This window comes from Lontra canadensis, unplaced genomic scaffold (genome assembly GCF_010015895.1).
Source record: "Lontra canadensis isolate GAN:19392208 unplaced genomic scaffold, GSC_riverotter_1.0 scaffold1, whole genome shotgun sequence".
NCBI classification, from domain to species: Eukaryota; Metazoa; Chordata; class Mammalia; order Carnivora; family Mustelidae; genus Lontra; species Lontra canadensis.
In genome coordinates this window covers 60,387,502-60,675,859 of record NW_022630995.1, presented here as the reverse complement: position 1 = coordinate 60,675,859, position 288,358 = coordinate 60,387,502, and the positions used below count along the sequence as shown (strand labels likewise).

Sequence of the window (288,358 nt, the reverse complement as noted above, 5' to 3'; positions counted from 1 at the left end):
GTGTTCTAATCATGGCAATATTAAGATCATGCATGTCTGCCCCAGAAAATGTGTTCAATAGATTAGTGAATATTTACTGAATTAAATACTTAATATCTGAGATACCACCTGGCTGTTTGAATTCTCATAAGATGCAAGATATAAAATGTGTTCACTTTGGCTCTAAAATCAGGGCTAATACTACATGTATTGAGGCACAGAGAGGTTGAGTTACTTGCTCAAAGTCGCACAGTTAATGTGGCAAATTGTTTACCAGATATCCCATGTGCCCCCCACCCCATTTCCTAATCTCCTGTGCAATTAGTTGAAGCTGTTGAACTAATTCTAAACAAAGGGCTGTCACCTCCTAGCTGAAGCAATTAAGAGCCAGCCCTCTTTCCTCCTCCACCCCTTTCTTATCTGTTCTCTACACTGCAATTTGAAATATAGGCCCCCAAGGTAAGATTTGCAGGAATGCTACCCAGCCTGGAGTGGACTACACACAAGGATACTATAAATCTTAGCTGGACTTGAACCACGACGAATTTGAGTTTTGTTATCATGTTATTCTAACTAGTATGGGCTCAGTGCTGCAATCAGACAACTCTGCATAATGGGCTTTTTGTATGGCATCCTACGTCCTCTAAAGGGGAGCATACCCCCAGATGAGGCATGCCACAGTTGTGCCACAGGGGGAACCCAGATGCTAGGCCCTGGGGCTGTGAAAAATGAATGACAGGTGCCCTGAGAAACACCCGAAGACAAAAACTTTAGCGACAACAGCAAAATGTTCTCTGCAACTTGGTGAAGTCTCCTTCTCTGCTAGGCACCATTTGCAGTCTAGCTGTTCTTTATCCATATGGAGGCATGTCCTCAAGCGTGCTTGGTGTTGAGGTGAACCTTGCTTTCATAGGGTTTATAGGCTGCATTCATGAGCTGAATGAATTCTTATTTTTGGAACATTACGAATGCAAACCTTTTCAAGTGATTGACTTTATGACTTCTATTGACTCAGACGGGATACAGTTTTTCTACATGATGGCATATGGACTTGTATGACCCACCAAATAATATAGGATGCATCATTCTACTTACCGGTAAACATCAAAAAGACAGGACTACTGTTTCTATTTTTCTAGGTCTATGGAATTGAACAGATTAGAGGAGCATAATTGACTTAATAAAAAATAGATAACCTGAAAAAAATAGATAATTATTGTAGAAATCAAATCCATATTTGAGACTTTCCAACCTTCTTCTCCCTCCATCTATGTTTCTCCCTTTCTGTTAAAGATGCCTGGTCAGGATGTTTTTGCTGAAGGATTAACTCTCCAAGGACCAACTGATCTCTATTCTCTGCAACAATTTACATCAAATGGAGTAGAAGAAGTGACCCCCCCCTGCCCAATCTGTGAGAGTGGTATATCATTTTTTTTTCTTAATTATTTTTAATTAACATAATGTACTATTTGCCCCAGGGGTACAGGTCTGTGAATCATCAGACTTACACATTTCACAGCACTCACCATTGGCACATACCCTCCCCAATGTCCATAACCTGGCCATCCTCTCCCTCACCCCCTCCCCCCAGCAACCCTCAGTTTGTTTTTGTGAGATTAAGAGTCTCTTATGGTTTGTCTCCCTCCCGATCCCATCTTGTTTCATCTTTTCCTTCCCTACCCCTCACAAACCCACCCGCCTTGCGTCTCAAATTCCTCATATCAGAGAGATCATGTGATAATTGTCTTTCTCTGATTGACTTATTTCGCTCAGCATAATACCCTCTAGTTTCATCCATGGAGTTGCAAATGGCAAGATTTCATTTCTTTTGATGGCTGCATAGTATTCCATTGTATATATATGAGAGTGGTATATTTTGATAAAATAGTATAGGGACAATACTAAAAGAGGAAATTACAGACCTGTACCATTTACATAGATTCTAGCATTAGATCTGGAAATTCAGCACTATATACACATGAATAGATCATGATGACATATGGTTTATCCCAGGAATATAAGGAAGATTTAATATGAGAAAAATGTATTTAAGTAATACATTATGTTAGAATTTTAAGAAAGAAAAAGTACTCAGATATGTTACATAAATTTAACAAATGCAGTTATGAAAAAGAAAACAACCTAAGCAACTTATGGATCAAAAGGAATTACCTTAAGCTGATAAAATATATCTTCCAAGAACCTATGGAAAAATTATGCTGGAACTCTAAAATTATGGTGAAACTCTAAGGAAAATTTGTCTCTTCTAATACTTCTTTCTTTCAAACTCTAATCTTTTGCTTACATAGAAAATACAAAGAGACCCATTTTAATTTTTAATTTCATATACATTAGTTAGGACATTTCTTAAACTATGGAATAGTGGAGGTAATAGGAACATTCCTATGAGAGCTATTTCCATGCCGAATTCTACTGATTTTTAAAATATTGAATTTGCACTTGGCAATTTTGCTACTCTTATTGCAAGTGATATGGTGGTCTAGAATTTCTCTTCCTTCCTTCCTCATGGTTTTAATTGACTATGCAACCTTGAGTTTTTATTGTTACTATGAATGAAATCTTACCCCCTCCCCAAAAGGGAATAAATTATAAAACGTTATTGGTCCAGCACAACTTTATTTCTATTACGTTTTCAAATCAATTAGCTGACTAAATGGTAATAACATGTTCCCACTGATGAAAATTTTCTTCAAACGCATCTGTAAATTCAATACTCTTCCAATCAAAGTCTCAAGAGGGATTGACAGGCTGATTTTCAAATGCATATGGAACAGCAAAGAGCCAAGAATAGCCAAGGTCATTATACAGCTTTCTAATATCTGGCAAGGAAAGTGTCTGCACTTCATATATACCTCTGTCTATGGTAAACTATCGTATTAGAATTCACTTTGAGGGGGAGCCTGGGTGGCTCAGTGGGTTAAAGCCTCTGCCTTCAGCTCAGGTCATGATCCCAGGGTCCTGGGATCGAGCCCCGCATCGGGCTCCCTGCTGGGCAGGGAGCCTGCTTCCTCCTCTCTCTCTACCTGCCTCTCTGCCTACTTGTGATCTCTGTCTGTCAAATAAATAAATAAAATCTTTAAAAAAAAGAATTAACTTTGAAATTCATATTTATTCATTCAACAAATAGAATTAACTTTGAAGAAGAATCACAATGAACAGTGTAATACAGCAACACAGAAACCCAACTGTAGATCCACACAAATATGGAACCTGGGTATATGGAGGTAGTGTCTCACACAGGGATAAAAGCAGACTCTCCCATAATGAGGGTTAGGACAACTGAGTAATTCACCCAGAACTGACCCAGATCCTTTTGGAAAAGACTTTTACAAAGCCTTTATCTGACAGCTTGTGTTTTGTTATAGTGTTCACTGTTGTATGGAAGTTTATTTTTAATATTACATTTAATACAAAAAGCCTTCTTTTTTGACTTCAAGGTGGGGAGAGATTTCTAAAATAAAGTACAAAAACACCAAACCCAAAGGAAAAAAAAAGTTTCTTTATGGATTTTTAATAGGGTCTACATTTTCTTTTAAAAGTTTAAAATAGGGGCACCTGGGTGACTCAGTGGGTTAATCCTCTGCTTTCGGCTCAGGTCATGATCTCAGGGTCCTGGGATCGAGCCCCGCATCAGGCTCTCTGCTCAGCGGGGAGCTTGCTTCCCTCTCTCTCTCTCTGCCTGCCTCTCTGCCTCCTTGTGATCTCTGTCTGCCAAATAAATAAATAAATAAATCTTAAAAAAAAGTTTAAAATAAATAATTCAATAGCAAAAATGGACAAGGAATACCAGTTGTCTATGTACAGAAAATGAGAATGTCCAAGAAATACTTACAAAATATACACGTCTCACTAGGAATCAGGGCAATGCAAATGAAAACAGTATATTGCTTCTTCAAGTTTAGATATTGCCAAATACAGGTTGAAGTTCCTCTTTCTCCATATCTTCACCCCGCCTTAGCCGACGGTTACCATTTCACAACTATCAGGTTAACGCGTTGCTTTCCACACAGGGCGATTGCCATCCATGCCCCTCCAGCAGCACTCAGCCTGTGGCCCGCTGTGTTAGATGTTACTAGTGGTCAGTATGCCGTTCTGCACACAGAGGCAGTGGGATGGCATTGCCCCTTGGGGAGGTTGGGTGACCACTTCTGGGGCGGCAGATCGTGAGCGCAAGTTCTGTGTGTTGTTTCCCACTTGTATAAGATCCTCTCCTCTTGCCGTCACACTGAGGAAGGAGACCAAGTGGTTGGAATGGTGCTGCTACAAGATGGGACCCCCCCCTCCCTGGCACGGTGGGTGCAGTGTCAATGAGAAATAAATTCTTGTTTGGTTGACAAGCTAAGGCTGCAAAATGAATTTTAATTGACTTTAAAAAGTCACATGTGCAACCATTTCTCTAAGGTAGGTACAGGTCTAGGGATGGAAGGGCGGGGCATGGATGCGGAATCTGGGCACAGAGCGGGCGTGTCGTTAATGTGAGTTAGTGGGACCTCACCTGGCCTACCCTAGTTTTAGAGATACATGGATAAATAAAACCCATTTCTTCCTGTCAAGGAGCTCAGACAAGCAAGCTGATATTTACAACACGGTATGATTTACCCAGTCCTAGGTGGTTCAGCGTGGTAAACACTGGACACACGTGGGTAGTGAACATCTGGTGTGGCTAGGTTGCCTGAAGAACTGAATTTCTCGTTTCAATAGAAAAATGGAAGCTGTTAAAAATCTTGCCATTAAACACAGCTGAAGTGCTTTGGTGAGATGACATTTCATTATAAATGAAAATTTAGCATTAAAATTTAAACCTCCTGTAAGTTGAAGATATATACCAGGTTTCTAAAGATTGTGTGTGTTTTTTTTTTTAAGATTTTATTTATTTATTTGACAGACAGAGATCACAAGTAGGCAGAGAGGCAGGCAGAGAGAGAGGAAGAGAAGCAGGCTCCCCGCCAAGCAGGGAGCCTGATGCGGGGCTTGATCCGAGGACCCTGGAACCATGACCTGAGCCGAAGGCAGAGGCTTTAACCCACTGAGCCACCCAGGCGCCCCTAAAGATTGTGTTTTAAGCAGTGTGTCTATATGTGTGTGCTTATATACATGAAATACTTCCATTTTATTTTTACTGAAAATGTTCCAATATTTTAGACGTATTGGATCAAATAAAACATTTAACGTCACCCGCTCTTTTTATTCTCCTAAATGTGGCTGCCAGAAAGCTCAGACTCCATATGTGGCTCACATATATCCCTACTGGGCAGCACCATTCTAGATGAAGCACGCATTCCCCAGAACACTATCTCGCTCCAGCTAAGGGCTCTGACCCCTGCTAGACTCTCGAGAAGTCAGTTCTTACTGAGTGTAATTGGTGGCAGCAAAGGGCTCTACACATGTTGCAAAGCAAAAAGCTTTTCAGATGCCTGGAGCTTCCTGCTAAAACCCCAGCTTGCCCATGACTTCGCTCAGCTTCATGTAAACGTTCATCTTTCTGGAGCTTGAGGTTCCTTCACAATACAATGTGGCTTAGCGACTGCCCCTCCCTTGCTTTCTGGCCTGGACATCGGCTTCTGCTCAGGCCCCTTCTCTGTTCACTCCGCAGCCCCCTCTGGTCGTCCACACCCAGTGTAAACCCCCCTTGAGACTTCCACCACCTTGATTCCCACTTCCCCCCAAATAACCAAAGGCAACAACTTATTGGACTAGATCTATAGGATGGAGGATGACATTTCCTCTCAGTAACAAACGAGAACAGCAAACTGCTGAATTTAAGCAACTCACATCTCTTTATGTTTTCCTTAGGATCTGCCAAAACTCAAGTCCATTTCTCCTTTTCCCTTTTTGACTCCTTGGAAAGAAATGAGGGAACCCCTCCTCCCCACCCCTGCCCTGAACATCCTCATCCTCTTTCCTCCCAGGTATGCATGGAACCAGATGAGAGGATGTTTGGACAGACAAGGGCACAGTGCAGCTGTCCACAGGTCCAGCAGGCTCATCAACCACTTGGGAGCTCTCTCACCCCAGACCCCTCCCAGCTGAGAGGCAGGTGCAGTGGCCATATACCATCTCTGACCAGGCTACAGACCATGAGATGAAAATTGTTACTGCTGCCCAAACCAGCACCTCTTGTGACTTTAAGGCAGAGCAAAAGAAAAAAGGGACCTGGTGTCATTTCAGAGTATGCATGGCTAGCCAGCAGTGCATTGAGTTCAAAATATACCCTCTAGAACTCAAGGGACCTGTGCTGTACAGAAGGACACCTTCCATATTTGAGAGACCTATCCCACAAGATAGACTATGTCATGAATAGCCCCCTGAACACTGAAATGAAAGGACAGAGAATGTTATACGGTTGCTTTATTTAACAAAATTTACGCCAACTTCTATATCTATATACAAACGTGTTTCAAAACCAGAGCAGCAGACACACAAACTGTTCACACAGGACTTACAATAATGCTTACAACGTGTCAATGTTTGTTTTCTGCTCAAATTGACATTTACAGATTCAAAAATTATTCCAAAGGCCAAGCAACGCCACATCTTTGTTTCCAGGGATGGTTTACACCTATTAGGTCATCAAGAAAGAGGGATGGAGCTTTTGAGGGTTAATATACTGTGTTCAGTTTAGTTTAACAAACAGCATTTGGCCCACAATAGGGCTCATAAAATGTTTTGGGGAGGGGATAAAAATCTGGGTAAAATATTATCTATGAGACTATGAGTTTTTTTTTTTTTTTAAATTTTCACTCTGTCATAACTATAACAAGATCGTCTCACTTCTGGCCCCCCAAAATAAGAAACTCTAAGAAATAAGTGTAAAATTTTATTAGTAAGTACTATTAATAAAATTTAGCGAGTACAGGTCCTTCAAAATCAAGGTAGGAGTATGTAAATACTCAACATGGTTCTACTCCTACTTTGTTCAATTTTGTTAGAAATGTTTCCTGACATTTACCTACATGTTAACAAGCTATTTCCTAAAGTTCTTCATATAGGGAGGACAGTCATGTTTTGCTTTCTCATTTTTTATGACTTTCAGGAGCCTTCAGGATTCCTCAAAAAAGTGTTGTAGCTCTGGAAATCTCCAAAAAAAACTTTGCTACGTAGTCTACTCATAAAATTTAGCTCCATACAAGTACATAAGCTGAGTTTTAGGTAATACTTGAAAAACGGTTGATGCTGCAAAGTATAAATATTTCATGTTGACACTTAACACTCTGACCTGATTCATGGTCACTTTTCTTGAAAGGTCATGCTCTAGCCTCTCAAGAAAGATGCTACTAAGCAGTGAGGTATAGAAGGAGAAAAAATAAAAAAAATCACAGCCTTTTCTTCTCAGTATTTTAGGAGCCTTCCATTCTGCCGGCATGGCACACATCTACACACGGCTCACATTGCAGCGTTCTCCTCTATGTGGTGAAGTGGTACGCGGGATCCAGTTCCTGGAAAGCACCAACTAGAAATGCGCGGGGATGAAATACTGCAACAGAATGATCCTCAGGGGTTTCTACTCCTGTTTGTTCGTAGAAACCAGACTCATCACTTACTTGTGCTTTCATTTTCTTAAAAATGAGATCACACCATTATAAAAATGTGCTTCCAAAATAATTTCTAGAATATAAAATGTCTTCTGTTTTTCCAGCTCACATAATTTCATTATAAAATAGGAAATCAGAAAATTAGCTACTGCGGTTTTCATATGGTAAAAAATATTTATATGTGTACACACATGCATATATACACATCTAAAAAACCCAAGTTTTAAATTTCAATAAAAATTAACCAATTAGCCAACTTAATGACCATGCATTTAATTAGACATAAGAAATGCTGATTAACTGTAATGAGAACCAATTGTAAAGAATTACAATTCCACCTATCAGAAAATAGTCTAAGACTTTCACGCGTGTAAAAACAAAACAAAACAAAACAAACACAGAAAGTTCCAACTAACCAGCACAATGGAAATCTCACTCAAGTTTTTTCCAGTTATAACAGCCCCCAGTTCCATTCACTGCACTAACGAATTCCCTAAGGATGGAGCAGTCTTAAAGGGGGGAGGAAAACAGAGCTGGAGCCACCCTGTGGCGTTCAGGGTGCGTGGGTGTGTTCTGTGTGATGGTTGTTGCCTGGTGGAGTGGGCGAGTGAGGATGAGATCCAACCCCAGCTCCCTCTGCCAGGCCACCAATCTGCCCACGAGGTGGTAAAAGTGCGGAAGGAGTTTTTCCTAATGCACACAAGGTGTCCTGTGGACCAGCCGTGGTGCTGGTGTCTATCGGTGGAGAGGGAAGCAGGTGTTCTCAAGAGTTACTACCTAGGAAAGGTGAGCGATCGGGAGAAGAGACTGTGGAAAAGAGAAGTTAGAAGCAGATTGTGACTATCAGTGAAAACCAGGAATAGTGTTTCTGTAACCTCAACGAAGATGGTGGATGTTTCTATTTTGTTGATTTTCATGAGGGAAAGCCTTAAGGGGCCTCAAAAGCACAAAAGGAAGGGGACAGGAGGTGAATAGGGAAGTGTCTCACTCCACAGGAGAGCCTGTTCAGAAAACTGGCAGAGGAAGAGCAGGCTCTGAGCTGGGGGCGGGGGGAGGGGCAGTGTCTGAGATCCTAAGTGGTGGAGAAAGTGCATGCAGCCTTCGCCCTGGTCTGAGAGTTCTCAAAGGAAACCAGTGATCACGATAAAGTCATAACTTTCTTCACAGTCCTACCTTGAACTATCTTCCCCAGTTTTACCTATGTCATAAGAAGCCTGTTCATTCACATTTTAAACTAGTTACCTTACGTTTGTGAGGGTGGTAAGGGCACACAGGAGCCTTAATTTTGGATATTTTACCTCTGTGACCATTCTTCTTTTTTTTTTTTTTTTTTAAAAGGCACAATCCCTCCCTAGCTGTCATAAATCAGGACATTTAAAAAGAAAGCAAAGCTTTGAAAATGTTTCTTTCCTCCCCGAACATCTATTGCTGAAGTAATAAATTCAGGCAAACCCTTGGCATCATTCTTTCAAGTGGCCAAGCAAAGCTAATGCTCTGTGCTAGAGACAACACTTCTGAGTACTGCCCAGTGGGTGAGGAATTTCAAGGAAGAGCCACTTTTCTATAGTCCAATTTAAGATAACGAAGTAGAAAGTATGATTTCCATTATGTATCAAATATTCAGCACGAGTTAGTGCAGAGAAAAATGGATGTGTACACCAAGATATGGGTTTCATTCCTCAGTAGCATTTTGAATAAAGAGCATAGTGTGGAACACCCTAAACAGATCACCAGATTTGTTTCTACTCAGAAAAAAGGGGTGCTATACAAAGACATCTCAGATCTCAACTGGAAATCTGGAAGTTTCACTTCTCTCCAGAAAAACACATGTACATAGATCTGTGCATACAATTCCGGGGGCTACAGACACCTGCCAAGGTCCGGTCAGTCATCTCAGGTTAAGATTCCTGGCTCTCAACATTCTCACAAGGTTTCTGAAAAATGAATGATCCTTCCATTCCTACAATCTGCATTTCTTCCACTGAGCCAGGGAGGGAGGGAGGGGAAAAACAAACAAACTAGAATAAACTAAAAGTAAGAAAAACAATTTGCTTCAAAGACCATTTTTTACTTATTTGCCCTTGGAAGAAAGAACATCCCAATCTCTAGTTGCCTCTATCAAATGCCGCTGGCCGTGACTCATCCACTCCTCCTGGTCTTCATAAAGCCGCCCACAAAACCAGCACTTAAATATACACTGCGATGAGTCATCAGGCAAGGAATCCACCACCTGGTAGTTGTTTTTATGCACCTTCTTAAGCTTCATTTTCAACATCATTTGCCTTTTTATCTGATTGGCCTCCTCTGCGTTCTGGTATGTCAGGCGAACATGATGCCTTCTGATGCCTAATTGACACCTCGTCCTCTCTGATAGGACGACTTTGAGGACATTGCCTTTGTACTTATTGATTACCTTCATCACGTTGGTGACTTCTGGAGAGTCAACATCAGGATGGTTTAACACGATGACGGGCTGGTTCCGACGGGGGCATTTAATCAACTGGTCTGGCTTTGCGGCAATCAGTCGAAGCTGTCTTGCAACCTGAAAAATTGAAGGATCCTTGAGATAGCGGCTGGGATCAGCCTGGATTTTGCTTTTCTTCTTGGATGAATTCACTTGTTTGGTTTTGTTTTTACTTATAGGAAGACTTCTAGAAAGCGGTTTGCCTTGCTTACTCAGTTCACTGCTTCCTTGCTGACCGTGCAGGGGGCCAGTTTTTTTAGGCATGGTGCTACAAAAAGCACTCTCTTTTCTTGGTTTTGGCCGAAGAGGTATATCAAGATTTTGGGACATATCTATGGGCCCACTTTCACTTGTCAAAGACGGTAAGTCTGAGTCTGTCGGTCTCACTGGGCAGAACGGAATGGGTTTTATTAACTGGGTCTCACGGCAAGGTATGCTGACCGGTGCTTCACACGTTGCCTCTATAATGTGGGTATCCTCAGAAGAATTAAGAACCCTCAACACAGCCCCTTTGGGGATCAATACTGGAGTAGTAACATGGGCCTTCCTGGTCACTCTGCTTTCAGTTTTCCCATTGCTGCCTTCTATAAACTGTGGATATATTTGCTGAGGAGTGAGCGGCCCATTGATACCACCGTCTTCCTGAGGTTTCGGGAGTGTGCCTGTGGAATAGGCAGTGCCGGCAAATGACACGTTAATTTCGTGAATACCTTCAGGAGCAGCTTGCGAAGTTCCCTTCGATGCCTGCCCTACAGAACGGCGATGTGCGTTATTTGCAGACAAAGATGACGGCTTGCCACAGGATTCAATCAACTGAGCAATCTTCCTGCGCAAGAGTTCAATGGACTTTATTTTGGATGTTGAACTATTCCACTTAACGCCCTCAGGGACGTTTTCAGACCCAGAGCTCAGAGAAAATACTGACGAGATGACTGGACCATCGAAAGAGTCCTTAGTCCTTTCAGGATTCTTTAATTCTAAAGGCTCCTCCACAGGCGGCTGAGACCTGATTCCATCCTCTCCTGGTATATTTACGTGTAAATATTCACTTTTATGTTGGGAAGAAATCTGGCCTGTGTTTGAAACTGCCTTGTGTTCCTCGGTCTGCTTGTCTTTCAACTTCCTATGAGAGGGAACCATTTTTATAGGAATACTGATCTCATGTCTAGATTCCAAGTTACTTGTACTTACAGGCAACAAGCCCTTTTCTCCAGAGAAGGACATGGTTGCAGGTGACGCAGCCAGGGGATATAACTGCTGTGAGTCACCAAGTGAGTTCCTTCCATCTTCAGCAAAAGAAACAGCAGCTTTATATGGAAAAGGGTTTGATGCAGCTCTGAAACTGTGGAAAACACTGTTTTTTACTACAGATGCTGGAGAATGACCTCTTAAAGAGAGAGAAGGAAGAGCTGGTCTATGTGGATAGATACTACTTTTTTTCTGGAAGTCCTCAACTGTATCTGGGTAGAGAAGGGATTCTCGATTGTGCACACTAGAATTTGACATGAAAAAATCGTAAGACCTGACCCACTTCACATTTTTAAGTTGTTTCTGAACTGACGATTGAAGATGATCAGTGCCTGCCAGTTTTCCAACATTCCCTTCAATCACCAGTGACTTTGTTTGGCTTGCAGAAACCATTTTTTCTGGTTCAGCCGAACCCTTCTCTTTAATCATATGCTCAGAATGACCCCCTTCACCCCCACCAGCTTCGGGGCGGTTACTTTCTTCCAGAGGAAACAGTTTCAGGACAAGCTGCTGGGTCCCGTTGACGACCTTCACATCGATCAGCTGGGCCAAGCAGTTGGCAGGGACCACAAGTTCTGCTGGTGCCACCACTGTCAACGGCATTCCTGGCTGGACGGGCTCTTTCGCTGGGGACAACACTTCCACCTCCACGCTTTTGTTCTCAAACAGACTGCCTTCATTTGGCTCCATCAGGGTCACTTTATTTGGAATACACACTACATCTTTTTGGTATTCCTTTGATTCCGGCAACAACATGATATTGTGCATTTTGTCTTTATTTGTATGGAGGGAGAACCTTGAGAGTTGATCTGACAACTTATTTTGAAATGCAGTCCTTGGATTGGGAGTTTTTAGGAGCTCTGTGTTTTGTTTTGATGTGCTGATTCTTTTTGGCTCCAGCTTGGCAACAGTTCTGGGCGGTCGCCGTCCCCCCGCCCTCTCATGCACTCTGCGCCTGTGTTTGACAATGTAGTCATTCCGAATAGCACCATAGTCGCAGTACTCACATTGATAAGGGAATATGCCTGTGTGTTTCACCAGGTGCCTCTGGAACTCCCCTTTTGTGTAGGAAATGTAGCTGCAGTGAGAACAGATGAATTTAATCTCTTCATGTTGGAGCGTGTGCTTTTTGTACTGGAGAGGGTCCTTTGTGGAAAATCGACATTTATCGCAATAGTATTTGCCTGGCTTAAAGTTCCTTACCTTAAATTTGTTATTGATGGAACTGGCGATGGCTTCAGCTTTATTTCCTACATGAGTAGCACTGGGATTACTATTCACAAAATGGAAATGGGAAGTGGCCACACTAAGGTTGCATCTGAAGCAAACGTATTTGTCTTCCTTCTGGCTTGGCCCAGTACCCTTTTTCAAATCTTGAAGCAGGATTTTGTCAACACTCTTGCACTTCATACACGTAGCGATGGTCATCATGGCAGCCTCTGCCTCCGAGCCTTGACACAAGAGAGCTTGCGCTTCTTGTCTATCTGGTCGAGTGGCTCTATTGGCATTTGGTTGTTTGGGGGACATGGTCAAGGAATTATGTCCATCATTCACTTGAGTGGTATATAACTGCTGTCCAATATCCTTCATCTTCTTTATTTGCATTTCCAAAAAGAGAGAGCAAGAAAATTCAGGAAGACTTCACATGATAAAACCCTTAGGGGCCATCCTTCATTTAACTTCGTGACTGGCAGAGAAGCAGTGACTTCCTGGGGGGCGTCATCAGTTATCCTTGTTTATAAACCACCATAGTCAGTGTATGATCCCCAAATAGGATTGTTCTCAATTCTCTGATAGTCCAGTTAACACTAAAGGAGGGGAAAAAAAAGACATCATAAAGCACAGTTAATACATGAACTTAAGGTTTAGTTAAGCTATTTCCACACGTATCCTCTATTTCAATGACCTTTGATTTTTACGCTAAATCTTGACATATTTTCTTAAACACAAATTCACATTAAAACGTAATACAACAGAAATGGCAAAGAAGAAGCCTAAATGGAAGACATTTTTAAATTCAGCCGCCTAAAACTCATCCCTTTAGACCAACCATAACAGGCTGGCAGCAAGGAAACCACAGCTGTTGTTCAGAAGAGCCCCTGATACGTGACAGTTATTTTTAAGGGTCACGGACAGCATCCCAGCGATTTCACAGGTATAATTTCATATTAGCCTGAATAAAGCTTTGTGCAGGAGGGTGCTATTTCAACTTTACACACACAAATTATCCAGTGGTGGAGAGAGCCAGGGCTTCGGCTCTGGTGTTCATTTGTTTCTATATGAAAGCTAACTGGCAGCTTGGATTCCCAGTTCTCTCATTTGCTTCATTTGCTTTCACAAATGTAAGAAATCAGTAATACACCGGCAATGTTGGGTAGACAGACACTGATTCCATCAACATCTTACTGAGCATCTATTACGAGCCAGCAGTGAGCAAAACCCAGGATCAGTCCGTACATCAGGAGGGTCTAGAGAGGGGAAACAGGCAACGTAGTTATTTCTTAGGTGGTGATGAGTAATTGATAAAAATACAGCCATAAAGCCAGGCCAGGGGCCAGGGAGTAAGTAGGTAATGAGGCTGCAGGGCTGGCATGGAATGATGTGGAGAGTCAGGAGAGCCTCCCGTTAGGCTGACCTCTGAGCAGAGACCTCGGGGTGGCCAGGGAGCAAGGACTGGGCTGTCTGGGAGAAAGGAGTTTCCGGCAGAGAGAAGGCAAAGGTCTATGGGATGTGGGCCTGGACCACCTGAGGAATGGCAAGGAGGTGGAGAACAGAAGGTACTGAGTGAGGAGAGGAGGGAAGAGGAGCAGTCTACATGGTCAGAGGCAGTAGGGGTGCCGATCAAGGAAAGCTCTAGCCGAGTCGTAAGGATGTGGCTTTTCCTGTCCCTGATACAGATAACAGGGGAGACTGGAACAGTGACTTGGCCTGCTGTGATTTGTACCCCCACAAAGCCCCCAGCCGCTGCATGGACAAGTATCTGTGAGGGTGGAATGACAGTATGGGGGGCTGAGTTGAGAGGTGGTGGCAGCCCGGGCAGTGGTGGCAGAGACGCAAATGTCCTTACAGCAAGTGCCACAACAGGTGTAATGCTGACGACGACTTCTATAAAGAGTTACCTTTAAGTACACATGCTTTTTTCCCAAAACATATAAGAACTTGGAGCCAAACAAAAAAATTCTATTTGGGGATCTGCTAAAAAGCCTTTATTTTATGACCTTCTAAAATCCACTGAAGCCTTCTGAGCCTCAATTTTTTCATCTGGCAATTAGAATGAAGGACACTTATCCAACCTCTCCCACAGCGCTGCCACGATGACTAAAACGCTCGAGAGTGTAAGAGAACACTTCTGAAGTTTCAAAGTGCTTCTCTAAGTGTCAAGAGGCATACAGACATACCCAGTGAGTGTCTGTTCAATGATGAGCAGCAATATGAGGGGGGATTAGAAGCTTTGTTCTGGCACAGTGCTCACAGGCCCAGAGCCACGCAAACTCAAGTCTAAAAGGCCAACCTGTGGGAGCAGAAGGCCCTTCTGTTGGGTCAAGAGAAGTCATATTCAAATCCAGCATAAAACCTGTCTTTAAAAGCATTTTTGGAAAGGACCACTTAAGAACATACCATGTTTGACTACAGGGTTTATTTTCTTTGACACTTGTCTTTCCCTATTTTGCTTTTGCAAAAGAGAGCTGCTTCCTTTCAAAGGTAATTCCCAGTATGCAGCAGAACCCTGGTGGCATCTAGGACTCAATCAGACTTGCCGCACCATGAATGTGTATGTAATATTTAGACAGCAAGTCGGCAGAGGCCCGTGGGGTCACAAGGCGCTCCCTCTGCCTTTAGTGTTTGAACACATACCTATGGAAGAGGACTGTGAAGAGGGCAAGACGTGCAAATGCCTCCAGCTAGCAAACTGGTAATGGACAAAGACAAGGACTTCCATTTCCCACTGCACTCCTGGCATACACAACAGGTGGAAGTTTTAGGAGTCACTCGTAGAAGCTCCCATGCACTTCATTTTCCAGAGTTGTAAACTGGATTTAGTGAAGGGAGACCCCAGGGACAATACTAGTACCAGAACTTCTAGAAGCAGAACTTCTGCTATTCCTCATCAAGTCACCCTTTCGCACCTGCTTATTTACCTACATTTATCTACGTGATTTCCAAGCCTAGTCTCCCAGTGCTGAACCCTGAAATCACAGGATTCTATCATCTGAGAATACTGCTATTGCCAACGTGTTCACATGGGCATTTTCATCCCATTAAAACTGAACAAGAGGGGCACCTGGGTGACTCAGTAGGTTAAAGCCTCTGCCTTCAGCTCAGGTCATGATCCCAGGGTCCTGGGATTGAGCCCCACTTTGCTCAGCAGGGAGCCTGCTTCCCCGCCTCTCTCTGCCTGCCTCTCTGCCTACTTGTGATCTCTGTCAAATAAATAAATAAAATCTTAAAAAAAAAAACCAAAAACAAAAAATAAAAATAAAACAAAAATGGAACGAGATGTGTGGCCAGAAGCTAAGAAAACCATGGCTCCAAGAATGCACAGGTGAAAAGGGACTCTAACATACTGGGTTATGTTAGGGACTGGTCCAGTGGCTCCCAAATGTGGAGGAGTCTCAGTGTCACAGGTGAGACAGACAATTCTGGACTTACCCCTATGCTAGTGAGTTGTGGTGAAAAGCCAGTATTAGAAATCACTGGAAGAAACTGCTAGCAACATTTCAAACCTTTAAGTCATCTTCACCAGTTGATCATGCAACTGATGGTCTAATATTGCCATAAACAAAACTGCTCCCGTCTTTAGGCTCCTAATTTTATTGTCCCATAGTTCTCATTGTTGAGAATTTGCCCTTAAATGAAAATGAAACCACTGTCCTTGTAACTTTCTTATATCCTGTTTCTGGGGCTACAAACATCCTCATCCCTCTTGATAGAACCATGATCAACCTGCACACCTTTTCTCATTTAGTCCTTGGTTCTCAATTCTGTTCTAAAGATCTGCATACCAGCTGATATCAAATCTGCTATCTATTAGCCCTGTAATCCTACTATCTAGAGAGAGGGAGGGGACAAGAGGACAGGAGGACGGGAAGGCAGAAAGGGGAGGAAAGAAGTAACTCACTTGCCAGGCACAACCTGTTTACCAACTACTTCAACATCTTACATATTAATTCTAAGAAATTCTCAAGAATCTTCAGACGAGATTCCTCCACTTAAAGACTCACCAAACCAGGATTCCAACTGTGCATTTTTAGTTTTCCAGCACTTTTCCCAGTCTCCGGGATTCTTCAAAATTTATAGAAAACTGTTTTGCCATTTTCTTTCCAAGTCCTCTTAAAACTTGTAGACATTATTTCTCCTAAAACCGAAAACTTGAAATCTCAGACAGACTGGACGGTAAGATCACATACTTGGCAAGAAGTGGAGTGCATCCTGATGGAGGAAAGTCCCCAGGGAATGAACCAAGCCATCTACAGCGTTGAAGGAGCGCAGTCCTCTCAGATGTGTCTCCATAAAACTATCTTGCCAGTTATTCTGAGTTAAGAATCCTTAGGAGCAAGTGCCAGTAGGAAGCGTGAGGCTGTGATTAGCAAATATGTTTAATGGGAGGCAAGACATCTAAGCCACATTCGGATTACAGTCACCTGTTTCCAAGTGTCTTCCTGGCTTCTAAACCATTCTCAAGATAATGCAGTGTTTCTACGCCGGCACTTCCTCAGTTCAGGTGACAAAGATGCTGTGCTTGTGGCTAACTGTTGGCGGGGGGGAGATCTGAGTGCACCCCATGACAGGTGTGAATGGATGCGGTGAATGGCAGGGAAGAACTAAGATGCCTTTGCTGCTGGTGCCACACATGAGCTCATCTGACGTCGCTGCAGGTGCACCCGAGTGACCGGCTCGCAAGCCCACTCCCTTCCTGCAACTCATTCTGTCTGGCTCACAAAGGGTCCAACCACTGGGAAGCTGGGTCCTCTTGGCAAACCACTGCCCAGGGGGCTGATTACTGAAGCTTACATGAGATGATAAAAAGCCGTGCATGCCCGACACTGGAAGGGCGCTCAGTAAACTGCAGTTTCAGTGTTGATCTACCTTTCAAACTCATGTCTCTATCCCAAAACCTCTGCATTTGACCTCCTAGGACTAGAAACATACAAATATTTTTAAAGATAACTTAAGAGGGCTTTCAAAAGCACAGAAAATACTTAGTATTATTAATCGTGGACAGAATAAATAAAATGTCCAATGAATACTAAGTTGTCTATTTTTTTCACAGCACGCAATGAGCTTTTTAATGCAGAATTATCCACAGCATCAGCTAAAGATGACTGACACACCCCAAAGAGAAGGGCATGGTTTGTCATAAATGTGCTTCCTGAGTCTTGTCTCTTCCTAGGGAGAGGCCGTGCAGCATTCCCTGCTGCTGCCTTTTCCTTTTGATTTTGAGCTCACCTGGCCTGGTTTCTTAAGTTTATTATGCAGATGGATGGAGAAAAAGACTAAGTTTGTTAGACACCAGGTCAGTGACACTATAAAAACCTATTAAAAAGAAAAGCCTATAAAAACCATGAGGGTTATAAAGTTCTCATTAAGATGGAAGCATTGCACTTCTAAATACTGGAAACGTCAAATGCTCAACAGAATTAGAAGAGAAGTAGTGACACGATTTAAAGCTGTGGATTCCGGAATCATAGTACAGGGATTCAAATCCCAGTGCCATCCCTTTCTAGGTGTGTGACCTGGGGCCAACTGTCTGATTCCTGTTTACAGTCCCTATGTCACAGGTGTGTCATGAAGATTATGTGACAATGTGATGTAAAGTGTTTAGGCCAGTTACACATCATAAACTCTTAAAAAAAAATAAAGAAATCATGCCAATGACTGAATAGTCAAAGGGTCTAAAATACATTCTTCTTCACTGCCTAACGACTGCTTTTTCCCAAATGTACACTGAATCTCACATCATGATTTTAATTACAGTTACTGGGTTGTATAGCCTAAAACATAATTTACCTCTGGAGCCAAGACCTAGTCTTAAAGGCAAAGTGGCTAATGTGAAAAGATGCAAGAACCACATAAGGGAGGACTCACTACAACTTGGGTTTATGTATAAGCTAGTTACTGAATTCCCTGGTCCTCTCCGAGCCCAGCTAAACCGTGAAATATCCCTGTAAGTGCAAGGACATTTACAAGCTAGATGGTAATGTGAGAGGTGGCCAGCCAATTACAGCACATACATGCCACCGGCATCAACACCTAGTTTTGGTTCCTGAGATGTCCCCCAAACTAAGTAGTAGTAGTTGACTGGCCACATCATTTCTGGATGGAGAATCAGAGTCAGGACGCTCTCTCCAGGAATCCTTACATGGTGCTTCTACCAAACCCACTGCCAGTGCAGGGATGGAGCTGCAGTACTATGAGCAAAGGGAATGGAGTTAGAAGGTTTGCAGTTCAAACTGTGATTCTGTCCCTGTGTCTTGGGGTCCTTAGGCAAGTAATTCCCTCTGTGCATTGTCAGTCAAGGAAACAGGCTTTAGGATCTTCAGATTTAAAAGGTAATTAGGAAAGCCAAACAAAAGAACATACACAAAGCACTCAGCCAATAACAGAGAGGCTCAAAGATTTTTTTTCTGTTCCTTTTGTCTACTTAGTTATAGCAAAGACTGGTCTAAGAAATGTTTCCCAGCAAGCAAAATTTTAAAGCATTCTACCTCAAAGTGCCCAGGAGCATGTAGACAGTAACACCTGATGGGGCGGGGGGTGGGGGAGAAGCAACATTAGGCCTGTAAAGTGCTACCACTGCCCAGGTAAATGGTGTTTATGAAGAAGCTGGTAGCTCACTCAGCAAGAACTCTTTCAGACCATTACAAAGAATCAGAACTGAACTGAAAGGGTATATAGTTCTAAAGAAAGAAAAACACTTAGTGTTACTTTCTTTTTGCCAAACTACCCTGCACTTTGAAATGACTGAAGTGCAAACTGATGGCCCCTGAATGACAAAAATAAAAAAAAAAAAAATAAAAAAATACTTCCAAATGTTGCTGACAAGTGTATAGCTTTTGGGATTCTAGATTTCCTTCTGAAACCAAATGTATCACTTGGGGAACAGAATGGGGCAAGAAGGTTGGACAAGAAAGTCGCTGTACTGATTCCTCTACTTTCTAGGGGGAAAGTGTAAGAGTGGAAAAGACAATGACCTTGGGAGATCAAGATCAAGGTTTAAAAGCTAGGTTTTGGACTTAATAGCTGTGTAAATCTGGATCTATTAACCTCCCCTGAGCCTGAGTTTTCTCACTTGTAAAGTAGGAATGGTAATGCCTAATCTACACACTGATGTGAGGAAAAGGTATATGCAGACAGCAGGTAACCTTATCCTTAACAAACAGTACATGTTCTGTTAAGAAATAAGTCAACCTGTTATTTTAAGACTCCTTTGAATGTAGAGGAGTCCGGGAAACTCCTGAGAAGCAGAAACTCTTAGCTTAACAAATCAGCCAGATGAGATCCTCGGGGGCTGGAGGCCAGGATCTCCTCCACAGCCCCATCTACAAAGGAGTTATTTGGAGACAGACTTGACACAGTGAAGCTCTTCAACTGAGACTATATCAGAAAACTAAGTTATTACATAGTATTTTTTTTTTTTAACAATTTAAGAGAAGACCTTTCAACAGAAAGAATATGACCAATGGCAGAGTGTTAAAGTATCAAACTTACAGTTCTCTATGTGGAAAAGAAATGTTATGGGGAAATTATGCTCTTGTTAGCATTAAAAAAAAATACACGGTAAAAAACAAAGTAGTATTACAAGCAACATTAAAAAAATTGTGTGTAACTGAACACATCTAGGGACTTGAGGTCTCTAACGGTGACAAAAATGAAGGACGCGTATATTTTTGTATCCACCCTCCCCCACCCCGGTTTTGGCTTAAAGAAAAACCAAGTTTTGTAGATGAAATGATTAAGGGTTTAATAAAAAGTATAATCAAATACAGAAGAAGTATCTCCCACCACAGCAGTGATTATTAACCTTGACTGCATTAGGGTGACCCACTTGTCATAATACCCCCAGGATGGTAAACTTATTTTTGAAGGAGGTACCTGGGATGGTCACCCTACTGCACACTAGAATTACCTGGAGAGCTTTAAAAGTTATGATGCCTGGACCCCACTGTGTGTGTGGGAGGCTCTGGGAGTTTTAAAAGCTTTCCAGGTAAATCTAATATACAGCCAAGGTTAAGAACCACTACCTGACATTACAGGTGCACAGAACTGTGTGGGGATGGCAAGAATATTACGAACGTCATTGTACAATCTTATACCCATCCTAGCCAAGGGTGCTGGAAATGGGGGCAAGGCCACTGCCTTGGAAGGTAGTGGGATGACTGGGCAAGGGGATGCTGGGTCCTACCCTTGCTTAGCCATTTGACCTTGGAAATGCCATCACTGATACTCTCTGTAAAGTATGTAATGACAGTAAGCACTTTGCAGATTCTTGGAAACGTAACTGTTTCTGGCATGGTAGCTATGCCCGGCAGTGTGTGCATATAATGAGCACAAACCAAGACTATTTTACCCCTACACCTGCCATGGGCTGCTGTCTTTCAGGAATGTAATGGGAGATAGAGAGCAGTTATAAATGGGTGGTTTCAGTGAAGCAGTAAATGCTGTATCAGTGATCTGATCGGGATGCTCCCGGCGGCTGGCTGGCCTTGGCAATCCTGGAGCATCTTGACTGAAGTCAGGTGGATGGGGTGCCAGGTGCCTGCAGAGGCACATTCATACGTTACCTCAATATTCCTCAAAGTGCACCTTCAATTATCTGCTGCTTCTAAGATAACAGAGCTGCAGAGGCTGTGTGTCTCTTCCCAGGTCATGGAGTTGGTCAGCTGCTGTCTAATCAAAATTCTTTTGCTTTCTGATAGCGGGCTGTGTGAGACTGTGAACTGAAGTCACAGCATCTGCTGTCACTCAGGTACTGTTCTTACTTCCTGCCTGGGGCTGTCGAGCTGCAGATGAGTCAAAAGTGTGGCAAGTTCCAGGGCTGTTCCTTCTTTGAGGCCTTGTCTTCTCAGGCACCAAGCCCCATCTAGCTCACACCTACAGGCCCTGGCACAGGCTTCTACACCATGGATCCTGCGAGGCTGCAAGCACTGTGCAAATACCGTGCAGCAGAAGCCAGGCATCTGGATGTAAGTCCTGGGTCTGTGCAGCCTTGGTTCCCCAGGAATAGTCTTCCAGAATATAAGGAGAATGAGCCCCCAAAATGCTTCTCCAGCAGGGATGTATGGCAAGGTAACACAGGAGCTTAAAATAAAAAGAAAAGGTTGCCTAGGACTCGGGTGACCTAATAAATCAGACTGCTCTTTTCCTGAAATGGGCTGAAGCACGCGGTTTACAACTTTTTCCAGGTGATTCTGCTGCCTCGCCACCCCTATTCCATGATGAGAACATCTGGATTACAGTCTCTGGACCCCCTCCTTCATTCCAAGGATGGCTTCTGGAAATTGCAATTAGCTGGGCTGGCATATGTGAACAAAGAAAATGCAGTCTACCCCAGGCAGCTTAAGAACAGTCAAAACTAGGAGGCCTCACTCTGAGGACTTTGTTTACCCATCAACAGCACAGGGCTTGGCACAGGAGGCACTCAATACATACTGGTTGAGGGAATGAATGAGTAAATGAGTGAATGAATGAAATGTCAGCCTTCATGGCAACGATCATGAAAATGTTCTTTGTTCTTCCTCTTGCCCCAAAACTGGCCCGGATCTCTACTTAAAGGCAAATATACTAGGGCAGATCCTGGCATTTCCCCTGCCCCCCCACATTGGTATCACTGAATTTTTAAAAATATACATTAGTTTGACATAATGTCAGGAAGGAGGCTCAATGGAATAATACACTCCTTTGTCTGTCTTCAAAATGCATCTGTAATGAATGTTATCAGCATAACAAAACCGGATACATACAAAAGGGTTATCTTTCAAGGCTATATTATATCTAGGATAAGAAATAATTTTAAAGAGTGCATCCTAGGTGAAAAAGAACATCAATATCAGATGATTAAAACAGGCTAACGTTCTCCTGGCATTCTGAAGAGACTATATGACACTGATTTCTAAACAACTATTTGCTGGGATTCGAGAACCCTCCACCAGTATCTCCTATTGTGTACACACATGACCGAGGGGCTGAACTTTGCATCCCTGACTCTGAGAAAGAAAAAGACATACATTCTTATTCTTCCTCCTTTCCTCTAGGAAAGCAGGACAAGCTCCTGGAGACCACGGCTGTCTTCACCTTGGTGACTTAAGTTCTAAACTCAAGAGATATAATTCTTAAAGGCTGTAACACGTTACAGTTCAGCTGTGTAGACTTTTAAATAGAGGACAAAGTGCTAAGTCACTTTTTAACTTGTTTAATGTTAGGCTAATTGTTCATTATCCCAGTTTTTAAAGTCAGCGTTATTTTAATGCGCTACATTTACACAGAGGAACTTAAGTGTTCCCTTTCTATCTCTCCTTTGATTTCTCTTTCCGGTGAAGAAATAGTCACTCCTTTGCACCCTGACTGAAACTGCCCAACAATCCAAGATCGCAAGAGAGAAAGGACAGCTGGGATGGCGAGGTCTCACAAAGGCTGCATCAGCGTCGGAGCAAGTCAAACCTTCACCATCCACCCTCCCCTGACTCCCCTCTCCGGCAGAAGGTGCCCAGGTCCTCCGTGCACAAGCCCATCCCGGGACACAGGCCGCGCAACTCCCAAGGAAAGACAATGCCAGTCCGGTTTTCAAGTTTATTGTTGGCACTCTCACACCGAGGGCACACGGTCTCCAAGGCGAGTCCTCATCTAACAGCGTGGTGCCAGGAAGGGAGGCGCGGGCGCAGGGGCTCACTGCGTGGTCTCCCGGGGCCGATCAGGCCGTGGCGGGGCTGCGGGGTCTCCTCCAACTACGGACGGAGAGTCCCACCACGTCAACGCTTACCTCCCAGGCCCGCAGGAGGCTTTAAAAATGGCCTCCTGACGACACTTCCTGCTCGGAGCGACCGGTAGAAATCCTCGCAGGAGATGCATCATTTAAAACGCTGGGGGCGGGCGGAGGAGGCCGGCTCGGCGGCTCCACACCCGCGGCCCCGCAGCCCGCACGCCGCCGCCGCGACTCGCGACCGACGCGCGGGGGGCGAGCCTGCGGGGTCGCGGCGGCACAAAGGCCCCGCATGCCGCCGCCACCGCGGCCCCGGGGTCTGCGCCGCCCCCGGCCCGGAGCCCCCGTCTGTCCCCAGCCCGCCCCGGGGGCCCTCACGCTACGACGCGGCAGGCCGGTCGACCGCGCGACACGCGGAGACCGTGGCCCGCACGACCCGGCCCCGGACTGCCCGCCCCGTCCCGCCCCGGCGCGGCCTCCTCAGGCCGTCTCCGGCCTCGCGCGGCCCCCGCAGCCGCCTCCGCGCCCCCGGCCCACTCCGCCCGTCCCGTGCGCGAACCCGGGGCCCTCGCCCTCCGGCGCAGCCACTCACCCGGCCGGCGGGTCCCAGCTCCCGGGAAGGGGCGTCTACACCGCCGGCCGCAGGCCGCCACCGCCTCCGCCTCCGCCGCGCCCGCTGTAGGTCCCTACTCGGGGGGGCGGAGTCGGGCCGGCGCCGCGCGTGCGCAGCAGGACGCGGAGGCTCGGCTGCGGCGCGGGCCGCTCCGGTGGTCCCAAGCCGGAGCCTGCCGGGGCCGGGTCTCCATGCTCGTGGGAACCGGAGACGCGTCTCGATCCGGGTGCTGGGCTCCCAGCTCGACCCAGCTCGTCCACACCCACTGCATGCAGTGGCCTCTGCTTGGTTGCCCGCAAGCTCAGGAGCCTCCGACAAATGGGGAACCATCTCCTTCCAGTGTCGCCGGGGAGGACCATTCGCGAGCGCCCAATGTGTGCCGGTGCTGGGTGTAAGCCGAGGGCGCCCTAGCTCCCTACCCACATGGAGCTTGAAGTCCGGCAGCGACTGAGGGAGGGCGAAAGAGAAAAGGAGCCCAGCTCTTCGACCTCCAAATTCTTCCTCTTTTGAAAGCAGCAGTGAATGATATGGCCTTGAGTCGGGTTCGAATCCCGAGTCTCCAGGACTTGTTTGCATTCTAGCTTTGGGACCTTGGGCAAAGAAGCTCCCTAATCGCCTGACCTCTCTGATGCTGGGAGTTGCCCTTACTAAAGGGGGGGAAGACCGACCTGCAGCCGAGAGCCTTACCTATCACGTAGGTGGTTGTTGAGGACCCGGCGAGACAATGATTGTTGGGAGAGTCTGGAGATGGTGTGAGCTCATTAAATGCTAGTGTTTTTTCCTGCTACTTGGACTCCAATACCATTTTCCGGGAACCTCGCTGCACTCCAAGCACACGCGCACTTTTGACCTTCCGAAAAGAAAGTGAGCCTGGAACAGACCCCTCTCTGAGGAAAGAAGGGGACCAGTCCCAATAATCAATGACTCAGATGCGGCTCCTTACAAAATGCAAGTGCTCCCAAGGAACGGCGGACTGTGGCAGGGAGCAGCGGCAGCGGCAGCGGCAGCGGCACCGGCACCGGCAAGCATGGTTTCTCCAGGAATAACAGCCGAAACTTTATTTCAAAGCTCCGGAAGGAGCACGGCTGGTTTCCAACACCTTCCTGTTGGAGGCCGGAGGTCAGGGTGCGTGGACATTGGCCAGAGGCAGAGAGGAGAGGCAGAGCTGGGGGCGGTTCTTCAACACGGAGAAGTGAAGTTCAGGAAGACAGTGTGAGGCACAGGGTCAGCAGCCAGGCAGAAATGCCCACCGCTGAATAGCAAGAGTAGGGCAAAGAGAATGCCAATCCCGAGACTGAACATCAGCCGCAAATTCTTGCCCCCGCTCTTGCTGCAGGCCCCGACCTTCATTCCTCATAAGGGAGCCTCCTGGTCTTATATCTCCTACCGCTCAGAAACTCTAGCGGACCTTTTCTCAGAAAAACCCACTTGTGCACAAAGAGTTCCGTCTCCCTCAGAGAGGGGTGGGCTTGGGAAGGACACTGAGAATCTAAACGGCCTAGAAATCGCTTAGTGGCAGAAGCAGCTAAATCAGGAAACACTGTTAATTCTAAATATCAGAGAATCAGAAGTCTAAGCATTAGAGAATTTTTCCTAAATCGTAGCTGAATTGTTGCCTCTCCTTGTAACTTCCACTCATGCCTTACAGTTCTGCCCTCTTGGGTCACACAACTGATGAAAGAGTACCTCTGGCTTTCCTGGCAATTTTTCTGGAGTTCGATGGAGCTGGTTATGAATTCCAGGTCAGGCACAGAGAAGCTGTGAGCCTGATCCCTAACCTGTCTGAACCTCAGCTTCTAATGTAAAATTCAATGAACAGTAAGACCTAGCTCACAGGTGAATTGTCTACCATAGACAAGAGAAAGCAGGTCAAGGCTTAGTGCGGTCCCTGACAGATTTACATTTCCCAGAAGCCCACATTCAGTCAGATTAAAATGCTTTGTGGAGCGTCCGGAAGTGGGACTGTTTACAGCTTGGAAAAGGGCCAAGAAGGAATAGAGATCACTCCTGTTCAAACCCTTAAAGTTGACATATTGTTCCCTCTTTAAGAAAAGGAGACTTCACCTGGAAATGTTATTTCTGGACCTTCAACGAGGGCACATGGCTGACCTTTACAGCTGCCGTTGTGTCTTCTTCCCTGTCCTGCTTAGTTTGCCCGAATCCTTTTTCAGTGTTCCATAGATCACCTCTGTTATAGGTTGAATTATGTCCCTGCAAAAGATACGTTAAAGCCCCAATCCTCAGTGAATGTAAATGCAAATTCACACCTGTGGATGTTACCTTATCTGGAAATAAAGGTCTTCCCAGACATAATTAAAATGAAGTCTTTAGGTGCGCCCTAATCTAATGCAATTGGTGTCCTTAAAAAAGAAGAAATCCAGAGAGGCAAATGCCATGTGAAGACACAGAAATATAGGGAGAAAGGTCATCATGCAAAGACAAGGCCAGTGTGGGATTATGTTGCCACAAGCCAAGAAACTGGGAAAGGCAAGAAAAAAAATCTCTCCCTATAGCATTCCCAAGGAGCACGGGCTGGCTGACACCTTCATTTTACACTTCCTCTCCAGAATGGTGAGATAATAAATTTCTGTTTGTCACAGCAGCCCTAAGAAAACTAATACAGGCTGCTGGATTTGATTGTCTGATGAATAGGAGAGGAGGGAAGACATGTGAACAAAACCGGTCATTGAGTATAAGGGTTGGGAGATGTCCGTTCATTTACTTATTCATTCAACAAACATTCACTGAGCACTAATTTAGTGCAGACACAAGCAAGCTAGGTGCTGAGGACAGAGTACTCAAGGAACAAAATCAGGCTTCTTCAGGGAGCCTTCCTGTTGCTAGGGGTGGTGATCAGACAATTAATGGAATATATAATTAATATTAGGGAGGGCTAGAGGTCAAAGGGGAAAAACTAGGTAGTGTGGTGTGGAAGGGAATGCAAAGCAAGAGAAAGGATGATCAAAAAGCCTCAGTGAAGGGGACTTTGAAGATGAGCTCTAAGCCATCAGTAGGATCCAGCATGGGAAGATGGAAGAGAGCTTCACACATAGGGTAAGAGCATATGCAAAGTCCCTGAGATGCGCGGAGTTGGGCATGTTTGAAGGAGAGAAGGAAGGACTGCAGTTCTAGATAATGCTGGATTGTGATCTTGGGGAGTCATTTATTGGGATTCTGCTAGTGAGGACCTTATGGCTCAGAGGAAGGGACTGCACCCTCAATGTGCCCCAGAGATGGGCCAGGTATCTAACAACAGGGTCTGGATCTTTGGGCTAGTTGCGGGAGTTCAGGGGGAGGGGGCGGAGGCGGGCACAGACATGTACATCTCAGGCACTTCAAGACTGTGCATAAAGATGAGACTCTAGGCTTTGTTAGTTTGTTTAATATATTTCAGAAATGTCTAGTAAGTTCTTTGAGCTTTAGTTTGCTCACCTGTGAAAGAGGGGGAAAACGTCTCTTTGCTCAGGTTCTCCAAAGTCGTGAAGGACTACAAAGATACTCAAATTCAGTGCTCCTCCCATTCCTGGGACGCATTGGGTGGAGACTGCAGAGTCCCAATCCCAATCCCGTTACTTTTTGGTGCGGGCTGTGTGACCTTGGACAAGTTACTGCCCGTCTCTGAGATGCTTTTATCAACTCAAAAGGGGGCGGACAGCCGCGCCTGAGACCAAGCTTGGGTTCCAGACACCCGGTGCCACCTGGCTGCACTGCGTTCTGGGGGCACGCGCCCTGCTCCACAGCCTCTGGAGCCCCGCGGGCCGGCGCAGTAGGGCACGCGGAGCGAGGGGCAGCGCACCGGGCATGCGCGTCTGGTAGAACCATTGGAGGCAGTCTTTACGCCTTCCTGCCCCGCCCCCGCCCGCTATCGCCCTCCCTCCCTCCCCCGCGCCGGCGCCGCCGCGAGCGCGGGAGCTGTAGTACCTCCGGCGGCCTGTGGCGTCGCTGCGCGGCCGGCCCCGAGGGCTCCGCGCCTGTAGAGCTCTACCCGGCGCGGGCAGCTTTGCGTTCACCTGACCGCTGGCACAGCAACCTGAGCGCCCCCAGCCAGCGGCGCGACCTCCCCCAGACTTGCTTCTTCGAGATGTGCTGCTTTGGTTTTGTTTCTCCTAGACCGCTGGAGCGGCGTGGGCTGGACTCTCCGCGCTGGCGAGATTCCCGGCCCAGACGCGTGCGCTCTCGCGACCGGCGTTTGCAAAGTTGGTATTTAACCAAAGGTAAATGCCTACCTGGGGGTCCAGAAGAGTGGGATCAAACGGGCTCCTGATGACTCATAGCCTCCCATTCTTCACATTTTTTTTAACAAGTAAGTGTGCCCCCCCCCGCCTCTGGACTGTCAGTTCCACCAGCGCACGTGTCCTAGTCACGGCTATTTTGTTCATCAGTGACGCGCCAGAGTTAGCATATGCCAGGCCCGAACAGACCCGGCTTCCAGGACCAAGCTGGCCTGAGCCGCCAGCGTCCCTTGCTTGGACCAGGGGGTAGCCAAAGCCTGAATAGGACAGGGCTGTCCCCGAAGAGGTTCCTGAGGGAGACACAAAAGGGAGTGCAAAACAGGAGAGGAGCGTTTAGAACGTTCTTCGCAATCCGACATAGCTTCGGCATCCCAGCGCGGGATCCGCGGAACAAGGTAGGGGAATTCGGGTGTGTACTCTAACTCAGGTCTCTTGGCCCAAGCTGCGTCAGTGGTTGGCTGTGTGTTGAGAAAGGGTGGGAGCGGGGGAACACCTGGTCCTTTGAGGCAGATAGCTCTAGGCTGCGGTGATAGTCTCCCGCCCCAGCTCCCCGCTTCCACTCTCAAACATGCTGAAGCATCCAGAGTGCCCCTTCCACAAAGCAAGTGGGATGGAGCCACTCCCCAGCTGGAGTCCTTGCAGGACCCTCCAGTCCTATAAGACCTGACCTCCAACAGCATCCCGTCCTCCCTTCTCATTCCTGTGCTCTGCCATGCTGGCTCCCTCTGCAGCGCTGATGCACAGGGCTTCTGTGTCCCAGGACCCTAGCAGGCATTCCTTCTGTCTGTGACATCTCTCATCTTTCTCCTCTCAACTCAAAACCCTCCTTCTTAGAGGCCTTTCTGAAGGTTTCATCTCCCATAGCCATACCCTCCCTACACTTTAGCACATTTTTGTGTTTACGTTTTTTTACAACAAACTGAAATCCTTTATTATTTGTTTACTTGGGTCTTCTCATTCTCCTACACAACAGAATAAGTTATTGGTCTGTGTGGTTCATCTAAGGAGTGGACCTGGCACTCAATAGACACCTATGATAGTTGAATGCCTACTATCTTGGTGTGAGTGGCCAGAGCTGAAAGCAGACTTGGAATCCGTAGGTCCAAATATTGACACTTAACTCTTCCTCTATTCGTTCATCTCTAAATTTTCTCATCTGGGAAATGATGGGGAAAATAATAGTATCTGAGATGAGTTAACTGTGTAGAAGACTGAAAGAGATGCCCAGATTGAGAGCCCCAGGTAATTTAGCTATTGCATCAGTTTGGATGGGCTAGGCTACATCATAGCAATAAACAACCCCCAAATCTCAGTGGTTTAAAAAGACATAGATTTATTTTTCATTTATGCCATATGTCCACCATAGATTGCCAAGAATTTGGCTCCTTGACATCAGCCAGGCTAACAAAGCAGCAACCAACTGAAGTTGCCAAGGCAAAAAGGAGAACTTGGCTTAATTGAGCACTCTTAAACTTCCAGCAAGAAGTTCTCAGAAGGAAGGACCAAAATTTCAAGTCTTGCTTGTCGCTAGGTGTGGCTCTGTGTGCCTGTCATGGTTCCTTAAATTCAGATGTCTATATTCAAAATCACGTACTAAATTGGCATGTCATTTTCCCCAGCAGGATGGGGATCAGTATCAAGATTCCTCAAGTAATTAAAAATAATAAAAAGAAGGGACACCTGGGTGGTTCAGTTGTTAAGCGTCTGCCTTCGGCTCAGGTCATGATCCCAGGGTCCTGGGATCGAGCCCCATATCGAGCCCCACATCAGGCTCTCTGCTTCATGGGAAGCCTGCTTCTCCCTCTCCCATTTCTCCTGCTTGTGTTCCCTCTCTCAGTGTCTCTCTCTGTCAAATAAATAGAATCTTTAAAAAAATAATAAGAGAAAATTATATCTAGTATCATAATATTCAATTTGGCTTTGCATTTATTGGAAATAAAGAGCCCTCTCCCACCCCACTGAGGATGTGTTATTTGCAGACAAGTGCTTCCAAATATGTCTGAAAATCTTCCTTATCATTCACAAATAAACATGTGAAAATTATAGGTAGCCAGTCACGAAAACTGTATTTCCAGTGCTGCAGAATGTACATTGCATTGTCATCTAAATTTTGAACAAATTTTATTCTCCAACCAAAACATGATACTTGATTTTTAGAATATAATGAACTACTCTACTTTTAATTCTATAGGATGGATTTCTAGAATTGAAATTGCTGAGTAGAAAGATATATATTTTAACAGAGTTTGCCAGGTTAATTTCCTAAGTCCTGAAGTAATTTCAGTGCCCATTGTTATTGGCAATTGGGTCCCCTCGCCCCCTACTAAGACTGACTGTAACATTCTTCTGAACTTTTTGCCACCTCCTGGGTGAAAAACATGTTAACTCATTGTTACTTTAATTGGAATTTCCCTGATAATTGTGAAATTGAGCTCCTTTTCATTTGTCTGTGAGCATCAGGATTTCCCCTTCTATCAAAGGGCTATTTTTAATCCTTTGATTATTTTTCAACTGGACTATTTGTCCTTATATTATCAATTTACGTCAGTTACTGGAGTAGCATACATAAGAATCTTTTATCTGACACAGTTGCTTCAAAGATTTTCTTTTCTTCTTCTTTTTTTTTTTTAAATTTTATTTATTAGACAGACAGAGATCACAAGTAGTCAGAGAGGCAGGCAGAGAGATAGGAGGAAGCAGGCTCCCTGAGGAGCAGAGAGCCCGATGTGGGGCTCGATCCCAGGACCCCGGGAACATGACCCGAGCCAAAGGCAGAGGCTTTAACCCACTGAGCCACCCAGGTGCCCCGCTTCAAAGATTTTTCACCGTCTATTCTTTCCAACTTTGCTTATTGTCTTTTTGTCATATTTTAAATACTTACATTGTCAAATGTTACGTTTTCCTTTTTTTTTGATTGTCCTGTCTTTCTTAAAAAATCCCCGGGACACACACTGTCACAAATGCCAAGAGCATACCCATATTTTTATACATTTTTTCCTAAATAGTTATTATTATATATTTCTTATCTTTAAAGATTTCATTCTTGGGCAAATTATTTTTTTCTGTAGATAAAAGGAAGAATGTGCTTTTTCCTCCCTGTGTGGCAAGGTTTTGGACGCAGTAATCTGTATTAAAGGAACCACCCATCTCTCACTGACTTGTAATACCACCTTTGCCTCCTTTAGGGTTCCTACTTGTAAATTTTTAGTATGTTTCAGTTAGGGTGACTTTCTGTTTAAAAAAAATCCGGCAATCAAGACTGCCTGCTCACTCCTTCTCCACTATGTTTTCTTTTTTTTTTTTCATTAGGGTTTTTTAAGGTATCCTTTGATATTTATCCTCTATGTGAAATAGAAGGTTTGTTTGTTTGTTTGTTTTCACCTTTTATGCTGGTCCTAAGGGCTACAGAATTGGAATGATTTGATCAAGCATCCTCTCGGATGACTAGCCTGACAACCCCCCCCCCCCCCCCCGCACCTTCTTGGTGGCTCGCCCCTCCCTTAGGCGCAGAAAGTGACCATGGGGGGGACTTGTTGCTGCAGGGGTCCAGGAACCTGCTGGGGCAGCTGGAGTGGGGGCCGGGGCCGTAGGGTGAAACGCAGCTGGTGTTCTTGTCTCAAATGGGTCCTTTTTACTGTGAAGGGTGCCTCGTAATTCACAAAAAAGCTCCCCGTTAGCAGCGGGCCTCCGGGGCGGAACTACCAGGAAACAGAGAGCCCACCCTAGTTAAAGCTGCCCCCGCCCCCTTTTGTGCCCGCCCCGCTGCTCTGTTATCCCTCAGAAAACAGCTTGGCTGCAGTACCCAGGCTGGCTGTGGTGCCTCAGACCCCTTGCATTGAATCCCAACTTTGAGCACCTCTCTTCCTGGATCTCCGCACTTTCAAAATAGGTGACCACTTTCTGTGCCCTTGCTGCCTTTCAGCCTAGGGTAGCAGTGCCACCTGCTTGTGTGAGGGTGGTCTCCTGAATGCTCTCCTTGCTGCTGCCCTCCCCAGTCTTCATTTTCAGTCTGTTTTCAGCCCCGCAGCCTGAGCGATCCTTTTAAACTGAAGTCTTGGGTAGTGTCTGAGTCTGGCCAGGGACCTCCCACCCCATTGAGAGTCAAAGCCGGTCTTCCCAAGGGCAGCAAGATTCCACCTGATCAGCTCCTGTTGCCTCTCTGATCTCTCTCTGGTTACTCTGGCTCTCAACTAGTTAATCCTTTGTTCATTCATTCATTCATCAAATATTCTTTGAGTGTCTACTTCTGTGCCAGGCACTGCTACAGACACTTGGGACCTCAGTAGACAAACGTGTGTGCGAGAGAGGAGGGACTAGTCTCTTGACTGTCCCGTGAACTTGCTGGCCTGTGGGTGCCTCAGGTCTGAACACTAGCTGTGTCCCTGCCCGGATTGTCCTTGCTCCAGAAATCCACATGTCTTATGTCTTCACCTTCTTCATGTTTCTCTTCAAATGTTGCCTTCTAGCAAAGCCCTCCATGACTGTCCTATTTAGAATTGCCATGTGCCTGGCACTTACTGTCTTCCCTGCCCTATTCATTTCTTTGTGACTCTTAATTTCCTCTAACAGACTTTGAATTTTTTAATGTCCAGACTTTATAATTTCTCTCTGTGGTCTTTATAATTTGTCTCTGTTGTCTCCCTACAGGGAGAGCTGGAGGAAGGCATGGTTTTCTCCCTACTGTTACCAGAGTGCCTAGAACAGTTCCTGGCACAGAATGGAACTCCGGAAATATTTTCTGGATAAAGGAGAGAATGAATGAAAATGAAGAATCTTGAGAAGGTTATTTGCTTTTCCGTGCTTCCTTTCTGTCTTCTAAAAATGAAAGAGTGTGTTGGCCACTAACTGACAGGATCCTGAAAAGGCTTAATGAAACAATACATCTAGGTGCACCTGGCTTGTTCAGTCAGTGGAGCATGCTGCTCTTGATCTTGGGGTTGTGAGTTCGAGCCCTGTGTTGGATGTAGAGATTACTTAAAAATAAAATCTTAAAAAAAAACAAACAAACAACCACCCAAATAAAAAACACAACACAATACACTGGGGCACCTGGGTGGCTCAGTCAGGTAAGCAGCTGACTCTTGATTTCAGCTCAGGTCATGATCTCAGGGTGGTGGGCTTTCCAGCCCTGCATCAGGCTCTGGACTCAGTAGGGGGTCTGCTTGGGCTTCTCTCTCCCTCTCCTCTGCCTTCCCCCCAAATAAATAAATAAATCTTAAAATAAAACCCCAATACATCTAAAATGCTTGAAACAGTACTTGGCACACACTAGAGTTCTTGAATTGTAGTTTATTACAAATTGTTGTTTGTGATCCCCATCCCTGTTCCACATCACTTATATAATGTGCACACAGGCAGCTCAGGATTCATACTTTTTATCTCTCATGTGTACCCATGAACAGCGCATGGTATTGTTTTATGTGGTTTCAAAATTTACTGTGCAGTATTATGTATGTGTTTTTCAGACCTGGTTATGCTGAAATACATAATCTATCTCTTTCCTCTTAATGGCCATGTGGTTCTTTGTCCAGGGAACATAATGTCTCAGTGATACAGGCACTACTAAAGGGAAGATCTTGGCACAGGTCTTTCTGTGCACATCTCACCTCAAATGTGTAAGTTTCTCAAGGAGGTGTCAAAAAGGTGGGGTTGCTGGGTTTGGTGGCCGTTCTCCATTTGTCCCGGCCCTCCATTCTCCATCCTTACTAGACTGCTCTGGCCTAGGATACTGTTCCCTGGAGACCACACTGTCCACTGCTTTCCCGTTGGGTTTGGTCAGTGAGGTGCTGGTAGAAGACAAGAGGGCAGGAAGCAGGGCTCTGGGTACTATTTCCTGATCTTTCTCTTTTTTTAGTGCTTCATGTCTGGCAGCTGGTCTGTCCTTCCATCTGTCCTTCCCTCCCCTGTTCCAGGTTTGCCTGGGCTCCGTGTCCTCTCCTTGTCCAGTGAGCCCTGAGCAAGGTTACAGGTTCCAACCACTGCAAGGTTTCTGGGTCCCTTACCATCTGCTGTCTTCTTCACCATGCTTGTTTCTCCCTAAGGAGTTGCCTCATAAAGGGCTCTTCATTTGAACATTTCAGATAAACCGTTTTCTACCAGGACCAGATGCACACATTGGCTTCATAGGACATGCTCATTATTTACTTATTTATATGAGAGAGAGTGCGAGGGCATGAGTGGGTGAGGGGCAAAGGGATAAGCAGGCACCCCATGAGTGGGGAACTGGACACAGGGCTCAATCCCAGAACCCTGAGATCATGGCGTCAGACACTTCACAGACTGACCCACCTAGACACCCCAGGTTTAACATTTTCCCGGGCATACTCATTTTTAAAACTTAATTCTTGCTTTAACACACATACTCTACCCCCTAGGTTTGGGAAGTCAGCACAAAAAAGTTCATGATGGAAAACAGAGGTCACCTGCCTTCTTTCCCATCCCATTTCTCTATTTTGGCTATCTAGAGGCAAACATATTCAACTGTTTTCATCTCTCTGAGGGCTCATGATGTGGAGCATCTTTTCATATATTTATTGGCCATTTTTATATCTTATTTTGTGAAGTGTTTCTCCAGGTCTTCTATAAGTTGATATGTAGTTCTTTATATTTTCTAGATATGAAATATGTCTCAAATATATGTATAATACTTTCTCCCAACCTTGGGTTTGCCTCTGATTTTCCTAATAGTCTCTTTTGAAGAACAGAAACTTTAAATCTTGATGAGATGCAACTTATTATTTTTTTGGATGAAATCTGATGTATTAAGTTTTTTCCTTTATGGTTGTTTGTTTTTGGTGTTGTAACAAATTGCCTACCCCAGGTCAAAAGTATACTCTTGTTTACTTCTAGCAGTTTTATAGTTTTTATATCTATGACCCATTTCTGAATTTTAATTTTACGTGGTGTGAAAATGAATTCATTTTTTTTTCTCCATATGAATATGTAGTATTTTCCAGCACCATTTGTGGAAAACACTATCCTTTCTCTACTGAATCCCTTTGATGTTTTTGCCAAAATTGAACTGATGATACCTATGTGAGACTATTTCTGGATTCTAGACTCAGTTCATTGATGTGTTTATTCATCTTCATACAAACTTTGTTGTTAATTTTTCAAGATTGTTTTGGCTAGACTTACCTCCTTTGCAATTTCATATACATTTTCTAATCACCACTACAAGTTCTACAAAGTTTGCTAGGATTTTTAGATAAATGTGGAGAGAAGTGACGTATTAATGACATAGAGATTTCACTCAGGTCAGGAATATGTTACCTCTCCATTGATTGAGGTCTCCTTTAACTTTTCATGGCAATGCTTCTAGCTTTTAGTTGAAAGATACTGTACATTGTTTCATCCAGTTTATTTATAACTGCATTAATGGTATTCAAAATGGAATTAAAAGTGGTTTTCCAATTGATAATTTCTAAGATACAGGGATATGATTATTTTTTGGTCCATTTAACTTTTGATGCTATGATTTTGCTAAATTTACTATTTTAATAGTTTATTTTATAGATTTCTTATGGCTTTTTAAAGTACATCTTTGAACAAAGACAGTTTTTTTTCTCCTCTTTTCTTACATTTATGTCTTCTATTTGTTGTTTTCTTGCCTTATTGCACTGGCTAGAGCCTTTAGCACAATGATGAATCAAACATCTTTGCCTAGTCTTTTTAGGGTGATCATATTTGTGATTAAAACAAGGATCAGATTATCAAAGCAGACTCACCCAAATCAGAGATGTGAAAACAGTCAAATTACACAGATGAGGAAGGAACAGGTTCAGAACCATTGACAGACCTCTTCAAGTCCATTATTGTGACCTCAGATATGCTCTGGTGCCTTTGTAAATGATGAGAGTAGTTCGCATCATTTACATGTAAATGAGCCATTTAAGTCACGAATACATCTCTGTTCTATATTTTGCTAGTTATGTAACATTTTCCAGGGAACAATGCTACATAAATCCATAGGCTCCAGATTTGTTTACTATAAGCAAACCTGGCCATCCTTCAAAATGTACTCCACAGGTAAAGATTCTCCTACTAGTAAGTACCATTAGTTTCTTTGCCAAGAGGTTTGTCATTTCATGTTTATAAGGAAATTGAATCAGATCACCCATCTTCTGTCTTTTCCAGGGGCTTTTCCCAGATAACAGGGAAGAATGGGTTAAAGATGTCATTTAGTTCTTTCCTTTTCAATATTCAATATTTCACCATTAGGTATCATGTTAGCTAAAGGTTTTTGTAGGTCCCCTTAGTCAGACTGAGTAAACTTTCTTCTGTTCCTAGTGCTAGAAGTTTTGTTATGAATTAATGGCAAATTATTTTTTAATGCTTTCTCTGCATTTGTTGGGATGATCAAGTAGTTTTTCTCGTTTCCTTTGTTAATGTGGAAAATTACATTGATTTTCAAATGTTAAACCAACATGTCATTCCTAGGGTAAGTCCTACTTCATCATGACATACTTACCTTTATATATACATTGCTAGATACAGAGACACACAGACACATTTTGTCAGTTGCTTTTTTATATTTTTTTAAATTGGTAAAGGCACATGACATAAAATTTAGCATCTTAACCGGTTTCAAGTCCACAGGGCAATGGTGTTAACTATTTGCACATTTTTGTGCAACAGATGTTTAGAACATTTTCATGTTGTAAGACTGAAACTTTCTACTTACTAAACAACTCCACATTTCCTCCTCTCTCTCAACCCTTGGTAACCGCATTCTACTTTCTGTTTCCATGAGTTTGACTACTTTAGATACCTCAAATAAGTGGAATCTCATCAGTGTTTGTGTTTTTATGACTGGCATGTTTCACTTTATGTCCCCAAGATTTGTCCATACTGTACAGTATGACAGAATTTTCTTCCTTTTTAAAGCTGAATAATATTCCATTGTATGGATATACCACTTGTCTTTATCCATTCATCTGTTGATGGACACATAGATTGCTTCTGCCCCTTGACTGTTGTGAATAATGCCGCAATGAACATGGGTGTGCAAATATCTCTTTGAGATGCTGTTTTCAACCCTTCTGGATACATACCAAGAATTGGAATTGCTGGATCAAATGGTAATTATGTTTTTACTATTTTGGGGGAAACTCCATATTGTTTTTCACAGCAGCTGAACCATTTTATAGTCCTACAGACAGTGCACAGGGTTCTAATCTCTCCATATCCACTCTAGGACTTATTTTTTTGCTGCTGTTTGTTTGATTGGTTTTGTGTTTATGTTTTGGTAATGAGCATACTAATGAGTGTAAGGTTTTGATTTGAATCTCCCTGATGATTAATGATGTTGAGTAGCTTTTCATGTGCATCACTTGCATATGTTCTCTGGAGAAATGTCTTTTTAAGTCCCTTACCCATTTTTTAATCAGGTTATTTGTTTGTTGCTGTTTTGAATTGTTGGGAGTCTACTATATAATCTGGATATTTACCCCTGCAAATATTTGCCTGCAAATATTTTCTCCCCTTCCATAGGTTGCCTATCACCCAGTTGTTCTTCCTTAGCTGCACAGAAGTTTTTAAGTTTAATGTGGTCCCATTTGTCAATTTTTGTTTTCCTTGCCTGTGCCATATCCAAGAAATCATTGTCAAATACAATGTCCTGAAGATTTCACCCTATATTTCTTACAGGAGGTTTACCATTTTAGATCTTATGTTTAGGTCTGTAATTCACTTTGAGTTAATTTTGGTATGTTGGTATGTTGTCTAAGTTAGTTATTCTTTTGCATATGGATGCATGGTTTTCCAAACAGCATTTGTTGAAGAAGCTGTCTTTTCCCCACTGGGCAGCTTTGGCACCTTTGTCAAAGATCATTTTGTCATAGACTCAAGGCTTCATTTCTGGGCTTTCTATCTATTCCACTGGTCTATATATCTGTCTTGTCTATATTTACACCATCTTAATTACTGTTGCTTTGCAGTGTGCTTTGAAATGATAAAGTGTGGGGCATCCAAATTTGTTTTACTTTTTTGTAAAAAAGGATTTTTTTGACTATTTTTTTGGACTATTTTTTTGACTATTTTTCATATAAATTTTAAGGTGGTTTTCTTTTATTTTTGCAAAAAAATAACATTAAAATTTTGATAAGGATTACATTGAATCTGTAGATAGCTTTGAGTAGTATGGGCATTTGAACAATATTAAGTCTTCCAATTCATGAACACAGGATGTCTTTCCATTTATTTGTATCTTCATTGATTTATTTTAGCAATATTTTGTGGTTTTTAATGTACAAGTCTTTTAGCTCCCTGGTTAGTTTTTTCCTAAGTATTTTATTCTATTTGATACTCTCGTGATTGGGATTGTTTTTAAATTTCCTTTTCAAATTTTTTCATTAGTGTATAGAAACACAACTGATTTTTGCATGTTGATTCTGTGAAATCTTCAGAGTTTTCTAGATATTAGATCTTATCATCTGAGAGCAGAGATAATATCCTTCTGCCTGTCTAGTTTGGATGATGCTCTGTGTAGGATTTCCAGTACTATGTTGAACATTAGTGGCCAGAGTGAGCATCCTTGCCTTATTTCTATCTTAGAGGGAAAGCTTTCACTCTCTTAAAATTAAGTGTGATGTTAGCTGTGGGTTTGTCATTTGCTAAGGCAGTTTCTTCCAATACCCACCATTTGTTGTGCTTTTTAAGAAATTCTTTTTGCTATGAAAGGCTGTTAAATTTTATCAAGAACTTTTTCTGTATCTGTTGTGATGATCATGGGGGTTTTGCCTTCGGTTTTGTTAATGTATGGTGTATTACATTTACTGATTTCTGTATGTTGAACAGTCCTTGTGTTCCAAGTAGAAATCTCACTTGCTTATGGTGTGTAAGCCTCTTAATGTGCTGTTGAATGACGTTTGCTGGTATTTTGATTAAGATTTTTTTTTATTAGGATTTTTGCATCAATATTCATCAGGGATATTGGTCTATGGTTTTCTTTTTGTGCCTTTGTCTGGTTTTGATAATAAGAATAATTCTTGCCTCATAGATAAGTTTGGAAATGTGCCCAGCTCTTCAATTCTTTGGAAAAGTTTGAGGAAGATTGGGATTAATTATTCTTTAGAGCTTTGGTAGAATTCTCCAGTGAAGACATTTGGTTCTGGGCTTTTCTTTGTTGAGAGGTTTTTGATCACTGCTTTAATTCCTTACTAGCTATAGTTCTGTTCAGATTTTGTATTTCTTCATAGTTTAGTCTTGGTAGTTTTTATGTTTCTAGGAATTTATCCATTTTTCTAGGTTGTTCGGTTTGTTGCTATATAACTGTTCATTGTGGTCTCCTATAATCCTTTTTATTTCTGTGACATCCATTGTAATGTCCCCTCTTTCACTTCTAATTTTAGCCATTTGGAACTTCTCTTTTTTGTAGTTTATTTGCTAAGAGTTTGTCAACCTCTTTCACTGATGTTTTTTCCCTTTTGTTTTTCTATTCTTTGTTTCTCTCCTATAATCTTTATTATTTTCATTCTTTTAACTTTTGGGGGTATTTTTAAGAAAGACCTTAATGTTTAAGAGCAGTTTTACATTTACAATAAAATGGAGAGGAAGGTACAAGATTTCCCCCATGTGCAGAGCCTTCCTTGTTCTCAGCACCACTACTGGGAAGGGACATTTGCTACCATCAATGAACTTGCATTGACACAACATAGTCACCTGAAGCCCATAGTTTACCTGAAGGTTCACTCTTGGTGTTATACACTCTATGGGCTTGGAAAAATCTATAATGACATTTACCCATTATTGTAATAGCATATGGAATATTCTCACTGCCGTAATAATTGTCTGTCCTCTGCCTATTCAACTTTCTCTTCTCCCTACCCCTTCATCGCAGCTTTTTTTTTTTTTATTGTTACTATAGTGTGCCTTTTCCAGAATGTCATATAGTTGAAATCATACAGTAGGTCGCTTTTGAAGATTGGCTTCCTTCTCTTTGTAATATACCTTTGAGGCTCATCAATGTCTTTCCACGGCATGGTCGCTCGTTTCTTTTTAGCACTGAATAATATTGCATTGTCTCACGTGCCACAATTCGTTTATTAGTTTACCGATTGATGGTGGCTTCCAAGCTTTTGTAGTTAGAAATAAAGATGCTAGAAACATCCGTGTGCAAGTTTATGTGCAGGTGTAAGTTTTTTTCACCTCTGTAGGGTAAACACCAAGAAGTGTGACTGCTGAGTCATCTGGTAAGAGTATACTTCTGCAAAACTGTCTTCCAAAGTGGCTGTACTGTTTTGCGTTCCCACCAGCAACATCTGAGGAGTTTCTATTGCTCCGTATCCTCGCCAACACTGGGCATTACCCTGTTCCAGATTTTGGCCATTCTCATAGGTGTGTAGTGGTATCTTGTTTTAATTTGCATTTCTCTGATGATATTTAACGTGAGGCATCTTTTCATATGTTTGGTTGTCGTCTATATATCAAATATTATTTGGGGAGGTGTCTGTGAGAGCATCCACTTTTTAGTTGGGTTTTTTACTTTTCTTACTGCTGAGTTTTAAGAGTTCTTTGTATATTTTGGATGACAGTTCTTTATCAAATGTATCTTTTGCAAATATTTTCTCCCAGTCTGTGGCTTATCTCCTAGTTCTCTTGGTAGTATCTTCTTCTGCTAACTTTTGGTTTCATTTGTTCTCTTTCCAGTTCTTTGAGGTATAAAGTTAGATTGCTGATTTGAGATCTTTCTCTTTTTTTAATGCAGTTGTTTGTTACTGTAAACTTTCCTCTTAGTACTGTTTCTGCTTCCTCCCATTAGTTTTTGTATGTCTTTTTTTTTTGCTTTCATTTGTATCCAGATATTTTCTCAATTTTCTAAATTTCTCCTGTTGCTAAAAACTTAACATTAGTAAGATTTACAACTTGCACATAAATTTGTTACAATTAATGAGGCAATATTGCTACATTATTACTAACTGAAGTCTGCACTCCATTTTGAATTTCTTTAGTTTTTATCTATTGTAATTTTTCTGTCCCTGGATCCCATCTAGGATTCCTTACTGCATTTATTTGACATGCCTCCTTAGGCTCCTCAAGATGGAACAGTTTCTCAGACTTTCCTTGTTTTTGATGACCTTGGCAGTTTGGGATACCGGTCAGGTATTTTGTGGAATGTTCCTCACTTTGGTTTTGTCTGATATTTTTCTCATGATGAGATTGTGGTTATAGGATTTTGAGAGGAGGACCACTGACATAAAGGGCCATTCTCATCACATCATATCAAGGGCAGCTACAATGGGCAGTAGTTATCACTGATAATGTGAAGCTTGATCATCTGTCTCCACTGTAAGGTTAGTCATTTTTCCCTTCTTTCCATATAGTAGTCTTTGGGAGAAATTCGCTGTGCATAACCTACACATAGGGAGTGAGGAGTTATGGTCTTCCTCCCTGATGGTGTAGTATCTACATAAATTATTTGGAATTCTGTATGTGAATCATTTCCATTATCTGCCACTTACTTATATCATTGTGGACTTGTGAATATTTATTGTATATCGTTGGTTATAATTCAATACCATGTTATTTATTTTGTTAGCTCCTGTGTCCTCTCATTTACCTCCCTCATGTGCAGTGGCTTTTGAGTACTTCCTTCCTTTCTGTCATGACCAGATGCTCCAGAATCATCATGTATATTCCCTGTCCCAGCCCCAGAATCAGCCATTTCTTCAGGGACCCCCCTCCCCCACTTCTTTTCTTTGATATTGGTATTAGAAATCAAGTTCTGGCCTTTGAATGTGTGAATTACCACTGTCATTGCTTCTAGTTCCTTGGGGACAATTGTTGACAGAGAACAGTGTCATGCCTTCTACGCCCTCTAAATGAACAGAGCTCAGAGACGTACGTGTTATGCTAGGGCTTATCCACATATCTGTAATTATTTCTATATTTATCCATATGTATCTATGTTAAACAAAATACGAATTCATACTGATGTTTCCAACTATAATGCAGTGTCACATGGTTCATTCTGACCTTATACCCCTGCTTATCTGGCATCTTCCATTCTAGCAGGGAGAAGATTGGCATATACTGATGTGTTCAATCCCACTGTATATATATATACGTGTACCAGTATGAGAAATGCCTTTACCAACTGGAGTACAATGCTGTGTGTCATCCTTTTGTCTTTGGTCTTATAATCTCCATGCTGTTCCAGACTTATTTAGGTCAGCATCTTTTCTCTCCACTGATTTGCCAATATTTTGTTAAAGATTTTTGTATCTATGTTTGTGAAGCAAATTAATCTGTAAGTTAATTTCTTTATATTGTCCGTGTTAGGCTGACTAGTTTATCTATTTATTTCTTTATGGCTAGGTTTGTGCCAACCTTATGAAAAGGGCTGGTAGGGGTGCTTCCCACTGAGCTAGGTGGTTCAGTAGGTTAGGTGTCTGATTTTGGCTTGGATCATGGTCTCAGGGTCCTGAAACTCCCTATTCAGCAAGGAGCCTGTTTCTCCCTTTCCCTCTGCCTGCCACTCCCCTGCTTGTGCTCTGCCTTGCTCTAGCTCACTCCCTCTCACTCTATCTCAAATGAATAAATAAAAATAAAAAAAAAAAAAGAGAGGGCTGAGAAGTATTACTGAGGCTTTCCAGATTTTTGTAAGGGGAACGAGCTTGAAACTGATTAAGTGAGCAAAAAGTGAGTGAAATAAGTCAAGCTTGTTTCTTGTTGAATTTCCTCCTAGCAGGCTTACATTTTAGCTTTTTCTATTTTGTTAACTCAGTTACTATTTGTCCTTTTAATTTCCCTAACCCTGAATTTTGTGGATGTCTCTCTTCTACTATTTTCTTCCATTCCCTTTATCACATATTCTTGACTTTTCAATTCCTCTGTTGTCATTATAGTGGAGTTTCCAGAGAGATCAAAGATAAGTTCATATTTAGCTATATTTTAATTGAAATTCTTATTGCACGGGTCATGTGTTTTATATTTTACTATTTTTAAATTACTTTCCATGTAGCCGTACTGATTCACATTCCAGCTGGTAGTGAGAATTTTTACTTCTTTGGGTCCTCACCAGCTTTGGATATTATCTGAAATCTTTAATTTTGACCAATCTGTTGGGTGGGAAGTGCTATGTAATTGTTATTTTAATTAATGTTTCCCTGGCTACTATTGTGGAAGTTGCTGTCAGATGATCATGAAGCCCTGGCTTGCTGGGAGGAGGCTCCTGGGTAACTGCCTTTGGCTTCAGCAAGCCTATCAGGGAACACAGAAGAATGAGCTAGCTTTCATTTAGCCATTTCACTTCCATCCATGCGCAGAGGAAAAGCTCACGTGGCATTCTCATGGGGGCTGTCCACTCTTTAAGATGCTGGTCTCTCTTTAAACATTCTTCTCAGATCTTCCTCATGTGGGTCCATCATCCAGGTGTGGGGATGGGGACCAGAGGAGCCACATTTCCATCTCCTGCTCTGCTCCATTAAGCTCTGCGGCGTTTGTCCTTGAAGATAACTCCATTCCATGACAGTGTCTCTTGACATCTGTGTCAATTCCATCATTGTCCAGTTATGAGAGCAGGGATGGACACCTTACAGGGCTAAGAGGTTACTTTTTGTGTATGAATTGCTTGTTTATATCCTTTGCTCATAGTTCTGTGGAGTTAATTAAATGCCTTTGGACTTCATCTTTTACAATAATTTTAAGCTTTGGTGTAATGAATCTTTCAGTCTTTCCTTTTATAATTCATGTTGCCATGTGGTTTAGGAACTCTTTTCCTGTCCCCAAATCAGAGAGATTATCAGAAGAAAATACAAGGCTCAACTTAAAGTTTTCTTTTCACTTTTAGCTCTTGGATCTATGGTAAATTTATTTTTGTATATGATTTTATGTAAGGACATAATTGTATGTTTTTTCCATATGGTGAGCCCGTTTCCCCAGAACCACTTGATTAATCATCTGTCCTTTCCCCACAGATGCCACTTCTATTGTTCACACACCCATTCACTAGGTAGTCATTGCTTGACTGGTGACAAGAATGGCCAAGAATAGAGCCCTAAAGATAAGGGCCCTCAGAAATAAACTGACAAAAGATCTGTACCTCTAACACTTGGGTTCTAGGGCTGTCCCTTCAACTCTGCTTGAACGTTTCCCCTGGGCAGGTCTCCCTCACTACATCCTCCCTACACATCCATGTCTGCCTACCAACTCAATGGTGGCACGAGAGAGAATTAGCAAATCTGTTATTCTGTGTTGCATGATTTTTATTGTAACATTGTATCTTTTTATATATATTTCTATATATAATATATAAATATATAATATATAATATATAAATTATTTATATATTATATATAATTACTATATAGTATATAGTAATTATATGTTATATATAAATAAAAAATTATAAAAAATTATATATATAAATATAAATTTTATATATATTTATATATAATATATTTATATATAATATATAAAATATATATAATTTATATTTATATAATATATAAATTTATATATATAAATATAAATAAATATATTATATTATATAAAATATATATTGTAAATATAATTTATATATATTATACATATATACATTTATACATATAAATATATTTATATATATTTATATATATTTTAATATATACTTTTTATATATTTTTATTGCAACATTGCATCTTCCCTGCCAGACTCTTAACCCTCAATCACAGGGATTAGGTCTTTTCATCTTTATTCCCCAAATCTAGCATGGGCTAACACTCAGATGTCAAAAATTGTTCCTCAAATTTTGTGATGAGTTTATCCTAACTATGACTTCAGAAAGATTTTAAGGCTAATAGGGTATGAAATGAACAAACTTAAACTATATTTTGAATTCCTTTCTTTAATACTCAGTTACAAAGATATTATGACATTTAATTACATATTTGATTTCATTTATTTATTTATTTATTTTTTACTTTATTTTAGGTTTTATTTTTAAATACACATTTTATTTTTTTATTTTTTTGGGCATATTTCTTTTTTTTTTTTAATTTATTTTCAGCATAACAGTATTCATTGTTTTTGTACCACACCCAGTGCTCCATGCAATCCGTGCCCTCTCTAATACCCACCACCTGGTTCCCCCAACCTCTCACCCCCCCCACCTCTTCAAACCCTTCAGATTGTTTTTCAGAGTCCATAGTCTCTCATTCGTTTTAATATAGCTATCAATCATGAATATTCAAAAGAAAGTGAATGTTAGCTAGAACAAATATCAGTATACAAAAATGGGTACACAAATAAAATGCTAGTCATCTACGATACAGACCATCTTATAAAAAACGTGTTTATGTGTACATACACATGGCAATGGGCTGAGTTTGATAATGGGGAAAAATTTGGTTCCTCTCTGGTCATTAGCATGGAAAATTTAACTGATTTCAGCTATAATGTAGCTACTCAAACACACACCCACACACCCACAGCCTCTCCCACACACATATACCCGAGTGGGTAAATTTTCCATTAAGTAAATTTGGAAAAATTTAAAATTTTCTGGTATAGAACTTCTAGACAACATCTCAAAAACGCTTCCTCAAAATATCAAGTGTTGGCCTCACTGATAAGCCCTCAGTGATAAGTGTTAAACTGGAAATACAGTAAAATAGATTGTCTTATTTACTGGGTACTTTTTGATTGTCTGTTTCTCCCACTTAATTCACCACTATAATTCGAACATCCTCAAGAGTGTCTAACAACAAATGTATATGTGTACACATACAAGTGCTTAGAGCAAGGTATTATTAAAGTTGAGGAAGATACAGATTGATCCAGAATGATAGTTATTTAGTCAACAAGAAATGCCTTGAATGCATAGATGCTATAATCAGATAAAGTCAGATTTCAGTACTCTGGTGGCTAGGAATCAAGTGACACTTTTCCACTGAAAATGAAATACGAGTTGAAGAGGGATTAGACCGCTTTGGAATTTGGGCAAGCCAAACCCATATCATTGAACTTTTTCAATTACAGATCCGATAAGCAGCTAGACACTGAATAGAATTGCGTCTGAAGACCTTGGTTCAGCCATGACTATGTCACCATAAGATTTGGGCCAAGGAGACACAGAGTCCTCAGTCATGCAGTGTATCCAGAAGACCTGCCCTGCCTTCTTTACAGAACTGTTGTGAGAATCAAGTGCAATTAAAATAGGTATATTCTTATTCTTCAGTAATATTTTTAAGCAATATGTCCTTATTACAATCAACACTGTAAAGGAGAGTCATTGTAGCAGGCATGGTGGGGGGGCCACTTGGCTCTCCCTTGAAAGAGGAACTTGCTGATGAGTGGGCTATCTGACAGCCTTCCTCTGTAGAAGCTTCTGGATCTCCCACAGCATCAGAAGGTTGTGTTTTCCCTGAGCAGTCTCTGGGAATGACTTACATGGTGCTGTGTGTCCTAAGACCTAGCCATTTCTGCCTCACATGGGACTGTATCCTCTATGAGCAATTCTTGCTCTGAATCGTACCAGCAGGCTGGCCAGGACTCTCTCAGAGCTGTATCTCAGCTGGATGGTTTCCTTACTCCCACCTCCCTCCTTCTCTCTCTCCTTTCATAGGGGTCAGATGACGTCACAGTCCAAAAGCTCTCCCTGCCTATTCCTTCCCCTCACCCCTTATCTTTCTCAGGCATCACCTCTAACAAATGTTTGCATTTCTAACTCTTGTCTTGGCATCTGAGTTCCAGAAGACCCAACTAACATGATCCCTCAAACCCTAATCATCTAAAAAACAACCCTGTCAATATTTTGAATTTCATCTTTCTTTCCAGAGATTTTCATTACAGATAAGCATGGTGGGCTTTTTATTTTAAGATGGTTGATTTCTACCTCCTCTTCCTCTTCCCATCATATCAGGCATTTATGAATGAAGCATTTTGAAGACCATAAGCCTCATAAAATGCTAGCCACCAGCAGATGCTCACCCTTTTTGACAACCACGGTGCTTGCGGAGACTCAGACATTTCTTGAGCACACAGTGTTCAGTGGTGCAAACCAGTGAATCAGAGTTCGCTGGCATCTTCCGAAAGCTTTGTAGAGGGAGGCTCAGACTCTTCCTGCATCCCAGCTGGGACCTCCGCGGTCTCTTTCCATGCTGGCCTGAGTTTGCCGAAGTCTAGCTGAGAGTGACCAGAAGCCACAATTCCTGCAGCTCTGAGCAGTCCGCTCCTTAGAAGCCACAGTTCAGGTCTGCTCAGCTCCTGGTTTCTATGTGATCCCGTGCAGGTGCCCTGGAAGGGAGACTCAGTGGGGCATCAGGAACTTGAACCGACAAAGAGCTCCTTCATCAAATGCTCCTGACCTGACTTAGAGACATAACTTTCCACTGACCTTGGGAAAGCTGAACCCATGCAGCTGTCGGGTTGGCTGGTAGGTAGACTCTCAGAGCTCCTCTGAGAGCACTCCTCAGCTGCTGTTTTAGAGAAGAGAATCCCGAGCACGGTTCCCATTGTTATCTCTTTCCTTCTAATTCGGTTTTGATTTTACTTCTGCCTTAAAGCTACTCTTGCATAAATATTTCATACATTTCGTGTATAGGCTTTCGTAACATTTGAAGTCATTATGTAGATTGATTTCAACCAGAACTCTCTTTCTCTCTCTGTCTCTCTCTTTTTTTTTAAACTTACTCCACTAAAGAGTTTATTTATTTATATATTTCAGTGCAGGCAAATCTGTATTTCCAAATGGTGTCTCTCTAGCTCTTCAACTTGATGATAAAATTCAAATCTGTATTTCCAAATGGTGTCTCTCTAGCTCTTCAACTTGATGATAAAATTCCATGGGGAATGTACCTGGGAAGGCGTGCTAGGATGGAGCCAGGCAAAATGGGTAAAGATGTGTGCTCCCTTTTTACACCGAATGGGACCAGTAACCTCTCTCAGCCTCTTACTCCTTATTTGTATTATAAAATAGGAATAATGTAGGATCCTTTTAGCTTTAGGAGGGAACAGTATCAGGAGGCATGCAATATTCCTTCAAAATAGCACTAATCTGAGGACACTTCTCTTCTTTTGAAGGGAAGTCCATAATTGGAATTAAAAAAAAAAAAAGATTACTTTCGCTCAGATTTAGGCTTACTCCCTTACTCCAAATCTGCTAATTCCCTTTGTCTTAAAGCCATTCAAAACAGAGTCCTGGAGGCTGGGACCACAGCCCTCTCACCCCGGAGTGAAAGCATTTCTGATTTCTGTCTTACAGGTGATATTTGCAAACACTTTCCTTTTCTGTTACATTCCTTCCCTAAAATTGAGGTTTCAGGATTACAAATAAAATAGAGCTTACATTCACCAACATCTTCAGCATAAGGAATCTCAAAAACATTGTACCTTCACAGGTCCTACCACTTCTGAAACAAAGGCAGGACCAGGTCCTATAAAGAGAATAGGTATGGCAGTCTCACACAGATTTGTCCCATGCTAGCTGCAAACATCTAAGCAAAGCTTCTCATCACCTTTATTTCTCATCTGGAAGGATGGTGACCCATGGTGACCACGTTTATAGTTTTCTCTTTAGGAGATATTTTTTAAAAGCCTGTTTTTATTTTTGCTTCTTACCAATATTTCTCTGTGGTTTGAACTTTCAAAACTGAGATCAATTTTCCAATTTCCATTATAGAATGTTTTCCTTTTGTCTGAAGTCAAAAAAAGGATCCCTCGAAGCCACAGAAAAATCATCTTTTGAAATCAATGAAAAGTGGGTAGAGGTATTGGATCTGGTGGGATTGGAACCTCAGAGAAAACAAAATCCGACTACCAAGGTGAGAAGCACCTGCTGAGGGGGAGGGGCTGAGTCAGGTAGCATTGCTCCCTGTGGATTCCAGTTTTGTCTTTCCCATCAATTAGTATGATGGGAAAATACTTGTAGTGTTCGATGATGTCTTCCACTGAGTTAAACTTCTGAAACACAGAAAAGAAAGTTAATGAAAATTTGAATATCTTTTGTGTTGGTGGGTTAAAGCACAGAATAAGATGCTTCATTTTCCTTAGGGAAGATGTTAACTCAGTATTTTTTTTTTTTTTTAACTGTGAAGCTGTGTCAGAAAGTGTTAAAAAAAAAAAAAAAAAAAAAAAAGAAAGAAAAGAAAAGAAACTGGAAAGACAGCTCCTGAAAGATGAGTGGTAAAAATGTTAACATGGGAGAGTAAGATGGTTGGGGAGACCAAAAGTGAGCAAGTCAGGGCTTGACCTTCACTGAGTGGATTGGTGGGAAGACCTACAGTGAGCTCCCTTCCAGAAACCCCTGTGTTCTAGTGAGTCCTGGGGTAATGAGAAGGAATAGAGCTTGCCACAAGGTTCTGGTAGTTCTTAGCCAATGACATTTCCTTCCCTGGGCTTCTTGTGAAATAATGAGGTGACGGCAGATCTTTACTTTTACGTTCCTGGAAATGCACAGATGAAGGGTTGTGGTGATTGAATGGACAGTGAGATTATTTCAAGTTAGGGAATCAGCATGTGCTTTGCTGAAGATAGAGAACTGAGATGGGCTATACCTTTTGGGTGTCTAGATAAAGGGACAAGAAGGCTTAAGGATTCTAAAAGCAGAGAAAGAAGCATGAACAAAGACAGGTGTTGGAAGATGTGAGGACCCAGAGGCTGGTTCTGATGAGCTGAGTTTGGGTGTGCCCTCAAAGGAAGTCCTGGAGGGTGAGTGGGAAGAGCTCACTCAGCCTGCCTTGCACGCCTTAAGACGATGTTGAGCCAAGGAGGCTTGGCTGTAACCCTAGGAGGTGAGCAGGGCAGGGGGAATGGCCTTCATGGAAGAGCTAAGGAAACCGCAGCTAAGGGATGTGGGCTGACCTGCTTCAAGGTCACGAAGGCAGGGTCCCAGGACCAGGAATGCAACCTGGCTTTTCTGGACGCAAGTTGTCTGCTTTTCCCTTATACAGCTTGCCTACAGCTTGTGATCCTGGGTTCCAACAGGCTGGGATAGAGAAGGCACAGCTTGAAGGGAGGGAGCCCTGGTGGGGAAGACTTTGATGCTGCTCTAGTGTTGTGAACCCTCCCTCTGCCCAGTGCACCTAGCACAGAAATGTTTGCAGGCCTTCAGGGTATTCAACAGGGAATGGCATTGTCATGATGCCTGTCCTCATGGAGATTGCATTCTGGTGGGAGCAGACGGAAAATAGCTTCCTTATACAAGGAGGTAATTTCACTTAGGAATAATGTCCTCTGAAAATAATTAACTCAGAACTCAAGAACATCACTAGGACCCCCCACAAACCTTCCCTCAGGGCTGCCTGTGGCTACTGGGAGGGAACTCCTTTTCCTTGGGGGGGCACTGCATTGAAAAGCTAAAGGTCTGTAACCACTGTGGTGGTCCCCTCCTTCCTGCCACTTGTGGCTGGGATGTGAAGAATAAAGGAAAGACTTGGGGAAAGAGGCAGGGAACGATGAATCTCCTGACATGGCCCTAGATCCACTCCATCCCTGCCCATCCTGAAGACTGAGTCCACAAGCTTCCCCATTGTTCCTACCACAGCTCATCTGACTTAGGTTCTGTCTTTTCATGGTACAACAGTCCTGCTTGACTCTGTGACTCGCTCCTGTGCACCTGTTACTGGATCTGGTTTCAAGGAGATAACCCATCTGTCCACCCCTGAGACATACACAATAAATACTAATTCCTACCTGATGCTAAAGTAAGGTGGTTTCCTGGTTGTGCCACGGGGAATACGGATAGTGTTAGAGAAGTCGTATGTGAAGGGCCTTTGGGGACCAAGTGCCTGAGTTCCTAACTAGGCTCTCCCACTCACTAGCTGTGTGACCTCAGGCAAGTTTCTCACGCTCTCTGTTTCAGTTTCTCTATCGATGAACAGAAATGGTAAGTAACATCAGGACCTACCTCCAAGGGCCCTTGTGAGGATTAATTGAATTGACAGTTGACACATAGTCAGCATTTAGAAGACAGCTTGGTATACAGTGAGTGCTCAATACATGTCTCATTAACATGACCTCATCCCTTTTGGGTTTGCCAAGAATATGCACAAAGAGGAATGAGGTCACTGGAGAAGTTTATAGATGATCATTGTATACCTCCAGGAAGTCATTTTTTTTTTTTTTTTTTGTATTTCACTTCCAGTTGTAAACTAAGAACAGTGTTTTCTTTCTCTTTTTTCAAATTTGACAAAACTGAAAGTGAGTAATGAAAATAAACTTCTCATGTGGAACTCTTCTGCAAAACTGGTTAACCCACATGGCACAGAGGAAAGCCTCTTCCCTGATCTTCATCTTCAGAGGGAAAACGCCTGCTTCCTCTTCTCATTCCTGCTATCTTCAGGATGGTCTTGAAATAATAAGTGTGATATTAATTGTTTTAATAACCTACTGCATGGATGCCATTTTACATGAAATTATAATTTTAATAAATGGCAGGAAGCAAGTGAGGCAGGAGTGATAAATCATTACTGTCAGTTCTTATTATCCCCTTGTAGTGATAGGCCCACAACTGATATATTATTACCCTAAAGAAACTTCTTAAAAATATTATAATGAAGCTCTTATTTTCATATGAAATGATTTTTCCAGGAGGGGAGCAAATGTCACCCTAATATTAAATCTTAAAATGTCTTTAAACCTTTTGTGTTTGCCTTATATCCCAACAGTAGGCAATGATTCAATGACAGAAGAGTAAAGAAATCTGTCTGTGAGCACACGTAGGAGTAAAAGAAGAAAAGAGAGAAGCAAGCAGGGGAAATGAGAAGTTGTGATCTCGTGGGTTCATTATTGGTCTCTACCTACTAGTCTTTAAAGTTTGATTCACCAAGTAAACATCGAGCATAATTTTTCGGTCACTTATCATAACCATCTGCAGGGCAAGGAAAGGTCTGATGATGGAAATGGCTCACTTCTATGAGCTTTCACAGAAACCTTGACCCACATGGTTTCTGAAGTCAGATGCAGGTTAGCAGCTGGCAGCAGGTGAAGCTCTGTGGGTCACTAATGGCAGGTGCATCTCTTGCTGGGGCTGGTGTTTTAGCAGTGGCTAAATATTTGCAGTCTCACCCCTGCTTAGGCATGTGTATCGATGGGCACAGATGAGCAGGGTAGCCCCTGGGCAGTAAGGACTCTGTGTCCCCAGAATGGAGCATGAAGTCTAGCATAGTGGAGGCATAAAATGAATGGCGGGGCAGTAACTGAGCAAATGGGTAGACTGGGCTGAAAGGTGGTCCCCCAGAGATACGTCATGTCCCAATCCCAGGAATCTGTATTGCCTTATATGTCAAGAGTGGATAGTATTTCTCATGACAAAAGATGGGATCAGTTAAAGCAATTGCACTACTGGGTATTTACCCTAAAGATACAAATGTAGTGATCAGAAAGGACACATGCACCCCAATGTTTATGGCTGCAGTGTCCACAATAGCCAAATTATGGAGGAACCCAGATGTCTATCAACAGATGAATGGATAAAGAAAATGTGGTATATATATGTATATGTGTGTGTGTGTGTGTATACACACACACACATACATACATACATACAATGGAATACTATGAAGCCATCAAAAATGAAATCTTGCCCTTTGCAATGATGTGGGTGGAATTAGAGGGAACTATGCTGAGCGAAATAAGTCAATCAGAGAAAGACAATTATCGTATGATCTCTCCGATATGAGGAATTTGAGAGGCAGGGTGGGGGGTTGTGGGGTGTAGGGAAGGAAAAAATGAAACAAGATGTGATTGGAAGGGAGACAAACCACAAGAGACTCAATCTCAGGAAACAAACTGAGGGTTGCTGGGGGGAGCGGGGATATGGAGAGGGTGGTTGGGTTATGGACATTGGGAGGGTATGTGCTATGGTGAGAGCTGTGAAATGTGTAAGCCTGATGATTCACAGACCTGTACCCCTGGGGCAAATAATATATTATATGTTAATTAAAAAAAAAAAGATGGGGTCAGTTGAGGATCTTTGTAGGAGGAGGGAATTCTGGGTTTTCCCTAAAAGCAGTCATGCATACCTGTACCAGATTGAAGCACAGGAAGGAGATTCATCCAGAGAAGAGGAAGAGATTAGAGCAGACACAGAGATTGGGGCGATAGGGCCCATGGGACAAGGAGCTGAGGCTTGCCCACAGCCACCAGCAGCTGAAAGGGGCAAGGAGGGACTTAGTCCCTCCATGTCCAGAAGCCCTGCTGATACTTCGATTTCAGATGTCTGGCCGTCAAAACCACAAGAGAAGGCATTTCTGATGTTTGAAGTTACCAACTTGGTGGTGCTCTGTTAGAGGACCCAGGGCATGAAGACACAGGGTCTTTCCTAAATATGAATTCAGACATGAGTTTCTAGCCACGTGGCTAACAGGATGACACAGATACCTACCAATGCAGCAAAATGGACCTCCCTAGGCCTATTCCTGGGAGATGTGGGTGGGTTTGCTCCCCTTCTGTGCTTGAGAAGATGTTGGCATGCTCGCCTGCTGGAGCCTTGTCCAGGCATCCCCTGCCACCCCCACATCCCAGGGAGAGCTGTGCCTCACTAGTGCCTGGGGGCACAGACCCAAGGCAGAGGCACTTGGGAATCATTTCTGATGGAAACCCCTACTCACTAAGCACCTGCCTCTGTGTGTCTGAGTGTCTATGTGACTGTGTTTATGTCATCTCATCTAAGATGTAATAACTCCCTTGAGAGGGGTGTCACTGTGTTGGATGTGTGGTTAAATTCTCAAGTTTGCAAGGCAGCCAGAAAGTCACACAAAACCAAAATTATCTTTGACAACCCTGTATCTCATCACCTTGCTCCCGCAGAGTCAAACGAAGATGCTATTTCTTTATGCAACCCCAGAGGAAGTAGCTGGAGTTGGCTTGCACTCAGCAGAGCCTTCCTGTATCAAATTCTCTCTCCCTTTTGTAAAGCTGGGAACGTCTTCCCCAGCAAAGTTGGGGCTCCTGTGCCTGCTGAGGGGCAGGAAGGAGCTGAGAGCAAGCTAGACTGTCCCAGTCTGGCACCAGCGTCTGGCTCGCGAGGCAGGAAAGTGTACAGTTGGGAAGTGTCCTTTCTCATCCGGTGCCTGGGGCATAGTAAGCTTCACGAAAGTGTTAACTCTCCCTCACCCCGCATTCTGGATGGTTTTCAGGCAGACTGCTGGTTGTTGGCATTTGGTCACGATGTTACCCAAGACCATATGAGTATTTTTGCAGAATGAAAAACGAAGCCTAGCCTTGCCCTGTACCTGCTGTGATTGGGGGGCCCGTTACTTAACATTTGTGTCTCAGTGTCCTGTTAAGTGGAAATATGGGTGGCACCATGGTCGCAGGTTGGCCAGGAAGGAATAAATTGCTGAAGTTAATTAGTAATTGTTCACTGCACAGGATAGGCCTTGTGCATGGCAAACATGCAGGTGTTAAATAAATGTAGGAAAAAGGAGGCTGGTTTGGGGGGGGGGGGGGGGGAAACGAATGGGAGGAGAAAACTCCGGAATAACCCAAAAAGGGTTTTCTTAAAATAGGCATTTGAATCCTTGAGGGGTCCTTGGTGATGATAATTAGAGCAGCTCACCTGGAAGCTGACGGTCTGATCTGGGCTGTCATGGTTGACAAGCGCTTCCCTTGCTGAGGCGGGGAACTGGCTTAAGATCTGATTCAACGCTATTCAGATGTCATCCTGGAGTAAGATCGCCGTCTCCTCTGTTAGGAGCAGACCAAAGTGTGGCATGTGGGGGGAAAGCTGTTGTGACCTCTTTAGGTCCTCACCATTGTGTCCTCATTGGTAAAAGGGTCTCAGTAATGCACCCTTCTCTGAGATTTTTTGAGGTCCAGGTAAGAGAGCAAGTGACACAGCATCTCGCAGAGGCCCTGCGGGTCAGGGGGCGTGATTTCCACTTGCTCTGTGTCCCGAGCATTTAAAAGTCACAATACAACTTTTTTTTTTTTTTTTTTTTTTTAAGAACATGGGCAATTCTAGGAGCTGGAAGAAGCTAGAAAGGATGGAGGGGGACTGAACTGGAATGTCCACTAACCATAGGCATCTGGTTCCGGGGAACTGTACCCCAGTTATTACAGTGACTCGGGAATAAGAATGAAAACATAATAACTCACATCTACCGTGGGCTTGCTAAGTGTCAGGCTGGCTCGGAATAGGGTACATTAGTTAAGTCACTAATCCTCATCACAAAAGGGAAAATTGGCTATTCTCTTCATCTTTGCTGTCTTCTTCTCTCAGTGTGGCTGCATTTAGCAGATTTATGTATTAATCTCTCTCTCCACTCACACTCTCATTTATGACCAGACTTTCCCAGGCTCTTGAAAAGGCCGGTGTGGACCACACCTCTCCAGCTACGTGCGATACTCCGAAAGGGCTCTGGGTCAGATACGTGCGATACTCCGAAAGGGCTCTGGGTCAGATACTGGGTTTAAGTCTTCACGTGGCCGCTAACGGGATCCTCACATACGCATGTTCCTGATGCGCTCTGGCAGCCCTGGCCGTGTTCTTCACTTTGATCTCTACTGAGGGACAGTGAATAGTTGTGTGGAAGTTCTGGTTCTACGCTGGATTTGTTTTCTCAGTCCTCCATGACAAAGGGCCGCAGATGGGGCAGGGTGGGGGCACCTGAACAACAGTCCAGGAGTCTAGAAATCCAAGATCAAGGTGTTGGCAGGGTTGGTTCTACCTGAGGCCTCTCTTCTTGCTGTGTAGGCACCATCCTCTTGCTGTGACCTTATGTCTGTGCACATCTATGTCCTAATCTCCTTACAGAGACACCAGACATACTGTTCTAGGGCCCACACACGTGACCTCATTTTACCTTCATCCCCTCTTTAAAGACTTTAGCTCCAAATACAGTTCTATTCGGAGGTCCTAGGGGTTACGGCTTCAACATCGGGATCTGGGAGGAGTCAGGGGGGACACAATTCAGCACATAATATAGACCAACGGATAACACTGAGGTCTGGAGATGCTAAATGAAAATTCCTGAATTAGAGAAGTCTGGACAAGAAAAGAACATTGCATTTCACTTAAAGAAACTAAAGCCCAGAGACATTAAGTGACTGGTCTGAGCTCACATACTTAGTAAGTGGTGATGTAGAACTTGACCCCTACCCTTCCCTTCCAATCCCTCTGTCCTACCTTCCTTTCAAGAAGAGTTGAAAGAGTAGCTTCTCCTCACCCTTTCATTACTCCTGTGTCTCTAGCCATTTATAACTTTCTGAGCCTCAGTTTCCCTACATCTAAGGTTGGAGCAATTGTTGTAGCAAGGAGTCGTCAAGGGTTCACGTGAGGTGATATGGAGACCAGGCCGACTGCAAGCACACTCAGCAAAAATCAGTCTCCTTCCTCTGTTTTTATGGATTCTCTCATGAAGCTGCCTGTCAGCAGGTCTGTACTGAGGACGGGCATGCCCAACATGGCACCGAATACTGTGACTGAGCGCACATTCAATTTGGAGACACGACTAAGTGTTCCTAATGCCAGCAGGTAGGGTGTGGAATGCCAGCTGTGGGGGTTTGGCATGTGGTGGGGAAGGAATGTGGTATTAACACTAACTTCAGCTTCAGGGGAGACCTCCGGGGAGGCAGAATTTGGATGTGTCCTGCAGAATGACTTTCCTTCGATGGGCAGATCTGTGTGGACAGGGGATGGAATGGTCAGGAGTGGTTGGGGCCCGTGGGCTGAAGTTTAAGGTGGGCAGGGATGTGTGTAGAAGGAGCTGGAAGGGAATTAGTCTCTACCTACAGGGTGGCGTTCTTTTCTCCTCCCCCAGCAGTCATGGGGATATGATGGGTAACTTGGCCAGCCTTCCCCACAGTCTCCCCTTGCTGTCTTTGATCTGGGAAGGGGAAGCTGTCAGGTCATACCCACCTCATCTCCCCTCAGTCCTGTCCCCAGGGCAAACTGCTGATTCTTCTCCAGGAAACGGATTTTCACATTGTAGACTTTGTTCCCATGAAACACCACCAGCACGTAGGGTTCTGCCCTGGATTTCGTGGAACAGTCTCGGACCAAGAAAGTGCCATCCTGAAGCAGAAGGAAGAATGGTTTTTTTCTCAGGCATGCCAGCATCCCAGGCCTGACAGTGTTGGCTGTAGTGACACTTGTCTGTGCCACGTTCCCATATGGCTTGGTTTTTGGCAAAACAGTTCTTCGTGAAATTTAATTCAGTGCATATTTGAGGGTCAGCCCGTGTAAGGGTTCTTGTTACTTTCTGAAAAGTGTACCAGTCAGATCAGGATATCCCCTTCTTCCAAATCTCACACCATCCCCCATTGGCCTTCATGTCATATCTACAACCTTAGCATGATGTTTGGGGATAAATGCTCCAGCCCTGTCTTGGGGTTTGGTTTCTGAAAACTCTGGCTCCAGCCAAGGTTTCCAAAAGGCACCTCTTGCTTTTGGGCTCTCAGCTTTCACACAGGCCACCTCATCTGCATGGAGAAGCCCTCCACCTCCCCTCCTGGGGGTGCTTTCTTCACCTCCCCCTGTTCCCATATATCCTGTTCTGCCTGATGCTCAGGTGTTAGTCTAGAGACAGTGGGAGCCACTGCAAGCTTTAGCAAGGGAGGCTTTTAGCATAATACAGGGGCCTCTGAGTGGGGAGATGTTAATATATGGCTAGGGTCCCCCCAAAAGATGTGGGGTTTCAGTCATTGGTAGCAGCATGAGCAGACATGGGAGGGAGGGGCTGACATAGCCTCTGGTGAGGGGAAGGCAGGTGCAGGGGAAGAAGAGGAGACAGAAGAGGGATTAGGAGTTTCCAAAAGAAGGTCAGCAGTATGAGATGGCTTGAGGGCTGTGAAGAGGCACACTGCAGGAACCAGGCCCACCTGGGGAATAGCTGAGGCTGGACGTCTGGTCATTAAGGGCTAGGAAATGGAGTGAGTCTCCTAAACAGAAGCACCCCTGCAATGCCGGTTTTGTGGCTACACTGTGCCTTTTGTATGATGAAAAGTATTGAAAAATCTGTAGCTGTAACTGCATAGATTCTTACATAGATGGTTACAAATTATCTACTAGAATAGATCTAATTAGATGTGTGAGGACTTACTATTTTTTATAGATAGATATTACATATAATTATGTTTATAACTAATTGTTACATATAATTATCTCCATATAGACTATATCTTATATCTGTTTATACCTGTTATGCATAACTAATATTTGTCATTATAGATACAGAGAATAATGATTACAATACTTATACTATAAATATATTAAGTTTATAAATAATACTAAGAAATTGTAGAGACGTGATAATTCTGATAGCTAAGGTTTATTGAGACTTGCTCTCAAGTTGCTAAACGTTTTAGGTGCACATGGATGGCTCAATCAGTTAAGTGTCTGCCTTTGGCTTAGGTCATGATCTCAGGGTCCTGGGATCAAGCCCCTCGTTGGGCTTCTTGCTGAATAGAGAGTCTGCTTCTCTCTCTCCCTCTCCCCTTCCTCCTGCTTGTGCTCTCTCTCTCTCTCTCTCAAATAAATAAATACAATCTTTAAAAAAAAGATGCTAGGCATTTTACAACATTATTTCATGTGATGTTTACATAAAATTTGAGAAGTTATTTTACCCCCATTTTACAGGTAAGGGAAGTAGGGTCTTAATGGTTTAAGTGAATCCACTAATGCCTCATGACTAGTTAGTAGATTACCCAATAGTCTAGTTCAAGTTTTTGCCCTTTAACTATATCAGCCTCTGAGTACATAAAGTGGTATTGAAGAATCTTCTGGAACTTGTTCTACATAAAACATTCAGCCATAATTGAAGCCTTAAGATTCAAGCACAGAGCATTGCCCAAGCTTAGGAAGGGAGAAGATGCCAAGACATGGAACCAATTTTGGATTTATCATCTTAACCTCTGCAATGAGTTTGTCACCATGAATCTGGGCAATCCTGCAATTTAAATGAAATTATCTTTCATTAATTGGAAACATGTTTTGACAAAACTGAAACAAACAGAATAGGGAAAGATGAAGTCATGCAACTGAGATGCTGTTTTCTCAGTGTTTTTTGGGGAGGAGGCAGAAACAGGCACACAGGGGGAGGGGGTGGCAAAAGGAGCCTTGACTGACTGCCCAGATGTTGCTGGAAGGACATTATGGGTGCATATGTTGGGCTTTTAGCACGATCCACACAGCAGCTCCTGGAAGCAGGTCCGCTTAGTGTAATTTTTCTGTTGGCAAACAGCTCAGAGAGTATAGTGACTCATTTGGTGCTGATTAGCCAGGAGGAGGAAGCAAGGTTGGAGCTGACATCCTGCTCTCCCATTTACCCAGGAGAGGTCAACTAGGGTGGGATTCCCTGAGGAGGGGTCAGGGAGGGTCCTGAAGGCAGGGCATCACCTAGCGACCTACAGCCATCCACTGGAACGTAAAGAACTGTGATGGCTACTACAGGCAGCTGTGGTTTTGTGGAAAGAGCACTGATCTTGAATATAGGTTCTGTCCCCTTTTCCACTTTTTCCTCTTTATGACTGAGACCTTGATTTTGTCTCCAGTTCCTCATCTAGAAAATGAGATCATTCCGTGGACTTCTAATATGTTTGGGATACTTTGTTAGCAACTGTATTAATTTCTTCCTGCTGTTAGAACAATCTACCATGAACTTCATGGACTAAAACACAAATTTATTCTCCTACAGTTCTGGAGGCTGAGGTCTGATAAGGGTTTGACGGGGCTAAAGCAAGGGTCTCAGGATTGGGGTCCTTCTGGAGGCCCTTGGGAAGAATGCGTTTCCTTGACTTTTTTCTTCCAGAGGCCGCCAGGGGTCCTTCACTTATATCCACCATGTCTTCCTCTTCTAAGGATTCTTGTGATTACTTTGAATCTGCTCAGCTCATACAAGATAGTGTCCTCATCTCAAGGTTCCTAATTTAATCACACATGCAAAGCCCTTTTTCCAAGTAAGGAGGCGTATTCACAAGTTCTGGGGATTAGGATGTGGGTTTCTTGTCAGAAGGCATCATTCAATTTACCCTAGAAACTAGCATCTAATTTATCTCATTTAATTTCACAATATCATTTCTGAGAGCTACATTTTACTAAACTTTATTGGGAACCTATCATTTGTCCACCCATTTACTAATTAACTAACTCCATCTTTGTATTTCCTCATTCAACAACAAACATTGCACTGGTTAGTTAGAGGTTTTGATGATCCAACAGTCTTGAGAACCTTTCTGTCACTTTGGAGAGATTTCTCACAGCCTAATAGAGCTCTCTGCTCATAATAGAATACTAATAACTATTTGCTGTTGGTGATGATGGTTCTAGTGTCATTTGATCTGATTCTAAGTAATTTCATGTCTTTTCTTTTTTTGGACAAATGGTAGATTTGTCCGTCCCCACCCCTTTGGAAGTTAGGCCTGGCCATGTGAATCATTGTGGCCAATGAAATGTGAGTAGAGATGAGTATTACTTTTGAGAAGATGTGGTTAAGGGTCAGCATGTGATTGGTATGAGCACACATGAAGACGTGGTCTCCACCAGCTTAGATCTATGCACCCAAACCTTTGTAGGCCACGGAGCTCAAGCAAGAAAGTTGTGCTATGCTAAGCAACTGAGAACTTGGGGTACTTAATACAGAAACCTATCATATCCTGACTAGGATGTTATTCATGATCCCTGTACCTTTCCTGGAGACAGGAGATATAAAGGCCCACCTCTAGGGACACCTGGGTGGCTCAGTTGGTTAAGCCACTGCCTTCAGCTCAGGTCATGATCCCAGGGTCCTGGGATCGAGTTCCACCTTGGGCTCCTTGCTCAACAGGGAGCCGGCTTCTCTCTCTGCCTCTGCCTGCCACTCTGCCTACTTGTGCTCTGTCTCTCCTTCTCTTTCTCTAATAAATAAATAAATAAATACAGTCTTAAAAAAATTTAAAAAAGACCTGCCTGTACTTTGGGCAGACCTTTAGTAATGAGATGAACTGGGAAGAAATTTAGAAGGAAGGCATTTTCCATGGTGACCTTCATTCATACCCCAGCTTCCACATCTGATCTCCAAAGTAGTTCCTTAGGGTTCATTTTACTGTTTTCATTTAATCCATAAAGAAACCTAAACTTAAAAATATTTTTAAAAAGATTTTAATTAGCCAACATCATTAGTTTTAGAGGTAGAGTTCAGTAATTCATCAGTTGCATGTAACACCCAGTGCTCATCACATCATATGCCCTCCTTAAAGATAATTTGGAAGAAGGGCAAGTCACAAGATTAATAAGTGACACAGCCATTTCCCCCTTTTAATGACAACCTCCTGAGCATTGAGAGATCCAGGCTGGTGCATCAAAGCACACTGCTTGTTATGTGCTGGGACCTTTGGGCAGAAAACCAGAGATGGCTGCAGACAGGGTGCAGTGGCCCCTGTACAAGGTGTTACCTTGTTCTCCTTCCTTAATGCCTCTTCCACTGCCTGGCGACTGTGTTCTCCAATGTACCAGTCATTCTGTTGGACATCCTGTGGTGCAGATAGATGGTGAATATTTTAGGGTCAAAAAGAAGTACTAACTTTAATCAATTACTTAACTAAAGTGTGCTTCTTGTTCCACTAGGGTCAAACCACAGTTTGATTTATAGTAAATACGCAGCCCCACAATTCCATCCCTGGATCTGGAAATGGATGCGAGAAAAGTAACCGCAGCTTACTGTTACAGGAAACTGGCACAACAGAGTCTGTCTGTCACTGAAAGTAATGAGAAATTTCACTCCCATCTATTGAGAAAGGCCCTTTGGCACCATGCTCACAATGGGTCATAAACACTCTATCTACCAGTGTTTTCTGAATCTGCACCTGCTGAAGCTAAGGTGGGAGGTGTATTGTTTGTGAAGCCAGCGGTGGCCCTAGTCCTTGAAAAACCAGCAGGGGAGGGGAAGGTGCAGATCAAGAGCATCTTTGTAGCACTTGTGTGAAGTCTCATGCGGTGGAACTGGGATTCGAACCCTGGCCTGTCTGGATTTCTCTCTCTACCATGATACCCTATTATACTAACTGATTTAATTTGATGATAAAATCCACCATAACAGAAGAAAGGGCAGTCAGGGAGATGTGCCATGAATCTACAATTCCTTTACTGGAATCCAAGAATGATAACATTAAACAGTCCCCTGCGTGAGTCCAGCCTTTTCAAGGCCATTCTTCATTCATTATTAAGTCCACCCCCCTAATAATCCTGTGCAGCAGGCATGTCAGGATAGTGCAGGCTTAGGGAGTCAGCATCTGTCACATGGTTGGCAAGAGCTAGGTATGGGACAGCAGGTCTTTGTTCTCTCCATCTGAGTCTCTGGTCCTCCCAGTGCATACTGGGATGGAGATCCTTCCAGCAATGGGTACACCACCAAGCATATGTGAGTGCCACTAGGAGAGGGATGAGCTAGCTCTAGCCTAAGTCTACAACCTCACCGGCTACCTCCCTCCAGTCTGAGGACATGGGTCCGGCCAGCCAGATGTGCTTGCTGGTCTTTGGACCAGCATCTCTGGACATGCATCACTTCAGGGCTTGGCATGAGCCAGCCCTGCTGCCTAGAAACCACCCCATGCCTCACCCTTTTCCCCTGCCTGGCTCTGCCATTCTCTTCCATCCAATTGGGGAGCAAAGTCATCTCTTATTTAAGACTCCCTTTGGAATAATTTCCTCTACATAGTCCCTGCCCCCTTGGGAAGGTCCAGAGGCAGGAGGAGCTCTGCTCGACTCCTGCAAAGCCACGTCACAGGCTCCAGAAAGAAAGGAGCCTCAGAGCCCTATCCCCCTCAGAAGTGGGAGCTCTCAGAGTTCAGAGCAGTCTGCTGCTTCTGGCAGGTCTCTCAGATAGATCAGGGCTTGGCAGGGCTCAGTCAGGGTGCATTTCAGCCATTCTGATTTTATTTACTTGCTCAAACTGGAAGGCACTTAGAGATTTTATAGTCCTGTTTTCTCCAGGTGTGGCCATGAGTGCTGGCAGACAAGTTTAGGTGGTACTCAGATACAGCATTAAATAACTCTGAGTTACCTGGGGGAGAAGTAGCCTCCTTTCAGTTCTCTGTCTAGCCCTTTGAATAATTCAAGTGGAATGTTTCATTTTTGTTCTAGTATGTCCTTAATATCTCTCTGGCTTTTCTGATCTCTTCTGCAACAGAAGAACAATCCTTACACTGAGAACCATTAGTGAGTGGTGGGATCTTGCTCCATTTTAATGGCCTTGTTTTGTTTGCGCTAAAGTGACTTAAAAATGTTGTAAAATGTACATAAGATTTACCATTTAAGCCATTTTTAAGTGTATAATGCAGTGACATCAAGTACATTCTCATGGTTTTGCAAACATCACCACTGTCCATCTCCAAAGCTTTGTCATCATTCCAAACTGAAGTTGTGTGTGTGTGTGTGTGTGTGTGTGTATGCCGGGAGGTGGAGAGAGTCCAAATACTCGTTATACATATACATATACATACACACACACACACACACACACACACACACACACACGTATGTATATAATGCAGGATACTGCAGGGATTCTCTCTCTTTCTCTCTCTCTATATATAAAATAGAAATATAAATACTTAAACATATACATATTTTTATATACAAATATAAAATAAAAAAATAAATATATAAAAGTACCTGCAGTATCCCTATTTATATATATTATATATTTTTATATATTTTGTATATTATATATTATATATTATTTATATTAGATATATAAATATATAATTATTTAAATATCATATAGATATATAGCATACATTTTATTATTAATATCATATAAATGTTTTATATATACAAAGTGAGTACATGGATTATTTCCACTTTTTGGCATTATTGTGAAAAATGCTGCTATGAGCATGGGTGTACAAATACCTCTCTGACTCCCTGCCTTCAGTTTTTTGGGGCATATATACTGAGAAGTGGATTGTTGCAATTAGTTTGAAGGGTATTTCCTATCTGTGGCACATAATACTGTCTTTTTCTTTAGAACAGTGATACAAAGTGAAAAAAAAAAGAGTCAAAGAATATTAATAAGTAAACCTTATTATTGATAGTACATGGGTAGGTCACAGATCGTAAGCTGCATTGAAATTGTTGACATTAGGGCAGTCCAGATCTAGTGCAAGCTTCTCCCATGCCTGTGAGGAATCCAGGCCCTGGGAGAGGTATAGTTTGGAGAGACACCTGGTTAGAACTCAGGGATTTCAGTGCTCATGAAGGAGATGACAGAGGCAAAAGAAGCCAGGTACATAGAAAGGGACAATAACAGAAGTATGTGCCAAAGTTTCCCAAAGTCTAACTTAAGAGTTTGAGACCTCTTTTAGAATTAAGGTAGAAATTAATATAAGGACAGCAAAAGACCTTAAGGATACTGCAGAGATTGTAGGACTGGACCAGAGATACTTTATATGCTCTGCTTCTGCTTAAAACACTTTCTCAGGTGCAGAGCAGGGCCTCAAGCATATGGGGGATATGGGATGGAGACCCATAAGAAGCATATTCCTCTGTGCTATATAGTGAAAGACTTTATTTAATAAGCAATGTTATAAAGTAATGGAAGGAAGGGCATGGAAACACACGCCATCCCCATAGTAAATGTAAGTGCAACATGATCCAAGAAGATATTAGGGATGGTGAATATTTTAGAAAGAGAGCAGGAAATAGATGAAGGACAAACAAGAATACATCTGTTATGAATTAGCACCTCTCCTTGCTCTGTTTCCTCTGGGGCAGGGACAATATCCTCTAGCACATTATGTGGCATAAAATAAGTGCTCAATAAATTGCTGGACTGTTCAAATGCAATTAGTATATGACAGGTGGCTCTTTTATTGGCAAAAGTATTGCAATATATAAATCCTTGTTATACCTGAACAGCTAGTGAATATAAAACACAGGTTTTGATATCTCTATTTTTTTTTATTAATTAAAGCCACTTGAATCTGAGAACGTGCAAATTAAAGACTGGTTAGAAGAGCAATATAAAATATAACAAAACACTGTAAAAATATTAAAAATCAGTAATATGTAGCCAGAAGGGGAATAAAATAAAGCCAATCACGATGATCTCCATGTAGCCATGGTTCAATAAAGCTCTCTGTTGATGCTAAGTTCATCTAGAAAGACACTGAAGAGAAGTATTTGTTTTACCTTTTCATCAGACCTTGTGGGGAAAGGTTTTCTCCAGTTTGTGTTTTTATAGTGCAGTGAATTTTCCTGAGGGCTGAGGTGGGCTGGAGACTGACATCTCTGAGGAGGATGAAACTGCATGCTTTCTTTATGATCTGGGGAAAAGGAAATTCACATGTAGGTATGATTTTGTTACTGTGTCAGATTTCTTCCCTCCAGCAAGGAGCTGGAACTCATTACTCTTGCCTGTGTCTGGGGTAGACTTCTTGGTCTACACTACTGTCATCTCATTCTGGACAGCAATCTCCTCTGGATTGTTCTCTTGCTTCAGCTTTTGTCCCTTCCTCTCTAGGGCATCTGAAATAATCATAACAAAATGTAGTTCTGACTTTGCTATTCCACCTGGTAAAAATCCTTCCATGATTTCCTTTACACCAGAAAGAAAATCCAAATTGTTTTACTTCTGTCCATAAGGCCTGGAATAATCTTATCTATTCATCCATCCATCCATCCATCCATCCCACATTGTCCACTCTGTTCTGGTTATAATGACCTCTGTTCAGTTCCTTCAACAAGCCAAATTGGTTCTCAACTCAGAAAATGCTGTGTTTTTTTTAACTTGAAAGAATAACTTTTTGTTTTAGTGGAATATCACTTTTTTAACCTAAAAGAATGACTAATCCATAAATTATGGTTATTCAGACTTGGGCAGTTGGCAGATATTTTATTAAAAATGAACAAAGTAAGCCTGTCACTTTATGGAAAAGAACTGGCAGTATTTGTTGCCAATTATAAAATTAGATTTTTCTAGTGCAAATTGGAATTTGGAAAAACTTGTATCTACCATCATTGCATAACAGCACAATTTTCTGATGAGACTTGTGGTGTTATTTGCAAATGTAATTTTTTTAAAAATTATAAAATGTGTTAACTTTGGAAAGATCTGCTCAGGTCTGTGAATCATATTCCAAGTGACCAATGCATGATGTTACAAAATCATGCCTGGTGAGAACATTCTTTAAAAGAGCAAGATAGACCAATGGACTTTAAAGTAACAGAATACAAAAAGTTCATTGAAAGGGTTTAGTGTTCACATGGAACCTAAACTTTAAGATACTACCACTTGTCAAGTTTTGACATGGTGTTTTCTCCTTATATTCAATGAAATTAGCATAATTCCACCGCAAGTAATTCTCATAAACACTAGTAAAGGATGAAATCAAGGCCACAAGGAAGGAGTGAAGTGTTAGGAGAAATACTAAGCAAAGATATTAGTAAATATGTTAATAATTTTAAGCAAGGATTATCCGTATAAAAATCATAAAGCCTTGAGAGTATGAAAACAATATCAAAGTAGAATACTGGACAGTAATAACATAACATGGAAGAAAGGTGATTAGTATGAAAGCAGAATTAAAAGCTATATAATATTAATTCAGTCTAAAAATATAATTAAAATTATAGTTCTAGTTAGTAGCTGAATAAGAACTTCAAAAGAGTGGGATACTTTTGACAATATACTTTGAAACATAGTACTAATAGCAAATATTTACATGCCAGTTACAGTAGCATTTAGGTTATATGTTTTTATTCTGCTTCTTGTCATCAAAAAGCTGAATTTTTCTCCAAGTTTCCTAAGAAGAATTGAGTACTCCTGAAACATTTTAAATTCTATTTTAATGGTTCCAAGGATTGTGGCTTTTAACGTGGAGCCTAAGAATGTTTGTTAGAGGGAATTATGTGTACCAAAATGTTTGTTGAAAAACGTTTGATTGCTTCAAGTTTAAATCACATTCATCATAGTAAGTTAATTTCACCCACCAATTTATGACCTTAAAAATAGGAATTATGCTAAAGACCTCTCTGATTTTCAAATTTTATAAGTAACGGAACTTAATTATCAAATGGTGCAGAATCCATACCATCAGATTTAGGGCATTCTGAGTTTTCTTGTATTGCTTGGGAACAGGATATGAACCTCAGATTTTTAGAGTTCAAACATGATTTTATTTAAAATGTTAAAGGTCATGAATGAGTGAATAGAATTGGAACATAAAACTTCCAAGGGGGCAGAAAGAAAGGGGAATTAGGAGATGAACCCACTATCTGGCAGGAAAAGAAATAGTCCAAAACAGTTGGGCAAATAGGAGTCACAGAATAATATAAAAAAAAAACTGATCTAAAATATAGTAATCACAATAAATGTCAAAAGTTTAAGCTAAGCATTTAAAAATTAGGTACAGACTAGTTAAAAAATTCCAGTTATGCTTAAATATAGTGACACCGAAATATAATGACAAAGTGGTCACTAATGGGAGGATGGAGACTATATACTAGACAAATCCTAAACAAGAAAAAGCTAAAAGAGCTCTTGTAGTATTTCTGAAAATACTTTAAAAACTTTATTTTAAATTAGAGTGAAACAGTACATAGAAACTTATTACTGAAATGGCCATCGCTATCTTTTCAACGTGGATCAAACCTTTATGAGTGTACTTCAGAAAAGCAAGTAACCATTATCGGCATTGTCTATCACTTGGTTTGTGTCGTTTACATAATGGTGTTCAGTGATTATGAATTTTTCATTATATTGTGGCAACTGATTTACTGTATTTCGACTCTGAGTGCCTTGCTTGAATATTTAAAAAGTCCAGCTTGAAAAAGAGCATTTAGAAACATCTACATGCATTTGTAGTCTATGCAGACAATGATTTAAATGGAACAAAGCCACAAACAGATCAACTTAGCTGTACTGTTTTCTTTTGAAAGCCCTTTGGCTCTTTGTTTAATGAGTGAATGAAATTCTGAGTATACAATCCATTGCAAATATTTAACTGATTTTGTTCTAGAATAATGGCAGCTAATCTTTGGAAATTACATATATATACATATATATACACATAATATTATAATATTAAATATTTATTATACATACACATATTTATATGTATACAGATACATATATGTACATATATAAATATACTTACATATACATATATATATACATTTTTTTTTTTTACATAAGACTGCAGTTTGGTTTTATAACCCCATGAAATAAGACTCTCTTACTTAGAGGACAGTACAAGAATATTGTGGAGAGGACAGTGTGTGGGTGGGCAATAAAATTTGAGGTAGGGTAGCCTAATAAAAAAGGCATGGGTTGTTGAATCATATTGATATCAGTAATTACTAACATTTCAAAACTCCTCTGTATATAAAGCTGTTAGTGTGGTGTTTGACTGTACTATCGCTCAAGAAACACCACTGCTTCTGTTGTTACTATTATAAAAGAAACACAGTTTTAGACTTTTCTTTTGTAAGTTACAGAAAAGCATTTTATTTTAAGTAGGTATCCATACATATTTATTGGAATTTTAATTTACTCTTACATGCAATTTAAAAAGCAATTTTATAAGGTAAGAGCCATATCTTTTAAAGAATATTTATAAAATGCTGATAGAAAAGTAAAATGTCAGAAAACAAAAATTTTGAACAAAAAGAAGACAGATCCCCTACAATCCCAAGCTTAGAGATTAATGTTAGAATTTTGGAGTAGAGCCAAACCTTTCTGGACCATCTTCTAATATATCAAAATAATTTGTTTTTGGTCCTGATACACATTCACTTAGGCTCTGTGATACAGTGGTGAAACATGTCTTTGGTTGTAGTCAGTTTCTAACAGCAGCTCTTAAGACCTTTGGAATTTCCTAAGTAACAGAATGATACAGGTTCTTTAATATGTGTAACAAACCTCTTGCAACCATACCTGAGTTTATGTTAATAAGGTGACTTTCCAAAAGTGCCTAAGGATGGGGGCTGGTTGACAGGTAAACCGGCCATGTGACTGAAGGGTTGGAAATTTTAGTCCCACCCGCTTGACATAGGGAAGGGGAAAGGGGCTGGAAGTTGAATCAGTCACCAGTGGCCGATGATTTCGTCAATCGTGCCTATGAAATGAAACTTCTCCAAACCTTAGAGTATGGGGTTCAGAGAGCTTCTGGTTTGGTGAACCAGAACTCTTCCATGTGCCATCATTCAGGACCCCAAAATCCATGAGGACAGAAGCCCCTTTGTTCAGGACCTTGTCCTATGCATCCCTACCATCTGGCTGTGGCTGAATTGTATTCTTTTATAATAAATGGTAATCCGGTAAGAGAAATGTTTCTGTGAGTTCTGTGAGCCACTCTGGCAAATTAATTCAATCTAGGGAGAGGTTCACTGGAACCTTGGACCTATAGCTGGTTGATCAGAAGCCCAGGTGACAACCTGGTCATATGACTGACATCCGACATGGGCTGGTTGGGGTGCAATCTTGTGGGATTGAACCTTTAACTTGTGGGATCTAAGGGACTCCCTGTAGTGTCAGAATAGAGTTGAACTACAGGTCACCCAGCTGGTGTTGAGAATTGCCTGGTGGTGTGGACCACCGCCCCAACCCCAATTCTGTTGGGCACAGAATTCTCAGACTCCTAATAGCTTAGCTTGAATTCATTAATCAGGGAATTGAGCCAAGTCTGTTTATCAAGTAGTTGCTGAACTATCAAGAAAAAGCATTTCCTAAATTCCTTTCTCATTTGTAGAATAAGGATGATAATATACCCATTGACAGAGGCATAGATTTCACTCTTCTACATGAAGAGTGTTGCCTCCTTCGGCTCAGGCATTCAAATTAAAACCGGTAAGCTTTAGAGAGTCTGCTAGACTGAAAACTGAGTGCTGAGATTGTGTGTTTTTCTATGCATCTAGTTTCTGCCAAGTTCTGGTGCCGGAGCAATGAATTCTTACTCAGTAGAATGAACACCTGCTCAGTAAGCCAACGGGAGGGAGCAGTTAAGCACTGGTTAACTGAAGGGCAGGGCTGCCTCTGTTCTGTATTCTTAGGACCCACCCAGCCCAATTCTTCATAAAACCATGTGCTTTGTGGATGCTTGATGAGTGAAAGAGGAATGAATCCGTGGTGTTTGAAGGCTCTGGAAACATTTCCTCCCATCCATCCTGGGCTACTTCCTTCATCAACTGTTTTGGGACACGGATGGAGGACAGCCTGTAAGACCTCAGAGCAGATGATTTACTCCCAGTTTGGGGGTGCTTGACTGGACTCCTGTCTGTGAAGGCCATTGGCCTCACTAACACTGCTGTTCCGATCTTCAATTCCTCCTCATTTTTCACTTGGGCATGGTTTTGTATTTCAAATTAAGACTTTGGAATTCTCTCTAAGCTGATTCTGCTCTCCTTGTAGCATATTCTCACAGGCCCTGCTTAGCCCCTAGATTTGCCCCCGGATGCTGCAAGTCTTCCTGTCTTCATACACCTAGTCTGGCCTCCAAGACTACTGCTTTTGCCATTTGATTCTTAGGGACTGGACCCATCCTGTTAATCACAGTTCTTCCTTTTGACTGCCTTCCTTTAAAAAAGGAAATCTTCTCTTGGGAAACTTTTTTTTTTAATTAAAGATTTTATTTATTTACTTGAGAGAGAGTGAGCAAAAGACAGTATGAAACAGGGGAAGGGGGAGGGCCAGAGGGAGAAGCAGACTCCTCACTGAGCAGGGAACCTGATGCAGAACTTGATCCTGGGGCTCTGGGATCACGACCGGAGCCAAAGGCAGTTGCTTAACTGTCTGGGTCACCCAGGCGCCCCACTTAAGCAACTCTTATTAGCAATGTGGCACACATCAGGGGAAATAAACTTTCCAGATTGGTTTTACAATCTAAGACCTAGATAGTGTAGGGCAGGGAAAGGATAAGGACAAGATGGAGGTGAGGCAGGAAACTCCTGGGTCTTATGGATCAGTTGGGCTGGGAATCCCTGGAGAAGGAAGGATATTTATTAAAATGTGTCAGTTGTATACTATGTGTCACACATTAGTGTGTGTGTGTGTGTGTGTGTGTGTGTGTAAAATCCTGTGAGTTAATATTATTATTTGGATTTTATGGATGGAGGGAGGGTGTGGATCCAAGAATGAACTTGCTCAAGATGACCCTGTTGCAGGGAAGGAGGCAGCACTAGGACTCAGGTCAGTAGAACCTCAGTCATATCCCATGGGGTCTGCTTCCTGCAGCTTTCAGCTCTCTTCTGGCTCAACAGAAAGAGATTGTAGGATTAGACCTGAACACAGAATCTTCATAGCATATGGGGTGAGGAAAGAAATGCAAAAATATGATAGATTTGTTTAAACAATATAATACTAATAATACCAAGACTCACCACCAATAGGAATATGACACTATATTTATATGCTACAGTAGACAACTCTACAGACAGGTATCCTATGTTCATCTTTATCATCAATTAGTAAGAGGAATCAATTTGATTTTCTTTGTTTGATAGACTTAAGATAAATCTATTTTACATCCAAAGGATTGGCAGAACTTAAAGTTTGTCAAGATCAACTGTTGGAGATGATGGGGAACGAGGAGGACTCATAAGCTGTTGGTGAACTGGCATGTCTGGAAGACACATCTAGTATAATCAAAGAGAGGCACAGCCTCCAACCCAGAAATTTCACTCTCAGAGAAGTAGTTACCGTGTTGTGTATGTGGGAAGACTTCTACATTATTGTTCATAAGGTCATTATGTTCATAAGAAGAAAACTCTGGAAGCTACCTAAGTGATCATATTGAATTACGGATATACATTGTGATATTAACATTATGGAATACTATCTATCGATGAAAATGATCTAATTAAACCTACATGCATCAGCTCAACGACGCTGAGGCTCGTAAAAGCTAAGTCACAGCACAGGGATGTCATAGTGTGATGGCTTACATGTTTGCTTTATAATTCTTACATAAGGTGCTCTTACCTGTGTTTTGCACACTGTGGTTCCTGGTCACGAATGGTGAGCTAAAGGAAATGTTAGAATTGACAGAATGTTAATATTTCCCCATGGTAGCTAAAATTCCACTCAAAGGCAAGGTCAGTCATAATGGACTAAGTCCCATTTACCAAGCACTTTCTATTTCACTGGCTGTGCTACAAGGGTTTGTTTTGTAAGGGGGTAGGCAGCTGTTTCTTTCTCCATTTTCTCAAGGCAGGGAACCATATATGGAACAAATTGACCCATACGTGTTCTTTCCATCGTATTTCGATAAGCACATATTATGATTCTTTGCTTTTGGAAGCCATGAATTCAGACTTGCGTCGTAACTACGGTCACCATAGATGGGTGGCGGGTTGGGGCTGATATTTTCTAGAAATTGTTTACCAGTTGAAGGAGAGTGAGCCATAGCAAGCAAGAGGAGCACAGAAATTATCTTGTTCCTTCTTGAAACGTGAGCTAAGTGAGAAAACTATGGATTAGTATGAGGAAATCCATAAGAGAAAGAGGATTATAAAATATAGTAAAAGACAATTGAAACAACAACAAGCAAGTGAGGGAAGTGGAGGTAACGGGGGATAGAGATCATGCCCTTGATGCGCAGGTCTGACCCGTGGCAGTGAGAGCTGACATTTTTCGGGAACTTGCAGTAGGCCTGGATCTGCTTTCGGTGTCTACTGTAGGACAAGCAACGTTGCCCAAGGATGTGGTTTGCTAGTGATGAGGCTGGGCAGTCTGATTCTGGTGGGTCTCTCCTGACCATGACTCTGTTCTACCATAGATAAGGTACACTCCCTATAAGTATTTATTGAGTAAATAAAATACAGCATCTTAACTGTGGGCAGGACACCAGGGAAAGTCAGGTTTCAGCATTTTCAGAATTAAGCCATGATTGGCAGCATGGGCTACTGTTTGGGTTTCAAAGTTGAACTTGACTTCAGTGGTAAGGAACCCCACCTCTCTGGGCCTCATTTATTCCTTCCAAAGAGTGGGTTAGAACTATCTCTTAAATTCAGCGTGGCTTTCAGCTGGGGTCTGGTGGCTGAAGAGGGGTTTGCCAAGCAGGGAGAGGGTCCTGAGAGGGAAATAAGGAGGGAGGTGGTATAGACAGAGGAATAGTGTGTGCAAATGTCCTGCATTAAGTGAAAACAGGGGCTGAGACAGTGGGAAAATGGCATGATCTGAGGTCGGAACCGCTGACCAGCCAGGGGTCATGGGGACCTTAGAAGCACTAATTTTGGAGGTCCTGGATTTTGTTATAAGGAAGCCAGCACTGATTTATAGTGACCTTGGTCAGTGAATCACTGATCTGAGCCTTTGCTTCCTCGAATCTTCAGTTGGGACAGTAGTTGTCACAATAACCTGATCAGGCAAACGTTAAATTAGATAATGGCATTTTCAACCCCAACCATCTATAAAGTTTTGTTCAAAAATAGCTGTCAGTTTGCAGGTGGTAACCTATAAGTTACCAACTGAGAATAACTAGAAATGGCCAATTTTTCCCTCAGACTGATTTGCATCCATTCCAGTTAATCCTGTCTAGTTCATATCCAAGCCTTCAGATCTCCCCAACTTCTCTAACAAGCAATTGCTAGTAAATTGCAGGAAGAACAATGCCATCAGCTTCCCTAACAACTGTGACTCACACATTTCCCTTGGGCCTCATCACTGGGCTTCATTATCAAAGACCAAAGACTTCCCATTCCTCAGGAAGCCTTGGTGCGTCATTATCCAGGACAACACCTGGCCTGATCCCCAGGCTGCCACCCAACAAGGCATTCCTGTCTCCTTACCTGGCAGTGGCAAGAGGAATCTCTGGAGGGCTTTGATTTCGTGACAGGTGAATTGATTCGGGTTTCATCTGATAATGAGGAACTGCATAAAGGAGTCGCACAATGGTCAGATTGTAAAAAGAAAATGATTGGGGACCTAATGGAACTTCCATAATTTCATCTGAGTGATCTCTGATTAAGATTGGGTTGTTGGTGATCAGCAGAAACTGTAGCCTATGTATTCTACAACTCTCCTGGTTCCTGTGGGTGGCTTTTCCCTGAGGCTATAAAAACCACTTTGAATCATGAATATTCTATAAGATCAAGAGTCCTGAATCTGGAATTCATCATTGAGGTTCCAGAAATACAGAATATCACATTGGAAGGTATTTGTTCTCGGAAGGGCTTGGTGTGGAAGTGAACCGAAGTTGAATTCTGCATTCAAGTGAGAACTTACATAGGAACATAAATAAAACAGGGAAACTGGAGGACTTCTCTGGGCAGGGGCTTGCCCAGTGCTGGCCCATGTCCTCCTGAAGTCTTGCATCTCTTCAGCAACAGGGCTAGAGAGCTCCCAGGATTCTGACATAGACTAGCCATGCCTGCCTGCTTGCCCGTAGGCATGTATTTTCTCAAAATTTCCCCTTTGATCTTTAAGTTTTCAAAAGATCTGCCAACCGTATGAACTGGAGTTATTTAGTAATTACATATGCCATGGATGTGACCACTATTTATTTTCTTTTCATCATGAATAGATTTTAATCTGCTATCCAAATCACCAAGGGATATAATCATACTACGATATGAAATGCCATAAAACAATCTCCCTGTGGATGTCCTTAGGGGTGAAGTTAAGGAAGCATATCGACCTTGACATGTCTTAATTCTGTTTGTTGCTCTGTGCTCTTCCTCTGTCCAAGGTGGGTCACAGACTGGACACCTCTGATTGAAGGGCTGTGAATACTTCAAGTGTAATTGGGGTTGATGCCTGGTCCACTAGTCACCTATCCTGTAAAATCATTTCATGTCATCAGCAGCCACCCAGAGCCTCTGTCCCTCATGTGCTGATCAATGTGACATCACTGCGCTGATAATCTCAGAAGTTCAAGGCAACAGTATCTGAACATTTTAGTGAGGATGTTGAGATTTGGTGTGGAAAAGGCACAGTTTCCTTTAGGTCTTAAAATTATTCAGAATTGCCAACCAACCCCCACTTCTCCATCAGGGACCCCTGAGAATCTACAAACCCAGGTTAGGCCCACTGAAGCCTAACTCCCAAGAAGAGCAGACTTGAGACCCACAGAGGCAACACAACATGGCCAAAACCACCGAGTGAGTCGGTAGCAGCCTCTGAAATCTGAACCATTGTTGCTTTGTGGGACTATGCTGCCTGTGTTCACTCTTTGGGCCACGCCTCCGGCCCTTGGCTTTGACATAACTGATCATCATAAGCGAATGGTGAATGGTATTTCAAAGGTAGGCACAAACATACTGTTGCTTAGCATGCCAACTACTGAATGAGTGTTGGATTGCGTTGCACAGCAACACCAATGATGTGTGCACACATATGTGTGTGTGCACAATCAGAGGAGGGTATGCATATGTGTGCATGGGTTCCATCAAAGCCAGAGAGGCCAAGAGCTTCCCTGGAGCAGTGGGCCAGCCACGTCTTTCTAAAGTGGCAGGGGCAGACTGTGTGCCTCCTTCTTGTCAGGTGCCTGTGGCAGAAGAAGGACCTCCAGCTCGGCCCCAATTTTAATCACCTTGTTTCAACAAGATGGCTCTTGAGTAGACTAGGAGGCCCCGGGCCCATCTGGATCACATCATCGTGCATACACGCAGGTGCTCCTTGATCCCAGGCCCTGAAACAATCCTTTCTAAAAATGACTAATGCTATAAATCTGGAAATGGAACTCAACCTAATGGTATCAGGGTATGAAAACAAATGTAAACAGCTTACCTCCATCTGTCCCAAGGACCTGCATTGAATTAACAACAAAAAATAATGATGTTGCGTGAGTCTTGGTGATAGAGAATTTTACATTAAACCTGTGTTTTGGAGCAATTGGTTAGTAGAATTTGAGCAACATTTTTGTTAGTATAGATTTTTTAAAACCTATGAATAATTCTCCAAAAGACTAAGCAAAAATAAAAATGTTATACTGTCTGTGTGATGCAACAGGCAAATATGCAATCTGCTGATGAGGTTAAAATTACTTTGGCTCTTCTGAAAACAGGTGAACCATAGCCATCAAGAAACCTTAGGATTGCTCCTATTTTCATCCCAATAATTCCATCGATGAGACTTTTTTCCCTAAGAAAATTTTTGGACCAATATTTGGACCCATTTCCATGGCCAAAGACTTGTCTGGTACATCATTCCTTATAGTGTCAAACCCTGGAAATGATCTACGTGCCCATCTAAGTGAGAACTGTTAAGTCAATTTTGGTGCTATACTGATTTATCAGAATTATAAATGAATGGAAAGTATTTATGTAGAGTATGGGATAGGATTATGCTCCAATTATGTCTCAGTGTTACATGAAAAGTTTAGGCTACAAACTGGACTTATGATGTATTTACAATGCAGGAGTGTGTGTGAGGGTGTGTGTGTGTGGCGGGGGGGGGGGGAGTGTAGTGACCCTTGGAGCCCAGGTCTCCTGACTCACATTGTCTTCCCAGACAAGAAAACTTTAGCAACAAACAGCTCAGAGAGGCATTGAATCTCTTGACTGAAGCTCGGCAACAGGCAAGCCCCTTTGTTTTGAAAGCCTCAGTGTCCCCTTGGGTTCTGGCAAGAGGCCATACATTTCATCATGGACAGCAAAGCAGGCAAATCTATAGGCTAAGTAAAAAGGGTAATGAATCCGTTCTAATGAGTGGTTTGAGAGTCTCCCCACTGAGTCTTGCGTGGGACTTTGGACATGGCAGTTCCAAGTGCCCAGTCAGAGGCTGCTGCGGAGACAGTCTTGTTGAAGACAAATCTCAGGATTGTTGAAGGAGTTGGGGGAGCAGAGCTGGAAACACGGCTGAAAAGCTATCCTTCTGGGAGAGCAGGTGTTTTCCTTAATTGAGATCCAGCCCACTTTGTGCTTGAGGGCTCTGAATTTGAGCAATTAGAAAAATGGGGTAAAATCTCTCATTTATCTACTTTACCTTTGTTGTTGTTGTTGTTGTTAGAAAATAAACATTCAAGTTAAATAGTGATGCCTGCTTTATTATGTCTCTCCCTCCATTCCCATCCTTCTCTCTTCTCTTTCCCTCCTCCTCCTCCTCCTTTTTTTTTTTTTTTTTTTTTTCTTTCAAGCTACTTTAGCTCTGAAGTGTCTCTGAATTTCCTGAGGCAGAGCGTCATAGTGTGGGGAGTGGACCAGGATTTTCAGGGGCTGGCCCTGTCTTCTGCCAGCTGTGGGGACTCTGGAAAGTCTTCAACCTCCCTCGAGGCTTCTTTATTCTCTTAGGGTTTTGTGAGAATTAAATGAGACAATGAGTCTCTCTTTGACAACTATAATGTGCTGTGTGAATTTGAGTTGGGGTGGGCAGCACACAATTTCTGCTGGGAACGAGTTCTGGTTCCCAAGATATAATGTGAGTAAGCACTTCACACCCAAGCTTGGCTTTTGTCCTGTGAGATGGGCTTTTGTGGTGGAGAAATGGCCTTGACTCTCAGCCCAGACAAACAATGGGGAAGTATCTTGGCAAAAGATAAGGAGGAAGAATGTGTTTTTCCAGTAGGCGGTGTTGTGTTTTAGATGATATCTACTCCTAGAATGCCAACCGAAGTCGCAAAGAAAACAAACTGTCCTGCAGGACCCCCACTGTCTGAGGCTCCCTACTTCCTTCTTGCTCCTAAATGATTGGAGAGCCTATTTTCCTTACAGGCTGACCTATGAGTTGCGGACTATAGATTATCTTGTGTGCCAGCAATCTGCTACCGGGGACACATAAATTCTACCCACAGGAACAAAGCGGTGGAGTCAGAGAGTGCCCAGCAGCAGAGCACCACACCCACCTTTCTCCTTCCCCGGGGCACTTGGAAAACCCAAAAACTCCCAGAAGAGGAGGAGCTGGGTGAGGTCCTGATTGGAACCAGGGCTGGCCTTCTCATTCAACAGTTATGTGCTGTCCTCTTTGCCATGTTTATCTGATGGATGAGAAGTAGTAAGTGTCTTATTTAGTGACAAGTGAGAAGTGTGACTTGATATTAGCATTCTCATAAAACCAACTAAGAAAGGAGAGATGGACAGACAGAACAAAAGAAAGAAAGAAAATAGATTAACCTATGCTTTCCAGATGTAAAAGCATAGTCAAAATACTAAAACAAGAACCATGCTCCTTAGGAAGCCAGTGGGAATGAGGTGAGGCTACTCTATCTGTTGGACAGTGGCTTTCCATCCATCACAGCGGACCCATCATTTCCTCATTGGGAGTTAAGGAGCTGAGTGTGGAAGGGCTCTAAGGCAGCTCCATGATACCTGACTTCCCTGCTGTTTATTGAGCTTCTACAGCTCACTTGGTCATTATGCACTTTCTTTGACTTATTTTAACTTTTTCACAACAACCTTGCAAAGAAGTATTATCTCTCTCTATTTTGTGGCCGTGGGGTTTTGTGTGTATTCCAATCCAGGTCTGTGTGGTCTGTATTTAAAATGTTTTGTACTGAGCCGTCTTGTCTTTCGTTTGAAGAACAAATGGTAAGGTATAGTACCATTTCCAACATCTTATTTCTGGAAGGCTGAAGACTGGAGGTCATTGGTGGAAGCTTTATGTCTTCTGTGGAAACTGGGATGCTCTTCACTGGACTAGTGAACTCTGAGTATCTTCAGGTCACAAAATAAGACCTTGGTCTCAGATCTGGACCTTCACTTGTTTTACTTTAGTTTTCTCATCTTTAGAGTAGAGATATTAATACATTTGAGTATAGCCGTTATGAAAATTAATTGTGATAAAGTCTCTGAATCAAATGGTGTCTTGCCCATCACAGACATGAATGCACAGAAATCCCTTCTTTGTTTCTGAGGACAAAATTACCACTTACCTCACTTAAGTCCTTTAAGCTTATCTGCCTGTAAGGAAAAGAAATATGGTGTTACATAAAATACAGTTCATAATGATCAAGATAAAATCACTCTGAGCCCTTAAAAACCTTTGACTGCATTTTCATTGCCAAATTAACAGCCCATGGTCCAGTGTGATATTCATCACTGTTCTTTAAAGTGAAAGCCAGGTTATTTCTCTCATAATTTTCTAAGAAGCAGAAGTTATGAGGGAATACAAAAGGTGGTGACAGAAAGGACATGAATAAACTAGCTTCTCATTTTTGGAAAATTTCAGTAACGCCATCATTTCTCCTCACATTTGGTTTTCCATGTTGGGTTTCATTAGCGTAGTCAGACCTGCTATTATCTTGATTGCGAAACTCTGAGTGTTTTGTTTTGAGGAAATGTAGAGTCTTAAGTGTGACGTTGTAGGGTACAGCGGGATCCCAGGAAGGTGTGGGTTAGAGGAAGGATGCTTCCATGAGGGAGACTGAGACATACCATGGAATGGATGATGGGGAACGAACTCAAAGCACGGTGTGTTGATGTGCGCCCTGGGCACGTCTCGGAAGAGCTAGCAAGCCTTTCATGGATACTGACAATTCAGGCAGTTCACCTCTCTGAACCTTGTCTTTCTCATCTGTGAAATGGCCACAGGAGCATTCATTTAGGATTGCTAGCAGTAAGGATGACAATGGGGGGCACTCCGTGGGTACTGCTGCTGGGATGTGGTCAAAGGCCGATGAGGAGTGACAGGCACATTCTGTCTGCCTGGGTCTGCCAGTGAGAGCCTGGTCCTGAGGGAATGTGGAGAGGTTGAGGCAACAACACCAGCCTCAGAAGGCAACAGTTGATCTAGAGAGACGGAGATGAGCCCAGGAGCACACAGCGCTCAGATGCTGTATCCTGTTCTCAGACAACCAAGCAGCAGGCAAGTGGAGTGAGGGCCGTGTTTTGTAACCAGTTCATCAGCCCATCAGAGATGGTACCTCTACCCCATGCCTCCCCCTTTCAATGGGGCAAATGGGAAGAAAAAGAGATAGGATCAGAAGTAATAAAGTTGAACAGACACCCATAGTATTAATTATTCGGGTTAAGTTGAGGCTAATTTTTGTTTTTAATGTTTAAGAGACTCTGGCATTTTAGGATTACTGACCGTTTGGCCATGTGGCTTCAATTTAAGATGTGCAATTGATTTTAGACTTGTGATTTTAAGTTCCAAGAGTTAAGTTGTGTTCAACTCCATTTATAAAGATTGCAAACTGTTTGAGAGAACTTGAATTTGTCTAGATTTCTCTATTTACCTTATTAGATTTATAAAAGTTGTTAAAGTAAGTTTTGCTCATTAGGGTTTAAAGTTAGATGTATACAGGTATTTCAGATGTTTAAGATTTAACTGAGTTTGTAAATAAGTCTTATTGTCTAAGGTTCCTTAACCTATGCAGTGTGACAGAGTGTCCTTCTGTCTAGATAAAATTGCCTGATTTATAAATAAGTATTATACTTGATCGATGGAAATGGGAAGCTTCAGGAAAGCTAGGCTTTGGAAGCAGTAGCATTAAAAAATGGATTTTTACGTGATAACCCAAGCAGTAGTAGGAGCGTTTTCTGTACATGACAACGTCTCCGGACCTGGGAATGCCTCTGTTGACAAGACTTCCCAAGTTAGTTGCTCCCTTTACCTATAAAATGAAGTCATCTGGCTTTGGTGGTGGTTGGGGGTGTTTGGGGGAGACCTGCACCCTCACAAAATGCAGACCAGGGTGGGGACCTGTCTGCCCACCCCAATGGCACCATGCCACCTCCCTATGAGCATCTTTCATCTCGTGTAAGTGGTCCTGTGTTCTGTTTTGGAGACGGCCATAAGCCGTGGTCACCACTTACATGGCAGGAATAAGCTTCCCCATGTCTTTCCTGTTCATAATATGTGCTCTGTGTGTATTTGAGGATAATCCATCTTACTGTAAAAATAACGCTTCTTGAGCCTCCCTTAGATTTTGCTGAGTTTTACATAAACTGGGTTTGAATCCTTGTGCTGTCATCTGTGAGCTCCCTCATCCTCTGGAAGTGAAGTCCCTTCTCTGAAGCTTGGTTTTCCCACCTGTAAAATGGGTAAACCCACACAGAAATGAAGAGGGTTGATTAAGGTTCTCATGAAATAATATACGTGAAAGTTATTTGGAAGAAAATAACACCTTCCATCTGCATCCATTAAACACTTTCTTTTAAATGAAACTTTCGTTCCGAGATAATTGTAGGTCTCATGCTCGTATAAGAACTTATACAGAGGGATCCTGTGTGCACTCATCCAGTTTTCCCCAATGGTGATATCTTGCAGCACTATAATAGTAATAATTAAAGTCACATTCTAAAATCAGTATTTCCTGTAAGTACCCATTCCCATGCAAATTTGTATGCTTCTTGGTAATCAATGCTTCCTCTCTCTTTCAAGGACTCTGGTTTCTCAATATCTCCATGGATTTTTGTTGTTTTTGTTGTTTTCACTTCCCAAATCATCAGAATGTACATTTTTGTCCCTGAGATGGCTTGAACTGAGGTGGTGCCAGCTTTGCTGGTTGAAAAGGGAAAACCGTAGCTGGGCAGACAGGTGTTTTGTTGGTTAAATAGCAGTTACCTTCTGTAAATTACATTTTGGCCAAACCCTGCAGCGTGGGGTTGGATTTTGCTGAAGCTGCAGGGAGACGTCATGGCTCATGACCTCTCTGCATTTCTGTGTCCCACTCAGAAAACTGGGGATTGTGATACTGTTTTCTGCACAGTGTGGTTGTGGAACTGCATGAGGTCAAGCAACTGAAAGACCCCAGAGTGGACCCATTGTGTAACAAGAGCTCCCCAAATGTCGTTACTCTGATGATTACTCCGGATGCTTTTATTTGGTGCACGTGCCATGGTATTCAAATTATAAGGGTTAGTGGGAAAGTTACTCCCTTTTTAATCTCTTTCTAATTATGTCAAAGAGAGAGTCTCCATGTGGTGGTGACTTTATCTAAATATTGCTCTTGCATTTTATTTGTCTTCCCTTTCAAGAGAGAAAAAATGCCACAGGCTCAAAGTTTGGGTCTGAAACTGTCTGTGTTGTAGTTATGCTAATGATGTTCCCCTTTAAATGAATTTCCTTACTTTAAAAAAATGAGCTGATCCAAAAATATGAAGTACCTGGATATGATAAAAATCATAATAATGGTACATGAATGGTTGAGAACGCCCAACGAACATTCCCCAGACTTCGAAATTCTCTAGTTTTCAGTCGTCAGTGAAGGATTTAAGTGGCATTTTCATGAACTGAAGTGCTTCGATTCAGCAATCGTTTTGTGAAGCCAAGACCTAGCTTTCAAGTAGAGACTGGCCGAGATGGCGGAGACAAATGGTTGCAGCAATAAACAGACCCACATTCACTGTCAGGAGAGCAGAGTCCATTGTAAAGGGCTGCAGCTGCTGTCAGTGACTGTGGTGGATTACCACATGTAAATTGCAGCCTCTCTTGATGGAGGGCCGTCCACCTCCGAGCGCCCATGGAGCAGCTGGTAGGAGGGGAGTGGGTACTAGCCTTCCTGTGCGGGCTAGAGTAGTTCAGCTCTCCAGTGTCCCTTCTGTTTTCAGAGAAAGTGAACCTTGCCACAGCCTCCTGGGGTTGTTGACAAGCAACATGTGGGTCATTAGTAATGGCCATCTGACTCCCAATATGGCACCCAACTCAAATGAATTTGGAAGCTCTCCTTTTACGGCAAAACTCTTTCTTATTCATGGTGATATTCCCAGTGTCTCACACAGGCTCTGCATGTTTTTGACCTCTCCATAGTCCTGCAGCAGCCCTATAACTTTGACCAAGTCACCTAACCTCTGTGAATCTTAGTGACCTACGTGCACAAGGGGTAAGGAAGTGATTTTTATGAGGCACCTACTGTGAACCAGCCAGTGAGCTTTCAAAAACCATACTTTAGAGGACTGAGCCTTTAGAAAACCATCTTTTAGAAGGATACAGTGAGATGGGATGTCATAACACTCTGGAGGGGTTGATGGTGAAGAGACCCAGCCAGTTCTCGTCACATCTAAAAGTGATTAAACAAATTTAGCTCTGGCTGCAGAAACTCAAGAGGATGCAGAACTTGTAGAGACTCCAACACCATGGCATTGGCTGCATGATAGGTTGAAGTGATCCAGACTGCAGAGGAACTCATTTTCAGATCAAGGAGTATTATTTTATACCCTGGAAGCTGGAGCATATGTAGGAACGGCTGAAAGACCATCAAAGCTTTACTGACAGATAGATTCCCAGAACCTGGCTTCCTCTGGGCCCTTAGCCCTGGCTGAGTATCAGATTGCCCCCGGGGGAGCATTAAAAGACAGTGATGACTGCTTCTCCCCTCTCTGAGTGATAACGCAGATCCTGGGGAATAGGACTTTTTTTTTTTTTTTTTTTAAAGATTTTATTCATTTATTTGACAGACAGAGAGAGAAATCACAAGTAGGCAGATAGGCAGGCAGAGAGAGAGGAGGAAGCAGGCTCCCCGCTGAGCAGAGAGCCCAATGTGGGGCTCGATCCCAAGACCCTGGGACCACGACCCGAGCCGAAGGCAGAGGCCTCAACCCGCTGAGCCACCCAGGTGCCCCGGGAATAGGACTTTTTAAAAAAGCTTTCCTAATTATTTTAATGTAAAGCCAAAATGAGGAACATTGTACTAGGATATAGAGTCTGTATTTCGAGAGAAAATAGGGTCATGGGTGCCTAATTCTGTCGGGTAGAGATGGGAAATGATGTCCAGGTGTTTCTCTTTCTTTCCTGTGCTGTGATACTCTCCTAGGCACTCTAGAGAGATCACTGCCACTCTTGTCACGTGGGGACGATTACACTGTTCTCACCAACATGGAAACTCTGAAGTGTTTGAGAGCTTTATGAGATCATGTAGCCAGAAGTGGCTCAGCTGGGATCCAAACCCAGTTCTGCTTTCTGGCATAAAGACACTGAAGGAAGAGAAGATCCTCTTTTTTCCCTCCATACCGAACAACCTCATCCGCTCTGATGTTTTATTCATCCTATGTTCTGCCTCTTTGCTCTCCGAGTTTTGACCAGTTCTGGATGTATTAGACTATTTGTCAGTAGGGTCCAGGATGATACATTTCACGTTTCCAATGCTGATGACATCACTTCATGGGTTTGATGGTCTATTGTTGGCTGTTGTTGCCTCCCTGTCTCTCGTGCTTTGAAACTAGAAATCAAAATAGAGCAAATTTGGTGACTCCTAGTCTGGCTAGGACCCTCTGGAAATGGCAGAAGGAAATACAGATTTATCAAAGGTGTACTATGTGCCAGGCAGACCCTGTGCTGGGAACTATGCACACTGAAATGAGTCAGTCCCCACTTTTTGGGTGGAACAGACTTGTATCCAGATAATTATATGGAGTGGGGGATGGGCAAAGGCACCAACAGGAGCAGGCTCAAGGTCACAGCTATGTCCTAGGTGGGCAGTGTTGAACGCTTGTCATGATTTGTCTTGTGTAATTCTCACATGAATCCATGAGGTAGGTGATAGGTATTACTGTCATCCTCACTTTACAGCCCAGGAAGATGAGGGCTGGGTGAAGATTAGTTATTTGCTCTAAAGCAGGTCCTCAACCTCTGCACTATGGACCTTGGAGGGTTCGTTATCCTTTGTCACAGGGATGGCCCATACACTGCAGGGTGTTTGGTGGCATATCTGACCTCTACCCACCAGATGCCAGGAGCATTCCCACCACCCGACCCGTCACAACAAAATATGTCTCTGGATACTGCCAATTTCCCCGAGGCCAGAGTCACCTCCAGCCGAGAACTGCTGCCCCCTATCTTCCATTTCATAAGAAAGATCACCTGAATTTCAACTGGGGCAGCTGGAATTGACACCTGAGGGCTTGCGTCCCTTCCCACACTGCAAGGCCAGTGGAGAAACCAGCAGACGAAGGGAAATGGCGCTGGGCAGAGAATGAGGGATGTTCCTCCAGGGGAGGAGGTGTGTTTGTGTGGGGCTTCAAAGGATGAACAGAGGAAGAGACATTGGCCAGAAAAATAAGGTGGAAATGGTATTTTAGGCTCATTGGCATTCGCCATCAGAACCAGTGCTGACTGGGTTCTCCAAAGAATCTCAAAATGTGCCTGATATTTTGAATTTCTGTTATCTACGAAAAATGCTTACTAAGTGATGCCTCGTGCTCCAACCTGCTGATTCAAGCTTGCAGTAGGAAAGCATCATTCATTCCATGCAGGAACGAGAGAGAAATGTTCATCTCTGTTCTGACTTCTAAAGTGAGGAAATTTTGCAAATCCAAACTCTCTTGGGGAAAGAAAAGCTCCTATTCTCCTTTGTTACATTTTGCGATTGTTGCTGGCTGCCTGATGCCCCACACATTTGGAAGTGGGACTCTGTCGTCAGCTTAATGCCAGAGACTTGCCTTTTTAATTATTTGTCAAAATGGCAATAACGTTTCTAACAAATGGGTTTTTCTATGGGGTAATATTCCCACAGCTGGGGTGGGTGGTGAGAAGCTGAGGGACAGTACTGGTCTGCAAATAGCCTGAATCCCCTTTCAGTTTTTACATAACAAGTCCTGATTCCTTTCTGGCACTTAACATTTTATTCAACAACAATTCAGGTCTCAAGTGAGCCTTTGTTTCAATAACTCATTTTATTACAAAGAAGATGTGTTTTCTTTCTTTCTTTCTTTCTTTCTTTCTTTCTTTCTTTCTTTCACGAGTTTATTTATGTATTTGACAGAGAGAGAGAGCGCAAGCAGGGGGAGCAGCAGGCAGAGGAAGAGGGAGAGGCAGGTTCTCCACTGAGCAGGGAGCCTGATGCTGGACTCGATCCCAGGACCCTGAGATCATGACCTGAACTGAAAGCAGATACCCAAACAACTGAGCCACCCAGGCACCCCAAGAAGGTATACTTTCTGTTAAGGAATCAAAGAACAGTTTTCTAAGAGTATTTTCCCTCCAGGCATCATTGGCTCCTCCTTCCCAAGTCCCCCTCACCCTCCGGAGCCCACCAGCCTCCCTGGACATTTCACCAGCAACAACACCAAAACTGTCACCTGGGTCCTTTCTGGACGTTGGGGAGGCTGAGCCTCTGAGGGAGGGGCGACCAGCTACTCTCCGGCTGTGGGGGCAAGGGCTGGTACTTCTTTGGAAGAGTGGCAAGTGGCCTGTGGGAAGAGTTGCAGTGAGAGTCTGAGAAGGTTTGCTGGGCAGGAGTCTGCTCAGCCAGCCCTGCCCTCCGTGTCCCCAGCTTTGGGTGGGGAGTCCATTTTGGGGTGCTGGCTGCTTGACAGAGCGATCTGATCCTTTTTAGGTAGCTGCAATTATCAGAGTACGATAGTCATTCTCCTAATGAGCTTAGAGCTCCCTTCCTGCAACATGCTCTTTGGTCTTGTTCTCTTTTCCAGAAGGGGTGATGCCATTTTCTGTAGGGCATCATAGAGTTCCCAATATGCCATCTGTCTGAGACTGAGAAAGACACGAACTCTTTAAATGCCCCACCACCCCAGAATTAGGAACATGTTTGAGAGTCAGTGAATGTCTCACGCACCCTTTTATTTTGACATTCAGTCATTTATAAAGACTTTCGGGCACTATTGGTGGAGGCTGTGGATGCAGAGAGCAAAGACATAGTCCATGCTCAAGACACTTCCCTTCAGTGTGGCAGAAAAAGAAACTATGAGAGGTTACCAGCAAGGGTATTTCGCTCTGCAACAGAGGTCCTCTCAGGGCCCCGAGTAGGACAGCAGTGACCGACTCACCAGGAGCCTGTGAAGTCAAGGCTGTGGCTCTCGCCTTCATGCATATGTATAATAGAATAACAGTAGTATTTCTATACATACTAGATAGAAAAATCTATGTGCACATATAAATATAGGCCTATCCCTTGCAAGTTCCTGAAGGCAATTCGTAGGGCCGGTAATGTCTGGGGGTTTCTGTACTAAACGGAGGGAAGAAATGGGAGAGGATGGGAAGGACGCAGGGCACACATCACGGATTGATGAGTGAAGGTACATTGAGTGGCTGGCTTGTTCGGCCTTGTTCACTGGTCAGTTTATCTTAGTTTCTCCACATCAATGGTTCATGTTTTTCTTTTTTAAATTCTGGAGCTTTTCAAATTCTGGAACTAATCAGTTAAGTGTGTAGCAAAATACAATTTCTATTTTAGGTGTCTTACCGAGGAGGTGGTAAAGGAGTCTGCAGAAGGAAAGAGAATCAGAAATTAAATTTATTGTTCTCTGAGCAGAAATAATGGTTAATAATTTTGGGGTTTACAAATAGAAATGACAAATCCAACCAAACATCTGGGATGCACTTTTCAAGTGCTAAGTCTTTACGTTGTCCACATCCCTCTAAAATAAAGAGTGGGTGACAAACACATTTTAATGATTTCTCTTACCTTGTTTCCCTTTGTGGGTCTGTCTCCTGAAACATAAGAGGGAGAGCAGTGAGTGTATGGAAAATATCATCAAGCTAGTTTTGCATATGTTTGAATGGAAATAATTTCCATTTGAATAATCTTAGTGATAATGTCAAGTTAAGTTTTGTTGAGATCTTAGGTTCCCAGGACCTAATAATTCTAGTTAGGTGATTTCATTTGATCCTGGCCTTTGTTCTGGAAGTGACAACTGAGGTATGGGGAAGTTACCCTCTAGTCACCTGGAAAATGGTAGAAAGAAGACTTTAGTGCATGTGGTACGGCTCTCAAGGTGCGGCTCTTGACCACTAATTTGTGATTAGAATTAAAATCTTTATATATCTCTACTGTTATATCATTGTTTCACATTTCTGCCAAACACGCTTCACTGGACATTTCTGAGCAAAGGAAAATAGCATCACAGAATTTTCCAGATGGAAGGCTTTTCTAAGACTCCCAAATCCAACTTTTATTTTAGACCAAAGTAAGGACAAACTAGGTAGGACAATTGCTTAAGACCACCAAACCCTAGAAAAGCCTGAATGAAGGTCAGGAGGGCATTTCCTGAGTCTCAGGTAGTTTTATTTCCACAGTTGGATTCAACTCAAGGACAGTTAATGGGCTTCTACTCTGAGCTATGCATGGGATTAGGTAGCGAGATACAAAGACAGCACAGCCTTCCCCTCAAGGTGCTTATGTTTGTTCGGTTTACAGGCCAAGGTCTGGGATCTGGGGACGCAGTGAGGAGGGTGAGACACTGTCCTTGTTGCCATAGGGCTTGTACCTAAAGAGTGCAGACTGAAAACACTATTAAATCTCTGAGAATTTCAGAAAGAAGGCCATGGTATTAAAGGGACACATGGGAGATTTAATTAAGTTAGTCTGGGGGGTCAGAAAAAGCAAAGAAACCAAAGTTGAGAAAGCAAAGTTCACTGATCCGTAAGAGTGGATGTGGTGTCTTAAATGGTGTTTTATATGGCTGTGGGAGGAGCCAGTGGGAAAACATGGCTCTTGTCAGAGGTGACTTCACCCTGGGCTGATTACTGGCCTCCATGAGCTTCATTTCTTATGCGTGGAGCAACAAGGCCACACTGGCTCAGTGGTTTTTAACCATGCTCTGAAGGGTGCCCTGGGCTCCCCTAGGGGCTCATAAGGAACAGGAGGGCTAGAGGACTTGTGTCTGGCTCATTGTCCCATGTCACAGGAGGCTTCATTCCATCTGCTTCCGGATTTCTTTTGGGGAAGATTCCAACCAGCCCAGAACAACACACACAACACAACAAACACTTGTTTGGATGATTTCAAGGGCTCTTCCGGGTCTAAAATAATTACTTGAGTAAGCAAAATTATTGTTCTTCATCTTTTGTTTTTGGAAAACACTTTTTAAATAGATAGACTGGATTTCTCCTCATACATTCAAACACTGATGGCAAACAGGAATTGTAGACGTTCTTGGCACTGTAAAAACAAAATAGGATCTGGGATGGCTTTCAACAACAGCAGCAGCAATCTAGTTAATGGGAGATCTTTGGCTATTTCAACAGTATTTCCAAAGAGCTTAGACCACATGATGCCTTCTTAAGGCACCAGGTCAGAAGACCCAAGACTGACTTCGTCTCACTTTGTTGTGCACTGGCCTCACCCTCAGAGCTCCCTGGTGAACTGTCTCGCTGCTCACACTGATGACTTTCCCTGTGAAGCTAGATGTCGGCTTTCTAAGAGGCCTCTCTTCTTAGCTACCACTGTATCTATGGGAGATCAATTCAATCTATCGGGAAAAAAATGCAATAAAGAGACTGAGTATCTGGGATTCAGTAGGAACATTCCATTTATCGTTTCAGAGATATCTATCCCATTGCTTCCGTGACTGAGCTCAGGAAAAGACATCTATCTTCCTTTTATTCATGGACTTATTTTTGAGCATGTAGTGTATGTCAGGCATGGATTCATTTGTAATATATTTATTGATGCTGGTGCTGGGCAATATAATACCCAAACAAAAGTTGCTGTTCCCAGGTAATTTACATTTCAGTGGCAGGACATAGAAAACAAATAAAAGTGTATGATGACAAAGACAGGTGATGACAAGTGCTCCAAAGAATAATGTGACAGAGTGAGGAAGAAAGCTGGGCCATAGAGAGAGCAGGCACATGAAGAGTTCTCCATCTGTCACACAGGGGAGATGGGGAACAGGGGCACTATTTTTTAGGCAGATCCCAGAAAGCCTCTCTGTTTAGGTGATGAGAACGGAGACCCAGGGAACATGAGGGAGCCCATCATATGACTGTGTGGACAGGAGTTTCCTGACAGAGGGAAGAGCAGCGCAAAGGCCCTGAGGTGAGATGAACAACAGGGAGGTACCGCTTGAGTAGTGGTTGCAGAGGTAGGGGAGTGCCCAGATCGCTTGCCATCTTGTAGGCTGTAGTAAGAGCTTTGTCTTAAACACGGTGCATCTTTTGGATACACTGTTTACACATCCTGTGTCTTCATTATAGCATGACATTTTCTCTGGCATCACTTACCTCCCCCCCATTTAAAAACTTTTGTATCTGGCATCATTGTCAACAGCAGCGGAGATTTCAGCTATATCAAACACGTCTATTAGTAGTCATTTTTGCTGTCGAGCTTCACTTGTTTGTTGTTTAGGTAATTGAAATCCTACAGACTAGTGGGTAAGAGTGAATTTCAAGAATCCTACAAGCGAGAAAACCGGATCAAATAGGCAAAGTAGCATGTCATGCTGTGATAATTCATAATATCCAATCAGCTTTGTTTTGGGGGGTTGTTTAATAAAGTACTAGTATTTGGGATAATGGAAGAAGATGAGATACAGAGCAATATTTCTGGAGTTTGAATCTTGATTCTGCTACTTACTATGGGCAGGATCATAGCAGGTGCTCAATAAATATTTATGAAATAAGCAAATGGGCTGAGGGACAGCGGTTTTCTCATCTGGAAAAGTGAGAAATGGTTACTCACACTTCACTGGAATTTGTGGGTGGAATACATGGGTGAACGCCCTTCAAGTACATGGCTTGTAGCGCACACCCAGTTATTAGCATTATTGTGTGATGGAAAACTAGAAGGGGAATGACAATCTACTCTCCTTGTGAAGTACACACAAATATTCTCAAATGCTAGGAAAAGTTCCCTCTCTGTCACATAAGAAGACCCAAACGTTTGTTCTCTGGGGTCCTTCCCTTCTTGAAATTCAATCAAGTGGGTTTCACGAGGAGGAGGCTGGCATGCTCGCCATCTGGTGGCCATCTGTGTAATTAGCACCATCTGCCCACAGAGTGTCCTCATTTGCTCTCCGTTCTGCACCAAGATTGATTTCACTTCCGCTGCAAAATTTATTGCTGCTTCGGAGGTACTGTGGTGAGGGGAGCACAGCATGGCTGTAGAATCTGATGGATAGGGTTGGACTGTTACCTCCACGACTTATTAGGGAGAAATCACAAAGAAATTGTCAACCTTCCTGGGATCTTAAAGCAAAGCATTCCAGAGAAGAAAGTATCACAAGACCCACTTGTGGTTGTGTTGGAGCAGCTGGTCCAGCTTATGAAGCTTGCTGTTGAACTTTAGGAATTTTGCAATGTGGTTGTTAAACACAGCCATTACCAAAAAATAAATTATTTCACGCACACTTTCGTTATATCTGACACTGCCAAACTGTCTTCCAAGTGGTTGTGCTGTTTTGCGTTCCCACCAGCAGTGCATGAGAGTTCCTGGTGCTCCACATCTTTGCCAACATTTGGTGTTGTCAGTGTTCTGGATTTTGGCCATTCTTCGAGGTGTGTAGTGGCATCTCATTATTGTTTTAATCTGTACTCCCCTGATGATGTGTGATGTGGAACATCTTTCCATACGTGTTTTTGCCATCTGTATATCTACTTTGGTGATGTGTCTATTGAGGTCTTTGGCCCACTTTTTAATCGGACTGTTGGTTTTTTAATTGTTGAGTTTTATGAGCTCTCTGCCTATTTTGGACAAGAGTCCTTTATCAGATGTGTGTTTGGCAGATATTCTCTACAGGTAACGTGACTTGTCTTCTTATTCCGTTCACATTGTCTTTCCCAGAGCAGAACTTTGTAATTTTCAGGAAGTGCAACTCATCAGTGATTTCTTTCATGGATTGTGCCTTTGGTGTTGTGTCTGGAAAGGCATCACCACACTCAAGGTCATCAAGGTTTTCTCCTATGTTATCTTCTAGGAGCTTTATAGTTTTGATTTTTAATTTAGGTCTCTGATCATTTTGAGTAAGTTTTCGTAAAGGGTGTAAGGTCTGTGTTTAGGTTTCTTTCTTTCTTTGCTTCTTTCTTTCTTTCTTTCTTTCTTTCTTTCAAGAGGATGTCCTGTTGTTCCAGCACCATTTGTTGGAAAGACAATCTTTGTTCCATTGGATTGCCTCTGCTGCCTTATCAGATATCAGCTGACTATATGTGGGTCTATTTCTGGGCTCTCCATTCTGCTCTACTGATGCATTTGTCTGTTGCTTCACCAATATTGCACTGTCCTGATTACCGGACCTTTACAGTAAGTCTGGAAGTAGGATAGTGTCAGCTCTCCAAATCTGTTCTCATACTTTTTTCCCCAAGAGATCTGTTTCCAGACATTTACCAGGGCTTGTGATTTGGTGCTGGTGCTACCACTAGTGAGCTGAGTGACTTAACACAGATGGTTTGTCCTCTCAGGGGTTCAGTGTCCTCATCTGTGACTTAAATGGAGGGACAAAGATATGTGGGATCCAAGAATGTGTTTGTTGATAGAAGGGACAATGAACAACAGAATGGCAACAAATGGGGTCTTTGAAATCATTCACATGGGATTCTAATCCCTCCTCTGTCACTTACTGAGTGACCGCGGGAAAATTAGGGAAACACTCTGGGCTTTGGTTTCTGTGTCTGTAGAATGCAGATTATGAGGCATAGTTCCTTGGATGTGGTTAGAATTAAATAAAATAATACTTGTTTTTCACTTAGCTGCCATTTGATTTGTGTTCAATATATGCCATACCCTTTATCTATGAAACATGATCATGAAGATCATTACTTCGGAAATAGACCATCAGTGTAATGTTCTGTAATTAGAGAAATAAACTCTGGACAAAAATGGATAAAGTCTGGGCCGAGTTATAGTATTTATCATGTCTAACAGTTTTAGGATATATGGACAGGGACTTTTAGGACTGCATGTCCTGATGATTAATTATGGAAGAGCCTAACGAAGAAACTTATGATCCAAGTGGGTAATGTAGATTTGACAAGGCCTGTTTGAGGAACATCTCCAAGTCCGTTGAAGCATTCAGAAATTAATTCCGACAATAAATTGCTGACACCATTCTTTGGGTGGGGCAGGGAGAGAGTAAGTTAGGCGAAGCCATGAATTTGAGAGGGACACACCCTCTTAAGCAACTGCTCAAGTCAGGTGAGACAGTACAGTGGCAGGAGCATGTACATCAACACACACTTGACCATGTAATTGACAGCTGTGTGTTGGGATTAGTGATGGATGTAGGACAGAAGCTCCTTCCTCAAACAAGCCTGGGGAAGCTCTTCTTCCCTGACCTGGTGTTTCAGGGAATGAGGGTGGGAGGGCAGGCAGGGCACATGAAGGACTAAGACTTCAGGGCTGACATGGGCAGTGGGGTGGTTGGGTTTGTGTGTCTGAACAATACCCAGAGATTCACAAAATGCTAGAGACCATTGTGTTCTGCTGTCTTTCTGCAGATGGGATATTAAGGCCCAGTGAGGGAATATCATTTGCCTAGATTTAGAGACAGAGAAAGAAATGGGACCAGAAGCAAGCAATATGGGCCTCTTGACTTGCTCCTCCACAGGCCCCCACCTAGTGCAGGTGCATGACCCCCACTAGGGGGTCACAGGTTCATCACTAGGTGTTCCGGTGACTCCTGGCAATTCTTATTGAATACACTATTAAAATGGGCTAAATTTTAGATTTAATTGAATAAATATTTACTAAGCATCCACTATGTGTGTAGCACAATGCTATGTGTTTGCTACAGGGAAAACAACGTTGAATAAACGTTGATCCTTGTGATTGAGGAGGCTAACTTGTTTTTCATATTCATCTACAAGATTTATTTTGTACCCTGAACACCAGACTGGATAAAGCATGAATGGTTTTAGCTTAGAGACTCAGGAAGACTCTCTTAGAGTCTTAGAGAGAGAGTCAGGGAGAAAGAGGGAGGGTCAGAGGGAGCCCAGAACCCTGTGAATCTGGTCAGTTCAGCAGGCCTCTGTGGAGGGTCCACCGTGAGTCAGTGATGTTTTCACTTGTCCTTACCTTTAAAAAGACAGATATTGTATGATGTAGCTGGTATCTCCCCCACTTTAGAGATGTGGAGACTAATGTGGAGAGGTTAAGATCCTTGGAGTTTTCTTATTTGGAAAGCAGTAGTGCTGGGATGTGAATCCAGGGCTCCATGTCCCCAGGTTTCACATTCATGCAACCATATGCTAGCTACTTCTAAGCATCAGAAACCATGTTTAACTTCCCGTGAGGTCATTGTCTCCCACCTCAGACCAATGCCCCTTGCTCTGTGAAGTCTTCCTGAGAGACACTGATCTCCCCCCCAGGCAGAATGAAGTATGCACTCTGTTGAGTTCCCAGAATACTTAGAGTTGACTGGACCAGAGTGCGGGCTCTTCATGGTGTAAGGTCTTATGCTATTCAATTCCTGGAACAAGTAATTTTAAACAAAGTGCCCTGTTACCCTAGCAGTTATCACACAGTGTACTAACTCCCTTGTTTTTAATTGCTTTATTTGTGGCTACTTTACATTTCTCTTTCAGAAAACCGTATGTGTTAAAACGAGCAGTTATCAGACACCCTTCCTTTTCTCTGAGCCTTATTCTTTCCTGTGTATGTGATGGAGAGGCAAATGCTTTCCTGTAGTCCTGTTACTGAGGGATTTTTATAAAATTTATGCCAGTTATAATAAATTTATGACATCAACTTTGAACTGAATCTTGTATCAATGCCTCTGTGGTTTTGAAAGATTTTTTTTTAAGATTTATTTATTTGTCAGAGACAGAGAACACAAGCAGGCAGAGGCAGAGGGAGAAGCAGGCTACCCACTGAGCAAGGAGCCCAATGCAGCACTCGATCCCAGGACCCTGGGATCATGACCTGAGCCGAAGTCAGCCGCTTAACCAACTGAGCCACTCAGGCATCCCTGCTTCTGTTGCTTTTAAGCTATTTCTGAGATTTTGTTGTGTCTGAAATAAATTTAAATCTAAGATTATAGGAGAGTAATCTTAAATTTATTTCTGATAATCTGTGACCCAAGCCTTGTTATTTTTGTTTAAGATAAAATCCAAAGGATGCTGAAGTCCATCATTTTTGCGACATTTTTTGTTGCCATATTCTGGCACTAGGGGGCAGTATCGTCCATCAATTCATGTCTAGCACTAAACCTTGCAGCGTTTGGATGAGTGGGATAACAGGGAACAGGAGGGGGAGTTTGCAGAATGGATTTTAGGTACTAGCAAATACAGCAAAACTCTGGAAACATTGCCATCGTTGACAAAACCCTGGGTTCTGGTCTACGCTCTGGTCTCTGTGACCTTGAGCTAGCCACTTCTCTTGCTACATTTCCTTGCATAAAATGAGGGAGTTAAACCAGATTAACTCAAACTCATCTCTGATTCTAATTTTGTTGGCATCCAAATTCCTCTAAAAGCAAATGAGAAGAAAGGCCTTTTGATGGTATTATATGGAATTCTATTTTGCTTCTTTTCAACCAAGCTCATGTTTCTGGATGTACATGTTCAGTCACCTGTGCATAATTCTCTTTCTTTTCTTGGATAGTATATTGTATTTCGTTATAAATTCATGCTTGCATATGGTATGCTTGTCACCTCAGAGAAAATTGGTTCACAGTCTGTGCTTGGTTCACATCTGAGGCCAAGAGAAATTCGCTTTAACATCCTTTATTCTCAGCATTAAGAAGCTAAGCTGCCCTATATTTGAACATTACAGCTATCCTTCTCTGAAAAAAAGACAGTTTTTTTTGGATTTGTGGTGAGTGCTAATGGCTCATCACAAACAAGCTGTACTAGTATTATATATAAATACTTTGCCCCCAAATAAACTTTCACCCATTTTTAGAATTAAAAAAGCCAAGTTTCAGGGAAGATAAGATCTTGAAATCTGACAGTTTCCAGATAATGTCAGAATACGATCGCAAGAAAAATGACATGAAGTGTACATTAACATAAATCTATAACTGCTCAACTTGATGAAAAACATCACCATAAAATTCTGTCATTGCTGAACCACCCGATATGTTTTTTCCATGACATTTTGTGAGAATGAATAAATTATCTGAGAATGTGTTTCCATCAAAAATACAGAATTTTGTAATAAACACATAAATCATTCAAGCATTCTCCAGCAAGATGCCTGGTCCTAAAAATGGGGGTATTCATATTAATTTCACCCCTTTGAGCTTCCTTCTCTCTGCGGTTCCTTAGCGCTCTGAGGGGTGATGGAGAACCATCAATTAGGGAAATGTAGGAAGAAAGGATGTAAAGAGAGTAACTCTTACTGCAGAAGTTTCTCATGCAACCTCCACTTACTCCCTACAAGCCTCAATTCTGGGAACTCTGCTTTCACTGATATCCTGTATGCAGTCTAGTGGGGGGCTCCTTTTGAAAAACAGCCATGTATTTGGAGCCATGGTCCCCGTATACCAGCCTACATTCACTGCAAGATTGACAGCACTGACATAACTCTGAAAGAAATGTCCTTGTTGTGCTTTCTTAGAAATTAGTTTACTTTTCCATTATGCGCAATTAATATCACATTAAGAAGCATGAACTCCTGTTTGCTTAGACTACCAGAAAGCTGAGGAGGTGAGCCAGTGGTTTAATTTTAATAGAGTGTAGTGATGTGTACCCGAGGGTCCTGAATTTTATCTTTGTCTTCATGTTATAGTAGACCTAGATTCACTTTAGGATTTTATTTTCATTTTCTTCCATTTTACTATGTAAGTTTTTGTTAACCACCCCAGTAGCTTTGTGAGCTCAGGTAAAGCATAGATAAATATATGCATGGATAGTTGTGATACTGTGATTTATAATAAGAAATATATATTTGATCCTCATCTCCAGGATTCTGGCACAGAGTTCATAAATCACTTGGATTTTCCTAAGTGATGAAAACTATAAAAGTGTCTTCTTATGTTAAAGAGGTGACTTTTGGACTGCATCTGAGAATGGTTTTGGGAGGATGGGGAGAGCCCACCATATGACTAGAGAATTGGAACTTTCTCTACCTCCCACACTCATCCCAGGGAGGGGAGAGAAGCTTGAGATTGAATTCATTTGCTAATGCTCAGTGATTTAATCAATTATGCCAATGTAATGAAGTCTCCATAAAAACCGAAAAGATTGGGGTTCAAAGGTTTTGGGTTGGAGATAAAGGAAGTATGGGAGTGCCACACCCTTTCTCACATACCTTATCCTGTGCATTTCTTCTGTTTGGCTTTTCCTGACTTACATCCTTTCATAATAAACTGTAATCTAATGAGTAATAGGTTGCTTTGAGTTCTGTGACCTCTCTAGCAAATTAGTGGAACCTAAGAAAGGGGTGTCACTGGGACCTCCAATCTATCACCTGTCAGAAACACAGGTGACAATCTGGACTTGTGACTGGCATCTGAAGTGGGGACAGGCTTGTGGACTGAGCCCTCAACTTGTGTAATCTGATGCTACTTCTGAGTGGATAATATCAGGATTGGGTTGAGTTGTAGACACATAGCTGGTGCCTGAGGACATCTTGGAGTTGTGGGGGGAAGTGCTCCCCCAACATGCATATTGGAATGGGGATTAGAAACATCTTAATAGACCAACAGACATGTCGATAATGTAGAATAATGGTCAAAGAAGCTTCTGCAATCAAAGAAGTGAAATTGGATGTGTATGGTGAACTATAAAAAAGGAAGGAATTGTGAGGTCCATTTTGTCTTCTCTCTCTCCAGGACTCATTTCTCAACATGTGTCTGTGAAAGTTCTAGGATGACATGGAACATTCGTGTATCAAACAATTATGCTCTCATCTGGGATCGCTCTGTGCTCCAGGTCCCTTTCTCTGTCAAGAGATCTGAAAATACTTGGTCTACATAATTCACTTTGAGTTATGTGAGTTCTCATAAAATACATGAGTTCATGGGGAAGAGCTCTGAATCAAGTACTGTATACATTGAAGGTACTGACATTTTAAGGACTAAAGAGGCACCAATTTGGAAGCTCCTATTTTGGGGGAGGTTTAAGGGTGGTATGGAAGGAAGGCAGACGGGGGAGGAGGAAGGTTTGAGAATAGCTATAATTTCCTGCCTCGGTGAATGCTCCTGAATTGAGTAATCATAAAAACCCTGCCCATTTCATACTTCAAAGAGGAGGAAAGTGAGACCCAGAAAGGTTAGGTGAATCACTTAAGGTCACACAGCCAGGAAAGGGGCAGAGCCTATGTTTTGGCTACTCTGGTTGCTCCTTCCACCATGCCTCCTGTTGTGTGGATCTCCTCTGTGCCCCTGGATGATCCTGCATCCTGTACCATCTCCATCTGCCTCTGCTCCACTCCACTCTCCACCCCTGAGGACCAACCAGCATGGACCACATATTGACCGCCCTGCCCTCTGGTTTCTGGTTGGGTTCAGTCATTGCAAAGTCCCTGTAGGAATTCAGAGGTGGGTTAGAGATGGAAGTTGGTGGGTATGTGTTCCTTTGGCTTCCCCTCCATGAGACTTAGTGGGGCTGCTGGTGTCCCTCCTCTCAAGGTGGTGTGCTCTGGTTTTCTGTAACTGTCCCCTCATTCCTTTGGGCTGGGGGTGGCGACAATTCTACTGCTGTTAGCCCCAGTTCCCACATCAGCCATACACCCCACACACCTCAGTAAATTGTTCCTTTGTAAATAAGTTTCCTTAAGTCATCCTAATTTGTGTTTGCCATCTGTCTCCTATTAGGATCCTAGCTGTTACACCTTCCCATGAAAGAAAATACGATGTTAATAATAGGTTAGAGAATATAGCATTGGACCCATAAAGGATAAATTTGATATGTTTCAAGTACTGGGAAGTGTAAATCATTGCCATCTTTTCCATTTGGACATTGTGAGAGAAGATGGAGCATGGGGGAAATGATGAGAGGAGCTATAATGTGTATGATCCAATTAAATTTCTTTGGCTGTCCTCCATGTGTGCTTCCAGCACTACTGAAATTGATTATTTCCTTTCAGCTTCCTACCTGTATCTTCATCTCCAAATTGAGTTGCTTTGCCTAAAGCTTTCAAAATCTGTTTTCATATGAATTAATCAACATTTTAAAATTAGATTTCTATCTTGTGATTTTACTGGGGATATGCTTGGAGAAATAACTTAGTTATATATTTAATGCAATCCATATGTCTCAAAGCCGTTCCTTTCTGAAATTGCATAGCCATGGAATATGAATTTACACTATCAATTTCTTCATCAATAAGGTAAGGTGATAAAAAGGCATAAGATGTGTAAGAGCCTTTCCAAAAGTCGTTATTTCATGAAGGACAGTCCAATACATCATCTTGATTAAGATAACCTGTGACCACCAACAAAGATACTCTGTGACCACCAACAGATTTCTTGGAAGCAAAGACATATCCTTGTGTTTCAAACTTTGTGACTTGACTTTACCTTTAACATGTTGGCTTCTGGAATCCTTGGAAACGGGTTTGCCCACCTGTGGAAGACAACGTGGCACCGTTAGCTCTTCAGTTGTGACTATGATACCATCAAATGTGTTGCCATTCTGTAGGGTTACTCCCCAGGGTCAGGGCATAAGTCCCTGGATGCATCATTCTTAGAGACTCACCATATGTGTATAGTTGGCAGTCAGTTAACATACGTAAAAAAACGTAAATGTGTGAACCATTGTGCCAACGACTACTGTAGTGACCTTGGATGGTATTTGGCATAAAAATGCTTGTGTTTGAGAATGTGGCAAGTCACTTAAACTTCTGAGCCTCAATTTCCTCATTTGTGAAATTATGGTAACAAAAGTACTGATACATCATGAAGATGGGGTGATTACATGAGACATACCATGCAAGGTGCCTAGAACAGGGAATGGCACCAACAAAGCTTAAGAGTTATTAGCTATCGTTATTAATATTATTAAAGGCACTGGTCAACCATTAGGGGCTCTACAATTGCTAGACAAGAGGGTGGAGAAGAAAATGAAGATATCATAATGATGCCCAGTGTTTCTGAAAGCCTCTAAGCCTAGGTCAGCAGTGGGGTCTATGATGGTTAATTTTATGTGTCAAGTTGACAGGGCCACAGAGTTCCCAGATAATTGGTTAAACATTTCTGGGTGTGTCTGTGAAGGTGTTTCCAGATGAGATTGGCATTTGAGTCAGTAGACTGAGTAAGGCAGATGGCCCTCCCCAGTGTGGGTGGGCATCAGTTAATCTGTTGGGGATGAATAGAATAAGAAAGGCAAAGGAAAGAAGAATTTTATCTCTGTATTTGAGTGTTGAACTGCAATATTGTTCTTCTGCCCTAGACTGAAATTTACATCATTGATTCTCTTGGTTCTCAGGCCTTTTCAACTCAGACTAGAACTTACACCACTGGCTTTCTTGGAGCTCCAGCTTTCAGATGGTAGACCAAGGAACGGAGCCCACATAATCACTCTTTTATGTCTCTGTCTCTGTGTCTCTTTGTATCTCTGTATCTCTCTGTCATCTATCTCCTATGTTTCTAGAGAACGCTGAAAGTACAGGTTGTAACATTATTCTTCATTGGCATCAAGTTGAGGTAGACAAGATGGATGGCGGGAGGGAGAAGGATCATTGAATAGCCTGTTATTTATTACCCTATGATGTTCACTGTCTCGTTCTTTTCCTCTGTGGAATATGGGACCACTGTACATGCCTGGAAGGTGTGTGGGTCTTTTGCTGGTCCATTAATCTAATAAGAGTTGAGCGTCCTTTGGATGTTGTTGTCACTATGGCCTCCTTCACGACTTCCAGTTCCTTAAGTGTTACTCTGTGGAGGTTGGGGTGCTGGATGGGTTTTTCAATGTTCTGTTGTACCTTCAACTTTCAGCTTTCCCTGTGTGCCTGCCTTATAGATGGGGTCTCTCAAGGCTTATGTCCACCTCTCACCACAAGCCTGATTATAGAAGCAGTAGAGATTCTCTCTTGTCTCTATCTCAGGTGGACCCATTGTGCTTAGGATCTTAGGGATGGGGGTTCCTCAGCATTCCCACACTTTTCCCCTTTGGTAGCCAAATTAATTTGGTGTCTTTGGGCATTTGGATCCATTTGGTCCTTTTGTGTGAAAGAACTTCTTTGCCCTATACCTTCCCAAACAGTAAGTGCCCTCTGATGGTGTTAGTATAGGATTCCAGGGCTGAGAATATTTTCTGCCCCTCCCAAGGGGGCTCCTCCCATTTTCTGTCTGATAAATATTTATCCGTGCCCACTATAAGTCTGCATCAATGCTGGAATATTAGGGAAAAAGAGGAATAAGAGCTTGGATTCTAAAGGACTCAGAGCTCAGAGACACAGAGGTCTGAGCTCACAACACCTTATAGCACATTATAACACAGATTTCTCAACTTCAGCACCATTGAAAGTTGGGGCTGGACAATTCCTTGCTGTGGAGGCTGCCCTGAGCATTATAGTACTCTTAGCAATGTCCCTGTTCTTCACCGGTAGATGTCAGTAGCACTCCCCAACTGGTCCTGACAACCAGCCTGTCTTTGGACATTGCCAGCTGTCCCCTAGGGGCAAAATGGTCCCTAATGAGGGTCACTGATGACCATACAATGATGCGTCAAAGACTGCTTTGCACTGTTTCTTCCAGAAGCCTTCTCAATAGCCTCTAGCTGGGGTAATTGATGCAGCTTCTGTGAACCATTCTCACCTCTGTCTTAGCACTTCACATTACACTTCCATTAGACTCTTCCATTAGACTCTGGGCATTGGCTCATTTTTCATCCCCATTGTTGAGCACAGTGCTTGGTACATAGCAAATGCTCAATAAATGAAAAGATGGGCAGAGGCTCAGTGGTCGAAGACAGTTGTAGCCAACCTAAGGAGTCTAGGTAGGAACTGGCCTCTCGTCAGGATTATTGAAGATCTCTGTCATCGATGGTTTACTCTCAACAGAGGTTACAGTGGATATAGAAGTAGTAAGAATTAACACTTGAGAATGAGGCTATAATGAAAAATAGAACTTGCTTCTCATAAAAATGTGATTATCCAAGTATTGATCATAAGAATAAAACTCCCTCCTTATCTGAATTGAGCTCAAGTCCTTACTTAATTAATAATTCAACTTCCCCACCCTGTCCCCGGCCAACATTGTGCTGAATCTCCCATATTCTTTTTCTCACATGATTTCACTTGACTTGATATGCTGAGGTTATAGTTTCACTTGCAAAGTGATCTAGCTGAAGGAAGAAATCTGTATTGTAACAGAAAGCTACAAGGATATTATGAAGGAAGTATAAAGTAATTAGAATGGAGGCTTACATTCTGGCATAGTTGTCTTAAAAACTCCAACGAGAATTATCTTTAAAAAAATTCTTCTAACAAAGGCCTACTTACTTATAAAGGGGAATGAATCACTGAATTCTGGGGGAAAGGGAAGCTCAAGTTTTTAGGTGAATATTCTCTATTCTTAATAACCAGACCAGAATTTGTATCTTCAGCCACTGGTCCAGTCACTCTGCAATTCCTTCTGTTCCCTGAATATGCTTTATGCTCCTGTGATGAGTGCCCTGAAGCGTCCTCCTCCTTGTCCAACAACCCCTGTGGGGCTGCCCCAGTGCAGATGTTGCTGACAGCAGCAAATGTTCACCTGAGAACTTTGAAGACCAGGCTGAAAAAGGGTTCCATGTGGACAGAAGTCAGTAGAGCCTGGGTTTCTTTTCCTATGAAACAGCTGCTCATATTTCAAGGTTCAGTTCAAATGATTGAGAGTTTCTTTGTTCATTCATTTTCCTCCATTTAACCGGTATCTCCTGAGATCCTCTTACGTCAAGGTACTGTGCTAAGTGCGGGGGCTAAAATGGTCCCTGTTCTCAAGAAGAGGTCTGGTATTGACGGATTGCTTCCTGCTAAGCACTATGCTCTGTATGTATTATCATAACAACGATGAGATTTTATAGCTAAGATAATACAGGTTCAGAGAGGGTAACTGGCTCAAAGAGCTCATAAAAGTTGGAGCTGTTGGGGCGCCTGGATGGTTCAGTCAGTTAAGCATCTTCTGCTCAGGTCATGATTCCAAGGTCCTGGGATGGAGCCCCAAGTCTGGTTCCTTGCTCAGCAGGGAGTCTGCTTCTCCCTCTCCCACTGCCTACTGCTCCCTCTGCTTGTGTTTCCCCCCATCTCTCTCACTCTGTCAAATAAATAAGTAAAATCTTAAAAAAAAAAAGTTGTAGCTGTTAAAATGGGGGTTATAATGCTCATCATGCAAGGGTATTTTAAGGATTAAATGTCATTCATTCTTCCATTTATTCATTCATTCCCATCTCTACTCAGGGAGACCTTCCTTGACTACCCTTACCCTGATTTAATGATTTTTAAAAAGTATTTATGACTTAGCATATTGTCTATTATTTATTTATTTGCTTGTTTATTTATTTATTTCCAGTCTCCTCCCACCAGTGTGTAGATTTCATGAGCACAGGGCCTTGGTTACTCACCACGGCGTGTGGGAGCTCATCATTGTGTCTGATCCGTGGCAGGCACTCAACCCATATTTCTTGAATGAAGTTGTTGAATGAATGATTAAAGTCTAGGTTGCTGCCTGTGTAAAGCGGAAGTGTTCAATATTTCATCCCTCATCCTGTTCTCCCAAACTCTCCTGGATGTGTTCTGGGTAAATGACATTGCCTGGTAATATTTGTTGTTTCCTTTGATTATCAATATTAACAGAAGCCCTCAAGTTAAATAGATAGACAATGTGAACCAATACTGCACAAGGAAAAATGCACTATAAACATTTAAAAACACGTTCATGCTCACTAATAAATGTGAGACAAATTTAATAAAAGGACAGTGAAATACCTTTAAAAATGTGATTAATAAAGCACTAGCCAGTTTTGGTGAGAGTCCTGTGAGGTGCACATTCTCGTACGAGGCTTCTGGGAGGGTAAATTGAAGCAATTTTTCAGGAAAGAAATTTTACAACATGTACCAAAGCTTTTAAAATGTTTTTACTCAATGGTTAAGTAAAATTATTAAAAATGCCATGATGAGGTATGATATATCTATAAAGATTATGCCATTAATGCTTGTTTATCACATGGGAAATCATTTTATAAGCAGAACTTAATAGGAAAAGAAAAAAAAACAGGTGTCTATGACACTGGGACTCTCTTGCATGAAATAGGTCTGCACAGAGAATGTGGACACAAAATGTCACATGGCATCATGCCTGGTATACCCTGAAACACCAGGAGTGATTCATTTGTATTTCTGCATTAAGAAAATGAATCATTAGCAAAAGTGTTATTAAAAATGAAATTTTATATATATATATGGCATTTGTATTTACAGGATATATTCATAAGCCTCTTATATGTAGGGTCCAAACAACCTTTCAAAGTAAAGCATGGTAGGGATTTTTAGGCCCATTTCACAGATGAGGTTACAAAGGACTAAGAGAGGTTGCTTGACTTACTTCTTAGCACCCTGTTACCAGCTGTCAGCATTGGGCCTACAGTCTGGGCAAAATGACATGTTATTATCAATAAGATCTGAGTCAAATTTTGCTTCTGGAAAAGGAGGCAAGCCTCAGGTGAAATGCCCGTGAGGAGTCCCCACTCCAACGCCTCACAGAAAACCTTCCCAAATGCTAGTCCTCTTCCCTTCTTGGTGCTCCTTCCCTGGGACCATGACTTCAGCAGTCACAGAAATCAGTTCCCCTACACCTTGCTGAACTCAGCGTGCTCATCACCAGCAAGATGCCTTGGGAATGAGAGATGGGGAAGCTCCTGGCTGCTAGGAATTGCCCTGCCCATGTTTGGGTCACATGGCCAAACCTTTACTCACTTTCTCCAGCCCCATCTGTGTGCACCAGGGATGGCGCTCCATGGGGACAGAGGTCTTGGTGTCTAAGGGATTGGGAGTGTCCATCATACGCTTGAAATAGCGTGTATCTGTGGAAAGAGAAAAATTTGAAGTCTTACCTTATGTGGACTCAGCACATTACAATTAACAAAATATATGCATATCTACAAACTCACTGGACAGATTAAGAGATTGAAGCCCAAGGAGTAGGACCTGTATTCCTCTTGGTACGTATGTGTAAATTCCAGAGTCTTTGAGAATCCTTTACTCTTTGAGAATCCTTTACTCTTCTCAGTCTCTGGGAACTCCTGCCCACCCTTCAAGCCCTGTGCTGTCACGCCCTTTGCAAATCTTTCTAGATCCCACCCACCAACACCCAACACCAACACTGTGGTTCTTCTTTCTGTATTACACACCTAGCATAGTCTATCCTAATTATCTGTTGATCTTTCTGCATCTGCCCCTAGATTGTGACCTTCCCGAGAATGGAGATCCTGCTTTGTTTATCTTTGTGTCACTTGATCAGTCCTAACACAGTAACTGCACATGGCTGGTACTCAGTAATTGCTTGTTGAGTGAATGAGCTAAGGAGTTTCATCGTTATTTGCAAGGTGATTCTTTCTGAAACAACTTCTGTAGACTCATCTCTGTGGGTCAGGCCCTCAGAAATCACAAGGGCTTCCTCCTCTTTTCCCTTACAGCCCTGTGCTGTATCTACAGTTCAGAGAACTTGAGTGTGTCCCAGTTGGGAAGAGGCAGGGTGGATGTGAAATTATATCTTCCTTACTCTTAAAAAGCTTGGCTTTGCTTCCATGTCCTGGGGCTACATACATGCTGGTTGCCTATAAAACAAGTCAGCCAAGTTGAAAAGTCTTCCCTTTCATGCTACTCTCCATTATGCAAAGTCTGTCTTAAAGTTCCCATGCTGCCCCACAGCCCTGCCTCTCCACCCTCTGCCATGCTCCCCGGTTGCTCCTTGGGCTCAGGAAGAGCATCATGATAGTGACAACTCATAGTTACAGAGTTCTGACTCTGTGCCAAGTCCCCTGTTGAGAACTTGAAAGAACTCTTGGAGGGTAAGTTCTGTTATTATGAACACCATTTTTAGGTAAAGAAAATGAATTTTTAAGACTTGCTCAAGGCCACACAGCAAGTAAGCCACAGAGGCAGGATTTTAGCCTGGAGTTGTTTAATTTGGCATCTGCGGCTTTAACTGCCGTGCAGTATTGCGTCATGGATGTGCATTCCCAGATTTTAGACACTAGATGTTACCTGCATATTCCGATTCCTTTATAGGCCTGGCTGGCAAAATTTGTATTGATGGCCATGCTTCTACCATGTGAAGCTCAGGGTCCTCATAGTCGCCATCCATGTGGTCTTTCGATCCATCCAGAACTGCCACAGCAAAGTTCCTTTCCTAAGCAGGAGGAAACGGTTGAGTGAGTCAAGGGAAGTTTCAGTCATAACAAAGGTGAGGGGCTAAAGTGATGTATAGATTCTCTTAGAAGAAAACCTGTAAGAATCTGGGCAGTTAAATTCTTGTGGTGGACAGAATCTTAAAGATGTCCTCAAATATTCCCATTCTTGGTTATTCAATCAAATAATAATCTGGGTACTGCTATTAAGGGACATTAAGGAGGTATTTAAGATTACTCATCGTCCGTCCTTAAAATAGGGATGTTATCTTTGGATCACCTGAGTGGATCAGTGTAATCACATGAGCCTTTCAATGAAGAAAGGAGATCTATTTGCAGATGATGGGATCTTGTATGTAGAGCATTCCAAGGAACCCACTAAAAAAATTATTAGAACTAATAAATAATTCAGCAAGGTGTCAGGATACATGGTCAATACACAAATTTCGGTTGTATTTCTATATACCATTAATGAGATCCAAGTCTGAACACTGGAGATGGCAGGATTGGGTACCACCCAGCAAGAGATGTAATCCCCATCACAGAAATTCTGGAATCTGCACCTATGTGTTGGGATTTGGATTCAGCATTGTGCTGTGTTTCAGCCCAGATGTTAATTTCAATGGTCTTTCATACAGAAAGATCCCTTGTCTCTCTTAAAATTCCCACTAAGAGCCCAGATGGCCATAGCTATGAATAACAGATCCAGTTACAAGAGATTGGCATGCACATCCCCCAGTTTGTTCTTCAGGATTAAGAACTTCCATCTTCCTTTTACAAATATAGAAACTGGGAATGGTGACTTCTGAAAACCACAGAGGTCATAGGTGCCATCAATAGGCAGAACCTAGGTCTTCTGCCACATCCACCTCCTCTAGAATCCAGTGCCGGGTATTAAAATTGTTCTGAGCCTAAGATGAAAGGCAAAGAATCCAGGGCATTCCTTGTGTTGCAACATCCATAATTTTTACTTTTAACCAGGGAGTGCAATGGCAAACAGTGTGAGCCTGGGCTCAGATCCTGAGTTTTTAAAGTTCCTTTTTGATTCTGTAGAGGGCATTTCACTTCTTCCCAGCCTATCCTAGTCACACTACATGAATTGGGCAGCCCGCTAAGTCTTTCTTTGGATTCCCAAGTATTTTATAGTCAAAGACTGAAGGCTTAAAGTCAAAGTTACTGCATTATAGCCTTCACCATATCTGTTTTTTTTTTTTTGTACATAGTAGATTCTTAATATGTGCTTGTTAAATAAGCAAGTACATAAAATAATGGATTTTAACTCGATTTAGTGTGCAATAATGGGTATGATTTAAAAATTTTCATTGATCCTGTAATTTCCCCAGTTAGAGATAATCTTTATTGGAGGCCACTTCAAATTTATTTTTGAATTAGATGATATTCACCCACACTACTACAATCACCCAGAGTTACAGAGTGATACCGGCAACCAGAAGTTAAATGAGACAATGCATCTAAAGTTTTGAGCAAAATACCTGATGGTATTGTATATAATAACCATATACATATATTAATATTACTGTGGCTGCTGCTGTGCTAATGACAATTGAAGGAATGCAGAGATAAAGCAAGGTTGCCAATCCTCCCCTAGAGCCCCTCTAATGTTTGTTAAGGACTTGACATGTGCTAGATGCTTTAGGTACGTTATTTCGTTGTATGAACACAGCAGTCTAGGAGGTTGTTTTATTAGAGTGGAGGGGCTTGGAATTAGAGGTTTGTGTTTAAATTCCAGCTCTGCAGGATTCCAGTTCTCTAGTGTATGTGAGCAAGTTGCTTACCAGCTCCAAGCACGACTCTTTTCATCATTGCTCTGCCAAAGCAGTTTGGCATAGGTAAAGACAATGTCCGTGATGGTCCCAATTTCCAGGTGAGCAGGAGTGCCGTGGGGACTCACCAACCCCTGTCTGGAAGGCCTTTTAAGCTTTCCATGGGCTCTAAGTAACTCTGCTTATTTGATGCAAAAGTACGTCAGTGTTCTCCATGGGAGAGCGTATAGGAGGTGGGCTCCCTGAAGACTAGGAGTTTGGCTTTCAGTGTGCTGCCCTGATTCCTATCGAAGTGCTCCTAAAGGAGACCAAGGCTTAAGCCCTACAAGAACTGGGGGCTCAGGCAATTATGAAGTTATAAAATTCAAGGGGCTCAGGTCTAAGAGAACAGGGACCAGCACAATGACCCAGGAGTAGGAACAGGATCGAAAGGGGGACCTTGATGACCAACAGAAAGAGGTTAGGTCACTGAACAAAGATGGAGTTGGGCCATTGGCACGGTTGCCTGGACGCTGTGCCCCGAGTAACCAGGTGTTACAGCTATGAAACCCTGCCTTCTTGGTCTGGTCTTAGGAGGAAAGCAGGGCTTGGATCAGGAATTCTTGGGTGGGAGACCAGACAGTATTGGTCTGCTTGGGGGCAGCATAGATCCAAGATGGAGTCACCCACTCCTAGATCTAAACTGGATCCACTTTATGACCTTGGGGAGGTTACTTAACCCCTCTGACTCACATGCTTAATCTGTAAATTGGAGATGGCTAAATCTGCTTTATTTGGTTGTAGTTGGAGATTAATTGAGTAAAATGTCCATAAAGGTTCTACTTTGACACTGCCCATGACACTTGCCCATGATAGATCCTTTTTCTCTAGTTAATGTACTGACTTTCGGTACAGCTGAGTGCCCAGGGCAAAGCAAGCCTGCCAGGAGGGGAACTCCGGGGGTTTTCACAATTGACGTGGCAAAGAGGGGAAGGTGGCTGGGCTATTCTCCCTCAGAACTGCACACAGAAGTGAGTTCTGACGAACAACTCCTTTTGGGATTTCACAGATGGACATTTTGTTGCAAGGGCCTCATTTACATACTATTACAGCAACTACCAAGACTCCGCAGAGTGCAGTTCCTCTGGGAAATCTTGGACCTGCTAGAAGAATCTGAGACAGAGATCTTTAGTCTAATCCCCTTGCTAGACTTTGTGGTGTCAGGGCACAGAGAGACACAAGGGGGAACAGCAACCATCACCCCAGGTCTGTAGAGAATCTATACCAGGCCCTGAGAATCTTGCCCCCAGGACTAAATATTAATATTTTGGTTTATCTCTTTCCAGAATAAGAAAGAGACAGAATGTTATTTTAAATATAATGACTTGCATCTATTTAATAATCTATTATCAACCTACTACTATCAATAGCAGGGGTTTTCTTAACTAAAACTCAGTCTTTTCTGTCCACAAGCCTCCTACTTTATAAAATATTTGTGATGGATTGATTGGTTGATTTGATTGACTATGCATGTGTGTCCTGGGGTGAGGATCTGTAGCTTTAATCTGATTCTAAAGAAGGCTTTCAAACAGTGAAGAACCAATGATTTTAAAGGCAAATTCTCTCTCTCCCTCTCATCTATCTACTTGTTCCCAATATTATCTATAGATATGCCAGTTAAAACTATTTAAATGATGTACAATTTAACAATAAACTAATATAACATTAGGTAGCTAAGTTCATGTTATAAATTTCAAATTTTCTTCAGTCATTAAAATTCTTGTCAATACTCTTAATGGCTTCATCATATGAATACATCATAATCTAGTCAATTTTTTTTCTGTTATTGAATATCTAGGATGATTCCAGTGTTTCTCTTTAACCATATTATTATAAAATACAAATGAGTATGTTTACATATTAATCCAAATTTCAGATTAGATTCTTAGTTTAAATTCCCAGCCATAGGATTATTGGGCTAAGGAAAGGGGACATTTTTATGTTGATTGGTTATTATGAAATGGCTTTCCAGAAAGTGAGTTCCAATTTAAGATTTCACCATGAGCCTTAGGAAGTGCTTCTCTCGTCTCCCCCTTGCCAGCACCATGTGGTGGTATTTTCATCTTATTTCATCTTTGCAGTGGCCATGTGAGTTAATTTTTATCTGCATTTCATAGCTGAGTAATTGGAAGACAGTTTTCTTTCTTTCTTTTTTTTTGTCTCTCTATTAATGCCTTATTATCCACTTATTTATTTTTTCCAGCTTAATTGAGAAATAATTGAGATACATCACTATGTGAGTTTAAGGCATACAGCGCAATGGTTTGATTTACAGTGTGTATTGTGGGAAGACAGGTTATACACAAGAACCGAAGTGCAGGTGTCTCTGCTAGGAAATCATGCTATTTGGCAAAGTTTGTTGGTGTTTTTGTTTCTTTTCTAATTTTTTTTTAAGTTTAAATTTCTTTAAATTCACCCAAGTACCTTGAAAAGAACCACTCGCTTTGTAAATGTCAAAGACTGACAAGTCGGGAAGGCTGACTTACCTGTTCCAGAAGAGGCTCGTTGACAGCCCGGTATTGGCCTGAGAACAGAAGTGGACCAAGTGTTACTGCAAAACATTGAGGAGAGTGCCTGGGTGGCACAGCTGGTTAGGTGCCTGCCTCTTGGTTTCCACTAGGGTTGTGATCTCAGAGGTCGTGGGATCGAGTCCCGCATTCTGTGTAGGGTCTGTTTGGGATTTTCTCTCCCTCTCCCTCTGCCCCTCTGGCTCAGGCTCTCTCTCTCTAAAATAATAAATAAATCTTAAAAAAAACAACAAAAAAACAAAAACACTTTGAAAAGAGTGACCCTTGTGTTTCTCCGGAAGTTTTGTGTTCATTGCCATTTATTTCTCTTGAAGGCGATCGCCTAAAATGCAGTATGTATGTCCGTACTTTCCCTTCTTTTATTATTATTATTATTATTTTAGTTTTTTATTAACATGTAATGTATTATTTGCCCCAGGGGTACAGGTCTGTGAATCATCAGTCTTACACAATTCACAGCACTCACCATAGCACATACCCTCCCCAATGTCCATCACCCAGCCACCCTATCCTTCCCCTGCACCCCAGAGGAACCCTCAGTTTGTTTCCTGAGATTAACAGTCTCTTATGGCTTGTCTCCCTCCCTGGTCTCATCTTGTTTCATTTTTTCCCTCCCTACCCCCTATGACCCCTCACCCTGCCTCTCAAAATCCTCATATCAGTGAGATCAGTGAGATCAGTGAGATCTGATTGACTTATTTCGCGTAGCATACTTTTCCTTCTATCTGCTGTTCTTGCAAAGCAAGGGCGATGAAAAAGGAGGCTAGACAATCATATCCAAACTAGAAAGGCTCTCTCCTTCTATGACAGGTCAGTACCAGGTTAGAAGGATCCCCGCCTTCTCTCCATCAGATGCACCCAGTCATGACTCCCTGGGCGTCTGGGCCCATGAGGAGGTTTACTTGCCCCTCCCCCACCCTCTGGCACAGCACTGCATTTTGCTGTAATTGGCTGGATGTCCGTCTCCTGGAACAGACTGGAAGTATTTCAAGGGCAGGGGGACAGGTACTCACTCATCTGTCCCTAACTCCAACATTGAACAAATGAGTTCTTTTTTAAAAAAAGATTTCATTGATTTATTTGAGAGAGAGAGAGAGAGAGAGATCAGGAGGGGAGTCGAGGGACAGAGAGAGAGGCAAGTAGACTCCATGGAGTGCGGAGCCCGATGTTCAGCTGATCTCATGACCCAGAGATCAGTACCCCAGCTGAAATCCAGAGTGAGACACACAACCCACGGAGCCACCCAGCTGCCCCGTGAACAAATGAGTTCTTGACAGGTGTTTGTTGAGTGAGTGTTGTTCATGTGAGGTCTGTCAATGCTTGACCCCCTCACTGGGACTTGTTTTATGGAAGATTACCTGGAAGTCGACTAGTGCACTCGGTCGATGCCCTGCTTTAAACTCTACCCTCAGATGATGCAGAACCGCTGAACTGCTCACATGATCTGCAGGGTTTTTTGCTTCCTCTAGACTTAATTTTCCTAAATTGCATTATAGTCTCATGCTGTTAGTCTGCATGCAGGAACATTATAAGCAGAAAATGTTCTTATCACATCCTCTTTATTAGCACACATGTGAGAAGTTTCTAGTGGGTCTCGGGAGTTGTGTGCTTCTCGGCAATTGGTTTGCTTTGATTTAATGGAAAACACTGATTTTACAAGAGATCCTATTTTCCTTCCTCCTTTGGCTGTTCAGAATCTCAGGGCAAATTTCTGGGCTGTGTCCAAGTCACGTAGAGGACTACAGGATGATTCGTATTTCTGCATCTTGTTCTGGCTTCATCATGTTCTTAGACTTTTGCCCTTCTACTCAGAATTCTTTTACCATACCAAAATATGCAATTAATAGCTGGGGATTTGTGTCAGCATGCCTAAGCCTTGTGTAGACTGTAATGTGTAAATTAATGAAAGTTTGGCTCGGTGGAAACACAGCTCTCTGGAATTTGCTTAGGACCAGTGCATCAGGGGCGTGTTAACTAGCCAAAGCTAATTTCCTTGAGATAATGAGCAGGCAAGAGCAGAAGTCTGTCTGCACCTGCCGCCCAGTCCCAGACCATCCCGGTGGTAGGACTTGCAGCTACCGCTGTTCTGGGGAACTGAGGACACCTTCCCTTCCCAGCACAATCATACCCCTACCTACAGCCCTGGTGGAGAAACCCACAGATTTTCCGTACCTTCACAGTAGCAACCGGCACCCTTTCATGAATTGAGTTACATTAATAAGGTCACCCATAAGGACCAGCCGGCCTGGCAAAAAGAGGCAAATGAGCACTGAAATTTTGGGGATCTACTCTGGCCCACAGGACCGAGGGAAGCATCTCCACTGTGTGATTCGGAGTTCGATACGACCTCATCTTAGGAAACTGTTCTCATCAGATGGGTTCATTATTCCAACACGGAGAGCTGTGGGGTCTCCTCCTTCACGAGCCTGCAGCCCGAGACTCTCCGGGATCCTCCACATAGGTTTCATGCCACTTCTGAGTCTTTGCTTGAGTTGAGTCCAGCTGGAGTTCCCACCTCCTCTGTGTTGCTTTCCATATTGCTCGGTGCCCTTTGAGACCCTCCTGGGGGTCTCCTCTCTGACCACTCTAGGTGACCTTAATGTCACAGAATTGTCAGGACAGTTACTTTCTGTCTCACTCACTGGGACACCTACATAAAAATAGGTAGCCTTTGATAACTTCTTTGATGGGTATGTACCCAGCAACCCCCCTTAAAAGATTTTATTCATTTATTTATTTAGAGAGCACGTGAGCCAGGGAAGGAGCGGAGGGAGAGGGAGAGGATCTCAAGCAGACTCTGCCCTGAACATGGAGTCTGACACAGAGCTCATGTCCTGAGCCCAAATCAAGAGGGGGACGTTTAACGGACTGAGCCACACAGGCGCCCCTGTCCTTAGCCGTTCTTTAGAGAAGGGGTTGTCTTTATCTGCTGCAGTCCCTATGTTCCTAACAATGCAGGTTTGGGATGTAATTTTAAAAGCATATTTTTAAAACTGTGATTTGGTTCATGTCACTTGTGGCCCATGGCACGCCCCGTGGAATCTGGATTCTCTGCCATGGCTCCCAGCCTCCAGCACGGTCTGGTTCCTGGCCCCTCTCTGATCGCACATCTTTCCAGTTTCTTCATCTCCTCTGAAACTAGCTACCCCAGCTTCTTTTAGAGTCTCTCCAGTACGCCAAGCTCCTTCCACCCCAGAGACCTGCACACACTGTGCCTGGAGGGAGCCTCCCTGACTACCAATCTTAGGTAAAAGTGAAGGAGCACCTCTCTAGTCCTGGGTCTCAATACTCAAGTGCCTCGAATGGCTTTGAAGATACTGCAAGGAGATGCACTGAGCCCCATTTCCTCTCCCTGTGGGCCCTTGGCTGGCACACATCTCCCAGTGTCCCTTGTGCCACATGGCCATGGCATTGTGCTCTAGCTGCCAGGACAAGGTGGATGCATGTGCGTCCCTTCTGGATGACCCACTTGACACTCTCCTTCTCGTGACCCTCTTGACACCCATCTAGAGAGAGAAGACCCTGAGGTCTTCAGGGATAATGGAAGCCAGTGCGTAAAAGGAGAGTGAATCCCAAATGAGCATTTGGGGAAAAGACTTCCTTCGATCCACCTTGGATTGTTATGTGAACAAGAAGTAAATCCTTATTGGGGCGCCTGGGTGGCTCAGTGGGTTAAGCCGCTGCCTTCGGCTCAGGTCATGATCTCGGAGTCCTGGGATCGAGCCCCGCATCGGGCTCTCTGCTCAGCAGGGAGCCTGCTTCCTCCTCTCTCTCTCTGCCTGCCTCTCTGCCTGCTTGTGATCTCTCTATCAAATAAATAAATAAAATCTTAAAAAAAAAGAAGTAAATCCTTATCTTATTAAACTACCAACATATGTAGTTTATGCATTATGGATGTTAGCTCTTCCTGATTAATGTACTTTTTTTGTTTTCCATTTCAAAAAAACAAAATCAAAAACCAAAAACAAAAAAAGTAAGGAAAGAAAGCAAAACCAGGCTCACAGTGCAAACCAGTTAGTTTCTTCACAAGCTTCTGTGGTGACGTCTACTCACACTGATGTCTGCAGACTGCTGACTTAGAAACTCTGACTCCCTTCCATGACGGAATGGGCCACGTTAGATAAAGTTAGAGAGAAGCTCGGACTATCAGCGCTTGTAAACACATCCTTGAACGGAAGCCTCTGGAAGCCCGAGGCTGGTGCATTTTAGTGCCTCTACTGGCACAGGGGTGCTGGCTGTGTCCCCAAGGGCTGGCTCCATGGGATGGTTGCATTTAAAGGAAATCACTGGCTGAAACAGTTCCCAGCAGGTCCCATTAAGAGAGTCTTGTTCTCTGGTGCAAGAAGGGAAGTGAAAATAGGGAGCCTGGAGTGCTTTAGAAGTTCCTCTTTCTCTGAGAAGTGGAGTCAGCGGGCTTTTCGGATGATGGCATTCCCAAACCAGTCAGGTTCCCTAAGCAGACCCAGCTTCTGTTTTCAATGCAGTCACAAGATTTTGGAGGGTGTGGGGGGGCAGTGGGGAGAGGTATGGCGAAGGTCAGCATTGGCTCTGGTGAGCCAGCTGGTCTTACTCAGCAATACCTGGTGATAAGGGAGAGGCCAGAGGGTCCCAAGGCCCCATCACTAGAACTCTGTAGAGGAAAAGGCTGTATGTCTCTCAATGTCCACTTCCCCCATCCGTCCTGGAAGCCCCGACCGTCAGCTGCTGACATGGGCACCTAGACCAAGTACTTGCTACAACCCGGTCTTCCTCGAAGTCCTATGTGCCCATGAGTCTAAGTTTTGGTAAATGGAAGAGGTGGAAAATCAATTCAGTTTTCAGGAAACTTTCAGAAGAGAAATTGTTGTGCACTGTTGATTTCTTCTTTTTCCTCCCTTCCACCCGCCTGCTGCCTAGAGCACAGCTCTCACTATTTTAGGCAGTGGGATTGAAGCTAATGCCAGGGAGAGAGCAGCAGCTCTGAGGACCTGGGGAGCAGAGCTGCCAAACAGCCTTGGAGGGCTTACCTCTGGACTTGACTTACATAGAAGAAAACAAGTCACAGTTAAGCCCTTGTGATTTCTTTCTGAGCATGTGTTTCAGCCTTTACTGTTTAATCTCCTCGAGGAGGTCAGCTTTGGAATTCACCGAAAAGGTGGCAGAGCTTCTGAAGAAAAGTCATGAACACATATTTCATGGATGCTGAATGAGAAGTTAGAAATTCTAGGTTCAAAACCTGGCCGTCTCTGGCCACGTGACCTCAGGTAAGTGCGCAAGCCTCAGTTAACAAATATCAGCTTGCAGAACGAGAAAAGGAGTGTCTCCCCCAAATAGCAGTTGAGAAATTTAAAGAAATAACCGCCTGGCAGTGCGTCCCCCCAATGAATGGCTGTTTCACATTTCAAGTTCAACGTCATGACCACATCTTTTCCATTCAGTCCAGATTGTGAGTCCTCTGCCTTCAGATCCGTATTAGGAACTTGTTTTTTACTGAGTTCTCATTTAAGGAAAAAGAAAAAAAAAAAAGCAGTGCGTTTTTCAACACTCAACTCTGTTGCTGTGGCTCTGTCCATTCTCCCCAGTGGTTCGTTGAGCACAAGCCGTCTAGCTGTGAGGCTCAGGGATTCAGTGACACGGCTGGTTGACAGCCTCAGCTGAAAGATGAAAACACTGCTCGCCCCCAGCAGGGACAAGAGTACTGTGGCAGATCTGAGTTCCACTCTGCTGACTTATTCCCTAGGGGTAATCTAACTTCTCTTGGGCTCGGTTTACCTAATCTACACTGTATTATCAGCATCTGACAGCTGATCAAATGCTTGGCACAAATTAGGGACACATTATGTTGTTAGTTTCCATTTTCTCTCATTCACAGTTCCTAGGTCTCGCTGATGTCATGGAAGAACCAGTTTTCAAAGTCTGGGCTCCAGACCTAGGGCTCCAGGTTCTTTTCTTTCCCTGTACTGCCTTCACCAGCGGTTGTCTTTTAGGAACTGCACGGTTTCTGTTGAAATTCAAATAAAATATTCTGAGATAGTCGTCATCCAGGGAATTGCAAGCAACTTCCTAGTGAAGACAGTCTTCATGGCTTCCTTTTTATTTATTGTTGCTTCAACCAGTGATTTTCCAAAGACAGCCCTAGCACTCCAAGGGGTGGAATTATCCCGGGAAGGCAAGGACTCGCTAGTCTCACGACAGACCCGTGAAAGCACAGACCTTGGAGTGGGCTTAAGAATACGCATTTGTGACTACTGTGATTCTGATACACAACACATTTTAAAGACAGCTCTGAATCGCTGGGTTTACCAATCATGGGCGATTTGAAATCCTGGCTTGGGCTTGTGCGAACTGGGGGAACACCTTTTCCCAGCAATTCAACCACCAACTTTTCACATTGTTTCTGTCTACTGATTTTGCCCATATCTTGCGGGAAAACCGGCCTCGGCGAAATTAGTACAAATGTTGCAATGTCTATAAAGGGCCAGCAGGGGGCATTGGATGCGCATGTATCCCGTTCCTGCCTTTCCTCCACCTACTCCTAAAATCCTTATTAATTTTTCTTTTGAAAGTGGGAAAAACCAACTTGCAAGACTGCTTTCCTTGGGAAACAAACAAAAAAACCCCCAAAAAACCAAAAATAAAACGAGTGCTCCTGGACAAAATGAAATTTCTTGTCCATTTAATTGAAATAGCCAATATATATCTTTATCAGGGTTTTTATTGTATACGGTGTCTTAAGAGAGAAGGACCACTTTCTAAATAGGGCTATCTTCTTTCATTTCCTTCTTTAATCAGTGGAAGGAGAGAAACTCCTGAGTTTATTTTTATGGAAAAACATGGCCCTATTCTCTGTAAATCAGCCTCACAGAAGGTATTGGTATTGACAGATTGTCCAAGTTTGGACATGTTTGGTGTTTGTCTTTTCCAGGCCTGGAATGAATATATATATATAGTATATGTTATGAATGTATATATGTTATATAATATGTATTTTATATATATATATATATATATATAATATTTAGCATATAAAATATATGCTACTGTAGAAAATTATAAGATACAGCTGAGGAAAAAAGAAGGAGGTAAAAATTACTATAAAGTCCCCCTACCAAGACACCCACTAAAAATATTTGATTGTAGCCTGATCACTCACACACACATGTGCACACATGATATAACCTCTGTAGGTCTGAGCACACTGTGTTCTTGCCTGCTCTGTCATAGAATAGCAGACTAGAACATATCCATGTCACTAGATATGCTTCAGTGTCATCTTTTTAATGGCTATATAGTATTCCCTCCTGCTGGAGCCCCACCATATGTTCAATTAATCCCATGGTAAAAAATTGCAAGCAACTTAAAAATATCTAGAAATGTTATAAATATTGTGGCAAACAGCCTGCTATGTGAATCCCAAGCATCCTTAATTATAACAGTTCTGTTATATTTTAATAGATATCTGTCCTGGTTCATAAAGGTAAATAGACTGGGATGGTGTGATTTGCCATTAATATTTTTAGCAGAATATAGATTCCAGTGGGTATGGGCAAGCCTGGGCAGCTTTATCTCAATCAGTTTTCTTGGGATTTTGATTTGTTTTTGTCCACCTCCACCCCCCCACCCCAGCTTCTGTCTCTTGAATGTTGTTAATTAAATGGAATACCCACCTGTCAGTTTTTCTCTGTCTTCAGGAACATGGAGAGGGAGCGAAGGGGGAGGGGTATGGGTCATGTGGTTTATAACTCACCAGCCCCTGCGTCAGATTGGCAATTTCCTTTGCAGGGGCCATCCCCTTTGGAAGGGTCTAGAGTACCCCCAGGACTCTAAGTGGGTGGTGGGAAGGGGTGAGAAGTAGCGAGCTGATGGAGGGAGGTGTATTTGGGATCAAAGACTCTGGTACAGTTTGGACGCATCTACCTTGAGAGAAAGCAACCTTTGTTAGCAAAGGACTGGGAAGCTTACTAAAAGCATTTTCTGTAAGAGAGATTCGAGCTGGGTGCTTGTTTCTTATCTACATTCATACTTGCAGTTTGGACTTTGCTTTTCTCCCCTCCTCGTGGCTCTTTTGGACATGCTCTAGCATGCACCGTATGAACCTTGGAGCTCATTAGCAGGTTGCATCACTTCCTATGATTTTATCCCTTCTTTGCACACTTCTTGTCTATTTTTCACTTTATTCTGTCTCTTTGCAGCCATCATTTGTGGCCACCAGCTTTCTAGGGACGTTCTATTGGACTTTCCCTGAAACAGTAGTGCTCCAAGATGAATAGTATGTACTTTTACTCAAACTTTAATGGGATTCAGAACTAGGCTCTGCGAAGAGATGCAAGAGAAGCATAAAATGAATCAATCATCTGCGCAACACATATTTTCAGGGGGAAGCCATTACATAGAATTCAGTTGTACCAGTGCTAAGGAATGGCCACAACCCTGACATTTAGGCAGACTTTCACCCATTTTCCAGATGAAGGAACTTGAGCCCAAAGGTACCTATGCTTCACAGCTTAAAAGTGGGGAGCCAGGGTTCCCCGTCAGCCTTCCAGCTTCCAAAGCTCATGGAAGTCACAGGCCAGGCTGCACTCCAGGAGCAACCAGAGGGAGAGACCGTCAGTGGCTAATGCCAGTTGGAACAGGCCAATAGTTTCACTGAAAGAAAAGCAGAAAAGAATGGAGGGAAGAGTAACAGAGCCATGCTGACATTACCACAGCTTAGGCGACAGAGGGCCCCTGACTCACCGGTGGCATTGTGCATTCGAGGCCATGACCTAGGGCAGGAAAGAGAACCAAGGTCAGTGTTAGCAGCCTGCAGGCCACACACCTTTCCCAGAGGAGTGACAACCACCACAGACATTTCCCAGATCAACCTACGAACGATTTCCTCATTTTCTTATTGTTCTAGATCCAAAACAACATCTTGTTATAGAGAATCCAGAAAATAGAAAAACGCAGAGTAGAAAACAACAGCGCCCCAGGTAATATTTTGGCAAGTCTGCTATACCGACGCACATGCGTTGATAAGGGTATGTGTGTGTAAACATACAGGTGTATAAAAGTAGCTCAGGAATGTATGGGCTGCTGATGTTAAAAATGCATTATCTATCTTTAGCTGTTATTCCAAGCATGATGTTTATTTGGATATTTATGTGGTGACATTTATTTGGTGATTTTATTTTTATTCGGTGATATTTACTTGGTGATTTTTGGAGGGGACGTTTAGGTTCTTCCTAGTTTTTATCATGGTGAATGATCTTTCAGGGAATACCCATGCTTGCATCTCTCATCTAATCCCTGAAATATTTCCATGGAGAGACTCCACCAAGTGCAGCGAAGAGGTCAGGCAATGGGGGCCACCCACGCCCCGTCTGTAGATCACTCAGTTGCTCTCCACGTGGGTTGGATCAATGGAGACGCTAATTCACAGAGCTGGAGGAGACCGTCTTGCTGGGTCTCACCACCCTTAAATCCATCCTTTGAAACGATCCTGCCTACTTGGCACCTGATTCCTTATTTTACCTGGTCTACTTCCTAGATGCCTAGTGAGACAGAATTATTGTTATTATCTTCCAAGTGGTTTTAGTGGATTTTTTCCGCTGTGAGTTACCTGTACGTGCGCCTGTCCATTTTCTAGTAGGGTCTTTGCTTGGCCACCACATTCACATTGGACAGCGTGCCTTTGGAAACACCTTTTGGTTAGATTTCGCGCAAAGATCTGAAAAACTCTGGGGCTACGGAAGACTCTGGAGGGTGCTGCTTCTGAGCCAACTTGTTTGTGCCTTTAATAATCCTGGGCCCCATGCAGCACCTATCCTCCGAGGCTCTCAAAGTACGTCACAGGGGCAATTAACTGAGCATCGCAACACACACCAGGTGTAAATATTTATGAGGCCTGGCTGGTGGCTGGGACATCGAGCACTGAATAGTTAAGCTGGGAGACAAGAGTAACCAGGAGACCACAGCCCTCCGTCCTTGAGTCTGGCTTCCTGCTTGCCCTTTGTCCTCTGCTGTTTTAATACTTGCAGTGGCCCTCTGGGGTGACTAACGCTGTCCTGAGTTTACAGATGAAGAAATGGGAGGTTCAGAGAGCTCCCCAACTTGCCCAGACCCACAGAGAGCGAGGGGCCTGACACCAGCCTGTTGGATCCCCCTGTCCTCTCTGCCTCCCTGACCCTGGCCCCAAGATGGTGGCGAGCCCAAAGGCAGTGTGCAGCTGTGGTCTCGGAGCCCTTGTGGTTAGCTCTTGGCATCCTTTCAAGCTGCCCGACAGTCTGCAGAAATTAACAGTAAACCAGCCAGGAAGGGGCAGATCACTTATCTAGGGCCTTGGAGCTTTCTCTTGACACTTTGAATGCATAGGCTCTTCCTTGACATCTTCGTCTTAGATCAAGACCTCTGAAGGTTTCCCAGACCTGCCACTCATGACATGGGGAATGTAAATGATATGCTTTCGTGACTGTGCTCAGCGAGCTTGATGGGAGTGTGGCAAGCCAGGCCCTTGCCTGGAGGCATCACACCCAGCACAGGCAGTGTCCTGGGCTTGGGGGTGAGGAAGAGGATGCCAGTCTCATTGGAGAGCCTAGCAAGAGCTTGGACTTTTAAGGTAGGATTCTGTCCTTCTGACCTTGGCTTCACCTGGTTTTTGGAATCAAAGACTGGTAATGCTAAAAAGCACGTCAGAGGCAATGTTGTCCAATTTGTTGTTTGAAGTTTTGGACACTCAAAGGCAGACCTAGGAGTCTTCTGACACCTATGAAGAGTGGAGCTTGTCTGGCACTGAGCGAGGCTCAGCTCCGGCTGGCTGGCTTTCCCCACTTTGCAGGTGCAGCTCAAGTTCGGAAGAGGTTAAGTAAAGTGGCCCAGCAAGCAATCAGTGGAGCCAAGAGCTGTCCCACTACTCTTATTATTTCCAAGCCTACAGCAGCCAGTAGAACACCCAGCAGTCCGTGCCTGGGAGCTTCCTCCTGATTGTCCAAGCTTCTCTGATCCATTCTCCCTCTCGGCGGGGTCCCTAAGGGTTGGGGCTCATTCATATGTCATATCCTCTGGGATTCTGCACTCCAGGGCCCTCTGTGCGTCAGTGCAAGCCAAATGAATTAGCAGAGGAAGCGTCAGCAGAGCCGGGAGCAGCGTTATTATTCCAGCTGGGCCCGGAAAGGGGAGAGGGAGAGGAGGAAGCCTGGAACCAGCCTCGGAGGGCCTGGGAAGGAGGGGACCCCAGAGGGGACCTGCACTCCACAGTTATGTCTGGTTGGAGTGCAGACTGGCAGCTGACAGTCTACCTGAAAAGGCTCCTGTGTTAACGCTCTTTGCAGTCAGACAGCCCAGGGTGATGAGCAAAAGAGGCTGCTGGCAAACTTCATGGAGATCCGATGTGTTCTTTACGCTCAAGAAAGCCCCACATGTTCGTTAGCAAGCTGCCTCTTGCCAGGGAATTACAAGGATGCTCCTTGGCTCCTTTGCATCAAGGGCATCCATAACATGGCCACATGTGGACGGGCCACACCTGGACAGGGGGATGGCTCGGCAGCCACCCCTCTGCTTTTCCCAGTCCGCGCTCCTTCCACCTCTGAGCCTCTGGGCAGCAAGCCTTCCTCTGCACCTCTGGCTTGTGCAGACAGGCGTCCACATGGTGGTGGTGGGGTTTACGGAATATGAAACGAACAAGACTGACCTCCGGCGGTTTGTGGTTTTCAATATTTAAGCCTTATTACAAATAAAGAATTTCAATCTCTGAATTATTTTTAATTTTTAATACTTCTTAATAATTTAATAGGCTTAATAATTTTTAACCTGGAAAGGGCACTAAATTAAACCCATCCCTCCTTTCCCCTCCTTGCCTTCTGGGAGAACCGGATCTGATTGGATAGGTGGGTTGCACTTGCGTCTTGCTTATCCATGGGAACAAAGTTTGGATGGTGTGTTTTTCCTGTCCCATAGAGACGACATTGGGTCCTGTCTCCAGGGTCAAGTTCCTGGTGTGGAGATAATTCCTCATCACCCCTTCGAGTGTGACGTGTGTGGTCCCCTCTCGGTCTCCCCAGGCACCCATTGCTGGAGCAGAATGCACAACAAGCCCCCTGGGAGATGGTCAGTGTGATTTCACCTGCCAGCCCACTCCCTGTCCCAAGCCTCCAAGATTAACCGGTTCAGCGCTACGTCTTACCTTAAGCACCATCTTGGACATTAAGAGAGTTCTTTAGACTAAAATTCGAATTTTTGTCAGACAACTGAGAAGAGTTGCTAAACTCACTTTTAATATAGTCTAAAGAGCAATGAAGGTGACTCTGAAGTTCTAAATTCATTGCCTTCCTCCCTCTGTTTGGATGCCTGCACCATGCTGGTAAAGGGCGAGCCTTATGTAAATCATTTCAGCAAATCTCCTGGCAACTCCTGGTGGACAGGAATCTTGATCTCAGTGTTAGGGCTAACTACCAGAACTGGTCCTTTCATTTTGGGGCTGGTTGGCTGAGGCCCAGGTTACCCCTCCCCCGAGGGTACAGCCAGTCTGTGGGTGGGGTACACCCTCCTTCCTCTCCAGCACTGGAGGGAGGTACAGGTTGGCATGAGGGTGCTGTGGGAGCTGAGTGTGGAAAGGCATGGTGTGCTCATGCCCAGAGAGTGAGGAACCAGCAGTGGAGCACTAGAAGGCCCGCGTGGTCCTGGAGGCAGGTGGAATTGGGTGAGATGCTGGGTAAAGCCTGCTCAGAGCTGCATTACAGAAAGGCCATGCGGGTGTGCAGCAGTCTCAGTGAGACTGAGTACCAGCCTCGACGGCGGGCATTTTCCCAGCTTCCCGTGTGGCCGTCAGAGCCCTTCTCTGCTCATGTGGTGCTTCTCCAGTGGAACTCAACACCCTATAAACCGAACAGAGTATAGCTCGATTTCTCAAACTCCCTTCCTCAGGGCCCCAGTCCCTAAAAGGGAAACCAGGCCCTGAATACAGAACATGCCTGGAACATATCATGTACTCACAAATGTGTGGCCAAGTAAGCATGAGTGAGAGCGCCAACGAAGGAATGAATGCAGGGTATAGGTGCACAGGCAAGCAGAGACTAGAGGGCGTCACAAGAGTAGGGCAGCTTAGAGATGCATGGTCAGCCATGTCTGGGTCTCTATGTGGACCACCTGCCCTGGCAAGGGCTGGCAGAGAGTCCACGACACGGGACAAACCTGCTCCACGCGTCCCACATAAACCCCTCTAGAATAGGCTTTCGTTTTTGTTACGGATCCCAGACTGGAGAACCACTCCCAACACCCACATTACTTCGCAGTAGATGAAACTCACACCAAGGTCAACTCAAGTCAACGCTCATATTTAATTAGTGAAAGAATGGACTCATTCTTGGTTAAAGGAATCCTTGATTAGTTTCAAGAATCCTCCTCTTTTCTATCTTATTTTTTACAAAACAAAACACATATTCAGGCTGGGCCAGTCCCTGAAAGGATCCTAGGGAAAAGTCTGGAAGTGTGAATGCTCACACCTCCCAGGACCTTTCAGGCTCGGGGGGCCCTGCCCCCTCATCCCCTCAGGATCCCTCTGAGGCCTGTGAGCCTCCCCCTACTGTTTGCTCTCCTAACACAGTAGGAGAGTCCAAAGGGAGTGTGGAGTTATAAATTTCCAATTTAAATCTCATTGTTAAAACTTGTGTTTTTTTCTTTCCTCGACAAGGACAGAACGCATGATCCCTCTTGTGTGGGCTCTCCATGTCCCTGACAAATACTGAAGGGTGAAAACAACCATATCTGGCATTTGGATAGGTTACACTGCAGAGAACCAGGGCTGTGGCTGCCTGGTGGGCCCTGTGTGCCCAGTTTAGCTCTGGTGCCCCTCCAGCTGGTGGACGTCTCCTAAGTCCATGGCCGCGACCCTTTCCCCTGCCCTCCCTGACTTGTTCTATCATCTCTCTGTGTCCCTCAATCCTTTCCTTCTGGTTAAAGCTCCTTCTACCACCTGTTCAAGTATCTAGTATGTGCCAGGCCCTGGGCATCGTACAATCCAATGGCCTCCTGGTGGGTCCTACCAGCCCTTCTTCCTCCCGTCCCTTCAGCAATGCTTCCTGAGCATCTACCTTGGGGAGCTCCCAAGGACCGGGCACCACACAGTAGTCCATACTCCCTCTGTGAAAGCACTTTGGGCCCTCCGTAAAGCTCTCAGCTGGCCACGTTTTAGAAAGATACCCCCCTTTCTGCCCAGCGAGGAGGGCCAGAGGGAGTGGTATTCTTAGGGATCTGTCAGTGCCATGGTTGCTCAGGGTCACTGCAGTGGTGTAGGGTGAAAGCAGAGAGGTCAAGAGCAACAAGCAGGAGGGAACCCTGACACTGGGTCTGTCTCCTGGGGGAGGGCTGCCTGCTCTGAGTGTCCTGCAGGGGGCCTCCTAGCATAGGAACAGGGCTGCTGCATCTGAAGGATAAGGACTGGCCCTCCCAGGCCCTGAGGAATTACAGCCACCTGTACCTTGCCCTCCCCTCCCCCAGCCTCTGGGGAATTAACTATTGCGGCACATATTCCTGGCAAAAGGGAACAAATGGATAGTAAATGAGGAGAGGGGATTGGGAGCATTGGAGTGTGGGACGCATGAGCCAATGTTAACTAGAGTGCTGTCGTCGGGAATGGGAAGGGTCTCCACTTGCAGAGTGTGAAGGCATGGCTGGGAACCTTGTAGGCAAGCCCTTAGTCTCCCTGACCATTAGTGCCCCCAGTGTCCCCTGGAGGTCCCCCAGGGCCTGCGTCTGTTTCTATCACTGCACGTGGCACAGTGTCCTGTGATTTCTAATTCCAGCCTTTACTTTCCCCCCACCAGAGACTGAGCATCTAGATGGCAAGGGCTGTGTCTTCATCTCTGAATTTCCATGTCCCTAGTGCACTGAACTCTTCCACCTTCTTCCTACCCTCCCGGCCCCCTTCTTGCATCTTCTTCTCTTCTTCCCATTTCCTGGAGGTAGTGGGTAGGGAAGAGTAAGTGCTGGGCCCAGAGTCCTCCTACTCTTGCTCCGAAGCTGCACTCCAGGTAACGATGATAAAGTCGAGGTTCTCAAACTTGAATGGGCACCAGGTTCACCAGGAGGGCTTGTTGAAACACAGAGGCCTGGGCTCCCATGCCTGAGCTTCTGATTCCAGAGGTCAGGGCCAGAGGATCTGCATTTCTACAGAGTTCCCAGGTGGTGCTGATGGATGTTGGTCCAGGGCCACGCTCCAGGACCTGCCGCTGTGAGGCTGTGTCATGGATGTGGACGTTCTTCTCGGGGGGCCCCCACATGCTCCTTCTTCATGGCAGTCTTGACACGAGCCGAACGGATACTCCCAGGAACAGAAAACAAAATCCATATGACTATGCCGACATAACAGAAAGTTGGGTTCACCTAGAGCCCAGAAATGGCACTCGACTTGAGGTGAGACTGAATCCAAATCCAGCTGTCTCCAGTGACCGGCTCTGTGACTGACTGCAAATGGAACCTCTCTCAGACTCTCTTTCTCGTCTATAAGATGGGATTTGGAATAACTACTTCAGTACTGTGAGGATTAAATGCCAAAATTCCTTTTGTGGTGGCTGGTGCACGTTAGGCACTTAACTACGGATTTGAGTTTGGACTCGATAGTGAAACATCAATCGGTATCTTTCCATTTTCTGTGCACTTGGGGACGCAGTACAGAGCAGGAGTGGATACTGGGGATTCAGCTCGATGAATTCTATGGGGAGTTCTAGGATGCATTCGTATCAGCAGTGTAGACGCGTCATGGGCACTGGATGTGGATGGGCTCCTGTGTTTTTCTTGGATCATCTCTTGGACCCCATCAGATGGGTGGGGGCCTGGCACTCAGCATCTGCTTGGGCATCTTCTGTGGTCTGGAGGCGCATGCGTGTTTGAGTGTGTGTGTGTGGAGTGTGTGTGGGGGGAGGCTGGGGGACAGCCCTCTGCACCTGTCGCAGGAACTGACCCCTCACCTAACTAAGGGCTGGCAGTATTAATGGCAGCCGCATGGAGTGCCAAGGCTGTTTTAGATACCAGTAACGACTGGAAAAGCAATCGGCTCATCAGCTTTGGGGAGGTTACTGATCCTGGACATGACTTCTGTCCTATAAAAAGGAGACTAATAACACCTGGAATGTGGGAATCCAGGGAGACAGCACCTATTAAACTCTTAAAACGGCACCCAGCACATGGTCACATGATGGTCACATGACCACTCAGCGACCATTAGCCACTGTTATTTATTGAGATCCTACTATGTTCTAGGCACGCTGCAGGGGTCCCCCATTTATTTCCCACACACAGGCACTGCTTTATGTACAGGGGTCAGTGGGGGACAAGACAGCCTACCCATTCGCTTTCAAGTAGCCTTTCTAAAGTATATGAGGCACTGAGATAGGAAATGGGCTTGTCAGACTGAGGTCGCTCTGGGAGGGAGCGGGTCTGCTGACACCGAGACCCGGCGCCCCAGGGGTCTGCCCTGCCTGCCCACAGCACCCTTCTTCTCTCCTCCCTGCCAAATGCTGATAATTGTCATTTGTGCAGAGAATGAATTAATCGGTTTAATAGTTCTTGAAGTATGACAGTAGATCCAAATATGTAGTTTTCAGACATTTTGATTTAATTTATATATCTCAAATACGAATTTATACTCATATAATATTTTCATTATAAAATACGCAGTGGTACAGAGATTTGTATGCATATGGGATTTTTTTTTTTAAATTTAGGTTTATAAATGGTTTGGAACAGGTTGCAGAAGCATCGTCTGTTGCTCTTTTTAATATATCTTGAGCATGCTATGACACATCCTGAAATAATTTGCTGCGGAAAAAAGCACTGCTCTTTCTCTCTCTCTCTCTCTTTTTCAAATGTAGCTGTAAATATTACATTGATGTATGTGATTGCTGCAACCATCTTCATTTGAAGGAAGGCTTCTAACCCTTCCAGCTCCCATCTCTTGCTATTGTCAAGAAATAAGAAAAACTGACTTAAATGCATTATTCAAATGTATTTAATGTAAACATTAAACAAGTCTGAGAACAGCCACAAATTTTCCTTTGCTTAATGTGGTTTTTGACAATATTTCAAATATTCTGTTTTAGAGGCATTCATTGACTCATATTAGGGAAAATAGTTCTTCAAGGAAATCTTAGGGTGCTAAGAACGCCTGGGGGCCTGGCACATAGTAGGAACTGAATGGGTGTTTGGCAGTTGACTCGGTTGAAGTGTGTTGGGAAGCAAGGTGTGGTATAACATACGGAAACCCTTGCGGGCTTCTGGGCAGGGAGGCTGCTCAGGCAGGGCTCAGTGAGGGAGCTCTGCTGGGGCACAGGGAGACCACCCTCTCTGGGCATCAAGGTGTTGCCCAGGGTCTGGCTGCTGGGCAATGGCTGACCTGGATTGGCTTCAGGATTGGAATCTTGTCCTTTCACGAAATTAGCCCCTATTCTGAGCTTTTAGACTTGGTTCTAAGTCCCTTGGAGGTAGGACTTTGTCTTTCATCTCTGCATATTCTCTAGCCTGTGCAAGTCCTAATGCCATGACTGCTTAGTAAGTGTTTGCTCAGCTGGAGGACAAAGAGAAAAAACCACACAGGTACATGGATTCCTCTATTCTCCTCACGTGTGAGAGATGGTGGTGGGCTCATGGCCTGATGCATCTATGATCCATCATTTAAATTACTCACCAGCTGGGAATGGAAGTTTCCATCTTAGTGGCTGAATCCTGGGCTGTTTGGGCCACTGGTGGGTGGTGGAAGCAGCCCTCATGGGAAATTCTGTGGATGCCATAGGGCTTCTTAACCTTTCCCTGTATCACCCATGTGCTGGTATTTCAACCCACATGAGTTTCTTTTCCTTCTGAACCTTGGTCTCCATGTGACCTCTAAGACCACTGGCAGCAATAAAATTCTATCACATTAACCTGGTGTGAGTGTGTGCGTGTGCACACGTGCGTGTGTGAGTGTATGGTGGTCAGCTGATTTGCCACAGACGCTAAGTTTTCAGTCTTCTATTAATAAACAAGGAAATATTCTGACCTATTTTTCGGCAGACAGAGGTTCTGGAATTTCAAATCACTGGATCCTTCTTTTGTTGTCCTTCTGTTGCCCCTGGGATGAAGGAAAATAGATTACAGTCAGGAAATAGCAAGAAGCTAGGGGAAAAAAATTAATTAAGTGCATTCATTCATAGAAACAGCCACCCAGTCAGATTTAAGTAATGAACGTCTCACACATAATTCCAAATCTCTCTTTGCATTTCCATTGGGATTAAAAAAAATCCGTGTTTAAAGTAATTTAATTACTTTACAATATACATCTTTTAAATATAAGAGCTTTATTTTATAAGGAGCGGTAGTGTGGGCTGAAGAAGCACCCCAGTCAGGATGAGAATGTGGGCTGCTGTCCCACATCAGCAGGCTCACGCTGGCACACTCCCTGAGCTGTGTGAGTCCCTGTGACATTGCTCTGTAAAATGAGGAGGATCACACCTTTACCATGCAATTGATGGGAGGCTGTCAAAGAGAGACAGGGCCTGTGGGCCAAAGAATGTTCTAGATGCTTCCTCTGTTAGTTGAATTTGAGCCCACGCTAGCAGACATCATCCAATGTAGGAAGGAAGATTATTTAGCAATAGCAATTCAGATTCAAATAATATTTATTGGAATTCTATATAACTTAGATACTTTGCTATGGCATTTACTGTGAAAAGATGAAATTATTTTGAATTGAGTTAATCTGTTCACACTCATTATCGTAAACCATCCCTATTATGCATCCTCGTTCGTTCAATTAGCCACGTTTGAGATACTTCCATTTCTTTTGCAGGCTTTTTGTGAACGTTTGCAGACATTTATTGATAATGATTTCCTCCACGAATGCTCCTCTACAGCTGCCTCATTAGCTCAGCTGACCTTCTTGTCCTCCTGTTGTCCTCCGCATGGGGCAAACTTGCTTCTTCCGGGTCCCTGGGCTTTCTCTACCCTAACCCCCAGGCCTCTTTCAGGTATTGTTTATTGTCTCTCTTCTCACTCCTACTTCTGAGCTCAACAGGTGCCCAGTCCTCAGAGGAACCTTCCCTGCCCTCTGAGACTTGCTCCTTCATAGCATGTGTCCGAGTTGTAGTTTTCTTTTGGTCTTAACCTGTAGTTTGTGATCATGTCTGCTAAGCTAGCTCAACGACCATGCCTGTGAGGGCAGAGATGTGCAGACGGTGCTTCTGTAGGGTGGGAGTTGGCTCCTGGCCCACAGTGGGCCCTCAGTGGGCAGCCTGTGCACGCAGGAGTCAAGGACTCCGGGAAATGCCTATCGGTGATTGGACTGTCCATCTTGGATTTTGTGTGCAGCTTATAGGCTATGAAGTGATAAATAAAAAATTTAGTGAGGGGCACCATGGTGGTTCAGTCATTTAAGCATCCAGTCTCAGGTCATGATCTCAGAGTCGTGGGATCGAGCCCTGCGTAGGGCTCCATGCTTGGCGTGGAGCCTGCTTAAGATACTCTGTCTCTCCACCTACCCTCCCTCTTCCTTTCCCCCTCCCCCTGTTGTCTCTCTGAAATAGATAAATAAATGTTTTAAAAAAAATTAGTGTGGGGCTCCTGAGTGGCTCAGTCAGTTAAGCATTCAACTCTTAGTTTCAGCTCAGCTCATGATCTCAGGGTCCTGGGATCCAGCCCCATGTTGGGTTTCGTGCTCAGCAGGGAGTCTATTTTAAGGTTTCTTTTTCTCCCTCTCCCTCTGCCCCTTCCCCTCATGCTCTCTCTCTCAAATAAATATATAAATCCTTAAAAATAAAAAAATTAAAATAAATTAAAAAAAATTTAGTGGGTCGTTTGATATAGTTCATCATTGTGTAAACTGACACAAAGATGAAGTGTTATATTGTTATTTTTCATTTCATTTTATTTTATTTTTTTAAATTAAATTAAAATTTTTTTCAGTGTTCCAAACCTCACTGTTTATGTACCACACCCAGTGCTCCATCCAATATGTGCCCTCCTGAATACCCACCACCAGGCTTACCCAACCCCCCGCTCCAAAACCCTCAGTTTGTTTTTCATTTTATTTTTTCATCCTTTCATGATTTCGAAAATCATTTAATTATTGTATTATTTCATATATTTCATTATTTTCTATTTATCTGGGCAAAACTTGTTTCATGCCTTCTAAGTTTTTGACATGGGCATCTTTTCTCTGGACATTTCTGCTTGGTTATCCTCCAGACAGAGCCCCTTTCCCAGTGAGCAGCTCTGTTGCTCATATAGTTTCCAAACCAGCAGCCTGGGCACTAACCTTGAGCTTTCTCTTTCTGTCCCCAACACGAACATCGCCATGCCCGGATTTCCCCTCTCCTGCCCCTTCTGCCTTGCTCTATTCCATCTTCATTCTGCTCTTTTTATCTCAGTTTAATCCCCAGCATCAAGCTGTTACCTGCTTTCCTTGCCTCCGGATCCAATCCACACACCAAAATGCAGCAGGAGTGACTGTGACCTTTCTACTTCGCAGGATATTATCATGTCAACTCCCTGCTTGAAAAGCCACACCACTTTCCCTTTCTGGGGGACGAAATCCAAACTCATTCCCATGATGGCTGAGATGCTTGCCTCAGCGGCCTTGTGCACAATTTCTGTTGTCTGTGTCTCTGTTCCCTCCCATCCCGTCCCCTTGCCAGGGCCCCACACTGTCCTCTCTCTGGGCCCTACTTCTGCATGCTCCCACATCACTGATTAGATTTTTCTTTGGCCTCCTCTCCATCTGCCAAAAACCTTTCCATTCTTCAGGGTCTAGTTCCAATACTAGTTTCCCATGAGTTCTATGCTGCTTCCTCTTTAGGACTTTTGATATATCTCTGTTTAATCATTCATTCATTTGTTCACAGATCCATTCACTCATTAACTCAATGAACAGTTATCAAATCTACTCTGTACCAGGCTGGAGGCCATGCAGTGAGATGCAGTTGTTAAAGAAGATGGATGGAGTTTGCCTCATGAATCTTACTGTTGTTGGGGAGATAGGCCATAAACAAGTAAACAAACAATCTTATTTTTTAAATCATAGTGCCTTGTATGTGCCTGTTCATGCGATTGTGTTCCCCTGGACTAGTGGCTTGACAGTGTAGCCATATCCTGAGAATTATTTCTTTCCCAGCACACTGGCTCCCTGACTTCAAGAATGTTTGTAAGATACAAATAGATGAATCAATAAAGAATCAACAAATGGCCTGCCCATTGGGCTCATCCACAGAAGTGAGCATGCCCCTCTGCTACCAGGGAAATCCTGACTTGTCCCCGCACAGAGAAGGAAGCCCTCAGTTTCATTCTATCATGTCAGAACATTTGTGCACTCTGACAGTCCACATAACGTTTGCCTAAATGGCTTTAACTTGTCCCATGGTAGGAGAATGGGAAAGATTCTGAGAATTTCCTCAACCTCTTTCTAGATATCTTAAGAACCCAACATCCTGGATGCTACCTTTACTTTTCCAGATAATTTGTTTTCGACTTTTTAACTTTAAGAAGAGAGTTGAATTCAAAGTCTTTTTGTATTTGATGTTGACAGCAACCCTCAGATGGGCAGGTCTCCTTCTCAGCTCCAAGATACAGACGAGGACACAGGAGCCTGAGAGCCAAGGGGGTGTGGCTACGGTGAGCAGGCTGGTTGAAGGCCAGAGCTCTGACCTCTGGCCAGGTGCATGTCAGATGTGCTTTAGGGGAACCAGAAGCCAGAGATTCCCAGAAGCTCAGGGCCAGACCTCACTGAAAACCACTAAGGAACAGAGAGAAAATGGGCCGGGCGGGGAGGTCCTCCTCTGACAATGGATTATGTGAGGAAACTGTTAACGAACCTGGCAAATAAATGGCAATTTACCTGGATAGTAAGTAGTTAAAGTCTATTTGCTTTGGAAATGCATGGAAAAAGCATAGATTAGAAATCAAAGTGGTTCTCTCCCTGTTTCCTGCTCCTTCCCAGTTATTTGGCTTTGAATTTTGTTTGCTAATCTCAAGGAAAACTGAAATGTCCAGTTCCACAGTTTTACCCCCTACCAGGTTTCTCTATTTCAAATCATTCTTTAGGGCTCCAGTTTTTAGAGACACATTTAAAAAAAAAGTACAATGTTGAAAGAATCATAAAGTTTCAGTCTGTCACAGAAAATGTGCTTAAGAATGTTAATCATCGTGGGTCAAGATTGTTTGCTTTGCATTAAATTGGGATCTGACCTTGGAAGGTTCAGCATTCCCAAGTTGGCCATTGTGTCTGTGAGCCTGGGAATGACAGTTCTGTTTACTACAGCAGTGTTAAGTAGATATGCATCATTTTACAAGGCCTCAAACATTTGGGACCAGCTGTCTTTCCTGTGGGCCACTCAGCCTGTCTCACCCATGTCGTAAAATGAATCACATCAGCATTTTTAAACTGCTACTCTATTTCTTGTCATTGATCCTACTCAAGTGCCCACCAGGGAAGCAACACAAGTTAATTCATTGCCCAGAAAACTCAGGACATCCTGTAAAAGTGAGAAGTGCCACTGGCTTGTGGGGAAACTGAGGCACAGAGAACCAGCAGGTGAGCCAATTAATTGTTCTTCCAAACATCTCACATCCTGCCAAAACAAGAGCAAGAATAAATCACCCCACATCATCCAGTCTCTCTTCTTGATTATCCTCTTGGCACTTGAGGTTCGACACCTTCTGGCCATCCTTGATTTTCTTCTCTTCTCCACCTCCCACTTGCATGGTCAGTTAACAAAACCCATCTGGTATCCCTTCACACATTTGTTTTCTTGATCCCTCCTTTTTTTTTTTTTTTAAATATACCTTCCATGATTCTCATTGCTTTTTGAGTAGACCTAACCTATCTGACAGTTTAGAACTAGTGGACTAGTTCCATGGTGAAATCAATATATACATGCTATAGTAGGTTGAGGGATGTCTACCAAGAATATGTGTTCCTGAGACCTGTGAATGTGACTGTATTTGGAAAAAAGATTCTTTGAGAATATAATCCTGCTAAGGATCTTGAGATGGAATCATCCGGGAATACGGTGGACCCTAAAACCAATGACAGGGCTTTTTGAGAAGAGAGGAGAAAACATGGAGGAAGGCTGTGTGAAGACCCACATAAAGATGGAGGCAGAGACTGGAGCCATCGACCATGGAACCACCCAAGGCTGGAAGAGGCAAGGAAGGATTCTCCTGCAGAGTCTTTAGAGGAGCACAGCCCAGCTGATTTTAAACTGCTGGGTTCCAGAACTGTGGAAAGTAAGTTTATGTTGTTTTAAGCTGTCTGTTTATGGTAACTTATGATGGCAGCCCCAGGAAACTAACATACAAGCATCTAACCTGTCTTAAGGGACAGAAAATAAATTAGACCCAAATCCAAATTAAGGCAAAACAGTAGGTGCAATGATTGAAAAAAAAAACAAATAACAACAAAACCCATATAAGATCTAGAAGGAAAAAGAAGGGAGAAACTCTTTAAATCTTTAAGTGAGAAGGTAGTCAAGGACAGCTTCCCCAAAGTGATGGATGAGGATCTACAGGTAGTTCTCAGACAGATGATGGGGCGAGCTGGGAGGTGGAGAGGAAGGTGGAAAAATCTAAAGCTAAAGACACCTGCTTCAATCTGTCCTGGTCATTCCCCTCAAATTTCTCACCTTCTCCTGTACTCTGAGCCACACCCAATATGGTGGACACAGTCTGACCAGCACAGAGAAAGCACTACCATTTCTTCTGTTGTGAAACTACACTTCTCTTCATAAACTTTCAGATCAAGTGCAACTTTTTCAGAAGCATTCCATTCTCTACATTCACAGGGATCTTGCAGACTCCAGAGAAATCACACAAATTGCTCTTAAGTCATAATCCTTCAGTGACTTGTGCAGCTGGATTGTTGACTCCAAGATTATGAGTGGTAATAATATGTAACACTATATAATGATCATAATGACAACTCAAAACTTACATGGGATTTATAGCTTACTGACTATTGTTTGGCATTTCACACATATTAATCCATGAAGTCCTCATAGCACTCTCTGAAAGAGACCTATACCACTCTATACCCAGCTCTACTGGATTTCTTTATCTCATGTTTAACTCATGTTCTGTCTCCTCAGGAATTGATGATGTTGGGATCCTGAGGAAATAGGCCCTGAAATGGAAACATGTAAGAAATGCATTAGGGTGAGCTCCTGGGATCAGTCCCCAAGGAAGGAGAGAAAAGGAGCAAGATTGACAAGGGAACAATATGGGCTAAGCTCTGAGGCTGTCATGATGGCCCTTCACAATGTCCCAAACTGTGGTAGGAGAGCTGGCGTTTTGTGTCTCTGTGTGGACCAGTCAGTGGATGTGGGCTGTTCCAGGTAAGCCAAATCCAACCAAGGCAATTCACAAAGAAGGCTGAGGGAAACCTAGGTGGAGATTCACAAAGTCTAGTACAAAATCACACTGCATTCTGACTCTTTGGAAAGTCTGAGATCTCAAAGTCAAATGGGTCTTGGCTCTATTTTTCAGTAGGAGAGAAAGGAAATTGGAAGGAAGGATGGGGACAAAGCTGAATGATTTTAAGGGCAGTTGTCCCCTGAGAAAGAGACTATCAGGTCAGAGAGGTGTCAGTACTCACAAAGGTAATGGTGTGGACACAGAATTAAGAGGACACACTTGGGGGGGGGGGGGCACCTGGGTGGCATAGTCAAGTGTCCCACTCTTGATTCTGGCTCATGTCATGATTTCAGCATTGTGGGATTGAGCCCTGTGTCAGGCTCCATACCCGGCCTGGAGTCTGCTTGAGGATTCTCTCTTGACCCCTGCTCCCCACCCTCTAAAGTAAATAAATAAATCTTAAAGAAAAAAAAAAAAAAAAGAGGACACACTTGTACTTGATCTGGATTTGAATTAGGTTCTGCCAACTGACTAAGTCACTGATTTATCTCATCATCCCCATTTTACACACAAGGAAAGGCAGAGTTACAGTACCTCCCTCATATATCAACTGCACATTAGTGGTCATTTTTTTTTTTTTTTTAACCTAGGACCTGATTCTCACTCAGAATGATTAAAGATTACCAAAGGTGGACAACCAATAACATTGAGAAGGGCAGTTTGATAATTAAAATATTTCATCCAGGTCAAAATGGTGGGTTATTTTATTGGAGAGATATAAAATCCTGGCATTAAATATTACTTAATTTGTTTGTTTGTAGGTTGCTTCTTTTTTGTTTTCTGATTTTTCTTTTGAGAACAACCAGCATGTGATTATTATCTCATATAGCTGAGGCTACCAACATAAAGCTCTCCTTAACTTTAGGAGAGTGAGAAGCATCTGCTAGAAAAAATGGAGACCTACTGGTGATAGGGACTTTACAGAAAGTACAATTAAGCTGCTCCATCATTTTGGTCTTTTACCCAGACATTTGTTTTGGGTGCTTGGCTGTACTGGCTGGTCATCCACAAGGATCCGATCTAATCTAAATGTAACAACTGCTTCCTTGGCAGCCAGTTAATTGCCCAATATTTTCCCAGGTAAATAGAATATTGGATTCCAACAGGTCTCCCCCCCTTTTTTTTTAAAGCAGGAAATTCAACTTCATTATCTAATCCAATACTTTATAGGCATTAGAGGTTATGTCATTGGCCTTAACTCTAGAATTTTCTTGCTGTTTCTGGTGAATGGCTTTGAATGCTTCAGTAAAGTTACATAGAGCATATACTTAAAGAGCAAGTCATGTCTGTCTGTGTGATATGATCTCTTTGGCTCAGTCTGTTTCTGCCACTCAACCTCCAAGTATAAGACATTTGTTTCTCATGTGAACTTTGAAAATATGGACACCATAACCTACTGCTTTCCTTATTCTGTCATTAATTTGGCTACAGAGCCTTGGAACACTTCCGTAGACACAGCACTCTGTTGTCTTTTTTCTCAGCCTGAGAGATGAACACCACACAATGGCACGGGTCTTCATTGACTTGAGGAGTCTATCTGGAAAGGGTAGTGGCACTAGCTATTTTATAGGGTCTCTTGGGATCCCACTTTGAGTCCAGCCCAACCAAAAGACCTCATACTCATTAGCACAGCCCTTCAAGAGCCATGAACTCCACTATGCTATGTGTTACTCCTACTTTGTACCAGCATCACCTTGAACTTTAATTTGTACATCCATGAGCTCTCCTTCTCTTTTACACAATCTGTGAGAGTTTATACTCCCTTAGAAAATCCATTGGATTTTTTTTCTCCCTTATAAATCCACAGGATCATTTTCTCTCCTATACAATTGATCAATTCTTCTATGATTATCAGTTCTCTTCTATTAGTTTCTGCTATCATGCCCTCAGAAGGATGAGAATGCACTTGCTATTTCAGCATCTTTAGAGATGTTATATCATCTTTTGTTTCCATCTTTAAAAATGTGCCATACTGTATTAGTTATCTATTGTTGTGTATCAATACTATCACACACTTAATAGCTTAACCAACACGTTTATTATTTCTCAGTTTTTGTGGATCAGGAATGTAGGCATGGCTTTCCTGTGTCCTTTGTTTTAGGGTCTTTTTGGAGGCTTCAGTCAAGGTATCAATCAGTGTTGGAAAGCTCCACTGTTCCTAAGTACACATGATTGTTGGCAGGAGTCAGTTTCTTGAGGCCTATTGGGCTAGGGACCTCAGGTCCTTAGTGTTTGTTGGCTGGAGCCTGTCCTCAGTTCCTTGCCATGTGGACCTCCCCAACATGCCACTTACCTCATCAAAGCATGTCAACCAAGAAGACAAGAGGAAGTTGTAATCTTAGGCAACATAATCACAGAAGTGACAACCCATTTCCTTGAACCACAGCCCTTGTTCACATTCCAGGGCAGGGGATTACACAGGAAAGAACATGAGTACCAGGGGATAGAAAATTGGGGGGAGGGCACGTTTTAGTGTCTGTATGCCTCGCATATCGTCTACTCAATGTGGAAGCATGACTACACTTTAGTAATGTCTGGAAGGATTTTTTGCGAACCTAAAAACCAAATCAGCTCAAATCCTTTTGTGGCCTATTTTATAACTTTCTATGACCTCTGAAAATGTCAGGCCAATTTTTGAAGGTTTTTCAACTAATTACAGAAAGCTCCAGCCAAGACCAGAATAAACTGGTTCTCTAACTCTTTTGCACATGAGAGGCCACTGCAATCGTTTTTTTGTAGTGGGATGCGGTGCTTCTAACTCCCTTAAAATAGTCACCACATCAGTTGTCTCAACTTTTCCAAGTGAGAAATGCCCATTTTGTTTCTTCCACTTGGTCCCTAAGCTGTGTGGGTGGTATGTGGCAAACTTCCTTCAAGTGGTATATTCCTACACAGTTTCTTCTAAACCTAAGAAATGCTCTCCTTGAGGAAGAGAGGGGCAAGATGGTGGAGAAGTTGTGACCCTGTTTCAACCAGTCCCCTAAAGTGAGCTAATTATCTACCAGAACACTCCAAACACCCATGAAACCAGCCTGAGATGTAGGATTATACATTTCTGGATTTCTCCGGGGGCAGAAGACTCCAGAGGAGAGGTAAAGTGGGGTGGGAATGATCAGAGGATAAACAGAAGTAGGAGGGAGCCACCAGAAGTGACCCATTGGAAAGTAATACCCCAATATGAGAGTGCCCTGTGATTGTGGAACAGGATTAACTTGGAGTCTGGTTAAAAGCACTCAAAAAGAGGAAAAAGATCTTAAGGGGCAACTGGTGGAATTGGGTGGTCATGGGCATGGGTCTAAACCCATGGTCCCAGGACGGCCACAGCCAGTGATCACCCGTGCCAGACAGAGTGTGACAGAGACCCAGGGTTTCAGGCTTGCATCATGTCTTGGCTGGGCACATTCCAGCCCCTGCATGAGGGAGTCTGGTGATGGTGCCAGCCTGTGCTCCCTAGAATGTTTGTGCACTGTGCGACTGGGGTCTGACCCACTCTCTGCAGGCGCCTGAGAAAGCTTCATCCTGGTGCTTGCCCATGGTCTCTAGGACCAGCGGAGGGTCTGGACTCTCCCAGCCAGGGCTGAAAGGAACTCCGTGTGATCTCCCATGGTGGCAACCTGAGATCTGGACCCCAGACACAGTCCCAGCAAAGGTAGCCACCGGAAGTGGGTTCCCTGGACCAATATTGCTTGCAGTTATAGTGGCACAGGGGTGCAGAGACAAGTGGGTGCTTTGGGTGACCCCTGAGACTGTGGCTGGGGACGTGCGCTGCCTGTGGGAGGTTGCACGGCTAGGCAGATGGAGTTTGCAGAGGGGGAGTCTATGTGTTCTGGACCACCCAAAGGGGAGCAGACTGAGGCTTCTCTCTGAGAAGGAGGTCTGGGTGCAGTTTGCTTTCCACTAAACCTCCAAAAAGCTACAAAAAGCCACCAAAGGGGGGAAGAAAACCAAAAACTAAAAAACAAAAAAACCCTCCAGAGAACAAAAGCTTGAAAAACCATTTTCCACAGAGCCCAGCCCCTTGATATGGGGTAGGAGGACTCAGCCTAAGCAAGACTGCCTGAAAAGCAACTTGGCAGAGCACTCCCCCAGGAAGCCAGCCAAAACAATGAGAGGACAACCACTACAGGGTCCCTGTAAAACTGTAAAACCTTAATATCAGGGGAAAACAATATATTAAGCTTCTGGTATTGCCCTAAAATCTGTATATTTCACAGACACAACTTTTATTTTTAATTCAATCACTATTCTTGTTCTGTTTAATTTTTAAACCTATTTACCATTACAACTAGAGGTTTAATACAGCATATTCCATAATAACCTTTTAACTTAAACTTTTTTTTATACATATACTTGTGTTTTTCTTTTTCTTTTCTATTTTTTAAAAAAATATTCATATAGAGATAAGCTTCAAGGTAATCCTCTTTCCCCAATCAATACTACTACCCCTATATAAAAAACAGTTTTAATCCCTCTTTATCTCTGGAAAGTTGAGTCCTTTAACAAAGATATCAAGGTACACCCAGGAAGAATCAAAATAACCTCCTTTCCCACACTGAGGATTTATAACCACCATCCTATCCTTTTCTTCAATCAGTGTTTCTGTGTATTTGTTTTTGTTTTTGTATTACATAAATCTTATACTTGGGGTTCTTTTTGGCACGGTTCTTTTTTTTCTTCTTCTTCTTCTTTCTTGTCATTTACTTGTGTCAGTCTTTTTGTTTCTCCATTTTTGTTTGTATACCTTAAAAATTTTATCTTTGGGAGCCCATTTTGGCTGGGTCTTTTTTTTTTTTTTTTCTTCCCATCTCTCTCTTTCTCTCTCTCTTTTTTTCTTTTTTCTTTCTCTTTGGTGATAACTTCCAATGCTCAGAAGCATTCCAGCGTGCACCTTGCATGGATCATGGTTGATATATTCAGCTACACATCCCCTCAACTAACTCTCACCAAAATGACTAGGAGGAGGAATACCCAACAGAGGAAAAATTCAGAGACTGTACCCTCTCCATCAGAGCTATTGGATATGGACATAAACAGTATGTTGGAAAAGGAATTCAGGGTAACAACTATCCAGGCAATGGGTAGGTTGGAGAAAACCATTAGTGACAACATGGAATCAATTAGAGCAGAAGTGAAAGCCACCTGGGAAGAGTTAAAAATGTATCAGTGAGATCCAATCTAATCTAAATACTCTAACAGCTAAGGTAACCAAGGCAGAAGATAGAATTAGTGATCTAGAGGACAAACTGAGAGGAAAAGGATCAGGAGGAGGCCTAGAACAAACAGCTTAGAAGCCATGAAAACAAAATTAGGGAAATAAATGATTCCATGAAACATTCCAATGTCAGAATTATTGGGATCCCTGAGGGTAAGGAGAAAGAAAGAAGATTAGAAGATATAGTTGAAAAAATTCTCCATGAAAACTTTCCCAGTCTGGGGAATGGAACCAGGGTTTGTGTCCTAGAGGCAGAAAGGTCACCCCCCCCCCAAGATCAATGAATCTAGAAAGACCTCAAGACACTTGATTGTGAGACTGATGAATCATAATTTTAGATAAGAGCTTTTGAGAGCTGCTAGGGGGAAGAGAGTCCTTCTGTACAGAGGAAGGTCCATCAGAATAATGTCAGACCTGTCCACAGAAACCTGGCAAGCCAGAAAGGGCTGGCAAGGCATATGCAGGGCACTAAATGAGAAGAACATGCAGCCAAGAATACTTTTCCCAGCAAGGCTGACATTCAAAATGGATGGAGAGATAAAGAGCTTCCAAGACTTGCAAGGTTTAAAAGAGTTTGTGACCACCAAACTGGCACTATAAGAAATGTTAAAGGGGGTTATATAAAAGAAGAAAGAACCCAAGAGAGTCATAGAACAGAAATTCATAGAGACAATCTATAGAAACAAGGACTTCACAGGCAACATGATGTCAATAAAAACATATCTTTCAATAATCAGTCTCAACATGAATGGCCTAAATTCTCCCACAAAAGGGCACAGTGTTGCAAATTGGATAAAAATGACAGGAATCATCCATATGTTGTCTACAAGAGACCCATTTGAAGACTAAGGATACATCCAGACTAAAAGTGAAGGGATGGAGAAGCATCTTTCATGCCAATGTGCCTCAAAAGAAAGCTGGTAGCGATTCTCATATCTGATAAATTAGATTTTAAACTAAAGACTCTAGTCAGAGATAAAGAAGGACACTACATCATTCTTCAAGGGTCTATCCACCAAGAAGATCTAACAATTATAAATATATATGCCCCCAATACAGGAGCATAAGACAACTGTTAATCAAGATAAAGAGTCATATTGATATAAATACATTAATAGTAGGGGATTAGACAAAGATCTTGATATCCAAGATCTATAAAGAACTCCTCAAACTCAACACACAGCAAACAAATAATCAAAAAAAATAGGCAGAAGACATGAACAGACACTTCTCCAAAGAAGACATACAAATGGCTAACAGACAAATGAAAAAATGATCATCATCATTAGCCATCAGGGAAGTTCAAATCAAATCCACATTGAGATACCAGCTTACACTAGTTAGAATGGCCAAAATTAACAAAGCAATAAACAACATGTGTTGGAGAGGATGTGGAGAAAGGAGAACCCTCTTACACTCTTGGTGGAAATGCAAGTTGGTTCTGCCAATTTGGAAAACAGTGTGGAGATTCCTTAAAAAATTAAAAATAGAGCTCCTTATGACCCTGCAATTGCACTATTGGGTATTTACCCCAAAGATACTGAGGTAGTGAAAAGAAGGGCCACCTGTACCTTAATGGTCATAGCTGCAATGGCCACAGTTGCCAAACTGTGGAAAGAACCAAGATGGCCTTCAACAGATGAATGGATAAAGAAGATATGGTCCATATATACAATGGAGTATTATGCCTCCATCAGAAAGGATGAATACCCAACTTTTGTATCAACATGGACGGGACTGGAAGAGATTATGCTGAGTGAAATAAGTGAAGCAGAGAGAGTCAATTATCATATGGTTTCACTGATTTGTGGAGCATAAGAAATAACAGGGAGGACATTGAGAGATGGAGAGGAGAAGTGAGTTGGGGGAAATCAGAGGGGGAGATGAACCATGAGAGACTGTGGACTCTGAGAAACAAACTGAAGGTTTTGGAGAGGTGGGGGGGTTAGGTGAACCTGGTGGTGGGTATTATGGAGGGTATATATTGCATGGAGCACTGGGTGTGGTACATAAACAATGAATTCTGGAACACTGAAAAAAAAAGTAAATAAAAATTAAAACTATGTTAACATAGTAGGGGATCTTAACATGCCACTCTCAGTAATAGATCATGCAAGCAGAAAATCAATAAAGAAACAAGAGCATTGAATGACACATTGGATCAGATGGACCTCATAGATATATACAGAACATTCCACCCTAAAACAACAGAATACTCATTCTCCTCGAGCACACATGGAACTTTCTTCAGAATATACCACATACTGGGTCACAAATCAGAGTTCAACCAATGCCAAAAGATTGAGATTATTCCCTGCATATCCCCAAACCACAGTGCTTTGAAACTGGAACTCAACCACAGGAAAAAGTATGGAAGGAATTCTAACACTTGGAAGCTAAAGACTACCCTGCTTTAGATCAACCAGGAAATCAAAGAAGAATTTAAACAATTCATGGAAACCAATGAGAATGAAGACACTTCGGTGCAAAACCTATGGGATATGGCAAAGGCGGTCCTAGGGGGGAATACATAGCCATACAAGCCTCCCTCAAAAAAACTGAAAAATCTAGAATACACCAGCTCTCTTTACATCTTAAAGAACTGGAGAATCAACAACAAATTAAACCAACTCCACACACAAGAAGGGAAATAATCAAGATTAGAGCAAAGATCAATGAATTAGAAACCAGAAATACAGTAGAACACATCAATGATTCTAGAAACTGGTTTTTTGAAAGAATCAATAAGATCGATAAGCCACTGGCCAAACTAATCAAAAAAGAAAAGAGAAAGGACCCAAATTAATAAAATTATGAATGAAAAGGGAGAGATCATGACTAACACCAAGGAAATAAAAACAATCATCAGAAATTATTATCAACAGTTATATGCCAGTAAGCTAAGCAAACTAGATGAAATGGATGCATTCCAAGAAACCTATAAACTTCCAAAACTGAATCAGGAAGAAATTGACAACCTGAATAGTCCAATATATAGTAATGAGATTGAAGCAGTGATCAAAAACCTCCCAAAAAACAAAAGCCCAGGACCTGACAGATTCCCTGGAGAATTCTACCAAACATTGAAAGAAGAAATAATACCTATTCTCCTGAAACTGTCTCAAAAGATAGAAACAGAAGGGAAACTTCCAGACTCTTTTTATGAAGCCAGCATTACCCTGATCCCCAAACCAGGCAAAGACCCTGCCAAAAAGGAGAATTTTAGACCAATATCCCTGATGAATACTGATGCCAATATTCTCAACAAGATTCTAGCTAATAGGATCCAACAGTACATTAAAAAGATTATCCACCATGACCGTGGGATTTATCCATGGGATGCAAGGGTGGTTCAACATTTGCAAATCAATCAATGTGATAGAACAAATCAATAAGAGAAGAGACAAAAACCACATGGTTCTCTCAACTGATGCAGAAAAAGCTTTTGACAAGATACAGCATCCATTCCTGATTAGAATGATTCAAAGTATAGGGATAGAGGGAACATTTCTCAACTTCATAAAAGCTACCTATGAAAAACCCACAGCAAATATCATTCTCAATGGGGAAGAGCTGACAGCCTTCCATTTGAGACCAGGAACATGACAAGGATACCCACTCTCACCACTCTTGATCAACATAGTACTGGAATTCCAAGCAACAGCAATCAGACAACAAAAAGAGATAAAAGGTATTCAAATTGGCAACAAAGAAGTCAAACTCTCTGTCTTTGCAGATGACATGATACTTTATATGGAAAACCCAAAGACTCTTCCCCCAAGCTACTAGAACTCATACAGCAATTCAGTAATGTGGCAGGATACAAAATGAATGTACAGAAATCAGTTGCTTTCTTATACACTAATAATGAAAACACAGAAAGGGAAATTAGGGAATCGATTCCATTTGCTATAGCACCAAGAGCCATAAGATACCTGGGAATAAACCTAACCAAAGAGGTAAAGGATCTGTACTTGAGGAACTACAGAACACTCATGAAAGAAATTGAAGAAGATACAAGAAGATGGAAGAGCATTCCATGCTCATGGATCGGAAGAACAAACACTGTTAAAATGTCTACACTGGGGCGCCTGGGTGGCTCAGTGGGTTAAAGCCTCCCTTCAGCTCAGGTCATGGTCCCAGAGTCCTGGGATCGAGTCCCGCATCGGGCTCCTGCTCGGCAGGGAGCCTGCTTCCTCCTCTCTCTCTCTGCCTCTCTGCCTGCTTGTGATCTCTGTCTGTCGAATAAATGAATAAAATCTTAAAAAAAAAAAAAAGGTCTATACTGCCTAGAGCAATCTATACTTTCAATGCCATTCAGATCAAAATTGCACTGGCATATTTCAAAGAGCTATAACAAACAATCCTAAAATTTGTATGGAACCAGAAGAGACCCCAAATTGCTAAGGAAATGTTGAAAAAGAAAAACAAAACTGGGGGCATCACATTGCCTGATTTCAAGCTTTACTACAAAGCTGTGATCACCAAAACAGCATAGTACTTGGCCAAAAACAGACACATAGACCAGTGGAACAGAGTAAAGAGCCCAGATATGGACCCTCAACTCTATAGTCAAATAATGTTCGACAAAGTAGGAAAAAATACACAGTGGAAAAAAGACAGTCTCTTCAATAAATGGTGCTGGGAAAATTGGAGAGCTATGTGTAGAAGAATGAAACTCGACCATTCTCTTACACCATACACAAAGATAAACTCAAAATGGATAAAAGACCTCAACGTGAGGCAGGAATCTATCACAATCCTAGAGGAGAACATAGGCAGTAACCTCTTCGACATCGGCCACAGCAACTTCTTTCAAGACATGTCTCCAAAGGCAAAGAAAACAAAAGGGAAAATGAACTTTTGACACTTCATCAAGATCAGAGGTTCTGCACAGCAAAGGAAACAGTTAACAAAATAAAGAGGCAACCCATGGAATGGGAGAAGATATTTGCATATGACACTACAAAGGGCTGATATCAAAGATCTATAAAGAACTCCTCAAACTCAACACTCAAAAAACGGATAATCATGTCAAAAAATGGGCAGAAGACATGAACAGACACTTCTCCAAAGAAGACATACAAGTGACTAACAGACACATGAAAAAATGTTCATCATCATTAGCCATCAGGGAGATTAAAATCAAATCCACATTGAGATACCAGCTTACACTAGTTAGAATGGCCAAAATTAACAAGACAGGAAACAACATGTGTTGGAGAGGATGTGGAGAAAGGAGAACACTCTTACACTCTTGGTGGGAATGCACGTTGGTTCAGCCACTTTGGAAAACCGTGTGGAGATTCCTTAAAAAATTAAGTTTTTTTGTATGACTTACATAAAAGATAAGGTCTCCACCTTATCTTTTATGTATCTTAAATAAGGTCTTCACCTTATCTTCTATGTAAGACCCTGCAATTACACTATTGGATATTTACCCTAAAGATACTGAGGTAGTGAAAAAAAGGGTCATCTGTACACCAATGGTCATAGAAGCAATGGCCACAGTCGCCAAACTGTGGAAAGAACCAAGATGCCCTTCAATGGATGAATGGATAAAAAATATGGTCCGTATATACAATGGAGTATTATGCCTCCATCAGAAAGGATGAATACCCAACTTTTGTATCAGCATGGACGGGACTGAAGGAGATTATTCTGAGTGAAATAAGTCAAGCAGAGAGAGTCAATTATCATATGGTTTTGCTTACTTGTAGAGCATAAGAAATAACAGGGAGGACATTGAGAGATAGAGAGGAGAAGTGAGTTGGGGGAAATCAGAGGGGGAGATGAACCATGAGAGACTGTGGACTCTGAGAAACAAACTGAAGGTTTTGGAGGGGTGGAGGGTGAGGAGTTGGGTGAACCTGGTGGTGGGTATTAAAGAGGGCATGTATTGCATGGAGCTGGGTGTGGTGCATAAACAATGAATTTTGGAATACTAATAAAATAAAATAAAATAAAATAAAAATACATATAAAGAAATGCTCTCCTTGAGCATCTGGAAAAGCTCAATTTCTTGGGAACCTGATGTGCTACAGCCTAGATGCTAGATACCATTATGTGTTTCAGTGCTGAACCCAGGAAAGCTGAAGGGCATGTACAACTTTTTTGCCACTTTTTTTTTTTTTTTTAAATTTTGAACTTGAATCTATTTACATGAGGCTTTTACTCTCAAGCTCATGATGCCCATCATTCATCCGGAATATCTTTCATTTTCCTACATGCTCACTGGCCCCTTAAGATTTGAGCTGGTGACCCTTTTCAGGGGAATTTGAGAGAGTAGTCCACTCATGAGTTGACTATAAAGAGATGTTTTAATTGCTATCCCTCATGTATTCACACCTTTATAATGGTTAATCTTATGTGTCAACTTAGCTAGGTTATGATGCCCACTTGTCTGATCAAACAGTAGTCTAGATGTTGTTCAAAAAGTATTTTTTAGATGTGATTAACTATTTTATATATATGTATATATACACACACACACACACACACACACACTTTTTTTTTTTTTTTTTTTTTTTTTAGAGAGAGAGACAGACAGAAAGAGTGTGTGTCCTACTGGGGGAGGGAGGGATGGAGGGAGAGGGAAAGAGAGAATCTTAAGCAGGCACCATGCTCAGTGTAGAGCCTGACATGTGCTGGATTTCACAACCCTGAGATCATGACCTAAGCTGAAACCAAGAGTTGGGAATCCTAACCAACTGAGCCACCCAGGTATCCCAGATGTCTATTAACATTGAAGTCAGTGGACTTTGAGTAAAGCAGATGAGCTTCCATAGTGTGGGTGGGTCTCACCTAATCAGTTGAAAGCCTTAAGAGCCAAGACTGAGGTTTTCTGAAGGAGAAGGAATTCTGCTAATGATAACAACATGGAAACCCTGTTTGAGTTTCCAGCCTCTGCCCTGCAGAATTTGGATTCAAGATTGCAGCACAACTCTTACATGAGTTTCTAACTTGCTGGCCTGCCATATAGATTTCAGATTTGCCAGTTCCCACAATTGTGTGGGCCAAGTTCTTAAAATAAATCTCTGTATGTACGCATGTATTCTTTTCATTCTATGCCCTGGATAACCCTGACTAATATACTTCTCAAACGTTTAGTTATAGGAAAGTGCCTCTCAACACACAGGGAAGAAAGGATATGTAATTAATAGGTAGTAGGTGTCTACCATGTGCCAGATACTACTGCAGGTGATCTAATTTAATCCACAAAACAGACCTTCATATTAGAGGCGGGCAATTCATGTTGTCCTCATTTTATAGATGACAAAATGAGGACTCATGCCTCTAGCTAATGAGGTTCTATATTGAGACAAATCTTGATGTAAAACCTGTTCCTTCACTGAATGGACTCCACATGTAGTAGACTCCACTGTACACCACATCAAGTGTCTGATGAACAGGAAAGATATGCACTTGGGAGACTTTTTGTCCTGATGGATCCTTCTAGGGCTCAGCAAGGCTTTGAGCTGGTTTCTTTGGAGGAGACCTTGGTGTGAGGCCATGGGAGAAGATCCTCTCTGGTTGTCGTGGCCCCCACTGAGGGATGTTCTCTTTCTCTCTGTGCCCAAGTCACACTGGAGTTTGAGCTGCTAGTGAGGATATAATGGGAGCCCTTGTCTATAGGACATGACCTCATTGTCCACCTGGATTGTTGCAGTGAACCCACGCCTAGATAACCTATTGGAAGCTACATTTGTTGGGAGGCCAGCACTGCTGATGAGGCATGATTTCAGTCCCTGTTCAGAGACAAGAACACAACAAGGTATTCCCTGAGTCTCTGCACCACAGGAGATCACAATCCAAGGACTCTGGAGGCTGTTCCTGCCTTTTCTGACACTACATGCATAGCAGAAAGTGAGGGATATGGCCCAGATAAAGAACAGACTTACATTCTGAAGCAGTTTCAGCTTTGAGGGAATTGCCCAGAGGGTTCTGTCTGTCTTGTCCAATGTCTCCTATCTGTTGTGTTTTTAACTACAATCCTGGACAGTGACTCTGCTGGACAGCCAGCTGGAGGGGAAGGGGAGCCTGGGTACATAACTTCAGGGTTAGAGTTAGGGTTTGAGCCCCAACTCCTTTACTTCCTCCTTGTATTATCTCACCTACACCACTCAACCACCCTGGGATCATGATGGTTACACAGCATAGGCGTAAAATCAGGGTAGGACTGATTGGTGTGTCCATGACGCACCCTGTCACTAAATGCATCCTGAGCATTTTCTTGTCCCTGTGTTAAACAGTGGTGAATCAGAGCAGCTGGAAATCTAGTGGCAGAGTCTTAAAAACCATGTCATAAGTGGGGTGTGCAAATGCACCATGCTTTACATGTCTTGGCAAAAGGATGACTTAACTCATGAGTCCTGTGCTCACTGAATCCCCTGCTACAAGAGCTCCTTAATTGATCTCCTCAACATCAAGTCCTTTCTCCACAAGAAGCCCCTATAATTTTTGTCTCGGCTATTATTCCAACTCTGCAGTTTTGTTTTACAAACCTACATTTCAGGCAAACTGAACCTCCTGCTGGTCCAAAATAGAGCTCTTTGAGATACTCTTTGTTCATGTTGCCGCCTCCGCCTGTGATTCACTTCCTTCTCTTCCTCTTTTCCTTCTGCACCTGCACAACTTCAGCATCTCTTGTTCTTCTGGGCCCAGCACAGATGTCATCTTTTCCAATCATCTTTTGAAAATGTATCTAGGAAGGGATGGCTGGGTGGCTCAGTCGGTTAAGCGTCTGGCTCTTGGTTTCAGCTCAGATCATGATATCCTGGGTGGTGAGGTTAAGCCCTGTGTAGGGCTCCACACTCAGTGGGGAGTCTGCTTGAAGAGTCTCTTCTTCTGCCCCTCCCCCCAACTCTTGCACACATGCACTCTCTCTCTCTTTCAAATAATAGATACATCTTTAAAAAAATGTGTCTAGGAAGAAGTCCCATGTCCCTCGGTGAGTTAGAATGGTGCTTGTCTCTGCCTTAGTGGATGACAGCCAAGTTTCCTAAGCCCCCACACCTGTCCTGGACTTAAGGCCTCTCCTGCATTCTCACTGAGAACTCCTGAGAGGCTCTGTCTCATGGTCATGGGAAAAAAGTCCTCGTAGACTCAAGTCCTTTACTGAACTGAATTGAAATTGGGAAGGAGACCCTGGTGTATTCCACAATGCTACTATGTGCTGGACATTGTATTAGGCCTGGGGACACAGGTGGACAAGACACAGAAGGTCCTACCTTCGTGAAGCTGGCAACCATATGAGTGGGAACCAAGCTGATGAGCCAAGAGCCCATCCCTCTGCCTTTTTTTTTTTTTTTTTAATCCATGGCTTCCTATCTTTGCTTATTCCTGATTTGGATGGTTATACAATTATAGGACAGTCCACTTGGTTCTAACCTGATTTTTCTTTTGTTCACAGCTTTGACTAACTGCTGGATTTATACCAGGCTGGGAGATAGCCCCTTTCTGAACCTTCTTTAGGCTCCTGGGATCCACTTGGGCTATACTCTGTCCTCTAGCTTCCCCTGACTCAGAGAAAGGCTCTGGGTTCTCTGTTGAAATGGACTAGGCTTGGATTTTCAGAGATTACTACCTGCATGGTCTTCACTGGTGTGCACATCTACCACAAAAACTCTGTTCTTGTTGCTGCCCCCTCCCCCCCAAGAATAGCAGTAGAAGAAATATTAGTGTATGAGAAGCTCTCTAGATAGAGACAGGACTCTCTTGAGGGAATTACTCATTCTTGTTTATTAAGGCAGAAAATGGACTCAGAATATTCCAGAAGAGATCATCTCTGTCTATAGGTTGCAGATACAGAGTGGAGGGTGGTGTATGAATTTATCTCCTTCCTTTTCCAGTTTTAGCCTCAAAGGTTTTCAGAACATGAACCTGAGTAGAAGGACAGACATCATCTCCTTGAACCTGTTAATCTTACAAATGGAGAAGTTGGACCCAGAGAAGTGGAATGACCTGCCTGAGTTAGACAGATGCTGACTGAGAAAGTTCTGGCTCAGCTCCTAGCTCCACCGGTGGTACTCAAGGTCCATTTCATTTGGCCTTTGCATCCCCAGGGCTTGTCCTTTTAATTAAACCTCTTTGTGTGTCTTGTAAATAATTTCTACTCATTTTCTTTTTAATCTTCTTGAGGAAATAAAGAAAGACAAAAGAAAGATAATTTAATTTAGACCATAAGAAAGTAATCCTGAATCCTTTATGTCCAGTTTCAAGAAAACCCATAAAACATTATTCCCACTTGCTTTTTTTGTTCAACTTTTGATTCAGCAAAAGGAAACAAATGAACCAAGGAAAATAGAAGTCTTACAGATCAGCTTTTCAAATGATTTCTCTCTTTCTCTCTCTCTTTTTTCTTCAGTCTTGACTGTCAGGGGATGTAGCTTCTAATAGGCCATCAGGGTATGTAATGAGCAAATACAATAACAACAGTGAATTACCCTTTTTATACATGCAAAGAAGTATTCATAGTGGAATTTAATTTATAGATGGACATGCCTGTAAGTTACTGGATGTGGATAGAAGAGGACTTTAAAAAAAATGTATATTTAAAAAAAACTCCCTCAAAACAAATGCTTGATTTGTGCTTGGTTAATATACACCCAGTGTAAACTCAAGAGTAAAAGGGGACATAACTGACCTGTACCTGCAGGGATGCCAGGGAGGGACCTCCTGCTTGCATGGTGGGAGGGGCTTCTAGAGTGTATGGTCCCTCAAGATGATATGCTTTCCTCCATTTCCTGGCCCAACACGTTCTGACTCCAGAAGACCCAAAGAAAGGGAGGGAAATCAAGATGGAAAAGGGAAATAGGAGGGAAAGGGGAAGATTCTACAAGATGTCAGGTCCTGGGCTGGGCTCTAGCCTCCCCACTGTGGGAATTTGCTGCACTGTTGGCAGCAATGTTTCCCTCCAGTCCCACCCTATTTCACTTCCCCCCCATCCATCTGCCATGTTGTGGCTGGGCTTCTCACTGCATTTATGGTTCATGTCCCAAATGTGGAACACAGGCCTTCCATGGTCTTCCTGACACTTTCCACAGCTAGCTTTCTGTGGCTTCTGCTTTGCATCCTAATAGTAGCCATCATGAGCCACTGGCCTGAACCTGCATGGGGCTGGTTGGGGTAGGCTATGAGAATTAAATAAGATAATGCACACAAAACACAGCTTGGAATACAATACATCCTCAAATATTTGAGTTGGAAATCTTTATCAGAATTAATACAACAATATTTTTTAGTGCACATTATGGGCCAAGAATTGCTCTTATGCTTGGGATATGTAAGTGAACAAAGCTAGGATTCCTACCTCCCATAGAACAAGGCACAAAAGGCTCTCTGTCCTGGGGAAAGAGAAGGTAAGCAATCATAAGAGGTAGAAAGATGAGTGGGCAGGTCACACGGTGGCCAGGGTTGGACTTGCTGAGAAGGTGAGAACCAAGAGAAGGCACTGTGGGGAGTCAGTTGTGGGGTATCTTTGGGAAGAGCATCTGGGCCCAGGGGAGCAGTGGGGGTGACAGCCTGAAGGAACAGCCTGAAGGTGACAGCAGGAACATGGCTAAGCAGTTGGGTCAAGGTGAGGAGGCCAGCATGGCTGAACAGGAGTGAGCACGGCAGGGGAGAAGGTGGATTGGGAAGACCATCTAAGAGTTCCCGTCCTTCGGGGAGTGAAGGCAGATGGAGTAAGGCCCTAGTCATTGAGAGATCTCAGGTTTAAGCTCTGAGAAAACTGAAGCCATGGCAGGGTCTTAGACAGAAGAACACAGTGATGTCAAGTATGTTTCCGTAGGATCTATTGACTGATGTGTGGAGAATAGCTGGACTTTTGGCAGATGTGGTGAAAGTGGGGAGATTTTTGGGGAAGTGATTGAGGTGACCCAGATAGGAACTGATGCCAGCTGAGACCCGGGACCATGAGGACGACAAACTGGTGGGGGACCAGGGAGGTTTCATCACCCTTGTAGCAATGGCTGAGACTCTATGGTATTCTCCCCCATCGCCTCTCCCAACCTCATCCACAGAGTTAATTTCTACTTAATGCTGGCTCCCCTGGAAACCATTCAAAAAGCAAGCATCCCAGCATTTCATGTTTTTCCCTATTCCATTTTGCATTATTGTTCTAATCCTTTGGCTTCGCCTTTGATGGCCTCCTGGAGATGTTCTGTCCCACTGGAGCACTGAGCTAGTTGTGCTTAGGATTCCAGAGGAAGCAGAGAGCTGGTGGGGGCCTGGGGAACTCTCAGTGGTAACCATCACACTGGCTGGAGAAGAGAGGAAATGTTAGTTATTCTCACTCAGCCTCTGCCTCATGGCATGCTTGCTATCTCCAGACCTTATTTCTCCAGCTGTAAGATGTTAGGAATTGAGGAGACCTTCCACATCAGACCTGCATGGGGTGGGAGAGGGTGAGGGGGGCCACCAGGGGCTATTGGTGATGTGCTGGAGTGCATTTACACTACACAGTGGGGCTGATTGTTAACCATGGTAGGAATTTGAGAGCCAGTTGGTAAATGATTTGTTAAAAATTAAATTATATACAATTACAATTGAATAAATCATAGTAAAAACAAAGGTAATAAATACTCAAAACACATCCCTTCCTAATTATTTTCCTGCATTTTCTATCACCTGTGGTTTGATGCTCTTCATGTCTATTGTATCCATGTGGTAGAAACATGTGCATTCTTCCCAATTCTGCATTTAGTGACCTCAAGCTGGTTTTGACTTTGGCCACTGTGGGAGCATTTATACCACAGAACTTGACACATGCTGTAAGTCAGTGTTTGCTTACTGCTTTTTTGCTAGATTAACTCAAGAAAATGAAGGAAAAATGTTAATAAAGCAGCTTTAATTTAAAAGTGTGTCATGGGGCGCCTCGGTGGCTCAGTGGGATAAGCCTCTGCCTTCAGCTTAGGTCATGATCCCAGGGTCCTGGATTGGAGCCCCACATTGGGCTCTCTGCTTGGCGGGGAGCCTGCTTCCCCCTCCCTCTCTGCCTGCCTCTCTGCCTACTTCTGATCTCTTTCAAAAAAATAAATAAAATCTTAAAATAAAATCTTAAAAAAAATACTGTCCCTGACAGTTAAAAAAAAAAAAAAAGTGTGTCATGTCAGGGGCACCTGGGTGGCTCGGTTGATTGAGCATCTGACTTCCGCTCAGGTCATGATCTCAGGGTCCTGGGTTGGAGCCCTGCAGGCAGGCTCTGCACTCACAAGGAGCCTGCTTGTCCTTCTCCCTCTGCCCCTCCCCCTACTCATGCTGTCTCTCTTTCTCAAATAAATAAAATCTTAAAAAAAAAAAAGTGTGTCATGTCTATAGCTGGAATATCATGAATACACCGAAATTGAGGAGGTATTTTTCCAGTATTCAAAACTGGATACAGCAGAGAAGTTACTCACATCACTGACAAGTGAAGTTCTGGAAGATTTTCTTTGTTGTTTCCTTTCTGTTTTACTCATTCATGCAAAGGAAGATTTCAGTCAATATTGATGTGAGAATGGTACTCATTTGTCAATTGCAACCATGGGTTGGTTAGGGATGGAAGAGTACAACAAAAATCAGTGAAATCATTCTGTGAGAACCAATTGGCACCACGGAAATTTAAAGAGTGCTCTGTATTTCACTATTATCTGTAAATTGCATACTGTATATGCCACGTATCTGTAACATTTATAGCAAATTGTGTGCATTTATGTGCACTCCCAGCTCAGGAGCTGTTTGTTAAATGTTTACTAAAGTTTACCAGAAGGATAACCATTTACAGTGTCCTATGACAGAATGAGCTCAGCCTTGGTGTCGTCAATAGCTGGTACGCAGCACACCTGTGATTAGACTCCGGGTTTCTGGCCTGGGGCAATGATTAGACTGCTCTGAGCCACAGTTTCTTATCTCGAAAGTGGCAACAATAGTGATGTCTTAGTAGGTGTGATGTGAGGCTGGGTGCCCAGTAAAAGTTGATTCTCTTCTCCTTTCAAGTATAGGAACATAGAAGGAATAAAAGTCCCGCAGAACTGTGCTGCCTTCCTCCCCTCCCTGTCCCAAGTCCCAAAGTGTTCGTAAATCAGTGTGCCTCCTTTATCCCCTCAAAAATATGTGGATGACTTCACTACTTGTCTCCCTGTACTCAGAATAAATCCCAGCATCTCTCCTTTGTAGCTGGAGGAGATCTAAGCCCGGGGCAGGTCCAAGTTCAAATATCCCCTTCTCTTTTATCCCCTGGGAAGGAATTCTTTGTCAACAGGGTTGATGTGAGCCGAGGAGGAGAGCCAATCCACAACCTCCTCCTGAACTACAACGCGATGAGTGATTATAATGATAGGTTTCTCATCACTGGTGATGCAAGCTGATGAAGGACAGAGGGTACTCCTTGATTGAAATTACTTCCCTACTCACTTCTTTTTCTGAGCTAGGCACTTAGTAGGTACCCAAACTCTTCAGTAAATTAAATTCTAATTAGGTAATAGTTAATGTTTGCCCAGAGCATTCAAGATAAAGACTTAAGTAATTTATGAGCCAAGACTACCATCTGAAGCTTGATTTCCCTGTAACCTCTGTCTGCCCTGTACCATACAGAAAAGAGAATGGGAGAGAGCTGAACGACTTTCTTCCTCCCCTGACAGGCTTCCTTTGGGTTTGAACCCTTTGCATCTCTTCCACTATGTGTATCACCAGGAGAGAAAGAACAGCTTTGGTTTTTGTTTTTGTTTTATGTTTTTCATCCTGGGCTGTAAGGAGGTAGAGAGAAGGGGTGAGCAGGGTACTGTCCTTGTGCTAGAATCATTGGACTTTTAGTTAGGAAGGGAAGAGCAAACGAGCTTACAAGAATCAAGATTCTGGAGGCATTTTCTTAGAAATGTAAACACCAATGTACCATATGACCCTGCAAGTCTACATTTGAGTATCTACCCAAGAGAAGTGACGATGTAGAGCCATACAAAGACTTGCACGGGGATGATTTTAGCAGCATTCTTCCTTAGCATCCAGAATGGAGAACAACCTCGGTGCCCACTGCTGGGTCAGTGGACAGATGGCATGTGGTATCATTCATGCAATGGGATACTATTTAGCAATAAAAAGGAGTGAACCATTACAAATGCCACAACTTGGACAAACTTCAAAAATATGTGAAGTAGAAGAAGCTGGGCACAGGAGTCCACCTAGTATACCGTGGACAAACCCAGTAAAGACCATCTAGCCCCAAAGAGAGTAGATTAGTGGTTTCCTGGAGCAAAGGGTGGGAGCTAGGGACTGGGAATCACAGTGTAAGAGGGAGAGACATCTAATTGAGATGTTCTAAATGTTCTAAAGCTGACATATGGTGATAGTTACACAAGTTGCTAAACTTACTAAAGAAAATTGAATCATATGCTTGAAATGGATGACATGTAACGTATGACTGAGTAAGTTTACTTAGAAGAAGGTTCAGGAGAAAATCACATATTGGCAGTATCCTTCAGCTTTGATCCCTCATCAGTGAATGCCCTAGGCTGTGATGTCCTTGTCCACAGAACAGCAACAAGGAGCTCTATGTTCTAGGTCCCCTGAACTCAGCTGGGCTGAGCTTCCAGAAGGGATTTGTCCTTCCCCCAGAACGGTGCCTGGAGGTGGGCCTGCACCTGTGGACCAAACGCCGCCATTCACTTAACCACCACCCAGCTCTCCCCGGGAGTGATTGCTGGAGGCTTTTCACGCTAAATTAGAACCAAACACACTAATCACGTGTTAGGAAAATAAACTGGCTCTGGTTTTAGGAACTTTGTGTTTTTAAACTGGCCATACTCCTGAACTGTCCCTGGCAGACTGGGAAGAGACATCAATAGCAGACAGATGGAGTCTTTGAGACTGTGTTTGGGTAAAAACAGTGAGGTCAATACCTTGTCGGAAATAAAATTAAATGTTACGAGGAAACAGAGCACCTTCTCAGAGCACCTCGGCCGCTCTCTGTGTGACAATGACCTCAGTAATTGGTTGTTAGAATTAGCTTTATTTCTGTAGGAAACACAGGTGTGTGTGTGTGAGGGGGGTGGTTTGAGAGTAGACTGTGACCAGGATTAAAAAAAAAAAAAGGAAAAAAAGAAAAAAAAAGAAAAGGAAATAGAAAAAGGCAGAGGATATTCAGCATTATGAATGGGTTGGAATAGATTTCCATGACCCTCAAAAAACGAACTTCAAAACACAAACAAATAGAAGAGTGTTTAAATGCAGCAGCGTGCTGTGTGCTTCACATGTAGGGTCTCAGGAAATCTCAGACTACTGGTGTTCTTTCCCCCATTTTGGAGATAAAGAAACGGAGGCTAAGGGGGTTGAATACCATACATGGGGACCCCAGGGAGGTTGAGCCCCGTAAGTGGGAGCTGCCAACATATCTTATTTCTATTTGGGCTAAAGCCCAGGATTCTTTCCAGAAGACCCCGTCCTAATAGTCATTCATGGATACTAAATGATACAAGAAGCTGGGGTGGGGGGGTGCCTAAACAACAACCCCTGATTTTCTTCTTACACGAGAATGTGAGAAATCTGTGGCCTGGACACTCCTTCCCCCTTGGTCGTCACATGTGAGTGGGAGATGCTGTGTGTCAGGATACAGAACGAGCACTGAGCAAGCACCCCCGTTTTCTTACACCACCCCCCTCGTCTCAGAACCTTAGAGCTCACAGCTCCTCATGCAAAGAAGAGCCTTGAAGTCCAGAAACAGAGGGCCACGTACCCAAGCCCTATAGCCAGGCAATAGCCAGAGATAACCTCTGTTTCTGAGATGCACTGTTTTACTAGGAATCTGTGTCTCTTTGGGGGGACCAATTGCTTTATCCTTTTCAGCGAGTTTTTGGTACCTGGAGTGTCTAGGTTAACGCCTCTCATAAAGTCTCCTCCCTCAGGCACTGACTTAACTGTCAAAGAACTGTCATTGATTATATCTGGAGCTCCTGGGCTGGACCCTTTAGATCTTTCATGTTTGCCCCCTTGCATTTTCCCATAAAGTCACTAGCCCCTGTGTGCAGTACGTATAACCATGGAGTTTCTCCTGCTCCCCCACACTTCGTCAGCCAGCACTCTTACTCACCTTTGAAAACCAAGATCCCCTTCAGCCTCCTTGAACATGTCCTGCCCACCCCACCTGTTAGATGGCCCATTGCCAGGCTCCCATGGTGCTCTGCGCCTACAGCTCTCATCATGTTGACCATAGTGCGCTTGAACTACCGGCTTGCTTGCCTGTCTGTCCCTTGAGACAGGATAGAAACATCCTGGGGAGGTCAGAATAATAGCAACATATCTCCAGGCAGGGAGATTCTGAGGCAGGGACCTATCTTGTGTGGCTCCGAATTCCTAGCCCCAAACAGTGTTACTGACAGATAATTGATATTTATGAAGCATTTGTGGAATAAGGACTGGATGAATAAGTCTATAACCTAACATGAGAAAGTGTCACTGGGCCTTTTAGGGTCTATTGAGTCGAAGGCATAATCCTTGCCAGGGCAAGCTGCCACCAGAAATGCGCCACATGTCTGAAGACCCACAAATGTTAGCCACTGGAATATCTAGCCCTTGAATTAATTCTATCCTCAGATGCCATAAGCCAATGTCAGATTCACCGTTATTTTTCTGTCCTCTCCAGGAAGATATTAAAAACAAAATGTCAAGGAAAGGATGATGCACATTTTGAAAAGCAAAGGACGGCTCATTTTCCAGGTGGGGCCTGGGGTCCCTGACTTCTCTGTGAACTTCTTTTGTGTGCAGGAAAAAAAAAAAATTCCCAATGGCAGCCCATTGTCTCATGACTTAGCACTGGGGCTCCACAGGTAAGAGAAGAACAATTGTAAGGGTAATTGAACACCGCACAAATTTTCACAGCGGATCAGCACTGAGCTGTTTATCTCAGGTATTTCTGTGATTGAGATGCTGAGAAAATGTACACTGTTAAATGGTTCTCCAATCACTCTTTCGTCTTGGCAAAACAGGACTTGGTATTTGCAGTCTAGATCATAAAAGCAAGTGGTTTGGGAACAATAGTTGCTTAGAGGCTAGACCAAAAAAAAAAAAAAAAAAAAAGAAAGAAAGAAGAGAAAAGATTTTGCTTGGAAATTTGAGTCCTGACATTTTAGGCACTGAAAAGATTTCCAGGAGTAGAAAATACTTAAATGTCTGTGAGTACTACCCCTTTATTTGGAAAATGCCATATAGATTGTTAGGCACAGAGCCAGCCTGGAATCCAGCTCAACCCAGAAATTTGCTGTTCATAGTCACCCAGTGCAAAAGTGATAATGCTGGAAAGCAAACTTGGTTCACATGATTTTAAGCCCCTTCTCTAGACATTTATGTTATTTTGTTCATTCTTGGGTTCCTCTTGTACTCCTCTGAGAGCTCACAATTCACTAGATGTGACTGGCTATGACAGCTCAGAGATAACTGTAACAGGTGTGAGGGCCATGACTCCATGAAGAGGGTCTTCTTATATAATCCTCAGTCAAAAAAGTGTGGGGCAGAAATGGGCCTTCACACCACAGCAAAGATGTCTCCACCACACTGCTGGTTCTTTATTGAGAAAGAACATGACTTTGGTATCAAAACCCTTGTTATGCAAGGTGAGGAACAACAAGTGTTGGAGAGGATGTGGAGAAAGAGGAACCCTCTTACACTCTTGGTGGGAATACAAGTTGGTGCAACCACTTTGGAAAACAGTGTGGAGGTTCCTCAAAAAGTTAAAAATAGAGCTTCCCTATGACCCAGTGATTGCTCTACTGGGTATTTACTCCAAAGATACAGATGTAGTGAAACGAAGGGCCATATGTACCCCAATGTTCATAGCAGCAATGGCCACAGTTGCCAAACTGGGGAAAGAGCCGAGATTCCCTTCAGCAGACAAATGGATTAAGAAGATATGGTCCGTATATACTATGGAGTATTATGCCTCCATCAGAAAGGATGAATACCCAACTTTTACATCAACATGGAGGGGATCTGAGGAGAACATGCAGAGTGAAATAAGTCAAACAGAGAAAGTCACCTATCATATGGTTTCACTTACTTGTGGAGCATAAGGAATAACATGGAGGACATTAGGAGAAAGAAGGGAAAAATGAAGGGGGGGATATCAGAGGGGGAGTCAAACCACGAGAGACTACGGACTAAGGAAAACAAGCAGAGTTTCAGGGGGGAAGAGATGGGTGGATGGGGTGACCTGGTGATGGGTATTAATGAGGGCATATATTATATGGATCTCTGGGTATTTTATGCAAACAATGAATCTTGGAACACTGCATCAAAAACTAATGATGTACTGTATGGTGACTAACATAACGTAATCAAACAAACAACGCCCCCCCAAAGAACCCCCAAAACCTTGTCATAGTTTGATGGAGGGAGCCTCAGTACAAATACATAACAAATCTCTTCTATGACATTCATCTATTTTAAATGTACAATTCAATGATTTTTATTATGTATCTTATACCTTAACAGAGTTGTTAAAATATTTAAAAGATATGTAGTAAATAAAGATAATGGGTTATTTAAAAGATATATACTATATACAATTCTCATTCCAGAGAATCCAGAATGGATCCTCCTAAACTCAAGTAACACATTAGTTGGTTTAATGAGCCCCTGACTTAACAACTCCCTCTATGGGTTTTAGGGATTAATTTCTGGGTTGGAGAGGGTTAACAGATTATTAACCCCAAGATACAAAGGGTGCAGAATCAGAAAAGTACCCCCTTATAGAAAGTTCCTTGAAAAAACATTTGTGCTTTTCTCCTTTCAATACATATTTGTCGAACATCTCATCAGTGCCTCTGGGCAGCAGAATATGGTGGCGAGAGCAAGAGTTTCAGGGTCTGATAGCCTGGGTTTAAATTCTAGCCTCAAACCTCATAGCTGTGTGGACTTAGGAAAGGTCAGTACACATTTCTGAGCCCCAGGTTGCTTGTCTGTGCATCAAAGGTGGTACCAGTATTTACTTCACTGGATACTTGAAAGGACTAAATAAGATGGCACCTCACATATTCTAAGCACTCAACTGATTTTGGACATTATTTCTAAGTGTCAGGCACATAGTGATACAATACTTACAAACTTGGTGCTGTGAATTCTAGAGACTCTGAATTTAGTATTAGAAATGGCCAAGAGAACAAGCAGTTCCAACTCAGCACAGAATGCTGTGACATGGAGCTGAAGCTGTCACCGGAGGGGACTGTGAGCCCACGTGGGACCCCCAGTCAGGATGCTGATGTCCAGACTTACAGTGTAACAAGGTATACAAGAAGAGGGGAAGAAACAGGTTAGATGTCACACTGAGCAAGACATGTTTAAGTTAAAATGTAGAGATGTGCATGTCCTAGCTAATGGAGCAGCCCAACATTTTGGGTTTCCTTCTTTCCTCCTCACCCATAGGTAGAGAAGTAACTGGCTTGCATAATTTAGATTTATATCATTCAAACAGTTTAGGATATTAGAGTTGGAGGGACATCAGTCAATGCTGGGATAGGGAAGCACTAATGTGTAATGCTGGACCCTAATATCAAGACACGTTAAAAGATTTTGCACAAGGAGAAGCAACCTAATGTCCAGTTGTTTGGTTTAGCCCATTGGATAGTAAACATAGCATCATTCCAGCAGGACTTCTTAGTAACTTTCACATGCTAATAAGCAAGAGAGAGGGTTTCTCCTCCTTCCCATATTACTTGGTTAAGAAAAAACCCATTTTATTTGTCTGAAGAATCTTGGTGATTGGTGCTTGAAGGAACACACTTTGGGAAATGGTGACTCTATCCAAACTCCTTGTGTGGGCTGAGGGAACTACTCTATGGAGGGAGAGTGACCAGCCCCATATGTCCAACCCAGCTGGTGGTGAATCCAGGCAGGTCTCAAATACTCCTTTGTTCAACTCCACTGATTATAGAACAAAGACTGCAATGTCTTTCTTGGTGGTTTCCAAGTAGAATGAATTGCAATAGTTTTCCTGGGCAGGAGGATAATAACCATCATAATATTGTGAATGTGAATGAGCTTCCAGCCCCCAAATCCCAGACACACCAAGAAAGTGGCTCCAAGATGCCTTTGACATGAAGATCTCCTGCATATGGAGCCATAAAGCCATGCAAGGCTTTGAACAAACCAGTCAACCCAGCCCTGGGGATGTCTGACAGGATTTGAGATTTGCTGTTACAGGGAAACATTAGCTGATGTAGTTGAAAGCATGGCTGTGCCCCGCCCTAAAGGGGAGGCGTTCTGTGTTTAAAGGGGGAGCCTGGAGGTAAACACAACAGGTTGACATAGCCACAAGTTAATTTGAACAATTTGTGTTTGCTTTTCTCACTGCTTCTATACTAAGCTTGGCTCTTCTGGGCCCATTCCCCCTTCCCAGTTGATAATTTCTGTTAGATCCAGTGAAATAATTTATGAACTTTGGAAATGAAGAATGCCAGGCATTTATTGGACTAAGAGTGCATGTATGGGGGCCTGTGCTTCTGTGACGGAGAGAGGGATGGAGGCAGAGAGAGAGGCAGAGATGAGAGAGACAGCCAGACTGGGGTGACAGACAAGAGATAGACAGAGACAGAGAGGCACCCAAACCAAGCCTTCTTTCGTTGTGTGACTGATCAGACTTCCACTGACATAGCTGAGGACTAACATGGTTTGGGGGAGGTTTCCTGTGTGGAAGGCGGAAGGGGTCATCTAGACTAGGAAAAGAAGCCACACTTGCGACCTGCTCTGTACTAGGCACATAATTTCAGCTGCTCATTTATTTGATGCTTTGTGGAGATCTTTGGGCACTGGATTGGTTATTCTCATCCTTGATTTGTCTGTCCGGTCCAGCTAGAAGGTGGTGGCACCAGCCTCACAGACAGGATTTTTTTGCCCAGAGAGCATGCCTTTTCCACTGTGGTCTCTGAGGCCAGCTCTTCTCGTTCCCTTCTAAGTCTGGGGGAAGTTGCCTTAGAGCCCCAGACCTCAAATTCTACATCCATGAAGTGAAGATTTCTTTGAGGGCAATGGTCTGACAATGATGGTGATGATTTTTATCTCTAAGAAGAATAGAATTTGAATAGCAAGCTCCTGCTTCTGCTTCCACACTTCTGTTTCCCATTCTCTCCTTTTTGCTCTTGTTTCTGCTTCACTGACTAGCATCAGCCTGTCTTTAGTTCCACTGATTCTCTTGAGTGGCCTTGAGTTTATTCACATGAAGTTCTTTTTTTTTTTCCCTTCAAAAACTGGAGCATCAGCCCCTCATTCTTCCCACTTTCCTTTCCTTTTTTAAAAATTTGGTTCTTAGGTTTTTATTTATATAACATTTTAATTACAAAAATAATGCATGGGGACGCCTGGTTGGCTCAGTTGATTAAGCGTCTGCCTTAGGCTCAGGTCATGATCCTGGGGTCCTAGGATTGAGTCCTGCATTGGGCCCCCTGCTCAGTAGTCTGCTTCTCTCTCTCTCTCTCCGCTGCTCCCCCTTCCCATGCTCTCTCTCTTGCAAATAAATAAATAAGATTTAAAAAAAAATAATTCATAGACATTGTAGAAAATTGAGAAAAAAATACAAGGAAAAATAAGAAAATAAAAATCATACAATACAGATCTTGACATATTCTGGCTTATAGCACACACACAAGTAAAATTTTTTTTCTTTGGTAAAAAATATGTGCATAATATACCTCCATGAAATCATATTTGATGGCTGCATAACATTTCATAATATGGCTCTTATACTGTATTTCAGCAATTTCCTGACTTCATAGTTACAGATTTATACCTTAATGACATGTCTGGGCTTGAATCTTAGTTCAGTTACTCACTGCTTATGTATTTCTTGAGCAGTCGCTTGACCCCTGTGCCTCAGTTTCTTTACCTGCATCATAGGGACAGCTTTGTGCCATTGTTCTTCCAGAGAGCTGGCTTTCACAATTTCTCATTTCTTCTCTACTTATAAGTTCCCCTTGGACTTCTCATGTCCAAATATTGATTTGTGAGATGATTCACTATTTTCCCTTCTCTATGATTTCATATTAAGTTTCTGAAAAGGCAGGGTCTGTTTCTCAGTTGTTCATAGGATAGGACAACCTACAGAAAGATGCCTAGGACATTGCAGAGTAGAGCAGTGGGTGAACCCCTGAGGGTCAGAAGGGTTTTGGAGGCAGGTGAAGATGGGCCCATCTCCCAGCTCTTTGGGACAAACTGTGTGTTCTTGACCCCTGTCTCCTCATTCTTCAGTGGAGACAACAACTCTGTGCCTTGGATCTCAGATTGCCAGTATGTCCTGAGACATACTGGGCTCACCTTCTCAGGACATACTGGCAATCTGAGATCCAAGGCACAGAGCAACAGAGTGTTCACTTGGGAGGCCCCCTGCTGTTTCACCTGTACCAGGAACTGGAAGTAGGCACAGACCCAGCAGGAGAGAGGAAGCGCTGCCATCTCTCAAAGTCATGAGAGGGGACACTTGGGTCTAGAAAACCTCAAATCAAGGTTTGGAGTTGCAGCCAACTCAGGCAGTTTTCCCTTTTATCTATGAGGACACCCCTCGCCCCCACCCCAAGTCAGTGTCTCGCAAGCCCAAGTAGGTTTGAGGCAACATCTTCCAAGCTGTAGAGCAGAAAAGGATGAGGAACATGGTGGTGAGTGGGTCAGTGGTCCCCAGCCCTGGTTGCCCACTGGGAAGGTCTTGTATAAATAGATAGTCATAGTCTATCTCAAGAATTCAGAATGAGAGCCTGCACAAGGGAGACCCGGGAACTCAGTTTTTTCAATGCCTCAGAAATATTTAATAAAATATTTGAAAATAGAAAAACTCCTCCCTGTGCTTTTGATGCTGTCAGCGAGCCCCAGTCCATGCAAAGTGTCTGAGAATCACTGGACCGGAAGACCTATGAGGGTTGGGGGTCCCAAATGGGAAAGACTCACAATAATTAAGGGACACACTGGAATAGTCTCACTACCGTCTCACTCCAGGAGTTGGGTTATTTTCTGTGAAAATTCCTCAGCCTTGTGGATGCAGATTCAACACTGCATCTGCATTGGATGTGGTTTGCTTCGTATTCATTTTACTTCTGTCTGCTGACAGAATAAGGAACAACTTCCTCTGAACAAGTTTGCTTGGTGGTTGACAACTTAGTATGGCGCATGTTTGTCTATTTGGACTCTGTGTCCACTCCGAGAGAGAAGCAGGGGGAGGCCTTCATGACCATCATTTACGGAGGAACACGGTGGAGATCCCAGGGCTCCGGGAGGCTTGAGCTCTTGCAGGTGGTAGTGGTGGAGCTGGGATCCATCCTGCCCCTACCTCAGTGCTGCCCTTTCTTCTCGCTCTATGCTGAGCCCTGTGCTATGGGTTTCAGATTCAGAAATTATGGAGACACTCTCTCTCCAAATAGACTGTGAACTTGAGGAAGGGAGGAGCCAATAAAACTAATTATAGCAACACAGTGGGAGTGGGAATGTTTATCTTTCTTTCACCAGCATGCCTCATTCCCATTTCCCACCCACAGGATCCACGATGTCAGAGGTTGGACTGAGCATCCTTCCTTCTCATTCATTGTTTAATCTGTCCATCCTTTCACTCAATCACAAATTCACACTTTTCTTTGGCAATTACACCAGTAACTTATTGTTTATAGGGTACCTACTGCAAGCCAGGCAGGCACTATTGTCCTACGTATGGTATCATGGACAGCCCCTGAAATAGGCAAGAGGATGGAGGGTGATGTTTATCTCCATGTACAATTAACTCTAGGCGCATTTGCTGAGTGAATGAATGAATGGAGGGGCATGTGAATAAGGGTTGTAATAAAGGTATTACAGAAAGTACAGAGGAGAAGCTCAAGAAAAGATATCCCCTATCCTCTACTGTATCGCATCAAATGCCAGAACTACTTTAGGGAATCAGCATTTGCTGATCCACTGTCACTCCCCATCATGGCATAATGAAAGCCTTCTCTCCTGGCCTTCCATTCACTTCCCTCCTGCTCCTCCTGGTGTCTGGTTGTCTTGGGGTCAACATGATGAGGTCAGCTCCTGATGAACCTGCAGGACATAAAAACTGTCTGAGGGATCCCTGCCCAGAACACATTGATGGAAACGCATTCTCAAGCTGCCTGAGGTAGGCATCCTCTCACACAAAGGCTGAGCGCTCTAGCTACTTTCAGTGGGAAGTCATTTAATTGTGTTCTGTGGTTAGACAGGCAGCAGAGGGTAAAGCAGAGGCTGGAAACTAGAGGCAGGTGGAGGGGAGACAGACATCCCCACTAGGGCAGGTGCTCAGATGGAGGAATAGGAAATGAAATGGCCAGAGAGGAATAATCACAATTACAGGGAGGTAGAAACTTTTCGATCACCATGTTGTCTGACAGTAAGATAAGAACACTTGGTTTGTGTCCCTTTTGTTTATGTATCTGTATCTAAATAGATAGATCTATATGGATAGATCCCATCTATTGCTATCTATCCATCATCTCCCTCTCTCTGTGTGTCTGTATCTACCAATTTATTGATTGGTCTATCAGTATGAAATAGTCAGGAACTTGGGGTAAAGCAAAAATAAATAAAAACAAAAACAAAAACAAAAAACCCAAAACCCTTCAACATTACATAACTATTTCAATGATCTTTAATTACACATTAATATTAATTCCCTTCAGCCTCATCACCAAGTAATGGGGCGATAGAGGAGAAAGAGGGAAATGAAGCAAAAGAGGAATTCATTCAATGACGTCTGGCAATTAAAGTTTTCGATCTCTTTTCATTCTCGAAGCCACTCTGTAACAGAGGAATAATTTCTGCTTTTTAGTGAAGCTCAAAAAGCCAAAGGATTTTCCCAATTATCCTTCAGATGTCGCACAGCTAATGGACAATGGAGTGGGGGTTCAAATGTGTCTGCTTCTGAGGCCTTTTTGTTGGAGCCCTTAGCCTCTTTCACTGAGTCGAGGGCTCACTCAGTGTGTGGGCACCTAATTCGCAGCCTGAGTTGCAGTATTAGATATAGCCAAATGCATGAATAGTTCTTGAAGAGGTTGGTCATCTGATGTTTCCTACTGGATGCTTGACAGGCATCTAACGATTAAAATACCCAATATATAAGTCATATCTTTCAAATGCCCATCCCTGCAGGCTTCTTTGGTTCTGTAAATGGCACCTTCTCTCACCCGGTTGTGCAGTAGAGGAGTCCAGGAGTCATCTGCTACTATCTGTTACCCGATCTTAGAGACTTTCCCTCCAAAGTACCTCTTGGATCTGTTCACTGCTCTCCAGTGGACCTCTGCCACACCCTGCTTCACCTTTGCCTGTCTCCCGGTCCATGAAGGGTTTGCGGACGACATGCCCTGCTCTCCTGGGGCCTGCGTATGAAGGAACACCAAAGAGGAAGTAGGGGACTTCTGATTTTGTGCTGGCAATCTGCACAGCACTTCACACATATTACACATACAACTTCCACCCCGAATGTCTGACCTTCCTGTGACTATTTGTGGGATATCTGCTTCCTCGGCCACGTTATCACGCAGCTCTCTGAGTCTACACCAGGGTCCCATGATCGCTTTCCTCGTGTCTTGGTAACTGCTGCTGGTGCATGTTGGTCACACTTCTCAAACAAAACATACTCACTGCTTGTATTCCAGAATGTTCTTAGTATTAAAAAAGTCATGCCACATGAACCATGGGACGTGATTTTTATTCACTTTTCATGTAAAAATTCTTCATTATTTCTACCACTTTCCACACTCTTGCCACTTTTGCACTTATCACATATCATGAAACTGAATAGTATTTTTTAAATACCTTAAACTTAGGCTCAAAGAAACAAATTTGGCCAGGCAACTCCCAACAGAAATCTGGAACTCCGTTTCTAGAACTGAGGCTTTGTTACATGTTATTGAGGCCCGCAGGTCCTCAGGTTGAGAGCGGGATCTTTGGGCTGTTCACTGTTGTTACCATCTTCACTGTCTTTGCTATCGGGTTGGGGCTTACCTGGGATCTGATGGAACCCAGCCTTTCCTGAGGACATACTATGGGCCAGGTGATCTGTGACCTGTCACCCACACTCTTTCATTTGACTCTTACTCCCCGTGTAACTGAGGTTTCCAGGGGAGAAACATGAGATGAGCAGCTTGGTGGGGGTGGTATTGCCCAAGCCGGGAGCATCTGACCCTACAACTGGAGCTCTTCCCCCTGGACCATGATACCCTCTTGGGTGCCTGCAAGTTCACTGAAGACCAGGAGTGCTGCTATCTTTCTACTCTGAGCTTTTGTAACCACTCCACACCCTTCCCAATGGCAGGGATGTCACTGGGCTGAACGATGCCTATGCAAGAAGCAGACAGAACCCACCCACATGGTGCCTATAGGATGGGCATTCCCAGTGTGAGAGGTAAGAGGCTTTGCTGTGTGATGTCCCATACACTATTTCGTTTGCTCCCTGTGTCTGCCCCACGAGGTTGGTCGTAATGGAACAGAGTAAAAAAAAACTTTGGGTGTTCTGTCTCATGATGATGAGAGCTCTGTGTTTACATATTCCCATTAGTCTTTAGGACCACCAGTGAGGTTAGAACTAGGACTCCCATCTTATAGACAAGGAAAATACATCATGGGGTGGGCGGGAAGGGAGAAAGTACCCTTACAAAACCACACAGGTCAGCTGGGTTCAGACCGACAGTTGTGACCCTATTCCCTGTCCTGAATCCTTGCATGGTACTCCCTGACTCTGGCCACCACTTGTTTCTTGAAGGTGCCAGAGCTCATAGAAGGAGGATAGAGTTTTCTGGGGTCTGCAGGGAAGGTCTCTGAGACAAGAAGGGACACTGAGGAGAGACAGAGGGACGAAGCCTGAATATTTGCCCTGAAAAAGTAGCCCTCAGGAAGTTTCAAACCAGAGGGAACACTTGGGCTTTCACTTTGGGAGGCATCTTACAAGTTATGCCCTGTCACAGGCAAGCCCAGAGACCCCGCAGCTTCCCTGCTGGCTTGCTATGTGTGCTCCACACTTTGCAACCTGGGGAATGAACCTGAAGTTAATTAGTTCTATTTACTGCATTTGCCTGTCATTTCCTTGAGCTTCATGCCTTCCACCTCCCCATGTTTGATCTAACGGGAGAGAATATATCTCTGCAGCCTGGACGGTGCCTACTGGGCTTAAGCCGCTCTCCGAAAGACTGCATTTTTAACGCTAATTAATTTAAGTACTTCGGTTGCCCTACTGCTTCTCAGAGACACCTCTGTGTTTCCAGCTTTCCCAATCAAACTCTGGCTTTTTGAAACACCTGCCACTGTTCAGCCTTCTGAAGATTTTTTTGCTTCCTTCTGGTGCAGAGCTCAGGAGAACAATTTGACTTTTCCCTTCAGGTTCATTCAGATTAGTGAAAGTCATTAGAGACGAGAAAAGATCTGAGAACATAACTGCTGGAAGGAATTTTGGTAGAATGTGCTGTTGGGCTGGATAGTCTTCAAGAGAATAAATTCTTTTTGTGTCTTATGCTGGTTTGGTTGGGTTATTATTCCCATTTTAAAGATGAAGAAACTGAAAATCTTGTAGGTTAAATACCTTGCCCCAAATCACAGAGCTAGCAGGTGGCAGAATTGGAGTTAAAATTAACACCTCTCTAGAAAGTCAGTGTTCTTCTTGACCAGACTGCTCTGTACAGAGTCAAGCATTGGAAGTTGCTGCCAGAAGGCACAGGACTCAGAAGGCATTGTTCCTCCCACTACAGGGAGGTGTGCAAACCACTGCCTTCCACACTGGCACCAATGCCGTACTAAGGTATGTGGCATGTGATCCATGAGAACGCAGAGGTGGGACAGCAATTTAGCTCATGGGTGCCTGGGGAGACTTCTCAGCAGCCAAACAGGTTGTCTTGTGCCCTCCAAAAGTGAACACTGAGGGACGGCTGGGTGGCTGAGTTGGTTAAGTGTCTCCCTTCAGCTCAGGTCATGATCCCAGGGTCGTGGGATCAAGTCCTGCATAGGTTTCCTTGCTCAGCAGGGAGCTGGCTTCTCCTTCTGCCTGCTGCCCCCCGGCTTGCTTGCTCTCTCTCTGTCTCTGTGTCCGATAAATAAATAAAATCTTAAAAACAAACAAACAAACAAACAAACAAACCACGCCATACATTGAAGTCCTAAGCCCTGGTAGCTGTGAATATGCCCTTGTTTGGAAATAGTGTCTTTGCAGTTATAATGAAACTTTAAAAGTGTCATACTGGGGTAGGGTGGACCCTAAATCCAATAGAAGTGGTGTGTGTTGATAAGCAGAAAAGAGACACAGAGAGAGACACACACACAGAGAGGAGAATAGCACGTGAAGACACAGACACAGAGGCAGAAAGCCACATGAGGATTGGGGGCAGAAATGGGAGTAAAGGAGTGGCAAGCCAAGGAAGATTGAGAACCACTAGCAACCACCAGAAGTTAGGAAAGAGAGGGTTTTCCTTCCAAGAGCCTTGATTTCAGACTTCTGTCCTCTAGAACCACAAGAGAATAAATTTCTGCTGCTTGAAACCATCTGAATTTGTGATAATTTGTTATAGCAGCCCTAGGAAGCTCATACAACTGGATACCACATGCACAGACCTTAGGGCTTAAGTGGTGCTGGGCAGAGGGGAGGAAGTGTTCTGGGAGGGGACAGCCTCATGGCAGGTCATGGAGGCATCTTCCCTTTCATGTACTGGGAGTGAATCTGGAACTTAGGAGGGCAGGCAGGGGGTTGCTGGCCATGAGGCTGAAGTGCTGGACTGGGATGGTATTTTATTTTATTTTTTAAAGATTTTATTTATTATTTATTTGACAGAGAGAGAGAGAGAGAGAGAGCGAGCACGATCAGGAAAACAAGCAGGGGGAGTGGGAAAAGTAGTCTTACTACTGAATAGGGAGCCTGATGGGGGGCTCGATCCCAGAACCCTGGGATCACGACATGAGCCCCCCAGGTGTCCCTTGGACAGTATTTTGAAAGGCAGGCATGTTGAGGGTAACCTTGCAGCCAGGGTGTGGGGGTGCAACTGTTCTGGACAATGGGGTGTGAGCAGAATCATCACTGCCTAGCTCTCTCTCCCCTGGCCTTGGACATCCGCTCCAGGGGGCACAGCTCAGATGCCAGCCTGCATCTCTGCACCACTGCATGAAAGTATCCGTCCAGGGGAACTGCCCGACTCACAGCAAACTGTGTGAACAAAACAATAAACCTTCCTGCCTGAAGAAACGGACCTTTCTGGGGTTTGCTTGTTACTGTGACAAACCAGCAACAAATAGTCCAGATGTGTGGAGGCAGAATATCAGAATTACACGCATGTCCCACCTCTTGAGAAGACCCCACACCATGGGAATCATTCTTCTTTTACTGCCGACTCCTGCCCACAGACCCTTAAACATACTGAGCACTTATCAAATTAACCAGAGAATTAAAGCTGGAGGGAGCTCAGGGCTGTCTGTAAACCCGCGGCAGGTCACAGAAAAGCACCAGTGTCCTTCATTAAGCACTCAAGCCCACCTCGTTCTTCGTACTGCACTTGTCGTCCAGCCTGTGTCCACACCTCTAGCCGAGCCCATGGGACCACCAATTGCACGAGGGCATTCCCTTTCCATGCAGATAGCTGCTGTGCTCTCCTGAAGATGTGTAACCTCTTGGTTATGGCTTATCTGTTAGGTGACCATGTTATAAATCGCAAAACCCAGAAGCTTTTGAAAGAGGAACTCCATTCCTAATGGCTCTGGGGAAACAGTGTGAACTTGGACTGTCTTGGGCAAATCGGGACTCACCAGCCACCCTGCTCAGAGGTGGTTTTGGTGAAAAACAGCTAATCTGATTGAGGAGTCCAAGACCTAGGGTATGTGACCTGGCTTCATTAATTAGGGACTCTGTGAATTTGAACAAACTCTCCTTCCCAAGGCTCTAGTCACTTATCTGTATAGTGGGAAGAATGAATTGTCTTCACAATAACTTGGTGAAAATGTATGTGAATGTGGCATATTCCCTGTGAAAAGCTATAATATTTTAATTTATTATCGTCATCCTTGTTGTTGACATTGGTGTTGTTAACAACTGTCATTCTTTAGTGAATTGAAGTTGGGATTCTTTACCTGTGTTGCTTGCTAGAATTATCTGGGAAGATTTATCAAATAGAAATAAATAATTGTATTAGTTTGCTGGAGCTGCTGTAACACATACCTGCAGAGCACATGGCTTAAACAGTAGAAATTTATTTTCTTACAGCTTTAGATGCTAGGATTTCTGAAGTCAGCGTGTGGGCAGGATTCCTTCCCTGAGGTCTCCCTCCCTGGCTGGCAGATAGCCATCTTCAACTCCCTGTGTCTTCTCATGGTTGTGCCATGAGAAGTGCATCTATGTGCATCTATGTCCTTATTTCCCCCTTTTTAAAGGACATCCGTCATCATGGGTCAGGGCTCACCCTAATGGCCTCATCTTTACCTTCGTTAATTTTTCAAAGTCCTTTTCTCCAAACACAGAGCCGTTCTAAGGTGCTGGGGATTAGGATTCCAGCATGTGATTTTGGTGGGTGGTGGGTGGTGGGGACACACAATTCCCCGCACAATAGATGCCTTCCCCATCCCCAGACATGCTGTTGTATTTCAGGGCCCAAACCCATTGTATTGAGGGAATTTCAAAACTGCTTTTGATATGGTGAGCTGGAGATGTTTCTGACCAGTGCAAAGCCCATTCTGGCCATGCTGAGAGAGTCTCCACGAGATTGATTGAACAAGTCTGGGTGTCCTACCCAGCCAGTCCTCTCCCGTTGGTGATGGGAAATGGTTTAGACAGAATGCCTTAACACTGACACATCGAATAATATTTTGTCAGTGGCTTTGGCTCATTGTGCAAAGCGCTTTCTCTGCCCAGGCAATCCCTGACTGGCCTTCGGGCTTGCCTGTGCTCTGCTGGATTGAGTGGGAGGGGGCTGCCAATAGCTCCCTAACTCAGGAGCCAGCTAACAGCGTGAGATGCCTGCATGAGGTCCTAGTGGGATCTCTTTGACACTCAATTTCCTTGTCAATAAAATGAAAACAGACTTCCTGCACCATGTAACTCACAAAGTTGCCACGGAGAACACGTGAGCACATGAATTTGTAGCTTCTATTTCTGTATTACCCCATATAGCAACCACATGCTCTTGTGGCTACTTAATTTATACTTCATTGCAAATAAAAAATAAAACTTCAGTTCTTCAGTTGCCCTAAACACATTTAAGTTCTTGACATCCACGTGGGGCTAGTGGCCACCATATTGGTTAGTCCTGATTTGGGTTATTTTCAGCACTGCAGAAAGTCCTGCTGGATTGGGCACTTTCCAGATCTTCCCCCTCGAAGGATATTATCCTCTCTTAAATTCTTCTTCCATGTCACATGTGAAGTGGAAGAGCTGAGATCCAACTCCAGAACTGTCCAGTTTCTAAAGTCTGGTTCTGTTTCATTACCCCACATGACCTCCTACCTAAAGCTGAATGGACTCCTTTTCTTCAGTCCTTAACATCAACAACCCTGGAATCTAACTTGTGAGGCCGTGAGGAATGAGGAAGCTTCTGGCTCTGGAATCTCTGCCAGGGTGGTTATTTGGGGCATGGCTGCTGGTCAGGATGCTGGACTAAAATTTTTGTCTCTGTCTCTGTCACACGTATACACACACACACACCCATCCTGTACCATAATTCTTCTTCTAATGCTAACTATTGAGCAACATTAACTAACCACATAAAAATCTGTCACTCCTGCTCACTTGTAATATAGGGATCCTATTGCCAGGCTACACTGACCATATGGACATGTGAGATGCAGGCTGCATGTATGAGCTGCTGCTATGGGTCTCCCTCTTTTTTGTTATCATACTTGTGCCTCTCCCAAGTGTTGCAGGCTCCTGCTCTCCTGCCCAACAGCTGTCCTCCTTGCAACAAGCATAAACAGCAGCGTGAAACCATCCTACAGGCAGATGAAAAGCAGATGCTTGAAACCAGTGGGAAGTGCTCGCCTGAGAGCCTGTGCTTCCAACTTCAGAAGCGGAAGTTTGCTCCAGCTGGAGGTGAAGCCACAGTTAAGAGGGGCTCATGGCAGCTGCCTCTGGAAGGTTGCCCACCCCGCTAACCTCTGAGCATGTCAGGGCCATCTTTCATGTGAAATGATAATCAAACATCAAATCAGAATGAGTTTTGCTGTGGGTGTTTTAAAGCTGTAGGGGAATTAGATTGTGCTTTCAAGTCTGATGTGGACCCCTGTGTAGAGAGGACTTGGCTCCTTGAGGGACAGTTTGGGGGATAACCTGGCCATGGTGCTGGGGGTCGTGTGCAGGTGCTGAGTGGGGTTCTTCAGGCTCCCCGGAACTGAGGACTGGCATGGAGGCATGGGCAGTTTCAGTGCATTGACAAAGTTATGCTGCTTAGAGCAGAAGATTTAGGGGAGGCAGAGACAACCAGGTGGTTCCAAAGACCCAATCTTAAATCTGGGTCTGCACTAAGAGCCCACTATGACCTCAGTAGAAAACAAGAGTTTACGTGGAGTGGAGGGTCAACTGCAGACACCATTCTCACTTCAGTGGATCCCTGACTGCCCTCGGTATAGGGTCCATACCATGCCAAGGCTCTCTGTCATGGATACTCTGATGTGCCCCATCTCCTGGGGGCCCGAAGGATGTATTGTCCCAGCAACTGGGTATGCTGCTTCTAGACAACTGTTGGAGTTCTTCATCTGAGTGAGGAAGTAGATGAATGAATGAATGGTGGAAGTGTATCCTTCAAATACATCATCCATGAATTTGGTATTCTCAAGAACACCCCTACAGTAACTAACTAACAAACTAACTAACATGAGAGACATAAATATTTTTTTAAATTTTTTTTTTCAGCGTAACAGTATTCATTGTTTTTGCACCACACCCAGTGCTCCATGCAATCCGTGCCTTCTCCAATACCCACCACCTGGTGAGACATAAATATTTTTAAGTCAATTTTAGAAAAGAAGATAAGAGGGTAAAAACAAATAAGCAAATCTGGTGTATGTACAGCCCTTTACTATTTTCAGCTTACCCTGCTGTATGTATTCTGACTTCTTGCCCAGTGCCTCCTGCCAGATACCTGCCCCATGCAACTGGCCAAGACCTTGCACTTGCCTTCAGAGAACTGCTGACTGAGATGTAGAGGCAAAGTGAGTGCAAGCAAAGAGAGAGTGAATGGGTATAGAGAGGATGTCTGTGGAGGCCTGGGAGAATAAAGGACACATTTTGCAGGAGAGTCATTCAATTTACATCTGGGAGGTGGACCTGTTGGGGATGGAGGTCATTCCAGGCAGAGTAGGCTATTGGACAGGGGCAGGGAGGCAACAGTGAGGAAGGAGATGGGGTTTAAGAAAGAAAACCCAGGCCATCTGACTATGCTAGTCTGAATCCTGACACTGACAGTGATGGGACCTGTATAAATTTGGGCAAGCTTGGAATATTTGAGTTTCTTCTTCCCCACCAATTGAACAGAAAGGAGAAAAGGAAATTTAAAGAAATACAAAAAAACAACAACCCAACCCATCCCACTGGGCTGCGCTGTGATTTCATATCGGGTGGCCCTGGGACAGTCACCTTCTTGAATTCTCTGTTAACTCCCAAGTGGGAATCCATCTATCTGCCCTGATATTCTTATAGAGCTGTAGGGAAGGTTAAGTAAACAGTTGACCCTGAAGGTCTCTTAAAATGTTAAGTGCTGCTAAGCTGTCAGTCACAATTTAAAACTTTTTATTTTAGTAGGTATCTGTAAGTCCATATTACAAGATAGCTGGCAGGTCTATCAAACACAAAACCCAGCTGCATGCACACACACACACAGGCAGAATCACAGGCGTGATGCTTGAAAGTGTCTGGTCTACCTGTCAGATGTAAATGTCCTGGATCTTGACTACTATGTGATCCTGGCCTCATGTTTCTCTTTGCCAATTATATTTCTGACTCACATCACCTGGAGAAGCATGGATCCTCCTGAAAGGAGCAGATAGCTCTTCATAGTTTCTTTTCCCTGGGATGGCTGCAGGGGAAGGAACTCTTATGAGATTCCATCTTTAGGTTCTCTTCTCCTTTCAATCAATTACTCTAGCAATAACCCCATCGACAAATGCCTACTGAACACCTACTCTGTATTAGGCTCTGTGCTATGTACTGGTGACACAGAGGTGACCAGAGAGACATAGTCTTTGCCCTGTGGAGCCTGCTGTCCAGAAACAAGAAAAGAGCTTATTATTGTTGTCTATAGGGACTGATTTCCTTTCTCTTACCTATCACTGATGGTTCAGAATTTCCTGCTGCCACCAGGATCGGTGCCATAAGTGACAAAAGACAACACACAAGGAGAAGATACAGTGCCACATGCAGACATATAGTCACAGGCTGGTCATAAGGTGGATGTGTGTAACAGCATCCCCATAACCTCAAACTCCCTCCACTTTCTGATATACCCCTAAGAAACATTCAAGATTAGGTCATGGCAATCCACAGTAACAACACAATTGTAAACTTTTAGTGTCCCAAAGCAATGTCTAGATGTCGCAGAGAGAAATCCTATCGTGACAACACTGGACACCAACCACACCAAATATCTCGTGGTTCCTCAGCTCTTTGATCTCTTATGTTGTTTATAACCGTAGGTCCCTAGGTCATGGTACTCGGAAATCCCTTATTCTGCTGTCAACCCTGATGAGCTTGGTTATGTGCAGTGGGCCTGATGCTTGGTTTGTGTGTGGAAGAAACAGCCATCCTGCATTTCTGCCCAGGAATTTTACAGTATGACAATCTGCTCACACTCAGAGTCTGGACATTGAGATAAGCACTTGAATTTAGGATGACTGCCACCAATTTTTGCTTTGTTTTTCCTGGGGGCACTTTGCAAATAACCACTTAGAGTTAGCCTTTAAAAAGTTAGTGACCTCTGCCCCAATCACCTTATAAATAGTAGGTGTAACCCTGCACTCTTTCTCCTGCACTCATGACCAGGGACAGAGAACTGCTTCCACCCCTGGTTCATTGAATCCCATTCTGGGATCTGTACCTAATAAACCTTGTGAGTTATCTCTTTTGTGTGACCGTACTGAAACTGCACCTCCAGTCAAAATGGCCCTGGGCTTTTCACCTCCCCACAGTGGGAGCTGAGACACCAAGGGAACTACCTGCCCAACCCACAGCAACTTGTGACTCCTTAGCCAGCAGGTCATAATCTGCATATTCTTAATTTAGCATACCAGCCCCAGGATTTCCAACACAGTTTGGAAGAAGGGACTGGAGAAGGTCAAAATGTTCTAACATAGAGCAGCATGTGGGCCACGCTGGAGTAGGGAGATGGGAAGGGTTCATATACGGTGGTGGGCAGAGGGAGAAGCCAGTAGGGTGTTGGGAAACTGAGTACTGGGTGCACGGGGTAGGGGGTAGAGCAGCAGGGAAATGTGGCCCCCAGGATAGATGTCTGCCGATGGTGAGCACTAAACTGTGGGTGGTGGTGAGTATGATGTCTCCATGCCCCTTTACCCCTACATCTCTAGGCTTTGCTTCACAGACCAGGCTTACTCCAGCTGTTGCTATAGTGAGAAGTGGGGACACTCTCAGGATGATGGTGGCTCATATTTACTTATGTGCTCTCATAATAACTTAATATTGTGTTTATTAGGTGTCAGGACCTCCTCTGTTACATCCCATGTACTGACTCAGTTACATCTCAAAACTGTTGTGCTGATATCATCTCCATTTTACAGATGAGAAAACTGAGGCACAGTGAGGCTTAATCATTTGTATGAGGTCTCCCCTCTAGTAGAAGGCAAAGTCCAGGGTTAGGCTCAGACAGCTTATATGCTGTAGTCCAGAACATGGTGGGGACTCAGGGGGGAGACCAGCGGGAGGCAGGTCTCCGAAATTCACTTTGGAAACAAAATTTAAGAGGGCATCAAAAAACTCAATAGTAACCAAACTGAATATGGTTAGATAGCAATCTTTTTATTTCCTAGGATTGTGCTCATGACCTGAGCTGAAGGCAGGCACTCAACCGACTAAGCCACCCAGGTGCCCCTAGACAGCAATAATTTAAAAAAAAATCAAAATTAATGGAAAAAAATCAATTATGAAAAAAAAATCAAATTTCAAAATAAAGGCCATGTGAGTATTACTGACTTTCTTTTTCCCACTGACTACAAATATAGCTTAGTGCAATACTAAGAGGAGACACATATTCCTGTTGCTTTTCAGTTCTTATCCTCCACTCTGAACCAGAGATAGTTCTGAGAAGTTACTTATGCTGAGATTTGTAAAATTCTTAGGTAAGGCTATAAACTGCTAAAGCATGAGAAGGGTGTTCATGCCAATCCTTGCTAGTTCTCAAGGATTAGAAGGTCCCAGCTTATGGCAGGATAACTGTCTCAAGTTTGTTCTGCTGGTGATACTCAAATCTCTTCCTTAAAAAAAATCATTTGATTGTGGTAGGAACATGAGATCTACACTACTTCTAACAAGTGTCTAAGTGCACAAGACAGAATTGTTCGCTATAGGTACAGTGCTATGCAGCAGACCTCTAGAACCTACTCATCTTGCTCAACTGAAACCATACCTATTGATCAATAACTTCCCTTTACCCACCCCCCCCCAGTCCTTCACCATTCTACTCATTGATTCTATGATTTTACCTGCTTTAGATACCTCATGGCAGAAGTTCTTTTTTAGGGCTGAATAGTATTCTGTGGTCAGTATAGACCATACCTTCTTTATCTATCCTTTCCTTAATGGACATCGAAGTTGTTCCCACATCTTGGCCAGTGTGAATAGTGCTGTGAGAACTTGGGCCACAAGTGGAAGTGCAATGAATGATGAAAATTCCCTTTGAAAGACCTTCCTTGATTCCCTTATGTCTGGGCTCAGGCTCTGGCTCCACCCAGAGGTGGCAGGAAGTCCTCTCCATGATACCAAGCACCCAGCCCTTGTTGCCTCTCACAGCCAGTGACGTGGTGGGAAGACATGGCTGAGAGGATGATTGACAACGTGCTCCTGTCACTGTCTCAGAGTCTCATCAGTGTCCAGCCTGAAATAGAGTTCACTTCACACCTGCAAAGTGAGTAAATGTGCTTGGGGGGACTTTTAACCCTCTTGTGCTCAGATTCTATATGCCTCTTGAAATATCAGTCTCTCTCTTTCTCAGGGTAGGAACCTTACGAATCAGCAGAGTAAAGAAGTGATGTAAGTGCTTGTTTACATACTTAACTGCTTAACTTTGGAGACAGTAATACATTTAATCCTCATTTAATCCTTAGGATGATTTTACGACATAACACATGTACCAGGTACATATTGAGTATTTTTAAAATGGCACACATGTGCACACATACACACACTTTACATTTTTATATACAAAGGTCTCTTTGGAAGTTTTCAAATTCTAATTTCATTTTTTAACTTTAATGCTTCTTTTAAATACAACACAATCAAAAGCAAATTAGAAGCTGAACTGTGGAAAGTGAAGGTTTGTTTTCAAACCAGAGAGCTTTGAAAGAAGAGACTGTCTATGGCCCTTATGTGTCAGCTGGGGAAATAGACCCAAGCCTTGAGGTATTGAGTGAAATGGTCCAATAATGGGTTTTCAAGACAAGTTATCAGCTTTGGAGCAGATGTGCCTCAGCAAATCTGTTTTGTCAAGAAGAAATTCCTTACCGTTGGTGAACCTGAGCCAAGGAAGACAGAAGTAGGAGATAGAAGCAGGCCACCAGGCTCGGTGCCTCTTGGCAGGGAGCATGACTTCCTAGCCTCGCTACTATAGTCATGCTTGGGAAGCCTGTCTCCTCCAGGCCATGCTGCTGTGACAGCGGAAAGCTGTCTCCTCCCACCTGCTTCTTCCTTTTTTATAGGTAAAGCTTCAAGTGTTTTCATGGGCAAATGAAACTCTCTTTGACTCACAGAACCTTAAACAGCCAGCATTCAAACCATTATTTCTAACTATTAATTGCCCACCAGGATGGACTTGATGTAGATGTTTTTACAGGAATGGGGTTGATCCCAGCATTATTTTCAAGTCCATAGACTTAGCTACAAGAAGAAATTGCTGAACGAAGATTCTTGTTATCAAAAGTACACTGAAGAAAATATATTTTTTCTTTCTTCCTTTCCTCCTTCCTTCCTCCCTCCCTCCATTCCTTCCTTCCTCCTTTCCTTCTTTCCTCTTTCTCACTTTTCTGTCTGTCCCCATAATTCTGAAAGGTAAGTATTATAATCACCATCTCACAGAGCAGGGAGTGAACTAAAAAAAAAATGCTTCATTACAGCCTTGAGCTCACTTATAAGAGACACCATTCTTGGAGATAGTGATACAAAAGTAAAGAACGCTGACACGTTAGATGCCCTAAAGCCCATAGACATTTTTGTTCTGATCCTCAAAAGCTAAGCATGGGTGAAAGTTTGCACAGAAGGAGCGCTAAGACATGCTCATTTCACTACCTTCAAACGTGCCAAATTCACTTGTTCTGTTGTGACCTCTCTCTGGACGTGAGTTCTTGGCAGTTTCCCCTTCTGCCTAGGTCAGAAACTTGAAGGATACATCATTGTGTTTTGTATGTCACTAGCATCCTGGTGTTATAGGACAGGCTTCTCAACCTGTTACTGATCTTCCCAGTAAAGCATCTCATCCTACAAATTATCATGTAATGACACATCACGTTGTTTTGGTTCCACTGAACTAATTAAGTCTTCCGCATGTGTTATCTCAAGTGACATTAGAGGACTGCTATCTTGAGACATCTCTGCCTTATAAATGAGGTAACTGGGCAATTTATTTGAGTCTCAAATGTCAACTAAATTTTGGAGCTGTTACCATCTATGGCTCCAAGTTCAAAGAACCAACAACTAAGGGGCACCTGGTGCTAGGCATTTCCTATGTACTTCATGTACATTATATAGTGTAACCCTTATCTAGATCTAGAGAGTGACGGGGGAAAGATTGCGACTGTGGTCTGGTTGATTTTAAGGTTTAATCTCTTTTCACATAACCTTTTTTCACAGAGACCATAATCATCTATCTTCATGATCAAACATGCTGCCATTTCAAGTATCTGACATATGAAAGATGGTGGAGAAAATTGGTGCTATTATCTTCCTTTTTCAGATAAGGGATTCCAGGACTCATAAAGATCTTATATGGATTTAAAGAACTTGTGAGTGGCAGAGAGAGGACAAAGACAGGCTTTCTGGTTCCCAGTCATTGGTTGCTCTATTATCCTGGACTCCCCCACCTTAGTGTCCAGAGGTTAAAGTAGCTAGGTTTTATTTACTAATAACCTTCCAAATGCTGAGATAATGCCCTTATTTTCATCCTTCAGAGAAGGGATGTCTAGTTTTCCTGGGAGGACAGAAACAATGGTCTTCCCTGGCATAGAAAAAAGCATGTTTTTCAGAACTTCCTAAGCATTTTCAGGCTAAAAAAGAATTTTCCTTCCATGTATATACCTGAAAAACTGCTTGTCTCCAATATAATACTTCCCACATGACCTTCCAACCTCAGTAGATATAGGTGCCCTTACTTCTGTGCTCCTGCATTGCCCTTCACTTTCTGCTGGTACTTAATACATACCATTGCTTAGACACTCCTTGTTTACTGGTTTGTTGCCGTAATGCCTCCATTGGATTGTTAAATTTGGGACTGAGATGTCTCCATCTATTTGCCCCTAACAACAAGCGTGGGGCTTTGTACATAGGAAATAAATGGATGAATGAATGCACAAATGAACAGACACTGAGCTGGATTAATATGTAGGTAAAGAAGATAATAAAGGATTGCTTCAACTGAAATCTTAATTTAGACACTGTTAACTGAGCCTATTTCAATGACTGAATTTTAAAGAGACAGACAGCTGGATATATCTACATATGCATATATAGCCTGAATAGCCTACTATTCATCAACATCAACATTATGTACCCATATAAAAATTGTCCTGATCCTACATGCAGAGATCACTGTTAACATTTTAGTGTGTACCCTTTTAGACTTTTCTATACCTAGAATGGCACAATGCTCTTTGACATGGACATTTTTGGCTCCTTTTATCTTTTATTCTGTACCTCTGTGACTTATCTTTGTACATGAATGTGCTTCTATTTTATAATCAGAAAAAACAGAGTTTCTTTAAAAATCTTATTCCTTGGGGCACCTGAGTGGCTCAGTCGGTTTAGCATCTGCTTTTGGCTCAGGTCATGATCTCGGGGACTTGAGATTGAGCCCCATGTTGGGCTCCCTGCTCAGCTGGGAGTTTGCTTCTCCCTCTCCCCTGACACTCCCTCCAGCTCATGCTGTCTCTCTCTCTCTCTCAAATATAATCTTAATAAAAAAAAACATTTCTTATATTAGAAAACCTAGTTCTTATTAGGTGTTCTCTTAAATTGAGGTCGTAATAGCTGTTGAGAAGAGCTAAAACTCTATAAAGGATTGCTATATTAAAGATAAGATTCTAAGCATTCTACACATATTAGGTTGTGATTTAGCAGTTAGGACAACTTAATGAGATTATTGTTATTATTACCTACACTGTATAGAAAAAGAAACTGGGATACACATAAATGTAGTATTTGTTTAAGGTCACACAGCTGAGACGTCACCAAATATAATTTGACTGATTAAGAAGAAGAGGGGGCACCTGGGTGGCTCAATTGTTAAGTGTCTGCTTTCGGCTCAGGTCAGGATCCCAGGGTCCTGGGATCAAGCCCCATGTTGGGCTCCCTGAACTGTGGGAAGCCTGCTTCTCCCTCTCCCACTTCCACTGTTTGTGTTCCCTCTCCGGCTGTCTCTCTTTGTCAAATAAATAAAATCTTAAAAAAAAAAATTAAAAAAAAGAAGAAGGGGGTGAGCTAACACTGGTGTTTTTCATATACATTACCTATTTGATCCCTATTTTTATTCCATGAGGTAGAGTAATATTATCTCCTACTGATCCAGGAAACTGTAGCACAGAAAGGTGAAGTTAGTAATCCAGTACTCTTGTCTTAACAACTAGCATAGCCCATGTAACTGCCAAACTCCAAAATCATTTCATAACAGTATATAGGGCTGTTCATGTATTTTAGATTTATTTATTGATGTGTTTATTTATTTGTTTGCTTATTTATGCATAAAAAGATTAATCCGTCATGTGCCCATGAACCTATTAATACTTCTGGGCACTTGGCAGGCAATATTAGCTTTGCACAGAATGCTGTTTTCCCAGTTTAATGGATAGGGTAACCCCTGAATCCTTTATTTCTGAAGATTAAATCTAATGAGATAATGCATTCAAATATGAATAGTACGAAGTCTGGCATGTAGGAAGAGCTTAATTCATGATCATTGAATGAGCATTTGCAAAACCTTGATGAATCACATCAAGCAAAGAACACACCAATCCAAAGGATGTGTTACTTTTCTTTATATAAAAATAAGAACATCATTGATAAAACAGAAAACATGGAAGTTTTCTTTTATTCTATTTTTAGTTAGATTTTTGTCAAAACGCAATAAAAAAAAGGATTCCATACAGAGAATGGGAGAATGTCTTTGATTGCTTATAGCATAATGAACTAGATACCTGACTGAATCTTGCACAGAAAGCAGTTTTGAAAAAACAACTAACTTTGCAATCAATTTCTGGGAAAAGTAAGGACTTCCCAGAGAGAGCCCAAAATCTGAAAGAAGATTAGAACTCAGAGATGGAAGTGGAGCACGGGAGCCAGCTGTCTCTTTGCTGGAATTGCTACTACAGGGAAAATGGTTTTTGATTTTCAAGACGTCACAGAACACAGCGGACTTGAAATAAGGCTCAGATCACCTACACTATGGAGAGTCTAGAGTGAGAACCCACCCCAATATAAATTGGAGTATAAAGTGTTAGAGCCTCAGTTGAAGAATGAACTAGAGAGAAGCCCACTTTCCCACTCTCTAACATTGGTGCAGAGTGAAGGGGGCAGGGCTTCCCCCTGAGAATTCGGAAGTACACATTGGTTTTTAGCCTAGAATGCCTAAAAACCTTCACATTGAGAAGGTAGAGTAAATAAGTTCTGTTTTTGCAGTTCCTTCAAGCATTTGACAAAAGCAAACACAAATCCTCTCTAGAGGAGCCCACCTTCAACCCAGGCCTGAATGAATTCCCACAAATTAATTTCTTTTTTTAAAAAAATATTTTGTTTATTTATTTGACAGAGAGACAGAGAGAGAGATCACGAGCAGGCAGAGAGGCAGACAGAGAGAGAGGGGGGAAGCAGGCTCCCTGCTGAGCAGAGAGCCCGATGCGGGGGGTTGATCCCAGGACCCTGAGATCATGGCCTGAGCCGAAGGCGGAGGCTTAACCCACTGAGCCACCCAGGCGCCCCTCCCAAATTAATTTCCAAGAAAAATGAGCATGCACACAAAATCAGAAAACCCTTAAAATAGCAAAGAACCAAAGTAAGATGGAAGAAACACTAGACAATGGAATCAGCTACTCAGTCTTTAGATGTTAAATTTATCAAAGAATATACACCAAGTGTGTGCCTCTTATTTATTAAATATTTTATTTATTTATTTATCAGAAAGAGAGAGAAAAAGCACACAAGCAGGCAGAGCGGCAGGCAGAGGCGGAGAGAGAGGCAGGCTCCCCGCCAAGCAAGGAGCCCGATGCGGGAGTCGATCCCAGGACCCAGGGATCATGACCTGAGCCGAAGGCAACAGCTTAACCCACTGAGCCACCCAGGAGTCCCAAGTACCTCTTATTTAAATAAAAAATAAGAGGCTTCAATATAAGGAATTTTTCTAAGAAATGGTGAAAAACTTCAAAACAGAGAATCAGTACTCAATGTATACAAAGAAGGATAAATAAGAAAAAATTCACATCTAGGTACAGCATACTGAAACTGTAGAAAACCAAAGACAAAGAAAGGAACCTACAGGCATCCAGTGAGAAAAGAAATATCACCTTCAAAAGAATGGCAATTGTGTTGACAATTGATTTTTGAGCAATGGTTAGTAACAATAGTGGTTGACAAAATAGTGTAGAAAAATAACTCCATGGTTTGAAATGCCAACCTGGAATTATATGTTCAATGAAGATATCATTATGAGAATGAGGGCAAAAGAAAAACTTTTTTTTTTTTTTTTGGCACCAACAAATGTTTTCTTACAATAAACCTATACACACACACACACACACACACACACACTCCAAATTCTATTCTTCATACTGAAAGAAAATTACCCTATAATTGAAGGCAATGCAAATTCCCTTAAAAAAAGTCACAGAATAATATGGAGACTATTTTCTATGACCACCATACTATGAGGGAAATCAGTGACAAAAAGGCAATTAAAAGAATGCAAATTTATTTGGAAAGTTGCAAGTCATGAGTCAAAGAGTAAATGGTAATGAGAATAAAGCAATTTAAGATACAACAATAATGTAGAAATATAGAAGTGAAATATTAGAAAAGGAGAAAAGCTAAAATTTAATCACTGATGCACTAACTTTGCAGATTGGTGATATAACAAAAGCTTCATGCCAAGAACACAGACAGAAGGAAGTAGCAAAGAGCAGAAGTTACCAAAATAGAGCATGGAATTACAACAGAGTAATAAAATTTATACCCCATGGCAAGCTTGATCTGAAATAAAAGGGAAGGCACCACAGTCAAAATTAGAAATGAAAAAGGAGACATAACTAAGGATGAAACAGAGGTTAAAATGCTAAAGGAATATCAGTGACAAACATGTACTTAGAAAAATATGTACAACCAAAATTACCCATGAAGGACTATTAACCAACAATGGTACTTTCTATACCTGACAATGAATCAATAGTTAAAAATCTCCCCCCCCCTCACAAGGAAATATCTGTCCAAAACAGTTTTATTGCTAAAGGAAAACATTACTCCCTACCACACATTTCTGTTAAGAATAGAAAAATTGGTGGGGTGCTGGGGTGGCTCAGTGGGTTAGGGCCTCTGCCTTCAGCTCAGGTCGTGATCCCAGGGTCCTGGGATTGAGCCCCACATCGGGTTCTCTGCTCCAAGGGGGGTGGTCTGCTTTCTCCTCTCTCTCTGCCTGCCTCTCGGCCTGCTTGTGATCTCTGTCTGTCAAATGAATGGATAAAATATTTAAAAAAAAAAAGAAAAATTGGTAAAGACCCTAACTCAGTTGATGAAGCTAGCACAAACCCAATGCCACATCCAGTGAAGAGAGGAAGAGACAAAATTATAGGCCATTCTCACGAAAGCCCATTAATAATAACTCATTGGACCAATATGTTACAAAATAACAAAATGTCATGATTGCGTTGTGTTTATCTCAGAAATTCTAGCTTTGTTGAGCATTAGAAAATCTATTAATGTTAATCTGGGGACCCTTCAATCAGAAGGGGAAGGGAAAATATACATAATCATCATAACAAACCAATGATTAAATTTCATATTTATTTATAATAAAAATAAACAGACTCCTGGGGACCTAGTGTCTTTAATCTGGTGTTTGAAGCCTACCAAAATCTGGAAACGATCTCTTATGCTTTGTGCTGAAACACTGAAAGTATTCCCTTTAAGATTAAGAACAAGGATGTTCCCTATCATGACTTTAAATTAGCTTTGTTTTGGAGGTTCTAACCAGTGCCATCAGGCAAGAATAAAAAAGTATAAAAAAATGAAAAGGAAGAAATAAAATTCAATTATTTGCAGATGATATTGTCATCTACATAGCAAACCCTAAAGAGTAAACTGACAAATAGAATTATAAAGCATGAGCAGGCCAGTTGGATATATATCATCTCTAAAAATGTATTGGCAGTGACAAACACAAAAACATGGACTTTTGATGTCTTGATTTATTATTTATTTATATTTTTGAGAGATGGAGAGAGCGTGGGGGTTGATGGGAGGCAGAGGGAGAGGGAGAGAGAATCTCAAGCAGACTCCCTGCTGAACACAAAGCCCGAAGTGGGGCTCGATGCCAGGACCCTAAGATCATGACTTGAGCCAAAATCAAGAGCCAGGCACCTAACTGAATGGGCTACCCAGTGCCCGGCTAACAAGTATTTGAAAAGATGCTTAAATGCATCTGTCATCAACAAAGGTAAATTAAAATCACCCCCCAGCTGGGTAGAAATGAAAATTGCCAGTTTGGAGGGTGGGTGAGGTTCCAAAGCAGCTGGGTCACTTACACACACTTGTAGGCATGTGCAAAGGCCGGGAAACTTTGGAAACTATGACTATGTCTAGTAAAGTTGAGGGTGTGCCTGTTCTGTGCCCCAGCTATTTTAATTCTGAGAACATACCTCCTCTAATTACAGCTAACTCTAGAGTATCTGTCCCCAGCCTAGAATATATGTTCCACCAAACTAGAATTTTCCTAGCAGCACTGGTGTAAGCAAAATCTGGAGAACAATCCAATGTCTACTGACTAGACAGTGGATAATTAAATAGTATTTTATGCACATAAAGAAATAGTATATAGCCATGAAATCAAGGCTATCCACGATAGCATGGATTATCTTTGGAATGTAAATTGGGGCAGTCATAAAATGGATTGGAGAATAATGGCTAGTACTTATGGAGCCCACACTGTGTGTTCTAGGTAGTACTTCCAATGTCTTACACAAATGAACTCCCCTTCATGAGAAGTGGGTACTGTTATTATTTCAATTTTGCAGTTGAGAAAATAGGCACAGACATTTACTAACTTGTTTAAGATTTCACAGCCCATAATTGGAAGAACCAGCTGTCAAAAACCACATAGTCTGAGTGCAAAATATACCCTGTGGTATGATTTTTGGGGGGCTTAAGGTTCAAAACCGAGCAAAACCAAACACTTTTTTTTTTTTTTAACTGATACAAATACACATGATAAAATGAAAAATTAAAGTAAGGGATGAACGCAGGATTCAGGACAGTTTTTCCCTGTGGGGGTGGGAATTTGTGATCACAGGAAAGTGGATGAAACTTCAAAAGCAGTGGTAATTTTAAATAGAATTTTTTTTATTTTTCTTAATACTTTATGCATATCTTACGACTACTGTTTTGTTTCTAATCAATATTGAAAGCAATTGAAGAAACTAAAGGAAGAAAATAAGACCTTGCCAATGATGGCAGAGGAAGTTTTCCTGTTTCTTCCACATAACTTATCTTGGATCTTTGATGGAATCCTCAGAAAAGTCCACAGAAGAGTATCTGGGTGTAGAATATTCATTATTCAAAGACTTTTTTTTCAAACAAACAATGGCAACAAATAGTAGCCCGAGTTCCTCTAATTGTAGCCTGTCCAAAAGGCGACATCATGGGAGTTTTTAAATGTTGCAATTCCAACCCAGACCATTATCCTCCTTCTGATTATAGATTGTGGCTCCTTCCCCCCCACCCCCACTAATAAAGAGGTGTGCGAAGTAGAACTCTACTATCCATCATAAGCCACCAAGAAATTCTCTCTCCAATTACTTAGAATTAGATTTTAAGGAATAAAAAAAATCAAATTATCAGTCAATTTAAAGTTACCCCTTTGTATTATATCGTTATAGAGTTCTTCCAGCTGTGGTGGTTACTTCATTCCTGCTCCCTCTTCTGTTTGCTGCTTAGTGCCATCGCATCAGCTTCCAAGCTCAGCTCAACTGTCACTTCCTCTGTGATGATGTCTCTTCCATCAACCACTGCACTCCTTTTCCAAGATTTGCTCCCAGACAAAATAACCCCGGTGTCCCTTTAGCACTTCACACATACACGGGGCAAAGAACACTTTATTAGCACTCTGTTTGCCCACTATTAGTTATTTATTGCCATTCTCATCTAGAATTGATGTTCTTTAAAGTGGGATATCAAGTCATAAGAATCTCTAAATTATATCCTGAATATTCAACAGCAAAGGGTCTTGTATGAAGTAATAATTGTGATCATAAAAATAGTAGACAATATCTATTCTAGACATCTATTGTTACATAACTCATCACTCCAAAGCAGTGGCTTAGAAATGAGGACTTATTTTTACCTCTCCTGGCTCTCAGCTGGGAGGGTTCCTCTGATGCTCTGTCTTGCTATTGCATTCAGATGGTTATCTCAGACTGGGCCAGGCTCAATGCCCAAGATGGCTTTCCAGCTCTCATGTCTGGTGCCTGGTGCCCTGTAGCCTCCCTGGCTCTCCATGGGGGCTTCTCCCACATGGCTTATACTTCCCACAGCATGGTGGTCATAGCGTATGACCAGTGGAAGCCAGATTCCAAAGGAAGGAACCAGAGCTGCCTGGCTGCGAAGGCCTATTCCCAGACTTGGCACAGTGTCCCTTCTGTTATATTCCATTGGTCAGTGCTGTCACAGGCCCACACACATTAAAGAAGGTGGAGGAAAGATTCACTTCTGAATGGGAAGTATCCAGGTCACATTGCACTATAGCATGTGTCATGTTCAGAAAATACAATCTGTTATAACATCTGTGGAGTGCCCCCTCCATGTCAGACACAGTGCTAAACATATTGCATATATATATATGTATATATATATATGATTATATTTATTTGAGAGAGGAGCAAGAGAGAGTGCAAACAGCAGGGGAGAGGCAGAGAGAGAGGGAGAGGGAGAAAGAGACTCCCTGCTGAGCTAGGAGCCCAACTTGGGACTTGATCCCAGGACCCTGAGATTATATTACCTGAGCCAAAGGCAGATGCTTAAATGACTTGCCCACCACAGCACCCCATACTGCGTATATTAAGTCACTTAACCTAACCCTTCTCAAGTTTCTTTGAGATAGCTACTACCTCCATTTAATAGATAAAAACAAAACAAAACAAAAACAAACAAAGGCTCAGAGAGGCTCATTAATTGCCTTAAATGTCACAGCCAGTAAGTGGTAGAGCTGATAATCCCAGTAGATGACTCCAGAGTCCATTCTCTTAATCACGAAAGTGTTTGGCCTCCTTGTTTCGAGAGCTAAATAAACATTTGACTTTATTACTTTCCTCTTTGACTAACTCAACAGAATAATTTTTAAGCTCCTAAAATATGTATCTTAAAAAAAGGAGGGCACGTGTTATGATCAGCACTGGGTGTTATACACAACTAATGAATCATTGAACACTACATCAAAAACTAATGATGTGGGGCGCCCGTGTGGCTCAGTGGGTTAAACCCTTGCTTTCAGCTCGGGTCATGATCCCAGGGTCCTGGAATCGAGCCCCGCGTCGGGCTCTCTGCTCAGCAGTGAGCCTGTTTCCTCCTCTCTCTGCCTGCCTCTCTGCCTACTTGTGATCTCGGTCTGTCAAATAAATAAATTAAAAAAAGTCTTAAAAAAAAAAAACTAATGATGTAACTATATGTTGCCTAATTGAACATAATAAAAAAAATTGAAGTATGTATGTGAAGGATAGATGGAAACTCTGTACTATTTTGCAATTTTTCTGTAAGTCTAAAAGTAGTTCAAAATAAAAAGTTCAATAAAAGCCTGCTTATTTAAGAAACAAAGACAAATAAAATCACTGAAAAAAAATCCCACCCTCGGGCGCCTGGGTGGCTCAGTGGGTTAAAGCCTTTGCCTTCGGCTCAGGTCATGATCCCAGGGTCCTGGGATCGAGCCCCACATCTGGCTCTCTGCTCAGCAGGGAGCCTGCTTCCTCCTCTCTCTCTCTGCCTGCCTCTCTGCCTACTTGTGATCTCTCTCTGTCAAATAAAAAAATTTAAAAAAATCTTAAAAAAAAAATCCCACCCCCCTCCAGAAAAAGTTATGGTAAAGAATGGAAAGTGAGAACAGAACCATAAAGGATGCTCTCCTACTCTTCTACTTGATATTTGGCTTGTGCTCTGGTTTGTGACCTGATCTCTCTTCACCAGGAATACTGAAATTCTGTGTATCCAGGGCTCTGGGAAATTCATTTTGCTTTTTCTAATGAGTACCTTTTTCTAGGTTCCTGATTTTTTTTTAATTTTATTTATTTATTTGACAGACAGAGATCACAAGTAGGCAGAGAGGCAGGCAGAGAGAAAGGAGGAAGCAGGCTCCCTGCTGAGCAGAGAGCCAGATGCGGGGCTCGATCCCAGGACCCTGGGATCATGATCTGAGCCGAAGGCAGAGGCTTTAACCCACTGAGCCACCCAGGCGCCCCTAGGTTCCTGATTTTTGATCCCAAATCAAGTCCCTCCACAACTTTTGAAAACTTTTTCAGCGTTTTGGTATCAGGTGCATTTGAACATGACCAAAATTTTCATGAGGCCCACTTTCCTCTCTTCCTGTGTCTTATTGGAGGGGGAATGTTGTGTATATGGAGACTAGAACAAGTGGGTGACTAGTGGTTTAGACTTCATGGAGGACCCAAGCTGAGATGCTGGACCTTGCTTTCAATTTCTCTGCACATTTACACACTCAAATACTATGCAATTATTATAAACTGTCATTGTGGGTCAGGTTCTCCAAACACTGGCCTGGCTCATGGGACTTCCCTGGGGTGGTTGGTTTTGTGTATTGCCAGGTGATAAAACACAATATCTTAAGACATAGAGGTATTAATAGAACTTGTCAAAGTGTATTGTTTTGTAGCAGTGGGAGAATATAAAATATGATGTGTCTAAATGATGAAAGATTATAAAGCTATGGAAAAGACTTTAGAAACACTGGAAAATAGTTATATTAACATTAAAAAAACAAAATAGAATGCATAGTTTTATAAGAAAGCTTAAAATATGTCTATAACATTGACCACTTTTCAGTTGTTCTGTTATGGTCTTTTTCCTTTGTATGGATGTCTTTGTATTTTTAAATTTCCTACAATGAATATACATTACTGGTATGACAGCAGTAAACTCAAAATAAGTCGTAGCCTTCTCTATTCTTTGTGATGTTGTTAAAGGCATAAGCATGAAAAGTCCAACCTTGTGGCTAGTCAGCAGGACACCAAGTTTGGTCAACTGGAAGTTTCCCGAGTGGCGGCAGGTGAGTGAAGTCAGGTCGTTCCTGCACCAGCTGGTAATTTTGCCATTAAGGGGAAAGAAGGCTATCTTGGACTTCTCCATTGGCCCATCCCCACCTATCTCCATGAGTCTCAGGGCCAGCCGCCCCTGCTGTCCCTGCACAGGAACCACCGGCCATGTCTGCAACCTCTGGCAACGCTCGCCCTGGATCTCAGCTGTGTTTCTCACAGCTGGCAGCTTTTTAATTACCAGCCAACCACGAAGCTGAATGGTAGCGATGCGACTCTGATGGCACCAGCGGATGGGCCTGGTTGGCCCGAGAGCTGGTTCATAATTACTTCTTGGGAACTAGGAAGGCAGCCACACTGCTGACTCTGCTGGGTGCAAGACTCTGATCTCGGGATGCCAGAATTGCAGTTTCTCGTTTCCCCAAGATTCAGTGGGATTTACACTTATGAATTTCTGCAAATCAAAACGAAGTTGTTCCCCGAGGTTGAAGGCAGGGGTTGTTCACCTATATCATGGAGGAAAATAATGACCTGGAGTTTACTGGGAGTTTTATCATGCATACATATGGAGGGAAATGTCATTTATGGGCCATCTCCTGTGTACCAGACAGTGAGCTGGGCTCTTTGGAGAGAAGCTGATATCCATCCCCACCCAGCAATTGAGTGGCTTTTATCATGCCAGCTTTCAAAGAGAAAATATGCCTCTCATAAGCAAAACAGTCGTTCGATTTGGGGATGTGTCCCTGATGAGAAATACATAAAGATGATATTCTTGATCATCACGAAACAGTTCAATATGGTACAATGATCATGGATTTTGGAATCCAACACATGTGACTCTAGCTGACTCTGAATTTGGAGACATGTTACCCTGGCTGGCAGTCTTATGTGGTGACCTGGGAGTGGGGTTTTGTGCTAAATAGCCACACAGTGTGGCACATATCCTCATGCAAATGGCTAGTGGTGTGCCGGCCTGTAGGCACTCCTAGTTTGTAGCACTGTTTATCTCTTTACCCTTCCTTTTGCACAACCAGACTGTGCACTTAGGTTGGAAAAGTATGGCAGGGGAGATTATTATTTCCTTAGTGAAATGTACAGGGTCAACAAATAACACAGCCTGGAAGTTGGCTTTGTTGGTGTCAATACAAAGAGGAGTTTTCCTCCAATTTTTAAGCTGCTGGTTGCCTCCGAAGGTAGTGAGTATTCAAGAAGATTCTCAAGTCTGGAGTTATAGTCATGGGTAGCAGCTTGAATTCCATACCTCTAAGATTCTCTCTAGCTCTCAAACTATTTTATTGGTTTGCTTTGTTTACCATCAACTCTTGCCCAAATAAAGGAATATGAAAGACAAGTTTCCTAAAATAAGAGAAGAAATAGTGGGATGTTGTCAGATAACTTGATTGAACCTGTGTCCCTGTTAAATAATAGACAGTCATGATTTGTTTTAAATGTGATAGGACACAGCATTGCATGCTAGGGACCAGAGTGACACAGCCTTCTCTAATACTCCTGGAGTATAAAGTTTAAATTGGCAATAAAACTGCCTCATAAACTTTATGGGTAACAACTGAAATGTCCAACACCAAGGTCAAGATAAAATAAACCACTGGATAAAATACATGTCTGCCATTCCTCACCCAAATTCCTTAGGGCTAGGGATTCAGAATATTTTGGATTTTTGGAAAGTAATATTGTGCATGTAATGATACCAGCAATTTCACCTGTAGGTTTTGGAGCAATGTCTGGTCATTTCTGCTGTGAAACATGAAGATATATTAGCAGTAAGAGGGATAAATGAAGAGCATACATAACTTCATTTCATTGTAGGTCAAGTTTTACTGCCAAATTAGTTACAGACAGTTTTCAGTATTTTGGAGGCTTTGGCTTTGGAATCATGGTTAAATGATTGTGAACCTTGTTTAAGCACTAGCCTTAAAACACTGTGATTTTGAAGAAGGTCATAATGTGGGACCATGCTCATAACACAAAATGGTGTGATTGAATGAATGAAAACAGCAGAAGTGTTAAAAGTAGGTTTGCTGAAATTTTAATATATTACACAAGGATACAGAAATAGGACTTCAGAAACCTGCAGCAAAATAGTGGTATTATTTGGATGCTAAGGTAAATGGTGACTTTAGTTTCATTTTTTGTACTTTTATATATTTTCTAAAATTTCCATGAAGACTGAGTAATTTTAACAATGAGCAAAGTCAGTTAGCCATCATACCTTTTCAGCACAGTTCAAAGTGGGCACTACAGGGGCGCTTGCCCCCATCAGCCTCCAATCTGGGATGTGTTGAGTGTGTCTCCCTCTTGAGTGCCCGAAGCAACCTGGCCAGGGTAGGGCATTTGCTTACTGTAAGGTCCTAAAGGCAATCACTCCCATGACCTCCATCTCTTTCAAAACACTTAGAGCTGTAGCACCAAGGTTCTTATCAGTTCTGTTCAGAATGATGAAGAGATCCTGGAACCAAACGCCAAGACCCCTTCATCCAGCCCCGAAGGAGTAGGTAGGTCTGTCTACTCTACTCTAACAGCACCGATGAACTCCAAGGAGTGGAACTTTAGTACTTTGAAAGATTGTTCAGGAGGCTGAAAGTTTGTTGCAGGGAGAAGAAATATGAAATAGCCTGCTAATTTCAGAAGGAATTTAGGACCATGATATCCAGTGTCCTTAGCATTGGTGGTGCTCTCCCATCACTTTTTGTATAAGACTAAAATGATCTGCATAACATACAGCTAATGCCATTTGAGGGTAAGGACTAGAACTTTCTCTTCTTTATAAGAGAGGTCCCTAGCCTGAAACCCAGTACAGTGCATACTCAGTAAATGCTGTTGACTGAACTGACACATTTATAGGGAAATAAATGTGCACGTACTTGTATTGTGCATATATGTATACATACGTTGTGTGTGTGTGCAAATGTGTAATTTATCTCTATACCATCCTTTCATTTGTGTTCATTCATTTGTTCATTTGTTCATTCATTCATTCATTCATTCATTGTAAAAGTGCCCAATGGGAGACAGTAAGGGACTAGCTGTAGTTACAAAGGCCATTTAGAATTCCAGGTTAAAAAATTACAAGGAACTCCAGGTTACAGAGTTGTAAGACCTCTTCCAATAGCATTTTGCAACCCTAGCTGTGGATAAGACTGAGTTGAGCATTATAAGTAAAGTCAGTGTACAGGCATTCTGATTCCTTTGGTCTGGGGGAGGACACTGAAATTGCTTTTCATTTGGAGCCTCCTTGATGATCCTATGGTTCAGTCAGGTTTAAAATCTACCACCCTGGTCTAATGATTTTCACAGAGAAAGGAGTGCTCCCCCAAGGCGGAGCAGGACAAAACCTGTGTGTGTGTGTGTATGTGTGTATATGGTGGGAGGGTCAAAAATTTCCAAATTATGCTTTTGCAACATCCCATATGTGACGGCCTTCTCTGAGTCCTATCTTGGCAAATATCATAGCTGCTTCTCAAGTGTGCCAGAAGGGAGAGAGCTCTCTGGGCCACTGTTCTAACCAGGTGTGTCTCAAACTTTAATGTGGCTAGAAATCAACTGGGGAGCTTGTGAAAATACAGATTCTGATTCAGGATCCTAAGGAGAGAAAAGGAATGTTTATGAAGTTGTGATTATGCAGTCTGTCCTCTGGGAGCTTCACATCACACACAATTTTAATGCTGAACTCTTAAAGCCTCCTTTTGGAAGCCTGATGAGATGAGATTGCCAAGAGGTCAACTGTCTGGCTAAAAATAAAAGCTACCCAAAGTCCTCATGGGAGGGAGACACCTTTCTTCTCTATGCAGGAGACTGTTGGCATAGTGTGGAATCACAGGGAGAAACAGAAGCAGGGATGCAGGGTAGGGGCTCTCAATCACAAAACCAGTTGGAAACTTATAGCAAATACTGCTGAGATTGTCAAAGTAACCCCACAGTGCCCCCCAAGAAGGGGGTGGGTCTGGAAATAAAGCATGCCCTAGCAGGTTGAATGACAGCCCTAAAATATTTCCATGCCCAAATCATAGGCACTTGTGAACATGACCTTATGAGGAAGAAGAGTCCTTGCAGATGTAATTAAGTTAAGGATTTTGAGATTAAATCATCCTGGATTATTAGAGGGACCCTAAATCAAATGACAAATGTCTTTACAAGGGAAACACGAGGGAGATCTGAGACAGGCCGAGGAAGAGAAGGCATAGACACAGAGAAAAAGGCCAGTGAGAGTGGAGACAGCCAGCGGAGTGATGTAGGCACAAGCTGAGGAACACCTGGGGCCACCAGAAACTGGGGACAAGGTGGCAGTGGTGGTAAGAAGGGATTTTCCTCTGAGGCTTTGAAGTGAGCAGGGGCCTGTGCACAACTTGATTTTGGACTTTTGTCTCCGTGAACTCTGAAAGAACACAGTTTTGGTTGTTTTAAGCCACCCAGGTTGGTGGGAAGCAGACGCACCTGCCTTACCATTCATTCCACTGCCACAGACTTTGTTTATCTTACAGTGAAGCTGCTGACTGCCATGTCCATCAATGATTATAGTTCATTGTCTTTGTCATGCGACCCTGATCAGCCAGCTCTCTGACCTACACTGGCCTCACCTGCCCAGCCCCTGCCTTCCTCAGTTTCCTGCAGAGCGGGATAAATAGGGAATCAGACTCCAGTTCCAGCCCTGGCTCCATCCCCACTTTCTGTGCTGTCTCAGAGGAGTCACTTAGACCAGGAAGCTGATGCCCAGAGAAGGTGGTAGTACCTGCCATCTGGCCACACTCGCCGCCACACTCGTAAGATCAAAGAAAAGAGGGGTGTCCTGGCACCTCACACTGAGGAGATGCTCCATGAGCTAGATTCTGAGCCAAAGGCAGAGCCCACTTGTGAACCATCTGCCGGGAAGCTTCCGCTGTACTTCCATGGCAAGAAGAGATGCAACAGCCCCAGCTTCTACATCCCACAGGCCTGGGTCTGGCTGTGTGTCAGTTTGCCCCCCTCCAGACACCTAGGGGCAACTGGGACAGCTGTGATGCTGGAACTGCCACCTCTGTGTCACTCTGGACACCAACCCTGCCTCCAGCACCCACCTAGGAGACCCAGGCATCCCCTGGTTACCCTGGGCTGTCCCCCAGGTTCCCTCCAGGGCCAGGAATCCACCTAGAAACCAGTTAGTTCTCCTTCTCCAGGACAGACCCTTCTTTCTGGAGGGAAGATCAGGTAATGCCCCAAATATCAAACAGCTGTAAAATGATGGAGCAAAACAAAGGATGCACACTAGGTCTTCCTAACTCTGAAACTCATGCTCTGTCTCACACAATGACAGTGAGAATAACAGCACTACCTTTCCAACTGGCACAATAAAGCAAAGTAGATTGATTTTAAAATTTGTACACCAAATTTTTTCAATTAAAAACATTTTTTTTGTGTGTGTTTTTCATTATAGATATCTCTTACGAATTGGAGGTCTGCTCTTTTTTATTTATTATAGTCATAGACATCAGGAACAGGATGGGTATTTTTTGTGGAATCAGATACACATTAGGATACCCTCAACTGACCACTTCACCCCTCTGGGTGCTCCACAAAGAGACAGCTGGACTCTAAGTTCTCTGCGGTGGGAACAAGTGTGACAACCATGGTCACTTTGGTTCTACCTTCAGGCAATGGGGTGTAACACAATGGGTGGTATTTGGGGGTGGCCTTCTAGCATTCTGGTGCTGGGGTGTCTTGTCCCTGTCCTGGCGGCACTCCCATGCTGGGCAAGAACAAGTGGACTGCCCACAGAAAAAGCCGGTGTTATCGGAAAGATACTCAGTGAACACGAACACGCACAACCTTGACCCCGGACTCTCTGGCTCAGCCCTGAAACCGGAAATGCCCTTCTCACGGGGGTGCGGGAACACCCTTCCTTCCTCCGCCAAGAGAGGGGAGATTGGGACTCACAGTGACGTCATGGTACTTACTGTCTGTTCATAGTTCTTGGTGCCCCGCAAATAAGAGGGATCTTCAGTTCAGCCTGTAGAAACAAAAAGTGAACTCGTTACTGAGCTAGACACATCATGTTTTAATTCTGGTGAACACTACTGTCGTTTCTTGTTAAAATGGGACACAGGTGCCAGCTAAGAGGAAGTGATGGGGAGAGAATCAATCCAGGTCGATAATTGGTTTATTTCTGGAGCGGGGTGGGGGAGGGGACTTTTCCCTGACATGCTGTCCTCTTTCTGTCAGGATCCATCCCGTCTGCCTCGGGGAGCTGAGCACACACATCCTGAGTCTAGTTTTCCCTAGCGTGCAATTGTGTACTTCCCCTGGGCACCCAGGATGTGTTAGCCCCTGCTTGGAGGGGGGTGGGGGGGGGGCTCTGCTCTGGGCGCCTGTGCTCATGCGGGAGAAGGAATGTTTCCCCTTTCCAAGCGTGACCTGCCATGAAATATTTATTGGGAAGCTTCAATTCTATAGCACTTCGCACAGAACACAACATTTTATTTGTGGCTTGTATTCACTCACATAAGAGAGATTATTAACTCCGTTTACCATATAAATTAGCCGTAGGGACCCTGGGAGTATTCAGTAGGAGCTTTACATCAGTGATTACACTTAATCTACACAAAGGCCCTGGGGGTATGAAGGATATTGCCCAGGGTATCAGTTGGAGTTCTAGCAAGAAACAGATAGCATGTTCAAATTGATAATTTGAGAAGTTTAATAAAAAGATGGTTTAAAGGTTATGAACGGGGGTGCCTGGGTGGCACAGTGGGTTAAGCCTCTGCTTTCTGCTCAGGGTCCTGGGATCCAGCCCGACACTGGGCTCTCTGCTCAGCAAGGAGCCTGCTTTCCCTTCTCTGCCTGCCGCTCTGCCTACTTGTGATCTCTCTCTGTCAAATAAATAAATTAAAAAAAAAAATTTAAATGTATGAACAAGGTATGGGGAAACCATAAAGGAAAGTGAAGGGCCTGGGTGTGTTTTTGCCATGCTTGGGCCTGGAGGAGTCAGGGGAGATAGGGGTCACTGGGACCCAGACAGGGGGCTAGTGGGAAGGGAACCGAGGCTTTCACAGTATGAGGGACCGACAGGGAGGAAGTGTGGTGGGTGAGAAAACCCCATCTCACACTTCTCTTGGCCAGAATCTCCTGCTGCTGTCTCCCATTGGCCAAACTCAACAGGAACCCAAGGGTGAGGAGGCATTGTTGCAGTTTCTACATCAGCCTCCTGAGACTCCCGTCTGAGCATAGCAGGGTAGGGAGTGGACTTCAATGGTAAAAAGAATGAGGTTCAGGGAAGTTAACTTAAGTGCCCCAAATCACCCATGTGCAAGAGAAGTCTGAATGCATAGGACTTAAAAATGACATTTCCTGGCCAGTTACCATATTACACCCCACTGAGCTCTAGGCACTTCTAGATCATCCTGCCAGCCATCTGTTGGCATTTATCCATCCATCTATCCAACTGCTATTTACTGAAAACTTACTTTGTGCAAATATTGTGCCCAAAAAGGCATAGTCTCTGTCCTCAAGGCACTCCTAAAGCTCAGTATCATATCGATTCTGCCTCTTTCTAGGATGGCTGTTATCTAAATGCTTTGTAAAAACAGATGCATCTGAAACAAAACAAATCCTCTATGCTTTGGAGTCCAGGGGAATCTTCACAAGAGAGTCCTTGAACTGAGTCTTGCAGAGTGAGTCTACCTTTTCTTAGCCCAGAAGTAGGGGAAGTGTGTTGGGCAAATGCAGTGACATGTGCAAAGATATGAAGATGTTAGAATACCCAGTGTTCCTGAGACGCTTTGTCCTGCTTGTGGGAACACGGGGGTCAGCAGCTTGAATGTTGATAGTACATGGGAAGGGATCCACTGGGTTTTGATTGTTAGGGACCATGAATGACAAAGACTGGGCTTTGGACTTGAGCTCTATGTCCTGGACCAGTAACGGCAGGAGAGTTATTAAAGAGCCAGACTAAGCTCCAGGTGTTCAGAAACCCTGTGTGTGACTTCACAGCTGTGTGCCCCACTTTCTGCTTCCAGTGAGTCGCTGCATGGAAAGGGGAGACAGCTGCTAGGCTCTCATCCACGGACAGTCCTCTCTGGATGTGGTGTGGTATATCTAGGGCTTGGCCTTTTTGAAAGTTGTCTCCTCCATGGAGGTGGGGAACAGGGCTTGAACCTTTACCCATATAACACAAACAATGTGCACCAAATACTGGAAAGGTCCTGCACTGAACGTTGAAGGATGCTGCTTGGTCCCAGCACTGTTTTTAACCGTCTGTGTGACCTTGTAGGAGCAGTCGGTGTCTCCTCATTTATAAATGCTAATGCATAAATCTTTCTTTTACTGTGCTGTTTTAAGTATGAAATCGGTTGATGCATCTGAAAATGTTTTGCAAACAATACAACATTATGGAAAGATGCACAGGCAATCACTTGTATAACAAAGTCTGCAGATTGCTGTAACCTCAGCTATGTTACATTTGGGTTTCTAGGGTTATACTGATATTGATTGTGGGATATTAATATTTGAGGAATTAAATTATTTGATTATGGTCACATAGGACAGATTAGCTCCCCCTTCCCCACTTCAGGACCATCCACCACTTAAATGTGTTGCTTAAACACTCCCTTCATTTTTTTTTTTATTTCTTTTCAGCGTAACAGTATTCATTGTTTTTGCACCACACCCAGTGCTCCATGCAATCCGTGCTCTCCTTAATACCCACTACCTGGTTCCCCCAACCTCCCACCCCCCACCCCTTCAAAACCCTCAGGTTGTTTTTCAGAGTCCATAGTCTCTCATGGTCCTTCCAATTTCCCTCAACTCCCTTCTCCTCTCCATCTCCCCATGTCCTCCATGTTATTTGTTATGCTCCACAAATAAGTGAAACCATATGATAATTGACTCTCTCTGCTTGACTTATTTCACTTGGCATAATCTCTTCCAGTCCCGTCCATGTTGCTACAAAAGTTGGGTATTCATCCTTTCTGATGGAGGCATAATACTCTAGTGTATATGGACCACATCTTCCTTATCCATTCGTCCGCTGAAGGGCATCTTGGTTCTTTCCACAGTTTGGCGACCGTGGCCATTATTGCTATAAACATTGGGGTACAGATGGCCCTTCTTTTCAATACACCTGTATCTTTGGGGTAAATACCCAGTAGTGCAATTGCCTTCATTTCTTTAAGTGCATCAGTTAGCAATGTTGTTATGGGATACAGGAAGATAATTTTAATGGAAAGATCATAGGGTGCAGGACAGTCCCCTCCAAGGGCTTACTGCTTCAGATCAGAGGCCTGGGGAGGTGGCCCCAGGGAAGAAGCTGATTTCCAGCCTCACCTGCCATCTTCTGTATAGCCTTGAACAAGGTACTGAAGTGTTCTGCCTCAGTTTTTCACTTGAAAAATGATCAAGTTTGGCCAAATAGGTCTCTTCCAGCTCAAAGATTCTGTAAAATAATCTGAGGGCTTTAGAGGAGAGTGGGGTGAGGGGATAGGTTAGCCCTGTGATGGGTATTAAGGAGGGCATGCATTGCAAGGAGCACTGGGTGTTATACGCAAAAAATGAATCATGGAACACTATATGAAAAATTAATGATGTACTGTATGGTGACTAACACAACATAATAAAAATGAATATAAAAAAGATACAAAGAATAGTTCTATTAAAAAAAAACAAAACTATAATTCTGTGGTGCCTGGGTGTCTCAGTCAGTTGAGCATCTGCCTTCAGCTCAGGGTCCTGGGATTAAGCCCCATGTTGGGCTCCTTGCTCAGTGGGGAGTCTGCTTCTACCTCTCTCTCTGTGCTCTCTCAAAGTTGGGGGAAATTGGAGGGGCAGATGAACTATGAGAGACTGTGGACTCTGAGGAGCTAACTGAGGGTTTTGGAGGGGAGGAGGGTGGGAGGTTGGGTGAGCCTGGTGGTGGGTATAGTGGAGGGCATGTATTGCATGGAGCACTGGGTGTGGTGCATAAACAATGAATTCTGGAACACTGAAAAGAAATAATAATAAAAAAAAATCCTAAAGAAAAAACCCTGTAATTCTTTCATATTTGGTGACAAAAAATAGTCTAAAAAAGTTGGATGTATGTTCTTATGTTTCTCCCATTTTACTGTCTTCTCTAATCAAGCTTCCTGCAGAGGCTTTGCTGAAGTCCTCACATGGACAGCGTCGGGAATGGACAGGGTAGGGGCTGGGGAGGAAACCCTTAACTTTTGCCGTGTCCTTCAACCTTTGTAAATTATTTGATCTGTAACAGCTCATGATTTAAAATCTTAGTAAGTGTTCAGAACAGATATAACTAGCAGCTTGTGAGAGATGTGAACGGCCTATTATATAAAAAGAATTTTAAAATGTCGTGAGAGGCATCCAAACTTTCTAGCATTTAGAAAGCAAAATTTGGGGTCTTAGTGACCCACAACAAAGTACAAGCCAACCAGGTGGTGGCATCAGCATGATGTAATGGGTGGCGCTTTCCAAGATAAGCCGCTCTTAGCTTTATTCCGAGTGTCTAAGAGCTGCCCCAGAATGCTGTAGTTCTGTCTGATCTCAGTCACTTTGAAAAGGATGTGGTGAGAATGAGGTGTGGCGAGGCAGACAGAAAGTATTTCATGTCCATAGACTTTAAGAAGGCGGTACATTATCAAGGCTCTTTCTTTCCTGACATGTGTATGTAATGAACATCCAATGCCTATTATGTGTCCCTGCTCCAACCTAGGTAACCCTGTAGGTTCTGTATTATCATCATTATTTTAAACAAAACCAAACTGACATTTATGGAAGTTAAGTAACGGGCCCTACATTGCACATACAATAAGCTGGGGTTGCAAACCATTGCCCTTGATACTTTTTAGTAATACGTTGGGGCAACAATCTACCTGCTCTGAGCCTCAGTTCGCTCATACGTGATGTGGGGGTAACACAACAGCTATGGTAGGGCTCCTGTGAGGATACATGAAAGATACCTAAGCTATCTAAGATATGGAAAGATAGGGATTGACGTTAACTTGATCTTTAAGATGAAACGTCCTGTATGACTTAGAGGCTTTCGTCTTCAAAAATGAGAAGCACTTCCCTCTGCTCATGACCATGGGTGGGGCAAGCAGGGGTTCTCACAGCTCTCTGACCTTCAGAATTACCTGGGGAGCTATTACAAATACTGAAGCCCCATAAAATTTGATCCAGTTGTCCTGGGGTGGAGCCCAGATACCGATATTTTTAAAAATGCCCCGGGTATTTTGAGGCGCATGGCAGCAGAATGAAGTGGATGTGAGAGCTTCCCTTCTCAGTTCTCTGCCTGGGGCCACACACTGGCATTTTCTCATTCCTAAATGAAGTACCAAAGGGTACGTCCATCTGCCTCACTGTCCCCGGCTCATCCTAAATGGAAATTCAGCCATGCCACTGATCATAATAACTCTATATGCTTGAAGTTACTTCTGTGTTAATTTTCAGTGAAATGCGTAAAGCAAACCCACCGCATCCAACACTGACACCACAGATAAGAGTGGGAAAGGCTTCGAATCTCACCAGGCAGTGATTCCTGTGTCAGGTCTCGCTATAGGTAAGTAAAACCCAGGCTCCCACGACTGTTGTTTGGGTTTGGAATTGTTCATGTATTCTGTGAGGTTCTGTTATGTGCTAAGCACCATCCATGTAGATATTAGGAATTAGAGACCACAGAACAAGGCCCTGTCTTGTAACACTGGTTTGTTTCTTCATGGCACTAAAAGCAACTATATTAAATATGTGTCTGTAAATAATAGAGGAATATATGGTGGTATTGGAACACAGAGGAAAGCATGACCAGAGGGGTCCATGCACCTTCTTGGGGTCAGTGGAAGATTACCTTACTCATTTCTCTACTGCTCCTTATGAGTTGTCCTGACTCCTTCTTGGGGCATGATAATGGAAGGGAGAGGGGACCCTGAGGCCATCATGGAGCTTCCAGGTCTAGAGATTGCTCAAGATAAAAGAACAACCCAGAGATACTATAAGGTCCAGCCAGGGAGAAAAATCTCATGTGTTTGTACATTTATTTATTTATTTTTTTATAGGAATTGGGGCATTTCCTTCAGTTTCTCTTCCTAGTTAGCCACAGAAACAAAGGCTAAACGTGGCTTTTGTGATCAAAGAGAAGGCATGCTCAGGTGCCATCTGTCAGTCCCAGCAGGGTCCTTGGTGCAAATGGCACTGATATGTCCAGAGCTGGCTCTGCGGTGGGAATGCTGGCAGAAGCACGTGGGATTCCCAAAAAGAGACTGCACTCTGCCTGTGGGGGCCCACAGTCAGGGAGGAACCCGGCAGGAGATCCTGGGGCCCTGGGGAGTCTGTGAGGACAGGCCACCTCTTTTCATGATCACTGTTTATTTCTCCAACAAGGAGAGATATCAACTGTATTAAATGTTAGATGCCAATGCAAATCTCATTTTAAATGCCAACATGGGCGCTATAATTGCCGGACTAATGTACCAGCTTCCAAAGCCTAGGCAGGAAAAACAGAATACACTCTTAATTCATTTTGGCTTAGAGATCTGTGCTTTCATTTCAGTGACAGAATTCTCATGGGATTTACAGACATCTAAGGCTCTGGAACTCCTTGGGGTCCAAAATGAGTCCAGTTTGAGCAACATTACTTTACCCTATGGTACCAACATTAAAAGCCAATCCGTTGCTCTCAAGGGATACAGAGGGCCATATCAAAGAGAGGAGCACAGCATGGCTGGGGTCCTGAGAGTAGAGGAGTCCCTGCACTAAGCATCCATTTTGGCCAAATAGCCCCACAGTTTTGGAGGGATGGTCTCAGTTACTACATTCAGTTAGCTCACTAAGTACTTTGTGGGTTGAAAAACATTTTTTAAGAAGATAATGGATTTGATGGTTAAAGCACATAAATATTTCAGAAAACTATTAAAATAAAGAAAGCAAGGTCCTATAGATAGATGTTTGCTTAAGATTTCCAAAGAACGTACATTTGATTTGGGCTTTAAAACCAGGATGGCTGTTTCTAAGCTTGAAATTCATCTGGGGTCTCAGTGAATATGTTAGGAAGGGAAGACTTGTTTTATAAATGGATTGGATTTTGGTGCAGATCTTAATCCGAAAATAATTAATACCCTTATGGTACCATAAGCAGTTTAAACAATTGGAAATATGTAAAGCAACAAATCACATTTCCTTGTTATCCTGGAGAACTCTTGTTTTCCACTGGGAATTCACCAGTGCTACCAAACTGAGCTTGCAAAGAGACATGTTATCATAAATATTTCTGCTGCATTTCACCTGATCTGAAATTAATATTTTATGAAGGAAAAACAATGCATTTACGGTGAAGATTTTTTTTTTGCTCTTAAATATTTCTCACTTATTCCTCAGAGATAAGGCTTATTATAAAAATGCTAGCCTCTTTATTTCAAAGTTTAAGAAACATCATGCCAGTAATGACTGTACCTGAATGGACACAGGAAATGGCTGAAAGCTAACTCTGAACTGGTGGGGAGGATATTAGAGATGGTCAGGAAGCTACGATGTAGCTCTGCAGCTGAAATTGGGTCAAGGCTGGAGGGGAGGGTCAGAATTAAGGCTTGATGCTTTTTTTCATTAAACCATGAAAACAAGAAAAAATCCAGCATAAAATGCATACAGTACACATCTAGTTCTCTAAAGTCACATCCAACAGATCCCAAACGACAGATGTCACTCGGAGTTGAGGCAGGGAATGAGGGGTTACCGTGTGAATATTTTGGGGATGAGGACCAAGGAGTGTGCTCTTGTGTCTGTGCGTGCACATGTATGTCTGTCCATGCACACATGCATATGCTTTGAGTAAACATGTTGAAACATCTGACTTCTCAGATGCAGATGTTTATTGATTTGGTCACAGTTATATGCGGCTTTCTTCTATTTTCATACAAAAAATGAGAAAGTTACATCTTAGAGATGCTCAGATGTAGAGGAAGCTGTATGCTGATTGGATTTCTATTTCTGTACCCTGGTCAGAACAATCAGCTACATTTAATTAAGTATAACATTTAATTTTATTGGATTTCCAACAAATGGAGGCATTTGAGTTAAATGGATTGTTATTATAGATTTTTTTTGAGGAATATAGGAGACTGCTTTCCTAGTTTTTCTGCTATTAAGTATGGGCATATTAAAAAAAAAAGATTTTGCAATTGTCTTGGTAACAAGTAACCTCCCTTAAGTATCTCAAGGTAATGTGTATCTGCATCCATTTTTTTTTTCTTATTTTAAATGATTTTGAAAACACCCTTAATGATCTGATGCAAACTATAGATTTTGGAATATATCCCCCCTGGTGCATTTTGTTTTCAAAAGTCATACCTTTTTCTCTGCTGCAGAAAATGTTCCCTTCCTTCCGTGGTAGGGTTTTTCTTTCCCCACTTTTCCCCATTTTGTAGTAAATAGCCTCTTGCTTTATCCTTTTTCTCACTCATTCATGCTATTTTCTCACAGCCCTCTCTTCCTTCCATCCTCTCTTCCTTCATCCTTCCCCTCCTCCTTCTCCTTCTTCTCTCCCACCCTTCCCTCTTCCTGCTTTCTTATCACTGAAGTGGTTTTACTGCTCAGATAAAACTAGACTGTAGCAAAAACAAAATGTAAATTATTGAGAGCTTAATCAGATGTTTTGGAGTGCTGGGTGTTATAATAAGAAATGAATCTTGGAACACTACATCAAAAACTAATGATGTATGGTGACTAAAATAACACAATAAAAATTAAAACAAAATCAGAAAAAAATAAAGGTTTACCTGTTTACTTCAACCTGTTTGCATCTGGCTTTCATAAAATCAAGGCAGAAACATACTGAGTGGGGCTAGTACTTCCAGGCCCTTATCTGTCTGTCTGTCTATCTATTTATCTACCTACCTACCCATCAATCATCTCTCTGCCATTACCTGACAAAGTTTACAGGCTGGCCCTTGTGTGGAGACTGGTCCAGGGACCCTACCTCCCCCATGGACATCTAAAGGTCCATAGTGAAAGCGTTGTCATCCTTAAAATAGTCATTTATTAAGCATCAGCTATATGCTGGTCATTTTCTGAGGATCTGATTCACAGTAAGGTGGGTCTCAAAGAAGTTCAAGAGCATCTTTAAGCCCAAAGACAGGACAAGAAAAGCCAGGTAATCTAATAGACACTGAACTGAGAGTAATGTAATCAGTAACAACAACAACAACAACAACAATAACAATAACACCATCTGCTGAATGCCAGAACCCTATGTAGGACACCCTGTTTACTTTAGATTCCATCCTAAGGCAACAATCCAAATGACCTAGATTTTTCAATATTGAACAATTCTGTCATTTTGTTCAGCAAGAGCCCTCTTGAGCCAAATCTGTCTAGTGAACAAATGCACAGTATGGATTCAGATGAGGTCACTGCTTTCTTTGAAACTTCAAGTGCATTTAGAACTTAACCCCTGAATTGAGCTTCCTCCATATAATTAACTCTTTCTTCTCCCCCTTGTTTTATTCAGGATCACTGGCCTGGCAAGATAGGAAGCAAGTCTTTAAGACCCAGTGTGATTAACCGTACAGAGCACTGTGCAACTTTGACTCTGTTTCTCCAGTCTGAAAAAGGGGATATAAACACTCACCCTCCCTTGCTCATAGGATGGGTTTGAAGACCAAATGGGATGATGGAAGTGAAAGTATCTTGTCAACTATAAATGGTTATGCCATCTAGTTCAGCAGGTAACTATTGAGCAATTTCTAAAAGTATCAGTACTGTGAAGGACAGTAGGATTTCAAATTGGCAAGGAACATGTTCTAAAGAAATTTGTATCTTTTTTCATTAAGTCTTAATATTTTTAGAGGATTGGTACATTTGAGGAGTTGTAAGATACTTCCAAGGCTTTGAAAGATGAATGATTAAAATAAATATGAAAATGAGGAAATTAGCTTTCTGGAGAAATCACCTTAAAACAGGACTTTTTTAGGTCAAAACTCTTAAAAAGGGAAACGAAGCCAAGGAACCTAATGGAAGTTTGCTTGAATACAAATTAAGCTGATGATAACTGTGCTAAAAATGATAATATAGCCACTATCCTTTACTTTGCTCTTAATAATTGCCTTGCACTATAATACATAATTTTTTATGTATTGCATCGCATTCTTCCCCACACATCCAGAAGGTGGGTATTGCAATTCCATCTTATAAAGGATGACTTGGTATTCTGAGAGATTTAATAAGCTGTTGAAATCATTCTGCTAGGAAGTAACAGTCTGAACCCAAACCCAGGTTCTTTCTTTCTCAAAGAGTAGGTGGAGCCAAGTAGTAGGAAGATCTTGGTAACAGAAGTAAGAGTTTGGGGTTGGGAAGTGTTTTTATGGGGAATGCCCATAGAGGTAGAGCTGGTCAGGAGATCCCCGGACATGCCCAGGACTAAGGGGGACCTGAGCTATGAACATCCATAGGAGTTATGGGGCAGAGTGGCTCCCAGGTGCCTATCAAGATATCAGACTATCGATAGTTCAGGGAGTCGAGAGAGTGTAATGACACAGCTGACTTTCTTTTCATGAAGGTACCTCCCTACATTAATTTGGTTTCCTGGATAGATATGCCTATTGGAAAGGAACTTATAATCTAAGTCACTTTTATCACTTCACAGTCACAGAAGATAGATACATGGACCAGAATGCCAGAATGAGATAATACTGCTGAGTCCTATCAACTTTGAATACCTTAGATGAAATCTGCAAAGCCCATGATTAAATACGGGTCCACCAGAACCCCACAAAAGCTTAACTCTCTGAGAGGTTGGGTCTGGGCCTTAGGCACCCCTCATATTTACCTCACACTAAATTCAACAGAAAACCCACCACAATGGAAGGCTGTGTCTTCAAACACATGGATATGGAATTTCCATGTCATGTTCAGCTCTTTTGACTCCTCTTGGTTTAGGTGGTGGGTAACTATGCACAGTGTCATGTCAGCATGGTGGACTTCTATTTCTTATGCTGAAGTGTTTGGGAAATAGTCCTTCAATTAGCATCACCAATGAGATAAAATAACCAAACTCATACACCAATTTGCTATTGCTTGTGGTCTATCTGAGAGATCAAAAAATGCTGTTGTTTAGTTTGAAAGAAAATGATGTTATGATCATGACCCTGAACATATCCAGCAGAGCACTGAGGAAGCCTCATGCACAAAGCAGGAGCTTGGGACTCAGGCAGACCCGGGTCCCATTTCTGGCTTTCCCTCTTATTCACTGTGTAAAGTGGACAATGTAGGGAATCTCTCTGAACACCAGCATCCTTTTGTACAGAGTAAGACTAAATACACCTACTAAAAAAAGAGAGTGAACCATGATGATGATTTCCAATGTATTCCATCCACAAAATAACAAATGAAACAAAAACCACAAAGTATATTTCCATAGTGACTTTTTTCACAGTTCTGTTTTCCATGGTAATTTTTCTTTAAGTTACTGATACTGAACTTTTAACCATATCTTTCCAGACTACTGATAATTCACTTTGCAACATCACTGGACATTTTGTTTCATCAGTAAAAATCTTCAACCTGAATTAGATTCAAGTAGTTATCTCTGCTTAATGATGTAACCCCTTAGAGCCCTGTATCTTTCTCACTAGAACGGGTAGGTATAGCCTGGAGGAGCTCTTCAGAACTCAGGTCTTGGTAGACCATGGCAATTGTCTACAATATTGTCTATAACTGCTTTAAAAAATATTATTGAATTATAGTTGACATATGAATGTAAGTGCTTTATGTAGTGGTGTTCATAAAAAGATGCTTCTAGAGTGAGCTCTGCTACTCACTGTTTGACCTTGGCAGTGATACCTCTCAGCTGCCACTTGTCTATTTCCTGAACGTGATTTCTGTGTCAGACACCATATGTACATTTGCTCTCATCTTCACAGGAACTTACAAAGTGTATTATTTTACCCAGTTTTGAGTTATAACACATCATCAACAGCTGACTGAAGCTCAGAGAGGTTAAGTCACTTACCCAAAGACACACAAGTCACACATCACATTCACATACAGTGTTGACTGACCTCAAAGAGTCTTCTTTTTCTATTTCAATCTATTGTACAACCACATCAACTTCCCAGAGCCTCAGTGGCAACATCTCTTAAATGACCTGGTGTCACCCTGTCCACTTAGCAAACGCTGCTTGTACAAGACTATGCAACTGTGATATATTACTATTGTTTAATGAGATCATTAAAATAAAATATTCATAAATTCATCCATATTAATAATTCCATGGTAATTATGAGAATGTTTTAAGAGTAAGGTCAGCACTGATTTGGGGTAAGGAAAGTAATGATGAGTAAGCTGACATTTATTGAGTGCTTACTAAGTGTTAAATATGTGCCATATTTCATTTAGTATAAATAGTATATTATTGAGGCTAAAAAGTTGTCAGTGCAAGTGTTATGTGATCTTGGTCCATTATAAAGATGCATGAATTGAGGATTGGTCCAAGTGGCAAGAGTTTGGATCCTGATCAACTCATCAGATGTTAAATCCCACAGTCTTTCCAGGACAGAACCTGACTCATGGCAAAGTGAGCTAGAAATATGGTCCCCTGATGCTAAGGCCAGCACTGGCCAGATGGTACAGAAAAGGATAATCTTTGGTTTTAGAATGGTCTTGTTCATGGAGTTGTCTAAGTGGGCTCCTTGGAGAAAAGAAGAGAAATATCCCCATTAAATATTTCTAACACTGCTCCAGGAACAGTGTTGATGAACCCCAGGAAGATGAACCCCAGGAAGCTGCCAAGAAACATCGTTCTTATCGGCCAGCTCAGGTCATTCAGGGTACTTCTGAATTCTCCTATGGCATTAGTAGCTGGGCAACCTTGAACATTTACTTGGACCACTCAAGTTCCTCTGTAAATGGGGGAAAATACTAACCTAACTCAAAAGGTTGGGTGTGAGGATCAAGGGAGTTAACACCTACAGACTGGCCAGCAAGAGATGGAGCTGTAAATGCCAGTTGCATTTCCTGCTTCTCTGGGGCATATTTTATCTTGAGTTTCTCAGAGGTTTTCTGAAGTACTGTCATTTTTCTGGTAGACCTCCAATTGACCTGGCCTACAGCTGTCTTCCTGAGATTTGAAATAACCATTCCCTGCGGTTTGAGGGCCCCCCAGGAACCCAATGGAGCAACATCATTGAGGGTCTATGCTACAATAAAACAAAGAGGAAATCAGATAAGTAACACTTGCACACAATTAAAAAAAAATCGGTATTGATAAAGTGCAGCCATGTCAGTATCTTTTAAAGCAGACAGATTTTGAGGACATCAGCTCTCTTTTCTATCTCACTCACTGATGTCTTGTTTGTTCTCTCCAAGAAACACCTGGCAGAGATGCCTCCCGGCATCTTGGAGGGTGAACACTGTACCCACCTTCACTCTTACTCTTGGACTCCTCACTCCCGTGAGTGGAAGGATGGTTGGCATGATTCCAAAGTCACACCAAACCAGAAAGGAAATTATTTCAATTTAGAACATTAAAAAAAGAAACATCTATCCACAGGGGCTCCAGGAGTTAACTTCTACTTCCAATGACCTACTTTGAATTGTGTCTGCCTTTCTAGGGGGCTATCCTAATGAAGGTCAGCCAAGAAAGCCAGCAACCAGGCTGGCCTTTAGGTTTTAGTAGCAAACAGTCAGGGGGTCTAAGCTCCAGGATGAGAAGATTGAAAACATCTAGTGTTTTAATTTTTAATTGGCATATATCTTGATTTTTTCTTCCAGCAGAATGAAGGATTCTTTAAAAACTGAGTTAAGGGAGCTGGCTTTCTTTATGCCATTCAATGTTTTATAGAAGGCCCAGCATTGAATGTTATAAAAACATTTTTTGCTTGGTGTCAGCTCTTTCCTAATGATCATTTATGCCAGTGAGATGCCCATTCAGATGGAGCTGGCCTCCTTAGTTTACCTGAAGAGCCGTGGAGGTGCACAAGGTCCAGTGCTGAGATGTTGGTCTCCTGTGAGGGGCCACCGTGGCAGCATTGCAGAAAACTCTGGGAGCCAGTAATCCGTAATGCAATGAAGTGGATTATTTTCAATTCTAAGCAGTGTCCTTTAGCAGAAAGCCCCTCCTAGGTCCGTTTTAAGTTTGGTTTCCTGTGAAATGTGACCACAGATTAGGGTGGTAGGACCTGTGTGTGAGTAGGACTTCCTCTTCAGTCGAAACACAGCACGTGAAGCCGTTGAGGCTGAAGTCTTCTGACCCAAAAGGGTGTCCTTAAAGACACATGGAGTCCCTGAGTGACCCATCACAATTATAGAACACACTAAAATGGATTGCTGAGCAACACTCAAGCATCAAATGTGGGTTTTTCTGGTCTTGTTTCACTTGTGCACTGAATACTAATTATCTTATGACTTGATGTTGCCAGTGGCTCCCTGAGACCACACAAGACACATGGACCAGATCCCTCATGTGTGATGGATAGAACATGGGGTCTGGAAAGAGAAATGCCTGGCTCTTGCTCCTGTTGTACTAATTGTTAGTTGTGTGATCTTGGACAAGGTGCAGTTTCTCAGCTAGCTTCCATGTCTATGATCAAGGGATAATAATATCTGTATTTTAGAGCTGTTCCAAGAAATGAACAAAATAATGTAAGTTAAGACATGTAGCAAGGTTTGGGGCACATATTGGGCACTCAGGATATTTAATTTCTCTCTGCCTTACTTCTGGTTTATTTAAGCTGGCAGCCAGTTCTTTCAAGTGCCTGCTGTAATCTGGTACATTGCTTGCATCCTGCAGAGTGTCCTGTACTGTGCTTGGCATCTATTAATATCGGTCTCTTACTTTTCCCTGGGACCCTCTTGCAGTGCCACTAAAGCATAATATGAGACCTCCAGAAACACTACCTGATGGATGAGTGATCCACTGCATCTGTGAATAAAGGATGTAGTGTATAGACTGAGCTGAGCTTCCTCTGGGTCTGAAAGGAACAATGCTTGACACAGTAAGTGTCAAGATTTCATTCTCTGGCTAGTCCACCTAGGGTATGAAGACCTTGGGTAGATTGTATGGAAGAATCACAGGGAAAACAAACAGACAAATAAATAAACACACACACACAAAAACAGAAAGCAAGACTTTCGAGACCTAATTATGTTCAAGTACCGCAGTTCCTGGGATGGAGGAAAAGAAAGCTTTTCCTGGCTCTTGTAGGCCCTGTGGGGAGGCAGAACTGCAAGACTGTTGGGCCTTGGAATTACTCTAGTTTTAATTGAATGACTTCCAGCAAGTTATCTAACTTAACTGATTCTTTCATTTCTCACCTTTTTAAAAAAAAATAAATTTAATTTCATATTTTTACTGAAGTATAGTTGACATACAATGTTACATTAGTTTCAGGTGTATAATATAGTTATTTAACAGTTGTATACATCATGTGGTGCTCACCATGATTAGTGTAGTTACCATCTGTCACCATACAAAATTATTACAATATTATTGACTATATTCCTTATGCTGTACTTTTTTATCTCAGTGATTTACTCATTTTATAATTGGAAGTTTGTACCTCTTAATCCCCTTCACCTATTTCATCCTTCCCTCCCACCCCATCCCCTCTGATAACCACCAGTTTGTTCTCTGTATGAGTCTTTGTTTTGTTGTGTTTTTGTTCATTTGTTTTGGTTTTTAGATTCTGTATATAAGTGAAATCATGGTATTTGTCTCTCTTTGTCTGACTTATTTCACTTAGCATAACAGTGTCTAGGTCTATCTACATTGTCACAAATGGCAAGATCTCATCCCTTTGGCTGTGTAATATTCCATTTCTCATCTTTAAAAAGGAGTGTGACACCACTAACCTCATAGCATTTCCAGTGCACAAAATGATAAATTTACCTCATAAATGGAGGTAGAGGAGAAAGTGTAACCACATATCAATAACCTGGAGCCTTTTCAAATAATTATCTAAATATTTTTTCAACTTGAATTTAATGCACATAAGGAGAAACTGAAATTCGTATCTATACTTTAAAAATTATTGTCTTATTTATTTTTCTCTTTCTTCTCTGTTTGACTTATTTTGCTTAGCATAATCTCATCCAGTTCCATCCATGTCGATGCAAACGGTGGGTATTCATCCTTTCTGATGGCTGAGTAATCTTCCATTTTGTATATGAACCATATCTTCTTTATCCATTCATCTGTTGAAGGGCATCTCAGCTCCTTCCACAGTTTGGCTATTGTGGACATTGCTGCTATGAACATAGGGGGCATGTGGCCCTTCTTTTCACTGCATCTGTACCTTTGGGGTAAATACCCAGTAGTGTAATGAAGGTGGGGGAATCAGAGGAGGAGATGAACCATAAGAGACTATGGACTAGAGGAAAAAACCTGAGAGTTTCAGAGGGGAAGGGGGTGAGGGGATGAGTTAGCCTGGTGATGGGTATTAAGGAGGATGTGTATTGTATGGAGCACTGGGTGTTATACGCAAACAATGAGTCATGGAACACTACATCAAAAACTAATATGTATTGTATAGTGATTAACATAACATAATAAAATTAAAAAAATTGTCTTATTTAAACAATTTTTATTTTGGAGTAATTACGGACTCACAAGCAATTGCCAAAATCACATAGAGAGATCCTATGGAGTACATGTCACCCACTTTTCCCTGGAGAAACTGATTTCTTATGAATAAACATTCTACACAGAAGCATTCACTTTTCTGTAAAGCTAGGATGATATGTTGGAAAAGAAAGAAAAATAAAAGATGATAAAGCCTGGCTTAACCACTTTCTTGCTGTTCTTGTTCTCTCATTGGTTTTCTTTTAAGATTTTTTGAACAAAATAAATTCAGGTGATTAAAAAAAAATCCTGGTCCTGGGTCAACATCCTAATACTGGGTGATATTTGGTGTCCCCCTTTTGGAGGGTGGTGATTGCTAAATTCAGGGTCCTGTCACACAGCTGGTCTCAAGATGGTGTCAAGGCCTGGGTTTGACTTGCAGCTTGTACATATATCCATAAACCCCAAAACACAAGAGAGACTCTTTAAGACCATCTTGGTAGGTGTGTGTTTGTTTTATAAATTCCCAGTTGAAGGTACTGTCTCTTGTAATGGATCAAAATCCATGTGCTTTTCACGAATTATAAAAGAGCTCCTATGAGAACCTAGGTTAATTGCCACAAGCATTTCTGATTTCTTATAGCTAAGCACCTGTTTGTGTCTTGGCCTTGAGTAGTTTGACTCTGGGACCCTGAAATGGGCTCACCTCATGCTAATGGCCTTTCATTTTATAACCTGTCTCCTCCAGGAAGCATGTTATGAGCCTCTCTCCATTAGCTATGGTCTCTCTAACACATCACATTAGCACTCTGGAAAGAGGAATCTTGGTGTGAGTGTGAGTTGAGTTCTGTGCTGTGTTTCAGAGGCTCAGTGTCAACTGGGTCTGTGTCCCCATTTGGGCAATTTTCATGACTGCCAAGAAGTAGCTTCCTAGGAAAAACCTCAACTTAAACATAGTTGATATTCAAACTCATCCAACAGCTGGTGGGGTTGTTCCCATAGAAGTCCGTTCTCTCCAGAAAGGACCTTCAGGCATCCCTGGCTTCCTAGGCTGACCACCCTAACACAACCAATGGGAAGGCAAACCCCAACATAGGTAGACCTGGGGCTCAGAGTGGCCAGGAATGTATGGGGTAGAGAGTTTCTTCATATCAGGCAGTGTGAGGTAGAATCTCTGCAGGGATGACATTTGAGCTGAGGTCTGAGTGAGGAAAAGTACTCAGCCAGATGCAAGTTTGGAGGGAAGGGATTTCTGAGTTGAGATAACCTCATAAGAGTTTGTTGAGGAACAGATGAGCTTTGGGGGATGAACTTCATATGCCTCATTAAATCATAAATTCCTTGAGGGTGGCTGCAGTTGCTTCTCATCTTGGAATCCTTTGCAATATCAAGAACCCATGGTGTATCACCCAGCAATTGGATGAACAGAATTGGCTGTAGATTACATCTCTCATTTTCAAATGAGGAAGTAGAGGAAACTTAACTGACCACCAAGGTGAATCATGGGAAGAACGAAGACAGTGTCACAAGTTCCACCTTCTCAGCTAAATTTCTTTCCAGGCTTGCGCAGCTTTGTCTCCTGATTCTACATTTAAATGGCAGCCACAGTTAGCCATTTATCTTGAGCAAACCTTGTTTAGACAAATCTGGTAAGGAGTGGTGACATCATCCACACACATACAAATCTGCTAGGGGTTGTTTGCCAAACAGTTTTGCCGGGGGTTAAAACACTGTGGTATTTTTAAATCATGCAGGCAAAATCACTCCCTGTCTGTGCAGGAGCTGAATCATTGCCAGGGTTGCTAAATTGGCAGGGCAAAGGGCCCTACACCATCTGTCCTCACATTGGTTGAATTTAGGTCTTGAAGTGAGAATCGGATTAAGAAAAAAGAAAACATCATGAACAGCACAGAACAATCCTTGATAGATTTTGCTTAGCACGTGGCACAAACCATGGTTAGGGGAGACAGTGGAGCAAGGCAGGACTTAGAATAGAAGAGAAGAAGGAGGCAAAGCTTAACACCAAAAATGGAATTGGACCTTTGGCTTTTAAATGGAGACAGGGCTTTTAGCCTCTCATTCTCTCTCTCTGCCTTTTTCTTAAATTTTTTTCTTTTCTAGAAGGAAGGAGAAGGAAACTAAAATTGCTTTTCTGTCTTTAAGACAAATAGGAATAACCATAGCTGTCATAAGTAGGATAATTATAATTTTTAGATTCTTTTCCCTTTTAAAAAGAAAAGAATATTTATTTATTTTAGAGAAAGCAAGCGAGATCAGGGGGAGGGTCAGAGGTACAGAATCTTTAAGCAGACACCCTGCTGAGTGTGGATTCCCCATGCAGGGCTCTATCCCAGGACCCTGAGATCATGACCTGAGCCCAAATCAGGAACTGGATGCTTAACTGACTGAACCACCCAGGCACCCTGCTTTTCTGAACGTTTTCTTCATTTACATCTTAGTCTGTAATGCACCTACAACTCAGCATAATTTTTGGAGATTCAAAGCAGTTAAGTTACAAGTGTTGCCTGGATTCTGCACCTAGGAAACCTGGCAAGGACAAACCTAGGTCTTTAACCCTCAAGCCACTTGCCCCAGTCAGTATTGTATCTTTCTTTAAAAGGGGGACTCAGAAGCTCAATGAAGTGAAAATTAGGGGCTCAGTCCACTGTAAACAGTTGTGAAGCTGGCAGTCCTGTGACTTGGATCATTTTAAGGCTGGAGTTAAACAGTCCATGCTGCCATCCCTGTGCTGGGAACCTTCTAAGATTAAGGGTTTTCTAAGGAACAGTAGGAACATGGTTCCTTAATGATCATACATCAAAAATACTAAAAGTATTTTATAGGAGCCAGGGGAAGACTAGTAGTGTCTTTGTTAGTTTGGGCTGCTGTAACAAAGTGCCATAGACTGGGAGCTTATCAACAACAGAAACTTATTCCTCCTAGATCAGGGCTCCAAAATGGTTAGGGTCTGGTGAGAGCTGTCTTTCAGTTGTAGACTGCCAGTTTCTGGCTGTATTCTCACAGAAGAGAGAGGGTGCAAGCCCTCTAGTGACTCTTACAAGAGCACTGATTCAATCCTGGTTCCCCTCACCCACATGAACTAATCTTGTCCTAATCACATCCCAAAGGGGCCATCTACTTGTACTATTGCACTGGGATGGAGGGTAGGATTTCAACGTATGAATTTTGAGGGGACACAAACATTCAGTCCATTCCAAATATGATCCTAAGAAGAAGCTTGTAGGAATGAAAGAATTCTATAGTACTTTAGAGAGAGAACAAAGAGGGTGTTCCTCGACAGTGGGGTTTGTCCCTCTTGGAATCTGCCATAGTGAAGATCCCTGGGCACAGAGTAGGTTCTCAATGATACAGACTCCATGCAGCCTGGCCTTGATCTGTGTTGTTTAAGCTCTGTTCTGGCACCTGAAATAGTACTTATGCAGCCTTGTAGATTAGCAAAAGGAAAAAGAAAATAAAGTGTTAAATAGGTTTGATGCCAAATAACTTGAATACTAAGCTTCCACAAGGTTAGTACTAGGTTTTAGATGAAGGCATGTCTTCTGTACTGAGCAATTGCTCAATATGGATTGAATATACTATAATCAATTGATTAGGTGATGGGGTTTTCATAACAGGCCTGTGAGTGTGTATGTACTAGAATTTCAGTTGAGAAGTAGAACCAGTTCTGGGGTATCAAAGAAGTGTTGGGTTGCAAGGCTGCTGCTTCATTTGGTTCTTCTTGAGCTTGGTCTATCATAGCAATGGGTGTGAAAGGGATGAGCATGTGTGAGAAGCAATGTGATAGTGATTCTGATGGTGTGGATGGGAGAAAACACTAAGGAGTGAAGGTTAGATATAATTAAAGAATGGATTTGTTCAGTGACGTTTTGATTTTAGAGCCTGCTGGGGGTTGAACTGTGTCCTCCCTAAAGAGATATGTTGTAATTATAACCCAAGTATATCAGAATGAAAGCTTTTTTAGAGATGGGTTCTTTGTAAATGCAACCAATTTAAGATGAGTTCCTTTAGGTGTTCCTAGCCAATATGACTGGTGTTCTTGTAACAAGAGGATAGACACACAGAAAGGAGAATGCCATGTTAAGACTCAGCCATGCACTGGGAGAAGATGACCATATGAAGATGAAAGGAATGATCTGAGTGATGTGGCCACAAGCCAAGGAAGCCTGGGCCAGTAGAAGCTGGCAGAAGGAAGGAAGGATCCTATGCTATAGGTTTCGGAGGGAGCAAAGTCTTACTGACACCTTGATGGAAGACTTCTGACCTCCAGAACTGAAAGAGAAGACATATATGTGGTTGTAAGCCACCTAGTTTGTGGTACATGCTATAGCACCCCTAGGAAACTAATGTAGAGATATACATTTAAAACTTTAAAATACCATTATTTCAAGAACTTGCATGACCAGTTCCAAACCCCATTTATCCTCACTGAAATAAAGTTTTTATAATTTGATTTAAATACATGATCTGAGGTTCTTCAGGAATGCAAATACGATAGATCATGTTCATGTGCTGTAGTGAGGAGTCCATGGCTTTAAATGCAAGTGGCCAGAGATCCTGTGTAGTACTAGCAGTTGTAATTTCTCTTTAATTAGTACCTGAGATAATGTATTCAAGTATTCTAGGCCTTTCAACAGAAAGACTGCCCTGTCTTGGTATACCAGCTCCTCTAGTCTTTGTTCTTGGTTATGGGGGATGTGGGGAAACCATCACCGAACTATCCTCCAGGACCCTACAGTTGCCACATCAGCATAAACACCAACAGCACAAATACAGTGCAATAAAATTTCTTTTTCTGACTGTGCAAGATTCCCAAATTCGATTTAACTTCTATCCAACCAGGTGGGACTGAGTGTGGGACTTCAGCTTACATTAACACCACTAGACTACACCTTGGACAAGATGGTGAAGAATATGTTCACTCACACTGGTTGGATATCTGTATATCCCCAGGTACTATGTGTATGCTGTTTTGGGTAAGCACTGGTACAGCTTCTCAAGCTGGACATCATCCCTATAAAAAGAAGGAGATTGACTCTCTGAGAGTTTAGTATTATCAAACCAGATAGTCTTTGGATCCAGGCTTGCCCTAACTCACACCTTACTGAATTGAAACCTCTACTTACTATGCTTTTCCTCCCAGACTAAACTCCATGTCCTGCCCATGCCTGCTTCTATTTATGCCCCTGCTGACCCTGCAGGGCCTTCTGAATCTTATTGCGACAGAAGTAAGAGATAAGAAGGAGGAATGAGGTCCTTCCCCCAAGTTACATACTCAAGGCTCTCTTCCATCTCTCTCCCAGTCTGGTCCAGGGCCACTTTCCAGGCATGTGGTTTTCCAGTCCATCTTGTCCAAAATGGAGATGCATGTGGTGAGAAAAGGGGAGTTTCCAACTCTGAGTTTAATTTGATAGCCCACAGTGTTCATTCCCCTTGGCTGTCTTTGAGGACTTCATTTTGTCCTGGTCCATAGACATTCTTCCCCTGGAATGGGGTAAGATGGGGTAAGGAAGAAGTTGACCATGGACTCTGTATCAGATGGCTTTTATGTGCCACCACAGGTCCTTTTGGCGATCTGTCAGGACCCAGCTCTGGCTACAGTCGTATTCTACGTGAGCTTCATCAGCCACCTCTGCTGCACCTATTCCACATCTACTTCACAAAATGAATACCAGCACCCAGTCTGGTATTCATTACTTGAGCCTCTTACCTCCAGTACTGAGCACCTCACTTGCCACTGAAGCATGAGGTACTGCAGTGCTCACTTAAACCTATGCAGAACCCAAATGGAAGCACATGGAGTTAAAATGCCTAGGGAATATTGGGAAATATAAGCTGGCAGATAAGCTTTTCCCTTTCATTCCCCAAAAAGGACTGTCTAGGAATCAATAGTTTTTGAGGGCCCTAGGAAGATAGTACCACGTAATAGAGGAATGGAACACTTACTTGGGCATGATAAAAAATGCTCAGCTAGCTCAGTGTCACTTATCACACTGGGTCTCCCTCCTAACCTATCATATTCCCATGTGCCTTCATTCCAGCTTCCCTAGGAACAAATTTTCTAGTGACGAGCCCAACCATTAATGCTTTAAGCTCTGTTTTCTGGGGAAAAATGTTAAGGCAAATTTCCCCTATGATTGATTTTATAGTGTTTTCTCTGAGTCACTTGGGACCCTTGTTAAAAATAAAGATTCCAGGGACCCATCCTATGATTAGAATCTCTGAGTTTTAGGTATAGTGCTGTGCATTCTAAACAAACTTTCCTGGTGACTCTCAGGTACATCAGAGTCTGAAAACTAGTGTTACAGTGTAGGATAAACTGAAGAAGAAGGGCAAAGTATATGTCCTTGACATCCTATTTCCCTGGAACTACTGAGAAATGTTAGCTATGGCTTGCAAACCCTCCTATCATCTCCCAAATTATGACACATTTCCTGCCACAAGTGAATGATTCCAGACACATGTGATTGCAAAAGAAATATTAAAGCCCATTCAAGAAAAATCAGTTTCCATCAGCATTTTTCCAAGTGATGGGAAAAACAATCTTAAAATTTGTATGGAAGCAGAAGAGACCCCCAGTTTGCTAAGGAAATGTTGAAAAAGAAAAACAAAACTGGGGGCATCATGTTGCCTGATTTTAAGCTTTACTACAAAGCTGTGATCACTGAGACAGCATGGTACCTACACAAAAACAGACACATAGACCAGTGGAACAGAGTAGAGAGCCCAGATATGGACCCTCAACTTTAATCTAATCTTCAACAAAGCAGAAAAAAATATACAGTGGAAAAAAGACAGACTCTTCAATAAATGGGGCTGGAAAAATTGGACAGCTATGTGTAGAAGAATGAAACTCAACCATTCTCTTACACCATACACAAAGATAAACTCAAAATGGATAAAAGACCTCAACGTGAGGAAGGAATCTATCAAAATCCTAGAGGAGAACATAGACAGTAACGTCTTTGACATCGGCCACAGCAACTTCTTTTAATACATGTCTACAAACACAAAGGAAACAAAAGCGAAAATGAACTTTTGGGACTTCATCAAGATGAAAAGCTTCTGGAGATGAACCATGAGAGACTGTGGACTCTGAGAAACAAACTGAGGGTTTTGGAGGGCAGGGGGCTGGGGGGTTTGGTGAGCCCGGTGGTGGGTATTATGGAGGGCATGCATTATATGGAGGGGCACTGGGTGTGGTGCATAAATAATGAACTCTGGAACACTGAAAAGAAATAAAAGATTTTTTCTGCACAGCAAAGGAAACAGTCAACAAAACAAAGAGACAACCCGTGGAATGGGAGAAGATATTTGTAAATGACACTACAGACAAAGGGCTGATATCCAAGATCTATAAAGAACTCCTCAAACTCAACACTCAAAAAACAGATAACCACATCAAAAATGGGCAGAAGACATGAACAGACACTTCTCCAATGAAGACATGCAACTGGCTAACAGACACATGAAAAAATGCTCATCCACTAGCCATCAGAGAGATTCAAATCAAAACCACATTGAGATACCACCTTACACCAGTTAGAATGGCCAAATTAACAGGACAGCAAACAACAAGTGTTGGAGAGGATATGGAGAAGGGGGAAACCTCTCACACTGTTGGTGGGAATGCAAGTTGGTGCAGCCACTTTGGAAAACAGTGTGGAAATTCCTTAAGAAATTAAAAAAAAAAAATAGAAAGCCACCCTATGACCCTGTGATTGCAGTACTGGGTATTTATCCCAAAGATACAGATGTAGTGAAAAGAAGGGCCATCTTTACCCCAGTGTCCATAGCAGCAATGGCCACGGTCACCAAACTGTGGAAGGAACCAAGATGCCCTTCAACAGACAAATGGATAAAGAAGATATTATCCATATATATGATGGAATATTATGTCTCCATCAGAAAGGATGAATACCCAACTTTTGTATCAACATGGATAGGACTGGAGGAGATTATGCTGAGTGAAATAAGTCAAGCAGAGAGAGTCAATTATCATATGGTTTCACCTACTTGTGGAGCATAAGGAATAGCACAGAGGACATTGGGAGAAGGAGAGGAGAAGGGAGTTGGGGGAAATCGGAGGGATAGATGAACCGTGAGAGACTGTGGACTCTGAGAAACAAACTGAGGGTTTTGGAGAAGGGAGGGGTGGCGGGTTGGGTGAGCCTCGTGTGGGTATTATGGAGGGCACATATTGCATGGAGCACTGGGTATAGTGCATAAACAATGAATTTTGGAACACTGAAAAAATAAAGTTTAAAAAAGAAAAAAGAAAGAAAAGTCAGTTATGTAGTCATCAGAGGCTACCACATAGATTCAGGGCAGTAATCTCAGTGACACTGGATTGGCCCCAGGCCTTCATCCATCCCAAAGTTAACCATGAGGAATTGCTGAGCCTTAGTATAATTTATTTAACATCTAAAATCTGAAGACATGGATATTTCGGCAAAACTAAGACAATCTTCTAAAAGTCTGCCCAACTGATTTAATTAGGAAAGTCCCTGCAGAATAAGGGTTGGAGTTGCCAAGAAATTTCAGTCCGTCATCTCTCTTTGTGAACAAAAGAAACCATGATAGTGTTTGCAAGTATTTGTGTAGTGAAAACAAAATTCCAGCAATAAATGACTTGTGAGGGAGAAAAGCATTTTACCTACTTTCTCCCAAATAATTCACTCTCTAAGTTCAAGGGTCCAACAAGAAGGGCTTCTCACACTCAAACACATTCTTCATATAGCTAGAAAGGCAACTGAGTTTGTACATGGCACTTTTACTTTAAATTTTGTCTTTGCTGGCTCCTTTTCAGCAAAGTTACCTAGTGTGGCAGGTGAAGAATGAACTAGGGGTCCCACAGAAATGGCTTCAAAACCCAAGTTGGGGGGTACCACCCTCAGTGGGTTAAAGCCTCTGCCTTTGGCTCGGGTCATGATCTCAGGGTTCTGGGATCAAGCCCCATGTGGGGCTCTCTGCTCAGCAGGGAGCTTACTTCCCTTCCTCTCTCTCTGCCTGCCTCTCTTCCTACTTGTGATCTCTGTCAAATAAATAAAATCTTAAAAAAAAAAAAACAAGTTGGCTCTTCACTATCTTGGGAACATTGAGCAAACTCTTCTTTGTGTCTAAATTTTGGTCTACTTATTTCAACAATGGACACTTTGCTTTAGCTTTTGTAGGTTGTGAGAATAACAGGAAGCTAATTATAAAAGGGCATGGCATGGAATAGGAATTTAAGAAATGGTCATTAAATGCCATTGTCATCTCATCCTTATGGTGACCAAACTGGTATAAGATGACAGTAACAAGATAAGCATCTATGGAATTATTGACTGTTTTGTGTTGATTTGTGTGATATAAGTAGGACTATGTGGATAAAAGCTGAAATAGGCATTTTTTTTTCCCACTCAGAATTAAACTGAAAAACAGGAGTGTTAACTCGGATGGTGGGTTGAGTGATCACAGTCTAAGTAGGTAGGACTAGAAGTCAGAAGTCCCTGGTGGAGATGGTGGTGTTGCTGGTAGTGGGTTTGAACTACATAAGACTTAAGGCAAATTCCAAGCCAATATGTCTAGGGTTTCAGGAGCATATCCTTTAGAAGAAATTTGAAAACATGGTTTTAGCTTCTAGTGTACTTTGAGAGCAAAATTTCATACCTCAATTGATTGTTTGGCCCTTGCACCCATGTAATACCTAGACCATATTATGCCTTCAGTAAATGTTAGTTGAAAAGTGAATATGTAAATGTATGAATGGATGACTAATGGAAAAATAAAATCTGACAATATATATAAGACAGGTTTAGTCATATTTCTGAAAATCTGTGAAGCTAATTTGGTACTTGGTATTCTCTGCTTTTTCCTCCCACACTAAGACCCACCTGTCTCTTGATGGAACACCTTCCCAAATCCTCCTATTTCTCAGATAATTCCACCTCCTAACTGAAATCTTTAAGGAAGGGTCAGGGAACACTAGTCAGCTTATGTTGTGATGGAACTCTTATAGACCCTCATTGGGATAGTTCATTATATATGTCAATTTGACTGAGGCATGGAGTACCCAGATATTTGGCTAAACATCTTTCTGGGTGTATCTATGAGAATGTTTCTGCATGAGATTAAAATGGGAATCAGTAGATTGTGTAAAGCAGACTGTTCTTCCCAAAGTGGTTGGGCCTCATCTAATTAATCACTTGGCTAGAAGAGAAGAAAGGCTGAGTACGAAGGAAATCTTTTTGCTTAACTGTTTGAGGTGGGATATTAGTCTTTTCTAGCCTTTGGACTTGGACTGAAACATTGTCTCTTCTTGGGTCTCCAGACTTCCAGCTTTCAAACTGGAACTGAAGCCATATGCTTTCCTGCTTCTCAGGCCTTTGGATTCAGTTTGGAACTATGCTTTCACTCCCCTGGATCTCTGTCTTGCTCATAGCACATTTTGGGACTTTTTTTTAGCCTCTGTAACTATGTGAGCCCATTTCTTATTATCCATCTCTCTGTCTGATTTTGCAGAACTCTTGACTGATACATTCATGTATAAAGTATTTGTATTTCAATAGGAATTAGAGAAGAAACAGGTTTAGCAAAGGGAAGAATGTCTAGTTATGGAATTTAAGGAATGAGGTGGAAGTGAAGGTCCTGACTTTGTGGGTAAAGAAGATGAACTGCAATGATGATCAAATGAGATTGTCTACATAATGCATCCAATGTCATAAATACTCAGTAAATGCCATGACACTGATATGATTATTCTACAGGAAACTGAAGGTCATTCTCTAGGAAGCTGAAGTCACTGTGGTTAAATCTAGGAAATCTGGAAAGGAATCCAAGCCTGTCCAACTCCAAAGCCAAAGATATGTTCATGGTGATTTTATAGAGACCCTAGGATTATCCATTACTTTGCCTCAGTGATGTAAGTGGGTTCCCATTATACATCCACAGTGCTTCACAATCTCCAAAAATTTAGCACTCATTACCTCATTCAAACCTCAGAACCTGACTTGTGATGTAGATACTATTTTTAATTTTACAGATAAAGAAGCTCGAGACTCAGCTAAGTTAAGAGACCTGTTAATCATGCGGCTTGAATGCATTGACCGACCATATTGGAGCTCAGACTTCCTGACTCTAAGCCGTGTTCATCACCCCTTATTCAGAGATGAATAAAAGAGCTGAGATTCTTACGGGAGCTGTTGAGTCAACAAGTATGGGTGGAGAAAATTACCTGAAAAAAATCTTCTTTCGTAAAGTAAAAGAAACATGCCTTTGTGTAAACAATGCAAACACCATTGCAGAATATATGCATGGTGTATATATAATTACACAGAGTCTTTGCATTTAGAAATTTTATCATTCAACTCTTTTATTTCCCAAAACATTTCAGCAAATTGTGATGATTCCAACTTGCTGGAAAATGGTGATCATCTTTTTTTTTTTTTTAATTTAAATTCAAGTTAGTTAACATATAAGGTATTATTAGTTTCAGGGTAGAGTTCAGTGATCAGTCAGTTACTTATAACACCCAGTGCTCATTACATCAAGTGCCCTCCTTAATTCTCTTTACCCAATTACTCTTCCCCCTCCAACTAATTTGCCTCCAGCAACCTTCAGTTTTTTCCTATAGTTAAGAGCATCTTACCGTATTATCTTTTGCACCTGTAAGAGGTTTTAGCAGCTCTACCTTTTGCTTAGTCATAATTTGTCTAAGCCCTCAATGAATTCTTCATTTTTTAAATGAGGATTCCATGGGGCTATCACCATCCAACTTTTCTTGACATGAATAAGATACATATTTTTCATTTTTTTGTTAATACTTTGACAAGGAAATGCTTAAAATCATGCTACAGATTTTGCAAGCAGAAGTTGTCTATTTCAGGCCTGGTTGTATTTACTGCCTGTGGACATAAAGTATAATCCTCTTCTTAAAACTACTCCTTCCCTTGCTTCTTTTTTACCAGTGTGGTTGAAGTTCCCGCATAACATAATATATATTATATATATAGTATATAACATACACTGCATAACATAAATATCATGTCCTGGCCACTCTGTATCAGGTTCTTTATGTGAGAACACAGCTGAAAACTGGCATTATTTGTTAGGACTGCAAATCTCCACTGAGCTTCTGGTCCTTGCCATGTTCTGTGCTAGATGTTGGTGGGATGGATAAAACCCAGTCCCTGCTCTCAAGGAACTTGCAGTGAGGTGAGTGACTGAAAATAGACAAGTTGTTTGGTGAATGAACAAATAAAAGATATGCATAAGGGGTTTGTGGAGAAAGCTGGTAATGTGCAGGAGTTGATCATAATAAAAACTCACATAGTGCTTGCCATGGGTTACCATATGTTTACCTCACAGAGTTATTGTGAGGACAAGAAAAGCTAATATATGTAAACATACCATCATCCTTATTTTGTAGATGGGGGAACTGAGGCATAGAAAAGCAGTAGTGTGAGGTCACCCTACAGGTATGGGGGTTGATATTTCAATCTAGGTAGACTGGTTCATACACTTAGCTGTCATCCTCTCAACTAGTGGTCAGGGGAAGAGTGGTTAACCGGGGGGAGCTGGGAAGCAGATTCTATGAAGAAAGAATTGTCTATATAGAGGCAGAGGGGACTGCAAAGATGAGGGAGTGTTGGAGACCTACAGCTTGGGATGCTTGTGAAACAGAAGTATAAAGACACATACGACAAATGTAAGGTTAGACTTGTCAGCATATTTATCTTGCTCCTTCCAGATAAACACTTCCCTGTTGTATTCTGAAGACAAGAAGCCATTGAAAAGTGTTGCCCAGCTGGCTTAGTCATTAAGCATCTGCCTTCAGCTTAGGTCATGACCCAGGGTCGTGGGATGGAGCTCTGCATCAGGTTCTCTGCTCAGCAGGAAGCCTGCTTCTCCCTCTCCCCCTCCCTCCTGCTTGTTTTTCCTCTCTCACTGTTTCTCTCTGTCAAATAAATAAATAAAATCTTTTTTTTTTTTTTTAAGAAGCCATTGAAGAATTTTACAAAGAGGAGTGCCATGATCTGATTTCCATTTTCCATGAGGTCATTTGGAAGAGGTGTGAAGGAAAGTATCTAGAACACTTTGTAAAGTATATAGAACATCCAGTGAAGTATATAGAGTCTCTAATATCTAGGAAAGTATATATTTAGAGAAGAGAGAGGGGATCTAAATCAAAGAGAGCAGCAGGGAGACTCTCACAATCATCTAGGTGTAAGGGGACAGAAAGATGGTGTGGACAGAAAGAGCAGACTGCCGAGATGGACTAGAAGGCTTGGAACTGATGGGCTAGGCAGGTGAAGAGGAAGATGGTGAGAACTGTGGCCAAGTTGAACGTATCTATAGGAACATATTAGATGGAGCAGGCAGGAGGAAGATGGCATTGTTTTGGAGTGCTGGAGGTGCTTGGACATGTGCCTGGGATGATACGGGCACATTACAGATGAATATGGTAGGGACCAGCACCTGGAGGGAGGGGCTGAGAGATGGCACTCTGGGTAGAAGTGACTAGGGGCTTCTCACAGTGGTATTTAATGATTTGGACAACTGGCTATATCTCAAGAGAGGAGGTGCTGTAGGATTTTACGGGGCAGTGCAAGTCCTGTTAACATCATCCATTTGCACCACCATTTCTTGGACATGAGTCTGGAATTCTGCTTCCAGTCATGTCTTATTCTTGAGCTGTGAAAGTTATTAACCATAATTGAATTATTATTTAACAAAACATCTAGAATAGTGCCTGGAACTTACTCTTAGCTGTACGAGTACTTATTCAACAAAATAAGTAAATGAACTCCCATCTAGATGGCATCTGAGCTTTCTCTTCTTGCTCTGTATATATTGGGCCTTGGGCAGGAAACAGAGAGAGAAGCCTGAGGAGGATCAGCATCTTAGAAATGAACTGAAGAAGATTATTAGAAGTACCATCCAAAGACTAAGAAGAACATCAGCAAAAGCTCATGTCACATTAGGCACATTTCTTCAAGGAGATGGTGTCAACAGGGCAGAACCCAGGTGACAGAAAAATTAAGTTAAAGATGGCAAGTGACTTATTAGGTTTGGAATCCAACTCAAAGATGAGAGTTGGCATGCACCTTGTGGGATTATTAGTGATAATTATTGAAATGTTTATCTTGTAGGCTTGCACATTCAGCTTTGAACCAGGAGCCACAGGCATTAACTACCTCACTAGCCCACATGTTTTAAGTGGCTACTTTCCATTTCATTAAGTGTTTTAATAATCATTTAATGAGCTCCTAATATGTGCCAAACAGGACAGACAACATCTCATAAAGGAGGCATATATTTATGTGTGTGTTCAATGTGTAAGCATAACTAGTTATGTCCTCTGCTCTCTGCTGTCATGGTTCTTGCCTGAAATCCATTTGTTTTCTGGAATTTTGCACTTCTCAGTATAATTGATGGAGAGAGGCACTGAAACTATCCCTCTCCCCCAGTTAGACTCTATGCTCCAAGAGAGTAGGGTTGACTGGATCTGCACATCCCATGTCTAAGCTCCTGGCACATAAATAAAGAACAATTATCATAATTTCAGGAAATGCAATGAAGCAATAGTACCATGTTCTTTGAGGGCATGCAATGGGGGAGACAATATATAAAATGAGGGAGTGGGGGCTCCTGCATGGCTCAGTGGGTTAAAGTCTCTGCCTTCTGCTCAGGTCATGATCCCAAGGTCCTGGGATTTAGCCCCACATTGGGCTCTCTGCTCAGGAGGGAGCCTGCTTCCCCCCCGACCCCTGCCAGCCTCTCTGCCTACTTGTGATCTCTGCCTGTCAAATAAATAAAATCTTAAAAAAAATAAAATAAAATGAGAGAGTGACCACCAAAATTCATAACAGCAGTGTCACAATACCAAACTATGGAAGGAGCCGAGATGTCCATCAACAAATGAATGGATAAAGAAGATGTGGTATATATATGCATTGGAATACTACTCAGCCATAAAAAATGAAATCTTGCCATTTGCAATGATGTGGATGGAATTGGAGGGTATTATGCTAAGTGAAATAAGTCAACTGGCAAAAGACAATCATGATTTCACTCATGTGGAATTTAAGAAACAAAACAGAAATATAAGGGAGGGGAAGGAATAATGAAATAGAGACAGAGGGAGAGACAAACCATAAGAGACTCTTTTTTTTTTTAAATTTTATTTTTTATAAACATATATTTTTTTCCCCCAGGGGTACAGGTCTGTGAATCGCCAGGTTTACACACTTCACCGCACTCATCATAGCACATACCCTCCCCAATGTCCATAATAACCCCACCCCCCAACCCCCCTCCCCCCAGCAACCCTCAGTTTGTTTTGTGAGATTAAGAGTCACTTATGGTTTATCTCCCTCCCAATCCACCATAAGAGACTCTTAACTCTTGGGAACAAACTGAGGGTTACAGGAGGGGAGGTGGGTTGGGGGAAGGGGAATGGATGATGAGCATTAAGGAGGGCACTTGGTGTAATGAGCACTGGGTGTTATATGCAACTGATGAGTCACTGAACTCTACCTCTGAAACTAATGAAACACTATATGTTAATTAATTGAATTTAAATAAAAAAAAAGACATTTGTAGGAGGAAGAGGGAGGTAGCTAAAGAGAGGAAGGGTATTCTAGGGAGTAGGGTGACAGAAGACCCCCCCAGGTGAACAGAGTTAGCTGCTTTCCATCTTTCTCATGTCAAATAGTAGTTTCCTTTAAGCTTCTGTAAAATGCCATTTCAGGAAATTATGTTTTCTGTTTTGTAAAATGACTCATAAAAGAGCTATTTTGTTGTCATTGGCATTAAAAATAAATTCAGAATAAAATAACTTGGAACCATGTTTATTTTCATCCTTGATCTTTTATATGAAATGATGGAGCAGCAAGTTTAATTTTTCTTCTGCTGTTTTAAAAATGGATTTTTTTTTTCTCTTGCTGGTTAATGTCAGCTGCCAACCCTGAGCCCCTGGGGATGGTGCTGCCTTCAGCTCTCTTCCCTCCCTCCATGGTTAAACCATACTCTGGAGGAGATCCATGTCCATCACCCAGGTTGGGCAGGGGAAAGCTGCTAAGATAGCACCCACTCCCCATTCCAGCTATGACATATTTTCTCAGAGCAGGTGGTATGGATGGAGTCTCTGTACACACGGGGTCCAGCCTCCCTGTGTCTGACATTCCAGATACTCTACTTCCTGGCTGTGGGTTTGGGGAAGAGTTAACTCTGAACTTCAGATCCCTGAACTGGGAAATAAATGACATGATTACATAAAGTGTCTGGTAAAATGTCTGTCACACAGTTGGTTTGCAGGGAATATAAACTAAAACAGACCTACTCCCTATTGGTTTTCCTACCTTTCTTAAATTCATCTCTAAAGTTGTCCATCTGGACTTGAGATTTCTTAGTCTCATGAAGAATGGAAGGATCCCCCAGCAAACTTATTCAGATGAACACGGGATCAGTGGTACATGCTTGATCATTAGAAATGTTTCTGGGGTCAGAAATCAGGGCATCCTCAGTCAGATGGTATTTGCCATGTAGATTTGTTCTTGAACATTTGTCCATGGGGGGCTGTATGAGAGGCTTAAGGAGAAGGGACTGAACTCTAGCGAATGGAAGACTTGGTGAAACAGCACTCTCCTTGGGGACATCAAGGACTCCAGTGCCTAAGTTGGACCAAGGTGGTCAGTGTGGTATCTAAGTGTATAGAGGAATAGAATGGTTTGGCTCAAGTGCAGGAGGTGGGTGTAGAGGATGTGCCTTCATGAAGCAAAGAACCACCAATAGTAACAAGGTAGAAAGAATGGGGTCTGAAGGCTGAAACTCCTTCTCCCATAAGTATAGAGAAAGAATTGAACACAACACATGCTTACATGTTAGGACCCATTGGTCCTTCCTCAGTTGGTAGGACCTTGGGAAGTACTAGTTACACCTAGACGCTGTATTGCTTTTTTATTTGTTGTTATCACAAATTGCCAAAAACTTAGTGGCTAAAACAATGCAATGTATAATCTAATGGTTTCAGGGTCAGAAGTTCAAACTGGGTCTCACTGGGCTAAAATTCAGGTGAGGGGAGGGCTGTGCTCCTTCAGGAGGTTCTATAGGAAAATTTATGCTCTATCCTTATGAGCTTCTAGAGGCTGCCCCTGGTTCCTTGATACATGGCATCTCCCTCATCTTCAGCAGTGTAGGGTTGAGTTTTCTCAAGTGGCATCCCTCTGACCCTCTCTCCCACCTCCCTCTTCCACATTAATGATTCTGTCATTACATTGGGCCCACCCATATAATCTGATGATCTCTCAGTTTTAAGGTCAACTGATGAACAGCCTCATTCCATCAGCAACCTTAATTCCCCTTTGCTACATAACACAAAAACACATTTACTGTTGCTGGAAATGAGGACATGGCTATCTTTGGCACTGTCACACAAAATCAAATGTGCTGTTTACATTAGGTAAGGGGCATTGGACTAATTTCAGAAGCCACGGGTTCTGGTTTTGGTGTCACTGTTCATGAACTGTGTGAGCCAGTGAGTCATTTAGTTGGATGGCTCCCTATTTATTCGCCTGTGAATCAGTAGCCTTGTCTGCTATGCGAAGCAAGAGAAAACATGAAAGGAGTAGATCTGTGATAATGTTTTGTTTTATTCTCTAAAGGGATTAACATAATTGCATATTTCTAAAGATACTCTAGGGAGTTCCCACCAAAAGGGAAGAACATGGGTAACGGGTATAGTGGAATGCCCACTAGTCTCAAAATCTCAGAGTTCTAGCTGAGTGTGTCTTAGGGAAGGTCACCCCATTTCTGCTTCTCATCTGGGCCTTCCATAGAATAGTCATGTAAAGTCTGAATTCCTGGACCTACAGTGCCCTCCCAAGGATTGTGCTTCTATTATGGTAAATTTAAGGATAAAGGGGCCCACATAGGAGACCTTTAGAAACCATCTCAGAATTTTTTTCTGTGTTGAGTTAACTCCACACAGAAATTCCCAGCCAAGGGTCACATGGCAGGACTCCCCGGTTTATGAGCAGGATGCCAACATAAACATTAGGGTTTCAGTGGGCAAGGGTCAGACTCTGTTTCAATCCCTCCTGAGGCATCTGAAAATATCCAGAGCTGGGATCAGCTATGGGAACCTGAGGGGCAGAAGAAAGCTCATGGCATCTTGTGAGACCTCAAAGAAGGGGGTGAATGACTTGTCAGATTTTCATTTTAAGGTGATCACTCTGATGGCCATATACAGGAGGGCTTAGACTGGATAAAACAGAATATTGGCTTTTCAGGATATTGGAGAAAATCTTAAGTTTTATGAAAGAGATCAAGACCCCTTATTCCTAGACTTTAGAGTATCACAGAAAGAAGTCACAGTATCGCAGGTTAAAGGAGGAGAGACCAAGATTCTACTCAGGACTGCCAAAATGCCATGAAGACCATTTCTATGATTATGTTATAAAGCTGTCTTTCCAGAGTTTTTATTTCCAATGAAGTGGTCTATTGAAAAACCTGGTTTTACAAGTCAGTTGAGATGAACACAGGAAGCAGCATTAAAATACTCTACATAAGCAAGGATACTCACTTAATAGTTTTAGTAAGTAAGCTTTATATTAATAAGATCCCCTTAATCACAGATAGTGGTATGGTATCCAGACAAGAATCATGAGTTTTGAGAATGAGACTTATACTCTGTATTCCCATTTGTAAAATATAGTCCTTGGGAGACTCAAAAAATCTTGTTCACTGGAAGATACTTTACATAAAATATCTATGAAGCTGATGTTTATTGAGTACCACCATAAAACCCAATAGTTAACTATGTCCAGACTCCATACTCAGGAATTTTCTAGTTTAATCATTAGAGCTGCAATGTGAGGGCGGTGTGATTACTATTGCTACTTTATAGGTGAAGAAATGGGAGTCTTCAGGAGATTAAATCATTTTCCCAAGACCTCACAGCTAATTTCAAACTTGAATTTTTCTGACTCGGAAACTCTTATTTCTGAGTTTGATGACATCAGTAGATTGATAGCAAAAGAGGTCATGATTCTCACCCCCTTTTTATCAGTTAGGCTCTTGCAGCATGAGTTCCCTGTTCCTCCTCTCAAGTGGTGAAATCTACTTCCCTGCCCCCCCAAATCTAAGCTGTCTCAAAAATCCTCTGCCAGTAGAATGAAATGGAAGTATGTGCCCGTTTCAAGCTTAGGCCTCAAGAAACCTTGCATGCATTCCTTAAGTCACTTAGAATGCTGTCAATTAGCCCATTGGCTTAGTAAGCTCAAGCTGTATAACAAAATAGCAAGGATGTGGGTTTAGACAACAGGCATTTATTTCTCACCGTTTTGGAGACTAGAAGTCAAGGTGCTGAATGATTTGGTTCCTAGCGAGAGTCCTTGTGCTGGTTTGTAAATGACATGTGTCCTCACATGGTAGAAGGAGAGATGTCTGGTCTCTTCTTCCTCTTAGAAGGACACTAGTCCCATCATGGAGTCCCACCTCCTAATACCATCACACTGAGGGTTAGGGCTTCAACATATGAATTTCTGGGGGAACATAGATCACCAAGTGAATAATACCAGCCTAAATTGTGGAAGTTGGGAGGAAACATATGGTCCAGGAGCCCTGCCACCCCAGGTGACACTGCAGACATGTGAGGGCATTCTAGCTCAGTCAGTCTTCATCATATATTCCTGCTGATGTCACAGATGCAGGCATGAACCCAGCTCATAGTAGTACAGCGGGGATTAGATTAGAACTGCCCAGCCAAGTCCAACCCTCCAACTCACAAGCTCAATAAATGTTTATTAAGTCCTTGGGTTGGAATTTATTTGTTATGTAGCATTACTGATAACTGATGTGATAATCATTTGGTTTAGTATCTAGACTGGATCATTTCTGAAAGGTAATAAGCAAAAGAAAGCTACCTCAGGTCTCCTTCTCTCTGGGAATTATATGTCAAGAAAGTGCAGAGATTGAAGTTCTGGGCAGTAACTGCTCCTTGGATTTCTGAGCAGAGGTATGAGACATCAGGAGTGGGTGGTTCTCTGTGGTCCTCAGTCTGAGGGCGATGAGTGATCAGGATGGACAGGTATGAGAGACTGGCTCATGCTGGGGTGGTCATCCAGCTTCCTGGGAGGAGGGTGAAAGCGAAGCTAGTTAGAATGACCATGCAGAAGGGAAAATTGTGGGCTACAGGGACACTCATAAAGAAGTGAAGGGACACCAGGTTTTTCTGTGTGTTCATTTGGCATGTATTCCTTGATGTAGTCCTTCCAGTGACATGAGCTAATGTGTTTTGGACACTGTGTGTCAGGCCCTATCCTAGCTGATTTGAAGGTGTTAACTCAGTAGTTCATCTTTCCAGTACTTCCTTAAGGCAGGCATTGCCCTATCCCCATTTTATGTCCAAAGACACTGTTGTTTGGAAATGAAGGAGCTTGACTGAGGAGGTGAAGTCACTGTACCTTGGAAACAGAATTGTGATGATGTACTCAACTCCAAAATCAGGGTGTTTTTGTTTTTGTTTTTTTTTTTTCTCAAACTACTCGGTTCCTCTCAGACACATCGGGTAAGTACTATGAGAGAGGGGCATGCTGCCTCCATTTATACCATCACCTCCTCAAGCTTCCAGCCTGAATTATTAATTATTAATTTTTAATATGGTCCCCTTCACATATTCTCTGGTGTGCAAGGAGAGCATCATCATAGATTAGTTGGGTAGGAAAGCTGATTTGTTTTGAATGTGATACCAGATTCTGTAAGGATGTCTCCTTCTGGGCTTGAGGCCTTTGACTATTAATAAAGGATGAGTGATATTTAGAGCCCAAAGGCTTGATCTGGACTTGGGTGGTTTCCAACTCATGGTGTGAGCGTCCTAGCCTCTCAGTAAAGGGGAAACTCTGTAGACCAATGTAATAGATTCTGAACTTGTGGGCAACCTGCTCTCCTTTGTCTGAATGTGTGAGCTAGTGGTCAAACTTATGTCTGAAACTGTAAAGCATCTTTGCTCTTAACTGCTTTGTTACACTGAAGTTGTGGGCTTTAAGGGCAGTGAGAGTACCGAGCTTCTTTAATGCAGTGCAGGACCTGGTTTCCAACACAACACAAGAACTGTTGGTTCCTTAGCCAAAAAAAAAAAAAAAAAAAAAAAAAGTGCACTCTGACTCTGATCCTTCATTTCCTGGAAGACCTTCTAGCCTAATACTGCTGAGTCACAAAGAGTGTCTTCACAGAATAGCTCCCAAATAATTCTGAAATATAAAGATATATATTAATCCATAAAACAAGATGTCTCAGAATCCTGGAATAGAGAGTCTTGGAAACACATAATGCTGGTATTTTCTTCACCAACTTTTTTTTCTTTTGAAAGACTGGTTTAATTCCCTTCAAAAAAGTAAGACATTTTTATGCTCCTTCCTGAAATTTTATCAAATTTCAAACATTTTGAGAACTCTGGCTCTGTCCTGGCCTTGTATGGTGGAAGAGTTGCCAGTTGAATAGCTGACCTCGACATTCTGGGCCCCAGATCATCTTCTTTACTATACTAAAGGAAGGATTATTTCTAATGTCCTTTTCAATGCCAGCCACTTGCCAAAGTGTTTACAAAAAAGTGCTCCAAACCAGTTCTGTGATCTGTCCTATGAAAAGATTTGAAGCTGGAAGAAGTTTCAGAAATATTCTTTGGGATTCCAGAGGTCCATTAGCATATTTAACAGAATGTTGGCTGAGGCACCAGGAGACAATGGATATTGCCTTTCAAAGAAGATACTAGATCATATGCAGAAAGTTCAAAGTAGATGATCAAAAGCTAGTGGGATGTCACACCACATATGGGAATCAAAAGGGTAGCAGAGTGGAGAGTGAGAGAATTTTTTTGAATACGTATTTTTGGAAAATAATCGCTGAGCTGTGAAACCCTTATACCTCACAAAGAAGAAAGAGAGGAGGTAGGTGTTACTCATATCACACCTGGTGGGGGGTGGTTTTTGGCAGGACCACTCAGAGTTTTGTGTAAGTCCCCTGCAGTGGGAGGGAGGGTGGTTAGAGTGTTCTGGAATCTGAGTCTTCTTTTACAAATCAAAAGTGTAAAGGGCAGAGCTGATTAGCTGCAAATGGATCAAATGGGGGTTGGCAGTGCTGGGAGGTGGTGTTGGCTGTGCTGGATATCCTGAATTTCTCTGTGAATACTCGATGAGTATTTTTCTAGACAACATCAGTGTTATAAGCAAGAGAGAGCTGGTATGGAGCCATCTTAGCTCCTGACCAAGATGGCACCCAGAAGGGTGAATGACTTCTGTGAAAAGAAGGTAGAGAAGGTAGAGGAGAAGCTAGAGGAAGATAGGGGCATCATCCACATCAGAGAACTGCAGTGGGAGATGGCTAAAAACAGGCACAAGGGTAAGTGGTGTCTCAGAGTTTGACCCTCTTTTGGATATTTCATCATTCTTGTTAGAACTGCCAAAACCAGACTACCAGCTCACAACATTATTTAGCAGACAAGAACTTTCCAGTCAACCTTTCTTTTACTTCTTTCCCCACATGCTTCAAACCTAGACAGGTAGGCTCTGAGGGGAGTGGTAGGAGAAAGTGCTAGGGAGGGGAAAGAGAAAATGCCACCTGGAGGCCCTTTCTTGAGTGCAGCCTTTCCACTAGGGGTGGGAGAGGAAATGCAATTCTAAATCAGTGTTGAAATTTCATTTTTAAAATTGGAAATATGCTTTTTAAATAGTAAAGCAAGATTATACTTGGGACTTAAGTTGACTGAAATGTGTTGTGTTACTTAAGAGAATTTAGAGGCAGGGTCTTGAGAAATAGAATCATCAGGAACGTACTTAGATATATGTTGTTCAAAGGACTAAATATTTTCTTTCAGATCAGTATGCAGAGGGTTATTGTTTTGATTTACACAAATTGCAGATTCAAAAATCAGGATAGCAGCTGGTATATAAACATCCTTTGGCTCTTAGATCTCTTTTAGTCTAAAGTATTTTAGGTAACACATTTATAGTGGGGTATTTATGTATATATGTGTGTGTGGGGGTTATTTTCATGTTCATTTCATATCTTTAACAGTGAAATATTCTAGTTCTCAATGGAGAAGTCACCTAATTACCAAATTTTAATTTTTAATCTTTTGTCGAATCATCAAATCATGTATTCTGATTTTTGATTTCGTAATTATGGTCAATGAAGCTAAAGAATATTGAATACTACTGGTAATAGGTAAGGGATTAGTTTTCTTTTTTATGTTCAGACATTTTACTTTTAATTCATTTATATGCCCTAAGATTTTTTTTCCTTGCCTTACATCAACATTCCTATTCAGTTTCAGTATCAGTTATGAAGCAGCCATGTAATTTTTATGCCTATGTTGCATTTTTTAAAGGAAAAAAAAATAACCAAAACAATGAACTGCCTGAAATACCTTCAATTAAAAGATCAAATCCATATTCGTACTCTTTGCATACTACCGAAGTGGATCTTTTAGATCCTTGATATTTAAATGTACCTGGGGCACCAGCAGCATCAGGAAAATCTGAGAGTTTGTAAGAAAAATACAACACGACTGCCTGTCTTAGACCTACTGTGTTGGAATCCTTAAGCCGGAAGAGTTTGAGAAGCACTCTTTTAGATAGCCATGTTGTAGGAGCGTGGGATTTATTGTCTGTGTGCTTAACTAGATTTTGTGGCACCCACTCTACACCATTGTCTTGGAAAAGATAAGAGCAGAACTGGTTTTAATCCAGCTACTTTGTTTGCAGTGGGTGTGACCCAAACCTGGTTCTCTCATTTTAAAAAAAGGATAACATATTTTGCTACGACTCTGCAAATTAGACTGTATTCAAATTAATAACATCCATAATGGATCTGGTGTATTATCTGGTTCATACCCACAGTCCACAAATTCATTTCCAACAGGATAACAGTAAACCAACCATTGTAAAAATAACACTTAATTTCTCTTTCTTCTATCTTTCTTTCCTTCTTCTTCTTTTTTGCTTTAACTTCTGGTTGTTTGGCAATCTCAGCCTTCCAGAGTATAACTAAGAATATTGAATTGTTTAAATTATTTAGTGACACTAAAATTATCAAACCCACAATGAATCAAATCCCCTGTCACATGGTAGAAGAGACCCTGTCTCCTCAATGCAAGCATCTGGCTCTTGATCTACCCATAACACTGCCAAGCATGGTATTCTCATTTCTAATACCCCAGAATGTTATAAGCAGGGGTTAGGGATGTGGGAACGGCATCTGTGAGAACAGCATTGGGAGCTTGCAGTTGCCTGGCAGAGAGAAAGCAAAGCTGCCTGCCCCAGAAGCTTAGAATTAGGATCTGAGTCATCAAGAAGTGAATTTCTTTCCTGTGTCTCTATTGTTTGAAAAGGTAGGGAAGTTTTTTAATGATATCTAACCAAAAGTTGAGCATGCAAGATTATTTTTAAAATTGGGATTTCTGAGTGAATGCTGCCAAATCGAGGTTTCAGCAATATTAAAAAATAAGCAGTTTCCATCTGAATTAATTTTCAAGAAATTTCTTCTTTAAGTGTTAACACTGACAGTCTCCTCACTCAGGAAAACTTCTGTGACTGTCCTCTCAAGACCCTCCTGCTGACTTTTTGTTCTCTGAGATTTGGAATTCTGGTGAAGTCAAGTAAATGGGTTATTAAGAAATACATAAATGTCTCAGTTGAGGCCAAATGTGTGAGCAATTTAATCTTTCTATAGGAACCTTGAAAAATGCCCTGAGACTCCTCCTTCTTGGAAGATGGAAGACATGGACTTTGACCTGTTTTTTCCACTAAGTACAACTAAATGCCCTAGATGTTACGTTAACAAAAGTACGTGGAAACTCTGAAAGGTGGGGAGATGGTAGGTAGACTGGCTGGAGACTTCTAGACCACCAAAAGAAACAAGGTGGTGAGTCTCTGACTTTTCTTTTTCTTTACATGTCCCAGACTTGGTACTAAAGAAGCCAGCAACTCAGAAATGCCAACAGGCACAGAAAAACAAACAAACAAACAAAAAAACAAACAAAAAACAAAAACAAAAACAAAGCAAAACAAAACAAAACAAAAAAACAGCCTCAAAAAAGCATAACCTCATTACCCAGAGGAACAGGAAAGAGGCAGGCAACCAAGACAGAAAACATCTAAAAAATAACCACTTTCTTGTACCCAAACACCACAGCAAAGGCTGAGTGGGAAGCTATACTTCTATCTTCCCAGGTTGTCATTAGAGGCCCCAAACCTCCTACTGGAGTGGTGTCAGAGGAGGCTGAGGAGGGAGCTGGAACTTTTGTTAGGGTACGGAGTCAACCACCCCTCAATTAGACAGAGAACACTCCCGATAATGCAAGTCACACATCGAGGTTTATTTCCACCTAGCTGGGGTCCAAGTATCTGCCCGCTGCAGCAGGTTTCAACAAAGACCCCGAGTACTCAAAGCCAAGGGTTTATATGGCATTTTCAAAGCACTTAACACACAGTAATTTTCCATAGCTACATTCATATCTGGCGCCCCACTCTGATGGTTTACTTTTGCGTCACTCCCTGGTGGTTTAGTGAGATAAGCTCTTTACCAATGCATCTGGTCTGTGACGCAGCTGCCCGCATTCTGGTGCTTATGATTGACTTGTTTTTCAAAACTTGTTGTTCAAAACTTGTTTTTCAAGCTTCCCCTAGTCCCTCTTCCCTCAACTCAGTAAAATGGCTTCCCGGCCTTTGAGATGGCCATTCTCATGCTAACCCATTCTTACACTTTCATCCCTTCCAGACAATAATGAGTCCCTTCTCCATCACAGTGTCTGTGGAGACCATGTAGGTTTCCTCATTGGGTACTAGTGAGGTGTTCACCAGCCCTCTACACACCAGATGTGTCAAAAGAGGTCTAGTGAGAGTTATAAAGAGAACTCCTATCCCTCAGCCCCCAAACAGGGAGTATGAGTGAGACCCAGTCAGGAGGAGAACTCCCATCTCCACCTACCAGTAACAAGGAACACACCACATTGGATACTACAGAGGCCACGTGGAGAATCTAGACTTTTACACTCAAACTGCCCCTGGAACTAATGAGACAGCATCTCCCATTCCCTTTCTCAGAGGATGCCAGTTAAAATGTAAGGTTTAAATAAGATCAGAGTCCTATAAAACCCAAGTTGTAAAGTTTCAATTTATTTATTTATTTATTATTTTTTTAAGATTTTATTTATTTATTTGAGAGAGAGAGAGTGAGAATGGGAGAGAGAGAACATGAGAGAGGAGAGGTCAGAGGGAGAAGCTCGCCGAGCAGGGAGCCTGATGTGGGACTCAATCTCAGGACTCCAGGATCATGACCTGAGCTAAAGGCAGTTGTTTAACCAACTGAGCCAGCCAGGCACCCCTAAAGTTTCAATCTAGAATGACTCATCATATTAAGAATGAGCAAGTTGATGAAAAAAAGGCAATCAATAGATGTCAATAGTGAGATGATAGAGATGCCAGAATTATCTGAAAAAAGTTTAAAGAAGTATCACAAAAATGCTTCAGTGAGCAATTAACAACATGTTTGAAACAAATGAAAAAGTAAGAATCTTAGCAAAGAAATAAAAATTATCAGCAAAAAAAATAAGGTATAGAGAAGAACTAAGTGGAAATTTTAGAAGTGAAAATACTATTGCTGTAACAAGAACCTGAATGGTGTGGGTTCAATAGCAGGATGGAAAGAGGAGGAGGGAAGAATCAATGAACTGGAAGGAAAACAATAGAAATGATCCAATCTGAAGAACACAAAGAAAATGGGCTGAAACAAACAAGCGAACAAAGGGAGGTGCAGAGGCCTGTAACAAAAGATATATAACAAAAGATCCAACACTAGTGTCATGAAAGTTCCCACAAAGAAAGGAGAAAGAAGGTGGAATTGATAAAATACCCAAAGGAATAATTACTGATGAATTTCTAATTTTGTAAAAGACATAAACTTACATGTTTGAGAAACTGAGTGAAACCAAACAAGGTAAGTCCAAAGAAATCTACACTGAGATACATCATGGTCAAATTTCTAAAAGCTAAAGACATAATACCTTGGAAGTAGCAAGGAATTATTTAATACTTTACCCCCAGGGGTTGGGGAACAATTCAAATGGGAATGGAGTGTTCATCAGAAATTATGGAGATCAGAAGAAAATGGAACAACATTTTTTTAAGTGCTAAAAAAATTTAAAAAGAACTTATAAAGCCAGAATACCATATATAGTAAAAATATGTTTAAGGAATGCAGGGGAAATCAAGACATACATAGGTGAAGAAAAACAGAATTTGACACTCGCATATCTACTCTAACAAATGGCACAAAGAAGTTCTCTAAACAGAAAGGAAATGTTAAAGAAAAGAACCTTGGAACACCAGGAAGGACAAAAAACCAACCAATCAACCAAAAAAACCAGTATGCTGAAATATGTACAAATAGACTTTCCTCTTCATTTCAAGTTTCCAAATTATGTTTCATGGTTGAAGTGAAAGCTGTAACACTGTGGTTCTAGATGTATGCAGAGGAAATATTTAACCTGTTTATGAACGAGAGGGGGTTGAGGGATGTAGAGGGTGGTAGGGTTTCTATACTTTACTTGAAGTGGTAAAATGACATCACCAGTAGACCATGCTAAGTTTTGTATATATAATGTTAATACCTAGAGCAAGCCCTAGAAAAGCCATTCAAAAGGATATACTCAAATAGTCTATAGAAAAATCAAAATGTAATTCTAAAATAAAAAAAAATAAAGTCTACAGCAAGGTAGGAAAAAGAAGACAGAGATGCATATAGTGGGAACAAATAGAAACAAAAAACTGAGTGTCACTTTCAAGCTTCATTTAAAATAATTATATTAAATGTAAATGGTCATATTCACATTTGATCTGGACCTGTATTGGCAAACTGGATAAAAACTCATGAGTATGGCTTAACTATCTGTGTCTGCAAGAAACTCACTTCCAATATTATAACACAGGTAAGCTAAAGGTAAAATGATGAAAAAATATATTAATTTTCTAATTTTAATTAAGTTGCAAATATTAATCAAAGGAAAGTAGGAGTGACTATAGCTGATATCAGATGAAGACAACTTCAGAGAAAAAATTATCACAAAAAGGAACATATATGGTAAAAGGACCAGTCAACCAAGAAGATATAATGATCTTAAATGTATATGGATCAAAAAACAACTATGAAAAATGGAAACTAGAAATTGATGACTAAAAGGAGAAATAGGCAAATCCACAGTTATAGTTGGAAACATCAGTACCCCCTCTCAATAATTAATAGAACAACCACACAGAAAATCACCAAGGACACAGAAGAACTTGACATGCTATCAATTAAGAGGATCTAATCAACATTTATAAAACACTGCACCCAACAGTAGCACAATACACCTTTTTTTTTTTTTTTCAGGGACCCATGAAACATATATCAAGATAGTCTACATATTGGGTGATAAAACAAACCTCAACAAATTCGAGACTTAAAATCCTATGTTACGTGTTCTCTGATCCATGTGGAACCAACTAGATATCACTAATAAAGATGACAGGAAAATCTTCCAAAACTTGAAAATTCAACAACACCTTTCTAAATAATTCATGATTTGGAGAGGGTCTCTTAAGGGAAATTAGCAAAATACATTGGATTGAACCAAAATGAAAATGTGATATACAAAATTTTATGGGATATAGCTAAAATAATGCTCAAATGGAAATTTATAGTCCTAGTTACATATATAAGAAAATAAAATCTCAAATCAATGATCTAGTTTCCACCTTAAGAAACTTGGAAAAAACAAAAGAATAAAATAAACCCAAAGAAGCAGAAGGAAGGAAATAATAGATAAGAACAACAATCAGTGAAATTGAAAACAGAAAAACTTTAGAGAAAATCAGTGAAATAAAGAACTGTTGCTTTTAAAAGGTCAATAAAATTTACAAACTTTTAGAAATATTGACAAGGAGGGGCACCTGGTTGGCTCAGTCAGTTAAGCATCTGCATTTGACTCAGGTCATGATCCCAGGGTTCTAGAACTGAGCCCCATGTCAGGTTCTCCGCTCAGCATGGAGCCTGCTTCTGCCTCTCCCTCTGCTTCTTTCCCTTGCTTGCTTGCTCTCCTGCTGTTTCTCTCTCAAATAGATAAATAAAATCTTAAAAAAGAAAAAAAGAAATGTTGCCAAGGGAAAAAAAAAAAAGAAGATAGAAATTACCACTATCATGAAAGAGAGGAGATATTACTATAGACCATGACGATATCAAAATAATAATAAGGGGATACAGTGAGCAACCCTATTTACACATAGATTTGACAACGTAGATAAAACAGACTAATTCTTCAAAAAAAAAATACTACTCTTGACCCAATATGAAAGAGATCATTTGAATTGTTCTCTCAGTAGTAAGGAAATCAAAGCAATGGATGTCTTCACTATATTGAATCTTCCAATGCATGAACAAAGTATGTCTCTACATTTATTTAGATCACCTTCAATTTTTTTTCATTAGCATTTTGTAGCTTTTAGCATACAAATCCTGTACATGTTTTCTTAGATCTATACCTAAGAGTCCTTTTATTCTTTGTAATGATTATAAATGATAATGAAATTTCAGTGTCCATGTATTACTGCTGGTGTATGGACTATAATTTTTTTGTTTGTGTTTTATGTGGGGAACTTGCTGAACACAATAATTATCACAATTATAAGTTTTTCATAGCTATAGAAAGATCGTCCCAAATTTATATGTAAAGGGAAAGGAACTAGAATAGCCAAAGCAATTTTGAAGAAAAAAAAAGAATAAAATGTAAGAATCAGTTTACTCAATTGCAAGACTTATATGGCTACAGTAATCAAGATGGTGTGGTATTGGGAGAAAGATAGACACACAGAGAAATGGAATAGAACAGAGAATCCAGAAATAGACCCACACAAATATGTCCCACTCATTTTTGACAGGGGTGCAAAAGGGAATCAATGGCAGAAAGACAGTATATTCAACAAACGAGACTGGTGTAATTTAACATCCAGAGTCAATGAAAAAAGTGAAGCTTTACTTAAGTCTTAAACTTTATGTAAATAATAACTTAAGATAGATCATTGTCTAAATATAAAATGTAAAACTATAAAACTTTTAGAAAAAAAAGCATAATTCATAAGAGAAAAAAATGGATGCGTCAGATTTCACTTCAGACTTTCAAAATGAAAACCTTTTGCTCTGTAATGGGCTGTTAAGAGGATAAAAGACAAACAATAAACTGGAAGGAAACATTTGCAAACCACATATCTGACAAATAACTAATATCTAGACTATTTAAAGAGTTCTCAAAACTCAATGGGAAAAATTCAATTAGTGAATGGGCTAAAGACATGAGCAGACATTTCACAGAAGAGGATACACAGATGGCAAATAAGCACATGAAAAGATGTTCCACATCATTAGCTATTAGAAAAATGCAAATTAAAACCTCAATGAGATATCAGTATGTAACCTACTAGAATGGCTGACATAAAACAATGTACAAAGTTCGTATACCAGTTACATTTCCACCAGCAATGTGTGAGTGATCCCATGTTCTCTGTATCTTCACTGGGTCACTTAGGTACAAAGATACGAGGACTCTGGAGAACAGTTTTGCAGATTTTCAAAGCACTAATGTCTAACAGTTGGCTCTTTATCACCACCCTGGTCATTTATCCCAGAGAAATGAAAACATATGTTCACACAAAAAATGTGTGTACAAATACAGGTTCCTGCTAAAAAAAACAAAACAAAACAAACAAACAAAAAACCCAGAAAGAACACATAGGTTGTTCAATGGGTGAATGATTAAATCATCTATGGTACATCCATATAATCAAATACTACTCAGCAATAAAAAGGAATGAATTGGGGTGCCTGGGTGTCTCAGTGGGTTGAAGCCTCTGCTTTCGGCTCAGGTCATGATCCCAGGGTCCTGGGATCGAGCCCCGCATTGGGCTCTCTGCTCTGCGGGGAGCCTGCTTCCTCCCCTCTCTCTCTCTGCCTGCCTCTCTGCCTGCTTGTGATCTCTCTCTCTGTCAAAAACAAAACAAAACAAAACAAAACAAAAACCAAAAAAAACCTGTTTCTAAAAAAAATTAAAAAAAATAAAAAGGAATGAATTTTTGATACACACACAACAAATGGGATGAGTCTCCAGAGAATTCTGTTGCGTGGAAGTCAATTACAAAATGTTATTGATTGTATGATGTCATTTACTTAAGATTCTTCAAATGAGCAAATTTTAGAAAGGGAAAACAGGTAAATGTTTATCCGAGATTGGGAAGATGGGAAAGACGTGTGGATACAGGAAGGGAACATGAGGGGAGAGGGCATGGCTATAAAAGTGCATCGTGAGGGATCCTGGCAGTGATGGAGATGTTGTGTATCTTCTCTTCCAAAGTTCATATCCTGATTGTGATACTGTACTACAGTTTTGCAAGATATTACCACTGGGGAAAAATGAATAACTGGCACTCCAGAACTCTTTGTTTTATGTTTTATAAAACTACGTGAGATTCTATAAGCATCTCAAATTTTAAAAGTTTAATAAAGACTAACAAAAACACAGCGACATGGTCCTCTCCCAGCTATATGGTCTACTTCTGGATTGTGTTTTGGAAGAGAGAGGTTGAAAACAGTACAGAAAGAATGTGGTGTGTGCAGTTAAAAGTTTCTGCTCCCTGTAGGGAAAGACAGATTGGGTGGGACATTGACATATTTGCTCATTCATTCACTTTGTTCATGCACTCAATGTGTCTACTCATTTATATGATCATACATTCATTCAATTATAAACACATTAATTCCCTTGTTCATATTATCTTTCATTCAAACAGTAATTAGTGAGACCAACTATTTATGAGGTATGGTATGAAGTATGAAGGGAATGGAGGAATAAACAGTACACAGTTCTAAATTTAGGGATCTTACAGAAATTCATGTATACATTCCATCAACCAAGTATACTACCAACCCAACCAACCAGTCAACAAAGCAATCAACCTTCCAATGTTGACAAAGTGTCTATTCTATCCCCAAGGTTTGCCAGGTTGCTTGGCATAAAAATATAAATATATTAATCTCGATTTTATAACTTCTCTTTGCCTATGTAAAGGAAGTATGTTTTCAGAGCTGGGTGTTGAATTATTAGCTTCTGACAACCCAGGACATAAGGTAGCTATGGCATGGAAAAGGAAAAAACCCTATACAACACCCAAGTTTGTATAGGGTTGAGTAAAATTGTGCATTCATCAGGATGGAATTTGATTACACCCAGTATAAAATGCAAACTCATAAAGAGGGATCACTAGGCTTTCACAACAGGACCTCAAACTCCCTTTCCCACCCCATCTCCTGCTAGCTCAGCTGGGCTCCTTATGTTTTTCAGGTTCTCTGCATGTGTTTCCTTCATGGGAATGCCCTTTCTCTACTTGTAAACCTGATGCGCCACTGTTTTGTAGCATTTGGTGGCTTTCCTGTTACTTCAGAGAGGGAGAATGAATGGCTGCTCATTTATTTTTGTGTAGCACTAAAGTGTATGTGTTGTTCCAATTCTAATTGCATGCCAGCAGAGTGCATTAGGAGGCTCAGAAGTCAGACAGGAAGAGAAGGAATTCCACTTTTCCCCCACACATATTGTTTTAATGCAGGGAAGCTTGTTGACCTCTCAGTATCGCTTCCTCTTTTTGACTTTATGGATGTAAATAGCATAATGTCTCAGAACTGAGATAAGGGTTGAGAGGAATAATACATGGAAAATGTTCAAAAAATTGTCTGGAATATGTATAGCACTATTATTGTATGAAGGGAAATCTTTTTTTTTTCATTTCTGTCCACTTTTTTTTTTTTTTTAAATATTGGGGGCAGGGGCTATTTCTTGTTTCATTTTCGTATTCCCAGCTTTTGGAGTCTTGTACAGTAATAATAATGTTGCTAATAATAATCATGTCTGCTATTCAATATACGACTTACTGGTACATAGTAGATAAATGTTTGCTGAAAAAGCTGGTTAGGAAATTAGTAAATTGCAGGACTTCTCGTGCCTCTTCCAGTTATATCATATTAATCTACGTTCACTGAAATTCTAGTGCTCTCTGAAGGGTCTGAGAACACCTTGAGGGCAAGGGAGAAGATGGAGGGAGCAGGGAAGGCAGGATGGTTTTGGTTATTTTTGTGTGTAGAGGGGACGTGAGTTTGCCTAGAAATTTCAGTGTATTTCACTTTATGAGGTATTTCAGAATAGGGATACAAGGGGTTGAGGGATGCTTTCAGTAAAATTATTTCTTATTAGGAAAGGCAGTGTTTAAAGGTTTATATAGTATGTATACGAATTCCTTGTGTATGTCACATAGATGCCGCTCTCTTGCCCGCACTTCGCTCAACCCCCACTAGGCTCCTTGCTACTCCCTAAATGTGACAAACATGGTCCCATCTTTTATCTGTCTCCTGGAATGCTCCTCTGCCAGATATCTGTGTGGATAACTTCCTCACCTCATCCTGCAAGTCTCTGCACATGTTACCCTCTTGGAGAGCTCCATCCTGCCACCCTGTTTAATTCTACCACACACACTCTCCATTCCACCTCTTTCTCTACTTTTCTTGTTCTTATGGCTCAAATCACCTCCTGAAATATATGCTTCACTTGACCATTATATTTGCAGTTTATTTTCTGTGCTCCAACCCCACCCATTGAAACATCAACCTCACTAGAACAGGAAACTTTATCTCTTCTGTTTACTGTCTTATGCCAAGTCCTTAGAATACTGCCTGGCACACAATAGATGCTCACTATTGGGTGAATAAAAGAACTAATCAGAAGGGGCTTTGGGAAAGAAAGAGCTCCTATGATTAAGTGATGGGTTTGCCTGGAGACATTCCCAGGCAGGAGCAGATGCAACCCAGGGCTCATGTAACTCCATGATTTCTTTTCCAAGTCCTCAGCCCTTGTATGGGAATGGAGACTTCCATTTTCCTGTGACTCAGCAGACATCATGACCAGAACCCATGCTTCCCTTGGGGTGGGGGGATCGTGAGCTCAGTTATGGGGGATAAGAGAAAGGCCATTCAAATGTAATTGTCTGGGACTGGAAAATTCTTAAGACCCAAGAGGGTACTGGCAGGCAAACTATGTGTATTATTTTGGAGGCAAGTGTTGCTGGATCCCAGGGAAGAGGGTGCAGACAGTACACCTTTGGAGAAAGAGGTGAAGTGGTGAGAGGCCTGTGGGTGAAATCTAGGGTTCAGCCTAGGGGTGACAGAGTGCAAATGGGTGTGTCTCTCATGCTGTATCCATTGAGTTCACAGCTTATTTCCCTTGTGATGTGGAAGAGCCAGACAACCTAGAAAAGTGGCATAATTTTTTTCCAGATTTCTAAAACACCCTGGGCATAGGAAATGAATCCTTTAGCTAAAGATGTTTTTTGCTTAAGTCAGGGGTGACTGTGACCCATGGGTTGAGACTTTTTTTTAATAAGATTGTTTAATTCTAATGCCTTATGCAAGACACATGATCTCCACTTTCTGTGGCTTTATTTATTTTTTTAATTTAATTTTTTCACTGTTCCATTCATTGTTTATGCACCACACCCACTGCTCCATGCAATCCATGTCCTCCTTAACACCCACCACCAGGCTCACCCATCTCCCCACCCCCTCCCTTCCAAAACCCTCAGTTTGGTTCTCAGAGTGCACAGCCTCTCATGGTTTTTCTCCCCCTTCAATTTCCCTCAATTCACTTTTCCTTTCTTTCTCCTAATGTCCTCCATGTTATTCCTTATGCTCCACAAGTAAGTGAAATACCAGGCCTGGAATTCAAACAGGTTTAAGTAACTTTAGGGTACATTTGCCTGGGCCCCAACTTTCATTTGATGCAGTGTGAATTCAAGGTAAAGATGGGTGAGCAAGACAGTCTCTGAAATGGGAAGAAGAGGGTCCCTCCTACCTCTAGTCTCTGGCTTGATAGCGCCTGCAAAGACATCTATACTTCTCAATGATGAGGAATGACTACCCCCACAGATGGGTCCCAGTGCAGAAAGAGAAAGCTTTACCCTTATTTGCCCCATTACTCCTATCCCTAGCTAAAGGGACGTTCTATGTAACATGTAGCAACTACAGTTTTTTTCAATGAGAATTTTATTTTATTATTATTATTTTTTATTATGTTATGTTAGTTACCACATAGTACTTCATTAGTTTTTAATGTGATGTTCCATGATTCATTGTTTGTGTATAATACTCAGTGCTCATTGCAATACATGCCCTCCTTAATACCCATCACTGGGCTAACCCATCCCCCTACCATCCCCACCCCAGAAACCCTCAGTTTCTTTCTTGGAGTCCATAGTCTTTCATGGTTCATCTTCCTCTCTGATTTGAAAAAGAAAGGACCTGCCAATTGGGATGTACTGAATATATTAGGGTGTGCATTAGCTTCCTAGGGCTTCCATGGCAAAGTACCATAAACTGGGGAGCTTAGAGCAACACAAATTTATTCTCATATACTTCTGGGGACCAGAAGTTTGAAATCAAGATGCTGACAATGCTGATTTCTTCTGAGGGCTAGAGGAAAAGGCCTGTTTTTTAGCATCTGGTGGTTTGCTGGTTATCTGTGCCATTCCCTGGTTTCTGCTATATCATCCTATGCATGCCTATATCCAATTTTCTCCTTTTTTTAAGGACAACAGTCGTATTGGAGTAGGGGCCCACCCTGCTTCAGTAGGACCCCATTCAAACTAGTTATATCCGCAAAGATCATATTTCCCAATGGGGTCACATTCTGAGATAATTGGGATTATGATTATGAATTTGGGGGAGACACAATTCAGCTTACATATGGTGTAATTAAGATTTCAACTATAAAATTATTAAAGATTAAAAACCAACAATTTCTTGAACCTACTCATTTTATGCAGAAGAAAGTTGAAACCCGGAGATGTTTCAGAGTATGGTGGAGGGGAAGGACATGTCCACTTCAGAATTTTAGCCCCCACTCTTACAAACCACATGACCTGGAATCACTTATTGGGAACTTTATCCTCCACTTGAATATGACATTACCTGGCATTGCCTAGCAGAGATGATAAAAGTCAAATGGGACCATGGCCACAAAGATGATTTATTAACTCTAATGGACATATATGAGTAAAGGGCAATATTTTTAAGGTCCCAATGCAAGTGACAGGCCAACATACCATAGAAATCTGTGGAACATCACATTAAGTCTGGAGTTCTTTCCTTAGAGACACAACACCTTGTCTGTGGAGGGCAAGGCAAAAGACTGAGACTTGTGTGAGCACGGATGGGAGATATGTTACAGCGATTGACTCATGCCATACAAGAATTAGAATTGACCAGGCTGGGTGATTCAATCCAACTTTGGGGAAACTCACAAAAAACCAGGTGCCTTTATTCTTTTAAGAGGTGAAATTCTGAACAAAATAATGGCTTGTTTGTGAGCATAAGATTGTGAGGTCCAGGGAGAGTAAATACGTACACTTTAGGGTGAGGTGAATAATAAAGGTCAGTTTGAGAGCTGTGGAAAATTCTGTGGCAGAACTCAAAGCCACTGAAAGATCATCTTATAAGCAACCAACAGGGTAAAGTCACTGGGGTTTGCACCAAGACTCCTCACTCATTAGCTGAATTAATGGTCGGAGCAGAGGGAGTCTGTTTAGTTAACTTCCTGACTCATAGTTCCTCTTCTGTTAAATGGGGATAAAGCTGTTGAGGCACAGTTAGTGGGAGGATAGCCAGGCTCAGCCATTCCAAAGTAAGATCAGGCAGTACCTAATGGAATAAGCATGCATGCATCCCATGGGCCAGCCATGACGTTCTTAGTACAGTTAGGGAAAGTCACACCAAGGTGTGAGGGGACAGGCACAAGGATGATGCTGACTGAAATATTGTTTGTGGGGTCAGAGAAGTGGAGATAATCATGTCATCCACTGTTAGAAGAATGAATGGAGTACTAAGGCAGCAGCCAGAAGACATGGACCGGAGCAGTGGCTCTCCAACTGTTGTTCATAAGCATCACCTGGGAATTTGTTAGAAACAGATACCCATCCCAGATCTAATGAATCAGAAAATCTGGGTGGGGCCTAGAAAACTCTTTTAACAAGACATCCTTGAAATTTTAATGTATGATTGAGGTCATGAACCACTGAAGTTGAGGTATCTTGGATCAATATTAAAACTTGGTCTTAGGTCAGAAAGAAGGAAGTAAGGAAGAAAGGAAGGAGGAAGGAAAGAAGAAAAAAAAAGAAAGAAAGCGTGAAAGAGGGAGGGAGGAAGGAAGGAAGGGAAAGAAAGAAAGAAAGAGAGTGAAAGAAGGAGGGAGGAAGGAAGGAAGGGAAAGAGAAAGAAAGAAAGAAAGAAAGAAAGAAAGAAAGAAAGAAAGAAAGAAAGAAAGAAGAAGAAAGAAAGAAAGAAAGAAAGAAAGAAAGAAAGACGAAAGAGGAAGGGAGGAAGGAAAGAAGGAAGGAGAAAGAGAAAGAAAGAAAGAGGGAAGAAGGAAAAAATAAAGAAGGAGGGAGGAAGGAAGGGAAGTTTCTTGCTAGATGGAATTTATTCAAATTAGAAGCATACATATGCACAAAAATATTTGATGATAGAAACCCCCATTCTAATGAGTTTCCTCCATGAGAAAGGGTTGAGTGATGGAGGGAAAAAAAGAAAAAAAGCTTTGGCGCTTTAAACAAATGTTGGTGTTGTCCTATGATCTGAAGAGTGGGTTCCACTAGGTTTTCTGCACTTGAGATTCTGCACAGACACATAGGCAAGATGGGAAAGACACTGAGCATCTAGCACAGCATTGATTAAGCCCTTCCCTTGTGCCAGACACACTTCTCAGTGACATGTGTACCACTTCACTGCCTTCTCCCAGTAACCCCATGACACACCTCCTCATATCATGCCTTTTTCAGAAATGAGGCCACTAAAGTAAGAAAGCTCAGGAAATGTGCCCCAGGTCATGTGGTTAGGAGCTTAAAGAAACCTCTCAAATCCTTTCTGTCTTGGTGGGTTGAGCACAACAGTTCTTGCCCCGCAGTGGATATTTGACAGTGTCTGAAGTTGTTTGGTTGCCATGAGTGGGGAAGGGCTTCTGGACTCTTGCTGACTAGGGGACAGGGACAGGTCCTACAAAAAATATCCGACAATGCACAGAACAGACCTGCACAGCAGCTGTCCTGCCTTAAATGTCAATAGTGATAACATTAGGAAACACTGACATACCTTCCACACAAAATCTCTCTTCTCTCCTCCAAGTCAGTATTTGCAAAATTGTGTTTAGAAGAATGTGTGCATAACACACATTTTGTATAATTGTATTCCATTTGTGCAGATGACCTTAATGTTGGTAAATAACCTGACCTAATGTCTAAATCAGCAAGATGTCCAGGTTCCACCTTGGTCACCAAGCACTTTTATCAACTAATGGCTCAGGTTTGCCCCTATGATCTCTGGCCTGTGATGTGCCCTTTCTCATAACTTCAGCTTATATTTGTGATATTATTCTCTATCATGTCCCAAACTATCCTAGTTTAACTACTGCATCAGTGATTCATTATTTTGTGGAGCCATTTCTTTTTCTTTTTCTTTTTCTTTTCTTTTTTCTTTTCTTTTTTTTTTTTTTTTTTTGCCATATGCCTCAACCCATATGCATATTATGTAATGATTTCCTGACAGTACATAACCATCATCAGTATCACATACTCAAATCTTTGGATCGTTGCTAAGAAAGAATGATTTCTCCCTCTTCTGAATTTGTCTAGTTGTTTCTCATTTGGCACTTTGTAACTTTAAATATAGGTGTCTTTGAGGCTTCTTGATACTATAAGCTCTTTGAAGTCACATCTGAATTGCATTTTCCTGGTGCCATGGTTTATGCTTGATGTTCATTAAAACTTGAACTACAAGAACATTATTTCATGTTTTGAAAAAGGTAATTTATATACAATTGCCTCTCCCCTCTCCCCCTTTTCCTTCATAATATTTACTTGACCACATCTCATTTAATGTTTAATGTATAATTCTGGCAAGTAGGAAAGATTAGATAAATAAGTCATGAAAGATGCATATTGGAAATTTCCCAGAAGTTTATATATGCATTCTCAAGCCGATATTTTTGCTGCCATTTGCTTCTCAAAAAGAAATGGATTTGAAATATAAACATTTATTCCTATGACTCTAACTTTATCCAAGTTAACCCACAGGGTGCCAATCAGCACACAGTGAGTTGAAGAGCAGAAGTCAACAGATACAGCCAGTGAGTGTATTGGCAGTGGCTGTGTGATCCGAACTATGCCACCTCACCATGAGTATTTCTGGGCATCCTCCTGCTAGTGCAAGGTTTGCATCCAACAACTCTGGCCCTCCTTTTTCTAACAAGTGCCATCAGTGCACCACTGAGCAGACACCATGAACATTTCCCTTCCACACCATGGTGCTCCCGCAGTTTTTCCCATTTCACTAAATGATACCACCATCCCCTCAGAAGCTATACTCGGAAATCTGAGTGATTTTACAACTACTCTGTTTTCCTCATTTTCGGTATTAATCTGTTAACAAGTCTTACTGATGACACAATGTCCAAAAAATATCTTAAAATCTGCCACTCCTCTCTTCCTGATCCCATTTAATTCAGCCTCCATTTAGCTCTTGTTGAATGATTATAATGACCTTGAATGAGGGTTGTGCGTTTTAAATCTTGCATTTGAATATATGTCTGGCTGACTCCAAACTTTCCCTTTTCTCAAAGGGGACTTTCAGACACAAATAAAGCATTTCCTGGTCTCTAGGTCACTACCTGTCTTCCAGAAGATCTGAGGAACAGCCTTAATGCCAACAAACAACTTACAATCTTACATGCCTTTCATGCCTTACATGAACTGCAAATCTAAAACCACCAAGAAGGTTTTCCTAAATTCCTGGTTTTCCTTGATTGTGATTACCTCAAATTCTCAACTCTTGTACATGTTTAATCATTTCAGTTTATGAATTATTTTCCCATCCAAGCCATACTGTAGTATTAATACAAACATGAAATGTAGCCTTTCCTTTAATTTACAATTGTGTGCTCACACATAGGATCTTGTACATGGTTAAGGAGGAAGAGAAGAGCCAAGGGTAACTTCCAATGAAATACCAGACATCCTTTTTCTTGAACTTTCTCTGGCCACCCAACCACAGGGGATTTCTCACTGGTGAGTTCACAGCCTCTAGTCCTCTGATCTCATGCAATCAGGCTACCCATTCCTGTTCTCTCATGCAGGGGGTTTAGCCACATCCTTTGTGCCTTAGCTCCTGCTAACACCCAGACCTCAGGAGGCATTCCTTTTAACTTCAAAGAGCTTATCAGTGTTACACCAAAAGAAGATAATTTCTTCCTAAGAAGAATTCTCATCCATGTGTTAAAATAATAAATTATTATTCTCCCTTAAAAGGGCATGGAGATTACAACTCAAGTTAAATATTTGTAATATTTTGAGTTTGTTATTACCCTCCAGTTATTTATTAAGAATTTCTTATGAGCTTGGCATCATTTTGTTGCCAGGGGCATTGCATTAGTGTGCAGAACCCAGCAAGAGTTCTGCTCTTATATAGATTCTACATATTTAATAGTGTCATTCACTGTTAATGTGTAATTACAAAGCAAGAAGACTTGGCAAGAAAGGAATTCAAACCTATGAAGTCATGGCACATGAAGATCTGACCTAGACTAGGGATCAGGGAAGGCAGCCACAGGAAGCGAGGATGGAGATGATTTTGAAGCAATGGTTTGCTACTAAAGGTTTAACAACCAGCTCTGTGGGGGAGTGGGAAAGGGGATAAGCCCTGATATGTAGCATCTGGCAGTTTCCATGGTGTGTAGGTTCTCTCTATGTTTGGCTCCAGGCTATCAGTGTCACAGGTCGGAATGTGGAATGTATAGCATAGTAATTATATAGTATAGTATAGTATAGTATAGTATAGACAAGTATAGTAACCACCATTATACAGCATTTCTAACACAGAAATGACCTTAAGAGTATAGATACTGTGTAATATCACTTATATATAAAGGAGAATCTAAAAAGACACATTCCATAGAAACAGAGCTTTGAATGGTGGCTGCCAGGGGCTGGGGGTGGGGTGGACGAAATGGGGAGATGTTGGTCAAGGGGTACAATAGTCCAGTTATAAGATGAGTAAGTTCAGTAGATATCACGTATAGCATGGTGATTATAGTTAATAATACATGGTGATTATAGTTAATAATATATATATCAAGTTTTTCATAATATTATAAATATTTTGTGTTGTAAATATATATTTGTAATATATATAGGTAAATATATATTTATATATATACATAATGCATGTGTGTGTATATACATATGTATATATGTGTATATGTATGTATGTATGTGTGTATATACATTCAAAAGCATATTAAAAGTTGCTTAAAGAGTAGATCTGAGGTGTTCTCACTGCAAGAAAGAAATGGTAATTATGTGATATGATGGAGATACTAGGTAAGATTATGGTGGTAATAATTTTGCAATATACAAACATGCATCAAATCGGCACATGTACACTTCAAACATACACAAGTTTATATGTCAATTTTTATCTCAATGAACTTGGAAAACAAAAAGCATGGAGAGTAGGGCAATGTACTAAAATAGTCAGGAAATTATACGTTTTGAGTATTTATTGCCTTTGTTTTAATATAATTTATGTCATTTAAAAATAAAATCTGTGGTTAACAACCAGCACGTAACGTTTTTGAAAACTTAACAGTCATCCCTGTGAGCTGATGTGAGCTGTATCCAGCAGCACACTGGTGGAATGGGTTTAACTGGGCATGGGAGCCACACAGAGGTAGCCGTATGTGCAGAGCCCCTGTAATGAGCGGGACCTTAGCCAGGTCTCTAAGGCTCTTTGCTCTTCATCTGGATATCAAGGGAAGCTCCTGCAGGGTATAAGCAGAGGTGAAATGATCAGATTGTACTTGGGAAAGGCCTGTTGCCGAGAAGGGGCATTCCTGTTGTCACTGAGTCGTTTTGGTTGAATTTGGGTAAAAGCACAGGGAGAGGATTCAGGCTCTGGATGGAGACTATCCTTCTCAACTCTGAAATTTCATGATAACGAAAGAGAGACTGAAGTTTTCGAGGACAGCTAGAAGAGGCTCTCAAGATGCTATCTTGCATATTTTAAGTAGGTACATAACTATGCCAGCAACTTGAGGCCAGGGCGGGGTGGGGGGGAGGCTTATCTTTAAAATAAATAGCCACAGGAAGCGAAGTGAGTCAGGTGTTTTCTCTTTCTCTCTCCCTCTTCATGGGTTCCTATTTTTGAAACATTACTTCCTCGAAGTGTCAGACAATTATATCTGCTAATATATTTTTGCCAACACGATGCTAAAAAGGATGATGTGAGTTATTTATGCTATTCCTTCTTGGCGGGAGTGAATAGGACAGTAAATGCCGCGATGTTTCATTTTAGGAAATTCCTTGTGCTGGAGATTTCAAAGAGCACAACCCAAGAGGAGGAAAACTGATGAAGAGCCTCAAGTAGGAGGGAAGATAGTCTGCCAAAGACTTCTCTATTTGTGACTGTCGCTATGGCATTGTCTTCTCTGGGGCCCCCTCAGCCCTCTGAGGGTTAGCCATAGCTTCCTGACTCCATAGCTGCCTCCCTCTCAGGGTCTCTGCCAGCGTCTGCTCTAATCTCTCCCATGGCAGGAGCCCTGAAGCTAGCACAGTCCTATGTCTGTCCAACCACCCTGTGCCACAACCCCACCCTTTGGGCCCCTGCCAGCTGGACACTCCTGACAGCAGTCCCCCTTCTCCCCTTCACTGTCCACTAGGAGTCAGACCCCACCAGTCCTGGCTGGGGTTAGCCTTAAGAAAAATGTCTTTGAAGACAGTCAAATTCCTGCTTCATTATGTATTAATTATGTGATACTGGATAGGCCAAGGAACCTCTCTGGGTCTCAGTTTTCCTAGCTATAAAATGAGTACATTAAAATAAGAGTACTCCCCATTGTTTTCCAGGTTAGGTATTGAGGAAATGTGTGTATCAAACCATTTATTTACTTATTCATTCTGAGTACTTGCTATGTACCAGGTACGATGTCTTACAAGTTCTTTTGCTGAGGTCATGATTCATAGGACCTATTTACCCAATACCTGTTATATTTTGTTCAGAGGTGCTTCTATAACTTTTCAGAGAAATTTAGCTTTGTGTTGCTGTGGAGCTAAGTGCTAGAGATCCACAGAGAGTGAATAGTGAGGTCCCTGGCCCCACAGAGCTGACATTCTTACATGCCTACCGTACGTCCACATCATTCTAAATAGTTGGTTCTGGAAACATGTTACCAATGCTTATTTCCTTAAAGTGCATGTAAAAAGTTAGTCTATGGTTTTTACTACTGACCCACTAGATCAGCATACTCTTTCACTTTCTTTTAGGAGTGCTAATAAGGAAAGGCGACAGGCACAATAAGCACCTACCAAGCACCTACACTACAGTGGGATCTTATTTCCCCTCTGCAACAGCCTTATGAAGAGACATCTTTCACCTAGTTTTGTAATTGAGTTAGCCAGATATCACAGAAATTAAGAAACTTACCCCCAGTTCCAGATCTTGCATAGCCTGAACCTACCTGACACCAAAGCCTGACCACTTTGCTATATGAAATGCTATCAGTCTACTGGTAATCTTACAGTTCCACCATTCTGGCTTTGAGCCAACACTGATCACCTCTCAGAACATTATAGCAGAAGCAATGGCATTAAAGCATCAGGTGAAGGAATTCTGACATCCCTCAACCCAATCTTTCCCTCTTTATTCAGGTCTCTTTTTAAGGAGACCGGTCTGTTGACAATTTTGTCCTTTTCATAGTTGAAGGAAGCTTAATAAAAGAAGTTTAATGGACTCACCATCGAAAACACAACAATTCAGGAAGAAACATGGGTAGATGACTTGCACCTGCATTCACCACGCCATCTTCTATATTATGGTCAAATCCCAGCTGCCGTAATAGAACCATCAGATTTTCTTCACTGTCAAAATGTTTTGTGTCTATGCTTGTTCAGAAAAGTCATTCCCTTCTGTCTCCCCTGTAAGGATCTTGATCTGTAAGTATCTCAGTCTGCTTGATGGGTGTAGTGGCCAAGGAGAAGCAAATTAAGCTAAAGTCCCTGCTAGCTACTCATAAGCACAGGAAGTCGCCAGCAGGAGCTTGGAGTCTGCTGGCTCTGGGGCAAAGCAGGTGAGCAGAATGAAGGTGACCCACACCTGCTGTTGACATCAAATAGTTGCATGTTTCCATGGTGCTCTTTTCTTATTTTCATAAATGCTAAGCTTAGGGAACTCAAATCTCTCCCACCCTGCCTCCCCTAACCAGGAATCTTCCTTCCTAGAGTGAAGGTAGCAAATATGTCTTTTTCTTGCTTTATTTGTCAGCATTCTATAAGATCTGGATGCTGATCATTTGTTATGTACATTTCAAATATCTTCTCCCAGGATGTTTGTTCTCATGGAATCTTTTGGTGAACACAGTTTCCTCTTCGATTTCATATTGATTAGAACAATGCTTTACAAAGGGTTCTGAGACCCAGGGCAGGCTCAGTAGGAGAGAGCACCCTGATCTGTTAAGGATGGTTGAGAACTGATGAAGGCCCCTGGAGCTGTGATTTTATAGCCATGGAATAAATTAGCTCAGTAGTCAAATGGATTTTGATTCAGGTTTCTACCAATGCACCCACTGGATGGAACTCTGGGGACAAGTGAATGGAGTGATAGAAATTAACAAAAAGGTCAGAGATTATATCAACTATCAGTAGATAGTAGAAAAACACACATATTCTCTCTCTTTCTTTCAAGGGACAGGTATATTTCTCCTTCATCAAGGATGTGATATAAGCTCTAGATTTGAAGAGGAATGGGCTAGGTAGATAAGAGACTATCTCAAGAAATGTAAATGGGGAGTGGGTTGAACAGAATATTTGCTTGGGGAAGTCCACACAGTTTCATGGTCCTGGGCATCACAGATGTAGCAGATGATGGTAAGAGAAGAGGAGAGGTTGCTGGGGTTCATGTCATCATGGACATACTCTGTGTATTAAGAGGTTCAGACTTTATTATGTAGGTTGTGGGGTGTCAGATCCTGATCCTCTCTTATAGCATCAGGGTCAAAGTGTGTAAGATAATAAAAATAAAGCTTGAGAGAAAGAATAATAAGAACATGAGGCCAGGAAGTGCTTAGAATTTAGTAGGTGATATGGTAGTAGCATCACCTGGGTCTTACATCAAGGAGCTGGGCCCAAGCTTCATGTTTGGCTTTAGCAGAAGCTTCTATCTGAGAATAGAGAAGAAAGTTTGGAAAAGAAATGTTGGGATTTAGTTTCTGAAATATTGAGGATGATGAAAGAAGTGGGTAATTAATGGAGCCTTAGGCCTAGGGATTGGGGTAGCAATCCAGTTATCAATCTTGATATTCAGGAAGAGAAAAAGAGGCTAGGGCCTGGGGCCAGTACTGAGCCATCACGTGAGCAATTGGCCTTAAGGATGACAAGGACACTCTATTTCCAGAACTGAAGCAGCAGGTCAGCAAAGCTGACCACAGCAAAGCTGATCTGACACTCAGAATTTTTGGCTAATGTGTTGCCTACAGCCTTGGCTGAACAAAAGGACATAGTCTGCACTACTTCAGAAGCCTGGCTTTCAGTCTGTGCCGGGCCATTTGTCTCTACAGAATCTTGAACAAAGCTTGTCCTCCATTAGGGGTTAAGCAGTCTTGACATGGCAAATGAGGTTAGTGTAGAGCCTGGTGAGCAAAGACAAGAGAACAGGCTTCCTACCTGCAGGGTGGGAACTCAAGAGTTATCAAGTTTGTCCAGCCTGCTTCCTGTCTCCCTTCCCCCAGCCAGAACTGACCCAGGAAGGAGGGATTGAAACAGTTCCAGAACCACTCCTAGTCTCACCCATCTTGTGATCCAGACTATGCTCTAGTTTTGATTAACTGAGAGTCCATCCCACATTCTCAGTCTATGCCTCAGTTCTCTTGGGAAGGGCTCAGGTACTGCCCAGCTGAATGACTTGAGCACCTACTTCCTTATGTGCAAAACATAGGGAATAATCCCAGCTTCATGGAATTGTTAAGAGGTTTCCTTATGAGTGTTGGTGAAATGGACATATTACACACTGAACATCTTTGCTAAGTGTGCCACAGATGTGGTGGTCTCTACGACAGCCTTGATGGTGATCATGGGCTGTGATCGCCACTGTGCTCTCTGAGTCATCCTTGCTGGTCTTACTAGCACACTTGTTCCAGGGAGAGAAAAGCAGGTGTGTGGGTTGGTGCAGGAGCAAGGTACCTGTAAAAGGAAGGGTGCAAGGCAGAAGCGGAAAAGAAATCCAGTCAGGGAGAAAGAACCAATTGTTAAATTAGGTTGATTTTAATTTAAATATTCAATGGTTCCTTTGTGGCTTGAGGAAAAAAAGTAATTATATAATTATTATGCAAAAAAGAATATGCAAACGAGAGTATGCAAATAAAGGAAATATCAGAGAGGCTTTGGACAAGTCCAGTAACCCATGGGATTAATATAACTTTATGGCATATGAGACCTACTGTGTCTTGGGTAGTGGGAATTGAAGTTTCTATTGGCCTTCCTCCCAGGGCTGTGTTCCTCTGTCTTTCTCTTTGTATCTGCATAGCTCTTTAACACACTGCGTACTAAATTTTACTCTAATTTTTGCTCATCTGTCTTGCCCATCAGACAATGAACTTTTGTGTACATTTCTTCATTAACTGGCTCAAGATAGGCAATGTGACTCTGCATTTGTGAAAGGAATAAAAGTCAGCTGCAGGGAAACCTCCCCAACACAGGATTTATAAGCAGTCCTCAAAGGACATGCATGAAAATGTAGTTTCTTTGAAAAGGGGTAGACAGAAAGGAGTCAAACAAATGGCGATTCTGTGTAGTAAGCAGAGATCTGCAATGCATCATCAATAGTATTGGTTGGATGAATAAGAAAACCTTCTCACCGACAATGTAGATGCAGGAGTGAGTGAGATCCCTCCAGGAATAATGGAGGCACGGATATACCAGACTGCCCAAGGCTAAGTTATTGAGCCACTATTTTTAAAACTGCCTTTGTAAAGAAACTTGAATGAAAGCAAAGAGGTTGTGCAATTAGAATGTATTTTTCTTTTGTGTTCTTATCTGCTTCTCCCGCAAGCTATTTTTGGTAAGTTTGCATTAACTTTCTAGCAAAATGCCAATTAAGGCAACTTTAATAGGCTGTGTTTAAAAGACCAGATCCGAAGAAGAGAATGTGTTAGATCTGCACGTCAGTGTGGAAACCAGATTCCTAATCCTACTTGGATAATAACTGAAATTCTCTGTTGTTTTCACCTTGGAGAGCGATATATTCAATGGAAAAACGAACTCTCCAAGTGGTGATCGAGAATGCACACATCCAGGGCTACTTTTAGCTTTCCTTTTTTTCTTTCTCCCAGACTCTCGTTTACGTGTAACTTGTTTTTCAGAGAGTGTCAAATGACACCCCAGCGCTCATATTTATAATATAAACTGACAATACACTCAAGTCTGTATTGGCAATGGGAATGTTTTACATGACATCAGCACTCACCTCTTTCTGGGAAGATGAATTAAAGCACACCACAGTATTTACATTTGGATTGCAGGTGTCCTGGGCAGGGTTCCAATTACATTCATGACATTTGTTGAAAAACAACTTCAAAGCAGAACCAGAGATTTAACTTAGTCCTGTACACACCTTTCCTGACTGACCAGGTTCTGACTTCTGTCTTTTATCTCCACATTTTGGTACATTCTGTTCTCTGCCTACTTTTTCTCCTCCCTTCCCTGACTGTTTAATGCCTATCCATCCACTGAGTCTCCCTAGGCCTCACCCCTCTGAATCCCCACAGAACCTGTGCTAACCCTTTTCTTTGTGTTTATCCCATGCAATTGTCACTATAATCATTCATCAGTCTCTCTCTACAAACACTGCAGGCTAAGGGTGGGGCTTTATTGACTATGATGTCCCTGTTAATATAATAGGAGCACAGACTATGCCACATGTACCATGTACATCTATAAAATGAAGAAAGTTTAAAAATGGTTGGATAGCCACCTACATATGTAGTTTATAGACAGATATGGTTAGTAGATGAGGGGTGGGTAATAGAGTTCAGAGGAGGTCATGCAGGGATGCAAAGCTAGTGTTCTCTTATTGCTTTCATTCTTCATGACCTTCCCATTCAGATCTTTGGGAAATTCTAAGGGACCATTTCTTTTATTGATATTGAGTTAGCCTATTTCCTTCTCTACACCTGGCCTAAAAAGGTAGAAAGTAAACAAATTTTTTTTTTGAAATCAGTACCTGCTTTTGCAAAGTCACCTACCACTGATTTAGTTTCCTTTTGAAGGAGTATAAGAGAACAATGTTTTTGCTGATTGTATCTGATGAGTCTGGTATCAAGTATTCAATCCATAAGAGTCAATCCACTATACAAAAAGGGGAATAAAGATGAGATGCATCTTCAGGAATCAGTTGTTTTCACAGGAGGGCTAGAAGGAGTGGCTGCCCCCTTGTCTTGATGTCTATTCTGCTAAATGGAATCAAACTGATGGATGAAAAAGGTTGTCAAGAAGTTCTCTGTTGTCACGTTCCTGGTTTTTATGTGGTATTATTAATGTGATAAACTCATGACTCTTATGTCTGACTTCCATGGAGAAATTTGGGGTAGCTGTATTTGATAGGAAAAAAATCACCAGCCCACAAAATTGAACACCACACCCAGAGGCAGAAGGATGTCATGTTTTCTTCAGGAGTGAAATGTGGGCTTTTGATGGAGAGTTAACATGCAAAATCTGACCTTTCTTCTTATGGTAGCTCCAAGTAATCAGATCTAGAACTCACAGCTGGGCAGTTAAAAAAATCCTAAGGTGGGAGAGGAGTACCTGAGGTTAGTGTAGCTGAAGTTTTACCAGGTGTGGTTGGGCAAGTCATTTTTAGCCCCTGGGAATTGAAGAATAAGGACTAAATCCTCACTGAATTTCTTTCTGAGTAATTATTTGGAGGTTTATAAGGATCTTACAAAGGAAACTATATATTTAAAATGTCTAATCTTAAAACTTTGAATTTATGACATTATTATTACTATTATTATTTTGGTCTGTCACTAAGACTGGATAGAAGAATGCAAGTCTCACATTTTTCAATGTCTCTCTGGTGTTTCAATGCATCCACTTTTTCTCCTCACTTCTAAACACAGATTCTCAATTTATATGTGATAGAGAATATAGTATTTCATCCATTATGAACAATTTCTTAGGAATTGCTGGGAGTTGTTCATAAAGCTTGGGTTAAGTAACTTGGCTGTAAATATTTATACTAGTATATGGTGATACTAAAAAAGGACTCTAAAATATTAATGGAAGTAGTCCCAGACTTCACCTTTCTTAACTGTGTGACCATAGCTAAGTTATCTACCATCTCCTGGTCTCAGGTTCCACATATTAAAAATCAAAATGCTCCAGATTGCTTGCATTCTTATAAAGATTCAATAAGATAATACCAGGAAAACATGCATCAGAGAAATGCCTGGAAATGCCTCACATATAGGAAATTCTCAGAAGACATCTGCTATCATTAAAATAAAATAGTCTGGAATGCATCTCAACTGTCCAAGGATCACTGGTGGTGATATCTTTGCTAGATATGTTAGAGTTTCTTTGATTTTCAGTATCTCATCTAGTTGGAAATACTTCAAAAAATCTGATAATCATCAGTGCTCATATTATACATAGAAAAGGAGGATATCTGAGATGGAGAATATGAACACTGTATCATGTATTTGGTATAGTGTCTTCCTCCAAACCTTTGATTGCTACGGGGTCAAAGTCCAAATTTTTTAGCATGCAACCAAGACCACCTTAATCTACTTTTCCCAATTTCATCAATTCTCACTGTTTTTCTACATAAGCATTTATCTTAAGAAGATTTCTCCTCCAGCATTCCTCGGTACCTGCTCATTTCTCTTTGATCCAGAAGCATTGAACTAGAGCGGTCTTTATCAAACAAAAGACCTATCTGTTGCTCCTCTGAGTCAGATGGGAAGCCATTGGAAGTCTAGAGCAGAAGAAAAGCCAAAACCACTGTGATGGTCTATAAAACTCTAAAGAACCTGGCCCCAGTTACCTGTTGGGTCTCACCCTCTACTTCTTCACCCACTCTACTCCAGCCATACTGGCCTCCTGAATTTCTTCAAACTCAGTAAGAATACTCTGCATTTGGCCTTTGAATTTCCTGTTCCTCTTTCCTAGAAATGCCTTATCCTTAGCCTTCCATGTGACTCCCTCTTCTTTCTTTCTTCTCAGAGAGGCCGTTTCCTTCACCTACTGTATAAAACAGCAACACCTCTCTTGCCCCTTTTATACTCTTAAACCCTTTTTTTTTCAGCATATTTCATCATTCGATAAGCCTTATTTATTTTGAATTCATTTATTGTATAATGTCCAGGAGCATGGACTGCATCTTATCTGATGTTCATTGCCCAGAATAGTGTGCTGGACACTATTAACCATCATCTCTGAATGGTTGGAATCCCAGTTGCCTCTATAGTGTTGTCCATAATTCTCCCTTGCTTAGGTTTCCTGCCTTTGTCTTTAAATTTGGCTCATATTTATACAGCCAACTCAAATCTACCATCTCTTCAAGTCCTTCAATAAACATCCCAGCCAGTGTTAGTCATCTGCTTCTCTAAATCACTAGGGGAATAAAGAATATTTACCTGTCGGTGGTCATCTGGGGTCTTGTATGTGTAGTAGTGCATTAAGTTAAGTGACTATGTTCTGGAGTCAGATTGCCTGGGATCCTGGCTCAGCCATTGATGAGTTGGGTGAACTTATGCAAGCTAGTCTGCCCACCTGTGTGACATACCCTCACCTGTGGTAAAGGACAAATCCAGTGTCCACCTCATGAGTTTGCTGCAGGGATTAAATGAGTAACATTCATCAAACACCATGCCTGGCATGTAGTAAGTACTTGGTCAATGCTGGCATTTATTTTTATCACCTAAACAAATTGTGTCCCTGGTTAGTTCAAAAGCTCCATTCTTTGTATGCCCCATGACATATGGCAGAGTCTTCCACACAGCCGGTGCTCAATAACTCTGTTGACTTTTGGTAAAATTATTTCCCAGAAGAAATGTCAGAAGAAATGCTTGGAAAAATTATGCCAAAGCAGTTATGATTGTAAAGCTGTTTGGGGACTCAGAAAAGGTAAAGACTCTTTCTTTTGAGACTCTCAAAGGAAAGTTCCCTTGCACACTCATTTGGAAAACATTTTCTAAGCATCTTCTATGGGCCAGACATTGTGTTGAATGCTTAAGGATGCAATGATGCAAAGGGCAGGCTTCTTTTTCTAAAGGGGTTTGTGGGGGCAAGTGTATAAGTTGGCAGCTGTAACCCATGTGTGCAGGGCTGAAGGGGAGATGTACGCAGTGTTGCAGTGGCTCAGGGGTCACTTATGGTTGGGGAAGAACAGGATACCTACTTTTTCAGGTTGACTCAGGTAGCCTACATTTCTATTTCTGTGTGCTGCACAAGTGATTTTGAAAACGAGAATGGTGTTAAAATTGAAAATGGAATAAAGTCCCTGGGGAGCAAAAGCAGAAGTAGTCTGGGAAAAATACACTGAAACTGTGTAAAACAAGAAGCACAGATTGAACAAAAATCATTGATTTCTTTAGTTTTCACTATAACCTAAAAACATTGTCCTGAGGACAACACGTTGAATAAGACTTAGGATTTTTCTCCTTTGTCTGACACATTGTTAATGAAGAAAAGCATTTCTATACTCAATTCTCTCTTATTACAAGAGTGTAAAGATAGCATAAAATTGTAGGTAGCTGGCAGAGCCATGCAGAGCAAGGCATCTTCTTGCCCCAGAGTCCTCAGTCATGCTGCTGTGCTCACCTGTATTTTTCTACCTATCATTCAGATTTCTATCTCCTCTGATGAAGTCTTTCAGAGATAAAAGCACAATTAGAGTAATTTTCTGATAAATAGAGGGTTAAAACATAATTCTAACTGATGCTTTTAGGAGACAAAAGAAGAAGTCACCACATTTTACTAGTGAGTTCACCAGATTGCAATGTCAGTTTCCTGTTTACCATGGAACATGTATGGCTGGTGTGCACACCATAAACTTAAACTGATATAAGACCAATATATAAAAATTCAATTGTATTTCCATACACCGGAAGTGAATACTTTGAAAATGAAATGAAGAAAATGATTCTAATTATACTAGTGCCAAAAAAATTAAAATATTTAGGCACCTGGATTGCTCAGTTGGCTAAGTGTCCAGCTTCAGCTCTGTTCATGATCCTGGGATCCTGGAATTGAACCCTACATTAAGCTCCCTGCATGGTAGGGAGTCTGCTTCTCCCTCTCCTTCTGCCCTTCCCCTGACTCATGATCTTTCTCATAAGAAAATAAAATCTTGAAAACTATTTAAAATATTTAAGAATAAATTTCGCAAAAGAAATTCAGGACTTGTAAAATTATATAACGTTGCTGAAAGAAATTAAAGACCTAAATAAATGAAAAGATATTCTAATTCATATACCAGAAGACTTAGTGTTGTCAAGATAGCAAATGCTCCCCAGATTAATCTACAGATTCCCCATAAACCTTATCAAATCCCAGCAGATTTCTTTTGAAGAACTTGATAAAGTGATAATGAAATCTTTATGGGAATGTAAGAGACCCAGGTTACCCAAAACAATCCTGAAAAAAGCAATAAAGTTGGAGAATTCATGTGTTTTGATTTCAAAACTCACTACAAATCTACAATAACCAAGACAGTGGGCCACTGGTATAAGAATGAATATAGAGAACAATGGAATAGAATCAAGAGGACAAAAATAAACTCATATTTACCATAAATTGATTTTTTTACACAACAATTCAATAAAGAATAATCTTTTCAATTAGTGTTCTAGGACAACTGGATATACGCATGCAAAAGAATAACGTTGGATTCCCTACATTACACAAAATATAAAAATTAATGCAAAATGGATTATAGACCTAAATGGAACAGCTAAAACTATACAACTCTTGGAAGAAAACACAAGATTAAATCTTTGTGACCTTGGGTTAGACAGTTGTTTCTTAGATATGACATCAAATGCATAAGCAACAAAAGAAAAACATAGGAAGGCTAGACTTCCTCACAGTTAACAATGTTGGCTGTTCAAAAGACATCTGTAAGTGGTGAGCCGACAAATGAGAAAATGGGAGAAAGAATTGGCAAATCATATGTCTAATAAGGAATTTGTATACAGAATAATCAAAAAGTCTTATAATTCAACAATAAAAAGACAAATAATCCAACCAAATAATGAGCAAAAGATTTGAATAGACATTTCTCCAAAGAAATATGAATATTTCTCCAAAGAAGAAATACAAACAGACAATAAACACACAAAATATTGCTTATCAGTTATTAGGGAAATATAAATCAAAATCACAATGAGGAGTGCCTCAGTGGCTCAGTCAACTGAGCATCTGACTCATATTTCTACCCAGGTCATGATCTCAGGGTCCTGAGATTGAGCCCTGTATTGGGCTCTGCGCTCAGCTTGGAGTCTGCTTGTCCTTCTCCCTTTCCCTTTGCCCCTCCTTCCACTCTCATGCACTCTCTCTCTCAAATAAATAAATAAATAAATAAAATCATTTTAAAAAATCACAATGAGCCACCACTTCATACTGACTAGGATGGTTAAAATAAAAAAGACAACAAAAATATGATTGTCTAGGATATGGAGAAAATACCAAACGTTATTAGAAATTCCAATTCTAGGTATATACCCAAGAGAAATGAAAATGTATTTCCACACAAGAAATTGTTTACAATGTTTATAGCAGCATTATTCAAATAGCCAAAAAGTGGGAAAAACTCAAATGTCCATCAGCAGATGAATGGCTAAACAAATGTGGTACATCCATACAATGGAATATTTTTTAGTCATAAAAAGGAACAACATATTGATACATGCTACAACATGGGTGAACCTGGAAAACATGCTAAGTGAAAGAAGTTAGTCCCAAAAGACCAATGATTTCTTACATGTATGAAATGTCCAGAATAGGTAAATCCAGACAGACAGAAAATAGATTGGTGTTTGTTTAAGAGAAAGGGTTGGTGGGGTTGGGCAGTGATCCCAAATGTGTATGGGAGTTTTTAAGGGGTGATGAAACTGTTCTCAAGCCTGATCATGGTGATGGCTACACAACTTTTTGGAATACTAAACTCCACTAAACAGTATACTTTAACAGGGTAGATCTTAGGATATGTGACATAGCTCAATAAAGCTATTATTTAAAACAAACTACATGGGGTGCCTGGGAGGCTTAGCTGGTTAAGCATTTGCCTTTGGCCCCGGTCATGATCCCAGGATCCTGCAATAGAGTCCCACATTGGACTCCCCATTGAGTGGGGAATCTGTTTCTCCCTCTGCCTCTGCCTCTCTCCTTTGCTCCTGTGCACTCTCTCTCTCTCTTTCTCAAGTAAGTAAAATCTTTTTTAAAAATAAAATTAATAAAATAAAAAAAATCACTAACAAAGTAAAAGGCAACAACAACAAAAAATATATTTTGGATAACAGCAACATTGGAATCCTAGCTTCCTGAGGTTGGACTGAATATTGAAAGTGTTCTAGGGCAATCTTTGTTTTTCTTCAAATCCCCTCCTGGAAAATAGGTACCTCTGTGTTAGCCTCACATCAAAGACCAGGAATCATTACTATTTCTTCTCTGACCACTTTCTTTTTATGTCAGGAAACTACAATGGCTCTACTGTTATTATATTTTTATGTTACGTTTTATTTTATTGTGTTTTTATGAGCCAGACACAAAGTGCTTTCTATCACTAAGCATTTAATATCTAGGTCCTGAATTTGTCGTGAGAATTATGATTGGCTCCGTTTTTCAGAAACAAAACTGACCCATAAGAAGTCAAGGAATGTTCCCAAAGTCATACAACTTATAAAGGAACTGAGATCTGCCTGCCTTCACAACCCACTTTTAATTAATATTCCCTATTAGCTCAATTCTAAACCGAAGTATGTCCCCTATAATTGCTAATCCTTGTTTCTTTTTTTCCTTCCTTCATGTCAACATATAAGTTCAATCCTTCTCCTACCTCATAGCCCATGTTTGAAGATGGCTTTCATGTCCCCTTAAGTCTTCTCTTCCTTATGCTAAGCATCTCATTTTCCATCACTTTGTCTTAGGTTTTCAGATCATGGTCCTGAGCCATTTTCCTACAACTGTCTTAAAGTGTGGTATGTAGAGGTCAAAGAATAAGAAAGAATTACTCTAAGCCACACTGTTCTAGGCACCTTGAAAATGGAATCTTACCTTTCCCAACCAGCCTTTATTTATTCTTGTTTTTTTATTTTTATTTTTATTTTTTTAAATTAACATATAATGTATTATTTGCATTACCCAGGGGTACACAGGTCTGTGAATCGTCCGTCTTACACAATTCACAGTACTCACCATAACACACACCCTCTCCAATTTCCATAACCCAGCCTCCCTATCCCTCCCCCCCACCCCCCAGCAACCCTCAGTTTGTTTTCTGAGATTAAGAGTCTCTTATCCCAACCAGCCTTTAAAGTTAGGGAACATTTTATATATGTTATATGTATATCTTATAAATGATAACATTGAGCTCAGAGAGGTTAAGATCTTGTCCAAGGTCACACAGCCGTGATGTAACAGACCCGGGATTTGAAACCACGTCTGGTTTTATTTGTTATTACTGACCTGAATTAATAGACTAAAAATCCCCCATTTCCTCAACCTTGCAGACAAACAAGAAGTGACTCCATTCACCGGAAGGATTCTACTGAAGAACTAAAATTCTCCAAGTAGCTGGATGTTGTAAATCTTAGGGATGGCAATTAGCCTGAGGCCAAGCTTATTTGTTGTAATTAGAAGTCCTTAAAATTTCAGAAGGGCTCTTTGTTTGCAAAGCTGGCTACTCCTTCTCAAAAGCAAAAGGCAAATCTCTCATTTCATTTTATTTTATTCTGTTTTTCTTACCACAGTGAGGTAGTGTCTGGCTGAGAACACTCCTTCGCTTCTTGTTCCTTCTCCCAGAGCACCCTTTTCACAGAACGCCTTTTAACTGTGGCATTTAAAAAAAAAACAAAAACGGCGGTTATTTTGATTAGAGCGTAAAATTTGCCTTTTATGCTGAAAGATATTTTTTATTTATTTATTCCAAAGATGTCTACAGTGGTTGTACTATTTGGCAGTGGGTCGAAAATGGGGAACGTGCACCCACCCTTGATTTAGAGGCCTGTCACCTTTGACTACAAGTGCTGGTCACAGGCAGGGGGTGACCAGAGCCCCTTTTAGATGTCCGGCTTCTGGCCACAAAGGCATCAAGTGAGCTTTATTCTAATGAGGAGGCTGGTCCCAGGGCTGCCTCAAGTCAGACTCTGAAGACCAACAAGACCATGAAAAACAGTAAATACATTTCTGCCTTCTTCCAAAGACCCCAAATTTCCTTCCCAGCAAAGGAGTGACCCAAGGAGTATGCTCACCTGGGAGATGACTTTCACTTCTCATTTTTCACTTTCAAAATGAAAAGTGAGGAACTGAGGGCTTAGTAAAGAACCATGGAGGTAGGTCTGAGAGGTGGAACCTCGCCTTGAGCAGGCCACCATCCTGCCGGACCCAGTCCATGGCAGACCCAACCAGCCAGCTCCCATTGAGTCCTCGGGCCACGTGCTCCTGGTTCAGAATAGTTCTTTGTGGCAGCAAATTCCAAACAGTGATGCGTGTGATATTTGCACATTTCACATATCAAATATGAATATCGAATATATTCACATGCATGTATGCATGTGTATATATTCAAGTAGTTCATGTACATACAGGTCAAATCCTTTTCATTCGTAATAACTCTTGGTGGCAACTAATCATAACCATGTAATATATATATGAATATATATATATGATATACATGTATACTGTATATGTATGCATCTTATACACATACACACACATATATGTATGTATATTTTACATATATGTATGTATTTTACATATAAAAATTCAAAATACACATACTATGTTTGTATATATTTATAAGAATTATAAATTATATTTATAAATTATACCTATAAATAAATTTTATAAATTAAATTTATAAATGATAAATTATAAATATGTATACACACATATATATTTGTTGAAGCATTTTATATAGAAAAAAGTCAATTATTAAAAAGCAGACCTGGAATTTGGACGCAGACCGACATCACTCCAGGTATTTGCTATTCTGTCTCATTGTCTTACCACAGAAAAGAAAAAATGTTTTCTTCCATGATTCTGATAGAATTCTTAGTATATTATAGAGTTAAATAAATAGCTCAATTTTTGGAGCCCCTGGATGGCTCAGTTGGTTGAGAAGCTGATTCTTGGTTTTCGGCTCAGGTCATGATTTTGCAGTTGTGGGATCAAGCCCCATGTTGTGCTCTGCACTCAGTGTAGAGTCTGTCTGAGACTCTCTCTCCCTCTCCCTCCTGCTCACTCTCTCTCAAATAAATAAATTAATTAATTAAAAAAAAAGAAATAGTTCATGTTTTAATGGGGGATTTTATTGTTGTTGTTCTTTTCTAAGTCTTCTGACATTAATAAGAGGAAGGTAGATGTCTCATTTGCTTGGAACTGTTGCCTGACTCCACTCATGTGTTCATTCAGCAGGTGTTCACTGAGCAAGCAGGGAAACTTCACTGGGGGTGTGGCTATGGTGGTAACCATGTGAACCAGGCCCTGCCCCCATGGGTGTTGAACGCTGATGAGAGGGAACAGTAATTCACAGATGCTTCTACAATACAACAAGCTAGGTGAGCACTCAATTCTTTCCTCCTTCTTCTTTTTTTAAAGATTTTATTTATTTATTTGAGAGAGAGAGTGAGCATGAGCAGGGTGAGAGGCAGAGGGAGAAGCAGGCTCCCTGTTGAGCAGGGAGCCCAAAGCAGGGCTCAATTCCGGGATCCTGGGATCATGACCTGAGCCGAAGGCTAACACATAACTGACTGAGCCCACCCATGCAACCCAATGTTCATTCAGTTCTTTGACAGAAAATATAATATAGAGAATGGGTAACAAAGAGTGTGGCCACTTAGGTCAGGGGTCAGGACAGGGGTCCTTGAGTTGGTGGCATGTGAACAGAGCCCTGAAGGAAATGAAAAGCACATGCCATACAGATATCTAGGGGAATATTCCAGGCAGAGAGTCCCACCAATGTCACTTAAGCAAATTCTCCTATAAGAAAATGTTAACTATTTTATAGAACTACCGTATGACCCAGCAATTGCACTATTGGATATTTATCCTAAAGATACAAACGTAGTGATCCGAAGGGGCACGTGCACCCAAATGTTTAGAGCAGCAATGTCTACAATAGCCAAACTATGGAAAGAACCTAGATGTCCATCAACAGATGAATGGATAAAGAAGATGTGGTATATGTACACAATGGAATACTATGCAACCATCAAAAGAAATGAAATCTTGCCATTTGCGATGATGTGGATGGAACTAGAGGGTATCATGCTTAGCGAAATAAGTCAATCGGAGAAAGACAACTAACATATGATCTCCCTGATATGAGGAAGTGGAGATGCAACATGGGGGGTTAAGGGGGTAGGAGAAGAATAAATGAAACAAGATGAGATTGGGAGGGAGACAAACCATAAGTGACTCTTAATCTCACAAAACAAACTGAGGGTTGCTGGGGGAGGGGGGTTGGGAGAAGGGGGGTGGGGTTATGGGCATTGGGGAGGGTATGTGCTATGGTGAGTGCTGTGAAGCGTGTAAACCTGGCAATTCACAGACCTGTACCCCTGGGGATAAAAATATATTATATGTTTATAAAAAATAAAAAAATAAAAATAAATAAAATTTTAAAAAAAGAAAATGTTACTATTTTAAACATCAATAGAAGAAAATGTTACTATTTTAAACATCAATACAGTTTTAAGGACAACCATATTTCTGGGAATTTGCTTACTGAATGATGTTCAGAATACCTTGCAAATACCATGGCTATAAGTCAATTCTCCAGCTGCTCCCGAGAGTTATTGCCTAGAGGTGACCAATAGAACTGAGCTAAATTTGATGGCCAGGAGAAATCCTAGTGCCATTGATTAATCTAAAGTGGACCTTACTTTGCTGTAAAGAGCCATAAAATAAATAGTTGAGTCTTTACAGGCCAGCGGGTCTTTTTCACGACTACTCAACATTGTCATTGCAGCATGCAAGCAGCCGTGGAGTATGAGTTTGCTTGTGATCCAATTTACATACCACTACTTATGAAAACAGGCTGCCAGCTGGATTTGGTCTGTGGGTTTGGTTTGTTGACTCCTCCTCTAGACTGAATCCCTCAGGGGATCTCCAAAGTCTGGATGGATGCTTGCCCTCACAAGAAAAATTGTCAGTCATGAGCACTTTTGGTTTCTTTCTGCCTTCTCATTGCCCTTCATTTCCACTGTCACTTCCTGCACTATGGGCGGGCCAACTGACAGTCAGGTGTGTTAGAATCCTTTCCAAATGAAGACCATCTATATTCTCAAGAGTGTATGAGGAGCAGAGTGGAGAGAAGATGCAAGTTAGCCCTAAGGATAATTTGCCTAGCTTCAGAGCATGGACTTTCCGAAGGGCATTCTGGAGGCTCTGGGGTCATTATTTGCCCTTTCTTGTGTCCTTAGCTCTTCTAGGGGGCTCGGGATTCTGGGTAAAGTAAATGAGCTGGAACTATGTAATGAAAACCGAAATAATTGGATCTTATTAACTCAAGCCTTGAAATAATTATTATGTGTTGTTTTTCTACACAGATTTTTATGAGAACATAACAAATCTCCACAATGCATGAATTACTACTGCGGGTTTGTTGACTTTCTGGTATATGGAGTCCTTTCTCCAATCCTTCAACAGTTGAGAACTGGTGTAAAGATGGCCCTTGACATGGAAGGACCTGCGTGGCACTTCTCACCGGCCTTTGGGGCTTACATAGGGGTGTAACTGGGCTGTCACACTCCACAACCTGCAGGATACCATTCACAAACCACTTGAACAAACATGGTAGCCCTGAAAGGAATGGTGACTGGAAACCACAGCTGACCAGTTCTGTGAGCTTTGGCAAAGAACGCCAACTTTTAGTCACAGTCTTGTTATCTAGAACATGAAGAAGGCAACATCTACTCCACAGGGATTTGGGGAAAATTAAATAAAACAAAGTATGTGAAAATGGCACTTAGTAGACAATAAGGGATACTTTTCCTTCCATCAAATGAAGGAACAGACAAATGGAGGCATGCAAAGCAATATCATGACAAAGATTATTTTCAGGAAATTTTATTTAAGCCATGAAAAATTGGGAAAAAATAGGTTTGAAATCTTTTCTGTTATAAAACTAAAAGCAATGGAGTTTTCTTGTTTATTTCAGTTACCCACACAGTTTTGTTTCCTACCACCCACTGACACCTTCTGTGCTCATGACAAGAAAAGATCCCTTTTGCGGAACAGTCTTACTGACACTGGACTGTGGTAACTTGCAGAGTGAGGCTTTTCACTGTACTCGTGGTACTTTTTAAAAACACATTTATTTATTTATTTATTTGAGAAAGATAGAGTAAGTAAGAGTGAGCCAGCAAGAATGGGGGTTGGGGGGAAGGGAGAGAGTCCCAAGCAGACTCCATACTGATCATAGAGCCCAATGCAGGGCTCAATCACTGAGCCCTGCACTGAGCTCTGCACTGAGATCACTACCCAAACCAAAACCAAGAGCCTGACATGCCACCCAGGCACCTCTACACTTGTGGTACTTTTGGACAATGAGAAGTTACTGTCTCATCAAATTAGGGAAGATTACAGTATGACCATCTATACACTGAAGAGCTTGTAAAAACCAGAGGGTCAGCTTTCTGAATATCACACTTCCAGAACACACGTCTGGTCATGCCGTCAAGTCCCTTCCTAGTCTAGAGCCTGTTGATTACTCCTTGTAGCTTGCCGGTCATGATCCACTCTGTATCACCACACCCCTTTCCCCAGGTGCTTTTCAGCAAAGGATTTGCTGGTAACTGCCACCTACTACTCCCAAAAGAACCAAGAGACAGCACCCTGGGCTTTTGTCTCTCTCCTTTCTGTGCATGGCCATATCTTTGGTTACGGTGGTGGGAAAGTACATGGTTACAAAACTAGGTGTCTTTGTCCTCACACTGACTGCTAGCTCTTGAATTACAGAGCGGGTGCCTCCATTTCAAATCATCTTTGAATCCACTGAGTCTAGTATATTGACCAGAACGCAATAGGCAAAGCAATAACATTTGTGGAACAAATGTTTGATTTATAGCAGATGAAAGCCATTCAGTGTGGCCTCCTTACTATTCTACTGACCCCGTCTTGTTCTGAGTTTAAATTTCAAAATAAATTTCTAGACATTTTCTTCCTTTGTTTTCCTTAGCTCCATTTATTCTTTTCTTCTATATAAGTCAAATAAACTCAGCGATCTGGTTTCTCAATTCACAGGAGATTGAAAGGTAAATTAGAACCCAGCATTCTTTAGAATGGAAAGCTTAAACATGAATGCGTACTTTGACTCTCTTTCAAAGGAGAAATCAGAGGCGGTGGGGATAAGGAGGAGGGACCTCCCTTCTTTTAACCACGTTCTACTGGGCAGGTCTTGCACAAGGTGCTTGATGTGGGCTACTGAATGATTTATATGAGGAAATGATATAAGGAGAGCTGCTGGCCAATAATCAGATCACTGAGCTCATGTACGATGCATGCATGTTTCACGCGTGATGCTGCAAAAACATAACATCGATAATAGGGGAAATGAAAGAGATACTGCTGAATCTACAGAATTTTGACAGTATGTTTTATAAACTCCTAGGTTTAAAAAAAATGACGATGAGGCCTCTCTGCAGAATTTCACTGTTGCAGAAACTTTAGGTGTGTTTGTTAAATTTCTGAACTTAAAAAAAAAAAGCCATTTAGGCTACAACTTCTGAATCTCCTGCTTATTCTTTCTAAAATACTTTGTCCTTGCCATGCATCACACGTTGGTGCCCAGGTACAATCAGAAGCCCAAGAAGAAAGCAAGCAGCAGGGCTCTGTTCCTTATCAAGCTTCTCGCTTTGGGTCCCTCACAACAAAAAGTAGGAAAGCTCCTAGTGCAGAAAAAATTCTGCTACATTTCTCGCCCAGTTTAATCAGACCATATCATTGTTATCTCATTTCATTTCTTGATGTCGATGGTGTTCCTTCAAATAGAAAATTGTAAATTCCAAGCATAAATCGATAGAGTTTTCTGCCATTCTTTTTTTTTTTTTTTCAGTTGGCACTTAATAACTGCGCTAAGTAAGTCTCCCACCTGTGTTTGCATTCAACACACACTGTTGATGAATTGGAAGTATAATCTACTTGGTAGGCTAAAAACAAGAGTCAACTTTCATTGTGCAGTTATATCACTTTCCCTGAAAAAGTTAAGGCAGGGAGATGAGTTCAGGTTTTTGAACCAGTACTATTTTTGAGTCGTATACTAAGACTGTTGGGGGGTTACAGAACAGTACTACTGAACAGTCTTATTCAGTACTACCAGATGGGGGGATACTGAACAGTCCCACTGGATAGTACTACTCAGTACTGCCTGGAGGGGGGGATACCAAACAGTACCACTGGACAGTACTACTCAGTACTCTCTGGTGGGGGGATACCGAACAGTCCCAGTGGACAGTACTACTCAGTACTACCTGGTGGGGAGGATACCAAACAGTACCACTGGATAGTACTACTCAGTACTGTCTGGTAGGGGGATACAGAACAGTCTTACTGAACAGTACTACTCGGTACTACCTGATGGGGGGCTTCGGAGGCAAATAGTACCTGAAAGGACTTAAATTCTAGAAAGGCAAATGGGCATTTATTTGCAAATGAAGTACCTTATAATAAATACATATGTAATTATCTCAGGGATAGAAATGCTGAAAGAAAGGGCGTGTAAGTTCTATCTGGAAGATTCACTGGAGAGGACGCTTTAGCAAGGCTCTGAATTTGCTGGTTGCATAAGGGCATGGAGGGGGAGTTTAAAAAGGAGGAACTGGGGTGAGGAAGTCCACGGGCATGAATGGGTGGGTGTGAGGAAAGGTAAGAGGAACTGAATGGCGCTGCTGTTTGAAGTACAGTGAGAAGAGGCAGGAGGGTGAGGAGCTGAAGGAACAAGTGAGTCTGGACACAAGAAGCGTTAGCGGATGTCCAGGTGGGACTGAACAAGACGCTGCTAACCACTCAAATGCCTAAGACTTCTTTTAAAGCCAGGCTCACTCTAGTTCATTACTTCAGTGATTTAACTAAATAACCCATTAAAAAATCTTAAAACACTTTTAATTAATTTCAAAAGGCACAGTGATTGCATTCCCGTATTCCCTATCCAAATATTAATCCCCACTCATTGCTGTTAAGTCCCAGAATAAATACAGATACTTTAAATCCTGGATTGCTGAAGTTAACATTCTTTCCTAGAAAAAGAAGAAGAAGGAGAAAAAAAAAAAAAGTAAGGACTCAACACTATTAAATCCTACCTCTAATTAAAATTAGGAGAGGATTTAAATTAATATCCAGAAATAAGCCAACAGCTCAGAGAAATGAATGCAAATGTTAGGAAATGATTATATTTTCCAGCAAATATCACTAATACTTTCTAAGCACATCTGCTTCAGAATGGAGTTGACAAAGCAAAAGTGAGTCCTGCAGTGACTCGGAAAGGGAACTGAGGAAAGACACCAAGATTCTGGGAACCTGATTTCCAAATCTACCTGCGAGGCTCTCCAGAATGAAGATAGGTTGAATGTGTGACCCCAGCAGTATCCCTGAAATCCCTCTCCACGTGGGCAAAAGATCTTTTTTTAAAAAGCGTTCCCAATATTCCTCCATCTGGCAGAAATTCCAGGAACTACTTGTGATTTCTGACGTTAAGACCTTCTCATTAGCAAACCCGTGGGTCAAACCCGCTGCCTGGATTGACAAACTGGAATTGCGTCCAAAGGATCCTGGGTCTGCCGCTAGGTTGAGCCATTTTTTCTCTTGGGGCCTCATTCCTCCTACCTGTCACAGGGGAATAGACTTGTCATGAATGTGACTTGATGTGGCATCTGTGCACCCACACTGTGAAAGGGGCTCTGGCTCTCCCTTGATGCCCATCTCCGCTGCCCAGGAGAGGATTTTCATTGGCCTGCCTAGTTCTCTTGGGTCTTACGTTGCTTCCTTAGCTCATCTTCCTCACTTTCATGTAGGTCTCCTCCACTCTGGTTCCTTCTTTACCCTGCTGAACTATTAACTTAAATAAATACACCTTATTCATGGTCAGAATTCTTTAATGACTCCCTACTGACTGCAGAATAAACGGTCACATTCTTTAGCTCTGCGTTCATGATAGAACCCAGCATATTTTTTCTGAAAATGGGTTTCTAGTCTTGCTGTTTCCAGCCACCTAACCATGCCAGGCTGTGTCCCTCCTCTGTGCTTTCGGGCATTCTCACCCCTTGGCCTGATATTTCTTTCGGCTACTTCTCACTGTACTCAAACACCCCCCTGCAGAAAGACTCCCCAAGATTCTCAGGCTGCAGGTTGCCCCTTCTCTTGCCTCTTTTATGTGACCCACCTCGAATTTGCTTATGAGCTCCAAAAAAAAAAAAAAAAAAGGACCGTGATTTATCATTTTTCAGAGCCAAGCTTAGAGCCTGGCATGAAGTCTGTGTTTGGTAAATGATTGTTGGATTCGACTGCCTGCCTGGGCCAGATGTCAAGCATTCTGAGATCTATGTGAATGGTCTCTCCTGTTCCCTCCTGTCAACTCCAGGCAGCTTCACCGAACTCAGCAGGGGGTGAGCCCAGTTAATTTTGTTTTCGGATCTGCAGGTGGGTGATAGAGGATGGCAAAGCACAGTTCTTCAGAGACAGTGCCTTGGACTCACAGCAGGGGCAGAAGGCAGACAGAGGAACTGCCCCACAGGCCAACCCCATAGGCCCTAGAGATTTTCTTATCAGGAACTTTGAGTCGCTGTGGCAACCACATTGCCCAGAGCCCCAGGGCAAAGAGACTATTTTTGGGGAAGGGGACTTTGGTCACACTTCAAAAGTGCCATTCTCAGGGGAAATAAAATCAGAGGCCCTCTCTTTAAAGGCTTTCCTGTCCTTTGTGTCCCTACTCTCGATTCGGTGTGCTTCTGCCTAAGGAGGCTGCAGGAATCAGGATCCTTTACTTTCTAACTCCCACCCTGTGCTGTCTAGAATACAGAGCAAACCTCTTCCCTTCCTGACAGAGCCCAGCCTCAGGTTACACAACCACCCTCCTCCCCCACTCCGTGCCCAGGCAAAATTTACCACTCACTGCTTGGCATATTTGTTCCTCTAATATTCTTCCTACTGTCGAACCAATAGTGGTAACATACAAAGAGAAGAATACACAAATACTAAAATTAATATGTAGTGACCCAGAAATTGTCTTGAAACCATTTAAAGTCTGGGAGGCAGGTAGGCTTTCCCAGATTTTAGAAAATCTGGTAAAAAGAGGAAACTGAGTCTCAAAGGACGAGTAGCTTGTTCATTTCTCATGGGGCGTGAATGAGCGCACAGGCCGCACGTGAACCCGACCTCTCTATTTCCTCCACTCTACAACAATTTTGGTTCTTTCTTTAAATGAGCACAAAATGCACCTGCTTCAGGAAGCCATAACCAATTACAAATGTAAGTCAAAGTCTAGGAAAAAACATCATGGTAAAGAAGTAATTTAAGACTCATTGATGAGTTGTTTCCTCTGCTATTCCTATTTATCATGCTTTCAGCTTTTCTTGGGTTATTTCTGCTTCATGAAACATCGATATCTTTATACCTTACTGTTTTATTAAGTATATTAAACAGGGGAATTGAATTCACAAAGTGTACTTTGAAAAGTACAAATGCTCTGCAAACAGAGGCAGTATTAGGATTATGATCATTGTTATGAGTTTTTCTCTTGCTATGGTTTGTGAGTTTGTTGCTTTGTCTAATTTGTTTATTGTATATATAGATTTGGTAGCGCCTGCTAATTGCCTCCCCGCAAATCCATTTTCCCTTTCTTCCTTGTTAATGGAACTTTTTTTGTTCCAGGGCAAATGGTTTTTGTTCCGGGGCAATGTTCCCAGATAAAAACTGCATTTCCCATTCTTCTGAGTGACGGGGGATGAGAACATGACACAAAACTTCATGTAAGCAGAAGTCATTGGGTGAACTCTCTTGGGTGAACCTTAAAAAGTGGAAAAGGCTGGACAGTGTCTTTTTTTTTTTTTTTCCCCCACCTTCTTTTACATTTGGCTTGTCTGAATGCAGACATAATGGTTGAGATTGGAGTGTCTTGTGACCACGGGGACAATGGCAAGATACCCACAAAGACTTCATCCCCAACATCCTTGAGCCAATAAACCAAAGCCAAAAATACCTCGTCCTGAATTTAGTGCTCTGAAAGAAAAAAATAATCTCTAACTTGTGTAAGGCACTATTATATGGATTTTCTGTTGTGTGCTGTTAAACTCAATCCCTAAGAGACATAGTCATCGAAAGAAAGCAAGGTATATTGGAAAAGTCCTGGCCTGGAAGTCTGATCTTACTTAATTGGTCTTCCAGCTGCAATCCTTCCCTACTAAGTTTCTACATTTTAGCTAGGGTGGTCTTTCCATCACCTTGTTTAAAATCTTTCAACAGATTTGCATTGCCCTGAGGATAAAGCCCCATACCCTTGTTATAAGTAAATATCCCTGCTGGGCCCCACCCCTGCCTCCCTCCCTATCCTCATCCTTATTTCACAGCCACCATCACTCATCTGTAGCAACACTGACTTTCTTACCACTTCAATGCAACACAGGGTGTTTTAGGTTTACCTTCAGATATGCCATTCCTTCTGCTTGCAACATTCTCCTCATCTTGATTCCCTCTTTGAATGTTAAAATAAGTGGAACACCACTCACAGATCTCTTCTAGACTGGCCTTTCCCACGCCGTTGTGATTATTTTATAATTGCAATTGCCTTCTCAGTGTCTTATCCCTGGACTGTGGACACAGTGAGAGAAGGGCCCCATCTTGTTTATCATCACATCCCCAACTTAGTCCAAGTGCTTGATATAATGCAAGCACTCAGTTAGTTCATAGTATGAAGGTAAACTTGAGTTCATAGTATGAAGGTAAACTTAGAGTTTGCTTCTGGGAGAAACTCATATTAAGGCTTTGAGGGCAAATAGTTTATTTGAAAAGTGATCCCAGGAAATACTGGGGGAGTGGGGAAGTGAGAGGGAGAGAAGAAAAGGAAGCTAACGAGGGATTCCTCAGGCAATTTTGACTATGGGCACCGGAGACAGCAGCTTACTCCACAGAGGAATTCTGAGGGACAGTGTAGAACACATCTCAGAGTTATCTTGCCTGAGGAACAAGGGAGCTTGGGCCATTAGCACCCATTAACGTCCATTGGGGGTTGCATATGAGCATGAGGGTGGGGTAGTGATGACTTCCCAACATTGTTTGCCAGCCTTGTGTGCGGACAGAGAACTTGTCTGCCAAAGAAAAAACAAGGCTTCAGGAAAAGAGCCTGGAAACTGGCAACTGGAGGTGAGTCAGTATGCCTGGACAGTAAGTACTGTGAGTTAAGAGTGGGCATCCCTGGGGTCCACACCATCACCATACCTCTCTCAACAAAGGCATAATATGGACAAATATCCCCACTGGGGATATTTCAGCAGATTGAATGTGTCAGGTAGACGCAGTGTCTCTTGGGCCAAGAAATAAACCTGGGGGAATCTGGGCAGGTAGTTGACCTCTCCTCATCTAAAATAAAGATTATATATAATTCCCCTTGTGCATCCTTAGTAAGAAGACTTACGTGGCAAGTGGCCAAGGATAGCTGACCAAGAAGTGTAAGATGGTATAAAAATAAGGGTTGGGGCCAGATGATCTGAGTTCCTATTCCAGCTACCCCACAGTCGGAGCATCTAATCCAACACTCCAATTTACTCATCTGTAAAATGGGCATAATAATCGTGTTTCCTCACTGCTTTGAGGATAAATGAAGTACATAAAAAAGGTTTCTTGCCTTGGGAAAGCCTCAATAAAGGTTAGCTGCAATTGGTTTTATTAGTCTATTTGTATCAATATTATCATTATGGTTTACACAAAAATTTCTGTATAGTTTCCCCAACCTTGCAACTTCATTTTTGTGATCTTCACAAAAAAAATGAATACATCTTTTGATGGTAAGTTTTGACTTCCATTTTTTATACCAAATTCTATTTGCAGGTCACCATTCAAGTACTTTGGGGTTCTTAATCATTTGGGAAGTTTTGATTTAGAAGGGGGCCCGGGGCTTCAAATAGTTCGTACAAAGAGAATGGGAGATAATTTGGTGTTCAACTTTAAAGCTTCCATCTGTCATTCATCACAAATCTTTCCTTCCCAGATCCCTGCCCCCCCATTGCTATCTTGCTGATGGCTGCATCTAAATCAAGTATAGCCATAAATTATAGCGGCTAAACAAGAGCCAGTTCTCTATTAGGGTCAAGCACTAAATGGTGAAGCTGATAATGGTCCTTGCTGGCCTCACCCAAATCACTTCTTAAACTCCAGTAAGTGTTGGTCTAGCACATTAACACATTACCCCCAGACACCTCTAAGTTACATCAGCCTTAAGGTGCCGAGCTGACATATTAACAAGTTATGTCTTTTACATTTAGGCTATCAGAAGTCTCCTTTCAACCATGACTTTAATTGCCGATTACAAATGGAAGTGAAGTTTGCAGGAAGCAGAATGTTCATGGATAAGGAAGGCTAAAAGTTCAATGCATTTTCTATGAGAGGCAGAGTGTTACTTTTAAAGATCAAACCCTGCTCAGATTTTCACGGCATTTTAGAACTTGAAGGGATCTAAGGGGTCTTCTAGCTACAATTGCCTTCTTTCACAGATGAAGAACATTAGGCTCACAGAGGTTAATTAATTGCTTAAGGTCACATACAGACTTTAGTGAGAGAAAGAATCACTTGGGGATCTTATTACAATCCAGATTCTGATTCAGTAGTTCTGAGGTGGGACCCAAGATTCTGCATTTCTATAAGCTTCCAGGGGATATAGCTGCGGCTAGTCCATGGATCACTTTGTGTGTAGCAAGGATATTCCATGAGGGGAGTACATAATTGGGATTTTTTGATACCCAATTTGTTGTTTTACTTTACTGATTGGATTATCCCTTGTTGCTGAAAACCACAAAAGCTTCGAACGATGATGGTCCTTTGTCACTTGGGGAGGCATGGTATACTTTTTAATTAATTAGTGTCTGAATTTGCAAAATATTCAAGTAAATTGTCAACAGATTGATTGAGGAATCAAATTGAAGGTCATCAAAGTGGCCAAGCATTGTGTGGCGGATACTTTGATGTTTCACACAAAAGAACAACTTTTAGGAAGAAAGAATGGAATCCAATAGTTATAGGGGTGCAGCTGACATACAGCCTTCAGCCTCTAATCCCCTATGAAAATGGGTTCAGCTCAAGAGAGCCCCATTGCCCAGGGTTATACCTCTTGAGATGGTCTGCATCCAATGACTGATCCAAGGTCATACTAGGTGGTCATTTTTTCTGGTCCTCAGTGATGTCATTGGAATGGACTTCTGTTAGGGGTTGAAATGTTTCCTCTCCAAATTCACGTGCTGAAGTCCTAACCCTCAGTATTTCAGACGTAATTGTGTTTGGGAGATAGGAGCTTTAAAAAATAATTAAGGTGAAATAAGATCATTCAGGTGGGCTCTAGATTCCAATGGGATTGGTGTCCTTGTAAGAAGAGGAGATTGAGACACAGACACACAGAGGGAAGACCATGCAAACCTCAAGGGGAAGATGGTCATCTGTAATCCAGGTAAGGAGTCCTCAGAAGAAACAGCCCTGTGGACACCTTGATGTCAGACATAAAACTTCTAGAACTGTGTAAAAACAAACTTCTACTTTAAGAAATAGAAACCACCAAGTTGTTGGTTCTTCTATTTTAAAGAAATTTAAGCCACCGAGTCATTGGTTCTTTGCTATGGCAGCCTGAGAAGACTAATACAACATGCCTGACAGTTGCCACAATTTCTATATTGATACCTTAGCTTTCAAGGTAAAAGCTTTTGTAATGGGCAAATGCTAAGTGAAATTCCCTGAAACTGCCCACTCCTTGGCTGAAGCAGTGCATTAAAACAATACTGCATATCAGAGGAGATAGCAGAAATTAGCATCACCCTTCAATACTTAATAGATGTAGGGATAATGATCCCTACTGTTCCACAGTTTAAATTCTCAGACTCATTCTTATAAAACCTAGGCAGATTCTGAACAGTGACCACAGATTATGGCTAACCATCCAAGTAGTAGTCCAAAATTTCAAATACTGGGCCACATGTGGGATCTTTACTAGAGCAGATTGGCATGTCTCCAGGTACATGGCATGTGACCATCAATTTGGCCAATCCAGTCTCAACCTTATCAGAAAGAAGATCAGAGAGAGTTGCATTCACCCGCACTGGACAATAGTATTTATTTGCTTCCTGCCCTAGGGTTATACTAACTGTCCCAACCTCTGTTGTAATACTTGGTCTTAGTATGAAGAGTCCTGGACCAGCTGGATCTTCTTCAGAACATCATACTAGTCCATAGTTTTGATGAAATAATCATAATAAGTCTAAATGAGCAAGATATAGTTAGTACACTGGAAACCTTGATAAGACTCATGTACTCTAGAGATATAAGTTCTTCAAATAAACAAGACTGCCAATCCTCAGATATTCCTTTATTGTGAAGGCATGGGGGGAAAATCTGGAATATGCATTTACATCTGGATTTCTTAGGCCCCACATAATTTCTTTCATTGTGGAATAAAAAAAAAAATTGCTTTATTTTATTTTAGTGTCTGCCCTCCCATGGGCCTTAAACTATATGAGAACCTGGCCAACCATAAGCAAGTTGGACACTTACGTTTTATTCCTGTTATAGGAACAAATGTTTTTTTTTGATTATAAAATGAAGTAATACAGGTGAAACACTTAGTAGACCCTGTTATGTAACAAATTCTATAAATATTAGCAGATCTATTTGATGTTAACTATTGTTGCCCAACAAAATTTTCTGAGTGCCTCTTGTGTCCCAAGCTCAATTAAAGAAAGCCATCTTACAATACCAGAGCTAATGAAAACCTCCTGATAAAACTGTTTTGAAGATGATATGAGTTAATGTACAGTAAATACTTAGAACCATTCCTAGCACAATATTTATTGCTCAAAACTATTAATTATTATTAGTATTAATTTTCTTTTTTACAGGTAAACAAAGTAAGCCCATAATTTTGGGCTTGTTCTCATAGAATGATTAGGAGTTTATAGATCATAAGAAAATTTTAGGGAGATTAGTCTGGCAGAGAGAAAGGGAAGGAGATTTAGATGAGACACAGACCAGTGGTTCTCAGCCTTGGTAGGATTGGCATTTGGATCCAATAATGTTTTATTTTCAGGCTGCCATTTTATTGTAGGATATTTCACCACATCTGTACTCCTGGTGTGACAACAAAAATGTCTTCAGACATTGCCAGCTGTGCCTTGGGAGGTAAAATTGCTCATGGTTGATAACCACTGATCAGATGAAAGCAGGGGTGAGCTTGAGTTGGAGCAGGAACAAAAGATATCAAGGAGGGATGGGGGAAGCTGGTGGTTGATTAGTTGAGAGAAATCAAAGGGCAAAAGGAATCGAAGATGCTCCCATGTTTTGTGTATGTTTCATGAATACTCCGGGTGCTGGTGATAATGAATATGGGAAAGCCTTTTTTTCTCTTTTTTAAATTTACTAGTGCGAAGTCCTTGGGGGCTGATAACTGCCATTTACTTTTTAAATATCCTTAAATAACTGGCAAGGTAAGTCATTGTTTTCCTTTCTCCATACACATTATGAGACTCTGAGAATAAGTGACCTTCCCAAGGTCACAGGGCTTTTAAGTGGTCGATGTGGACCCACACATCCTGACTTTAAAACACATGATTTTTCTGTTGGTCTCCTCTCTCTTCTTAGGGTATAGAAGTGAGTTCTTGGGGAAGGTAGTTTGTAAGGCACTGGCAGAAGGGATGAGAAATTTGCTTTCTCCAGGCAAGTGAGGGTGAGAGAATTACACTGGATGTGTCTACAGTGAGCTAAAATGCTACCGTGGCATTTGCACAACTGTGATCCCAAAGAAGTTTTCACTTATGTCTGGCCTTTTCCAGCATGCAAACTCTGCTGTGCAGTTGAAATCTGACACCCTCTACACACACACAAACTACCAGTGAATCACACTGTATTTAAACAGAAGGCAGATTTTGGCAGCTGGGTGCTAACTCCGCCTCCAAGAAGATATTACTCATGTGCTCTGTTCAAGACCTTCTTTCTTGTTAGCCATGGTCAAGTCCCTTTTCTGCTATCCCAGGGCAGGTGAATCAGGCTCGAGGGGTGGACCAGACATGGACAGTAGGCCAGGGAGCAAAACAATGTGGGCATCCTAGCTGCTAGGTGAGGTCATTTATCTTGAAAATTACACCACATGTGTTAGCACTCACAATGCTGAACTTTCACATGCCTTCTTAGAGCAAAAATTAAAGGTAATGTTAACCCAGAGACAGCTCTTCTGCAGAACGTGATTCAAAAACCAAAAGGTCTATACTGACATACACAAAAGATGTCCCTGAAAGGATTTACAATTTACTGGCAAATTTATTTGGTTGCCTCTGGGGAGAATCAGCATAGAAAAGGTCAAAACAACTTAACTTTTCACTGTGTATATTTTTTGAACATTTGGATTCTTCACCATGTGAATGCATTATTTGAAAAAGAAGCACATGGTGGTACAAATTGCTAGTGTGTTTGGTGAATGGAAGGAGTCCCTGGAGGGTCTTCTGGAGGCTCTGTTAATGTTTGGTTTCTTGGGCTGGGTGTCCGTTAGCTACATGTTCACTTTGCATAAATTCATCAAGTTGTCCACTGATGGTATGTACTCTTCTCTCTCTTACATTTGAAAAAAGCACTCACGTTATTTTAAAAGTTAAAATAAGCGAAAGAAAAAAGTCTGTAAGAATAAAGTTGGTTGACTGAGTGATTCATTCATTTATACATTTATTTAGTTAAAAGAAACCTCAAAATGTATTTGTTGTGTTTACTTTGTGACACGAACTGAGAAAAAAACGTGACTAAGGCAACTTCCTTGTCCTTGAGCAGACTTGGCCTTGTGACAGGAGGAGGACTGTGGGTACTGGTTTCCTATTGCTGCTGTGGCTAATTACCACACACTTTGTAGTAGTTTAAAACAACACAAAATTACTATCTGCCCATTCTGGAGGTTCAAGTCTACACAGTCTCAGTGCAGCATGGTCTCACTGGGCTAAACTCCAAAGGCATTTCTTTGGAGGTTCAGAGAGAACCTGCTTCCTTGCTTCTTTCACTTTCCAGAGACCCCCATGTTCTTTGCTCATGGTGTCTTCCCTCATATTCACAGTATATTATACCATGAGTCATTATGTGTCATTTGCTTTTGTCTTGTCCTTTGTTCAAATGGTGAGTGGTTACATCAGACCATCTGGGAATATCCAGGATTATCTCTCTATCTTAAGGTCTCTAATCCAATCTCATCTGTATAGTCCCTTTTGTCCTATAAGGTAACAAATTCAAAGGTTTTGGGGATTTAGATGAGGACATCTTTGGGGGTGTCCTTATTCTGTTTCTATAGGCTGAATAGTTAGCCCAATGATTCATATGTTGAAATTCATTTCCCCAATGTGATGGTGTTAGGATGTGGGGGCTTTGGGAGGTGATTAGGACATGAATCCTCATGGTTTCATTAGGTCAGGAACCCTCATGAATAGGATTAGTGTTCTTATAAAAGAGACCCCACGGAGCTCTTTGCCTCATCCATTTTGTGGGGACACAGTGAGACAGAGTCTATGATCCAGGAAGGAAGGCTCTGACCCAACACTAAATTTGCCTTGATCTTGTACTTGACACCCTCTAGAGCTGTGAGAAATGATTTTCTATTGTTTATAAGCTGCTTGGTCTCTGCTAGTCTGTTATAGTTGTCTGAACAGACTCAAACATCTGTCTACCACAGTGTATGATGTAAGGACTCAAAGTTAGGGAGTCAAAAGAGAAGTAGCCATAATAGTCCGTGTGGGAGGTGGGTGGGGATGGAGGCAGCAGGCAGCAGGTAACACTTCAGGTGACCTGAATGAAGGGTAAGAAGTCAGATGGAGACAGTTGTGTGTGAGGGCCCTAAGGGATGCCAGTGATAAGAAATTACATATGTAGACTACCAGGAGAGTGCTATGCAGTAAACTTGCCCAGGGCCAACTGCCATGAAATATTTTCAGATTCTAACCAAATCTGAATGATAGAGAGGAGGTGAGGGGAGGGCATTTCAGGTAGAGGGATTAACTTGTGTGAAATTTAGTGGGTTTTGGAAGGGCAGTGAGTGCATGTATGGGAAGCTGATGGGTTCTTGAAAAGGTCAAGATGAACACAAACACTGTCCTTTCCATGACCCAGAAGACCCTGCACCTTCTGCTTCTGTTTGTCTCATTTGTCTCATCTTCAAGGGACATAGGGAGCCATAAAGACTCTGAGCAGAGGAGGACATCTTCCAGGATTAGAGCCTCAATCTTAAAAAGTCACTGCTGCTCTTGGTTTCAGACAGCTCTTACAGGAGGAAGCCATTTTGGGTTGACAGAGACTGGTAGAATCTTACTCATGTCCAGGCAGTTCCTCATCAGTGGCATCTTTGTGATAACAGACAGTAATACATGTACACAGACTTTTTTGGAAGCTTAAGAGAAAAGCACTTTAACTTCGCCAAGTGTCTCCCTCATTCTAAAAATGACCTTCAAGTTGATATGCTTTGCAGGTTGCTTAATATGTGAGAGGGGTTACAAATTATGAATTATGTCATTATCATCATCTTGATTCCTGTGCAATTAAGGCTCTTCATTTCAATTCTTCTAGGTAGTGCTGGTGTTAGGGGGACTGTGACACTATATCCCAGGCTGTTAAGGTTTGAACACTATTACTATTTGTGATAGTGTTTTCACTGAGTTACCAACTTGGCACTCCCATTCTTCCATGGCTATGCCCCTACAAGCTTGCCAGACTGTGCTCATGGAATTCCCAGCCAGATTGCTTTACTTTCTATTCCCTCAAATAAACCTTCCACTTCCTCACTTCCCTGATTTCTT

The 288,358-nt window shown here is 42.2% G+C and overlaps 2 protein-coding genes across 6 annotated transcripts; both read right to left on the bottom strand.

The window, feature by feature from the left end:
- Positions 1-9,254: 9,254 nt before the first annotated feature.
- ZNF518B (zinc finger protein 518B) lies at positions 9,255-23,848 on the bottom strand. Of its 4 annotated transcripts, XM_032855022.1 has the most exons (3): positions 23,754-23,824; positions 21,027-21,543; positions 9,255-13,052 (listed from the first exon to the last, which is right to left on the bottom strand). In XM_032855022.1, exon 3 carries the CDS (start codon positions 12,847-12,849, stop codon positions 9,604-9,606), a length of 3,246 nt encoding a protein of 1,081 aa, XP_032710913.1. In that variant the 5' UTR covers positions 12,850-13,052; positions 21,027-21,543; positions 23,754-23,824; the 3' UTR covers positions 9,255-9,603. The 4 variants fall into 4 exon arrangements, with proteins under 4 accessions (XP_032710913.1, XP_032710885.1, XP_032710903.1 ...); XM_032854994.1 differs by lacking the exon at positions 21,027-21,543 and having other exon boundaries at positions 23,754-23,848; XM_032855012.1 differs by lacking the exon at positions 23,754-23,824 and having other exon boundaries at positions 21,027-21,700.
- Positions 23,849-48,189: 24,341 nt separating this feature from the next.
- Positions 48,190-210,503, bottom strand: CLNK (cytokine dependent hematopoietic cell linker). 2 transcript variants are annotated; one of them, XM_032854983.1, is made up of 19 exons: positions 210,316-210,503; positions 196,343-196,395; positions 127,935-128,006; positions 118,664-118,692; positions 109,907-109,944; positions 105,455-105,599; positions 104,165-104,271; positions 98,790-98,835; positions 87,077-87,102; positions 86,855-86,874; positions 85,734-85,844; positions 78,647-78,674; positions 75,568-75,586; positions 73,629-73,710; positions 71,821-71,861; positions 65,034-65,167; positions 61,298-61,375; positions 56,787-56,942; positions 48,190-48,886 (listed from the first exon to the last, which is right to left on the bottom strand). In XM_032854983.1, the coding sequence occupies exons 2-19, from the start codon at positions 196,351-196,353 to the stop codon at positions 48,740-48,742; spliced, it is 1,290 nt and encodes a 429-aa protein (XP_032710874.1). In that variant the 5' UTR covers positions 196,354-196,395; positions 210,316-210,503; the 3' UTR covers positions 48,190-48,739. The 2 variants fall into 2 exon arrangements, with proteins under 2 accessions (XP_032710874.1, XP_032710864.1); XM_032854973.1 differs by lacking the exon at positions 109,907-109,944.
- Positions 210,504-288,358: the final 77,855 nt, after the last annotated feature.

Excerpts from the sequence above, each read along its gene's own strand:
- ZNF518B (XM_032854994.1), bottom strand. The coding sequence starts at position 12,849 with ATGCAAATAAAGAAGATGAAGGATATTGGACAGCAGTTATATACCACT.
- CLNK (XM_032854983.1), bottom strand. Across the intron at positions 87,103-98,789 it reads CAGAAGCCAACATGTTAAAG|GAGACAGACCCACAAAGGGA; the intron begins GTAAAGTCAAGT and ends CTTATGTTTCAG. Across the intron at positions 61,376-65,033 it reads CCACAAGGTCTGATGAAAAG|GATGTCCAACAGAATGACTG; the intron begins GTAAAACAAATA and ends TCTGCACCACAG.